We start from the raw sequence: 242,771 nt of genomic DNA, 5'->3' as shown, positions 1-242,771 counted from the left end.
ATTCAAGTTTTCTGAGGTCAGAATTTTTATGAAATGTGTAATTCCTGACATCTAGTTTACGCAAAGTCCAGCTAATCGCTAGCCAACACAAAATACTCCAATGAAGCACCCATAGCAAGTGCATTCCATTGTATTTTTTGTATCGTTGGTGGAACGCATTCGATGTGAACTGCACTCAAGCATTCGAACGCTTGAGTGCAGTTCACATCGGGCAAGCAATGACGCGCGGTCTAGTGTTTTCAAGGCACTTGCTGTCGGACCTGGTTCGAACACAAGTCCGGAAAGAGAATTTATTTCGTTTCACTTGATTTTTTTAGTGCGTGCCAGGTGAGGGTGAAGGTTTGTGGGTGAGCGCGTCCCGCTTTTTTTTTTTTTTTCCGCTGCAGTGGGTTTTTTCGGAAAACCTGTGTCATCAGCTTTACAGGTCAGCCAACAGAAATTCACCGAAAAAAAAAAAAAATGGCAGACGATTTACCAAGTGAATGCCGATGATGGAGCGATGCTAGGTCCTGCGTCTACGTTGAAGTTGCCGACTTGTATAAAGGACGAACAGATAGATGCAGAGACGGACGGACAGGGTACGATCTACATTTCAACCACATGCGCGCTACGAATGCTCTATGTATACGGTATATGTAACGCCTGTGTGGCTGTCCGACGGGAAGCTGCCACAACGACGGCGTCAGCGGCCGCCATGAAAGCCTGTGTCTTCACTGCATTAAGCATCACAATGCAGGAAAGCCACATCAAAAGTCCAACGACGAGGAAACAAATCCAGTCTTACTCCTCTCGGGCAAGATTCCTCCAGCCCGGAAACTGTTATTCCATTTTAATGCTAGACGTGTTGTTTATAGTGCTTACATACAGTATACCAGCCTTGTGTGAAAATTGAGACTAGGGGTACGAAGACAGCACCTATTGTGCAAGTTCTAGAGTATGAATGACCTGCAAAAAGACAATTTCTATTTTTTATTGTTTCGTCTATGGCTTAGGTGCTTTGCCAGCTTCTGCTGATGAACAAGACAATGGCGGACGCGGTCAGCACAACCAAAGTCCGTTATCGTGCCAGCATCAAGGGCGTTCTCTACGATACCGACCTACCATGGGTGAGCTAGAACCCAAGAATATTAATCGAATATCTAAGCGGTACTTTTTAGTAGTAATAAATGCTCGAACAACTCTGGTTACTCTTTATATACATAAAAAGCCTGAGTTATATTGCATCCCTTAAGAATATTAATACCGCTATAGGTGTAAAATTAGATTTCACATAATATACACCTCCGAAGGTGCAAACTTTAACAGGCCGACGAAAAGCACCCTTGTTGAATGTCTAGTATACGGCGACTTTCAGTAGCACGACAATAATAGTCTTCTGCCTTTGACGCCACGTGCCACCACTTTCAATTCACTAATAACGTTCACTCAACGATCGTGACGTAAACAACAAGCATCGAGTTTTCAAAAAAACAAAAAAAAACAAAAGAAAACAAAGCGCAAGCCAGCCAGAGACGAGTTTTACTGTTGTAGGGCAATGAACTCGCAAAAGAGTGCGAATCGTATCAGAGTGAAATCGGAGCTCTTTCTCGTATGCTGCAAGTACTCCGTAGCAGTAAAAGTACTGCTTAAAGAGTTTCTGCCTTCTTGACCTTGTCCGAAGGCAATAGACATGCTGCGTGCGATCTTTTTATTAACACTTCGCATGCGGCCCATCTACACCACGAACGCATGTTATCAGCGTGACGTAAAATTTTTAACAGGACAGTGGCGGGCACAGATTTAGAGAAACGCCAGCGAAACGGATAACTATTGGTGGAAGGGGACAAACAGGTATGCCCGGATTAGGACAGCAAAACACCACTAATGGTGTAAACTTGTGATTGTACGAAAGGGAGCATCTTTAATGAAGCATGTGAAAACTCGGATGACTGTTTGCACTTTGAAAGCAGCTCCTGGTACGCACCAGGGATGTCCAGCTTTCAAGAGTCGACAACACGTCCCTAGCGGGGGTCACAATGCATCAAACTATAAGGGGTTCAGGACAGCATAAAACTCTGCTAACACATATGACAACTGGACATTCAGCCTAGCCAACATCATCTGCCAATCTTGGCCAACATTTCATTTCGGCTATCCTTTCAAAAGCATGCAGCAGTCGTCTCTTACCTACTTCAAGTTTGAACAAATTAATCTGCGACAGTCGTAACTTTCAACCTTTGCAGGAGACCGTGCGGGAACTACGGAGCAGGGGCCACCGCATGTTCCCGCTACAGGACAACATCACCAACGCTGCCGCCATCTTCATCGATGAAGGCCACTTCGTCTATGCAGCGGTCAACTACCGCGTTGGTGGCTATTTTGATGGCAACTGAGTTCCAAGGTGCTACTACGCCATTTACGATAGGCATCCACACCTCACTCCAGTGCTGGAAGTTGCTCCACGAGAACAATTCAACATTGCCTAGTCTACATCCTGTTCCATTGCAGAGGTGCCAGTGCAGCAAAAATTTGGCGTAGCACATTTATTGAAAACAATGCCATGAACTCTAGTTTATGATCTTCTTTGCAAATATATTGTTAGCTTGTGTTAATATATGAGAAATGAAGACATTATGAAAGCTCATACAGTGTCGCGCTTTTTCACCAAGAGACAGTTTTATTAATGCGCACCAAGCAATATATATGCCATGTAGCATTACTGATATGCTTTCTCAACAAGAGATATATTTCCATTACAACTTCACATAATGAAGATATCAATTTGTGTTTATTTACTACCTGTCTTGAATTTCTTCATAAGTATACGTGGCTGTCAACAGGCTGCAATGTGCTACAATGCAGATACAGCACCCTCAAGTGTAACAGGCAAGGTTTTATGCTTCAATTGACTCAAGAAAAAATGTTACACAAGCGTCTTGAGGAATAGCTATGCAAACTATTCAAACCAAAGGGGAACACTTAGCTTGGACTCATAAATTGTCATCTAAAACTGTACTGCTATTCATTTCACTATAAACTAATTTTTGCAAGACAGAACCGAAGATCAATATTTAACTCCTTAAAAATTTCCCTTAAAATTTGCACCATTACTCAAGGGCAACACCACTAATTTCACAATATTTTTTGTGTAGTCAAGCCGAATTCACTAAATATGTTCCAGGAACTAGCTGTGCTCAATCTTTGGTTCCATTGGAACGCAATGTAGGTTACTTTTACACATTACATTGCTCTGGTTAGTCATCCAGTGCAGAAGTCGCAATGCTGCCACCGAAAGTGCACCGCAAAGAAAAATAGAAAAGGATACAGAAAAAAACTACAGAGGGGAGGAACTCATCGTGTGAAAATGACGTGATCCCTCCCCTTTGGAATATGGCAGATTATGGCATTAAAGAGCCCGTGTTGTAGAAAATGCAGTGTCAGAGTTGCCGGCCTCCGTAGTGAATTGGAAGTGGCATGTTCTTGAGCGAAAAATCCCGATAAATGCCAACAATAAAAAGTTGTGGTTAAAGCTGGAATCAAACCTGACTGAAGCCACAGATACCACCAGCGGCAGAGGTGGCTCACAACGCTCTTCCTTCAATATACCTTGCAAACGAATCGTGACCCGTCACCATGCGTGACAAAGAACAGCAACTACAAATGTCAAAATGTGCTGCCAGTTTTATTCATTGCCGAGAGACGGTGCACATCTCAGCGTCCAATCAACCTGTATGGTGTATATTGATTGAAACCCGTCAATAAACGATTTCTGTATTGGAATGCATAGCCAGATGCACATACTTCCATTGTATAGTGTTAAAACATTATCATCAAGCCAAGCCTGTTGGCCTATTGTGGAGCACCTCTTCTTTTCTCGATTCCATGGGTTCCTCTGCACTTTTTGAACTTTGCTCCTCGCTCTCTTCCGGTTCACTGGACTGTAAAATGAGAGAGGTCAACAGTTCATTGCGTAAGACAAATGATAAGACAGGCAAATGATATTTTAGATAAAAATACTTCCACACCTTAATTGTACACCATGAGTAGCATCAGCTCATCATTCCAGAGGACACACATGTGGTGTTAAGATTTCATTGAAAACCTAATGTCGAATTCTTGCATGTGTTAGCAATTTGGCATAAAAACCGTAGAAAACTAGAGAAACATCTTTTCCCCATCCGAAGCTGCACACTACACATCCAGAATTCGAATAAAGTTTGTCAGTGCAAAAAATATGTTACAATGTAATGATACACAGGAGGTGGACCTGATGTAGATGACCGAGGGATCTCCTACACAATGTAATAACACAAAGACCTCAAACAATGTAAAGGCTTTTAAAGCAGGAGACATAAAAGTCAGTTTGCCCGAAGGGCACAACAGCACTGTTACCTATAGCAAAAGTTCTGTTACACAACTACCAAAGTAGTGTGTGCAATTTTGACAATCGCACAAACTGCAGTACACATTTGCTTATGAGCTAAATTAACAAGGATGGTGCACATTCAGTGGTGATTGTGAAACGCATATCACTCTAGGGCAGCAAAGATTCGCTGTCGCAAATATGGCAGGGAGCAGAACAAAACAAACGCCTTGTGTTGTCTATTTTCTTTAACGCATCTTCGAAACTGCTGTCCTGACGTACGTCATGTCCTGCTATGTTCTCACATTACATTGTCAGAGTATTGCGAGTCATATAAACACACACTTCAAGTGTGCATACGACATAAAGCACAAATTATCGAGAAAAAATATAAGCAAAGAATTAAAGCAACTACGAGAATGCACCTGAACTTGTGGCACCAACCAGGTGACTAGCATTGGCTACAACTGATACACAATCGCCATGCATTGAGAAATTCGTAAACAGGGAATATGTGCTGGAGCCAACACTTCAACAAGTGAACTCTTCTTTTTCAAGCCTCGAAAAAGACATGCCCACTTGTCGAAATGTCAGCTCCAACACACACCACCTGTTTACAAATTTCTCATCGCAACCTTCCACCTTCCCCTTTCTGTCTTTTGTTGCCACACTGTCACTCACCTCAAAAACAGTACCGTTTTCTTCTGCCTTCTCAGCACCGTTGCTGGAGAGTTGCCAGGTGGGAATGCTAGGCACAGAGGGAGTCAGTTTTGGCGCTCTCGGGAATTGATTCCTGTAAATTGGACGTGACGGAAGGGGACAAAAGAACGAGAAAAGCCTCTTCAAGAGACGTTCCCCCAAGCAATACTCAAGCAGGCAGTACATACCTAAAAATACTAGATGCATCAGGTCACTCACGATTAGGAAGCACATTCTCTCAAAACATTCATGTGTCCGTTTCCCTGGTTAGAAAATGTTGATCCTGACACTCATGATTCCCTCGCACAATTTTAAATTAAATACAACTGTAACACAAGCATGTTGTAGCACAATGCACATTATCTGCATGTTCTTGGGTCATTTCTGTGAAAGGACGGTGATGAGAGGTCGCCAGGTGAAGCGCCTTTCATATTTAAAAGCAATGTGCACCTCCTGCATCAACCACTGCAACGAAAACTTTTGATCATGAAGTCCTATCTAGCTCCAGAATCAACTTCATTTAGTGTAAATCGAGCGCGTCTTCCCTGTTGGCACCTCGTTTCCCAGCTAGCGCTTGTGCTGGCCCTGCGTGGATCGAGCACACCTCTGTGATCGGTGACATGGCTACGCCACCAGGCATTTTTTTGCCTGGTGCAAGAAGCCATGCGCTGATGTTCCCTGCGCGGGGACATGTGTCTGAATATGTGCGGATAATGCTCGCCACATGTGCTGCTAGCGCACATCACTGCGCTTGGCCTATCCTTTCTGGCCGCCAGTGACAACTCCCTCTCACATGAGCTGTCTTCTGTCTGGTGCTGGCTCACCATGTGAGATACTCACAGGCCTGCACGAGAGGTTGACATGCTGCTCTAGCAGGGGCTTCTCATTCGTGCACTTGAATGCTACTTTTCGTGTAATAGTCTTGGCACCGCCAGTAAGCATGCACTTAATCGGTCTTGTGGAGTTTGCTTGTCGAACTGCAAGGCCGTGATTGCCGCACTGTGTTGTATCTTGGTTTAATAAACCCCTGTGAATATGATCTGCCTCAAGCACCTTTTCTGCACTGCATCGAAAAGTTGACAGATCTGGCCACAGCATCTTCATGCACTACTGTGGAGGAGAACGTGACATCCTTCCCAGTCTCACACGTACGGTGCCCGGTCAAGCTCACAGGGTAAGCCACTAGCAAACCTATCTCCACACATTAAATCTAAAAATTTGTTTAGGCACACATATTTCTAGCATTTTATGTATGACGACTATTTTTCATTGGTTTTACTATAGGTTATATGATATTCATTATGTCAGTGTTATGCCGAGAATTGAAAATAACGAAGCTTGGCAAGATTCTGCCCAAAGTCTGATCCTATGAGGAGCCGCCACACAAGAATCAAGGCTTCACCAATAGTCCTTTCATATTCACGTTTTAATTATTGGTTCGCCTCCATAACAGCAACCTACCTGTAATTTTGGTAGAGTAATCTACCACTCTAGCTTAACCTGACATTTATATTTGCTGTCTCAGCCTTTTATCTGTACAATACAAAAGCTCCAGCATCAAGTTACACAACGTCCACGAAATGCCAAGGGCACATTCAGATATAAAAGGTCTAGGAGAATTCGAGTACCATGAGACACGAACAGCACGCTAGGTAACCAGGGCAATCACAAGCCTGTGAAGCAAAAGCATCATTGGCTCACAATAAAGGTATCTGCCCCATCACCACAGTTCCCGCAACAAGCAAACGTGCAGTTGCACGCTTACATTACCTAGAACACAGTGACTGGAAGTAAGCAATGCAAAGCATTAAGGAACGAGACGACACAACCGGTGCTATCAATGATCTTTGTTGGGAGTTCTATATCCCTGCCACGAGAAGTTTGTTACTTCTCCTTCACAGTCCTTTAAGCTTTTCTCAAAACGCTATCTGTCCATGCTCTCACATAGGTGCCAAGAATGGAAATGTTCTTTGCACCTATGAGCCAAGCTGGAAATATGTCCTATGCATTTCCAGCTAAGCCATATTAGCGATGAGCTGTGTGTCTTGCAGCTCTGAAAAACATGCCCAGGTTTCTCTACTTCAATTTCCATACGCTCGAAGAAAAATTTTCAAAGAAGGCTCGCAGTTGTTGCATTATAAGGAGGTTACACATAGCATCGAGGGCGAGGTCACATTGCTCTTACAGTTGTCGCACTAATAATTTCTTTTTGCATTTCGCCACAGCAGACTTGTCAATGGGCAGTTGCAAAGAGAAGGCCGAAACCTTTTATGAACAACCTAGCTGCTTCCACAGTAATAAACATGAAACCAAAACAAGCACACTGCCTTTCTGCCAAGGAGGCCTCTGAAGATGAACGCACGCATTGTTGCCTGTTTTCATCATCAACCCTTTTTTTTCCTCTTGTTCCTCCCCTTCTCCACAGAGTAGCAAGCCAGAAGACTTAACCATCAGGTATGCCTCTGCTTTTCCCCAGATAAATTGTCTTTCACTCTCACTGTGGCACTGGCCTTAGCTGAAAGACATTTGATTCACAGGTATAATGGATTATGTCAAGTTTCTTTTAAAAATTTGACACCGAGTCGGAGTGTGAATAAAGATTCATAGCAGGTGCCTTGTCCATCACAACGTGACGTTGTGTCCAAAAACACTGCCCTTCATTATCCTTATGTTCCCAGAGCAAGCATAGCAGGCCAACCAATGCTGCACCAAAGCTTACTCTAGGCCTTTGCCCAAAGACAAGTTTGTCTCATCGGCAGCACACCCGCATTTCTCTTAGGGCAGATAGATGTAGGAACGTCAGAGTTAGCAGGTTCCACAGGTGTTCAGGAGTTGCGCCACTCTCATTCCAGCATGCAACAGGTCATGTGAAATCACAAGCAACAATGTCGCATGACAATTCACAGAACTCCACACAGGATTTCAATTGCAAGACTCCCTCGAAGAATGCAGGCCAGCTTCCACTAGCAGCAAATTGCAGCGCAAAGCCCTGACCAGCCAAAGCTAGGTCAAACAGCAGCCAGTAAGCCCCTCAATGCACGCCTGCTGCCTTCGGCACCCACCTGCTCAGCAGCAAAGCCTTGACTGACGAGACCTCAGATTTGAGCTCCGAGATGGTACGATCCTGTTTCGCAGAGTCCAGGGCCTCCTGAGACAATTTCGGGGCAGCGTCTTAATGCGCAGCGAGTTTGTAACCGCTTTTACAAGTCTAGTGTGCTGTCAGTGGATGTAAAGAAAACGCTTATTTATAGTTGGCTGTCAGTGTATCTTATCATTCAGTGTACTAATTAAAACATGATCCTGCCACGTATGCATTAGTGATGTTCTATAATGCACAGAGGACAAGCAGCACAAATGTCGTCAGTGAGTGTGGACTGTGCATTATGCATACCCAAATCTCCCCACATACTGCGATTAGGACAAGTACTGCTGACAACGCATTTATAGCTTTCTCTAAGTCAGCATCACACATGATTACCGATCTTCCTTCACAATTATTTTTTTGCTAGAGCTGGTTGACAATAATGCCAGAAAATCAGCTGCCATACGGTTGCCCCGGCAAGTCTGATACAAAAAGCTATTGTGTCTGTGCTGCTTGAGGTTGGTTTAACAAAATGAAATTTCATTCAAGTTCAACTTACAGCTGGCTTACAGAGCCTCCTGTCTTCAGCAACCGCCGACTCGAGAGATGCAACTGCCTCCCTCAGTTGCTGGATGGCTTCCGTGAGGGCACTGATTTGTTCCTGGACTTGAGAGAGCCGGTCCGGTTTGGATCTTGGACCATCCCAGCCTCTCAGGTATGGCTCTATATACCTCTGTAGCAGGAAAGACAATGCTTTTTACGTCAACTCCACATTTTCTTTGACATATGAATAATGTGATGAAAGCATTATGGTAGTGATAAGGTACTGTAATACATAATAGCCAAAACGTATGTACTATTACTATACTTGGGTACAAGTTAATAAAGAAGCGACTTTTCCCCGTCATAGGACTCCCCTCCAGCCAATGGCATTTCCGTGCCATTGTGACATTGCAGCCGACCACCTTCACACAACGATTACAAGATCAATTAAAAAGCCTGTCCTTCTGCAGTAAAGGACTTCAACCAAAATGGCCGCTTTCGCTGTTGGCAACAATCCATCAGCACAAGCTGACTTTAGCGCTGTTCATCCTCATTTGAATTCCACAAACAGTCTTGTTTGTGTGTTGTGTGCAGTGTTCAGTAATGACGATTGCCCCATAGCGTTTCGTTTTCTGCACAAGCGCTCAGAGGCGCCTGGAAACAGTCGCAGATATTTGCGTCACTAGTCGGTGCTCCAATACCATGAGTGATACAAAGCAGCCATCGTCATCCTCTGTGGGTGTTTGGTCTTGTGCATGAACATGCGCATGTCTTCCACATGTTCTGCCATTTCGTCCCTCCTGCATCTATGGTATCTGTTGCTTCACCAACTGTTGTCGGATCAATAAGTGCGACAGATGGCGATAACTGCTTGTTTATTTCTCATTGATTACTCCACTAAGTTTTCAATATTATGGTTGTGCACAGAGCCGACTTTAAAGAGTGGTTCCTACTTATTGCACCCAAAAAAGCGATGGGAATCTCTCGTAAACTCTTTCACATGATGTATTTCAATGGTGATATACAAAATTAAACTAAAGTTTCAAATTAGCTCAAAATGAAGGCTTGCAGAGGAACTACCTTGCAGCATGAACGCACTCATAGAAGCTTGGGTCCAAGTGCTGTCTGTACACGCAAAGCAGTCGGCTGTGACGTCATGATGACACGGCGACGCCTTAGGCTGGAGGGGGGAACCTTTGACAGCGAATAGCTGCTTTTGGTATTGAAATTGCAGTACCGTAAGATTACAGCAATGTCAAGCAGTGAGCTAAATGTAGGTGCATGTTGAACACAGTGATAAGTTACTGAACAAAATGTATACAACTGTATTGCTTGTAAAAAGAAATATGACAGCCTGTCTTACATAAAAAGTGAAGCATAGGAGGTGCTAATGCAATATAAAACAATGCAAGTAATGTAAATGTAATACCAGTTTCAAGAACATAGTACACAATTCACATAGCCAGCGTCGGAGCACAAGCTCAGAATTGAGACAAAAAACATTTAAAAGATAGTTAGTTACCTTGTACACGTAGTAAGCGCCATAGGAGGCAACCCCGATTATCACGATTGAAGAAGATACGTGGCTCAGGTGGGACCAGATTGAGTATTCTGAAATCAGAAGCATCAATAATCCCTTCAGGTATGTATGTAAAGTGTAAGGTTACTAACACATTGAACTTCTCACTGAGAAGGTAGCAAAATGTATCCAGATAAGGCCATTGCATCACCCTCATATATCAAGTCACACACGTACGTGCCAAGTCATGCTACCAAACCATGGTGGGTCCTGCCCCTCTCGGTGCTCTCTGAAACAAACTGCGATGGGGTGCCACAAAAATGACTCGGTACGGCTGACCTTCGTGCACACGAGCAAACAAGGTTTTCAGCTGTGATATGTGGGTTGTCAGCTCCTTATTGCAACACAAAACTGCGGCCACCATGATCTGAAATCAAACATGCATCCTTGAGATCAGCAGCTGTACACCTTAGCTACTAGGCTAGAAGAACGGGGAGCAAAAGTTTATAGTCTGCACAAGTGCATGCCAAGTATCCCCTCTACAAAATTTTCTGTCCATTAGCTGCTGCTATGAGCAGCACTTTGGTAGAAATGTGTTAGCATTGTGAAGATCACAGACGGAGCCCATAGCCTCACGTGAAGTACTAGCAAACCTTGGGTCATTATGAATATATTACTGCTATACAAGCTTCTCCACCAAGCAGCTCAAATTTCATTTCCCAAAAGTTCTATGCATTGTGACATTACGATTCAGAATATTGTTGTATAGCTGCTGCTGGACATCATGACATTCGAGCACTTGCTCCAATGCTATTCGCCCACTATGCCACTACAGCAGGCAGTAACGTTGCAGACAGCTGAACGAGTCCGAGCTAATTTCAGAACATTGTGTTGCTCAGCACCCGCACAACCAGCTTCCACACCTTTACCTACAGTGCTCAGTTGTGTCCTATGCAGCAAAGGAAAACAGGTAAACAATGCATCACCTGGCTGTAACAAATGAGGCGGGGGAGGCGGTGGTAGCTGGGGTGGCAACGTAGGGTAGGGCACCAGTCCATGCTGGGCTACAGTGTCTGTTTTCCCAATCCTTGCTCTTTCTATGGCCTCATCGATTTCCTCGGCAGTCAGACCTGCATGCCCAACGCGTCAAAAAACACTTGGTTGAAAAAAAAAAGGTTGCTTTGCCAGCTGGATTGTTGAACCTTACCAGTTTCAAACATTTATGGTTCTATATTTAAGTTGCAAGGCATTATAATTGAGCTTGAAGTTGATGAACATCTAGCTGAAATATGGCCATATTTCAGCCAGGAATTGACAAAGTTTTAGCTGAATATTCATTCAATTTGAGCTGAATTATCTAAGCATAAGTCTTTCATGTCTGACGCGGTAATCCAGCTAGGAATGGAACATTTTTTTTATTAAATGTTCTGTCTTGATAGGCTTGAACGTATGCATGTAATATATATTTAAAACACAGCCTCATGATAATACGCACCCACCGTGCAAGATATTGTTGTGTTTTTATGATTAAAAATTGAATTAGTGAAGGAAGACGGTGAACACCTACACGTGTAATCATAACACCAAGACCAACCAAAGACTGATATTGTTTTTGTTCAATGTATTTTTGAGATAGACAAATGCTAAAGCACTGCGATACTTGTGTAATGTACGCGGCTCCGTAAAAAAAGGTCCACAGCAATCGATAGCATTTTAGTATCAAGCACTCCGATGCGAGTGTTCTCAAAAAGGTTATCAAATCAGCGCGCACCTTTTTTGAGCAAGAAGGCTCGTTTCTGCGAAAGCGGACTGCCTTGAACGCGCGGGTTCTCAAGGAAGTTCACGGCAGTGGCGACCTGCGAGAAGCGGAATAAAAATTAAAAAGAAAAAAGCAGAGAGAGGACATGTAGTCGTCGATTACGCTGTGAAATGCAAACAATTGGGCGATCATGCCACTCACAAGGTTCTCCCTCGGTATTTGAGGAACCGTTGTTGTGACTTCACTTTTGTTGTCGGCAGCAGGGCACGTTGCGTCCTGCAAAAGGGACAGAAAGACGGACGTGACGCGCCATAGTCAAATCATGCGAGAACGCAATAAGGGACGGGTCAGCCGCTACGTGAAATGGCTCTCACGGTAGATGATGGAATGCCGCTGTTCACAACTCCGTTGCCAGCTGGAGGTGTGTCGATCGACGGATCCGAATCTGCCATTTCAACTCGAGGGTCGAAAGCAGTTGAATCAAATACTCCTGCTGCACCTTGGAAGCAAATAAGAACCGTCGGTCCTCGCTCGGTGCGTTGGCGACGGCGAGGCAGATTTCCTACACCCTTATCACTGAGTACACATGTTGAAAGCGAAGCAAGCGTACACACGCAAGACACTTTGCAAAAATCCACGCCACACGAAGCTGTCGAACGCCGACCGCCGCACTACGATCACACACACCAACCACTACGGTAAAAAAATATATAACTAAAGAAGCGAAAACCAGGAAAAAAAGCAACACGCATGCGGGAATCGGTCCGCGACTGCCGTGCCTCCTACACGGACGGATACAGCGGCGATTTTTTTACGCTTTGGAGAAAAATCGTTTAATCGAAGTCGTGATGGAATTTCGTAATAAAAATCCACTCTTCACTCGAGCTTACAGGGCGACAACACCGCGGTTTAGGGAGCAGTGAAAAAATAAAGAGGCGAAACAATAACTCCAGAAACGAAACAAAAACAGTGCAGCCCCGGCAGGTCAAAGCAAACAAGCCAAGCGAGGCGGATGGTGTGGGAGTCAAAGGGCTGCTGCTACTGTGAATCTTTTTGGCTGGAATATCCACCGCGAAATGGCGAGGGATCAGTGGGAGGCGGGCAAACCTTGCGGCTGGAATTAGCCCACCGGCTAGTCGACTAGAATGACTACAGAGGTGAGTTGACCCGGTTTCTCGCTAGTGCGGCTACGGGAAGGCGCCAAGGGGGAAGCAGCACAAAATAAGACCTCTCTCGACAGATGTCAAACGGGACCACGTTAGGCTTCGTCCGTCCACTTTATTGTCGAAATAGAGGAATTGGGAAAGCCTCTAGTGCCTATCCCGCAACTGACCCAGCTCGCAGGACGTAGGGATGGGCCACGCGAAGTGGTCGATGAACGCTGGGGCCGCCCGATCCCAGTTGTCCTAGTTTGCCCTCTGGAGCCCACCTCTGCTTTTGATGCGCGGTGCAACCGGCGTTAGAACGGCCGATAGTCTTGAATTTTCGGGCTTTGTTCAGCTCGAATCGCAGCTGCGCTCTCGTTAAGAGTGACACGCGCACTAGCGATGCTTCAGCGAGATCCGAGGCGTCTGATGAAACGAACCGTACCCTCGTGTCCGCAGTCGTGACGCATAGTAACGTACAGTGAGCAAAAGCGCCTGGACAAAATTTCAGCGTTGCTGCGGTAAAATCGCAGCGTCTCTAACGATTGATCACTGCCAGGATTGTGATGTGGTGCAAAAGCATTTAACCTGGCCCACTCCGTTTGCGTTCAATTGCAGGATTTGGCAGGTAAACCGCACAAAGTGTGGAGCTGTGACAGACTAACCAGAAAGTGTGTCGTCGCATCGTCTCTGGATGAACTTCGAACGAAAGGTTAGTTTTGCGGGTTTTCTATTGTTGGGTACAGTTAATGTAAGTGTTCTTGCATTGTTTTGTGTGATCACATTCGTGCTACTTAATTTTTTTATCTTGTGTGGGGCGATGTTGCGCAGGAGTCCGAACGGTAGTTTCGCTATATGCTAGTACCACGGCCGCTGTGGCTAGTACCCTCCAGTTTCTCGCTGTGTTTTGTTATATTCTGTACAGATGAAGCGTGCGGCAAGTCACTTAAGCCAATTTCATTGCTGGTGGAACCGTAGAAATTTGCATAATCTAATTCGCAATAACTTGATCAAGGCAGCCAAGTTGCTTCCATTGACACCAAACATAAAATCCTTAAGTAGATATATACGGAAGAAGAACAAAGCCTCGTCTTAGGCAATCTGTATTGCAGATTTAAATTATCCACATAGATTTTGTGTCCATTTCAAGTATTCCTACCCATGCGATTGTCATAGATTTTAGCAACCACCACAATCCGTCACTTAAAGAGTCACTACCGTATTTAATTTTGTGGTCCTCCTTGTAAGGTGATTTTTTGTCATCATTTAATTGCATGTGAATTCTAAATTGTCAGTTTTTATTAAATTATGGTAACATCAGTAGAAGCATACACTTTCATATGCATCGGGTGGCTGTCACTTATTATTGTATGTCTTGTACATGCCATTTCAGAATAATCTGCTATTATTTAATGACAATGTGTTGGGAGCTGTATATAAGTGCACATTCCTATTTTTCCCTCTTTAATTTGGCGATTGCATGTTGCCTTAACTCGGAAGTCATGCACCTAGCAACAATACCCTACAGCAGGGATCTCAAGCGCACAGACGCACGCAGCCCGCAAATCTTGCGCTTGCGAGCCGTATCCGGCACATGAGTGCCTCGCATTTCTTTTTTTTATTATCAAGTATGCTTGTGAGCTACCCAGACATGGCTGGTCTAAAACATAGTGTTCCTGAGGCACCTCTTATGGTCACCACGTGTCGAAACATGACCGAGAAATTAAAACTGTACTTCAGAATCGTCTTTCGTAATTTAGTCTTTTCACGAATTGATCCTTGCCCCAAATCTCCTTAAGAAATGACCCATCTATGAAATATGGGAAAGCTTTTCTTTCGAATGGTTAGGTTTGCTGACAATTGATACAAACTACTACATCCCCCTTCTTCCCCGCTTTTACCTTCATCTGTATCCCTGCTCCTATGGGATTAAATTGCATCACTGCGGCCTGCTGGCTGATTTAAGTTTGAGACCTTACCTTACAGAGTTCGAAATTCGTGAAAAGTATGAATTGCTGCTTAGTTAGAAAATCCCTACATCCCCTAAATTAAAGCTTCAGCCTGTGGTAACTTTTATGATTTGCACACTTTCTTTGATTTTGACCGGTCAGTGGAGTACACCTTCGCGTTTGCGTGATGGCCATTGTTGCCTGGCATAGGTTAGTGAGACACTAAAGCTTTTTTCCTCGTATTAGTAGATTACTCTTTTACACTACCAAAAACACCATGCTTGCTGCAAAAACATGCTTTGTAGGTTGGAAGATGTGCAAAATGAAAAGGGGGGAGGGGGCACTTCTCCGATGAAATTCCTGCGCCAATTGTCGTGATTTATTTATTTATTTAGAATACTGCTAGTCTCTTTCTGAGACCATGGAAGGTACGTGGGCATACAAGTTTGACATGCAGGTACAAAAAAAAAAAAAAAGCTGGTAGCAAACACGAATTCAGTGTTGTCATCAAAAACTATGCAATGTAAGTTGGGAATAATAATTGTCTATGTCATAAGTCTTGATGGCCTTTGCTAGGGCCTATGGTAAAAATGAAGTACATTGTCTTCTGAAGGAGCCATTGTCTTCTGAAGGAACCAACCTTACGAAAAAAAAAAGCACTTCGAAATCTATGACATCACCATAGAAAATTTTTACGGAAAGCCAAATTTTCGGCATTGGTTTTCCTCTCTCTCAATACAAGACTAGAAATTTCAAAGTATCATGTATCCGTCTAAAATAATTAAATGTTTTAAAGCAAAGTGATTCATGTTTGAGCCCTTTAACTGCGCATTGTTTTTGCAATGACAGACTTTTTAGACGTGAGGTGGGTTGTTTTTCAACATACATCAAATTCAGATTATATGAATCGTTTGCCGGACTCGAGCTGAAAAACTGGATTGCATACCGTTCCAGAATTTGGGTGCAGGAATGAATCGAGTTCCAGAAATTGCTGCTGTACTTTGCAAATACCCGTTGTATTAACTTTGGGTCAGGAGGAAAATCAGCTACAGCTAACATTTTAACAGTGACTTGTGTTTCTTGGGGCCCTTGTGACTTTTTTATCCAGTGTGTCTATTGGCATGTTGCTTTAATTTATGATTTTGCAAGGAACAAGAAAAAAGGAGTCATTTGGAATATCTCCTAAATAGTGTTTTGTATAAATTTGGCCTCTGTATTCAATCTATAAATCCCAATTTATTGAAAAAAAAGCAATTATTATAAACTACCTAGACCGTTAGCCTACATTAGCTAGTGGTCGGTGCTTGACAAGTGTTTTAGGCAAGAACAAATTAAAAATTATAAGATTCTAGTCAGACACAGTAGACATCACAGCATAATCAGGATTGGTATATCACTGTTCTTATGTGATAAATGACTTAGCATGCTATGAGGCAATTATTCTGAAGCAGGCATGACAAAAAAAAAACATCAAAGAGTGTTCAAAACAAAATCAGTGATGTTCCTTAACAAAATGTGTGGGGTTGATCATCTCATGGCAGACAAACTCTTAATTTTCCTGAAATACTGCTTCCCCACATTACATACACTCACAAGCCCTTTGCGCAAAAAAAAAAAAATTGCTCAGGCAATGCACGAATTTGACAGTTTACAGTATTGTGACTACATCGCTTACAGTCAAGGGCTATCTTTCTGTTCATGAACAGACGTCCCTGTGTATAAGATTATACTTTTATGCTGTGTAGCTATGTTCAGTCCACATAGGTACATCGTTTTAAGCATGTCAGCGGTTTCGAATGTGGCCACAGTGTCTGCCTGCCCAGAAATGGTGGTGTTGATTCCTGCTAAATTTCTCGTAGACCAAGTTACTTTGGAACGACAAGCCCCATAAACCAAACCAAGCTGTTTCATACATATAAAGTAATTACACTCTTGCCACTTGCATTTGCAACATAAAAAAATTGTGCACGATAAGTGTGTAAGGGACATATACATGTGATATAAATTTCAATGTAGCATTAGCTACACATCTTTCACTTTTCTGGGAGCAAGATATGAGCCGATTATTACCTGAGTGTGCATTGAAGTACTGTAGATCTGAAGTCTTGTTGCGGAGTGACACAGTTATGGGACTAGTGATCACAGTGCACACTGCTTGCACATGGAGCGGAAACATGCTACCTCGTAATTATATAAAGTACCAATGCCCCACAAAGTTCTACAACACCGTTTCTCACAGAGCATTTTCTGGTCCGTGTCAAACGAAGTTCTATATAATCGAACCTTGGGGGCGTATCTGGTCTGAAGGGGATTTCTAGAAAGTTCTTCATATAAAGAATTCTATATATAAATATCCTATTCATAAAAATATATTCAAGTAGCCTTAACAACCGTCCGATATCCTCAATAATTCATTATGTGTGTGTTCGATATATGCGGGGTCACTGTAGATTTGCTGAAGAGCTCGGTTTATTCACAAAGCCTTTCAATAGTGATTCTTGGGGGGGTATTAGCGTAGTAATACAACCGTTTTTGCAGAAGACGTACCATCCTTATAAAGAAGTTCACCTATATGTGTTTTTCAGGTTTAATGCTAGCAGGCTAATACTAGAATTCCTTGGTGTGTTTCACAGATAACATTGCAGCAAGAAGCTGCACTTATATTCTGAAGCGTTTTACTGAGGTGCCAAGAGCACAGCAGCGTTTCTTAGCATAGCAAGAAACTAGCGTTGTGCAACACAGCTCCCCTTAAAATCGTGCGGTTACACGACTTTCTCTGGCGTGCAGTAACACCGGTAACAACAGTGCATCTAAGTCGCACGTCAATTGCACCATGCGTTTTCAGCCTAACCTATTGAGGACAGCACTGTTTTTTGGAGTAGAGTTCCCCCATTTCAAAGGCCTTGTTCCGATGCTTTCTAGGAGCTGCCAAGTTAGGATACAACAACCCGTTTGACTTGAAGGTCGTGCTCGAAGAAGATGGCACCGAAGTGGAAGATGAAAACTATTTCCAGCGAGCGGAGAGGGACACGGTATTCCTAATGCTACAGCCAAATGAAAAATGGCTACCACCCGGAGTAGAGGCCCTAAGGGCAGGTGAGCATCTCGAGTTACAGAGAGGGAATGCTTTTCTTTTAATTTGTCACGTTTAGTGGATGGAAACTTTGCTGACAGCTGGCATCATTTGTTTGAAAGCGCATTGGTTTATTTGGTTCTCTCCGCATAAAAGCTTCTGCGGAGCCGGTCACATGACTGTCAAGCACTCTACAAACAGTTGCGCACTTTGGATAATTGTAATCTATGGAGTTCACTTTCCATTTTTAACTAGGCATTTCATTTTCTATTATTCTATTTACCAGTGATTCATTCTTTCAAGCGATTTATAATTAATGCACAGGGAATGCTGCTGGAGCTTGCGTTTCGATAGAGACAGCTCCCCTCTTTGAAACGTTGGCTCCGGCGATGTTTCCTGTTCAATGATCTTTCGTCGTTTCCAGCCCCCATCACCCATGGAGTTGTCTTTCAGCAATAGCGATTGTATCTTTGAAAGATACAACCATGGAAGGGTGTTTTAGAGAACAAATGGCTTCGATATGCCAGCCACTTTTATGGTTCACTGAGGACTCTGGTTGTAGTTGTTGCATATATTCACGTGATACAAAAATGTATTTAGGAGATTTTTAAAACTACAGCACACATGAAAACAGAGAATGACTAGAATAGTCAATAGTGTGAAATCTTGTTGTTAGGTTTTCTGCATGGTAACAAAACAAAAGAAAACAAAGCAAAGCAAGAAAAGAAGATATCTGAACACAGCACAAAATGCAAGCATGCATGCAAACGTTTGGTTTTCAAACTGCTTTGTTTATATCCTGGTTTCTAGCTCAACGATTGTTTAAATGCAGCATTTATTGCACACTTTGCTCTTTATGCTTTCCTCATGTTCAGCGCTCATCTCTTCTTGTTATCATACCATAATGTGCAATATTACCTGTATGATTTGACACGGCATCGTATTGAATTTGATGCCTTAGCTGAAGCTCTTTTACGATAGTCACTTTTTCTTAATCTGCAATGCTAGTTCTTATTGATGAGCAGTGCCACTTTCCTCAAGTTTATTGTTTATCCTAAAAAGCAAATAGCTGTTCATCGACAGGGTAGTTCAAAGCGCTTGTCTAACATGAGTGCAGGTCATTGTGCTTCAAGTCGTTGTGCATGTAAGGTAAAAATAACCCCCCGAAAATTGAAATCGCTGGAATGGGGGCCTTGTAACTTCTTAGATTTCATGTTTGGGTTCCTTTCTGCGTGTGGTCATGTTTATCTGGCTGCGCTGTAGTTTATGAACGGTTATTGACCTACCTATGTCTGCTTGCCGAGAATGACCAGAGGTGTTTGTTTGGTTGAAAAAACTTTAGTTTGCTTTCTGTGTTCTGTTCAGCATTCATCTTGTTTTCGCACTCATTTTGGAAAGAAATGTGAACTACTTGTTCATGTGTTTACATCTTATATCACCCTTTTTGTTGTAATTTTTCCACAAATAAATGGCTTGTCTACAGTGCACAGTATTTCCTCCATTTCAAAACTTGTACATAATTTTACGATTTCTTTGTCATAATTCTTTGCCCATATTTTGTGTAGGCACATCTTATTTATTTATTTAAACCCTTTTTTCTTTGTATGACCTTGTTTCGATATGTTGCTTTGTAGTTAACTTTTGTACTCATGCCAATAAAGTTCTCCCTTGCCTTTCCTTTGTTCTTGTTTTCTAAACACATACGCCTGTGTAATGGCCATCCAGAAAGCATGTCATGATGAAAGGTTTCTTCTAGAAACAGGAAAATGAAGGCAATAACCGGCAAGCCGTTATTCTCATAGAGGAAGCCGTTGGCTGCTTGCTTGTTTGACATATAGCTGACAACTGACTAACTTATTAATACAGTTTCCTCAAGTATGTCCTTGCAAGATATGCTTGCTTAAGTGTTATTGAAGCATTAAAACTTATGAATAGAGGCTGGATTTTAAGCAATAAAGAGGCGTTTCCTAGGCACTTATAATGGGCAGGCAGAATGTTTCAGGCCCGCCAAAATTATAAATGTGGGCACAATAAACTTTTACACAAATGCGTGCATGCAAAGGCGTGTGTGACCTGTGTCTACAACAGGAAATCAAGAAATGTTGTTTATGATGGCAAAGGTGCCAGCACTTGAAGATAGCCCTCAATTGTCCTTTGTCCTGCGAGGTTCGCAGAACATAGTCTGTCTGTTTACTTTTTAAAGGAGTACTGACATGATTTGAGGCACCCCAGAAGGAACATCTTTCATTTTCATGCTGTGCACTATCAACGTTCTGCACACACCAGAGCCAGACAACACGTATAAAATAGTATACATTGATTTTAAAGTTCCTCGCCCAACATCATCAAGCCAGCCCCACCGCAATGGGCATTATCACGTCAAGTCAACGCATCTCGCTATGTTTGAGAAATATTCGTTCTGCATTCAGCCTAACTAGCAGAAATCGCTGTCATAGTCTCTGGACTGTAATTCTCCTATTGTTGTTTGCGTGAACCACGTGCGACTGACAGCAAACGAGCTGCTGTTGCTAGTATGTGGCAAGTTGCAGTCTTCTTGTGACGTCAGACCCCTCTTGAAACTTCACTGCGAAGCCACCCTCTCGATACTGAAACCGAAGTTGTTGTGTTAAGTTAGCTGTATTGGAGATATATACAGCGACTTTCCAAGCCCCACGGCACTCTCTTTAGTGTTTTCAACACCTGTGTTTTGATCTAAAGCAAAAACTTGAAAATAATTAATGTTCTTGTTAATACTCCTTTAACTTACAAAACTGTGTAAGCCAGGCATAATCTCTCTTTGAAAATCAAAACTCGTCATCATGAACTTACACGTACTCTCTTCGTTCTCTTCTTCGTCACGCTCTTCATCTTCTGCTTCGCTCCGACAACGCGTGTGCATATCTTCGTCGCAGGATGCAGTAACTGTAATGGGTGAGACAATGAGTACAGAGAGAAAGAGAAATAAAGAGAGAAATTCTAGGGGGGAAAAATTTCTTCACCTGGCGAGATTCGAACCCGCATACCCACAATGCGAAGGCGAGTGTCTTAATTACGCGGCAGTCCAGGCACACTAGGAGAGTGCAGCATAGTCCCATATAGTGTAGTATAGCAAGGAGGTAAGAAAGAGAATAAGGAGGACAGGTGTGATTTGGGGGGGGGGGGGAAATAAAGGAGGAGACATAGCAAAGAAAGAAATAGACAACGAAGGACAGAAAAAGAAAGAATAAAAGGAAGGAATAGAGAGTGAGAGAAAGAAAGAGGAAGTTAGAAAAGAGAGAGAAAGGGTAGAAAGACCAAGAAGTAGAGAAACAAATGTAAATTGAGACCTGAAGGACATAGACGAAAAGTGGGAAAAGACAGAAGAAGAAATAAATAGAGGAATAAAAAAAAGAAACTAGCAAAACACAGCAACATCCAAAACTACATAGGTGCCCTTCAGCTCCACTCTCTCATTAGCGTCGCACTTCCATTGCACGGTGTGCTAACTTTAGCATGGAGAGTCGCGTGCCCACTGTCAAATCAACACACTGCCGGTTGTTTTTCTTTTTGGCGTGACTGAGAAGGTCAAAGCAGATAGCCAGACTGCTAAAAGACCAGAGAAGAGGAGAGCCTCATGGTGGTCATGTCGAGCCACATGAAGTCAATTTCGCTCCTGATGGTGAACACCTGAAAATGTAGATTACAAAAAAAAAAGAAGGAGTCGTAAAAAAAGTTGTGTGCACATCACATTTCTTTTGCTCTTCACTCTCCTTTCCCCTGACGACTCTCAGCGGTCTCGCATTTGCCAACCACTTGCACCATGTCAGCGCATTGTGGCGTATGCTGGCTGGCGTGTTACACTTCGTTGCTGCTAGTGGTTGTTCGCCGGGTTGGTTGAACTATACGACTAGGTTCAGCCCCAATAGAGTCAGGAACAGTCAATGTAGCTTGATAGCATGAATAATGTTCTCAAACTGCAGTGAGAGTGAAACTTGGGAGATAGTGTTCATACTGGCGCTGATTTTGAAATTGGGAATGTATAGGTACTTGGTAGGAATTTAGGCACGAACACCACGGCAAGCATTCATAGGTACCGGAAAAACTCTATAAATGTGCCTCCTAAACTGAAATTCGTACTCTTATATCAAAGTGGAGCAGTAGGAGCACAAGGTGCAAGATAGGTATTGCCTAAAATCCAGTCTCTAGTTATGAGTCCTCTCATCTAACACCAGCCATGTTACCTAAATAGTGAATGCACATGTATTAATGATAGTAACATTTCTTGAGCCAAGAAAGTGCATGTATTTCAAGCTTCCCTGGTCAGTATGCTTGCTTTATGGTGCATTAACTGCTGTGCTATCTGCAGTTCAGCAACATGTGCATGTCACATTGCAATTGGTTGCACATGTTCATACCTATTGGTTTTTGCCTGGATGCGCAAGAACATTCTATTGTTTTGGAGACAATGCTCTTGAGACAACGATAAACAATAGTTCCCATGTGTGTTTGTCATAACAAGAGCACTGTCATTAAAACTATAATGGCCAACTGGGTAGCCCACCAATACCTCCCAAGCAAAACTGAAACAGTGCACTGTTCAGATTTGAATGACTGCAGATAGTACTTGTGCCTGTGGAATCCTGTTCTAATTCCAAGAGTCTCTTGGGTTGCTCTATCGACCCTTGTCCCCACTTTCCCCACTTTAGCCATCACAGCAATACCACGCATCGTGTGCGACGCCATTGCCAGCCTGGAATTGATGGATTTGGAGCCCTCATGGAAGATCATGGACAACAAAGGGCGCGTCACAGTCGTACTCCACTGGGACCAGCATGAAAAGTGTCAAGGGCGGCGTGGACCTGGCTCCGAGCCTGGTGGTGTGCTTCGTGTGGAGGTCTCCTCGCAGGAGGCGCAAGCTGCCGGAGCCATGGACGGAGGCGCCGTCGGCACTGTTCCGCGGACCCGGCTGACGCTTGAAGGCCTGGGACCACGGCCCGAGTCGCGCACGCTACCTTCGCGGATGGGGTCGCGCGACTCAACAACGGCTGCCGCCCCTTCGTCGAGCGGCAACAATGAGACGGGAAGCCCTGACCACAACCACGCGGATTGCGACTTCCACTGTGCGGCACTTCATGGGTCGCATCAGATCCAGGTGAACAAATCGGTGGCGACATCGCCCATCCAAGAGTTCCCACCACGTGGAGGCCCGTTTCCTGGCACCTCGGGCATGCAGAGAATGGCACCTCCCCAGCAATCGCAGCAGTCTTCGTCGGGCGGCAAAGGGCAGCACGTTCGCTTTTTGGAGGTCACGGAAGAGGCACGCATTCCCGCCGTCGATGACTCCGAGTCAGACACGGAGAACACTGCATGTGAGGAAGAGCAGCTAACGGAGCGTTATCTGCTCCTAGTAGACCAGCTCTCGCTAGAACAAGACCGGCACCTCACCGTCCGGGACATCGGCGTCATCCTCGAGAGACTTGGCTCGCGCATTGTTGATGTAGACCGGCTAGAGCGCGAGCGGGAGAGTGCTGACATTCACAATTGGACTATCAAGGCGACACTGCGCGGCGAGGTGCTCAGGGAAATTGGAGTCATCTACAACGGACAGTATTATGGCATTATGGAACACCCCGGGTACTTTTGATAAGAGGTGTCAGTGCTTTTTGGAGTCTTTCCTTTCCTCTTATGTTTTTCTTCTACGGCTTACAAAGAGGCCATATGCCAAATGAATTGCCACTGCCAATTTTCGGGGGTGGGGGGGCATAAGAGAAGACTTTCTTTGCCTGATTAATGGCGGTGCTAAGAAATCACTGCTCCCCTTTGGATGCCAGCCAACACCGTGGCATCGTACCGGGTCGCAGCAACGCGCCACTAGCTTCTTTGATGATGGGTCACACAAGCACAACTAGGTCAACATATGTAGTAGCAAGTGCCACCAGTGTTTTAACGTCTCCCCATACTTTTCCTACTCTGGATTGAGACATTGGCCCACTTTGAAGCGCGTTATTCCTTTTCATTGCATGTTCTCTTCCAGTTTTTCGTGCTTGATACTCTAAGAACTTTTCTAGGGACTGTGAAAATTGGATCATGTATGCCTTTTCTCAGTCGAGGGAGCCTTCTATCTTGTTTTTGTTTTTTCCTTACACCTTGCACTTACTTGTACAGCTGATTTCAAAGCTTTTTATGCCCTTGAGGGCTGTTGTTTTGTTCTGTTTGGTGCTAACATCAGCTTTTCCCCCCAACGTTTGTCAAAGGCTGTTTCATCTCATCTTGTTGGCGGCAGGCCGCCTTTTTCCTCATCTAGTGGACTGCATGAACTAACCCCTCTCGAAACTCGGACCCTTCAGCGGCCCTTTGAGTGGTTTAGGATCCAGGCCTTGCACATTCCCTGCTCAACTTTTTCTGCTGTCTCCTTTCGGCACAGCAGCTTTCACAGGCACACCCCTTCTCTCTGATCATGGCACTGTACTGGCCCCCCTCTTCTCAATACCTCCTCCACACTGGTGTGCTGTGTTCGTGGCCCAACGGCTATACTCAACACACTCGGTGTACGCCTGCAGTATTCTTTATTTTTGTTGACTGCCTCAGTGCTCTGGACTTTTGTGCCGACTCACTGCCACTGCCTCGCGGCATATTATATGAGGCGTTGCTCCTATTTCGTCGGCTGGTTCCTCCAATCACCTCAGCAAAGTTCGCGCTGGCTTCGCCCTGACTGGTGTGGCATGCTAGACAAGTTCTTTGCATTTTGCAGGCACTGTGACCCGTCGTTTCCCCCACATACCATTCCTTATCGATTCCTTTTGTACTTTGGCCGACCGTGGCCAAGCTGGTGTCTCAGCAAAGGCTAGCACTTTCAATGCATGAATTAATGTGTATATATGTGTGTGTGCGTGCTTGTATATATGTCTGTGTATACGAGGGAGAAAAAAAAAAGATGAATGATGAACATCACCTTTTGGACAGTACAACATTTTCACTGTTACAACAAACATTTTACAATTATTGGAGGCTTATCGCAAAAGCCTTCATGTCAATGTTTGCCTGTCAATTCATGGATGTTGCTCTTGATGATACTTGATTGAATGCAGATGTCATGTTATGAACCTACTTTTTTTTTTACAAGCGTGCCACTTTTGAGAGGTCAGTCTTACTTTGGCACGAAGTGTTCAATTTTGCACATTATTTAATGTACACTACCTATTTTTTCTATAATTTTACAAAGTAAGACATTCGTTTGCCCCAGCCCAGCACGCTTTCGTGATATTTTTTGTTAGTGCACTGATTTCAGCCATTGTCGTTCTTTGCTTGAAGTTCGTTCTGACCTGTTGTTGCACGTGTGTCGACCAAGGTGTTAGTGCTCAAACTGATGGTGTTACGAGAATGCGCCAGAGCGCATGGATGTACACACACACACACACACACACACAGACGCTACATTCTTTGGCAGCTCTTCACTTTTAGCGCGAATCTAATCATCGAAAAAACTTCATTTTTTTTCTTTAGCATTGTCATCTTGTTCGTCAAATTATTTCCTGGCCATTCCTGTCCGAGATCTGTGGTGTTGATGAGCGAAAGTTACTCTGACTGTTGTGGAACTGTCAAATACGCTGAGGGAAAAATGCGATAGTTTCGAAAAAACGAATACGGAGAGAGAGACTCTAGTTTGATTGTTGCTTTGTTTCTTTTCTTATCACACGCATTTGCTGACGCTGTTGACATGCTGGCCGCATAGGCTGTTTCAAAGTGGGAGTATGTTGTTTATCCCCGCCGACAATGTTGCGAGCGTTTTTTTTTTTCATTCTTTTTTCCCGGGTGAGCTCATAGATGATGCTCTAGGCCTTTCCCCCACCCTGCTTTCCGAAAGCCTTGGATCTCTCTACGCAGTGAGCAGAAATGTTGAGAATCGTGCATAGTCTGTAGGTATGTCTAGGAACTCCTGCCTTCTCTTGTTCACCCATTTATTCTCGACCTCTCTTTACCTTGCCCGCTTAGTGGCCAAAATGGAAACATAAGATCGCTTCCCTTTACAAGCTACTTTTGACACCTGCCCCCCCCCCCCCTCATTGTTGGGACTGCCATTAAGAGTAAGAAAAAAAGCTAAGTAATTATTGCCATAGTTTTTTAATGTACATAGAAGACAAAAAAACTATATATATTAATACACATATATATAACTGATATCTAACAAATCTACAAGTTATATATGTACATATACTATACATGCACTGTGGGGATAACCCCCTTTCCTTCTGCTACAAGCCTCAATGTACCCAAGGACCACCCTGACACCCCGCTCCTTGGCCACCACTTATGCAGGCATGACAACATGGGAGGCAGGAAATCTTGGCATTTTCAAGTATTCGTTAGGTCTTCCGTCGGGGGCAGCCACTTCTATCTGCCATTGTGTTTTTTGCAGTCGGGGCATGTACGACGAGTTTTGATGGTAGGTCTGTGACCGACCCATGGGTGTTAAAGTGGGTAGGGAAGTGACTGGTTTTAAAACCTTGCCGTTTTTTTTGCACACACCAACCGGCAAATAACCGGCTTTCCCGTTTTGCTTCTCCTCTCATCTGCAGTTTTAAAACTTATTGCCCATTGGCTCGTTCGCATCCGAGGCTTCGGTGAAACGATACGCTGTGAGCGCGACGGGGCTGATTTGATAAGTAGCCGCGAAAGAAAGAAGCGCTTTAGCCAAGATAGAATGTTTGTTCTTTACGAGTTTCACAAAAGGCGTGATTTTGTGGCTGTTCTTCTCTCATATTACTATTTCTTCACTTCGTCAAAGTCAAGCGGCTCAATTTATGCTAACAAATGAAGACTTCGACATTGTATTCCGAGGAGGATGTGCTTTCGCAGAAACAGGGCAGATATATCGACTTTCACGATCTGCTTTAGTTTTCATTCGTTCTTCTCTTTCTTCCCATCGTAGCAATGTATTGGGGTACCATAACGTGGTGCAAACATTTCTGATTCAAGTTCACTGATAGCAAGACTTCATGCATGTAACAGGCAAAAAAAAATAATGTCACTTTATCTAGAACGGTAGTTACATTATTGCATCCTATCATATATATTATACGGTTTCAAAATAAAGAAACAGTTTGGGGAGTATTTTGTTTAGTTAATTCCAGGCTTTACGTTGTTTGCATAGTTTTGAAGGCAAGATAGCTTGCGAGATGAATTCGTATGAACACACCAGTGACAATATATCAAGAGCTAATATAACATACAACATATTTAAAGTCAGTTTTCAAGTGTGCATTGTAAAAGGAGCTTCTCGAAACATCAACATCAGCTTGGTTTTAATCTAAAAAGCGAACAACCACCTTCGACGAGTTTTTGCTGGCTTCCATGCCCTCTGCATGTGCTCGCTGCCACAGTTGTCAACGCGGTGTTCACATGCGCGTTATGCTATCCGCATCATGTGCGCGAAGTACGTCACTATTTTGAGTGATCACCTGGCAAGCTGTGTTTACGGAAAAATTAGGCCAAGTTCAGCCTCTCCTGGCATTTTCAAAAACCAGAACTGCAACTGGGCAACATAAAAGCGTTTCTAAATAATTAAATGTCACATGCCTGAGCACACAAGGCGTCTAGCCTTGATAAATCGGTTCTTAGCTGCATACAGCAACAGAAAAAGAAACAGGATACAAAATTTTTAGGACAGTACTTCTCTAAATTTCTTACATAGCGTGGTCAAATTTAGGGAGACTTGGTGACGCATATGCATCAAACACTGCTTATGGGTGAACTCAACACACACGGGTGAGCCCCGTTTTTTGTCATTCTCTTCTAGCATTGTTCTGGCACACGCTTTGTCACTCCTTAGTTGCTTGTTCGAGTCCTGTCTCGTCTTGTGCCAAATAACTTCACGTCGATTTGCTCACTTCTTTAACATTTGTAATAGTGTAGACAGATGTCGCTTGCATGTGGACAGTCTCCAAAACTTGTTGCCATTACCATTTGATAGTGTTTCGTGCTGCTGCGGGTCAACTAAGTGGTCAAAGTTTGTATGGAGAGGCAAAATGATTACGAGCACAATTTTCCTCTGCATCCTGGCTGCTTTCATCTCACTAGACTCATCACAATAGACAGCTCTGAAAAGCAAGGGTGCCCATTCGTCTTCCCCATCAGAACACCAGAACAGTTTTGATGGTACCGAAAGCATGAAATGCGTCGTGGCTCGAGCTCCGTTCATATGTGCAGCGGCGCCATTTCTTTTGGCCAAGACTGTGCTTTGTACTTGCAGGGACGCGTGCTCTCGTCCCTGAAAAACCATCATAGCCGACTAAGAATGTGATGCTGTGTGCCCTTTGGTAGTCGCCTCTAGTGGCTTTCTTGGAAATGTCACAGTGGTAGTCGTACGATACATTTAATTGTCACCTGCCTGTCGTGTACTGGTTATTGCCGCCGGAATATTGCCTCGTGCCAGATTCCAAGCAAGCATCACTTCCACCAAAGACAGAATGCACTTGCCCACAAATACATTAGAAAACGCACGTACTTTTGGTTGTTAAACGAAGCAGGCAGATATACATCAGACAAATAAAGGAGTAGCGTGCCTTCACTGCTCCTGTTTTGCAAACTGTGCAGCTAGCATTCACTGCTGGTTTTTGTGCAATAATGTGTTCTCGTTTTTTAGTGGGGAGTAAGCATTCGCATCTGAACGTTATCACTGTTTTATTGTGGTGCCGGGGCTTCGTGTAGAGGGGCGGATATTCCTTTCTCGAATGTGTCAATCCAACTTTGTTTCATAAGCTGTCATATTTTGCAACATATCATGTTTAAGCGGCACACATTTCATGTATAGCAAAATTAGCTGCTTCAGTATTTCTCTCATGCTTGTGCAGGTTACACTTACGCTTGTAATATTTGAATTTGGTATCAAGCACATTTCATTCTAGTTCATGAAGATGCTGTCAAGCAGGGCATCACAGATTTCAAACATTCCTTTTAGTGGGGTCACAGTGAGAGTAAACAAACTGCAAGAATGTCTTCTTTTTTTTTTTTTGCAAAGTCATATAGATTCCAAAGTAGTTTATTGTGTAAAGTAGCCCTTACTATAATGGCAAAAAAAAAAGGATGCTGCTCTGTATAACACTTCAACAAATAGTATTAGTGGAACTGCTCTTCAAGTAAGTGTTTCTTTTTCCCCGCACCAACAATTTGGCCACCTATGCCCACTGTTTGGCTATGTTTTGTTTATACGTTTCATTGATTTTTGCACACATGGTCCGGTGTTGTACGCTACCCATCTGGGTCTGCAAAGCCAAGAACGTTCGATTAGGAAGGTAAAGCCACGATGAGATGCATTTTACTGGGGTGGAGTTGCAGCGTCTTTCTATTATTCATAATCGGATGCTGAGGAAGTCAATCCTGTGATTCAGCTCTTAAACAGTCTCTTGCTTAGCGTTGCTGTCGCATCCAAGTTGTGCAAGATGCTCATCCGGTAGTTTCATCTGTCCCGGCAAACTGCTTCACCCCGTTGCTGAAAATTCAATTTTGATGTTGATTTCGGAGCAGCTTATCCTCTCTTGTATCATGTTTCCTTGGAAATGTGATATTCCAGGCGATTTTAAACTTATTCCTCGTTATCCAGGCATTTACTATGTCAAATGTCGGTCTGTCCTTCACAATTATGTCGTTTGCTGTGACTTTGAACTTCATACGTTTTTGTTAAAAATGCTGTTACCTTTACTTTCATCTAGGTTTGTTAGATGCATATGTAATGTAACAAAACTGAACATGGCAGGCTATTCTTACAAGAAGCGATCAGCAGTGGCTGAATAAGGAAATCCTCAGTCTTTTGCTGAGTTTACTATAGAAGGAAAGGCGATGTCTTTGTCCGGTTTGTCTAAACATCGTCTTCTTGTTGAAACATTTGCTGCAGGGTCTCGATTTCTCTGTTTTGCCACTCTCATTTGCTTAATATCATGAGTTTCGTGCAATTCCTTTCGTTAACTTGATCAGGTCCATTAGTTCAGGCCCACGTGAAACTTCCAACCACAGCAAATATGCACATCCAAGGAGAAAATGAAAAAAAACAACAGATATGCCAATCAGCACGTCACTTTAGATGTGTTATGCCACAGCCAACTACGTACGTCTGAAGCTCGTTTCCGAGATTACCGCAAGACGATGCAATTACGCCGCTTATCTTGGAAGTCTGCGTTTAATATGCAAAGCTACATGCTTCACTTGTGAGAAGTGGCTAAGAAATTTTGCGACTGCCAAGGAACTCGTATCCAGCCAAAGAGATGCAGGGTGTGAGATTTCACTCTTGTCGCTCATCGTGATGAGCATCCTTTTAAGTCTGGGAAACTGGTTATGTGCCAGCGTTGTTGCATTTGACACCTGTTGTTGATGTTTACACGATTTTAATTCTCAAATGTCTCACCTGGCAGTGTGGACACGCCTGATATGCTAGTTGTTGACATTGTCTCAGAGCTTTTTCTTCTTCTCTTTGCTTGTTGCATATGCTATGCCCGTCAGCTATACATTGCCATTTCTTTTATTTATATCTTTCAATATTTATTTTTTACAATGTGTACTAAGAATAATGTTTAACATGGAAAAGTATTGCACTATAGCCGACTGTCTTGCATGTTTTTTGTGAAAGCAAAGTTTGTTGCCTCAGGTTATGGGGCATTTGTTTCGCTTCTTCAGTTGATTGCAAGGTGGCCAGTTCTTCTTATGCACATGCTTGTGCCTGTCATGTCTGTATGGTTGGTTGCAAAAATTATTCCTTTGTTTGTAAAGCTGTTTTTTTATACTTTCTTCTTTATCTATTTTGTATTGCCTCTTACCATTGATTCTATGAGTTTTTTTTATAATGCACCATTAATATTTCATCACTGGTTGCATTTCATTTCTGGTTGCATATTTTGTACAGCGCGGATAAAAAGATTTGTGCACGTCCATATTTTACAAACAGATGTGAAAAGAGGGATGAAAGTGTTGGGAGGTTTTTTTTTTTCTTCAGGGCGGCCATATTTGAAAATAATGTCATATCAAATTAAATTGTTTCTCTAAACTCATCAGATAAAATGTAACACTCCACTTTATTGTTAGTCAGTTTATCAGTTAGTCAGTTAGCCGGTTCTTAGTATGTTTTTATCTTATAATGATAAATGGATATTTTCAGTTCATTTTATACTACTCTTAGGGCTGCCTTCTTACTTGCCTAAGTTTCTCTGGTCACCTAGGCAGAGTTATTTGACAAGAGAGGACAAAGGAAGATGTCTGCATTGCAGAAATTGTTATTGTTACTTCTCAAAATCCTCTTTATAAAAATACATTGATGTACATTGTAAACTCTCTGTTGGAATGTTTTCCCGGTGTTCTGTTGGTGCCCAAGAGCAAGGGTACTCATGACGTTAATTCCTTGTCACATGAGCTCTCGGGTAGGAACTAATCCACAGAGAGTACCTGAATAGAGCTTCTACCTGAATGTGGCAACTCATTTTTTCGTGTGTGCATACCATATAGCTCAAGCCTCGTTTCAATACAAACATATACTATGTTGTCAAGTTTTCCAAGTTGCTGTCATATTTGCTTGATGTCCTGCCGATTTGTTGTTGGCAGGAATTGCGCAAAACTGTTTGTTAAATGTGCTGTTGCATTTGGCATTCATCACTGGCACCTGTTTTTTGGTTGTTTTTGATGAGCTCAGAGGCAGCGCAGCTAGCTTTGTGTAGTTTTGAAATGTCCTTTGAGTAGCTTTTTTTGTTTTCATTTGACAACAAATACTATGCTTCAGCAAGCATTTCAATAGAGATAGTTGTTCTTTAGAATGGCATTGCCTGAACTAATAGAAAACTTATATATGCCTTTCTATTGTCTGTTTGCTAGGGTATTAAAGACCACATTTATCATTATATTTTAGGTTTTTAAAGTATGATGAAAGTAGCTTCTGCAACTCTCTGCATTGTTCAAGTACTACTACTTTCTCCATCATGAGATACATTATTGTGCCCTTGGGAGCAATCGATTATGGTAGACCTGAGTTTCTATTCACCGTGTCACAGCACGTCGATGTCTGTACTTAACATGGCGGCAATTGTCAGGTACTCATTTTTGAAATTTTTCTAATGATCTGGGCACCCCCGCAGTACCGCCACATATTTCATGGACACAGTGTACAGGGGCATCTGAAATTTTAGTCACTGAAATGCTTTGCAGTCTGATGTATCAGATGTCATGCCCACAATTGGACTTTTATCGATCATAGCCACCGCAGCATTGATTTTCCCACGGTCTCACAACATGTGCTATTGCTTGCCAATCGGCTTGCAGTTGAATCGGTTCCCAAAAGTTTGCTTTGCCTCTGTGCTGAGGTGGTTAAGTATATGCAATGCATTACAGGATGCAGTTACTGTTCCTTAGTTACACTCATAGGCACCCGCCATCTCCCATAACATCACGAGCACTCTCACTCCTAATAAATGTGCTATACCCAGTTACAACTTTGGAAGAAATGTCAGCTCTACCCACAGCTATCACTGACACTCCTACAGAGAATTCGCATAAATATTTCATGCAGTGGTTCTTACTAATTTTCGTGATGGTCGAGTGTTTCCGATAGTTGACTTTTTTATACAGGCGCAAGTTCTTGTCCCTGGTTTCAGGCTGAAAACCTGAGCGTCCTGATAAATTTCATCAGAGATCGCTACTTAGCAAGACATAATGTTTTAGACAGCAACAGCGAACCTCTATGTCTTAATAGGTGTAATATTTGCATTAGCTGAGAAAAAGACTACTATGGTTAAAGCAGAAACCATCTAGTACTGTTGTTTACAGGCGAAGGGCAGGCACGCGGCAGTTTTGTGGTTGGAGCTGACATTTTTTTTTCTTATGTTGTGATTCAGCTCCTGGGGACAGTCAGAAAGGCATACTTCATTAATAATACTATTATAATTTCAAACCGTCACACTGTTTGGGTAAATTCACATCCCCTGAAAGTTCAAAAGTTTATTGGACAATGACTGTATTGATCATTGACATAGGCTAACGCTTTTCCTGTGTCTCAAGTTCGAACGTTACAAATATGACAGTGTCAAGGCAAACTTCGGGTGTTCATCACGTTTCTCACGAGTGTACTAGTTTAAATAGTTTTCGTCGCAGGACACAGGAAGTCGGCTTGTTCAAACTGTTAGTTTTTGGTTGCAGCATTGTTGAGCAGTGGTGAAATGTGCACTGTTTTCACTCACAGTTACCCCGTTATTGTTGAAACTGGTGGGTCAAGCAAGTTTTCAAGGCAGTGTTGGCGATCAGTCATTCTTTGCCTCATTCAAGTGGTGTCTGCTGACCTCAATGCTCATCACAATATTGTACAGCTCCTCTCAGTATGTGCTAGGTTGCAGTGTCTTAGTCAAGTCATGTTTCGTGTCGTCTCTATTTTTTATCTGGTGTTGGCCATTTTTTGTGGGAATTGTACACAAGCATGAAGAGGGCCGTGCAAACACTCGGACATTTGTAAATTGAAGGTGTGTGAAAGAACTAAAAGAAGTCCTTTACTTTTTTTCTTCTCAATTAAGCTTTGTGAAGAATTTGCATTAAATATCCTTAACTTGCTTTGTTTACATACATTTGTTATCTGTAGTCGCTTCTCGGTGGGGGACTCGCCATGAATGGTAATTTTTTTTTTAACTTTGATGGAACCATGTGGCTGTCACTTGTTAAAAGGAGAGCCTCTGGTCATTCTAAATAGCTCAGCAGAAAAAGTAATCTACATTATAGCAATACAATGATTGGTGCGCCTCTCTTAGTTTATTTATGAATATGCATCGTAATAAACTAAGCGGGCATTGAAAACCATTATTAGACCTGAAGCACACCACCATTCATTGACTCCTCAATGCACACTTTCTGCGTATAGACCTTTCTAGCTATAACGCACTACTCAATAAACGGCGTGCAGCTAGGCCCGAAGGACTTTGCGAATGAGCAACTTGCTTAAAAAGTCCCTGAAACGGTTTTTTCACATTCCGTTTTTAATTAGACCACTACGGAGCAAATCAATGGCACCAGAGTTCAATCGATACACCCATTATTAAGGGACCTATGAATACTAAAAAAGTGCTCTCCTTTTACGCTCCATCTTTCACCTTCAACTGCCCTCAACTCTTCCTTTGAGCGCTCGGGGCTAAGCTTCGCCTTCACGGCGCCTGCGTCACGATGTGGCATGACACCGTATATGTACGCGCAAATCCCGCTGCCAATCCGATACCGGTAGTCTATGCTGCGCGTTCCACAGCCAATCAGATCAGCTGGAAACGATGACGTCAGTGGGGCAGAGCGTGTCGCTTGGTCTATGGGGGGTTGAAAACGCGTTTAGCCGAGTCGCGGCGATCTGGAGCGATTCGTAGCTTTAAAGCATTGTAATAAATTACACGGTTTACGTAGAGAGCTCGAATCGGTCTCTAAATTACCTTTGAGGCATGGTCTACCGGCCCAATGTGTTTGAAAAAAAATCGTCAAAACCGTTTCAGGGTCCCTTTAAACATGTTCTCTAGGAAGCAGTAGCCCCAGTTATTGCAAAGTTGTTTTGAAGGTAGTGCATTTGTTCTGAGTTCAAAGCAACGATGCACTTGGGAAGCGTAGCAGTCATCGCAAGGGTAGGCTCGATGCTACAGCAGTAGTTGTTGTTTTTGTCATTGGAAGGCGCCTCCTGCAACACAGTTTACAAGCTATACATGCTGCCAACTACAAGATATGCACAGGAGAACCATGCACCTCATTTCTCGGTTGCCAGACTTGTTTTTCTGCATGCTGCCACTGCTGTTATACTATGCTGTTCTCAGGCTTTGTGCATTTGCATACTCTGGGTCAAGATATTTCTTGTAAACAACGTCTGGCATATATGTTTCGAGGAGGAGGAAGCAATCGTAAGAGCAAGCTCCCTTTGTACGTTACAACACTGTTACATAGTCGTGACAGAGTCCCACCCTCTCAATGGTACCATTCGCTTTTTATACTTCACCCCGGAGCGGCCCTGCGGGGCGCAGGGGGCCTGCCGGGCAACATCTTCATAGTTGCTCATTTTTAACGACGATGTTTTCGATGTCGTGTGCCAAATTAATGGCCCGGTTCTTACGTTCCGTGCCACATCTTTTGAACATGTGAAGGGATGGTGGAAAAGGTGAGGCAGGGCAGTTCGCGACGATCGTCTCCGCAGTGCGTTAAGATGCCCGGGGATGTCGTTGACGTTGAGCGCTTTGTGATGAGCGTCGCAATCTCACCCTGCCCTTTTCCTTTGCGCCGTCATTTCTCAGTGGCGCTTTCTGTTTTCTCAGCCGTGGCGTGTCAGTGTAGTCTTGATGCCAACTATTTACCGTGATGTATGTTTCATGACGTCTTGAGTTGATTTGAATTTAATCTGCGAGTAGTTTTTTGGGTGTTGCCTTTGTTTATGTGGCATTGTGTGTGTATCCCTTTCTCGAGAAGGGAATCACTGCCACTTGTTAACGGGACCGTTGCCAATTCGTCGGCTCCCTCTCGCCCTGTGCCAGCACGCTCGAGAGCATTGGTTGAAGTGATACCGTGTTGAGGAAGCAGCAAAGTTCTGTTCCTTTTTCCTCTGCGAGCGGGTGTTGCTCTCTGGGAAAAACTCCAGTGAGAAGCAGGTTCTGTGTGGACCGGCGAGTGAGTGTTACCGCGTGTTCTTTTCGACTATGGACGCAAGTCTTCGTGTGTGTGCAGTGTGTTGAAAGCCTGTAGGGGCACCCCCCCAACGTTTGGGTGTGTTTTGTTGCAGCTGGTTGGCGCATTCTTCCGGGAGGAGTGGAATGCAGGGTTGAGGTTATATATGAGATAATCTAATAAAAGTAAATAGAGTTGTGTTACTAAAAACTGCCGGTCTGCTGTGATGTTTTCTCCCCAGTACACTCACATCACACATATTTTTCACATACATATTGATGGAAATTAGAAGTGTGCCAGAATCATTTTCCTCTAGTCTGTGCTGGGGTAATTATTTTATGTTTGCCGTTTTTACACATTGGTTATTACTGAACAGGTTAATAAAATAGCATAATGATTTTTTTACTACGGTAACAAAAAAAAAAAACATGCAGCACATGTTGTTAGTAGATTGGGTGCAGTTAAGGGCTTCTTGTACTTTAAAATACTCTCTCAGTTTATATTTCTATCAACTATCTATCCCATTGAGAGTGTGATCCCAGCAAAGACTGCGGTGCAGTGACTTCCGTACCTTGTCTCGACTGTGAAATACGAGAATGACGCACATCGAACTGGATCACTGGAAAATTTGTCCACAGGATCTCGGCTGCGGCGGTTGCATTTTCGATGGAGGAGAAGTGCTCCAGGCCCGTGTGCTCAGATTTGGGTGCACGTCAAAGAACTCTAGGGGGTTGAAATTTTCGGAGCCCTCCGCTACGGCGTCTCTCATAATCATATGATGGTTTTGGGAAGTTAGACCCAACATATCAATCAATCAGGATGGGCTATATTGCAAGAGCAAGATGTACCCTGTGAGCAGGTGTAATATATCTCTGCAGTGCGAACGCATCAGGAAACAAAAGCAAATGGGAAATTTGTAGTAGTAAATTGCTAACCTTAAAGAACAATAAAAACAGATGAAGGAAAAGAAATCGGAAGGGCTCGTTCCTTTCCAATTAATAAAAAAGAGGAAGTAATGAAGCCAGAAAAAGTATAGGGGACTTAAGTTGTACTGTTTTTATAGATGTGAAGAAAGTAAATTTGACGAAAAGACAAATTGTTGCTGACAGGGTCCGAACCTGCAACCTACGAATTGCGTTCCCCTACGCTGTCACCAGTAGAGCTGTGGTGGCAGTCCTGCCCTCATCCACTTTGTGATGCACTTTGGTGTATGCAAACACCTGAGAGCGTTAGTAGCGCCACTTGCAGTAATGAAAACAAGTGGGGAACACCATTTTCTTTGCCAGCTGGTGTCACGTAGCACATGATCCTTTAATGAGCAAACAGCTGACCAATAGGCCCTCGCATACTACTTGAAGACATCAAGTCTGCCGTAACAAGACGCTGGCTATAAATGAGAGAAGAAAGAAAAATTTTCAGGGCTTTTTTTTTTTTTTCACCAGCAGATAATATAATTCGAAGGAAAATATAGAGGACATCAGTTGTACTCTTTCGAGTGCATTTGTAGTAATCGTGATGTAAATATAAAGAGAGTAAAATTCATGAAAACTTGACTTGCTGCCAGCGGCAACTGAACCTGCAGTCTTGAGATGATGAACCCGATGCTTTTACCACTCGAGCTACATTGGCATTTGTCCCCTTTCCACGTTTACCGTCACGGCTGCAAGTGGCGCTGTCTTAACACTTCCAGGGTTTGCATGCACATTGATACCCCACAAAGTAAATTAGCAGATGACCGCCACCGTAGCTCTCGTGTTAACAGCATTGAGCGCATAATCCAAAGGTTGCAGGTTCTGACCTTGTCGAAAGCAAGTCGCCCTTTCGTCCAATTTACTTCCTTCACGTATGTATCACAATTGCTACAGTACGCTTGAAACAGTACAACTGACGCCCCCTGTACTTTCCTTGGCTTTATTATCTCTTGGTTTACCTTAACATAAGCGGATTACACACATAGAGCAAGAAAGGAAACTGAGCAAGCATTGACCATTTGCACAGCTTCGTTGCAGTAACCCACTGACTCACCCATATTTTCATCATGATACATCAGTTTTTACGTTCTTAGACAACAGTTTATCAATTCTTGTGTCTCATGAAAAGGAAATCTGCGTGTGGCATCATTGTAGTTGTTTGAAAGTGTCTACCTGCCGACAGCGTAATCGCAAACATACGAGAAAGTCACGTGGCTCAGCTTTTTGCAACGCTTTGAGCGATAAAAAACGACATGCAAATTTCACTTCCTGAGACTCGGTAACTCTGGAATTAAGCATGAAAGAATGCGAGTTATTAAGTTAAGGAATGAGCTCACAGCAGGTGAAATAGGAATACGCCTTAACGGGCCCTGATAGCAGCCACCAAATAGTGAAATAAAAAAAAAACTGGTTCTTGCGGAATGAAAGTGGCAGTAATGCAAACAGAATGTTTTTCAGAAGTTTCAGAAGCTTTCAGTATATTCAGAGGAATGCTGGAAGGTATTTTATTAAAAAAAAAAATAATAAAGAACTTTAGGTTGCTGCCAAACATCTAGAGCCACGAACTATTTAAAATCATTTCTGCTGCCCTGTGGCGATGACTTTTTCAAAGAGGTACTGAAATTGTCAGTTATCTTAGGATCATTATGTTTGTGCCATTGCTCCGGTAACATAATTCTGGACAATTTCATTGTAAATAGCACTGCGAATGCGAGCTTCAATTAACACTTTGTTCATAATTGTGTTCAGCAAGAACTGAAACATCGTGTTCTCAAATCAAATATAATGCGTTTGCAGAAGGAGTCATAAAAGCTTTTTTTTTTTAGTGCGTTTGTATCCCTTTCGCTCATCTCTGGTATTCTGGTATTCCATTGGTGGAAAGGTATAATGAGTGTGTTGTAGAGCTCTCCCAGTGCATAGGAAAGTTAGTTTGGTAATTATAAACAATTATGTGCTGTTAAACAGGCACTAAAAAACAAGTTCATTTATCTTGTCTTGATAAGTTGCCCTCTCGCAACATTAAAGGCATCATTTTTTCTGCAAAGGGACTTGGTGAGCCAGAAAATGGGAGGGGAGGGGGGGGTGACTCAGAAACTTGTGTCATCATAGCACTGGGATAATTAAGTACTTGGTCTTTATTAATTGTGAAAGAAGCCACCTTTCATGTATAATTAAAAGAAGTAAATGTTCATTAGGAATGTAAGTTCTGAATGGTAAGCTTTCACACCTATTGCTATATACTTCGAACAGTGTACCTGCACAAAAGTCGCTACAAGAAGTGTGACAAAAACAGTAAGTATTGTAGTCTCTAGGCAGCTGAGTATGCTCTGAAATGAAGCGTCAATAATGCACTTGCCTAAGTTGTTCATGTTTTTAAATTTAGAACGTGAACCTTTATTCGATCACACTGTCTTGCCTGGTATATGCATTTTCTATAAAAACGAGCTAAGACAATGCTCAGATAAAAAAATAAATAATTTATATATAACTGTCATGGTAATACCAAATTTGTGGTTTGCATTCCTGAAGGCTGAGTTCAATTTGAAACAATTTCTCGTGGTGTGCTTCCCGAGTTAGCTTGACTTGCTGTTAGCTTGACATCTTAGGAAAGGCAAATTGGCCATCTGTAGCATGTTACATCTTTAATTTCGTCTCCTGCTTGAATTTACCCCTTCTAGTATCTTTGTGCTTCACTGAAAAAACTGTTGATACTAACCTATAACGGTATACAGTCAGAATTGATAATCCTACTGCGATGCTTCATAGCACCAATATATTGATGGTACACGCTTAGATGGCATTAAGTTTGGCATACCCTTCCCACTTGATGTGCATGCTGTTTTGCTCAAAGGAGCCCCACCGCGGTGGTCTAGTGGCTAAGGTACTCGGCTGCTTACCCAATGGTCGCGGGATCGAATCCCGGCTGCGGCGGCTGCATTTTTGATGGAGGCTGGAATGGTGTAGGCCCGTGTGCTCAGATTTGGGTGCACTTTAAAGAACCCCAGGTGGTGAAAATTTCCGGAGCCCTCCAGTACAGAGTCTCTCATAATCATATCATGGTTTTGGGACGTTTAACCCCACAGATCAATCAAATCATGTTTTGCTCATAGAAAGACAGCTAGTTACGTTACATCGGGGCCATCTGTGCCAATGAACGTAGAAGGGTCTTCATATTTTGACGGCCAAGGTAAAGTAGCATGTCTTGCCGTGGGAAGTCATCAGGCATAGCCAAGGCTAGAGGCAGGGTACAGGTATGAAAAGTAGAGGCAGCAATGACCACCAACTGGTAATACAACTTTATTGTAAGGCATGACTTTATGTCACGAAAGACAAGCAAGGCAAAGCTGCTTGGTCATCGGACAACACGTAGTCACTAGTATACAGATGCCACCAACCAGCATTTGTCGCTTCAGTATATTTAGGATGCAAGATCGGATTAATTGAAAGGGTGACTGTCAAGGTGTGATGGAAAAATTGCCATCACGTGCCTTAGCTAGTAGAGTAGCTTGTGCAAGCAAGCAAAAAACTTAGTGACGTTTTTAGTCAGTCCTGAAGCTTGGTCTCAGATGACATGTAGCTGAGGTGATGCATGCTCAAGGTTCCAGCTTCAGGACATCGGCAGTCGGGGGGGGCTTTTATTTTTGCTGATGTTCTCGTAGGAATACATTCTCTGCATTTGCTAATTTATTTCCAGGCTGTGATGTTGTGGACTCTAGTGAAAAAAGCTGTTACACCTTCAGCAATGAGTGCTTGGATCCCCTCACTCTGCTGAGCCACTTGGAAACGGACACGGGAAAACTCGCACTTTTTACAGAAGAGCAACTTGAGGTATGTGGTTATAGTGTTTGTCGTCCCGTTCTTGCATATTTTTCCGAAAATTTCACAACGTTTGTTCATGCGAGGCCTACACCTCCATCTGTCTGTTCCCATTTGTAGACACCACTCACTCCAGAAGTGAGGTTTGTAGTTGCGGCATCAAGTACGAGCGAGACAGTACCCCAAGTTCCGCCATAAATGCATATGCTAGAGACAGGACATAAGTTCACTGGGACACAGAATTTCCCCATCTAAACATTGATTCTTGTCTGAGAGGCACCTCATTTGACCACTGCTGATCGCTCCCGACTGTAGCCTTTTTTTTTAACCGTTCACTTCCTTAATCCCATTTCTCTGCATTGAGGGATGCATTGATTCTCGACAGGTGCTTGCAGACATGTCGATAGAATCTGTGGACCCTGAGCGGTTCAGCCGAACCTTCGTCGAGACTGTGATCGACACATGCGGGAGGCTTCTGGTGGAGAAGAGGGAAGCCCAAGAAGCCATTGAGCTCATTAAAGCTTTCTCGCAGAGCAGTCAGAACGAGGCCGACGATTCATCACTTGGGTAAGCAAGCCGTGAAGTTTGTTGTCTGATGGGTTCTGTGGTTTTGTAAGCTATTCAGGGAAAGCTCCAACTCAGAAAAATTAGGAGCGGTTTCCCTGTCTAGAAATTTAGGGCACGCAAAGCTTGGTGTGTGCGGGCATTAACTAATACTTTATTTATTTATTTCTCTCACATTGCACAATTCTCCCTCCTGACTTTCTCCGTCCTTCTCCCTGGAAATGGGACTTCAACCCACATGCATAGCAGCGCAACACCTGCGTTGCTACAGGGAACAATCACAACCATGCATGAAAAAAAAAAAAAAAATGAAAGGTGGTGACGAAACGTGGCGACATCAAATGACAAGTGGCCTCGATTAAAGATCACATTGCCTTATCTGAAATCGCTGATCACCGACAAGCTCACGATCGAAAGAGCATCAATCCTCGTCGGGTTGCATTGTTGTCTAATCACAGGCGCGGGTAATTTCGCGTACAATGTCTGTATGTGCTTAGTCCGTGGTTAACTCACATTGTCGGTAGCCGATTCTCAGCGATGGTGCTTTTTTTATTTCTTTTATACAGTCCAGACACTCAAAGTGAAGAGGGAACGTCCCACACAAAGCACAGCAGGGAAGGTAGCAGTGACGGAGATGGTGAGTGGCTGCCGCATGTGCAGCAGCCTCAGTCTTTGCAATAACCATCAAAAGTGATGATCTGAAGTATTTTGTGTTATATAAACTTGCGATGTAAAGACCAGCGTCTGGTAACAGGGTGTTTTTTGTTTCTTATCTAGAACAAGCAGCAAAAAAGACAAAGACTAGCTGACATCCACAGCAGTTGTGAAGCACCACACACTTTTCAGTTTCTGGACTTGAAGGTCTTGTCAAGCATTCTGTGAAGCAAGTATGCATGTACCATATATTTTCAAAATTTTATGCCTTTAAGGGTAAAAGTTTGATTCTTGTACGATCATTGCCCTGTGCGAGTTTTTTCTTTAATGTGAAGTGGAGTCAGGTACATTACTTTATCACTTTGGTATTTGAATTCTTTGTTTTCGGCCCTCGTGAAAAGAGCTATGCTACATGCTTAGGGCTTGCAACAGTAAAGTGTCATGTTTGCATTGGAAGGAATTTTCGTGGAAGTACAGTTTTCACTAATAAGTGAACTTTAATGACTCCTCTACTTCTGAATTTGAGTTTGATGTCCATGCAGAGTTAGCTAACATTTGTTTTTCATTGCCACATGGCAAACGTGAAGCACAGGATGAGAAGGTTGCCCAATGTTGACATTGTGATAACCATGGTTCAGTCGAGAGAACATGCAGGTTGCAGGTGCAGGAACATGCACTTGCAGAAGACCTGGTGGCTTTGAGTGTTTTGCTGCTGTCGCTGTAACATCGAATGTAGTTATTACTCCTACAAGGGCGTAAAATTTTTTTTGAGTGCGTGATTCGGAGGAAACATACGGTCATACCCATCTATTCACATCATCACATTGTGTTGTATTAAGTGTGCTATTTTCACATTTATGGTAGCGTGTAGCATTCACTAGGACATGAATATTTGAATTAGCGTTATTGCCTAGCTGTTCTGTGATTGCCGTCCAGCATGTGAATTGAAGCATGAAGCAATTTCAACATTATAGTACTATACAAACTATATAGGGCCTATGATGCACCAGCTTTCATGTTGTATGTTGCGCTGTAAATGACAAACATGTTGTAAAGAAAGAATTTGCTAGGTTAGCTGCTGTTGCTAGATGCCTCAATATATAGTAACATTTTATTTAGGTTCTGGATGCATAACTTGCAAGTGGAACATCCGATTTACGTGCTGTGACACTCGGTCATAAACTGTGCAAACGGCGTTGCACATCTGGGGCTAGCCAATGTGTGATGATATAAGTCATAAGTTGCCAAAGCGTTGAAGTGTTGGTGCTACTAATTTTTTATAAGAGTTCATGGTGCGCACATACTGGTATGAATTCACTGCACCACATGCACTGTAAAGATGAGCACCAAAGTAAAGCAGTGAAGTTTCTCATAAATATATCGTAAATATCATGTTCTGAGATGTATAAGTTCGTATGGAGCTAACATACCACCTTTCATTTCAACGAAGAGGACGACTGCTACGTAGGGAAAAAAAAAAGCTGGTGCATTGTAGTATGAGTGGGCATTCCCTGCAGCACTTGTTGTCATTTTTGTGACAGTTTATTATCTTGAAAGACCTTGTAGATTGTGTTTGAAATAGCTGTACATGTATTTTTTAAGACGAAGGAACTTCAATGGAGGATCTTCCTTCACTGTCATCATTCTCTCTTGTGTGACTTCTGTCTTGCTCAAATAAAGTTCAATGATAACTGTTCTGACAGTGTTGTGTGGAGAAATATTATTGAGTGCTATTTTGCAACCATGAAGTAGCACTCCGGTTCACAATTACAATAGGAATTTGGGCTTGTAGGTAATATGATACGTGGAGAACAGTTCTGGGCAAATGGGAACACATTAATAAATATGCCTTGTGTTCCTTTTCACCATGCGTTATCCTTGATGAAGACGAGATGCAATGAGGAACACTGTTTTATAGACGTGCAGTTTAATTAAACAAAGATCAATTTTTTGTTTAGTCTCCAAATCTGTCTCTTGACCTTTTCCCTGCAGTTTTTATTACTTACATAACACTTTTTACCTGCACATAGTGTGGTTCTTTTCAGGCATGCCTGGAACATCACTAGTTGTTATATTGAACTACTGTATCAATAATCACACAAAGACCCAATTGCCTATTATAGCTGCTACAAACGGGGCAATGGCAGAATCTCAGGTACTGTGAAATAATAAATGCCTTAAAATTTTAAAAGCTACCAGCAACAGATCCAATTTGTTCTGCCAACAATTTTCGTAAGAGATGGTTTTCAGCTCACCGTGCACTCATGGCGCACGAGGTGTAGCAACTACTAAGCTCCGAAATAGTCAAGCCTAGGCTACTATTGCTTCCAGCATGTGCATAGTCTCGGGGACATTTCTGCCATTATTAGTGACCACAGCCACGTGCGAGCCGTCCTTTAGTGCCACTAGTTCTGTGGTCACATTGGAGACTAAGATGTACAATCGTTGAGTCTCATTATCTGGTGTCACCTTCTCCCTGCCTGAGCTTCGTGAACATTTGACCCAGCATGCGATTACACAGGGCTGCGTATGGGTTCATCTGGACCAGCTGGTTCTTGGCAAATTGGCTTCCCAGCTTGGCAGCTTCCTTGAAGTCAGCCTGAGCCTCTTGGTCCTTCTCTCTGAGTCGGTAGATGAGCCCGCGTTGACAGAGGGCCTGCGCAGCTGCGTGTTTGTTCTCCTGGCCAAGGTTGATGGCATTGTTGAGATCTTCCAGAGCACCTGGACATGTGAACCAATGAAAAAATATAGCAGATTTAAGTTGATATACACGAACGCTCTTTTTATTGTTGCTTGCTTTATATATACATACTTTTTATTCTTTATGCATTAAAGCGGGAGGATCAACTCAAGCTTGTACCACTTTAGCCTCATTCATGGTGCAGTCTTTTATTTGTTTGCTCTACAAGGTCTGAACTGCTCAAATGATCATCGTGGTGCAGCAAATCTAAGAGGACTTCATAGTTGGGTGGTATGGCATAACATGCTCAGAGTAGTGCACATTAGTTTGTAGAATGTATCACTCGTCACATTTAAATGGCTACCCTAACAAATAAGTGCTTGGCTACTTGAAATTGCATGTTTAGTATCACAACATTTCTCACCGAGTGTTGTGTGGCATAAGCATTGCAGTAAAGATTAGCTGTTCTTATGTATTTGGCTTCAGAAAATGCGTTTGCGCTATTAGTGTCACAGTGCAGGCAAGTGAAGGGGTGCAATGAGGGATTAATAAGAGATGTACATTGGCAGAACATGTAGAGGCCTGTCTGAAAATGTTAGAGGACATCAAAGAATTTCTGGCATATACACAACTGTGTTTATTCATAATCCATACAAATATAATAAGCTTCTATGAGCCCCACAGAACTCTGGAAATAATTCATTGCATGAGGTAAGTGAAGTCTCACGTGGGTTTTGGAAGTGTTCTTCTGGAAGTGCCCCTATGGCACACCTTCTCTACTGCTCTGGCTCAGCACAATTATGCTTGCGCAAAATGCTCATCTGGTGTTGGATACGTCAAAGCAACATATAGATTTGCTTCTAGACTGGCTATTTAGACTGTGGGTCATGCATGTTTGGGTTAGCATCATTTATTGTAAGATATTGTTTTGCTGGAGCTCTGAACACACATCAACCTATAAGCAGCGGGAACTGCTACAGTGCATATCTATGGACTTTTATCTAATGCATTTGTTCATTTTGAAAATGTTACCCTCTCTGGATGTATATTGTTAATCTCTACACCCTGTGCAGTGTAGTTTTTCTATGTAACTTGGAAACAATAACCCTGTCCACATGCTCCTCTCTTGTTTGGGATTTTTCGGAGTACAAAGACTTACATCACATTTCCAACAAGCAAGAGTAGTGAAACTGGTTAAGAAAATGCACACAAAAATGACTATTTCTCCGTACCTCATAAAGGTGCACCGCTTATCTCTGCAGTTGTTCTTGCAGTCGTGATTACGGTTCACATTATTATTGTTTATTAGAGCTTTGGAGTAGATTTCAGTGTGGTGCTTTTCAGCTAATGGTCACCAAACTGTAACTTACAAGCAAGAGCCTGTACGTAACACAAATGATTAAAAATTTATGTAGAGGAATGCAGCAACGCAGAAGTGCAGTGGGATGTGTATCTTCCACAGGATGTGCCGCAGAGCTCACTTACGATCAACATCGCCCTTGATGCGCAGTGCCTGTGCCCTGTTGTTGTAGCCAGAAGGCCTGTTGGGCACCAGTCGGATGACCTCGCTGAATATTTCAATGGCTTGATCGATGTCGCCTTTCTCGGCAGCCTGCACGCCTTCAACCTCTAGTGTCTTCACCTGGTTTGGTGTCCCATCCTCTGAAAAAAAAAAAGGTTCTGGTTATATAGAAGGTGCAGCTAGTGTCGTGCGCAGTATATCTATAGCCATCAGGTAGTGTGACACACGTCTTATTTTACGTCGGCTGTCAATCGCATGACTGGTTGGTAATATGTGTATAATGTAGACCAACGAGAGGCAGCAACAGTAGACAGCTGTCATCACGCTCTTCATGGCATATGCGATAGGTCGCGTCTGTCGGAGTTCATCTCTCTTTTCGCCGTTATTCCTACCCGTCGGTGCAGAAGTGCAGTTGAATATGTCTCTTCCACCGTATGTGCCGCAGAGCTCACTTACGATCAACATTGCCCTTGATTCGCAGTGCCTGTGCCTTGTTGTTGTAGCCAGAAGGCCTGTTGGGCGTCAGTCGGATGACCGTTGAGGGTCAGCAAACCGGACGAGTGTCTGGTAAACTTTCCTGCCTTTCCTTGCATCTCTCTTCCATATTCTGTAACTTTTGTCGGAAGCTATTCACCATCGGCAAATTTTTGCATGCTTCGAACTCTGCAAATAACTCCCCAGAAACCAAGCCTTATATTCGACCTTTGCTGCTCTTCATCTTATTTTCTGCCGGCCTTAGCACTGAAGTATCCCATAACTGTAGGCGTAAGCAGGGTTCCCCCTTTTTTGGGGGGGTGGGGGAGGGGGCAAAGGTTCCTCACAGCACACCACCCCCTTCCCAATGTATGGGGCTGACTTTGCACCACCTCTCCCTCCCTATCATCCTAACGTATGGGGCTGGCTCTGTGCCCTCTCCCCTCTCTTGCCCCCACCCCGATGATTGATTTGTGGGGTTTAACGTCCCAAAACCACCATATCATTATGAGAGACGCCGTAGTGGAGGGCTCCGGAAATTTTGACCACCTGGGGTTCTTTAACGTGCACCCAAATCTGAGCACACGGGCCTACGACATTTCTGCCTCCATCGGAAATGCAGCCGCCGCAGCCGGGATTTGAACCCGCGACCTGCGGGTCAGCAGCCGAGTACCTTAGCCACTAGACCACCGCGGCGGGGCTGCCCCCACCCCGTGTGCACGCCTATGGCCATAACTGTGTTTTTACCTTATTCATTGCCGATTTCACGAGGTCATTGAATATTTCAACAAGTCCTCTAACCTGGCTCGATGTATACGCTTAGGCCAGTACCATCTTCGCTTCGTACCTGTATATTCTAGTACACTGTAGTACCTGTCAAGTACGATCCTTGCCACCCTCACGCAGTAAAAAGAGTAATAACAGCGCGACTGAACGTGAACAGAGAAGATGCAGTCACACGCAGCGCCGACTTTCAACTGGAAATCTTTATTTCATGTGTACCTTGGCTAATTTCGATATTAGTGCACTTGAGTTCAGAGACGCAAGCATTACTGACAGTGTCAGTCACGTCCTCCGTGGTGCCTGATGCGTCAGCCTTCTTTCTGTCATTTGCACTATGTACGCTGTCCACAAAAATTTGAGAGGTGTGAACGCATCATGATGTCATGATACTCGTGTCTGTTCTTTGGTGCAAGTGCACCACACGTTGTATAAAAGCGGAAAATGTGTGCTTGGGGAGTTGAAAATTAAGTCTTGTCCACTGAGTAGTTGAACGTATCAGGGCCAAAATTAAAGGAGGCGTTGAGGGGGTTCTTACATCCCCCGAATTTCTTCAATTCTTTAACATTTCGGAGGTTAATATTAAAGTATTTACAGGCCTTCACATCGGCAACTAGTTGCCAAAGTTAGCTGTTCTACACAAAAACATCCCCCGAAAAAAATTCCTGGGTACGGCCCTGGAGCGTATGGTGGTTGAACGGGTGACCGTCGGCGCTGTCCGATCGTATGTAGTCGGCGCGTAGCAGCACAACTTCCGGTCACGTGGCTGCAAGCGGAAGTCACGTGATCTTGGCGTAAACGTCATGAACTGTGTCATATCACATCCAAAATTTTAAAAGGCAATGGCTTTCCTGGCTTACATTAGTATTGCTATTTAGCGAGTGTCGGTGGTTGGCCTGTGTCACTTGGGCATTGCGTAGTAACGACGGGAAGAGGGGTTGGGAGGTTCAAACCCTCCTCGACCCGTTGCCAAAAACGGTGTCCCAGCACAACAACAGGTGCCCGTCACCCCCGATAGGCACTGCGCCATGCTCCTGACGGGGCTGCAGAAATTAGGTGCATTTCTCCTCATCTAACCACTACCACCACCCCCTAAAAAAATTTCTGGCTACGGGCCTGATACATTCACGCATACAAATGCACGCACGAACATGCATAAAGTATAGTTTACCCCCCCCCCCCCCCCCCCCCTCCCTGAAAAAGATCTCTGGCTACGGCCCTGCTCTTGGGGGCCAGTAAAATAGTCCGTGCCGTTTTCGCGGTTCTTGCCGATTCTTCCGCATCACTACTACCAGAACAAACGTCGTGCCGCTCTACCAAAGGTAAAGGTGTGTGAAATCACTAACGAACTACAGGGGCAGTTTTGTTTTGGGGTTTCGCCGGGTTGCTGTATGCATACACACGAATAACGGTCATTTTATGAAAAGTGTCTTTTCGTGAATTCGCGATCACGCCAACAGCGACGCAAGCCATATATCGGTGTGCGTATACGCTGCACACGCTACAGCGAAAAAGACTCGTACTTGGAGCGTCTTCCACACAATAACATTCCTCATATACCGCGTGCTTTTTTTTTTTTTTTTCGCTATCAGCGCGCGACATAGCATTCTTGATAGCAAAGTGGCAATGACGAAGTTATTCTCAAGACAGGAATATCGCAGACAAGCCAGATTACGATTATCGTTTTGTAACGTGAGAAAGACGCCTCGGATACTCCTGTTTTCTTTGCACGCTCAAAGAAAGAAAAATCTAGTAATTAGGGGGTATTTCTGCTTAGTGGTACAATTTCGTCTGGTTTGAGTGCGTTACCTTCTTAGAAAACTGTGTCCTTGCTACTTACTTCCGTATCGCGCACGTTCGTGACCGGTTAGTGCTGAAATCATGTAGGGTGAAACGTAGAGAGATACTCCCTAAATACTCGTTTTTCTAAAAAAAGAGTTCAAAGAACTACTCCCAAACGGGCGTTATATTCGGCACGATGACCGGGTATGCGCGCGTCAGAGCTACGCTGCTACAGTGTACCACAACGTTTTTAAATAGTATCTCGCTGACAACTTTTCTTGGCAATGAAGGGAAGGCTACGGAGCCCAACTGGGCATGTGCCACCGCTGAAGAATATATAATCCCACAAGTGCATCCGTATTTTCCAAGTGAAGATCATATAAAAAAACACATTATTTACTACGGGATGTTGTTTATAACATATAATTCCTTTACTTCATGCAGTGTCTGCTTGCGTTTTTGTACTTGTGAAAATATCGCTCGTTTTAAGTATACATCCAAATGGTAGTGTATAGGTGTTCTGTGATACCTTGCCGTCTCGCCGTATAGGTGTTTTGTGAAACCACGCGGTATGCGCTGATACAATACAATATGCATCTTCAGGTGACATCAGGAGCGAGGCGATCACATATTCGATGCATGTGTAATCGACGTACTCGAGTAGCATTTATTTTCACCGAACAAGCATTTATTTTCACCAGAAGTTCCGGGTGAGGTCTGCTAGTGTTATACGAACTGACATATTTCCCTGCGCGAAACTTCACGTAGGGTACGTGTTTGTGCTCCTACCCGACTTTAAGTGTGAACTGTACATCGCACCAGCAGGACCGTAACCAGATGAAGGGGTTCGACACCCCCCTAAATTGTTTCATGCTTCAACTTTTCGTGTGGTATAATGTACTCGCACGCCTTCACATCGACCACCAGTCGCCAAAGTTAGCCAGCCGTTTTACACACAAAACAACCCCCGAAAAAAATGTTTGGGTAAAGCCAGGGCCGGCGCCTGGATTTTTTCACTGAAGGGAGTGGGGCACTCAAGACAAGTTCATTCATGGGAGAGTAAGGTGCGGGTAACTAATGCATTATTTTTTTTACTATTTTCTATCTTTGAGGGAGGGCAGCCATTTATACCCTCCTTTAGCGCCGCCCCATGGGTAAAATCCTGCATCGCACATACGTGCATTCACGCATAAGTTCATGCGAGTCGCATGCTGTAATTTGGATCGTTCGACACTTATGTCTTCGTTGGAAAAGCATTCATCCGATGTCGCGTGTACCATATAAGGAACGCGGCTAGTTCGCTGAATTCGCTCGTGACGAGTTGAAAGCTTGTAGGCAAGAAAAATCTCACGTACTCTAGATCTCATCCTTAAATGATCACATGACGAGCGAATGCGACCATCGGTGTATTTGGGCAATTCAAGCCAAGGGAGGCGCGCGTTTACACACTAACCTTGAACGGCATCCCCGCTTGACGCTTCTTCGGCTTCGGTCGAAAATCCGAACTCCGAGAACAGCGGGTTGAAAACGGCCTCCAGGACAGCCCTGTCGTTTTCTGTCGCCATGGTTTAATCGTGCGTCGTCACCCAGCCAGCGGTGTGTGTCGAAACTGCGCAGCGCGAAAGCGGCGCCTTGTTTGTCGTCTACGTTTAAATGCACCCCCCGGGCGAAACGGCAGACCAGTCTGACGACCACGATCGCCTCGCTTGTCTCTTGGCGATCTCCGCGCCTTGGGGGCGCATTTTTGCTTTTCTCCACTCTCTCTGACTAGATTATCGAGTCGGGAACTCTGCCTGGTCATGCGATCTTTCAGTCGCGTCTTATCTTTCGTGGACGGACCTCTGGGAGCCCGTTCAGGCATCTAGTGCGCATTTGACGCGATTTACTGACCCACGCCGTGTGGGCGTGCATATTCTTTAACACAAACACGATCACCATTTAAAGCGATCGCCGCTGTAGTGTTGTTCGACGTGTATTCAGGGAAGCTCGTACATGTTACGCTTATCTCCTCGATAATCGCGTTAGCTCCTCACCAATCGCAGCTGACAAACGGAACGGCAGGAAGTGTGATAAAGTGCAAGCTAAACTGATTCAGTTATCATTTTATACCAAAGCTCAAGCATAAATTTTTGTTCGATAACGCGCACCCAATGTCGCCCTTCCAAAAGCACCATGTTCAAGGAATTTTCATGCCGAGGTCTCAATGGGAGGAGTATTGCGGCCTTGGCTTTCTTCGAAAAAAGATCGAGACAGCCGTATAGCTGTGTTTATCTAGAAGAACTTGCTTTTGGGAGAGTTGGTGCCTTATATATAGTTTGCGGCACATTCCGTAACTGGCGCTGTACTAGGAACCTGAAAAAGAGGGGAGGAAAGAGACAGACGGCCTCCAAACTATCATCTGTTTATTGCGTGTGCCGGCTTAAAAACAGGTGAACTTCCAGACATGCGCAGTGACGTGAAATAGTTATCACAGACATGTAATCACGTGAGCAGTTGATTAAAGAAGGACAACTCGTTCATAAAGTACAATAGATGTGTCACTGACACAAGCCGACCCGTTACTTATAACACGCCTCCAGAAGTTCCCTTGCTGTTTGGTATCTGCTTTTGCCGATAATCCTAGCTTGCTCAAAACGTGGCACACACGAGCATGACCTGGCAAACGCAAGATGATGCGCACCATGGTGACACATCTATTGTACTTTATGCACAAGTTGTCCTTCTTTAATCAACTGCTCACGTGATGACATGTCTGTGGTAACTATTGCACGTCACTGCGCATGTCTGGAAGTTTACCCGTTTTCCAGCCGGCACCAGCAATAAACAATTGATAGTTTGGAGCCCGTTTGTCTATTTCCTCCCCTCGTTTTCATGTTCATAGTGTAGTGCCAGTTACAAAATGTCAGCAAACGCCGAGTTTATGCTAACTTTTACTGCAAAGAAATTTGTCTTGAAACTGGATCGAGTGGCATGCGCTGTTTTTACGGTGGTTAACAACCTGACTGATTCGATACCACGTACTAATTGACCCCTGGAGTATTCTGCAGTCATTCGACGGCGACGACTGAAAAGGTAAGATCTGGTGTAGATGCATGTAAAAGTATTGCTTGGACGACGTTTGCTTGTACGCAAAGTGTCATCGCGATGAGTGAACGTGCGTTGCCATGTCAACAAGTCAGCGGCCACACTTGAGAACTAAAGTGGCTCGTGCTTTGATTAGCATGCTACACACGCAGAGTTAAATCAGAAACATCCTCCCCACAATACGAATATCACGTCTCGACCGGCGCACATAATTTATTTAAATGAAACTACACGCTCGCTATCTACATCAAAGTTCGCTTCTCTGCGGTGCTTCAAGCGGGACGCGGTTTCCGAATGTCGGGCGGAATGTACTCTTCTTCGACGTCCTCCTTGGTGGCCATCTCCTTCATCTCGTCCTCAACCTCGACCAACTTCATTTCGAGCTGGTCCCACTTCTCGAACGCGTACAGCAGTTCCTCTTTCTCGCCCAGCTCTTTCCTGCGAAGCCTGATGGCCTCTATCGTCTGCTCCCGGTCGATTCGCCGCCGCTGCTCTTCCAGCGCGTCGTGCCTCAGCTTCTGCCAGAGCTGGAAGTCTCGCTTTTGTGCTTCGATGTCAGCGGGCTCCAAGGCCGGAAGCTGTTTCAGCGCTTCCAGCATCAGTTCGTGAACGTCCGCGTCCGAGCACCGTTTCGAATCCTCAAGCCGTGTCAGTGCCGCCTCCAGTTTACGTCGCAGCTCGTCGTCGTCTTTCAGCCCGCCGTCCTCCTTGTTCATGGACTGGCGAAAGCTCTCCACCGCGCTTCTGGCCAACACCTCTCCCGCCCCGTCAGCGGGCGTGAGCAGAGCTTCGAGGAAGTCTAGACTCTTGTCCCACTTCTGGTACAGGCCGCAGCCGACTAGGTAGTAGCTCTTGTGCAACATGTCTTCGACGCCTTCGCAGAAGAGCATCAGCGTCTTGCCAATCAGGTGCTCCGGCTCGTTCAGGTCGAAGTGGTCGTCAAAGAAGGGATTGGGTATCTTGGGCACGCGCACGAATATCTCCTCGTCGTCGTCTTCCTCCGGCTCGGGTATTTTGGCGTTCGGGTCCCAGGGCTCGGGTTTCGGGTCGCGCAGATAGTTGTGGCAGGAGTAGAGCGCCAGCAACCGGCTTATGTCGTTTCCAGTGCTTTCCTGAAGCATCATCTCTATGGCGACCTTGACGGCGTCTCGGTGGTTGCCGGCTTTCACAAACGTGTCCATCAGTATGTTGAACGTGTGGGTGTCCGGGAAGATGCCGTACTCGAGCCGATTCGGGAGCAGTCGCATCAGGACGTCGTGTTGTTCGGTGTCCAGGAAGTATCGCACCGCTGCGGCATGCGTCGAAGGCAGCGTGTCGGCGGACTGTCTCGAGCGCCGGTGTCGGTTAAGCACGGTTTCGAACTCGACCGCGTAGTCCTTGCCGGACGCCTTGTTCAAGTAGACGTCCACATCGACGGCGCTCGCCTTCTCCTTGGTGCCGAACTTCTTGCTGAGCTCGACGAAGTACGAGTCGAGTCTCGTGTCGCGCAGCACCGGGTCTTCGGTCGTGCGCTTGTTCCACGCATCGCGGCAGTAGTACGCCTCGGAGAGAAGCGTTCGCGACGAGAGTCGAAGTCGCTGAGACCTTTTAAAGTCCGTTAATAGCTGTCTGGAAACTCGCCCAGAACGGCACGCGCTTTTTATGTACTGCGCCATTTTGTTTGGCCGCTGTTGTTGCCAGAGCGTCAGCTACGATATCGGCGTTCTGAGGCAAATATGGCGACTTTTAAAAATGAAATAATAAACAAGCCAATAGTTCAGAACTCGAGCTTATATTAGGTGTTATAATAATATTTATTTGTTCTTGTGTGTTCAAAAGCCTTGCGACAAACGTTCTGCTTAGTGTTTTATCTGTAAGCCTATCTAAAAGCAACGAAGCTTTACATGTCATTTTATTTTACATTCTAGTGTAGTAGCTTACGTAAACGTAAATTGTACGCAAATTACACAAATCGTGACACAAGTGCGTGCCTCTCAATAAACCGTAACTGTAGGCACGGCCGTGACAACCTGCGAATCCGGAAGCGGAGCGGAATGCCTTTTCCGTCCGTGTTTTTTCCATATATGGTGCGCGCTGCTACCGTTTTTGTACATTTGTTTTTGCAACCGCAAAGCCGTCATTCTTTTTCTTTTTTTCTCGGGAAAATGCTCTCTGCCACCGCGATCGTCCCTCCCTGAAGTTTCGCGTATCGGCGTCGTCACGCCCGTGAGACGGATTGATTCGTCGAGCGACAATCCGGTGTCGGAAAGGAAAAGGCGAGTTTCCGCGCACACCTGCGTCACTTGACGCCGAGTCGAAGCGGAGAGCGACATTTCAGTCTCGAAAAAAAATAGTGAATCGTATCTTTCTCCGACAAGATTCTTGTGCGCGCGTGTGGAAGGACGTCCTTGGAAGCCCGTCGTCTCGTGAAGCTGCACGCTTGAGCGAACAAACCGAGGTGAGAGACCCGTGCGATCGTACTTGCGTCACATTCCTTTACGCGCGAGAGCTCGGATTCCCGGGTTCTTGACCCGGAGTCGACTGCGTGCGTTTGACAGAAGGGCGAGGTATCGATTGTTATAACACCGACGACAGCTGCGAATGTTCGGGACTTCGAGGGAGAGCTTGTCAGTAGTAAGTTCGTCAGAGTTGTGGAACTAATGCGAAAGTGGTGTTCGGTTTTTAGAATATATCTGTGGCGCGCGGAGTGATTATATGCCAGTCGGGTCGTATGTTCTTGGTGTTCTTTTGCTTCTTAATCATCTGTAAAGTGCGAGATTGTGCGGGACGTGCGCGCTACTGCAGGTGCACGATTTTCGGTTTGTTCGTTCGTTTGTTTTTCCTTCGTACTGTTTAGATTGTGTAACCTCGAAATGAGTTCTCGGGACTGTAAAATGTGCCGTGCCTCGCCCAGCGCTGCGAAAGAAAAAAAAAAAAACACTGCAATCCTTCGCGTGTTTCGAAACAGATTTTAAAATGACGATCGAATGCGCGCGGGGCGTGGTTCACCGCGCGCTTTCGTTGGCTGTTCATCATTCCTTGATTTTGATTGCCTCATCTGCACAGTATGCGGAAGGGAGTGGGTAGGGAATATGGTTGAGAAATTCGATTCTGGTGTGGCCTTGACTGCGTTCGCAAGCGAGACACCTGTGCTACGCGTTAGTCATCAATGTATCACTGCTTTCTGGGAAGATTCAAGCAGGAACGCTAACGGTTCATGCTTCACACTCATCTGAAAAAGGAATATTAATGTTGGATTATGTTTTTTTTTTGGGGGGGGGTGGGGGTGGAAGGGATCGTAGATGTTCAGCACAGTCACAACGTATTGCCTCGTAACAATGCATCGCTACAGAAGTGCACGTTTGTTATGGACAAACCATTCTTTGAATATTCTATGCACTCTCGCGCCGACTGCAGTTTCTTTTAGGCTGATGCTTGGGGGAAAGTTTATTTTGCAAATGATGAACTGCGTAACTTTCACAAATTACTGCCAGTAATGCTGATCAAATAATTTTGTAGGTACGTCTGAGTAGCAGCTTAGTAGAACTTAATTAAGCAATATGGAAACTCTCTTGTTTTTTTTTTAATTGAGTCAAAATTTAAGATTGTAAAAACAGCATGATTCGGTTTGCAGAATCAAATGTGATTTTTGAAACATCAGCTCTGAGACAACTGTACTGAACCTAACTAAAAAAAAATATTGGTTATTTAGTCTAGAATATTGATGCTGTAGATTTAAAGACAGTGTTCAGAGTTTTCAAATATGCTAAACAGATGGATAAACGCTCATTCATTTATATATGCTCTGTTGTTAGTGTCAGCCTTATTGGTACAGGCTGTGCATATTTTTGGTAGTGCAGGTGAACACTACTTGGCATTGAATTCAAGTTCTGGTTTACAAAATAATTAGACATTGACAAGTGCTTTTTCGTTTAATATTCACTTTGTTGTCGGTACTGGCCACTTTGTTGTTGGTGTCGGCTACAGGTGGGGAGAAAGCTGTGCATATTTTTGATAGTGCGAGCAAATTGAGGCCCTGCTAAGTTATGAATATTTTCTCTTTCTCCTGTTGTGTTGCAGACAAGGTTTTTTTTGGCGGGAAGCTTTTGGAAGAAGAGTCTGTCGAGGTCACACAGTAGGGAACCATGGCAGCCCAGCCCGACTCCGTGATCCAGGAGTTGAGTAGGCTGCACATCAGCCACATGACACCCCAGCAGTACTCTCCACTCAGGGGCAAGAAGATTGCCCCCGTGGTGCCCCCCAAGCCCAAGAAGGTTACCCCCGCACAAGGACTGCACGGAAACTCGCATGGTGCGTCAGCGAAGCTTCACATTTGTGCGGGCTTGCCAGTTGTTCACGTTAAGACTTGTTGTTGTAGCTTTTCAGCTAAGACGTTGCACCTCAGAGCTCAACGATACAGGTGGCACCAACATTTCAGTGGGGGTGAAAGGCATAAACACACACTTTTTTTGTACATTAAAATAACCTTGCATGGTCATAATTAATTTGCAGTGTCCCACTCTATTGTGCCTCATGATCGTGTGATGCTTTTATCATGTAATATTCCAGAATTTTAAATTTATATTAGCCTGAAGTTTCAAAAACGGGTGCACAGAGGCATTTTGAGCACTCGCATTAGCTTTGTACTTCTATGTGCACTCAAAATTCTTCACTGAGTGCGTAGTAAATGTCACAATGGAGTATTCACTGAAAGTGCCACTGGGAGTTTTTTCAAAACACATTGAAGTCCAGGGCTGTCAAACTTATGTGTAGCCTTTGTGTGCATCTTACAGCAAACAACAGCAAAGGTGAAGCAATGAGTTCAGCTTATTTGTACGTGTGTACACACTTGTACGTGTCTGCAGTGCCTAGCTTCAGATGATGTGAATGTAAGACATCCTGCCTAAAATAAAAAAAAATAACTTGCATGAAATGCGAGCACAACTTTCAGGAACGCCTTACTACTATCGACACTTTTGGCACTGGAACTAAGTACGAAGATGCTGTCATTGCTGCTCACTGCTTTTAATGCAGCCAGAAGTTGTGAATCAGCGCTGCTGCAGACCATGAGTTATGTGGCATGTGAAAGACCTTGAAAGGCATGTTTTAGACTGTGTTAATAAAAATATAATTAGGTTATGCATTGCAAGTCTGCAGGTTTGGCAAGATATACTTCACAGTATATACTACTGCTCACTTGTAAACACAGACAACACTAGCGGCTGAATATGTAGGCTTAAAGTGATAAAGAGACTTTGTAAAAGGGATGTGGCTTGAGTTAACATTTCTATGGGCCCTTTTGAGTGGCCTTTGTTCTTGACAGAGGCAAGACCATGTGCTGAAACGTTGGCTGCAGTGGGGTTTTGTTCAGTGACCTCTCATTGCTCATCTGTCATGAATTTCGCCAGTTAAATTGTGTTACAGTAAGCTTTCAGTCCCAGTGTGATTCGCGCCACTGTTCATTTCAGTGCCAGATGCAACATACGCTAACTTATCGGCACCACCGCCTGTGATGCCCTGCAAAGCCGAGCCACAGGCCAGTCCAGCAACGGCATTTGAGAGGCATGCCGTTGTATCGGCCGCTGCACTGGACTCGACAGACCCACTTCCCCCGCCTCCTCCACCACCTACGCTCGGTCGAATCCCGTCATACTCTGCATCACAGCAGCAGCAGACTTGCCGTTCGGCCTCGTACTCGGAAGACCTGCCCCCTCCATCACCACCGCGATCACCCGACAGCCTGGCGTATGGCACAGCCCAGTCTTCGTCTGCTTCGTTCCACCACTTCAGGCCTCAGTCTTCAGCGGTGAGTTTCTCTCATGGTTGCCACTTATAGGTTTTTGGAGAGCAGACTTTTAGAATAATAAAGCATGCCTGCTGTCACTCTGTAGCTGCTTTCGTAACTTTCCACTGACACCTTCACAATATCATCATGGGTTTGTCATGCCTTCTTATACTTATCGCTTTCACTTTCTCACACCCACTTTCCCCTTCCCTAGTAAGGGGTACTCAACGAAAGATGTCCCCTGGCTTTCTCCCCCTATCTCCCCTCGCCTCTCTTACTCGTACCTTTGACTGGACCAACTGCACAAGTCGTTACAGAGTAGGCCTAATATGCAAAAAGTTATGGAGGAAACAGTTTGAAGCCTTGTTCTGTTTGTCTAAATTCGTGACTTGTTTTTGACATGCCGAGTACGATAACCACACAAGCACTTGCAAGTGAGCCATAATGGAGATAGGAGGTGCAAGCCTGTCTCGGGTGACTGAAATTGAAGACCTTTCAATCTTGGCTCTTGTGCGCCAATGTATGGCACCAAAGATAATCTCTGCTCCTGGGGCATTCCTCTCCTCTGTCCTTTTGCCTGCAGAGAGTAGCATGTCAGTGCTTTTACATGTATGTTGGCTGAATTCTCCCTATACTTCGATAAAAGGATTTCACTCTCGCTCTCGTAGGGTGGCTTTGAGACATTAAACCCCACATATCAATCATCATTTGCTTCCAATATAGAAGTAAAGAGAAAGGGAGAAAGTAATTAACAATGAAATTTGCTAAGTCATGCAAGCATTTGATTAAAAAAAACAAAAAAGGTACAAAGGTTTGATAAAAACAGTTGCAAACTTCAGAGCTCTTGTCCTTTCTTGTTGAGGCACCTTAATTGGTTAACACTACCATTTTCATGGTATTGACCAATGCGCAGTCAGCTCTGAGTGCTGACTTAACACCTGTACAGTAGACTGAAAAAAATACGTTGTTTTTAAGAGAAGTGCCGTTTACTGAGGAATGTAATGGGTGAGTAGAATTAAAGTACCGAACTGATCGTATTATATAGGCAGGTCTATTTAAAAAGCAGTACTGTTTCCAAGATTTCTGTTTACTGAGAGTCTACTGTAGTTTCAATTCTGGTGTCCAAGAATTGTAGCTTTTATTTTCTCTATGTTAATTTCTAGGACATTCGAAGCAGTTCATTCATAGAGGGAAATTCGGAACTAAATTTGTTTAATAAATTTGTTTTAGAGCAGTAATTTTTTGTTCGATGAAGTGGTTTTTGTTTGGACGAGACAAACAAGATCCAATAAACTTGGAATATAGGCCCGATCTAGCGAGGTTCCAGGATTGTTGCACGCTGCACGATTGAACCTTAAAAAGAAAGAGTACTGCACATCTTTTGGTGCTACATGTTGTCCAAGAGAAGTAAATATTATTGACATACTATAGCTACGTAACACTATATCATCATGACTGAGAGGCAACACTTCCATGGAGATTGGCAGCTAAACACTTTCCCTATGCCCTGATATAATTTGACTGTTTTGTTTGTAAGTTATTAATGATTGTTTGGGTTTAAAGGCTCCAACACCATATGGTTATGAGAGATGCTGTAGTGGAGGGTTCCAGAAATTTTGACCACCTGGGGTTCCTTTATGTGCACCTAAATGTAGGCACACAGGCCTCAAGCATTTTTGCCCCCATCAAAAATGTGGCCACGGTGGCAGGGATTCGATCCCGCAACTAGTGGGTCAGCAGCCAAGTGCCTTAGCCAGCAGACCACTGTGATGGGTTTTTTGTGCATTATTTATCATGAAACATGGATACAGCAGGCTTATATAGAAGAGAATGTTTATGCAGTACATTCCAACCTCTTTATCTCTTTGGCAACCTGTGAGTGTTTGCACGTGCTTCGGTTATCTTCACGGCTTGCATCTGCTCTCCACAACTTGGTGGGGCGTGTACACACAAGATAGCCTACGCCTGAGTCATCGAGAAAGTCAGGCACCTGGCAAAACAAATGTGAAGAGCGCATAAGCAGTTGCGCATGTGTTTCAGTGCTTTGCTTTTCAAAGCGTAATGTCGGACAGCTGTCTCACATTTTGTGGAAATGCCTAAACTGTGATTGCAGGTTTGGGTAGTTCGGCACTTCAGTTGTCTCACAGGCACACATGAGAGGCATTTCTCCCCACCCCACTTACAAACCCATTGCCTGACATTTTTATCAGGGGCCCACTTGCTGAAGGCCTAGACATTTTAAAAAACACGGCTGGTTCTATATACATATATATTGCCATGTAGTATTTTACACACCTTTATTAAGACTGGAAAAAATTCGCACAATATATATATATGCATGTGTGTGTGAGTGTGCACACACACACACACAGGGTGTCCCACATAACTTGAGCCAAGAATTTGAAAATGAAAGACAATTCAGTGACGAATGGAACCAAACGCATACTACTCGCACTAGCCCGTAGGTTACTCTGGCTATATTTTATTTCTCCCCACACTAATTAATTATTTTTAATTACCTATTTTTTTATCGCGGGCTGGAAACCCAAAATATGAACACTGTGATGTAGAGCACTTTCAGAAACCACCGACTAAATTGTTTCCTATACGATACGTCTCGCGCAGTTTTTTCCGCGTTGTACATTTCTTGTATTTTTATTTCAAGTGTTGAGCTTTTGTATCATCTACTATGCACTGCTGTGAAGCGACTGAATTTTTTCTTCATGCGTGCTGGTCTTGGATACCAAAAAGAAAAAAAGCGAAGGAAGACGAAAAGGCAGTATTCTTGGGCGATGGGCCCAAGAGTACAGCGATTGCGCAGCCGCATTTTTGTCTTATTCATTTCTTCATGAAATAAACGTATGACAGTTGATGAGTTTATTCAGGAAAGCTATGTGATTAACAGCACTTGGGCGCCTTGTTCTTATTCCTATAACATTATAAATAGATAAGTTTGGCCCGCAGCTTCCTTAGATTGATTATCTGCATCACAGTAATGCAACAAAGGTTCTATTATTTATTGGGACAAAAGAATTTTTTTTCAAGCAAATATATATCTGCTCCTTCCGTCAGTCTATTACAACATCACAAGAACGCTAAAGATAATGTAAAAAAAAAATATGATGTTCTGCATGAAATTATACAACATATATTAGAATTTTGGCAATCTGGGTTCTTTTAAGTGAACCCAAATCTGAGAACATGGGTGTGTCTGTAGAGATTTCACCCAGTCCCGGCTGTGGCGGCTGCACTTTCGATGGAGTCGGAAATGCTGTAGGCCCGTGTGCTCAGATTTGGGTGCACGTTAAAGAACCCCAGGTGGTCGAACTTTCCGGAGCCCTCCACTGTGGCGTCTCTCATAATCATATGATGGTTTTGGGACGTTAAACCCTACATATCATCAGAAATTTCACCCAATGCTAAAATTGTGCACGGCAACTCCAGCTAAATCGCCTCCATGTCATTCCATCTTTCTGTTTTTTTTTTTTTAAGGGACAATTTAAGCACCGAAATGTCAGAATTTCCTAGACAGTAGTGTTGGGGGACCAGGACTGTACAATAAAAGGCTATCTCAAGCACAAATAAAGCTCTTCGCACAAACAACTAGCAATAGCACCACAATTAGACACCTAAGAACAATGCAAAACTTCATTTATTCCAGAGTCGCTGAAACACTGCATTCACTGAATATTCAATATTCCTTGTGTTTTGGATAACGCCAAGTGCACTTCACGATGTGCTTCAGCTAAAAAGCAGCACCTACAACAAAATGATCCTAGCAAACAGAGGCTCCGACGACGACACACATCGCTCTCGGCAAGTGCCCGACCTGATCTTATTATAGTACATATTAAACCAAGCAAGACAAAATGCTTCATTAGACAGTGCCAGGCAAACGTACAAGTAGATGCTCTTGCGCTAACAGAGCGGGAGACACCACCATTTTAGGACGAAGAAAACGTAAACTTAAAGCGCATTTTTTTTTCTTTGTTAGAAACAATATTGATGAGAACTGACAGACAATTATGCCAAGGAAGGTATCGTGGATGTTATTGAAAGTAATTGTAATGTAAATGTGAAGAATAGAAAGTGGATGAAAAGATAACTTGACAGGGGCAGGAACTTGCGACCTTCAAATAATGTATTCGATGCTTTACCACTGAGCCATGTGGGGGTGCTGACACCCCCCGTAAAATTGTTTGCGCTGTGTGGCCACGTCTCTCGCCCAAACAGCAGCATTTTGGGTTACAACTACCGGGTGGTAGGTGGCGTTGATTACCACTGTCATCATCATCATGGTTGCGACAGTGGTAGCGCCGGTGGTGACCCCTCGCGGAAAGCAAGCCTTGGTGGCGGGCGAGAGTTGAGCGAGTGCTCTTCTGCGCGTGGCGGTTGCCGCGGACGGTTGTCTCTAGCGTGGGTCCTCGGCGCGTTGCACCGCGGGCCTGCGTGTCGGGGGGCCCACGTGGTAAGTCAAGCGTTGGCGACGCCGCCTTGGGTATGTTATTGTGTGTTGGGTGTGTTACTGTGTTATGTTTTTTGTATAGTAGTGTGTTAATTACAATTGATGTATCGATTTGGCGGATAATATCGTCGTTATAAGTTAGCTAAATAACTATGTATGTTTGGTTTGTACCGACCGCGTCTTCTGTGTCCGTTCACTTCAAGAGCTTAGCGGGGCGTGTTGCTCGCCGAATTAGAGACCCCAACAGCCACTACAGCAGCTATCCCCCCTGTCCGCTTTACTGGATATGTATGTGCATTAAATGTGGGAGCACCAGTCAGCGCCGCCCGTTGCCATTGCGGTGAGTGTCGGACACTCATTTTTCACCTATTGGCATCACGTAGCATGTGATCATATTACGAGCTGGCAGCTGACCAATAATCCCTTCTATACCACCTGAAGGCACTAAGTCTGCCAGAACCAGGCCCTTGCTAAGAAGGGCAAACTTATGAGCTCGTTTTCTTTATTAGAAATAATAATAATGAGAACTGACAGACAATTATGCTAAGTAAAGCATTGGGGGTATTATTGGAACTAAATGTAATGTAAATGTGAAGAAAAAAAAGTGGATGAAAAGATAACTTGCTGTGGGCAGGAACCGGACCTGCGACCTTTGAATAACGGATGAGCATGATATATGCGCACATGCTAGCCTATGTGGCTAGCAGACGACACAGGAAGCAATCCACACTAAGCTGATTTCAGTGAGTGACCACCAGGTGGCGACCCCGCTCAATCTCACAGCCAATGATCATCATAGGGGGCACCAAGTGTGCCTCGTACATTTACTTAGTCTCTGTGTTATAATGCCGGATAATGGGTTTTTGGCGATGATAGTGGTAATGAGTTTTTCACAATATTCATTTTCAAGAATTGTTTACGTCCCACCTTTGCAGCTGGAAAGTTGGGGACCAAAGGCAGGTAGTTGTAAGAAGCATGTCATCGCTCCATTGTCGTTTTTTCATGCATTGTGACGCTTGTTTTCTTTTGGGCTTTACCAATGAAAGATCTATGGAGGGAGAAGGGTGCACTGTGGTGAAACTTGGCTACCCTTAATGGAGAATCGTGTACACCCCTATGCTTATGCCAAGCTGTGAAGCAAATGTGGCAGACCGATAGCTGCTCTCAGTTATGATGCTCTGGATTTATCCTAAGCATGTGCGATTTTGTCTGATGCATAAGTGTCCACTAAACTGAGTATGTTTTTAAGCTGCTGAAGAAGTTAATTCAGCATCTTTGCATACAACGTAACATAGTGATAATGTCCTACATTTGGCGTTTCATTGGTTACAAAAGATGGCAGTGTGTGCTTACTGTTGTTGAAACACGTGTGTTAAAGGGACACTAAAGTCAACTATTAGTCGAAGTTGATTGTTGAAATGGTAGTCTAGAAACCTCGTAGCTTTACTTTTGTGCCAAGGAAGGGTCTATTTTGAAATAAAATCACCATTAGTGCTCCGCATCGGGTTAGCCCACTTCAAATTGCCCGCCTCAAGAAGCGGACCGATCGGACCGTCTCGTGTCACTGTTTCCGTGCACAACGTTGGCCAGCTTTACTGCGCTAGTAGCAGCAGACCGAAAGCAGCGGAAGCCACAGCAGCAATGGCCATTGATCAATTTCCCGCCATTGGCTTTGAGATTGCAAACCCTTTGTTTCAACTGCACCCCGCTAGATGGCACCACCTGTCTCGTGTAACCGCGCGAAAATTGAATTTTTGAACCACTCGGGCCATTCCCCAGAGTAACGTACGGTGTTTTTTTTTTTTTCCATGAATCAAACAGAAGCTAACAAGCAGCATTTTATTGCGTCTCTTAATGCACGGAACGTTTTTTTATTTAGTGTTGTTAAATTGATTACTATTGATTAATTGTAGACGGTCCGTCTGATGTCATCGGGATCATTTTGAAAATGTCCTACTGCGGCTCTTGTGTTCTTGTGCATTTACTTTAATTTATCGGTAAGTAGGGCACTATTGTTGATAATATTGTTACAGAAGAGAAGAGACGCCGTCGTTTAAATGTTGTCATACATTGAGCTTTAACTCTAACGTAAATTGTTATTTGACTTTAGTGTCATTTTAAGTGTCTAGTGCAGCAGGAAAAAAAAACAATTTATAAAAATGTTACATAAAAGCTAGGGAGAATGCAAGATGAAGAAATGTAAGAAAAAAAAGAAACTGGCATTGTATATTGGTGGTCCGCGATTGTACAGTGTTTCATGCAAGATGAAAAAAAAGTTACAGGTGAAAATCATTCATGACTCGGGTGTCATGAATTTATTGAAATAAAATGAATAGAATAAAATTGAAGACAAAGGTAATGTACAAAACAATTGCAGAGAATGTTATGCGTGGTTATCCTGTCAGCGTAAACGTGTAGCAAATGACATTGAAGAACAGGAGGTGTTGCTCCCTGCCGACGTTCACTGACGTCAGCGCTGTCATGCCGTTGCCCCGCCGCGGTGGTCTAGTGGCTAAGGTACTCGGCTACTGACCCGCAGGTCGCGGGTTCAAATCCCGGCTGCGGCGGCTGCATTTCCGATGGAGGCGGAAATGTTGTAGGCCCGTGTGCTCAGATTTGGGCGCACGTTAAAGAACCCCAGGTGGTCGAAATTTCCGGAGCCCTCCACTACGGCGTCTCTCATAATCATATGGTGGTTTTGGGACGTTAAACCCCACATATCAATCCTCTAAGTTGATCGTGCTCCCCCCCCCCCCCCCCCGTTTTATTTTTTGTGATAACGGTAATCGTCGTGGAGATGAGCCGCGTCCGCTGGAATTTGTCACACGTGCTGGCACTTCCTCGTCGTTTACAAGGCACTCGCGTTTCCACCTTACTTGGAAGCCGGTTGCGGTGACGTGATTACGTGAGGTTATATTAGTTCTTTGGCATCCGTCGTTCGCGTGCGGTGAACACGGTACTCAAAATAACGCGCGCGGAGAAATAGCGCTTTCAAACGGGTCGTCGGTCCGCCGGTGCTCGGCTGCTAATCCCAAGGCCGCGCGTTCGACATCGGCGGCGGCTAAATAAACCAACCAAGTCTACAGAATTGTATAACCAAGGATTAAAATTGCGAAAAACGCTTCTAGACTGTGTGGTTGATACCAGCGCTGCGTAGAGTTACTACGGCAACTTTATACGTTAGTAACTAGCGGCGCCGCAAGACGGCATCACCGCCTCGGCAATCGCGCGGTTTTGCGAAACGGCGGACCGATCCCGCCGAAGCCACCACTGTTGCGAAAGACGGCGACGCCAACACGGCCCCGGAGGCGCCACTGCTTTCAACTCCGCCGGGAAGGTCACCAGCCGTTTGGTAGCGTATGTTTATCAGCTCGCGACTGCTTCTGCGCAGAGCTGATAAGACGAGCGGACGAGACGACGGTGAGTTAAACAAGGTTTATGTACAGCATATTTACAGAGGCGTTACAATTTCGGCACTGGGGCCGACAGAGACTCGAAGAGCCGAGCTCTTCTCTCTAACACATAGGTCAGTCTTTCGCCTAAGACCGCTGACTCACACACATGTCGGCACTCCGACACGGGGACGCCTCTCACATAGGACCGCCGATCGCGACGCGCCGCAGGGCTTCTTTTATTTACACCGGGTCCAACCAACATGTCCAATCAGAAGCGCCGCTGGTCGTCCGGGCAGATTCCGCCAATGGGGGTCGCCGCGCCATGCGTCAGACCACCCGACACGCGGCCGCCGGCTCGCTGTCACGTGCGCCGCTGACTCACTGCACCTGGGCCAGAGGGGCGCCGCGCGTGTTCACGCCGTCGAGGTGATCGCGCCAGGCAGACTGCGGGCTGGCCTTGACCCAGATTGCCTTTTTCCGAGGCACGGACGTTTGACGAGGACTCGCTGGCATAACAGCACCCCCGCCGCCAGACAATGCACCGGAAAGACGAGCTGCTTCCACGGGGCTCGGATGTCAGGTGCGCTCGTTCGCCAGGTCCCTCCAGGTTCGCCTCCAGGGCCATGGGGAGAATACAGCTCCAGACTGTTCCGGGAACACATCCCAATTTTGACGACGGATCCCAGCTCCACTGGCTTGTCGCCACAACTTGTCGACCAGCTTCACTCGTCTCTTCTGACCATCTTCGGTTTCAGCACTTGTCGATGGTTCTGCAACTTGCTAAGAACGTTTCGACAACAGACAACACACGACACACGCAAGTGCCTTCGGTCACCCGACAGAACACCAGACAAAGTATAATACAACATATACCTATCTACGTGTTTATCGGAATTTTGTTTCCTCTACATCAAGAGGCACATGTGGGACAAAAGACTCTTAAAATGACAACTCAATTTTTTTTTCCCACGTACAACAACGTAACGAATTAGAATACCACAAAGTTGGCCCCTTGAGATCACTCTGAACGAGAGCGCTCAGCCCAGGTCGTGATGAGGTAAAAATTTTGCCCCGAATCGCCAGCGAGAAACCGAAAGGTTGAGAAGTTACTAGCTGGAACTCACTGCTCAATGCACCTGCCTTAGCGTTTACCTTTCCTTTATTTTTTTTTTTTGATAGCGAACGTCAAAGTTGCGCTGTGGAGCAACATGCTCCACTTCAGTAACCGGCCACTTTTAGGCGACGATACCTATGCGGCACCAAGAGCGGCTCACACTTTCGACGTTGCACAGGGGAACAACGATACGGCTTGCTACTGATTGACTCCTCACCGCTTAGCTCGATATCGTGTTCGATCACCGTCGTGTCTCCGGGACGGTCCGACAACACATACCCAAACTCGGAAACAATCTTTCTCAGGTCCTCTTTCTCAGGTCCTCCTTCACTTAAGATAGGCTCTAGGTTTATCTGCTCCCGGATTACTTTCGATCCCCCTTCGATCACCTCACTAGAACTCAAATTTTCTGCTTCCTCTTCCTCTGAAGCCTTCAACAGCTGATTTACGACCGCTTGATGTTGAACATTGGGTTTTATCAAGTTGTAAATTTTGTTCTGCCGTCTTCCTACTTGCACCTCATAAGTTGTATCGCAAGGCTTCGATAATACTTTGGCGGGCCCTTCCCAATCAACCTCAAGCTTGTTCCTTTTTGGTGGCTGCAGCCGCATTACCTGATTATCAACTTCAAAAGCGCGCTTCTTCCCCGATTTCTCGTAGTGCTCCTTCGACAGCACTTTTGCCGCGTTTTTCTGGCTTTCCACGAGCGCTTCAATTTGGCTTTCCACTAGCGCTTCAATCGAGAGATCCTCACTCTGCCCTCGAATGAGCGTCTCTCGATCAACTCTCGGCAGCTCGCTCCAACTTTCCGCAACAGGCGAGAGCGTTGCAACCCTCTCGCTCTGACTCAATGGCGCCACGTCGTCTCCCCCAGCGCATACCGCGCCGGCCGCTCCCGCGACGGGCCGCTCGCGTGACTGCTCACATGACTCATGCGGAAAATTTCCTTTCTGGGGTTCCGTCGACCCGCCGACAAGGTCACTTGAGAGTTCACCGCATGGAACCAAGTCAAGCTTCCGCGAAAGCTTTCGCGCTTGCGATCGCGTGGGAGCCATGCACGCTAAGTTGGGGAAGAACGATTTGCCCTGCTCTTTGAGAAGCTGCTCCGAGTTGTTGGAGAAAAGATAAGAAAAACGACCATTCAGCGCGGCAGACACAGCCGCTTCGGTGCAAAGCTTACCGAACGGGCCTTCAATGACAACGGTGGCGATTGGTAAGCGAACACTCTGCTCCTCGGCGACTTGCCTGATCCACGCGCATTCTCCTGTGAAGTCATCCGGAGACACCAATGAAGGATGGACAACGTCCATGGTTGCCGCTGAGTCTCTAAGTGCTCGGCACGTTTTCTCATTGACCCTAATTTCTTGGAGATACGGCTCCAGCAACCGCATGTTTTTTTCTGATTCTCGGATCGTTGCGAAGGCAAACTTTTCCTGACAGTTTCTCGCGATGTGCCCTTCCTTTTTACAGTTGTAGCAGATTAGCGGCTTCCGTTTGTTTTCCGATTCAAATGCCTGTGTGGTAGAAACCTCACTCGATTTCTCCGCTTCTGCTTGCCCTTCCCCTACACTGTCCTTAGTAAGAGATGGGTCCTTTTTGAAATTACGGTGCGGAACGGGTTTCCGTTGATCAGGTTTCCTTGAAAAGCCCTCTTTTCTCTCATCTTTTTCAACGCGCACTGCCCTGCTATGCAACTTTCGGCGAGTATAATACTCCTCAGCTAACTCAGCTGCCTTATTTAACTGTACTTCCCCAAGTCTGTCCTGCAGCCAAAGTTTAACATCCTCCTCGATGCAGCGGTAGAATTGCTCCAATGCAACGCATTCCACCACTTTATCGCGGTCGTCATAAACACCTTCGCCCTTGAGCCATTCAATTAAATCGGCTTTAAGACGAAACGCGAAGTCAACGTGTGACTCATTCCCCTTTTCAGCATACCGGAACCTTTGCCTGAAAGCCTCGGGTGACAACTTATAACGTCTCAAGAGCACTTCCTTAACCTCGTCATAGCTCTCAAACGCTTCCCTCGACAGGCAAGTTATCGCGTCGGACACTTCGCCGGGAAGAAGAGCTAGCAGGTTCCGCGCCCAAAGAGACTGCTCCAAAGCATTTCGCTCACAGACGTGTTCAAACTTGACGAGATACTTCGCCATGTCCTCGCCTACTACGAACGGTGGCAGTTGATCCCGAATTCTAATACCGCTGACCTGCATCGTCGGAGAAGCTGCGCTAGGCGCCTGCGAACACTGTAGGATTGCCAATTCTAGTCGTTTCATCTCGAGACGCTCCTGTCTCTCGGCCTCCTCGCGCTCGCGACGTTCGCGCCTTTCAGCTTCTTCACGTTCGCGAGCTTCGCGCCTTTCTTCACGTTCGCGAGCTTCGCGCCTTTCAGCCTCCTCACGTTCGCGAGCTTCTACTTCTCGCCTTTCAGCCTCCTCACGGCGTGCTTTGATATCCACCCAGGCCTCATCGACTTCCTCAGCCGACACTCCCTCATCCTTCATGATCTCAAGGATCGCTTGCTTTCGTTTCGCACGGCCCAGAGTAATGCCGAGTTCCTCACAAATTTCGATGAGTTCCTTCACTTTAAGGTTCTCCATCGTTCACACTAGCCTCTTGCTGTTTCCCCTGTTAAGAATCTACTTGCCGTACCCACTATAAGTCAACTAGCAAGACGCGCAAGCAATTTTTCACTCTCCCGTGTTTACCCCCTCCGCATTAACTTTGGTTTCAAAGCACTTCGACTTTGCTTGAAACGATCAAAGCTCACTCTAATGCTTCACACAGCCCTTCTCTAAACTACTACAACCTGAGCTAGAGTAGTCTGGTGAACTGAGGGGAAAACATCAGGCACTCACCGCATCGATGTCGCTGACGCCGGCCGATCCCACCGCTGCCACCACTGTTGCGAAACGGCGGACCGATCCCGCCGAAGCCACCACTGTTGCGAAAGACGGCGACGCCAACACGGCCCCGGAGGCGCCACTGCTTTCAACTCCGCCGGGAAGGTCACCAGCCGTTTGGTAGCGTATGTTTATCAGCTCGCGACTGCTTCTGCGCAGAGCTGATAAGACGAGCGGACGAGACGACGGTGAGTTAAACAAGGTTTATGTACAGCATATTTACAGAGGCGTTACAATTTCGGCACTGGGGCCGACAGAGACTCGAAGAGCCGAGCTCTTCTCTCTAACACATAGGTCAGTCTTTCGCCTAAGACCGCTGACTCACACACATGTCGGCACTCCGACACGGGGACGCCTCTCACATAGGACCGCCGATCGCGACGCGCCGCAGGGCTTCTTTTATTTACACCGGGTCCAACCAACATGTCCAATCAGAAGCGCCGCTGGTCGTCCGGGCAGATTCCGCCAATGGGGGTCGCCGCGCTATGCGTCAGACCACCCGACACGCGGCCGCCGGCTCGCTGTCACGTGCGCCGCTGACTCACTGCACCTGGGCCAGAGGGGCGCCGCGCGTGTTCACGCCGTCGAGGTGATCGCGCCAGGCAGACTGCGGGCTGGCCTTGACCCAGATTGCCTTTTTCCGAGGCACGGACGTTTGACGAGGACTCGCTGGCATAACACGGTGTTACCCGTGCTGCGCATATCCTCTAGTTTGTTAGTTACTGTGTATGATACCCATAGATAAAGGTAGTATATGCAGTGACTCTACGCAGGATTTACCCTGCATAACAAGCGCGCAACTACGCACATGTAGTTTTGGTGCTCTCGTATCCAAACCACTTAATTGAGTGACGTCTCCTTCCAAACTCCGTGCCTTCCTCCTTGAGCGACGTAGACTGCACGTGTACAGTCGCTTGCGCAGCTGCTTTCGGCGTTTCTCTCGCGTTCGCTAGAAGTAGCGCGCCGCGGCCGGAGTGGTAAAAGTAACGAGCGAAGGCACCAATGTTGTATTCGCAGCGCAGGCGCTCTGCAGTCGCAGCCGCGGCGCCGGTTCGCGCCGGAGAAGAGGATCTATTTGCGGTGTGTCCGCTTCGTTCCCGCCGGAGTACCGGCAAAAAACAGCCTAGAGGAAGATATCCCGGCCACTACTGCCGAAAGAAGACGGGTGCCGCGCTCGCTCGCTAAAAGCGCTCGCTGCCCGTCAGCGACACCACTCTGCTGCGGCGGCGAGCGCTTTGGATCTCGCGTTTCCGTTTTGTTTGTTTGCGTTCGCGCGCGCGCAACCAACCAACGGCTCGTTAATTTTGTCAGCGCAGCAGTTGGTGCCACGAGTCTAGCTGCATCTGCGAACCCCTCGGTTGCTGCGCCTGCCGGTGTTGCGGCCATCCGCCAAGCCGACGACGACTCGTGGTCGGTGGTGAGAAGTCCCGCCTCGCAATATTCGCATTGCCGTCCTGCGGCCCCGTGCTTACCATATATGCCTCGGCCAACGGCGGATACAACACGCAGCCGGTTATACCTTGCAATGCTCGAGTCGTCATACGCAGTCACGGCACGAGGTGTAGGCGCGTGAACGGCACGAGGTGTAGGCGCGTATTATTATTTCACTTTAAGACTGTATAAAAAAAGGGTTTAAAATGCTAATTGGAACTTGTCTATGAGACGACGCCTTTCGGAGATGACCAGAAGTGCCATTTCGTCGTATTGCCCCACGTGTTTGCAACGAATGTCGTCTGCTACTGCTATTTTCGTCAAGTCGTTTCCGCGAATAACCGCCTCAGTTTGTTTGTACTCCCATCTCCACTCCACTTTCGCACGTGCATTCTGTTCAGAAAATATATGGCTAACAGTTATTTTAATAGCACTGCCTTTTTGGAAGGGGTCTCTTAAAAAATAAAGCACATTGAGAGGTCTGTCTGCGAGAAGCTGGCATTCGCCATGGCTTCATTGCCCTGCAGAACCAGCAATATCCGTGCCATTTTGTTCAAACACCAGTGCTGGTTATTTTTGGTAATGCTGACGGGAAAGCCTCACTTAAGGCAACGTCTTGAAATGGTGGAAGAGCAGCGAGAAATTAAGGTAAAAACGCAGACAAGTAGTTGCTTGATTTGATTTGCTCGGCATGTGTACAGGAGAAAGACAAAAATGCAGAGTACGAAAGTAGTTCACTATTCCCATGACTTGTAAGCAGGCACACTTAAGCATATTCATGTGGCCGCCTAAGGATGACCCCAGACTTGTACTTCATTTAACTGTCATTTAACCGCCAAACTTGGCTGCAAAATTTTGGAATAATAGGAAACTGGGGCACATTTTTTATAGCATCAGCATAAGCTTGACTGAGCTTAAGTCTGCCGACACTCTTCTTCAATCTTCTATGGCTATGTAATATCTGGTCAAGCGAAACGGGGATGATTGACTAGTTTGGTGTTAACAGTAAATGATGGGAGTGAAAAAAAAAATACTTGAAGGTAATGGTGAATTTCACACAGAGGATGCCAGTTTTTAAGCATCAATAGAGTTAGTTACAATAAAAGAAGTGGCTACTAGTGATTCGGTTGCTGTTGCATCAGTATTTGGAATGCATTTTGGCCAACCCAAAACCAAGCAAGTTGTGAAACGGTCCTTCATTGTGTGAATGCAAAAAACGGCAGAAACTTGACTTGTGACTTGCACCTTTGGAGACAAGGGTTAATGAGTGTTATGGCACCTATAAAGTTATCATATTAGCCATTCCAATTAGTGTGATTAGTGCCGACATCACTGGTGCTTCTCAATTTCGATGCGAGACCACATGGTAGTAAATTTCGCCGTCTGTCAGCACATTTTTCACTTCTTGTGTAGAAACCTGCGTGGCATGGCACTGTTTTTTACAATGTGTGTCACTGGGTCAATTGAGCCAGTCATAAATTCTTTAATGCTGAAGTGCTTTTGTATCCTCAGTAATGTCCAGTCTATCAAATTTTTTCATTGAGATGTACGAGAAAATTGAGAAATGACCATAGCTTTGGTATTTCGTGTATGTGGTCCTTTGAACATACCTTCGTTGGCTATTGCAACTCACTGAGCTAGCTCAGTGACTGTAGCATTTTTTTTCTTAGCAGAAGGTAGTGGGTTTGGTGCCCTATTCCTTTCGGCTGAAGCAAAATGCAAGACACCTCTGTAAACTACTCTCAGTAAATGGAAATCTCTTAAATAGAACTGCTCCTTAAATTGAAGAAGTGCTTCTGACAATATTGGTTTTGTTCTTGCATTTTCCACCCCCAGTCAGCTCTTGGTAAACACTATTCTTGTTAACTGGAACGAATTTTTCTGGTCTCTTCAGGTTCCATTTAACGAGTCTACTGTACTTAAACATAGGTGCATTTCCAAAAAGTTCATGCGGTCAAAGTTAATCCGGAGTCCTGTAGACATAACCCAGATGCTGCTTTCATATTAAACTTATGTTTAAGAGCATGAATATTTGAATATATTTGCAACAATTTTTACATTTCACAGCATCAACTGCACTCAGTAATATATTCAACCTTTTTCTTTCCTAGTTCCATTAATTTTGATCTGGGGGCATAGTATAGGCATAAAGTATTACCAATGTAGTATAGCTGGTTAAATATAGTCGGGCATTGTCTTTATGCACTATTTGTATTCTTTTTGGAACTCCTGTGTTTGCAGGCAAACTACTTATTTATTCCAAACACACTATTTATGCTACTAAATGCCTCACACCGTGCCCTTGTGATGACTGGCCTGCGTGGTTACTAAAAAGAATGATTCAATTCGGCCACCGTTAAGTTTCTATTCTGTCTTAAAAGTTACCCTTGTAACAACCAAACTTGGGAACGAGCAATCAACCAAACCGCATGCGATGCAGCTGCAACTGCAGTGTTCTTGCTGCTTGTCACTGGGTGCGGTATCGGAGCGGCTAATGTATAGTACCGCTAGGTCTAAGTGTGCTATCTTTACAAAATCTGGCTGTTTTCTCACCTGCAGAGCACATACGATTCGGGCTCAATCTACGAGCCCATTGTGCCGCGACCTCCCAGCCAAATGTCTGGCTACAGCAGCACGGGCTCGTCCCTCTATTCATCCTACTATCCGGGCCGCATGGGCACCGGCCACAAGTCCAGTAACCACCGAGGGGGCCAGGAGGCCGAGGTGGACCATCTCACCGACTTGCTTGTGCAGAGCATGGAGAGTTCCGGCGATCCAGACTTCTTTGGTGAGCGATCTCAGTGGCCTCTCCCAACTCTGTGATAGTGTTGGTTCGTTTTTAATGCTGAAAGAGTGCGTAGAGGCGGAATGTTTCTGAATCGTTCTTCTGCAAATTAAACTGCAGAGTCTGCTTTTTTTATTAGCATTTTTTAGGTTTTCAATCTCCAGCTGAATTTGTTCTGAATTCACTTCATGCTAAATGTAACCAGTAACAGTTGTTATGCACTTTCTTTTCTATGGTACTGGGCATCAATAGACTTTTTCCCTTCTTTTCTGCTATGATGTATGTATTACTTAGGAACACAGCAGACCGAGGAGCAACATGCAGTAATCTTAGTTTTTATAGCTAGTTGCAGAGATTTGCCATTGTTAGCTCTGTGTCATTTTCTGGTTAAGTATCCATATGCCCTTAGTGTGAATTACAGCAGCTGCTTTTTCAGCGTTGCTGCAACAACTAAGTGAAAGTGGTGATAGCACTCCCTATCGACAAGCGAGGGGAATAATTCGCAGCTGCCAAAGAGGGAGCCACTATGAGAATATCTAAAACGAAAAATTCTATCTTCTTTTTTGCATGCATTAACTTAAAACTTTGATACGTATGAAGAGACTGTGTGGAGACTACTGTGCATATGCCCCTAATGTTTCACTCTCTAACCATGTTCTAACCACGCTTGCTCAGAGGATGATGAACCACCAGTCATCGGTAAGGAAGATTATTTTGTCCTAACAATGCATGCTGTTTTGACTATATGCAGATGGAGAAATAAGAATGGCAGCTGTCCTGTCTGTATATTTTATCTTTGCAAGCATGCATTCTCCAGTTTGCAGCTAAACTCGTGCTACTGATGATTGTGGACTGCCATTTAGTATGCAGTTATTTTATTGTCATGATGTCAGAGTGACAACGGAATGACTTCTTACCTGCAGTAGCTGTCAAAAAGCATTGTTTCTGTGAACAGGGTGCTAAACATGTGCCTCTACTGCTTCTTGCATGGTGATTCTAGGCTTGTACTGTACATAAATAGTGGCAAATGCTTTAGGAAGTGCTGCTTGTGAAAACCTGCTGCATGCTGCGCAGTATAGCTGAATTACTAATTTACTATAGCATGATTTGGTGATATCAATATACATGCTGAGCAGTTGCAACACCACGTGATATAGATTCCAAATGGTAATAGTCGTCAAGGTCTTGTGTCCCGAAACCACAATATGATAGTGAGAGGCGTTGTAGTGTATTATACCGAGTGTGTAGGGCCACAGCCAAGTCTCCAGGTGGACAAGTGTCTTGATGTAATCACAGCCCTTGTATATATATATGTACATTCGTGCATGCTGTGCTGCCATTCAGTGGTATTGCTGTACACTACTAAGGGCTCCGGGAATTCCGCCCGCTGATGTTCTTTACTGTACACCTATCATTCTATCATTTCACCTCCCTTGACATGTGGGTGCTTCGACTAAGATTCGATCCCGCGACATGAAATGGCAGCTACGCTTCTCCAATATTGGGTAATTAGTTGGTACTGGGGCTGATTGCTGCACTTGTCGCTTGGTAAACCTGTTTGCTTATTGATAGGTAGTGAATACCGTATTTACTCGCGTAATGAACCCACCTTTTTTTTTTTTTTTTTTTGAGAAAAGTTGATCCCAAATTAGGGGGACGGTTCATTAGGTGTGAGAACGACTTTTTCGGGTGCCAACTTGGCTTGTTTTGACCCGTGAAATTCACGACAAATCTTTTTTGTAGCCTGAAGCTCTTATTGTTTTGTCCCGTAATCAAAGTGCATGGATCAATGCCAAAGTGTCGTTTGGTTGCTCGGTTCCAATGCTCCACTGCATGCTCTTAGTAACCAGTCGTGTAGTATAGCGTACTGGCCAAACGCGCCCTGCGCAGCAGGTGTCCCAACTAAGTTCACAACGACAAGCCCAACAAAAACGCAGCGTTGAATGGCGGCGTACAAACGTTGTGGTAGACGTTGCAGGTGCACAATGCACCGTCGGCACGGTTGCGCTTTGCATAGGCATGTTCCACGACGCAGTGCGAGCGTCATTTTGGACGCCATGAGCTTTGTTTTTGTTCTGCGGCTGTGTTTTTGTGGCGCTATCAACAAAGAGGTTTCTCTTGCTTTGCTGTTCAAGGCGCAACTTTCAAATTTTGATTGACATCGTCCGCACTCGCGCTGCTCGCAACTGTTTAGCATGATTGCAAAACTATCTTTGGCTTTCATTGTGTTGTTATTTTGTGATATAATGGCTTGATTTAAACTTATTTTGAATTTTAACGGCACTGGCTATCATACATAAACAAAATGAACAGATACATTAAAGTTTTTTTTTTTTTTTTTCAAGGATCAAGGGGGGGGGGGGGTGTTATGCGAGAGGGTTTATTACGCGAGTAAATGCGGTAGTTGTCACACTTATTGGTTAGGTACTAGATGATTGTTACACTTCTTGACATGTATGTACTGAGTAGTTGTTACACCTATTGACATGGTATGTTGATGGCTTCAGGTACTGATTCATTGGTAGACAGACACTAGATGATTCCTACACTTACAGGTACACTTACTACATGATTGTTTAGGCGCTTAATATAGATAATGGCAGATGGTTGCACCTATTGACATGCATTAGGTTGTTACACTTATTGGTTGGTTTCTGGAAAACTGTAACGATTATTAGTATAACTTCTGCATGGTTGTTAAACTTCTTGACTGGTGTATTGGTGGATAGTTGTTGTCCCAATTAGTACATGTACTGAATGGTAGGTATACAGCCTTTTGGTGCACTCCACAGCTATACACTGTGGAATGCGCCTAAAGACTGCTACCTTCGTGAGTCTTGTACAGAAAGCTCAAAGCTCATTCATGTGGATTTCCTAGTACCAGAAGTGTCCAAATGAATAAAATGCTGAATTATTCGAATATATAAAAAAACAAGCAATTGTTTATTAAATCGGTGTTTTCTTTTTCATGATAAATGCATAAATCAGGTACTTATTTGGCGTAAGAGCAATGTAAAAGCCAAAATTTTCTTTGTTTGCTACTTCATACACAATGTGACTGTGACTCAAGACCGCTGTGTCTTAAGATGAAACAAGCCTTGAACCCATCCTTTATTATATACCACGAACACAACTACGTGTATGTGCCGATGATCTTTTTGCCGTAAAGTTGGCCAGGAACTGATATGTTGTTCATCGCAATATAACAAGCAAGTTTCATGTCAGCATGTGGAATGCGACAGAAGTTCATGTTCAAATGCTTCTGTCATGTCAGAGTTCTGTGACATTGCTCACGCATTGCCCAAGTCAATGCGAACGTACTGAGTGCTGCACCTGCTGTGCAAGAAGTTGTGGTCGCCAAAGGCACAATCATAGCGTCCACGTAGTTATGATGGCACGCGCGAGGCCTACGCATTAAGCCCAAATGAAATTTTTGAGCACAGTATCTTCTGCTCAATAAACCTGCCATCGCACATTTGCAATGCTTCATGCTTAGGGTGCTCCGAGGATCCAATACATGTGCTTGCTGAGAACAAAGAATATGTCTATATTGTTTGATTTTCTTAGTGGGCATAAAATTAATGAGCTTTTACTGTAATACTGTTGCTTGTTTTCACTTGTCGCTTGATTTTGTTTAAACTGACCTTCGGAGACAGGCATGCACGGCTGCTTGCAAATTGCATTGATGTTTATGACTTTCATTTAGTACATCCAGTGGCTTGTTTTCCAACATGACTCATTGTTTTTTCTCCTTTCCCTGTTTCTCTTTCAGGCATGTGTTACAAATGCGGAGAAAAGGTGCTTGGAGAAGGCAGTGGATGCACTGCCATGGACCAGGTTTATCACATCAAGTGCTTCACGTGCCATGTGTGCAGTAAGTTTCCACACCACGTCCATTCACTGGTGCATTGAAGAGCACACTGTGAGGTCGGTGTGTTTCGGATGCACAAATTAAAAGCTTTTTCTCCCCATTGCAGTGAAGGAACTTAGAGGGAAGCCTTTCTTTGCTATGGAGGGAAAACCATACTGCGAAGATGACTACTTGGTATGTTCACACCCATTTGTTAAATCTGCAGTTGCATGCTAGTGCATTTCTCAAATGGTCATTACACAGCACTCCGGCAATGCTGCAAAGTAGTAGAACCTCCTTCATTCGAGCTCTGTGGGCATTGTAAATATGTTCAAATGTCCAAAATTTGAACAGAAAGGCACCTCCATTGAATATAATACCCGATTACCCGTGTGGTCTCTGCGCGAGTGTAAGCTCTGCAGCATGTTCTTTGCACTCTTCCAAGCATTCTGGGCCTTACACGTTCCAGACATGTTCCAGGCAGTGCTCCCCTGCCCTTTCATTCACAAATTCCTGGCCAGTGGGTGGAGGTAGCAAGCTGGCATTTGAGTGAGATGAAGGATTGGTTACTGGTGCTGTGAGTGTTCATGGGAATGTTCGGGGAGATGAGCTTGCGTGTGGCTAAGCAAGGGGGTTATGGGTGGAGAATAGAGAGTTTCATCTTGTGTCAGCACAGCTGCGTAGGTGTATTATTCATCAACTTGAATTTGGAGACCTCCGGTTATTGCGATACTACTGTATTAGAACAATGGCCTTAATGGTGTATTAAGAGAAAAAAAAAAAAAAGCCAGGTAGCATTATTTTGTTGCTGCTATTGTAATATATTTCATAGTCAAGGTAAACTGAAGGTTCACTTTAAAGAAGGTTGGCACTTTAAAGAACCATTGTAGTATTGACAGAATGCGCAGAGACCATTATTATCAGTGAAACATGGATGTGAAACTCTAGCTACGCCAGGTTTCAGCAGAAGAGATGCAGCATAGGAAGTGTTTACATAATTTGGTTTATACGTCTCTGTAGATGATAGTAGGTGAAAATCTCTTATTGCTTCGGGCTAATTTGCGGAACGTCTGCTATTAGATGTGCTGTTTTGTGGACACGAACTGCCAGCTGTACGGCATAATGGTCCAAGTATATTTATTTGCATTGGACTCAATGCCATATATGCTGACAGCAGTTGATTGATCAAACATTTTGTGTGTTTTGGGTTTTCTTTTTCGTGTAATAATAATTCTAATAATAATAATATCTCATGAAACGCAAGTTCATGAATATAGAATTTGGCAGAAAATATTCATTTTTCTTCTCGCAGAACACCTTGGAGAAGTGTTGTGTATGTGAAAAGCCAATCCTGGACAGGGTAAGAGTCCTCATTCTATCCGTCAGTATCGTCTCTTAACGACAGTGTTTCAAACGAATTGCTGGAAGGGTGCATTGCCTCCCACAGATTCTGCGTGCTACTGGGAAGCCTTACCACCCTGCCTGCTTCAGATGTGTTGTGTGCGGCCAGTGCCTGGATGGCATTCCTTTCACCGTGGATGCCACCAGTCGGGTCCACTGTATTGACGACTTCCACAAGTGCGTGCTCTTTGTCTTCTCCATCTTGCCTGAACCCATGATTGTCGTCAATACAACTAGCGTGTAGTCGTGGGCTGTTACCAGAATTAAATGGCATTACATTTTACCCAAAGGAGAAGAGTAACGCTGATGCAGGTACAATTGCAAGTGTGAACAATATTGTAGTTGCCGTCAATCGAGTAATGCTATTGTTCAATTAGTGTAAGAATAGTAAGAAAAGCTCATTAATTGGAACATGAAGGGGCTGTAAGATTGTTTTAATTAGGCAGTTCGAATTAAGAGGCAGGCACTAAAATGAATGACATTGCGCCATACGGCTCAGTCACAACCCAAAAAAGGCCACCTCTGGACTCATTATCGTGAATTGGACTGCATATTTGTCACTGGTGATTTTATAAATGGTACGTGGAGCTCCACCAGCGAACAGGATTATTTGATCGGTCAGTGGCACGGAGGAAAGAAGCATATTCATGCAGTCATCTGAGAAGTGAGCCTTAATGCGAAAATAAGTGACACTATTTGTGCACCAAAAGTCATTTATTTGCAATTCAATTAAAATTAAAAGGAATCAGTAATTTGGATTTGCTTGGATCTTTTCTGCCGAGACTCCATGAGCATTGTTTCTGGCTTGCCTAAGAGCCCCAGCGCAGCGTCCGAATTCTCTTCTGCTAAGAAATGCTGCGGTTTTGTTGTTCTTGCATCTCTAGTAAATTTGGTTTGGTTTTGCAACACATTGTGATCACTTGAGGTCGACTTCTGCAAGGAGTCTTGAAAACCTAGTTCGAATTAACCATACGAGATACCAACGCATTTGAATTCTTGGGAGTTTTCCTTCATAGAACTACACAGGGCTGTACCAGGGCAAGGGCATCTATTTGAATTAACAGAGTTTGAATTGACAAACCTCATTATAACAAAGTTGCATCTTACACGAAAATCAGTTTATATCCAAAAATTCATTATAAATGTGTATTCTCAACAGTATCTATTGCAAGACTATTTTTCATTTACATTGTTGAAACTGATGTTGTGTTATGTCTGTGTTTTTTATATGAAAGATTCAGTGTGTGTGTGTGTGTATTTTTAATGAATTGTCATTATTTACTTCACGCAGCCATTTGTGTGATCAGTCGGTAACTGTTGTGTGAAAACTTTGCCGTGACACTGCAAAAAGTAAGCGTTAATTTTGCAAGTTTATTAAAGTAACTGCTTGCCAGCAACGTATTACTAATAACTAATTACTGCCATAGATTGCTGACTTATCCTTATTGAACGGCTTTCATATTCCTTGAAACATTAGAATGCTGCAAACAAGTATATTTAGTTCTGATGCGACAAGTAATGCACGTTTCCTTCCGCCTTCTGCCATGCTGCTAATAACACGTATACTGCATTAGTGTAGGAGCAGTCTGTTACATTAGATCTCTCACAATCCTGCTGTATGCCTTCCCCAAAAGCTGCTACTCAGTGGAGTCCATCAATCTTTCTGTCTCTGACTTAATGCAGTTAACATTGCTGAGTCGGTGCAGTCTGTTTGCCACCTGCGTTTATTGATTCAGCATCTTTCGCTTGTCTTCTTTACGTACTTGGTGTTGCCTGTTAGGCAACACCAAGTACGTAAAGAAGACAAGCGACATTTCTTTACGTACGTTAGTACGTGAAGAAATGTTTGTTGCCTGTTAGGAATTTATCATACTTTGCACTCGGTGAAGGTTCTTTATTTTACTACACGACCCTAAACAATGGGCTGCAGGCCCGCGCGAGAATTGCAGCAGTTTTAGGGCGAAGCTCCTAAAGTCGTGGGTCTGTCTATTCCTTGTATTTATGTATGTATGTATGTATGTATGTACGTGACAGCATGCCTACAGTTCCATCTTTGCCAACTGCCTACTGCATCGTCCTTGCAAACGTCTCACTACGCCCCATCACCAATCCACTACTTCACTGACTATAAAACAAACACTGTTGAGAAGTAGTCAATATGAAATGCAAGATCGTCGTGTACTTGTATCCAAGTGCGCGTTAAAGAACCATAGATTGTCCAACTGTGTCCATTCCTTGTTTGTACGTGAACGCCTATAGTTCCATTTTTGCAATCTGCCCACTACTTCGTCCTTGCAAACATTCCACTGCGCCCCATCATCGATTCACCACTTCACCGACCATAAAGTCGTTATAATAAAAAGAAAACAGAAAGACGTATAGCTACCACTTATGAATAATAAAATTTTTTGTATATATATAAACAGTGTTTGTCACGTCTTTGAGGATGTAGTGAGTGGTATTCGTGGATGGTTCACGGATTAGAGATGAAACCTTTCAGCACTTCGCACCACTCATCATCATTCACTTCGTGGATGTGCTGCAATTTTTGTTTGAGCAGCATCTCTCACTGGCTGCTAGAGGTAGACTCTTTGTTGCTTCAACGGCATTCTTCCACCTCAACGGCAATCACGTGACCCGGCTGCGACTTCCCAGACACCACCTCCTGAGGTTGGAAGTTCGAAACATAGCGATACTCTGCTCGAAAGCAAGAGGCACGATGACAGGCATACACCTCTTGCTTCCCATAACCATTTGAAGGAAGTGCTGCGATCTGTTCAACATCAGAGTTTGACCACTGCAGCAGCCTCTGGCTCGCGGGGTGTGAAGAAATGCTGTGATGGCATCCAGGGCTGCAACACCGATATATATCTTGCACGGAGTCTGCCAACCTGTTGTCAGACACCAAGTCGTGTTAGTTGGCATCAAAGATAAGCACCCATTACAGTTAAAAAGTTACAGCCAACTTGGAACTTTCACGACTCCTTCACTCTGTTGTGTCCTTAACAATAGCCAGTCCAGTTCATCGTATTTAAGCATTAACGTTCTCACGCTTAATGTAAACAGGCCTGCAAAGGCACGCGAGAGTTCATTTCATGATGTCTGGAACCCAAGTGTGTGTCCTCAAACTCAGTTGACGAATATTTCGTTGCTTACAGGAAATTTGCCCCTCGCTGTTGTGTGTGCTCTCAGCCAATTATGCCTGAACCGGGCAAAGAAGAAACAGTCAGAGTTGTTGCCCTGGATCGGAGCTTCCACATCAACTGCTATAGATGCGAGGTAAGTCTGTGCTTTGTGGCATTCAACCAACCATGGAACCTTTCCATTATTTATTTATTTATTCATTCATTAGGTGATGGTATTGTCATACTGCAAGGCTGCATCTATCTACTTAACTGAAAATTTTTAGAAAACGAATAGCTCTGAAAGGATACACAAACATAATTCTCTTCTTATACTGCTGGCAACTTCACTGCATAACATTATACAATGTAGATCTTGCTAATGTTCTGGTGAAAATGGTTGCCTTGCGGCAGTTACAAGAAGCCGGACTAGCCAAATTATTGTTACATATTAGAAATTCTGGTTTGTGCTGCGATTCTACAAATGTTTTGTAGGGTTTATGAAAAGTTTGTTCTGTTCGCTAAATAGTTTCGCTCATTGGTCTCGCGATACAACTTTGGAAGTATGGAAAGGACCTCCGTAGAGTTTTGTATATGTGTTCGGAACAGGCTTACTTAGTTTCCTGAAATGGCCGAGTTGAAAGCAGCAAGCAGTCTTGCTTAAAATGTTACTGCAATCCAAAGCATTGTCTTGTTTGCCAATATGCTGCTCTGAGTTCTCTAAGGCTTGTCTTTGGTGTTTAAAGTTCAATCATTGTTACTAAAGCATGTACATAACCCATAGAAAGACTCGCTCAGGCCAAGCATTAAAGAAGGACTGAAATTATCACATTCCTTCATCCAGTGTTGCATTTCCGGAACAGTTTTCACTTTTCACATTTTATGGGCTGGCAGGTGCGTAGATGTAGTGAGACCAATTCGGAATGCAGCAGGGGTGGTACTGTAGTGTTGCGGCCAAGATAGGGCATCTTTATTTGCGCCATGTATTCACATTTCTTTTTCCAACAGAGTTTTTATGGTGTGCAATAAACGTAGGTTTATTTTTGTCGTTCAGCAAGTGCTATGAAGCGTGGCTATCATTCAAAACCTACAGTTCCAGTGACTGTAACAAACTGCTGTGAAGTTGATCCAGTGCGGTGCCACACCTAGCATGTTGCCAGCACATGCCTTATGTTCGTAATGGCATAGAGATTCTTAAAAACACGCTTCGCACTCGTAGAGAAACTATATTTTTGCCAATCACCTGCCTGTAATATACAAAAAGCCGCATGTGTCAAAGGTGAGAGAAGCATCGTTAGCAAGGTTGTCCCGTGCGCAGGATTGCGGACTACTGCTCTCGTCGGAAGCGGAAGGCCGGGGCTGTTACCCGCTGGATGACCACATCCTGTGCAGGAGTTGCAACGCACGCCGCGTGCAAGCCCTCACATCTAGGATGGTCTCGGAGCTTTGAAGTTCTAGCAGTTTCGCCGCTCAGAATTGTGATAATTTGCACCCGAAGGGCTACATAGTAGCAGCGGCAGTGGTAACAATGTCCACTTTAGTCGCAGACCCAAGCAGTTCGCCTGGAGCCGCTCGTCAGGCAAGTTTGTAACAGTGTAGCTTTGTGTACGCATCATTCCACAAAGATGGCCCTTCCAGGCTCGCATCTTTTGGGCTTCTCTATACCATTAATGTCACAACAGCTAATGACTGGTCATTCTGCTGCGGAGCACGAAGACTCGAGTTTTGTCAATGGAGGCGGAACACAAAGTAGTGTGTAGTTCAACAGAACGTTGGGTAGTTATGCTTAACCTGTAAACTCCACATTGCAATTCTCATTTGTCAACCTTGCAGCTTGAGAACATCAAACACTATCATGTTATACTACTCTATACTGTGCTTGGTTACAGCCTAAGACTTCATTACAAGCTTCACCAACAGTTTGCAGTGACCAGCCATTCATCCTTGTAGATGCCTATTAAAATTGGTATTTGTGCTAATGAGATTTCATGGGTTGTTCCAAGCTTTATTTCAAAACTAGCAACACAATACATTCAAATCAATCGCCAAGCACTCCGCATTGCAAAAACGTATGAACAGGATTTGGTGGCATGTTTATACACCGATACCATGTTGCTGTAGGCTGAAGGTGTTGTTTACAATAGCTAGAGCCCAGTTGTAGTTCTTTGATTGTCACCAACATTATCAGGTATTAAGAGGATTGACTGAAAGGCACTGGGTTTTTTGTCAACGGCTAGCCACTGCCTTAAGTCAGCTGCATTTTGTACGTTACAAGTAGTTCTACCACCATTAAAACAATGTCGTACCGTACAGAAGCAACAGCGTAGTATTGATAGTTTTTGTACACATTTCGATTGCAAGAGATATTATTGCATCAAAAGGTCTTGATGGAGAGTTCGTGAGAGAACTTCTCTACATGTCATGGATGCTGCCTCATCTATAGTGCAAAAGAGCTTATGAAATGTCATTGTGAGTGTCAAATATTTGTGGTAAATGTTGTTTGCATTTCTTTATTTAGAAAGAGTTGTAGCTCTTGCTACATAAGCACTTGTTTGCGAGCTTTCTAGCAGCATTCAATTCAAGTGCAGCTCGTATCTGCTGTGCAATGTAATCCAGACTGGCCGACGATCCAGACGGAGTCTTATAATTTGCCAGACTGAGATGTCCACAATTTTTGCCCTGTACCACTACTCAATGTCGCAACAAAATGTAAATACCACGGAAGTGCCGTGCCATGTACTCAAATTGTGAAGGTCAATAAAGAACAGTGCTCATATATTATTTGCTCGTGTCTTCTTTACATAGCTATGAATTCAAGATACAAATTTTGTGCTGTACATAATATGCAGTGGCAGTTGAAAAAGTCACTAGGCCTACACGGAACGCACAGCAAATTCACGGCGAAAGCTGGAAGACTAACCTTTCTAGAGTACTTTTTGATCATTGTTTGGGTTACTTCTACAAGAACAGTTGCTGGTTACCCACTACGCCGCAAATCATAATTTTTGTGTAGTAAGGAGGCATTCACCATTCCATTCTTCTTCATTCTTTGGAGAAGTGTGGTGCCCTCTACACTAGTGCAATGAGTTTTGTGCAATTTTTTGATGCTGTGGCTGAAGACGATTAATTATGGCTCAGCCCTTTATAATGGTTTGGAGCATTCGACGACCCATGCATTACTCAGTTCGCATTGTATGATGCCTCGTTGTTTCTTTGTTGTTCTAAAGTTCTTTCTTGACCAGAAGCCTGCCTAGGGTCGGTTTGCAAAGAAGTTGCAAGCATTGGCAGGGTTCAGTCGTAGAATACTGGGCTGGCACGCAGGAGACCCAGGTTTGAACCCCATTGTGTCAACGGTGTTTTTATTTACTTAGCTTTTCTTTTTTTGTCATTTCGTGCAATAGTGGTTATGGACACCGGTGGCGGTGAACAACTACAGCACATGCGACCCTTGTTGCGATCTCGTAACAGGTTTTGCTGTTAAATGCAAGCTATATTATAAAATTGCCAAAGTCGAAAGCCATATTCATCACACTAAAGAGAAGTGCATAAAAAATGCAGGCCTTGAGAGCATTGTCCTACATGAATTGAATAGACAAGGTTCCTCTAAGAAAAGTAGAACCGCCTGGCTGGTGGTTCTGCCTTTGGATCCGTCTTGAAAAAAAATTTTAATGAGATAGCCATTAGATGGACAGTCTCGGCTGGTTTTTTGCCATTGTCATTAACGTATATGTATGTATGTGTGTGTATATATATATATATATATATATATATATATATATATATATATATATATATGTGTGTGTGTGTGTATAAGGGAAATAAGTGTATACCTAAGGGCTCGATTTTCCGTGTTTTGACACAATAATGAGATCTGTTATTGTCTGTTATATATATATATATATATATATATATATATATATATATATATATATATATATACACATATATAGGGATCGAATCCTGGCTGCGGCGGCTGCATTTCCGGTGGAGGCAGAAATGTTGTAGGCCCGTGTGCTCAGATTTGGATGCACGTTAAAGAACCCCAGGTGGTCAAAATTTCCGGAGCCCTCCACTACGGCGTCTCTCATAATCATATGGTGGTTTTGGGACGTTAAACCCCACAAATCAATCAATTATATATATATATATATATGTATATATATATATATATATATGTATATATATATAAAGGGAAAGAAGTGTATACCGAAGGGCTCGTTTTTCCGTGTTTTGACACACTATTAATGAGATCTAACAGACAGTAATGCCAAAAAATGTATTGGGGAAGTTATTAGAACCAATGGAATGTAAATAAGAAGAAAGAAAAGTGGGTGAAAAAATAACCAGCCGTGAGCAGGAAACGCACCTACGACCTTCGAATAACGCGTTCGATGCTCTAACCACTGAGCTATCACAGCGGCCTTCCTTCCATCCACTTTTTTGTGTTTATATGTGAATTTAGAAGTAGGAGTGTCAGTCAGCGCGATCTATAAGCCAAGCGACGAGTGTGAAACACTCTTTTATGCGCATGTGTGGCGTCGCGTAGCACGTGAACTTATTACGAGCGGGCAGCTGATCAATAGTCCCTCGTATACAACCTAATGACACCAAATCTGCCAGTATGAGACCCTCGTTAATGAATAAGGGAAAGAAGTGTATACCTAAGGGCTCGTTTTTCCGTGTTTTGACACAATATTAATGAGATCTAACAGACTGTAATGCCAAAGAATGTATAGGGGAAGTTATTAGAACCAATGGAATGTAAATAAGAAGAAAGAAAATGGGTGAAAAAATAACCAGCCGTGAGCAGGAAACGCACCTACGACCTTCGAATAACGCGTTCGATGCTCTAACCACTGAGCTATCACAGCGGCCTTCCTTCCATCCACTTTTTTGTGTTTATATGTGAATTTAGAAGTAGGAGTGTCAGTCAGCGCGATCTATAAGCCTAGCGACGAGTGTGAAACACTCTTTTATGCGCATGTGTGGCGTGACGTAGCACGTGAACTTATTACGAGCGGGCAGCTGATCAATAGTCCCTCGTATACAACCTAATGACACCAAATCTGCCAGTACGAGACCCTCGTTAATGAATAAGGGAAAGAAGTGTATACCTAAGGGCTCGTTTTTCCGTGTTTTGACACAATATTAATGAGATCTAACAGACAGTAATGCCAAAGAATGTATAGGGGAAGTTATTAGAACCAATGGAATGTAAATAAGAAGAAAGAGAAGTGGGTGAAAAAATAACCAGCCGTGAGCAGGAAACGAACCTACGACCTTTGATTAACCCCTTGATGGCAAACAGGTTTGTGGTGATGTGTCGACAGCGCATGGCCTCGCACGCATGATCTGGGCCGGCAACCCTGAAGAGATGGTTCTGGAAGGTTTGAGTGTCGCAGAGCTCTTCGAAAATCTCCGCCGGCTCCCGCTTGATGCCAAATTTCTCCGGGTCTAGGGCAAACTCTACAGCTCGGTTGAGGTGGGAGACGTTCCGGCGAAGGATCTCGTTGATTTCAAAAATGCCTTCCTCATATCCAGGCTCCTTCCAGATATTGAGAGAAGTGAGGACACGATTCGCACGCAGCTCCTCGGCAATCAAATGTAGTAATGTGTCCTAAGTAGGTCAGTGTCTTGTTGCCTTTCAGCATGTCCACAAATGCATGGGTGCATGAACTGAGGGTGGCCGAGAAGTCCATCTCCATGTGCGAGACAGACTGGTTTAATTTCAAGCCTTTCATGATTATTTCTAAAGCACTTTTTCTGCCATTGCAGTCGTTTATCTGAATGCACTTCAACGTCTTCATTTCAATCAGTAGATGGGCAAACCTCCTTGCAGCTGAATCATCCATTCTTACTGGGTACTCGAAGCAAAGGTACTTGAGGCAGGAAAGTTCAACCAGTGAAACAAAAAGTTTCTTGAGGCAGTCGCTCTTTACGTTGACGTTGGCGTCCAGGTGTATTGATGTGATTCTTTCTGCATTGATGCGCAGGCCCGCTGAAAGCTGGAAGACATACGAGAGCCGGTTGTAGCACAGTCGCACTATATATATATATATATATGTATATATATATAGATAGATACGAGGAAGGCTGTGCTAGCCTCCTCTTAATGCAGAACAAGCATTGCCTTTCCAGCTGGGGTCTTCTGGGGGGAGCTTTATGGTTGGTGCGCTATCAGGGCAACTATCAGTGTGCACCGTGTGCCCCCACAGCAGGCGGGAGCTTTTACAGGCTGTGCTCTCAACACGAAATAACAGTGCTAAGAGTGCACTTGAAGTGGCCATGTTCTCTTACACCAGCGTTTTGTCGAGTTACGCGAGATCGGATATACACGAGTTGACTGCCAGCCTCACTTCTTATATCAACGCTGTCACTATGCACGAACCTTGTTGTGGTCGTCTGACCACACCGCAGGAAACTTGGTTACTTAGCAAGCACATATTTACTACAGTATTTCTCCTAGAAATGATAACCTTGCTTCGTGAAACATTTGAATATGTTGCCATTGCATTCATTGCTTCGCCCTTTGGTGATCCTGACTTTTTTTGTTACCGCATGACAGTTTTATAACGAGGTCTCCATTTAACCTCCAAAATTAGGATCTACTAGGTTATAACAAAGTAAATGAATAGTTATTCAGTATAAAGTGCTAAGTACATACCTTTATAACTGATTTCTGGCTATAGCAAACATAATTTAGTTTAATATGCAGCTTTGTTGTAATGAGGTTTGAGTGTACCTATTGCACCGCCGGTTTGGATTTCATCCCGAACTCCTGAATTGGAGACGGCTACAATTTCTTTGTTGGCTGTCTCCGTTGAACCAGCACAGCATCGGGTCGGCCCAGATCAGTGAGCAAGGATTATCTGATGCACTGAAATACTAGGTTGACTGTTTGGTTGTGTAGCCTCCAAGTACAAACTCCCTGTTTATTACCAAAGACTGGGAACAGTATGCGAGAGAGTAAATGTTCAAACTTTTGAAGATACAGTTATAAGAGGCATACTCTTGTGAGCAATTCTTCTCTCTTTCATGAGAGGTCTCTTATAATCAGGGTACCTCGTATGCGTTTTCCTATGAATCTGTATTTTACTGTAGGTACACTGGTGTCTATTATACACATTTGTCCCTTATATCAGTGTCTCTTATAAAGGGGTTTAACTGTAGTGACTGTGGCACCCTATTACAATAAGTAATTTCAGTACTGCAGTGCTGTCTCTTAATTGCTTCTTCACTTTTGCTTAAAGTTTGTTGTTAAAGCAAATACTTGTCTAAGAATAATGCCTAAAGAAAATGCCGGTTATACGAGGAATCGTGAAGAATTCAATTCTTTTACGCAAGTGCGAGAAATTGCAGCCGTCTTGGAAGCAAGTTTTGTATTCATGGGTTGGCAGCCCTGGTCTAGGGGTGTAATGCTGCAGCCATAGAGTTTCCTAATATCCACTAGAGGGAACTCTGGCGCTAGTGTCTATGGGATCTACAATGCACAACGCTTCAGCGAGCATGGGAATGATGGGTAGTACACACATTTGTCCAATTTTCATACTTCTGGCTCCGTGTGCGTTCGTGTGGCTTAGAGCCATTTTTCACACAAAATAAATTGGCAAATGTTAAGCGTTTGCACTTAACAACCTTAATCTTTTGAGTTTACCATTTTGAATCGGGTCACAAAGTTCAAAAGGGTTCGTTCTTTCCTTCAAACGAAAACCGTAACCAGCTACAAACAAAGCCGCAAGTACGATTCGCCACTCGCAAGTATGAAGACTAGGCAAATGTGTGTACTACCCATCATTCCCATGGTCGCTGAAGATCGCAGTGCCAGAGTTCCCTCTAGTTAATTTTAGGAAACTCTGTGGCTGCAGCATCTTTAGTGCTATTATGCAGGATATACGTGGCATAACTTAAAAAGGTACAGAACATCAGGCCCATAATTATTAGGATTTCTCTTCATGCCCACTACACCACTTTCTTAGGGTGGTGTGGTACCCGCTACTTACGGCAGAACACATTGTAAAAGGTTGTGAAAGCATTGACCGACCTACATAATATGCATTGTGCGATGCTTGGTTGTTACTTCCGAAACACTACTTCCGCCGCACAATAATTCGATTCCTTCCCCAACATAAAGTCTGCATAGGTAGTTCAAGGTAGAACACTGGGCTCCTTTGCAATGGGCCGAGGTTTGAATCCCATTTTCTTTGGGGTAACTTGTTTCGCACAATCCTCGTACCAGCTTTTGCTTTAAAGCTACAAATGGAGCTCTATATTTTTGTTGGCTTCATTTCATTCATTCATTCAGTCTGCTCAGGTAGTTCAAGGACTTGCATGCACTGGCATAGCTCAGCGGTAGAACACTGGGCTCCTTTGCAATGGGCCGAGGTTTGAATCCCATTTTCTTTGGGGTAACTTGTTTCGCACAATCCTCGTACCAGCTTTTGCTTTAAAGCTACAAATGGAGCTCTATATTTTTGTTGGCTTCATTTCATTCATTCATTCAGTCTGCTCAGGTAGTTCAAGGACTTGCATGCACTGGCATAGCTCAGCGGTAGAACACTGGGCTCCTTTGCAATGGGCCGAGGTTTGAATCCCATTTTCTTTGGGATAACTTGTTTCGCACAATCTATCTCGTACCAGCTTTTGCTTTAAAACTACAAATGGAGCTCTATATTTTTGTTGGCTTCATTTCCCTCTTGCCAACATTTTAAAGACTTGGGGCAAGCATATTAGACTCTCACTCAAGGCAATCAAGGACGTCTGTGGTTTTTATTACTTTATTTTGAGTATATAATACAGAATTTACAATTCAAAAGGAGGAGGAAATGAGAAGCAAAGCATTGAGTCACAATCCAACAAATAAATAACTGCATACTCTGGTGTTAAGGAGTTTTCCTTGCCACGCTAGGAACAGACAGCAAGTTGGACAGAGAATACAAGTACAGAAAGAAAATCTCAGTCTCTAACACAATGTACTTCAGTGGGATGCTTTGGCAAACAAGACAGCTCCACTCTCCAACTGGGAGAGTGGAGCCAAGGGGCCGATTTGTTTTTTTCATCACTGGCAAAAGAGGTGAAAGGAAGAAATAACAAATCCTAAAGAAAGAAAACATATCTGCAGCTCAACGGGGCGCAAAATACACAAAGTGCATATGTCAAAAACGATCTCTGCGCACAAAAACCGCTGTGACTTAGGTTCTTGGCATCCATCTTCTTCAACTTTCTTCCTGCCATTCTTTTTTATTATATAAAGAATTTTGTTAAAAATAAAAAATGCTCTTGAGGTGTTTCAGACACCGTAGACGTCTTCGTCGCTATACGCTATGTATAGGAAGAAGTCTTCCTCGTGGTGCTCCTGCAATAATAAACACATTTCATGTGTAAATTGACATCCAGTAAAAAATACCGCCAGACAGGCATTGGCAGTGTTCAGAAAAAGGATTTTACTTTTAAATACAGAGGGAAAGCAGTTTAACCACACATGGGTTTTTGTGCACGCACTTGTTACAGTTATTGGAATGCCGGCTGCAACAACCGTTTTTCAATGGAGTCTAAGTGCTTGAGGCCCGTTAAACAAGACTAAATGGTTAATATTCTCATGGTTTTGAGACTTGATACCTTAAAGGGACCCACAACTGACCAGAACGGGTGATTAGATTCCGGTGGAAAGGTCTGTATACGGAGAACCTTCTCATTTTAAGGCCGCGTGCAGAGAGAGAGAGAGAAAAAAAAGCTGGCGTGGAGAATTGACTATCTCTAATGCCGATCTGCTTCTCTCCACGTGGAGACGCTCCTCCTTTCTCGGTGCAGAGGGTAGCAACGAGAACGCAGTCGTTGCCGTCGTCTTTTTAGAGTGTGTTGGCGCTGGACTTAGCCACGGGCTACTATGTTTGGCAAACTGCGTGTGAAATTGATTGACTCGCTGTAAGGCAAACTTGTACAGATGCGCATAACCAATTACTTCAATTAATGACGGATGTCCTCCGATTTGTGAATAAATGTAAGTCTTCAGAAGCTTCGCCATCGTGTGTTCTTAAGTGAGAGGGAAATCACTTTGCGCCGCGGCGCTGCTTCTCGGTCATGTGACTTGCTGAGCGTTTCCTGAATCCTCTCCTCTGGCTGTGTGAGTAAGACTGCTTTCTGGACAGCGCGTGGCGTGGCTGTAAGGTCCGTGCAGGAGTTTTGGAAGAGCTGCGCTGAAAACGATATACTTAACACACAACGGTCGGTTTTTTTTATTGGCTACTTGATAGACTAATTTAGTTCGTTATATCCATTTACCGGTCAATTTGACTTCGTTAGGAGGTTAAAAATGCATGGTTAGTTCTCAATGGAGCTTTCAAGGGGAATTTCATTTACTTCGTTATATACATTTCGTTATATCCCATTACATTAAAACGAGGTCTGAGTGTAGTCTTATTTCACTTCTGATAGATGCTTTATAATCCAATTAGATAAGACATAGCACTAAGAGTTATTCGACTAGTGGGGCTGCAGTTGGGAATCTTAATAGAAGAGGACATCAAAGATAAAAAAAAACTGGGAGAGAACATGTATCAACTTGCCGCTTTACGACACAAGATGACAGTGGACAGTAGTTGATGCAGAATGGTTCATGAGAACCATAGAAATGTGTTTAGGGCCCTCGGTTGAGACTACTTGTGTAGTCTGTATTGTAAAACAACTTATGAATGGCCTGTTCCCGTTATGTACTAGCATGGATGCAAGAGATGTGGCTCCAAAGGGGCTACAGTGTGTAAAAATTGAGCGTTTGTTCTTTACTAGGGACGGTCTAAACAAGACACCGTCAAATGTCCCCCATACAAGGCCATCACCATTCAAACACTTCCGAGGGTGTTGGCCTGCACGCATGCTGAACGCACCTGGTAAAGGGAGCCCATGGTGGCACTAGTAGGGGGAATGACATTGTTGACAATGAAAAAGAGCGCATCCTCCGGCCGCAGGTGGATCCGCTTGCGGATCAGGAAGTAGAACTGGCCCACGGTCAGGTCCGAGGGAACCAGGTACTTCTTCTTGTCCAGGTCGCCAATGCGGGCCTTGGGGGCCTTCTCCACTATCACCTGGGTGACACCGCCAAGAACAGGTTTAGGCAAACGCAATGCAAAACATGTATGTAAATGATCAAGCAGAATGCCTAATGCAATGGCCACAGCCTTTTGTTTTGAGAGGTGTACATTTGAATCCCATCACTAGGACCAAGTGTCAACAGGCCATTCCTGAGCATGGATGTAAATACAGTGAACTTCAAGGGACACAAGAAAATAGTTAACTGAAATTTCACTCCATTGAATATTCACTCGAAAACGGAACAACACTGGACACAACAGAATTCAAGTTGGACGCGTGAAATGCCATTTATTTTGGCAAGAATGATGCAATTTCACTCGGGCTGGCACCCTTAAAGGGGCCCTGCAAAACTTCTTGAGAATGGTACTACCCTGCCGACTGGTAGTAGAGGCTCCCGAGAGCACACGAGCCAAATATTATAGTACAGCACGCGGCCTGGAATTCACAATATATTATCATTGCAAGCTTAAAATTGCTTTCTCTTCTCTCAACAAATGACGGAAGACGCTCTAAAATCACTTGTAGAAGGCCTTCTATCAACCATTGGCTGATTTGAACATGGTGTGCTTGGTCGTTACAGGGATTGTGGGAGGCCGAGCGCGATCGCACTAAGAAAGTCGTGTATTCAAAGGAAAAAAAAAAGTGCTCAAGGTTGCGAGGCGCGTGTGATGTACTTTCTTTGCCCCTGCCATCCATCCCTGCTTCGCTTCTATCGCTTTCGTTCGGACAAGCGAATGCGGCTGCAGCGTGCGACACATCTTCGCAACTCCGCTCGTACTGGATGGATTCTTAAAATTTTTGTGGCATTGACTTTGCGAGGCAATAAGCTCTTTCAGTGAATCCATTCAATGGTTACTTGAAAAAGTGTTTCTGAGCCCCTTTAAAGCGTAAGAAGAGACAAAGCTGCACAGAGAGTCTACGTTTTCGCACACTACCTCTGGCACAGCCTGTTGCCGTGACAAGGGAGGATGGAAGAAATACAAAAGGAAGAAGGCAGATGGCTTAACCAGACAGCATTCCAGTTAGCTACTCTACACTAGGGGGTAGAGTAGCCAACTCATACACGCTCTTTGCCTCAGTGGCAAAGCATGCACAAGCGATGTTGCACAGTCACCGATGAATGTGCAATTTGTGGGTGGTGCACACCGGCTACGCCAGTGCTGCATAGTGCGAAACATCATTGAATTCATCTCAAATATGAGCCCGTATCAGCAGATAACGTTAGTTGAACTGAAATATTCACCATTCGGAAGTTTCTAAGATCGGATGCTTAGTAAAACTTCTGGGGATTTCTCAAAAGTTTGCTATTCTGAAATATTTGTTAAAAGACATTCATAGAAGTAAGAGTTCACTGTACTGTTAACACGCTCACTGCATTAGGCAGTCCGAAAACTGGTGAAGTGTTTGCTCAAGAAATTGGGAGGGAACAAGCAATTGTGGTGGCATAGAAAGAACAGCATCATACAAAAAAAAAGCAGGCATGCCCAGAACATAATTTTATTTCCACCAACACAGTGTTGATGGAGGGAGTAAAAAAAAAGCGACAGGCCGCTTGACTAAGATAAACGAAAAACACCGATTTCAGCATTAGCACCACTCCACCGAGTCTTCCTTTGAATATACCTTGACGCACGCAGCCTGATCACACTTAATTGTAACTAGCACACGAGTTGTGTCCTCCCTTTGCATCCCAGAGTTTCATTTCGTTAAATACTACCCAATGTTTTACCAACAAGGCCACATTTCTTCCATAGTGTCACTAAAACACTGTATGTTTTCCATTCCTACAGAAGTGTGTAGTCTTGTTGTTAGACACATTTAGTGCCTACCCGATTACACCACTGCAGCAGACTACAGGTTCTGTTTATAGGCTGTCTTGTGCATCATCAAATGCTAAGCTGATACATTTACAACACGAGAACCATAGTGGCAGTAAATGTCAATACTGGGGAAAGGAAACCAAATAGGAGGAAAGTTAAAATATGGAGCTAGGGTGTCTTACCCTTAGTTTTTACTGCACTCAAGCCTCACTATAACATTTTCTTTTTCCCAAAGCCAGAATATGTACCGCAGAAAAACAGTCATCTCCTCTGAAGCATAACTCTAAGCTGTGGTATTCGCAAACTTGAGATCTCCGAAAGAAGGTGCAGTGTACTAACAGCCACGGGTAAGCTGCAGCCGCACTACATGGTGGTCCCAAAAGCTTTTTAAAGTGAACATAAATGAAAAAAGTTCCAGAAGCAGACTGAATGCTTTCTTTGAAGAGTCTGCCAATAATGTATAGTCACATTCAATATGACTAGCAACGCAGGGGTACATGGCTGTGGAGTTCGGGCCATGCATAAGTTGGAAGCTCAAGGCGGCCCGCGGTCCATTCTTTCAAATCGTACTGATCGCAACAAAGAGTACAGCCGTCTCATCGTTGTTAGCGAACAGTTTTCTGAATTCTTGTTCTCACAGTACTATAAGGAATAATCAGTTATAGTACTATAAGGAGTACTATAAGGAATAATCAGTCTGCTTGCTAATTTAACAGATTCTGAATACATGGTTAGACACCAAGGTTTGTACGCTAACTGAGAATCAGATTTGTGTGGTGTCGGCAATGATGTCTGGAGGAGGAAAAAAAAAAAAAGGCTGCTTTCCTTAGCTGAATCGTCATGGTATATGGTGCACTATCGTGCAGTGCAATGTAACATTTCTACAGTTGATGCAACCAGAAGGCACCGACTATGCATCTTCAAATAGCACTTAACTACCATCGTCAAGCGGTGTGTTGGATGAACATGCAAGTGACCTTGTTCAGCCACTAATGCCTCACTGTTCCAGCAACAGTGTGCTGTCTAATGTTACGTGAATGGGCCTTTTGCTTCAATTATTTTTTTCTGGTACAGTATTAGAATCTCCAATTGTGCCAACTCAATTTGACGACAGCACTGAACAGCAATGTTTGATATATTATGCAAAATTTTCGAACACACGCATGCTCCTGCTGGAAATAAGTCACTCATTAATAATGACACATCCTTTTCATCAACTACAGAACAGTGATATACCACAATATCAGCTTAGGCTAGTAAACCATTTCATTGAAGCTATTCTCGTCCAGCTGAAGCGTCAATGTGTCCACACCATTGTAATAGTGAGGTTTTTAAAAAGCGAATAATTGTGCCTGTGCCCTTTTGGGGCAGGAAGGATAACCTAAAAACTTAGCAGCTTGAGTGTGTTTTAATGACTGTGTAATAAATAGATCATCTGGCATGAGAAACTGAAGTGTATTCCCAGACTTTACGTAAATAGCCCATCAAAAGTGACTACAAAACCAATGGAGACAATGACGACAAAGCAAGCTGGTGCACAATATGTAAGTCTTTTCTTTGTGCGTCTTTCACCTTTAGAACCTCTTCTCGGTCTGCTTTACAACTGCTCCGTCACGAGACTATTCGTGCGCGACGTTTCAGCCCTTAACGACGTCATTCGGCTGTCGATTGACGTCACAGGCTTTTACGCTTAATTTTTGAAAACCGAAACCACAACGCGAGATCGTTGTTTCCTGCTGCTCTTTTAATGCGTCTTCATAACAAGCAGCAGAAAAAACGTGAAAATATTGGTGGTTGTCTTCGCCATCAGGGAGCAATATTTCGCCTTTACGCAACACGTCTTGCTTTGTGGATATCGCAGATGACGCGCCCTTTTGCGGTCAGACAAAGAGCGTAGCCTAAAACTGAAACTTGTAAGCGAGTTCACCCCGAGTCACACCAACAAAGCGCGAACAACGCTGCCAGCAGTGTGTTTACTTTTCATCTGAACCTACTGAGCATACCTCATTCTTCAGAGAGAAGAGATTTTGTCACGAGTTACCGTCGAAGCTTAACGTCATTGCAATTAATAGCCAACTGCGGTAGCTACGTCACGTTCTGGCGCCATCGGGCAATAAATATGGCGCAGCCATACCTCCGATGATCGGAAAAGTTTTGAAAAAGTTGAGTACAACGAGTCACCGGAGCAGCGTCAGTAAGGCAGCGCATGTACCTCCCCCCCCCCCTCCCCCCCAAAAAAAGAATGAACGCGCGAGTGACGACACTGGCAGGAATTCTCGCATAAAATTGGTTCAGTTGCGCAACGGCTAAAGTGATCGCGTTGCCAGTCATCGTTGTCGCGACAGCTTCCTAAGCACCACTACCGATGGGGCAGCCAGCCTAAGACCCGCAAGCATTCATCTGCACAAGCGCGACCAGCTGACGCGATGACTCACCGCGATGCGCTCACGAGCACCCGCAGCAACTAGTGCTTGCACGAATCGCAAGATGCTTCCGCCAGCCTCCGCGCGATAACGCTGATCTGCGACCACGTCGCCGCCTTTGTCAATACTCGCGATCGGCGCAGATTTCAATGCACGGTATTACATAAGGCGGCTGTCCCATATAGGCCTAAGCAGAGAGAGAGGGCCCTCCTTGTATTACTGCAAGGTCACTGCGCACGAGCGAAGTCCCCGTCTACTCACGGGGACTCGGTCAGGGTACTTCCTGCGAATCTTGTCACCCTCGCTCCTCCGCTTCTCGAACGGGTGCTCCTCCTTGTAGAGAAACTTCATGGTGCCTCAGTACAAGCGAAACACGACGAGAGAGCGATACCTGTGCGCGCACCGAGCGACGACTCCGACCTGCCCAGCGGGAGTCGAAAATGGCGACGACTGTTTGTAAATAGTCCCCGTCGCCGCGCGCTAGCGCGAGACAGAAAATAGTTCCGTACTTCACAGCGTACTTTCGCTACAAATTTTGCGTCTGATCGGGTGAGACTTGTCCATAAAAGCTTAAATACTTTTTTTGTTGCTTTCATTTTAAGCATAGTGCCAAGCGTTACGAAACAGTCGTAAACGCGAGTAGCTGTTGCGCGTAGCAATACAAGTAATGACGTCAGTTGTCTTGCGCGTGACGCAAGCGCGAGCGGTCTCTCGTATCGTACGCTGATGTTGCGGGCTGGCTCGCCCGCTCGCCTGCGCGCGCTAGCTCGGTGCCCAAGACCAGCCGAAATCACATTGTAGAAATGATGACACCTAGCTTTGGCAGCCGTCATGGTCCTCGCCCCCGATAGGTTTGTCTCGTTCCCGCGTACGATGATTGCCCGTGTGTAGGCTACGAATTCCGAGTCGCAGTTCAAAATATGGGCGACATAAACAGACAGCTGAGAGACTACCTCAGCCGCAATGAAGCGAAGAAAGAGAGCTCAATATTTGCGAGCACCGAATCTCTCAAAAAGTTGCTCAGCCCCAGCAGCGGTAGCTCCGAGCCATCCTCTAACGTCGGCGGCAGCAACGGCTGGTTTTCCGAGGCTGCTGACGACTCCTGTTTGCCTAGCCTGGTACGCCTGCCCTTTATCTTTTCTTCGTGCTACATGTCGTTCCCTTAACGATCACAACTGTGTAATAACGTTTCATAAATTTCACTGCACGCAGAGTAGAAAGCAGCGCATTGTTGGCTTCGCTGGAATGCTGCTGATGGGCTGCTTCTGCATGGTTTTGGTACGATATGGCTCGTCTCACCATACTCTCTCCTTCGGACGGAAACGTCACTTGTTGTATGATATTTTTTTCTTTATTTTATTCCAGGCAGGACTTTATATTCCCGTGCTAGTCTTCAAGGCCCGGAAGTTTGCTTTGCTCTACACGCTAGGAAGCCTTTTTATAATTAGCAGGTGAGGGTGACTCGATTTCATTGACACGTGCCACCCACCGAAGTTGCTCAGTAAGGTGCTCGTTATCGCCCATGTTATCGTCGAATGCAACGTAACATGGTGCAGCTCAAGACGATCCACGTCGTAACTTAACGTGAACAGCCGAAATTAAGAAGTGTGACGCCACAGTAACGTGAGCTGTGACGTGAAACAGAGTTATAAACTAAAGATGTGGGCGCACGAAATGCAAGTAAAAATAATGTTAAATATTAGCATGTTGCTTATTAAGTCGCTCGCATAAAGAAAGACTACACAGTGAATGCCATCTTGTCCGTCTATAACTATCATATAACTATTTCAAGGGCGTCGCCCCGAAATTTTATGTTTGCTTGCCCGTGTATGAATGCATACATTCAAACACATGAACATATATTATGTACGGTTCACCCCCTCCTCCCATGAAAAAATATTTCTGGCCATAGTCTGTGCAAGCCTTTCTGTGTTAAAGTTGAAAACTGGCACAGTGACAAGGTGCACTCAGCAATGTGCATTTCAGTTTTAAATAAAAAAAAAGTTACACCAATTGTAGCACTTGACACGCATTGAAAGCAGCAGAATACGAGTTTTGACATTGATTGAATTTCTTTTCTGCAACACAGCTTTGCCCTGTTACGAGGACCAATGAACCATGTAAAGCAACTGTTGTCGCTGAAGCAGCTTCCATTTACGACTGCCTACTTTGGGACCACATTTGCAACACTCTACTTCGCATTGGTGGTTCGTAAATAGCAAATCCATCAGTTTGTTGAAAAGAGTGGCACTGCTTAAAAGTTAACGCCCTAACATGCCTACTTCACTTTGCAGGTCAAAAGCACACTATTGACGGTGCTGTTCACAATATGCCAGTGTGCAAGCATAATTTGGTAAGTAGTGTGGCTGCATCGTCTGCATTCTCTAAACCTTGCGCAGTAGGACAACTCACTGACCCAACAGCGAGCACAGGAAATTAATTTGCACTTTTTGCACCGAGCCGACCAATCGAGTAAAATGTAATGGTTTGGCTTGCTAGTTAACTTTTGTAGTAGCTTGGATCACAGATTTTCTCATCCAGCACAATTAAGCCTTAGTGCAATTGTGGATACCAAATACATCTGACGTGTTCATTGTCAAGATTGGCATATCACAAATGTATACTTATATGTTCTCCTGCCTTTCATTTTAACTTGGATGTTGTAACTCAGTTCAACAGTGCTAGTTTGGTATGTCTAAGCTGAAACACCATTGAGGCTTCAAGTTCAAAAAGAGGGTCATTCGTTCGGTAGTAAATATGAATAGGCGGACTATTGCGACTGGTGTGTACCGTACTCGCGTATTGAAAGAGAACAATTTAAAACTAAGTAACCTGTATGTTTGTTTCTGCAGTCTTCAGTTCAGGTTGTGTCAGTGTAATTTCGACTGTAGAACAGAGCCAACATTATCTTAACAGACCAGATTCACTGTGACATCAAATAGCCATCTCGAGCAATCGCGCATACCAGTTGTTACACACACTAAAAAATGTTATGTCTCGTTTGAAGTTCGTTTTGCCCAGAAAACTTTCTTTGGGCAGTAGGACTTGTTTTCCAGACATAGTGCTAGCAGCAGCTGCGTAGTGAAGCTGCATCAATTTTGTGTACCTTTCAACGTTGCAGGTTTGTGCTCGCCTCGATCCCTGGTGGAGAGACCGGACTAAAGTTCTTCTCTCGTGTATTCACCGGTGCAGTCTCTCGAACTGCAAGCAAGACGTTACCCGTTTGAGTGAATTCATAGACAATATGCTGGACCACACTTATGCGAGCCCACAAAAATAGAGTTGTTACTCGCCATGGTAACTCTTTGCAAACTTGTACATATGACATCTATTTAAGATCGTTTCCCAATTAGTCGTTCACGACTGTTCAAAATGGTTATGAAATAAAAGTGTACTTTTGTAATTTTTAAGTTGGGCAGAATCTGCGCATCGGAAATGAAAAATTAACATACCATAAATCATACCTTTCACACCTGTGCTCTCCCAAGACATCGACGGGGCTGGCCAGCCCAGCCTGGAGCTGAAACATAGGAGCTAAGCAAACATGCAAAGTTATCCCCATCACTGCATGTGTGCAGATGGTAGTAGGGTGAGCACAAGGCAAGCAACCTATGTGACTGTGACTGACTAGACAATTGGATAGGCTTCAGCACGATTTAGAAGAGGACACACAGACTTATGACCCAGAGGACTATAGGAGATGGTCTCCCATGGTCCTAGACTAAATCGCCCTGAAGCCTATCCAATTATGTACCAACTCGCCCAAGTCGAAGTGCTTTTTGACTAGACAAATTAGTGTTAGCACAGCTCTGCAATGTAAAGAAAGTTGAGACATCTCGTTGGCTAACAATCACTGCGTTAACATACACCATGCAACGGTTGAGATTTTCAATTAACACGACAGCATTGAAGACCTTGTTTCACTATAATTCTGGTGTCAGTGTCGTTGGTTGCGATTGAAAAATCATCTATGCGCGACCGAAAAATCGTGAACAATGGAAATAGAGTAATAAATGATAAAGAAACCCTGGAGCAGAGTGGGGAGCGAACCGGGGTTGTTGGGGTCCGAGTGGGGATGGAACCCGGGTCGTTAGTGTGGCAAGCGGATGTTTTACCACTACCACACGGCCACGCCTCTGCTTGTGAGAACAGTGAAAAAAAACTTTCTCTGCTTGGAAATGCAGTGAAAGTAGCTTTCATGCTTCGCAAACCCATGCGTCCTGTATATATGCTTCACAATGCAACAGAAAATATTGCAGTAATAATGCGTGGTCAAGCATCCATTGTCTGAATATGTAGTAGTAGTTGTTGTTTTCCTCTGCAATTGGCTCGTACCCAAAGGAGGAGGTGAATGTATTTATCATAATGGCTCCGTGGTTGAAAGCCAGTACCCCACTACAAAAGGCACACAAGCTGCTGCACCTATTTCGGACCTCAGGACCAGTAAACCGAAAATAAAAGGTCCGAAAATTTTTCAATTGAGATATATGTGCAGTTTGTTTTTGCGAACATGATGTAGCAAGAATTTCGCGAATATGAGCTATATTAAGGAAGTTACAGAGGTTAGAACATCAGTCTAAGCTAGTTTCATATTTTCACGCTGCCTCTCCCCCTTCTCCCTTCCACGAAGGGGAAGGCGTAGCCCATCCTCGTGACTCCGCCCACTTCGAAACGACTCTTCGTCAGCGAGTGACGTCATCGGCGAACTTGATCAGTCGCAACGCACTTCCGCTTGCTGCGAAGCAAGGTTGTTTGTTTACCGTTGGCCACACCAGCCACGGGTAAGTCGCGTAAGCGTCAGGTTCGAAGTGTTGACCGTAAACGATCAGGTCCCCGACATGTCGCTGGATGGCCAATTCGCTTCGGCCATGCAGTGCGCAGGGCCCCATCGTGAGGCACCCGGTGCGGATGCTTCTCCACTGCCCAGGCGCTCAATTTGCAGCCAACGACAGAGCAACACTTTACTCGTGTTGCTCATGTCAAGGGTGAAGTACGTTCATGTGTGTGCACAGGCGCTGTAGTTGAGCGAGGAGTGTACACGTGCATGCAACAACTGCGAGACTGGTCCTTACACCGCAGTGCCAAGAAACAAGGGGCAGTTTCGTAGCTATGGGTGGGAACAGGAACTGACGTTGACTTCACTATTTTTTCACACCTGATTTAAACCAATCGGCGAGCTGCGTGCTACATCAGGTCGCCGATCGCGAAGTTGACGTCACTGCGCGTGCAAGGGGGTCGATCAGGCGTAAGAAAGATGCACGGGAATTGTTTTTCGAAATAGAGGCTCTGTGCGGCGCGCAGCACTGTTATATTCAGAAAACGTGATCGCTGCGGTCTAATCTACGAATCGCTGAGCTTGTATGGGGGGTGTAAAAAAAAAAAGTAGGAGCCTATTTAGTGGCCCTTTAACGTAATGGGTGTATAGGAAAATCGAAAAGGTTTCATGCGCAAAGTGTTTGAAGTATGCACTACGAACAGAATGTTGCTCTCGTGTTCGACTCCTAAAAGCAAAGCTTTAGGGTACCCTATTTTTCGTGTTTACTGTTCACACCTACCACACTATGCTGACTGTAAAATGACAAGCGATTTTCTGAAACATGCTTAGTTTTCCCAATTACAGGTATGCTCATGTGATCCCTAGCCCTTTCTACACCACAGGAAGTTGGCAAGATCAAGATAGCTACTTTGAGAAAAATTATCTGTTCTACAGTCTTTTATATACCAAACATGCACTCTTTTCAGAAATAATGGCAGCACTGCTTAAACTTAAGGCCACAGAGTGAACTGACACAGTAAGAGTGCCTGGATAAGCACTGCCTGTTGCCTCTTCTGTATTCATAGTCACTTTTACATTTTTATGTGTAGAACAAGTAGCGCAACGACAAATTCAAAACAGTGCAAGCTATGCGCATAGTTCTGCAATTCTAAAGTAACTGACATTTTTTTTGTCATCTTAGAGCAATGTTTAATCAGTACAAGAGCTCATTCCATGACCTCCTTTACTGGCACACAGTTTGCATTGCAAAAACACTGCACTGGCTTTTTATCAGCCATGCTTTTTGGACGTGGCAAAAAAAAAAAAAAGTCACTGTGACACGACTCCCTCAATGAAGAAACGGAGGCAACTCGAGAGAAGCAAACACTTGATGGCGCTGCATTATGTGCATGTGGAGAATGTCTCTATGAGGAGAGCAGAGTCCCATTTGGAAGCAAACACGGAACGATGAAAGAGGCACCGAACAAACACACAAAAAAATTCTTACAGGGAGATTAGAGAGAAAAAAAAAAACGCTGTTCAGTGAATTGACGAGCACACTTGCAAGGCCCATCCTGTGTATGGTGATGCACCGGGAGGATAGTCTGATGTGCAGCGGAACAATCACACGGGACAAAACAAAGATCACACTGCCCAACACGAGAGGGAAGTCATTCTTTCTTTCCGCTCGCCTTCGACGTGGCAGGCGCACAGCTCCTGTTGTTATTGTTGGTGGTGGCATTGGTGGTTGTGTTGCTGCTGCTGGAGACCGTTGCATTGTTCTCCGGCCGACTTTGCGACTCGTCGAGTGAGCCTGCTTTGGTGAATAAATAGAGGGGCCTCTGGAAGCCTGCATTAATGAAGTGCAAGAATGACTACAACTAAAGCATATGTACAATCATAGAATCATCATTTTTCTATGAAAGGTATTGTGCCCTCAAGGCCACAGCTATTGCAGAAGTAAATGGGTAAGAGAAAATATTGACACAAAAGAGAAACGACGCGAAGGCCAATTAAATAGCAGAGCTCGTGGCATTGGTGCACTTCTGTGCTTTTCACCAAAGCTCGGCGCGCCCTTTTTCCTCTCGCCAGAACCACCTACGCTCAAGCATGCACTACCATTAGTCAACTCCTTGAACTGGCTTCCTTCTCACTTACTTAGCTTTACCCATGCTTTACCCTCTCAACAGGCTTGCTCCTTTGCGTGCTTTTCCACTATCCCATCCCAGCATCCGTGGTGACATCACCTGTCAAATTAATTAAGGCGATGTAGTGAGCAGCAGGTGCTGTCAAGTGGGTGGACAAGAACCAGTTTGCCCGTTTATTTGCAAGTGCGCACTTGCCTTTCTCACTCCCTTTACACGGCCAACGCGGCACAGCAAAGGGAAGAGCGATACCAACAGGGGCAGCACTTGCACACGACTGCAATGCCACAACTCACTTTCTAAGTCTGGGTGCTTCAGGGGCCCTTAAAAAAATTGCGCTTTGCATTTTGCCCCCACTGAAATGCAACAACATACATAAACAAGTGCTTTAAAAGAAGCCAACCAACCTGGAAATTTACTCAGACATACTGTCCTTTTGTCATTAGTGCACTGTCCTTTACTTACAAAAGCACACAAATTTCTGTAAGAGTAATGTTGCAGATAATATAAGGACAATATGCCTCTGCGCAGAATTATTTGTTCGGCAGCAGGACGGAGCTTTATAGTGAAACCTGAGCTGTGAACTCTTGCACAGGAAGTTCATGGGCTGGACCACGTAGTGTAGTGATCAATGCTGGCTTTTGCTAACAGTATGTAGAATATCTCTGATGAGTGTGCTATGTCAATTCTATTATTCTAGCTGTGTCAAATATAAGTTTTGTACAGAGATGCTCACTTCTTATTGAGTGAAATTCATGATGCCATGCAACATTCATAATCATGTGCATTTTTCTACGACAGCAGTCTCGCACGCAACTTAACCCGCACGTGATTGTCTCTGCACCCCCCCACCCATGCATGTTCATGGAGTACACATGCATTGCCAGACTCGATTTTTTTTTTTTTTTTTTGCTGGGACACCCCTTGTAGTCATCATGTATTGATACATAATCGTGAAACAAAACGATACTTCAGAATCAGTATCCAAATTTTTGTGTTTTTTGAGGTGGGCATCGATGTGTTGGTGGAATCTTGGTGCTAAATCCCCTTCAGAAACGACCCATACATGAGATTTGTGAAAGGTCTTTTAAATTGCAATGTTAGCTGTCATTTAGTACAGACTATCCCCCCCCCCCTCCTCTCTTCCTACTTTAATGTCCCAGCCCTTGCAAGAGTAAATTTTCGTGACTGCCGCCCACTAGTTCAGTTGAGTTCGAGACCCCTATTTCGCAAGCACTACGCAAAATATTTTAAACAGTGTATCGCATAGAAGCAATACATTTCTGGCAATGCATCATTCTTATTGAAAACTTTGTAGATTAGAAATAGCACTACATTTCAGAATACAGCTCTAGTTAAATTTCCATTTTATGACAGTCCCCATCTGTCCAGAAACTAGCTGCTCAGAAGGGCCCCCTAGGTGTTCTAGTTCATCGCAAGCAATCATAGCCCAACAACGTGGCAACTGCAATTTTTCACCGTAATACTAACAACTAAAATCTAATTGAATCATGTGCTGCCACAACTACTACTGCAACTGGAATTACCGACAGCCTCACAAAAATGCATGGTGTATCCAGCGGATCCATGCACTAGAAGCTTCAGATTAGCCAAGCTTCACCGCAAAACTGTAGTTGACAAGGAGGAAAAAAAGAAAAGAGCCAAATTTCAATGCACTAACCTTTGGAAGCATGTGAAGGCGTGGCAACAAGTTCACACTTTGCAAAGCCGACTTCTGGTGAAAGCAGGTACTCGTTGAACTTTTCTGGCCGAAGGGTGATTGCGTGATAGTTCTTGTACGTGGTTTCCTACAAAATAAAACTTCACATCAATGCAAGTCTACTATGGACATGCAACAAAAGAATGGAAAAAGGGGGGACAGAGAGAAAGATTCGTGCATCATTTATTAGCTCATCAAATCGGCTTCCCAGAACCCTAAGCAGTAGTCGTACTACAGAAATGCAAGCGAATAGCACGTTTTGCTGGTGAACAATTGCGGTATCAAAGAGAGAGAGATCAGAAAACATGAGCAAAGAAAAGAACAATAAGGCAAGTCGGATAGAAAATATTTGTCCATGACAGCGTAGCTGTACTCAATACGACTAGCAACATGGGAGAGAGTGGCCTTGTCGGCAGAAAGATTGCACATGGCTTCAACAAACCCTCATTTCTGCAACTAAACATCTGGGAGCATTCCCTTGCGAGACCAGCATCCAGTTGTGAAAGTAAAAGTTGTTGATGCCACGGGTGATCCTAGATTAGAGCTCATGAAGACATGCGCTCCCGTGTTGCATGTCACACTGAACGTGACTGTACATGTTTTGTGCAAAAGTGACCCAGCTTAAAATATGAGAAAGAAATTGGAACAAAACAATAGACACATACTTGCAAACTCCGAATGTCTGAAAGTTTTGTGGACATTACACTCAGAGGGGTGTGGCATCTTCTGAGAAAACTCGTTTTTAAAATGATGTAACGTTAAAAAAGATAACCCCCCACCAAAAAACAAAAACAATTTACCCAAGGAATGCACAAGAACGTGGGGTGAGGGAGAACCCTCCACTGTAGTTCAATTGATACAGCACCAAATGGTTAACTTGAAGGCTGTTGGTTTGAATCCCAAGGATGAAAAGGGTGCCTTTTCGTACACTTCATTTTTTTTAAAATTCAGGTGGTATGGTGACCCCGCTCCTAACTGCAGCGGACGATCACCGCGGGTTCACGCTTAGCGAGCCACAGGGCCGCTACTCCGTTTACTCGCGTGTAGCGCACCGCTCCGCGCGCGCTCAACTGATAAGGCGTTTAGCGCGGCGCGGCAAATAGACAGTGTTCTAATGTAACAGTACACAACACTTTATTGCCTCTGGCGGCACCCCGAACAACAGCACAACGTCCGCTCCCGGGACGCGGGTAGCAAAGGCACCCGCACGCGGACGTTCACAATAAGGGGAAAACCGCGAGCACGTCGCAGCTGGCAATGGCGAGCTTTGACACGCCGGTCGGGAAAAGGTCCCTCGCGGCTATGCTGCGCACTCTCACGATGGCCACTGGGCCTGGTCGCGAGTGTTAGGGCAAACCTCGTACGCGCTGGGCCTACGGCAAGTGCGGCTCGTTGTGGTACGACCACTTCAAGCACTAGGCACCGCTGTGGGCTTAGCGTACGCTACCGAAGCTAGCACTCAAGTAAACACGCCTGCCGAGGTGCCCAAGGCCACCCCAGGCAGGCTGCAGTCCGGCGATTCCCAAAGGGGACGCGGACGAAGGAAAACACGTGCTTACCCGGCGCCGACCAACGGAGAAGAGAGCGCTCCCTCGGCGCGCGCAGTGGCGCGCGCCGTGCCCGAACGTGGCGCCATCTATCGCCACGTGGTGTTAACAGAGCAGGAAAGCGAAAGGGTGTGGCCGTGTGGCGGAATGCCCGCGAAATGGTCGCAGGCGCGCCTCAGATCCCCACATCCTCCTCTCCTTAATTCACCCTATATACCGGTCTGCAAAGGCAGCCGGTCGTCGCCCATGCAAGCAAAGGCGTCATGCAATGGGCAACAGCTAGCCTCAGCCTCGCTCTGCAACTACTGCTGAAGAAAAAAAAATAAACAACACAAGAATACACTTGACAAATACAAGGGCTCCGCGGGCTGTTGCCGCTGAGAAAGGGTCATGGCCCCTCCCCACGCGCAGCGCGGTTCGAGGGCCTCGCTGGCTGGCGGTGGCGGGTGATAGGAACGCGCGGCGAGAATGTCGCCTTGGATGCGCTTTGCCTCGACGGCCAATTGCTCCAAATCACGGAAGCGACTGCCGCGCAGGTACGCCGAAAAGGTCGGGTGTGCCTGCCTAATCACCCGTTCGACGCGCTCCTCGTTCGAGGCTCTGGGCTCAGCGATAGAAAAAAGGTCTTCCATCGCCCGTACGTACTCCTGAAGCGACTCATCAGGAGCTTGTGTGCGGAGCTCGAGCTCGCGCCGCATCCTACTCTCGTAGTCAGCGGGTAAGAATTCGCGCAGGAAGGCCGCGCGGAACTCCTCGAGGGTTGCTGCTCGGTGGCCGGAAAGCCGATGCCACCTGGCCGCCGTGTCAGTCAGTGCTGCCGGGACGACGCGTCCGAGCACTTCCTCGTCGTCTAGACCCATGGCTCTCTGATAACGTGCGAGGGAGTCCAGGTAATCTCTTGCACTTTGCAGATCACCATACCCGCTGTAGGTCGGAACGGCCAACATGACAGCGGGATGAGGGCGTTTCGGAATGGCCGAAAGCGTTTGGACTGCCCCCGTGAGTGCATGAATCATTTGGGCGGCATTTTGCAGCAGCGTCTGTGCGCCCGCTTCAAAGGAAGCTGTCGGTGCATTAGCGGCGCGGGCGAGCGATGGGGAACTGTCTCCGAGCTCGATAAGCGGCGCGGTTTCAAAATGGATACCGGCCGTCGCGACTCTGGGGAGCGCCTGTTTTTCACAGCCGACTCTTGGGGCAGCTTCACGTGAAAATGCTAGGCCGCTTGCGGCTAGTGGTACAGGCGCGTGCTCGAAATGAGCTTGGCTGCTAGGTTGCGTAGCAGCCAGCGGGCAAAATTCGGCAACGGCTGAGGCCGCGGTGCCGATCTGCGCCCCGGAAGCTCCACTGAGAGCCGTTTCGGAGCGCTGTGACATGGAACTACCATGCATTCCAAAGGGAGCAGTAGTAGTCCATGTCCTTGTGCACTGTTCGGGTTGGGCTATGGCCCCGGACCCAAAACGCGCTACCTCTCCAATGGGAGCTGATACGTAGCGCCTCGTGTCATCCCGACTGGGGCTTGTGACAAGTGAGGGTGCGCGATTGTGATGCTCAAGGGGGGCACTGGCCCTGTTCTCGAGCAATGCGGTATCTGCTAAAAGCGTCAGCGGACAGAACTCACGCGGAGCAGACATAACGCGGGTAAACGCGGCGAGTCTAATTCGCAAAGGCGGGCTGACTCGGCTAAGACTAATCAAAGGCTTAATGAGCCTTTGATACCGCGTTGGGCGCCAGTATGGTGACCCCGCTCCTAACTGCAGCGGACGATCACCGCGGGTTCACGCTTAGCGAGCCACAGGGCCGCTACTCCGTTTACTCGCGTGTAGCGCACCGCTCCGCGCGCGCTCAACTGATAAGGCGTTTAGCGCGGCGCGGCAAATAGACAGTGTTCTAATGTAACAGTACACAACACTTTATTGCCTCTGGCGGCACCCCGAACAACAGCACAACGTCCGCTCCCGGGACGCGGGTAGCAAAGGCACCCGCACGCGGACGTTCACAATAAGGGGAAAACCGCGAGCACGTCGCAGCTGGCAATGGCGAGCTTTGACACGCCGGTCGGGAAAAGGTCCCTCGCGGCTATGCTGCGCACTCTCACGATGGCCACTGGGCCTGGTCGCGAGTGTTAGGGCAAACCTCGTACGCGCTGGGCCTACGGCAAGTGCGGCTCGTTGTGGTACGACCACTTCAAGCACTAGGCACCGCTGTGGGCTTAGCGTACGCTACCGAAGCTAGCACTCAAGTAAACACGCCTGCCGAGGTGCCCAAGGCCACCCCAGGCAGGCTGCAGTCCGGCGATTCCCAAAGGGGACGCGGACGAAGGAAAACACGTGCTTACCCGGCGCCAACCAACGGAGAAGAGAGCGCTCCCTCGGCGCGCGCAGTGGCGCGCGCCGTGCCCGAACGTGGCGCCATCTATCGCCACGTGGTGTTAACAGAGCAGGAAAGCGAAAGGGTGTGGCCGTGTGGCGGAATGCCCGCGAAATGGTCGCAGGCGCGCCTCAGATCCCCACAGTGGTAATTGTTATAATTTTGCCTATGCTTTGCTGGCTTAATTGTCTGTTGGTTTCATTGTTGTGTCTAACAATAACACAAGTCTCTCAAATGACGGTTCTTTTTTTTTTTGCATTAAAAATAAGGCAGCAATGTGAGGCCGCGCTTGCGGGATGTTGGGAAGCTCGAGGAAGTTTGGAACAGACCGACGAATCTGGAAAATTCTCGCCGAAAAGTGGTAGTAAGAGGAGCGCAGAAAGAGGAGGTGCTTGCCGTGAGCTTTTTCTTCTTGGAATACGAGTGGAAGGGCTGTGCCTCGAGGAGCATGCGTCCGCCAGGCCGCAGCTGGCGGTACATGCGCTTGAACAGGAACCGCACCCCGTCGTCGCCCCAGTTGAGGTGCACCCACTTGGTCAGGCTCAGGCAGAGGATCATGTCAAACTCCTCCTGCTGCGCTTCCAGTTGGGCCTCGTTGTCCATGATGTAGTTACCCTGTGCGCAACGCATACACAGAGCAAACACTTGGTCAGACACAGCAACCTAGCTGCACAAGTGAAGCAGCAGTCTGGGCAGCATGGAGCATTTAGATTACAGTGAACTTAGCCTTTCTCTCGCTTTTCTGTGCACTATGTGATCGACATTTCAAGGCCACCCAACTGGGAGCAAGTTTTTTTTTTTTTTTCCCTTTAATCACAAGACTGCACTAAAGACCAATAGAGAGAGAGATATAAAAAGTGCTCCCCATCGTATCTTAATTTCTCAATCTTTCATCAAGTCTGTTACGCAATGTGAAAAAAAAAAAAAAAAAAAAAACGCTTCACAGTTTTACAACAAACCGGTAAATATGAGCTAATTCAGCATTCCTCTTCAGTTGTTTCCCTACACATAACCTCAGAAACTTGACACACCTTGAATGTGGTTGTGCCTTCAGTCAACGAAAACACAGTGCAAGTGCACTGCAATGTTCTTTTATTTCACAAGTAGTGTGAGTACTAGTGATTAATTGTATTTCACATCAACTGGCTCTGTTCCCAAAATGTCCTACCAGTGGCGCAAATTGCCCCATAATCATCGTCAGCCTAACTACACCTACTGCCCTGCAAAGGCCTCTCCCAATCATGTGCTCTCTGCTGCCACGTCATACCTGCAAACTTGATCTCATCTGCCCATCAAATTTTCCGTCTCCCTCTCAAGCCATGCCTATTTCTTCTTGATTTCTACTATGATATCCTAAAGCCCTGTTTATTCCCTGACTTACCCTATCTCCTAAGGTTAACCATACTCCTTTTCATCACCCATTGTGTCCCCCTTCAATTTAAGATGAACCCTCTTAGTTGCAGGCTTCTGCTCCACGGGCAAGTACCAGTAAGATGCATCTGTTATACGCCTTCCTCTCGAGGGATGGTGGTAGACTACCATTCACGACTGGAGAATGCTTTCGGAATGTGCTCCACTCCACTCCTTTTAGTTTTCTCTACACTTACCATAATTTCGCGATGACTAAGGTGCTTCTATGCATAGCACTGACGCTTTAGAAGTTCTCAAGCCTTTCACTCCAACATCAGTGTAATTTGCCTACAGTGTCCCTGTAGAGGGATGCTAAAGTGAATTTTTTTTCTTGTTTTTCGAGGACCTGGATGCGCTATACCTCGAAAAACATGAATAACCAACAAGCCCGCCTTGCCACCTTAGTCGGCTAAAGTGAAACATTAAAACAGTTCAGCACATGGACATCGGTGTTATGTCATAAATTTTAAAGCTTTTGTGTAGCCAAATTGGCTGAAAGAAATGTTCCGAAACTAGTCGGGCTAAGATCGAGTCCCCCAGAACATGTACACAATATTCAGTGATGATTACATAGGCCCAAGCAGACCCCGTCAAAAGCTACAATGTTACCACAAGCCGGTGAGGGAATTGTAAAGTGGCATAACCTTCTTACCTTTTTCTTTTACTGCATTTTCGCTCATTAAGAGTGCTAATTCTAATATTGTGAATTGTAATTAACTAATATGAAAAAAATCGTTTCTCTGAAGAGTCCCTTCAAGGCAGAGAGAGATATATAGTTCTGGAATGCATGATGAACACATACCATACAAAAGCAACCCTGGTTTCATCTACAAAGCTTTAGGTAGTATTGCATTTGCTTAGTTAAACTCTGCACATTATTTTCAAGGATGCATTTACTTTTACACAAGTGGAAGAAGAATGATCACCAGAGGGAAAAAAAACAACAACTGTGAAGGTCCCTTTTGATATCTCAATTTCCCATCTAAACTGCAATACCAGTATGTTGGTGTAATGATACAGATTTAAAAGGTATTTTCGTATGCTTTGGTCAATATTGTTAATGCACGGTTCTTAACACTCACTAACTAGGAGCTTATTGCCAAACTTCTTATGTGGAGACTACACTGCTCTCGAAGTCCTCTAGATTTGAGCTAGCAAAACTGGCAAAAAGAGATAGCGCTTGATCATTGCACAGTTACATACAATCAGTGCACCTGCACTTTTCGAACTAGTTTGCTAGTTTAACCAGTTTTAAGGTGGCAGAATCTATAAGTCTCGGCTCATTTCATCAAATACAGGCCTGCATGCCAGCCAGGGTTCACCGCATTCCCTGTACAGTTGGCCACCAAAGTTTACAGACCACAAGAGTGCGTGCCAAACTGCCTGTTCAGGCCACCTAGCGGTATGCCATGTACCGTCGATTGCTGCAATGTGCCAGAACCGGGTGGTCTTGTTATTCACTAGTATATTGGCTCTCTACAGCCGTAAAAAGAGTGTAGGTTGTTTTCATGCAAAGCACTTATCTGCGGTATTAGCATCCTACTCGTACTTTGATAGCACAATCAAGACCACAATGGTATACATTGAAGGATGTGCCATTGGGTAGATGCCATCTTGTGAGAAAGACCGACTTATAGCAGTTGTGTTGACAGAGCACCCTTGAGACAGAAGCACGCAGCCACAGCTGCTGAGGAGCGTGTTACGTTGATAATGAAAGGTGGCAAATATTTGTGCCCAGTTGGAAAATAGCCATGCCATCGATACAGGGATAGATGCGTCTTGGGGGTAGCACTGCAGTAAATCACCGCTTTATAGAGGAAGTGTTGCAAAGCGGTTCTTAGCCACATGCTCACATGGTCCGTACACACTATTGAGGTTGGGTGGGCATGTCAGAGAGGTAAGTGCGGGGCTTGAGCCACAGTTCTGCAAGAGTAAGAATTGGCACTTCGACTAGCTTACAAAGTGCATGGACGAATCAGATAAACTGTCTGTTGTGTGTGTCTTCAGCAAGTAGTTCACACTCACCTCGACGAAGAAGACGTTGTTCGGGAAGGCCACGGACTCTGGCCGGCGCCCGGGCAGCGCGGCAGCCGCGATGGGACCGTGGCAGATGGCCATGGAGACCGGGAACCACATCTCTCCGGCCAGCGCTGCCGTCAGGTAGTGGCGCACGTTGCGGCGCGCGGCGCGGATGAGGCCGCCGTCAATGTCCAGTCCAATCACCTTGCGCGGTGCGAAGTCTCGCGCCAGGGACAGCGTCAGGTGGCCCACGTTGCAGCCGATGTCGAGCACGTCTCGGCCCTTGAACCACTCGGGCTTCATGGCCTTGAGCCGCGGGTCCTCTTGGCCTCCGCCGTTGCGGTAGCCGTAGTACCTGTTGTAGTTGCCGTACTGGAAGTGGGCGTCCTTGGGCCTGAAGTGCATCTGCTGCTGCTTCTTGGTGCTGGACGCCGCCGGACGAGACGCCGAGGCGGCCGCGGCGCTCGAACGTCGCGTCTCACCCGAAGACTTGCGACGCGAGAACTTGCCGGGCGAACCCTGAGGCACGACGGGAGAGACGATCTTGTCGACGGGAGCAGCCGCGGAGGACGCAGCGGGCGTTTGAGTGCTCCCGGACGTTTTCCGAGAGGTCGTCGCCGCGCTGACGGCCGGAGAAGGCGTCGTCACCGGCGCCTCCGCATCGGTAGCGGAAGCACCATCGACGATATCGGTCGTTGAAGAGGCCTCGGGAGCCGTGGCATCTGTAGTAGTAGTAGCGGTGGCAGTAGCGGCGGGAGTCGTCGTATTGCCTTCAACGGCGCCCGGGTCGTCCTCACTCCTAGACTTGCGCTTGTACCTACGTTTTCGCTTTCGCGAGCCGGGCGAGATGAGCTTGAATTCGATGTCTTCCCCCGAGTTTAGGTTCAGCGGGTCGTTGATGTTGGGCGGGATGAGCACCTCCACCTGAGTCCTGTGCCGCGGAGTCGGCACAGGAGACGACTTGGGCGTCACGGCGTTCGCGCGCTTGTTCACCTCGTCGTCAGCGAAGCTGGCCAGGTTCAGCGGGTCGTTGATGTTGCCTCCCAGGAGGAACTTGGTGGGAGGCGTGAACAGGTCGCGCCGTCGCCTCTTGAACAGGTGCTTACTGTGGTCGGTCGCGGCGCCGAAGGACTGACGCCGCTTACCGTGAATGCCTCTGCCTCCCGTCGGCACGGGCGGCTTGTTCTGGTTGCTCGCGGGCTCTTCGCGTGCGGCGGCGGGCCTTCTGAGCACGCCGGACTCGGCTCCATTGGCGGGCTTCAGGGTCTTGGGCCGATGATCGACGCTCGCCGATCGACACGTCGTCCGCTGGAACACGGCTGTCGATCCCCGCTTGGACGACATGTCCACGTGAATTCCGGGCACGGCCACGGCCGTCTCCATGCTTCCTGTCGATTTTCGTCGGTCACAACGTGACACGCGCCTGTTGAGGAGGGAGGAGGAAGACAAAAATCAAATTACGTTGCCGCAACGTTGATCAGTCGTCGCGCCCAACAGACCCACGTGGTGTTGTTTACACGCACGGCGCGCTAGGAGCGAGGGTACACAAGGGACGCCATCTTGCTCCAAGGCGCCCACGGCGCTATGGCCAGGCAAAACGCACTGGGCGGACGCAGCATGCTTTCGCCGAGTGCAGCAGCTCAAAGATGGCCACAGGCAATCAGTTTTACCTGAGAAAGACTTCGCCGTGCCTGAAACTAATCAGAACCGAGCCAAATAACGCCTGGTGGGCACTCCAAAGTGAACGCCTAGTAACAAGCTTGCCAGCTTCAGCACAACTGCAAATGGCAGCGCGCTTTCTGAATTCACCGTCGCGAGATTGGCTGATTGGCTGCTAGTCGCGCCGCCTTTCGTCGACCTAATTGTGAAACGTAAACTGATTGACAGTTCGACCGGCATTTTCGGCAACTTGGACGCTTAAAGCAAATACGTAAGGCCTCTGTTTTGCTCCGATAACAAATGTTTTTAACTCGACTTTTGACGCAACGTCGACTTCCGCTTACGAACGGCGCGCTTTACGATCGAGGGCGAAAGCCCACAATAAAATTTTGCATTCATCACTTTTAAGACAAATTAGCCACTCATCTTGTGTATTAATAGCCTATTACAAAGCTCAATAGCCGTACTGTTTTAGGAATCAATTTGATCACACGCGATACGCTCTATTCTCGCCTAATTTACACAACGCACTGCGCGCGTCAACTGAAGCAGACGACGCGGCCGCAAACGTACTTTCTCGTCTTCCAGAAGTTGCGTTAGTTCAAACTCGCCGACGAGCTTTGTATCAAAGCAAGAAACAGTCAAAATAACGTCTCTAGAAGGCTTTCTTTTTTGTAAGTGCAAAAGAAAAACAGTGACAAATCTGCTTTCCACGTGTCCTAATATTTTTGTTCAGCAGACGATATATATCTGCGACAGCGACGAAGGAACGGCCATCGTTGGACGCGTCGCAGCATCGGCGGGACATTTGCTGCCAGTTACTTGCGAATCCTCGTCTCGTTTCTAGAATATTCACGAAACAGTGAGCCCTTGACGCGCTTATAGAGTTATAAATTCCATACGGCAACTCCTGCATTCAAAACTCGGGCTACCCGTGAACGCTCCAACACAGAAGCCCGACATGAGGTAGGGTATCGTACTTTCTTTTCTGAGACGTGAACTGTAATTGCACTGTAAGTTAATGCAACTGTTTTCCGGCGTTTCTTCTTTTTAACGTCGCAGAGGAGACGGCGATACCGGACCAACGACGCCGCGGGGACGTTCTACACGCAAGATTCTCCCATCAGCACCGGGAGCGCCGGTGAAGAAGAAGAGCAGCGCAGCGTCCACGAAAGGGGCGCTCAAGCCTAAGAGACTCGTCTACAATGATGGTAAAATATTACATTATCATGCGTACCTACCGAAAGTGGGCCCAGAAGGGGACACAAAAGGTGGGGGGGGGGGGGGGCGCTTCCCCAGTTTTCACCTGGACCTCACGCACCCCCTCCTATCTTTTGCAAAAAAAAAAATAAATAAATAATAATTCTGGTGCTAATTATGCTAACATAATAGGCTCGATTTGATTTCGAGGGAGTGGAGAGATCATTTGCACTGTTACTTGTGAACCTAAAACATCCATTATAATGCATTATGCCTATATATACATGATGCCCTTTCTGTTATGTCTTGCACCCTTCCTTAATTGCACATTAATTGGGTGGAGGCTGAACTGCCACCTTTACCCCCCCCCCCTCAACAACTTGGCTGCACCAATTATAGGTGATAAAGGTAATATCACAAAGTGAGAAGGCCTGATGGTCTTATTAAAAGCATAAAATAAAAAGAAACTGTAAATTAAGCTCTGAGCATTCAGCTCAGCAATGAGGCAATGGATGCCGAAAAACAATACATTTTAATAGCTAGGATTTAGAATACATGATGAAAGAATCCCTGCGAAATAAATAGTGCAAAGAATAGATTTACAGAAGACAGAAATGATTTAGCCTTCAAAGATTATGAAAGAGAGATGTCAGCCTCAACATCGCAATTAATCCTATAAATGTCCTGATTTTTCCAGTGCGAGTTGTGCACCTTGTAGACATACGCGTATGAAAAAGGCCAGATTCTATTGAGGTATCATGCTGGCATCCATGGACTGCCAAATGAACATTCCGTGAGGTTAATGAAGATAGTGCTCCAAATAGGCAGGAGAAGTGAAATTCAGGAGAAATTTCTAGTCCCAGTAGTCTCTGCATCAGTATCTCTTTTAATGAGTGTGAGGCAGGAGAGCACTCGAATATTTTTCTATAAGATGTTTCTCACACATCTAGTAACATGTATCAAAGAGTCCTTTCTCGAGTCATTTCTTTGCTTAGTCTTATAGAACATATGTATTACTCATTATAGAACCCATATTACATGGAATTGAGCGATAAAACAGCTCTCCACATCGTATTGTCAGTTAGTTTATGCCATATTCTTATGAATAGCAAGACCATTCAAGCCTTGTTATCGAAGTGCTCACGCAAGGTAATCATGTTTGGTAATCAAAATCGCATGTTACAGTGCAAAATTCTCAAAACCAGTCTCATGGCATCCTTACATCATGCCAATGCAATTTTATATCTCACAAACTGCCAAAGGTAGAGAGCAGAACCGTAAACTGAGACACCTTTTGTGAATGTGTCTCTTCAGCGATATTGATGAGACTGCATTGGTTTCTGCAGTTTCTTCAGCCGATTTCAAATATGTAATTACTTTTCCTGTAACTTATCTTGTCCCTGAAATAACTCAAGTCCATTCTCTATTTTTAGGTTGCAATAAAACAAAAAGTGCATAATTAATTGTGATATTAGATATGACAACATAGACTAATCACTATAAATTGAAAGTATGCAAGAAGCTTTTGTTTTCTGGCCCTTAGTTATTTTACAGCAAAATGATCTTGTAATTATAAAAAAGTAGGCTTTGTTTTACTATTTTGATGAGTTAATAATTAGAAAGGGTAGAGCCCTAAATTTTGCTCCATGACTCAGATTCTATAAACATATAAGTGATCATTGGAAAAAGAATTATAGTAACACCTGCCCTAGCTGCTCAGATATTGAGGTTTCAAGATTGAACAGTCATAAATTTAAATTTTGAAAAAAGAATTGGAAGAAATGAATAACACACAGTGAAATGAATAACAATCGGGATGCACATAATTTGCAATGTGGAGGCCAAGTGTGAGTGAGTGAGAATTTATTAGAAGGCAGAGAGGTCGGCCTGAGCTAGTTCGCTCTAGCCTGCTACTCTACACAGGGGATAATGGAAAGGGGAAGGAAAGAGGGATGAAGGGTGATGTGAAGGCCAATAGACACCAAAAATGTAATGTGAATACCAAGAGTACCCAGGTGCCATCTGGGTACTCTTGGTTGCTTGAGATTAAACTCAGCCACTTGGTGCCTGTCCTTCTCGCTCATCCACCTAATACTTGGGAGGCTGGGATCTGGTTGTAGTTCCACCAAGATACCTAGTGAGGCTCAAAAATTGCCTCAATTGAACTTCATTACTGCCTCGGCACCTGCAGTTTCAAATGTGAATAACCATGCATGCTGTTTCTTAGATACAAAATAAAGCCCAAATGAGTGAACATCATTGGCACATTTATCGAAGCTCTCTTTTTGACAAGGCATTGAACACACAAGGACCTTCAGACACAAGTGCCGGCGAATCGTCAAGATACCCGGAAATAGGCTCCCAATTTCTCGCAGCCGCTGCATTTTGGTGGCCTCAAGAATCTAGGCAGTCACAATGACATTACTAAAAAAATTACCACTTCTGAAAACTGAAAATTCCCAGGCAGATTGAGATGTGCTTGCAGAAACCAAAAAATGTCATTTTAAAAAAAGTGGATTTTTTTTTGTCATTTTTCGGTCCCAAAGGCCAGCATGCATATTATGTACAACTTATTTGACAGATTCGCTCAAAGGTTCCAACATGGATTACTCCCAGTCAGTAGTTCCGTATATGAGGTCACTGTTGTAAATAAAGGAGAAAGAAGAGGCAGTGGGCACATTGAAAAAAAAAAATTCTTGTACGGACCCATGTTTTGTCTTTGTGCAGATAATGAAACAGAGGAAGGGACCCAAGACGCCAGTGATAGTAGTGATGCTATCCAAGAGATGGAACAGCTCTTTGAAGCCAGGATCAGTACTGTCGAGGGAGTGTGGGTGCAGTGTGACAACTTGGACTGCGAGAAGTGGCGGTACTTGGCCGATGTCATTGACCCCAGCGAGCTACCTGAGAAGTGGTACTGCTTCATGAACAGTGGTATGTATACGCGAGGCCTAGGTCATTGAGAATAAATGATTATAAAGGATACCAACAGAAATGCTCTGCATTTACTAAGGAGCGAGATACTAGTTGAACATTCACCTTTCTGTGTGACTGACTGACTGAGTTGTAGTAGCAGTGGTTTGAGTAAAGCAAACAACTCTATTTCTGTGACCTGTAAGTGAGTACAGGGCAGTTTCATCAAGAGGGGAGGGGGAAGGGTGTGAAAGAAGGGAGTGGAAAAGCGAGGACGTCCCATTGGGAGTGAGTATTTCGTTACCATTGAGTTCCAGGCTAAGGTGCCTTTTTCCTCATTCGAAAAACCAGTGGATGCCAGTGGCACGGTGAACTGAATCTAGCAGCTTACACATTGGAGGCGGACGCAATAACTGCTTGACTACCACTACGGTTGACTGAGATGCAGAGCGAGACGAGGATACGCGAGAAAGATGAGGAAATAACGAGAAGCTTGTGAGAATGAGCTTGCATGAAAAAATAAGACCACAATACAGTCATTTCATTTCTGTCACAAATATTATACAAACGTGACCCCATGCTTTTACAAGGCCCAAACATAATGACGCGTCCTGAAGTGTTCACGGTGTGAACTGCAGATTACCCGTGTTGTGCGCATCATGCTGGAATGTCAAGCATTTTCGATCATTTTGTATTGTCCTAGAGCACACAACCCGAACACTACAATTTATTCTGGAACTGACATGGCCACTATTTATAAGCGTGGAACCTCCTACGCTGCATGTATAAGTGCCGAAGCGCCTTATAACTGATCAGAGTGTACGGCACATATTGTTTGTACTTTCTTCATTTCCTGAGCACAAGTTTGCCTGAATAAAGATTTTCATCTTGAGCAGCTAGGTCAACCTCTGCCTCCTTAAACGTCGCAACCATATGACATCTAGAGGATGGCTAGCAAATATGAAGGGCCCTTTAGGTTGCCTCGCACTGTAGAGCCTCACACTTTAGGAAACTGTGGTATAAAAGTTTGGCTGAAAGCATTCTGATACTGACTGCTTGTCCCATATGCACCTGTTGACCCCCAACCCTATGTCAATTTTAATGAAGACACCTTTTGGAATTCATCCGCTTTGACGACTTTGTCGGACAACAACAAAGTGATCCATACCGAGGATCAAAAGTCTAAACAAGTGACACAGCATTATAACGCCACTGATACCTGCACTAGTTGGCTGAAATGCATACTCAAATGGCAATAAAAGCCACACATGGAACGGAGAGATCAACTACGTAGAGTTAAGGAATACTAATTCTTGCATTCACGTAAGCTCTTACGGGTGTGATGGTACCAGTATGTGAAAGAGCACAATAAGATGCAGAGGCTCTTCTATGTGGCTCTCTGTATCACACTGTATCTTTGAATGTATTTTTTGCAGATTTGAACCATAACAGCTGTGATGCAGAGGAAGACAGTCCACCTGAAGATGACTTGCTGGAAACAAAGTTCTTTGTTGGTTCAATAGTTTGGGCCAAAGTGGCCACCTACCCATGGTAAGATTGTTGTGCAACAAAACAGGGTTCAGTAAGCTAGAACCATTTTGTCAGAAATTCAATTGAAATTATATATATTAAATACAACAAACCATTGCATATAATAAACAGTTATAAAATTACTTTAAAATATTTTAAATATCGAATTACCCATATTCAGAACTTTTTGGTGATCCCCTCCAGATTCAATAGTTTCGAGTTCAACTATATTCTAATGCTTTTTATTGCTTTGTGCAGGATCACAGAACATTAGACAGTAAAGCTTGTATTGGTCTTTTCTATTATGCGAGAGACCTGATAGCCTGTAGTGGCTCACTAGACTACAGCCGGATATACCTATACACTAATCGAACTGATATACTTTAATCTATGGACTATAAAGCAATATAACTATTACACTTATAGCCTGTATAGGTATGTCCCCTGATGATGCACAGTCTGAGAAAAGTCTAAATTTCGTACAACATAGTTCTGAGGCACAAAAAAATTGAGTAATATGTTTTTGTAAGCTTTGTTAATTAATGTTGTTTACCATATATTTAAAATTTTAATTATTCTGTAGCCTGTCTAGTTCAGTTTTTACACAAAAAGAAAAGAACTTCAGGCTCAAAATGCACACCCATCAGTTTTTGGCTGTGTTCATTTCGAGTAAATAAAAATAATACTTATAAAGTTGGCCCTGGAAAATGGCGCATTGAGCGACCAGTTCGCCAAAAAGACCGGATGCAGTCATACGTAGCACATTTGGGTTAAGTCAAGACGTAAACTATACAGCAGGTTCAATTGATACTATGCGCAATGTATCTTGCCCTTTGTTTTCGACTAGTCAGAGGAACTGGCAAAAGCAAGGTGCGCAACATATGTGGGTGGTGTGGCTCAAGGGGATATAGACCACTGTTGGTCATCCTACTGGTGCCCTTAAAGACAGATTCATTCACTGTTTTCAAAGGCAACAAGTTTTTAATAAACTGCGAGTTTTCCATTATTCAGGATTCTTAATGAACAAACTTGAAAGGCATGCATCAGTGAAGATGATGGGCCATTAGAGGTGCACCAAGACATGCACTAAAAGATGCACCGAGAGTTGAAATGATTGACAGTGGCGGAACAAGATGATGCCGACGAGGCATGATCGTTTTCTGCCTCCTGAACCATCTTTCCGTGGCGAGAGTAGCTTTTGTTGTATTGTCGAAGGGTAATTTACAATCCCTGACATTAGAAAGATAATTTTTATTTTTGGTGTTCTTTAATCTGATGCTGCAGATAATCCACTAACACGTTTTTCATAGCGATCATGCGAAGTCAACTAACAGATTGCAGAGAGAAGGCACAGGCGAAATAGTCGTTTATGTTGTAAAGTGATGAGTTTCTTTCAAGTAACGGTGAAGATGAACTTCGTCACTCTTAAGAGACCAAAACAAAAATTGCTTTGAGAGAAACACCTTTCTGGTACCCTTTAAGTACTGCAGACTATGCATTACCTAAAACAAGTTGATGCAGAAACCTCAAGGCAATGCCACTTATGTTTTATTTATGTATGTTTTCTGTCTTGTTAGGAATCTTCATGCAGTAATAGTGGGGCTTTTGGCATTGTGAAAGGGTAATCTATACCAGCGTGGACCTTCTCTCCACTGTCTCTTTAATTATGTGGAGCGTAATCGACTTCCTTCACATCACCATCACTAGGTGGCCTGCCATGGTTGACGATGACCCAGACTTGGGAGTCTACGAATGGAGGGAACACAACCATGGCTTACCGGTGAGGACACAGCTTTACAGATGTTACTTATGGTTTCCAAATTATATACTTAAAATGTGAAATCTTGACTCTACAAACATCAGCACCTTTAACACGAACGCTTTGCCGCGCGTTCTGCAGCAGTTTGACGCTGTCGCCACGTACGTTTGGGTTCTGTTGCCAAGATGGTAACCATACATGCCGACATACTATCCAAGCCTACCGAGGTATTATATCGGCAAAAGCGCCCAGCACTTCGCGGCTGGCATCAATCAAGCTAGTCGAGGCAACGCATCAAAGTGTTCGTGTTAAGCTTGCTGACGACTGTACATTGACGTTCATATTAGAAAACAACTGTAGTACACCAACAATAAGCTAGCTGGCAAACAAACTATGCAACCTCAAGCTTCAGATGCATTTTCTAGGGCTACTCTACAGACAAGATTATCTGCTTGCAACATTTTCTTAGTACATACAAAATGAAGACAACAAGCTGAATACATCACAGCCTTATCTTTTCAAAACAGCCTCTCTCTAGATGTCAAGCCACCTTGTCTATTAGGCAACATTGAAGAAGTGTTATTTCCTTCCTTACTAGGGAACAGTGTGTCCATTTATGAAATGAAACATGTATTTTTGCTCATTTTTCTCACTTTATTTTTTTCATGCAAATAGCGCACCTGACATCTTTTCAGTTCAATACATTGTGCCTTATAGACTATGAATGATTATCATCATCATCATCAGCCTGACTACGTCCACTGCAGGACAAAGGCCTCTCCCATGTTCCGCCAGTCAACTCAGTCCCTGGTGGCTGGTTGCTCCTGGTGGCTCAGTGGTTAATGCCTCGCATTCACGATGCAGAGGTCCTATGTTCGATATGAATGATTATGCCATTGCTCTAATATTTTTTTGTATTATTCTTCCTAATTAGTAAGTATGGCTACGGTGCAAAATTCGATCAAAGCTTCTTTGTACAAATACACGTCTTCCAAAAGAAGGTCCCCTTTTAGTTATACGATAGCTGGGACTTTCATCTGTATTATTCATGTACACACACATGTACTGTTGTAACATACTTTTAGGGGCCAGTCTGGTCGTTCGTCAATGCATCTAATTTTTTGTGATTACACTCAAAGTAAGGCGCTCAGTACATGCCATAACAATGCTAGCAATGCTCAAAGTTCAGTCAAGATGAAGATACAAGGTCTGAAGTAATATTATTACCAGATGTAGCCTAGAAGCAATTGAAATAATTAACTAAGGAATGCTAAAAAGCTTTTGGAAGCCTGCAACTCACTTAGGTGCCGCGCAAAAGAAGGCACCATCACCTCGCCAAGCAAACGTTGCCCTTCTACCAGTGTTTCGCCGACACTGCAGCACTAAATCTGATGGGGTAAACAATCTGATGGAACAGAAGACACATATCCCAACTTCTATACGAAGTAGCGAGTCATTAAAGCACAGCAAGAAAAATTACATTATCTCCCGCTAAAGGGAAAACGTGTAGATGCGAAGCAGCGGGCGCTAACGGTTACACTTGCGGTGGCGTTGACGCTGTCGCTCACCGCGGTGTTGCACGAGAGAGAAAACTGAGGATGTGCAAAGCACGCAGTGACAGACCGGTGTTTTTTACTGGAACATGCCAATCGCTGCTAATGGGCACTGAGAGACAGAAGACTCCGATCGGACACAGAGACTCGCAGTCCGCTTTTAGTGCACGCTACGAATTTTTTTTTTTGTTGTTGTTGTTCAACACCACACAGGATAAATCTCCCACCAGCTTTAATCGAGAAACTTGCTAGCAGACGCTGCCTGCGTTGGCGTTGTGAGGCGAAAGTTAGGGGGAGCGCAGGAGCGGAGAAGGTGCACATGCGCATTGGAGTTGTACACGCCGTTGGGAGTGATGCCTAGGGGAGAGAGAGAGAAGGGGAGAGAGAGAGAAGGGGAGCGAGCGTAGACTAGCAGACGCCGCCTGTGTCTGCCCTGCAAGGCGAGAGAGAAGCAGAGTGTAGGAGAGGAGGTAGATGGCGCCACAGGTGCATTCGCTTTATATTCACACTTGAAGGAGAGGAGACTAGAGGAGGAGAGTAGTGCATGCGTCATGATAGCATAAAGGAGAACCCAGGAGAAGTGCAAGCATGTGGTAGGAGAGAAATGGAGAGAGTAACACACAGCTGTTCGAGAGAGGGAAGCAGGAGAGTTGTGCATGCTCAGTGTGAGTGCGGACGTCGACGCCGCGGGACATAAACCTGAGCCGTGGAAAGCCTGCATGCTTCCCGCAAACAATGGCGTCATCGACACTTTGGTAAGTGGAGTAGTAGGAACTCTTCAAACGGGAATCGCTGGGTGCCCGTGCTATACACTTCATCAGGTTTCATAGCCGTGGAGCTGCCTCTTGTTTCTTTACACAATAACGTTTTACATGTAAACTGAAATTTGTCAATAACTGCAAGGATAAAAAATTGGCATCTGAAAGAAAAGAACTACTTATCTGCACAGTCACGATAGTTTCCATTTTGGGGTGTGTTAACGAACAAATTGCATAATTGTTCTATTGAACTTGTCACATTGAACTTAGTGCATCCAGTTTACGAAGAGCGCATGCAGAGGGAGGAGGAATTATTGGCGAAGTTTATATGGCAAAAAAAAAATGAACTAAATACCACTTTAATCTCTGATGCTATCACTAAACCAAGAGACAGCCATTAAAGGGAAAGTGAATCAATTTAGACAGATAAATTATTGTTTGAAAAATCTACTGTCATTACTTTCACCATCATAGGTTTATTCATGGAAGAGAAAGGTTTCACATTCTAAAATTTCATGCCAAAGTCCCGGCATATAAATGTCAGCGTGGTCTCAAGAATTTCAAAGTGTTTGTTTAATATTTTGGCCGCATTGGCTCAATGAAACTTTCTAAAACTTAGTAGATTAAATCTCTTGCTTGCCCAGAGCACAATCTTCTTTGTTTTGCCAATTAGAAACTACGCAGGACCTAATAGACACCACCAAAACCTATGAAATCATAGCAAATTGGTGTGTGGAACATTTGTGTGGTGCTGCCTCCAGCATTTCCGTTCCGGGTGTTTTTTCACTAATAGAGCAACTTTTCACTGTGGGAGTTGTGCTTTCGATATTCTAAAAAGGTAATTTACTAACTATTACTAAAAAAATTTTATTTCTTTAGTGTCTCTTCATAGTATGTACAAAATTGCAGCTACAGTAGATGAGAGCCAAACCTGTGACTTCGTGCTTGTTTTTGAAACACCACTGCGTCCAAGCCACCACAGTAAGTAATTGTTGGGCATCTGGGTTTCAATTGAGTAAGCTGCAGTCAAGAAATCGCGAATCTCACTTGTTTCGACAAAGGCTGTATATATCTCATTGTCCACTAAGTTACAGTCTGTGTAATATATATAAATATAACTGTCCCCTAACTGAGTCACAGCTGCTTCGCCAACCTCTTCCTTCCAATCTGTTGCAGACAAGCTATCATGTGACCTTCCTGGACCAGAATGTAACGCGGGCATGGGTTCGAGATGCGCTCTGCATGCCTTTTCGGCAGGCAAAGCACCATGACGGACCTGCAGGGAACAAGGCAAGCGACATCGTACCCCAACCGCAACTTTGCCGATTCGCACTGAATGCAGCAAGCTTATCACTTGAAAGAATACAAACGAAAAATATGCAGCATTTAGTGACTCCAGCACTCTGATGGCATCAAGCTATGACAGTGAACAGTGCTACCTTTTGAATAACAACTCACTTTTCACCGTGCTTAGTGCCTGTGCATCCAAAATCATTACGGTTTCTTTTTTTTTTTAACATGCATTTAGGTTGCACAACTCTGTTGATTTTTGTCAGCAAGCGATCTTGCATTTTCTATGCCATTTTCATCTGTATGCAGCAGCGCCACTGAGCATTTGCTGAATGAAACTATGTTCGTGACGCGATGTTATTGTGCTAGTTTTTTGAAAGAGTGTGGTGCACAAGTGCCACTGTTCTTTGTAACCTGCATACATGCATGACGTTGCTATCCTGTCAGCCTGCTTGAAATCTGACTGTGCCTGTCATGATTTAAAAAAAATTGAAGTCAAAATTCAAAAAAATAAAACTGAAGTCTTAGAAATGCGATCTGAATTTGGCCAGACCATTTATCACAATGAAAAAATCGTGTTATCAGTAATCAACGATTTTGAAATAGCAACCTACTTGCTTTCCATCAGATTCCTGGCTTCTACAGAAAGATGTTTGATGCTGCCACAGCGACTGCTGAAGTAGCGCTCAAGATGCCAGTGTCGGTAAGGTCATTTATGACACATTTATGGCATCAGCCATTTATGACTGCACTTCAGACTTGCCACTAGTTTTATCTGCAGCAGCATCTGGAAGCACAAGTGTCACCCACTCGAAGCATAAGTAGCAAAATCGCTTATCAATGGAGATGAATTCTAGCCTGCCAATATGCTGCTATATGGTAAATAAAGTAAAACGTGCTCCTACAAAAAAGCCAGCATTGTTCATTGCTTACAAGAAATATTTGTAAACAGCATTGAAGTTTGCTTTCTGATTAGGACTGCGATGAAGTAGCATGCATCATAAGCCAAAAAGTCTTTCATATTATTGCTTAAATGAAAAATCTGTGTTGTCATTGTCCACACAGGAACGCATCAAGAGCTACTGCTTCCTGAACAAATATCGAGGCACACGAAAGAACGTGGTTCAAGCTCCTAAAGGTTCGATTTATATCAACAGTTGTTGTTTTGCAGAGCTTTCTGATAACTAAGCACTGAATTTATTGGGCGACAACATATACCTCGCCTTCTACCTTCAAGGTGATCATTTTGTACTGACTGTATGAGCAGAGTGCTAAAGAATAAGTTTACTACAATAAAGATCGTATGAGGGCGATGCTTCGTAAAGACAACCAAAAGTGCTGAAGTCATTTCCCGGTATGCGCTTTTGCAGAGAGGCGCCCCCGCGGGAGACCACGCAAGAACACCCAGCCGGTTGCACAGCCCAGCAAAGACGCAGCACTTGCAAAGCCAAGACAAGGTATGTCTCGAGCATACAAAACTGATGATGCAGTGCTTAGCGTAATGTTAGCTGGAGCATGCAGCAAGCCATGGAAAGAAAAACAATGAGACAGAAAAATAAGCATGCGAAGTAGACGAAAAGTGTGTACAGGGTGTTATAGATGAGATAAGTGGCATATGCAGGTCGTGGGACGCGCAGACCAGATAACCAGTGCAAATGATTTTAGAACAGGGTTGTGGGGTTAGCTGAAGACTAGAAGGTGTGATGACACTATGGAATTAACGTACAGTGCAGGATGAAATGGCCTGAATGCAAGGCAGAAGGGGTATAAAAAATATTAGATCTGATTTATGATGTATTATATATGAAAACTACAGTGTGATAAAGAGGTGTGCCTTAAGGTGGAACATCAAATAAATTTTAACTGTCTGAGATTCTCTGACAGGAACATATATCTAAGCACATCGGTGCTTTTGTATTCGTACAGAAACACTAATGGAAAGTTATTCTTGCAAATCAATTTTCGGGAATCCCACAATGTGGTGAAAGGGGTAAGAGAAGGAAATTGACAGCGTTGGTCTTCAGTCTGATACCTGCACCAGGACGAGTTTTTCGACAACTATGAGGCTTTCTTTGTAATATTTCATTGTGGTTTCATGCTTCAAATGGGTGATTGTCAATTTTCTTTTTTTAATGTTATAGTAGTTACAACTTAGTTAGACATAGTAACTAATTAATAAGTGGTCATTTCATTCAACTATTTATGACTGAAAGCTCTTTCGTACATCAGTAATGGTGATATAAGCTACACTTTAGGTTTACCCTGCTTAACTCCAGATTTTGAGGTATAGGAACAGTGTACGGTATGTGTAGTATGGCAGGTCAAGAACTGCTACGACAGGGCTATAGTGAACTTCAGAAAAGCTTGATTTACCAACTCGGCAAGCACAAAATGCATGAAAGCAACACTTGACAAAGCAGAGAAAAAGAAGACGCAAATATCTTGCAGGAACGAAACGCCCATTGGCACAGTTGCACACTAACTGCAAAGAAAATGCACAGGCTGAACAACCACCTTTGAAGCAACTGAAAGAAACCACCACCAAAAAAGGTGAGAGGCACTGCCTTGGTTCACTAAAAAAAAAGAATATAAGTGTATACTTTATATACAGCAGTGACATAGTAAAACATGTCACCTTGCTGGGCTGTTGTGCATGAATAAATAGAAGTGGTTCCCTACTATCACGTTCTTGGTCGTTTTTTTCCACAGGCCCTCCCCTTGAAAATACCAACTTTTGCAATGAACTACTCTGAATGCACACATGCTCAGTTGCCATTTTAGCCCCAAGAAATTTTTATCCCCCGCACACTACATCGTAACGGCAATCTTTTGATCTACAGTAGACTCTGCGTAAACAGAACTGCTGCTTGAATGGAACTGCCTTTGATATGACTGATTTCGTACTTGTATTCTCCACAGACACATAAATTCAGAACGGTGCAACAATGCAGACGAAGAGACAAATGATCGCACAAATGCTCGTGTGATCACACGTCTTTTTATCTGCTTTGTTGTGCTGTTCTAAAATCCGTACATTCGTACCAAGTCGCCCAGTTGTCAGTGCTACTCGTGTATTCTGCACACCAGTTTATGCCTCAGTGAATGGAACTTTTTTTAAATGGTACACATTTTCCCGGTCTATTAAGTTCCACTTAATGAGAGTCTACCATAGGTACAGCAATGACTTGCCTATGGGCCAAGCTTTTTTTGCATTTTCAATATGCACATTCTGTTCACACCGTTTCGTGCTTACACGAAACAGCTTCTGTGTGTGAAAGTTAAGGCTATGTAAACACAAACGTACATCCATACATCTGTCTCTTTCAGGGTACATAAAACACAGAAAAACCCTCTAGGCACCCCAGGTTCAAACTCATACACAATGTGAAAATGATGATATGTGGGGCTTAACGTCCCAAAACCGCCATACGATTATGAGACGCGGTAGTGGAGGGCTCCGGAAATTCTGACCACCTACACAATGTGAAAATCATGAAGGAGATAAACCTTTGTAGATTGATAACTTTTCTCAAAATTTTAACTGCAGCACCTTCTTCATTAAATTAGTTTTTTCTTTAAATATTGTTGTTCAAAGAGATATTAATTCAGCAGATAACACAATCTAAACTTTTTATAAGAACAGGCACAAACTACAGTACACAAATTACATTACTCTATCCGATTTAACTGCTTTGTTTAGATGCTGCACTTGAAAAATCAAAGCCGGAGAAATAATTGAGTATTGTGTACACCTTAGGCCAGTGATAGTCTTGACATGGCACCCCCAAGACGCACCGTGAAATAGATTGAAGGGAAGTGCAAATTTAAGGGCTCATTTTGTTTTTTAGACACAATATTAGTAAGAAGAAACAGACAATAATGCCAGGGAATGTATAGGGGTTGTTATTATAAGTAATCATAATTTAAATGTCAAAAAAGAGAAGTGGACAAAAAGATAACTTGCCATCAGGAGGATCTGGAACTTCGACCCTCGAATAACGTGTTCGATGCTTCAACACTGAGCTCTTTTCGACCACTTCTCTTTCTTCACATTTACATTACAATTATATATAAAACCTCTATACTTTCCCTGGCATTATTGTTTGTTAGTTGTCACTAATATTGTGTCTAACAAACAAGACGAGCCCTTAAATGTACACTTTTCTTCATTCATAGCGAGGGTCTGATTCTGGTAGACTTAATGCCGTGAGGTGGTATGCGAGAAATATTGGTCAGCTGCCATCTCATAATGAGATCACGTACTACGTGATGCCACAAGTATCAAGAGTTCCATATTCATTGCAGTGGCATCAGATGGTGCTGACAAACTTTCTGTAACATCCAGGAGATAGCAAGGACATTCCTACTGAGAAAGGGTCGTGAAACAGCCAATATGTCCATTTACCAATGCAGGAAAAACAACTCCATGTGGTAAACCTCAGAAGGTGGATCCGTTGTCGACAATTGCCACTGCACATGTGGTTTCCTCACAAGCAAACCAAGGTAACAGGAAAAGTTACGCTTGACAATCCTCTTGAAACTTGCTGTCTGCCTAGTGATTAACGCTATTAAGAGGAGATGCTACTTGAAGACACTTTTTTTTTTAATATTCACCCTAGAGCAATGAAACTTGAGCTGTTTGTGGAACTTTTTATGCTGATTTCAAATATATTGCCACCTGGCCATGAACTGCGGCGAGCACGAGCCCGCATCGAGGAGAAAAACGAGGAAGAAGTTGTTGGGCTAGCGCGCTCTCGCCGAGGCTTTTGTTTTTTTGGTTGTGGTGTCCCTGACCTGCGCCTCTGTGACTACGCGGTATTCTTTACCTGAAGTCCCTCTTGTTCACGCGCGACAACTGGTGGAGGTGCTGGGTATTCCCAGTCAATGATCCAAACGCCTCCTGGGAGCCCTATACCCGCAGTCGCAACACCTGTCCACCGGGCCAGCCGGAGAATCCGAGGATTGTCCCCCGAGCGTGAACCTCTACCGGAGATGGCATCAACTGCACCACCCCAGAGCGGTACGGAAAATATTCCGATGGCTAATTACACGCTGCAGAAGCCACGAGTGCCGAAGGTGTTCCGTGGCTCCATGTTGGAGGATGTTGTGGACTGGTTGGCTCACTTTGAACGCGTTGCGGCTTTCAACGAGTGGACCGACGCCAACAAGCTGCGGAATGTATATTTCAGCCTTGAGGACGGAGCTCGTACTTGGTACGAGAACCGCGAACCCTTCTCGTCGTGGACGATGTTTTGCCGTCAGCTGCTGGCAAGTTACGCTGACCCCCATCGCCGTGAACGAGCGGAACGGGCCATCCAATCACGCATCCAAATGCCGAACGAGAGCGTGATGGCGTACGTGGAGGACATGACGAGCCTTTTCCGTCGCGCTGACCCAGGTATGGGAGAAGACAAGAAGTTGCGCCACCTAATGCGAGGAGTTAAGGAGCAACTCTTCGCTGGTCTCGTGCGAAGTCCCCCGAATACTGTGGCAGAGTTTTTAACTGAAGCAACGACAATGGAAAACATGCTGCAGCAGCGATCAGCTGTGTACGACCGCCACGTGAATGTTGCCTCGCCGGTGGACCAGATTGGAGTTGCGGGGAGTAACGTCAATCTCGAAGCTCTCTGCGACCTCATCAGATCGGTGGTACGCGACGAGCTGCAGAAGATTCACGGGCCGCCTCCACCTGCTGCGGGATCCATCTCCAGCCTCATCAGGAGTGAAGTACAGCAGGCTTTGCAAGTCCCGCTGTCCAACGATGCTTCCCCGCCTGTACCGATCGAGCCTCACCGTGCATCTTATGCCGAGGCTGTGAGCTGTTACGTCGCTCCTGCATCGTACGCCGAAGCTGCGAGTCGTTACGCTCCTCCACGCCGTTTCGTACACCCTGCACATCGCGATCCACTCCCAGCAGTTCAACCAGTCCAGCATTTCGAGAATCGGCAGCTCCTCCCGCGGAAATCGGACGTATGGCGCACACCGGACAGGCGGCCGCTGTGCTACCACTGTGGCGAAGCCGGACACGTGTACCGCGAATGCCAGTACCGTCGCCTCGGACTTCAGGGTTTCGCCGTCGACTCACCCAGGCCAAGATTTGGCGAAAGACCCAGAGCGATTGAGGAGTACCTGTCCGAGCAGCGCATGCCACTGCTCCCGCGGCGCCAGTCACGATCACCATCTCCAAGAAGGTCTTCGTCAAGTGTCCCGAACTACCCAGGGGCGGCGCCAGCACGGCCGCTCAGCCCTAGGCGGGAAAACTAACGACAGCGACCTTCGGGGGCGGGGCCGCTGATAAACGACACGAACAAGGGCCCCAATCCATGCGAGTACGTACCAGCAGTGGTTCAACGACGACAGCTCCCGAATCAGAAAGCCGACTTTCCCTAGATATACCTGTAGTGCTCGACGGCCGCCACGATATTACAGCTTTATTAGACACAGGGGCCGACTACTCCATCATGAGCAGAAAACTGGCGACGCATCTCAAGAAAGTGGGTACGCCGTGGTACGGGACACGAATCCGTACAGCCGGCGGGCACGTCGTCACCCCTCTCGGTATCTGCACGATTAGAGTCGGCATTCGCAAACGCACATTTCTCTGCAGCTGCCTTATACTTCCTGAATGCTCCCGAGACCTCATCCTAGGCATCGACTTTTTACGTGAATACGGCGCTATCATTGACCTCCGACAGCGCACAGTGACGTTCTCTACAGACAAAGCAGAAAAGCCTGATGACAGCCATCTCAGTTCGCTTCGTGTTTCGGCCGACATAATCACGTTGCCTCCACGTTCAAGCATCCTGGTTGAAGTCGTGTGTGACGAGATACGTGACGGTGAGGCAGTCGCCGAAGGCAACTTGACACTTTTGTTTAGCATAGGTGTCTGCGCAGCCCGCAGCCTCATTACGCTTCACGACAGACGTGCCACGCTGCTTGTGACAAATTTTAGTAATGAGCAGCGGCACCTGTTTCGACGCACCGCTATCGCTTTCGCCTACCCCATCGAAGACGTTGCTGAATGTTTTTCTGCCGCATCAATAAATAGTGGGCTACAATCGACATCGACCGGCGTTTCTAAGGCTCTTGAAAAGGTGGACATCAATTCGAGCCTCACGCAGAAAGAACGCACAGCGCTGCAGGAGCTGTTGCTTGAATTTCAAGAGTGTTTCGCTTCATCCTCAAAGGTGCGTCAAACGCCCCTTATGAAACACCGGATTATTATACACACCGATGTCTCGCCCATAAAGCAACAACCCTACCGAGTTTCTGCCAAAGAACGTGACGCGATCAATGCTCAAGTCGAAGAGATGCTTCAGGATGATGTTATACAGCCGTCCAATAGTCCATGGTCATCGCCAGTCGTTCTTGTAAAGAAAAAGGACGGAACGTTGCGTTTCTGCGTGGACTACAGAAAGCTGAACGACGTGACAAAAAAAGACGTGTATCCTCTACCACGCATCGATGATTCACTAGACAGACTACGGCGAGCAAGGTATTTTTCATCCATAGACTTGAAAAGCGGATACTGGCAGATTTAGGTTGATGAAAGAGACCGAGAAAAAACTGCTTTTGTTACACCGGACGGCCTGTATGAATTCAAGGTGCTTCCCTTCGGCCTGTGTTCTGCACCAGCGACATTCCAAAGAATGATGGACACTGTTCTTACCGGTCTGAAGTGGAACACCTGCTTAGTTTATCTCGATGATGTCGTCGTATTTTCGGTCACTTTCGAGGAACACTTGAAACGTCTGCAGGCTGTTCTGGAAGCACTCCACTCTGCGAACCTCACGCTGAAGCCAGAAAAATGCCACTTTGGCTATAAAGAACTTAAATTTCTGGGGCATGTTGTGAGCGCAGACGGTGTTCGACCTGACCCCGACAAGACAACCGCCGTAGCCTCCTTTCCCGTTCCCCGTGACAAGAAAGCAGTACGCCGCTTCCTCGGTCTGTGCGCCTACTATCGTCGCTTCATCGCCAATTTTTCTAGAATTGCCGAGCCTCTGACTCGTCTCACACGTGACGACGTACCATTCGTTTGGAATGAAGAACAGAACGCGGCTTTTATCGATCTACGTGAGCGTATGCAGGCACCACCAGTTCTTGCTCACTTCGACGAGGATGCTGCCACGGAAGTTCATACCGACGCGAGCAATGTAGGTCTCGGCGCCGTGCTTGTCCAACATCAAGAAGGCACCGAGCGCGTGATAGCTTACGCCAGCCGTGCCCTGTCTCGCGCCGAGATGAACTATTCCACCTCGGAGAAAGAGTGCCTAGCAGTAGTGTGGGCCACTATGAAATTCAGGCCTTACCTCTACGGTCGTCACTTTAAAGTAGTTACTGATCATCACTCATTGTGCTGGTTAGCCAATTTACGAGACCCGTCTGGGCGTCTGGCACGATGGAGCCTTCGTTTGCAAGAGTTTGACCTTACCATTGTCTATAAATCAGGCCGCAAGCACGAAGATGCTGATTCCTTGTCACGTGCACCTACTGGAGTTTGTGATCCCGACAATGACGATGACTGCGGCTTCCTCGGAGTCCTCACTGCAACAGACTTGATCGCACGACAACACGATGACGTCGAGATTCGCGCAATCATTGACCAACTAGAAGGACGCAACACACCCGTACCTCGGCACATCTCTCGCAATCTCTCTTCGTTCTGCCTGCGGAACGGTGTCTTGTATAAATCAAACTCGAACGGCAATGGGAAAGCCTACTTGCTAGTGGTCCCATCTGACATGCGAGACGACATTCTTCTGGCCTGCCACGACGAACCCACATCCGGGCATCTAGGTTCTTCACGAACTCTCGCCAGAGTTCAACAGGCGTACTACTGGCCGAGACTTGCTATGTACGTCAAGAGATATGTGAAAAGCTGCTGTGAATGTCAACGCCGCAAATCTCCGCCACTGAAGCCTGCAGGCCTGCTGCAACCAATCACACCACCAAGGTCGCCGTTCGATCAAATAGGCATGGATTTACTGGGGCCGTTTCCTCTGTCATCTGCCGGTAACAAATGGATAGTTGTAGCGACAGATTATCTAACGAGATACGCCGAGACAAGAGCCCTGCAACGAGCTACAGCTTCCGATGTTGCCCAGTTTTTCGTCGAACAGATCGTTCTTCGCCATGGCGCCCCGTCTTGCGTCATCACTGATCGCGGAACAGCTTTCACGGCTCAGCTCATTGACGATGTATTCAAGCTAAGCTTCACGAGCCATCGCAAGACGACGGCGTATCATCCGCAGACTAACGGCCTGACGGAACGACTTAACAAGACCATCGCCGATATGTTGTCCATGTATGTAGACGTTCAACACAAGACGTGGGATCAGGTCCTTCCATACGTAACATTCGCCTACAACACTGCCATCCAAGAAACGACACGATTCACACCGTTCCGTCTCGTCTATGGGCGTGAGGTCCAGACCATGTTGGACGCTATGTTGCCACACGATTACGACGGGTCGCTCACACCTGACGCTGAGCAGCTTGCTCAGTTTGCCGAAGAAGCTCGACAGTTGGCACGCCTGCATATCACGCAACAACAAACTGCAGATGCACGCCGCTACAATCTTCGCCATCGACAGGTCGAATACCACCCAGGAGATCTAGTTTGGGTATGGACTCCGGTTCGCCGCCAAGGGTTGTCCGAAAAGCTCCTGAGTCGCTACTTTGGACCCTACAAAGTAGTGCGTCGCATCAGTGACGTGAATTATGAGGTGGTTCCATATGGAACCATGTCACCCCAGCGTCGAAAGCACTACCCAGAGATTGTTCACGTTGTACGGCTCAAGCCGTACTTCGTACGTTAGTGGGACCGTGTCTCAGCCTTGTTCTTTTGTTGTTGTTTTTTTTCTTAAGTGTGCCCACAGTGTGCATGTCTGCTTTACTTCCGCTTATCCACTACCATTCGCGCGAGCATCGGGGCGATGCTTTTTTTTTTTTTTCAGTGGGGGAATAATGCCACCTGGCCATGAACTGCGGCGAGCACGAGCCCGCATCGAGGAGAAAAACGAGGAAGAAGTTGTTGGGCTAGCGCGCTCTCGCCGAGGCTTTTGTTTTTTTGGTTGTGGTGTCCCTGACCTGCGCCTCTGTGACTACGCGGTATTCTTTACCTGAAGTCCCTCTTGTTCACGCGCGACAATATAATTAGTTTTCTTGCAAGTTGCACACTTTCAGCTCGGCAATATGACAAAGTGAAAATCTTAACCGTTTTGCCCCCCTCTTTTCATCCCTAAACTTCTTTAATTTTTGACTATTCATAGTTCATATTGTTTCAAATAAAGTGTAGAATGCAAATAACTAATTAGGAAGCACATGAAAAGTAATAGAGGTAAAAAATCCACATTTCACCTACTCTAGTAAAGATTTACATACAATTTTTTATTATGCAATAAAATATTAGAATTTAAACTAGATAATTGCATTTGTCATACTTTGGAAAAAATTTGAGCAAAATTTCATGCAGATTTGAGCACTAGAAATGCCCAAAAAAGGAGGGGCACATTGAAAGAAATGGCAAAATTTGTGTTTTGAGAAAAACGAGTTTTAAAGTTAAAATTGAGTTTTTATTTATGAAAGATATCATTAAATCTGATGAAATTTGCACACCAAAAAGAACAATTCTTCTTGTAGTGGCCACTGCGACTAAAATATGTCAGCACCATGATTTTGTCCCTGTCGTCTTCTTCGAGCCGACTCCTCACAGACAGGGCCATGATATACTTGCCAAACTTCCGCTCCATCTGGCAGAGCCTTGTGCCAACTGCAAACTAAGAAGAAGTTCGACAGGACTGCGAAATCCAAACTCAGTCCAGTGTCATGCCATTTTGCGGCCATCTTTGTGCGACATACTGTCGTACATAATGGCAATGTCGTCCCTGCAAAGTTCTCTCACTGCGAGCTCTTTCGAACTCACAAGATTGGCGCTGACGTCATCCGTTGCCGCATCACGAACTTTCCGGCTGACGGGTGTGAGTAACTTTTGACGCATTGGCTTTTGCAAGCCAACAAATTAACTACCGCAAATCCGATCAGCTGCTCGTAGCCTATTCCTATAGAGCACGCCGCACAATGGCTTTCACTTGCGAGCAATTCCTTTTTTCATTCATAACGGAGATAATTACATGAAAAAAGCATTGTTCAGCTGCGCTGCTCGACAAGACATGGACCCCGCAAATAGGCTTCACAGCACATACAGGCACGCAGCGGCCAATGGCGGTCCCCCGATCCGTACCACGTGATAAGCCAGTCGCGGCGCTCGAAAAACGCGCAGAAGCATGCTTCTTTTTATTATTTCTTGCGCTGCATCAGCGAGGGAAACTTTTGTTATTTGAAAAGTGAGGCTCGACTCTTCGACTCATGCGACCAACAATGGCGAGCAGCGGCGCATTATCGGCGGCAAGGTGCTCGAAGACTGCACACTTTGGACCTTTTAACAGGCACCTTGTGCTCTTTAGATGCAATTTTGAAGCAATTCCAGTTAAGTCTCGATCTGTATTTTTTTTTTTCATAACTATAGAGGTACTACTCTTATCAGAACAGGCGAAAATAAAAAATCGGCAATTTCGAAAAAAACTTGCGTTTTTCGACCCGCATCTCCCTTAAAGCGGAGCAAAAGACGAGCAAGAGACTACACTTACTGGTATGTTTTGCCAAAATAATCCGAAATATGCGAGAAATGCCCTTGCATGATGAAATAGTGCGACATCATTGGTAATCTATTGATACGTCCAAGTGAATGTGGCTATTCTCCACAGCACTGGCTTAACATGACAACATAAACAGCTAATCAAGTGATTAACGAAATTGGTAGTCAAGTTGTAAAAATGAATGCATGCTGCTAGAAAAAAAATTGCTTGTACTTCCTCGCCATGATGAGGGGTGAAAATGAAGTCACAAAATTTTTACATATGCCACAATGTGCCATAACTCGCTAATACTTGCTGAATGCATGACCTTATCAGAGCCAAGCTCCTTCTTCATACCGTGAAATCAAACTGTGAAATTGCACTTTGGGTCCATCATATAATTATTTATACGTGCCCATACTTTCATGCTGCTTGTGTGACTTGCCACTAATCTTTCGCAGCTGTGAAACAACCAAAAGGGAGGCCACGCAAGAATGCTGATGCAGAAACTGATCAGCCTTTAGATTTGAGCCAAAAGAAGCCAAAGGCAAGCTCAAAAAAAGGTGGGAGTGCAAAAAGAAAAAGACAGCATGAAACGCTGCTGATGCAGCTTGGTTCTCTCCAATACAAGCATGTCCCCACATTCTTTGTTTAGTGGATGCAAGAAAGAATCCTTGTTATAGCACAAACATAATGAGGGCATGCTGGTCGTAGAATTTCAGAAGGACTACTAAATAAGTGAATCAACGAGAGTTGCACTGGTTAACTAATTTACCCTTACATGTACAATACCACAATCAATACCAGCAAAAACGTGATGAGCCAGAAAATATTTGTGACAATATTCTGTAGCAGCAAACGCTAGAGAAATGAATAAGCAAATAATAGTTATATAGTAGTTACCTTGACAGTCGGCATAAGCCAGTACTAGCAAGTTGCGAGTAAATGCAACTGGCTTCCCATGAACTACTACACACATTTTGGCAAAGTGTACGGTGTTTGCAGACTGAAATACAACAGTTAATATTTAAGTGGCGCACGTTCTTCAGTTTCCACTTTCTTCATTTGGCGTCATATTGGTGTGAATTGAACTCGAATGCTTACATCAGAGCCAACATTAACATTAGCAACCATATTTGGGGCGATGTGACATGGCTAGCTCGAGCAATTGGACATACAAGGCAGGTTTTAAGTACTGCCATGGTACAAAAGCTCAAACTCAAGGGAATACTTTCAAACTTTTGATGTGGCTTGTAAAACCCCATAAAAAAAATTATAGGGCTATTTGTGGAAGGACGACCACATTAGACACCCTGTAGTTGAGAATTCTGGAATACTAATTCTAATCAACTTGGATCATTTAATGTTCCTTCAAATCTTAATACACAAATGTTTTTACATTTCGCCCTTGCAGCTTACTGGTGCATACCAGCACATGCATATTTTAACAAGAAGTGAAAGAACTTCACCCGTTCAGCATAAATTTTATCTAGTAAATCGGTAATTGCTTAATTATTGAATAAAGGCTTAGAATAAATAATCAGTTGTGAGATAATTAGGTATTTCTCTTTCATCTCCCCCTAAAGCAAGTAGATATTAATTGTAATGTGCAAATTATGACATGAAAAATTGTTCTTTCAGCATTGGAGCGCAAGCATGACAACACAGAGTCCGGTGGTCTCAAGAATGCCTCAGCAAAACCGGCTGCATCCGCAAAGGGTAGTCTAAAGCAACCAGCAAGGCGCAAGCTGTCTGCAATTCTGACCAAGAGAATGATTGACGAAGCTAAACAAGCGCTTACTCGTGAAAAAGAATCCAACACAAACCAGAACACGACTGCCTCCTCAGATCCAAAACCCACAACTGCATCAAGCAATACCAAAGAGATAGTATGTGATGCAGCTGTGACAGTGTGCCAGATGAAATCAGAATGCAAAACCGATGAAGGAGACACTGGAGCTCCTTCTGAGAAATCCGTGTTTACATCATCAAGCGATCACGAAAGCTCAGATTCACAGGGAGCTACAGCTTTCTTGCAGCCAACCAAGGAACCAGATTTCGTGTTCAAGACACCCACCATTCAAAATCGCATAAAGAAACGCCAGAGTTCAGCAGTTGGTTCCAAGGTGTCTCCACCCAATGTCGCAGACAGTGACAATGTGAATCTACGAACAGACACCGAGACTACTTGCACTTCTGTAGATAACGCCATCGCGCAAGCTGAAGCTTATGGTCACGAGTCACCGAATGAACCCTTAGCTAGTGATGCCAAGCTATTCATGACCCAACACAAAGCATCACAACCCACGGCACTGGACTCTACAGATGCAGGACTTGTCCTCACTATTCCATCGTTTGACAGCATAGAGGCTCAGAACGAATGCTTTGATGTCAGTTCTCTGATTGAATTCCTTGATATTGATGATAAAACTGACAACAATCGAATGTTTGGCACTCTGAACAAGGCTGGTCAGAGCCGCAGCTACCAATTGCAGCTACCGTGTGATCCCATAGATTTAGAGCCTCCAATGGATATGCTTCCCGTTGAAGTGGACATACCTGGCTGTGGCTCAAATGGTAAGAGCCAGCTGCAGCAAACAGAACTCGAATTGGGGACAGTGTCTGCAGCGGCGCTTGCTAAACAGCCAATGCCGACCGCCAACAGCGAGACGGAAGTTCACGTGATGGTTCTAGCAGAAATGGGATTACAGTCAAGTCGTCGAGCCAAACTGCCGAACAAAGTTTCACTCGGTGCTACAGACGCTGAAACTTCCTCGAAAGTCAGCACTCCTGCTTACAAGCCACCCAGCATGAGTAGGGGCGAGCTTGATAAGTTTGGGAACAGTGAAGACACCGCAGCTGGAGTCCAAAGCAACAGCGGCGGCAGTACTGAAACCGGCATGTGCAAAAAAGCCAACAAAGTAAAGGGTGCAGCTGTAGCTGCAAACAAGAAGAATCACAAGCCACCATCTGCCACTGCCCAAACTGAGGCTTCGGCAAAGAAGGGGAAGACTGCATCCAAGGAAAATAGAGCACCACACAACGAGATGATGCCGCCAAAAGCACCCCTCGCAAAGAAGCACACCTTCAAAGTTCCAACAAGAGAAGTGACCTCCAAAACAGAAGCTTCAGTTTCGAAAACTGCCGCACCCTTGAACGGAACTCAGCCAAGGGCAAACCTGAGCAACTCAGCAGAGACAAAGCTGCCAGCTTCACTGACAAACCGGAACGTTAGTCCGAGCAACGTGATTGAGGCAGCATCGAAAGCCAGGGCAGAGGTGGACAACAATGGGACTCATTGCAAGACTGGTACGGGCAAAGCCGCAGAGGGTAATGTCCAGGCTGTTCCGTCGCGCATCAGCGGAGCACAGTCAAAGGCAAGCGGCAGCACGTCAGCTGACAAAAACAAACAAGCTTTGCCAGAAAACACACGTGAAACCCAGCCGAAGCCTAGTCATGGCTATTTAGTCGACTCTGAGGACAGCGACTTTGAGTCATTGTCAAACACGCAGGACCTCACGTTTGAAGACACACTGTCTTCCATTTCCCAGAGTATGGAGATGGGTCGGGAGGATTCAGACTTTGCTAGCTTGGAAGGAATAGACGGCTCGCAGCCATTCGACATGGAGGAGTAGAATGACAACTTTTCTTTTTCATTGTAGCTTCAAGCTTTTTCTCTCCACAGAAATGTTTTGTTCAGTCTGGAGGCAAGTCACATCCAGCAGAGAAACGTTTAACGTACTACTGCCAATTCAGCTTGACCCGATGACAAGGCCAGTGGCATCAAAAGTTGTGGGTGCTATCTATGCCGACTACATGGCCCAACTTTGACCCATTTTAGGATATTATCAGAGGCCATTGAAAGCATGTAGTGATTTCTCACATGAGTTTTTACTTTTTGAAAACTTGTTCATGGTTTAACTATATTTATTGGAGCCACGCTGTGCCCAATCGTCAGTTGTTCCAAAGAAATCCAGAAACGCCACTCTAGATCTGCCTTGGTCCTGGTCTGGCCTAAGTCATATTTAAAACATTATTGCACAGTCATTGGCAAGAACTGCAAGCATCTAGACATGCGGACGAAATTCGTGCTTATTAGTGTTGGACATTTTTTTGTTACAAGAAGCAGCCCTGCCCAAGAGAACCTGCATTTTATTAAAACTTCACTATTATTCAAAACTGTATTAAATGACTTCTTTTGATTCTAGAGCGTTTGAGTGAACATCTACATAGTGGTACGTTTGCAGTGTTGTGCAAGCACTAGAAAAAAACACATAGCATATACATCATCATAAAAGTAAAGATAAAGCATTCAGGCGGAATATTAGAGCTATGTAGAGTAAAATCATAATTTAGAAAATTCGGTTACCTAATATAAAAGGAACATAAAAAACACACAAGAACAGGATGGACAATGCACCTTTTTGCCGATTGAATCTTTCAGTCAATATGCCCTACCCATAGTTTATTGACGCAACTGATGCATCATTTTTTGTAGCAAACATGGGATCATATGGTATGTTTAAAAAAACTACATTTTTGTCCTATTCAAGCTTGGCTAGAATTTGGTGACCATGCAGCGATTTCTATATCAGCGCCTGTTTTTCGCTGTTAGGCAACTACTCTGCATTAATTAAGAGCGGCAACTGCCAAACTACAACGAAAAAAAAGGTCGTGCTGTCGTCAACACACTGCTTATTTGCAGCTTTGAGCTCTTTACGAAGAAAAACAGCTCACCACGGTTCTTTATTTTACATTTTATTTGAAGAAAAAAGAAAGCATGAAACCCAGAACAATGTCTTTGAATCCTCACACTCAACACAACATTCAAATACAAAACCAAAAAACATAACAGAAAAAAAAAGTTATGTCCCACTGTCTTCAATGACCATTCACACTCTGCAATTTTTAGGCAGGATTCGAAGCTTCCAGGCTTGCTCTTTTCAGCTTGCGTGTTATCGCTGAACCAGAACAAGGACGCACGTGGTGACTTGTGTAATGAGACAATGGTGTGGAAACAAAACCTGGATCGACGCGCGGATGAGGTGACTGTCGCGGCAGCCGACTGCTTCACTCAGCCTTGCTTTTGGGCGTGTCTTTGTGGTGGAGGAAGACGCAACTGAGCAGGAACACTCCGACCATCATGGAGAAGGCGCTCAGATAGTACGGGTAGGCAGAAGGGATGAAGCGCTCGTACTGCGTGTGCTGTAGCGGCCTCACAGAAACCTGGAACGAGATGACAGCCAGTCATTAGCTGCTGCATTTGCAAGCTCCACATAAGGGCATTTTTTGTCGCAATGGGCTTTTTCCTAGTCCAAACAGCACCCCAAGTGTAGATCGCCGAAATCAAAACTGGCGGCTTTTAGACTTCACAATTCTCTACCGCATGCCGGTGGGCGATCTCGGAGACTTGCGTCCGCACCTCTCTTTGGGGGCAAACATTTGCCTGTTTGTGGCACCAGATGTCGCTTGGTTCGCACGTGCCGTCAGGTTTTGGCCACTAAAAATCGTGGCGGTGCCTTCTCGAGGCCGGCTCGCATGTGCAGACTACCTACTCGGAAAAGGTCTATTGGTAACGATCCTGATAGTCTTGATCTCGGATCAAATGCTGCTGCATCGTAACTTTCAATAACGACCAGGCCCTAACAGGATCAAAACCATCGCGCTCCACTCTTTATTAACGCCTGCACCAAACTCGGTCCAGATGAGCTTACATTGCATAGCATTGATGACTGTTAATCACAATCAACAAACCCAGTCCAAATCAGCCCTTATTAAAATCAAAAGTGCTCATGCGATATCGGTATTTAACTGATGTACATCAACAGCAGCCTTCGGTGAAACTTTAGGAGCAATGTTTGCTCTTGCAAGATAAACAATTGCCTCAGAAATAGATCTCCCACCCAGTACTTGTTGACAGCTCCAGTTGTAAAATTTTAGCTTGAAATGGCATTTTCACTTCCAATCAGTAGTAATAGCCGAAGGCACGTAATGCAACTAACGCTCCGTTTACATAAGATTATCGAGTACCTAAGCAAGACTATCTAGAAACCTGCTTGCCCTGCCGAATCTGCCAGTCCCATGATGATGGAATGATTTATGCACCTGCACTTCACACACATCGTCACATAAGATGTGATTGCACACCAGTTGACACAAAATATTGCACAATCAATAGTTAACTTGACTAAAAGAACTGGAAGGGATCGCAGTACCTTTTTTTTTATGAGACATCAAGTTAGAATAGTTCACTTGAAAAGGCACGCGTAGCTTGCATCGTCGACAGTCACAAGATAGAAAATAGAGAGCAGAAGAAAATGTTGGCATCTGATGTTTTACCTGAGTGGATGTGTACAAATGCGTGTAGCCGATGCGGTTGTAGTCTACTTTAAACTGGTAAACTCCGTAGACGTCAGGTACCTTGAACTGGGCCTCGTACTGCTGGCCTAAGAGGGCAAGAAGAAAGGGAATCCCGTTAGCTAATGGGGTGAGGGCACGTATAAATTATGTACGGGTGACAGAAAGTACACAAAAGCAACTAATGCAGTTTGAGAACAATCGAGAAGAATGACAATTGCTTACTAAAAGATGGACATTATTGGAGCCGAAGTCAAAACAAGACGGTGTGTGTTCAGGACCTCACCAACTTCAGTACCTTCGTTTATTTTCGGCTGTACTTAGAAGAAAGGTTAAGGCAGCTTAGATCTTAGCAATGCGATTCACCATGCCAGGTTAACTGTTAGTTCAATAAGATACCACTGATATATATCTTAATCCTCCAGTAGGCATAATGGCCTTAACACATGTAGCGTTCATTTAGATTAGCCGACAGTGTAGAAAGTTCTAGGCACTCGGAAAGCCGCAGGCATTTTTATAGTTTAAATATTGTGTTCATTACTTTATCCGTCAACAGAGTAGACTGACAACAAGTCTGCGCTCCTTACCCTTTTTATGAAGCTTGGTTCGCACAAATGGATCAATGCGAACAAACTCGAGTTGCAGGTCATTGGCCTCAAAGGGCACCCACTTGTCACCCTTCAAGATCTCAATCTCAATGCTGTACACCTGTTGAGAAACAATGCATGGATTGCATTACATGTCATACGATGAACCTGTGAAAAGTGCATTGTGGCGATCGAAAACCGAAGCCAACTTGGGAACATGCTAAAATGAAAAAGAAAACAAAAATGGCAGGCTATCAGAGATAGGTATTGACAGTCAATCCAAAAACCTTCCATCCTGGCATCGACACACTATGTCCGTCCAAAATTAGACAATCGAGAACCAATCATACGATACCGAAGCCTAGCAAAACAAGCACTAACGTAACTATAGCAGTGATGACAAAAATGGCACCAACTGATAGAAAAAAAAAAAAAAAAACGAGAGAGCCTGTTGCCCTGGGGTGCCATTCTGGTTAGTGCCGAATCCCACCATGTTGTCAGATTCTGCTATTTGGGAACTAGGATTGGCCCAGAAAGCTGCTATGGCCTCTCCAATTGGCTTAAAATTAAGCCACTACAAAATATGACCATAGCATGTGAAATTTGGCAGTGTCCAGAATAGCCCCCCAAATAAGAATACAAACCTGAAAGCTGCCAGATAAACTACAGCAAAGGCCAACTCACAACATCGTCCATGACTGTGTATGCGTCCGGTGCATTCTTCTCTCCCTTCTTGTAGTGCTTGATGTTCTGTGCCCTGAGCACACCCTTCTCCTTGAAGACCCACTGCGACAGGGCGAAGGCCAAAGCCTGGTTGCCGGAGGTAGCGTGCCTGCGCAATTCAAAGTCCAACACGTCACTGAACTAGCATTGTTCAGCATTTAGCCAGAATATTTCCTTCAGCAGATATCAAAATTTTCCCAAATAACCCTTTGGTACTTGCATATTGATGTTGTTCAACTTAGAGATATCACAGGAAATACACATGAAGAGATACAATAGGTGTGCCAAGTTGCTTGTTACGAGCTGAAAAATTCGTGCTTTAGAAAGAATCCCTCTGTCAGGTTTTTTTCACATCCATACAGTCATACATAACAATGTTTGCTGGGCACACACAATTAAATCACAATTAGCCTAAACCTCCAATCATCAGAAATGACAACAGCATACTAATTTGTTTTAGACTTTTGGAAAAGCTCATGCCATAGGCAAATCTGAGCCACAGTTTGGAGGCTGTAAACACAACAGCGAGAAACACAATATGTTAGTTTGCACAGCTTATATAGCTCCACACAGAACTTCAGTAAGCCAAAGACTGAACTAAATTTTTTATGAAGTTCCTAAATAGAGGACACGTCTCCGACATACTTCTTGGATCCCGGAGTGGCTTTTTGGACAGGGGACGAGAAGTACTTGTCACTGAAAAAGTCCATGGATCCGGAGAACACCACACGGGCATTGTTCCTTGCTTGCAGTGCCGAAATGAGCAGCGTGTTCTTGCCAACAGCGTGAGGATACTGCAACAACAGACTATATTAACGACTGTATGATGCTGTTAACCACAGAGCACAGTCATGTTGTGTACGCGCCTACCTCAGTGATCTTGTTGTCTGGGTTGCTGCTGTAGGCTGTTGACGATGCAGTCAACACCTCCAGGACGAGGGGGTTCTCCTGATCCGATATGATACTGCATAAGGCAAATGTTCAATCATGTGATCAAAGGTGTTTGCTTAAGAAACCGCGTTTTGCATAACAGAATAATCGGTGAATGCTTCAACACACACCCTGCACCCTTGAAGAGCAGGGGCGGAATGTTCTTGCTGCCGATGACCGTGGGTGCATCCAGCAGGTTTTCGGGGTCCGCGACAATCGTTGTGTGCTGCGAATGTTGCACAAGACGAGAATGTTTGGTGCGATTTGCAAACTCTACCCATTCAGAACAGCCGGTAGTAACCTAAGTATTGCACTGTGCATTTCCTGATGTCTCCCCACGATGTTCTATAATGCTTTACTGCTTAGATTAGCATGCATCTTGAACGTTAAAAGGCAACGTAACCGTTTAGCCGATGCTTTTGGCACTTTAGTGGTTACGCAGGAATTAACAAAATCAGCAATATAAATGAAACTATATCGGTGTTACCTTACCTTTCCTTCATCAGACACGTCGTAGTTGAGATGGTCAATCACGTAGCTACCCTCCTCATCAATTTCGAAGCCGCACTCATTGGCCAGTTCACGAATGACGTCGCCTAACGGGAGTAACAGTAACAAAAAAAAAAAAGGTATGTACACCAGTTTATGATTTGCCAACAAGTACAGTGATAACCAACGTACCGACACTGGAACTAGCAGCAGCCAAAATGTTGCCTCCATCGTCAACAAACTCGGTTAGTGCTTGGACGTTGATGGTGCCTCCAAATTCTGGGCAATAAAAACGAGCAAGTGCACCGAAGTAAGCACTACGAGGTACGGTTGCCGCACAAAGTGATCTACCGGCGTTCGCCTACCTTCTACCGAAGGGGAGAAGAGAATCAAGTGCTTGTAGAGATATTCTCCATACTTCTTGAGCGATAAAGACGGGTCGTCGGCGGACTTGAAGGTAAGTTTAAAACCTCTATCTGCGCCAAGAAAAGACACGATTCAAGAACGATTACAACGTTTCTTCGGTTATTTCGTGGGTGTTCACGTCAACAAGTCCTCCCTTCGAGAGTGGTTTTGGACACGGCGGTGGGGCAACTTCTTACCTTGCAAGGATTTGAAGAATATCGAGTGCGTCTCTTTGATGGCGAGGTTGTCTAGTAGAACTAGCGTTTCGCCACCACCCCGTACGTACGGTAACAACACAGAAAACGCGAACAAACAAGAAACTAAGTGCAGTTTCACAGCCATGATTTGTTGACGCCGGCAAGTAGCCACGGAAGCAAACGATTCCACGTGTAAAAGCGTGGCAATGTATTCATCCGCTCAAGAAAAGCTATATAGCAAAATTACCTCAAGCTCACCTATATTTATCAATACATTTATTTTTGTCAAACCGTCTTAATTACAAAATATTGTTCTTGAATGGCTTCATAAGGTTTACTTAAAGATTAAAGAGAGAACTATTTTTTCGACCAAAGTTGCATCGGCGTTCAGAGCAGCACCAATCAAAACTGGCCAACGTAATGTGAAAGTGAAATGTGTTTAGTTTTTCCCTAATTAACAAATAAACTATGTAACTTTGACAAGTTTAGTACTTATTACCATATACCAGGTTCAAAGTTTGCATGCAGTATTTAGGTTTTTGCACTTTTTATCTAAGAGCACTAGCGTTAGAGACATCATGTATTTATGTTGGCAACCTACCCACCCATCTTTTTTTTGTCAAGATGGAAGCTGTCGAAGACGTGCTAAGCGATGCTTTCCCCGATATTGACGAAGATCTATTCGACTACCTCGAAGGTACGTGAACTGTTTCAATCCAGAAACGCTCCCGGAGTCGCTCGTGCACTACAAACTTCACTAACCGCGTCGACACGGTCATTACCATAGTTAACGTCGGTCGGCGTATCGGCCGACCCATTCATAAGTCGAGTCCAGGCCGCGTCGTTCCAGCTTAGAATTATTAGGCATACTTGGCCTTGGGAAGAGCGCGATCGTAATTCGCCGTTCTGGAATCGTAAACGCATCTCTGGCCCGTCGTTAGCCACGTTAAATGCATCGGCAGGCGTTTTGGGCGTTCAGTGGTCTGAGCCTGTTCGCGAGCCCCGCTCGCTAGTTTCGCCTTTGCCGTAGCTGTCAACCGTTTATCGCTCTCGCTAGTCTCACTCCTCGCGAATGCGTTGAACTGCAAAAGCACGTGACACAAAGAAACTGCGTCGATAGTGCTAAGTCCGGGGATTTCGCATTTTGCGCGTGCAGGCGTCTTGGACGGCGGCAAGGAAGACTTCTCAACCTGCGAAGAGGTTTACGATGCAGTCGGAGAGATGTTGCTGCAGATTGCGGGCGACACCAAAGATGAAGATGAGATCCGGGAGATCTGCGCCCGGCTGCTCCACGTCATGAAAGGGTGAGGGCTGGACGTTTTTTTTTTTTTGTGTAGTCGTTGTTGTTTTTGTTTCACGCCTTGATGATTGTGAGAACGGGACGCAAAAAAGGAAGCGCGCGTGGTCACTGACCTGACGTATCAATTCTTCACCCCCCCCCCCCTTCCCGTCCCTAGTGCGACCTTGAATCAGAAACAAGATTCCCTTTCTTAAGCTCGGAGGGCTTATTTCAGTTATGCGATCTATTCGGGTGTTTTTGAGTGGTGGGTGCTTCAGAAAACAACAAAATTACAATCGCCACTTCTAAAAAACGTAATTGATCACAGTTACGAAATACGTCGTTAAGAAAGTCATTGATGCATCGCACATACGTCTGAGATTACTTGTGCATTACTTTTCTCTAAGCTTACATCTACATTGCATTAATACGCTTAAAGAGGCCGTTCCGCTGCATCTTTTGCAGCCTTGCAGACCATGTTTATATTCGCATGCGATTGCTTTTGAGAATATCCTCTGATTTTGTATCTTTTGAAAAAGCATCAGCATTGTATGGAGTCTAGAAATTCGCTTTATTGGCATGCTTCTAGAGGTTGGCGCAGTGTCGCACACATGTGAACACGTTGCGCTTAACATGGGGTCATGTTGTCGTGATGCTTTCTATATCTAGGTGTTTTGTGAAAATCAATTCTTTTAATATGTAACCACTTTACGCCGAGCAGCCAAACTTGTCTGCTGCAATGCGTGCAAACTCAACACTGCATGTGGAATGACAATTTTTATGCTGCAGTTTCCGCCAAGTTTAATAGTTCACAAAGGTGCATCTCCTTTTATCTGCTGTTATCAATAAAGTAACTGGTTATGTGTAATTTATTGCTCAAAATCGTAATTTAGTCACAGTGAGCCTTATTGAGCAAAATGATGTATTTGATAAATTGCAAAACTGCCTTGAAATTTAATTTACTAAAAGTAATTACATGTAGTTTCGTAACCCATTGCAGTTTCGTAATTCCGTAATGCATGAGCTATGGCTGAGTGAGGTGGTGACAGCATGGTGAAGTTGTTTATGCGGTAGTGAACGTTTTATGTGAATCCTGTTGTCATTCTCACTATGCTATGTTTATTATTTGATGTGATCCTTACTGAAATTTGCAGTGTTACTCATGTATGCCGTAATTATAATTTAATAGGCATATTCATGCTCTGACCATTATATGCTGCTAATTTAAGTGTCTTCAGTGACCCAGTCAAACCACCTGCTGCAGCTTTCAGGCCTGAAAGGCCATATATAATTTTCCGTTCATATAAACTTTTGATTGATTCATTGATTGAAACCTAAAGCAAAGGTTCGTGTTCTCACATCCTAGTTCTTGTAATTTTTCTTCAACTAGGGAGTCTGACATTCAGAATGGCGACAGCCACAGCGCGCCTGCGAAAGTCCTTAACGCACCGGTGCAGCTAAAAGCCTTGGCTGCCGAGTTTGAGAACACCACCGATGAAGTTCAGAGCATCTGGATGAAGCAGAGGGACAGTGCACTGGTATGGAATGCTGAATGCAGTTATTATGGGGCTGTGTGACTGGGATCCTGCAGAGCGTTGCAGTTATGCACATTATGTTTCGGGTGGCGTGTGTGCACAACCATTAGCAGAGGCCTGCTAGATCTGGGCGTAATGACTGGGCATTATGCTCGCGCATTGCAGGTCTTGACATCCAAAAATGGGATTTCATTTTTTTTTTTTCTTGTTGCACATTTACACTGCACTCTTGGGTTAGTATCACGAAGTATTTATCCATCTGGACGAGCATGTCGCATTCATCTCTTCAAGTTTTCTTTGCCCCAGAAAAGAGTTTCGCTTCTTATATATTGAAAAGGCACCATGTTGTAGTGTGTGTGCATGCATGCCAGTTATTTTCAAATTATATAAACTGGAGCAAATTCATCAGAATTGTCTAAAATCGTGATAGGCAGCACACCGCTGTCCCTAAAGTGAAAAGTGTACAATCATTGCATTCTGTCAGTACGCATGTACTGGGAAGAAGCTTGGTGATAACAAGGAAACTTGAAGAACAGCCAAGAACCATGTGACATACTATGTTGATATGGACTATGATAGGGCCAATATGGTAGCGATAGATAGGGGTAATGTGATAGCGATAGGAGTAGATTGGAGAGCAAGCAGGGGTAGCCAATGTTATAGTTGTTGTTAAAGGACAAAATGGTGCTCGGCCAGCCACGTAATGCAAAAGACAGATCTGTTGGAGTGATGTAAACAATACCAAGGGACGGGAGATGCTGCCAACCATGGTGAGCAGTTATGTGGAGCAATAAAGTTTGAAAGTTTGCAGGCATGAAATGTAACTAGCTTGCTGTAGACAGGGTGAAATTGAGGTCAAGACCAGCCAACAAGGAAAGAGTGAAATGAGACTTTGCCGCACTTCTATCATCAGACGTGTCTAACTTCGCTATTACTGCAATATTTAGAGAAATTCTCATGGCTGCACGTTCGTTGTTGAATGGTGCACAGTTGTTGCACCACAACTAAATTTTGACCTCTGGGTGGTTTAGGGGCCCTTTAAGGGAATTTGTTGCCTCGTGAATAGACTACCCCTCAAGAATTTTCAGAATGCATCAAGTACGAGTGGAGTTGGAGATTTGTTGCATGCTGTAATTGCTTTTTCTCTTCTTCCATCCTGACGAGTTTGCTTGAAGCTAAGCAAAAAGAGATGACACAGAGGAAAGAAGTTGCGAGACGTGCGCGTCATGAGCTTGAGGACTTTTCTTTTTCAAAAGTGTGCCTTAATTTCAATGTTATCGCGAGCGCACACATGTGCTAGCACACGAAGGCCTTGGTGACTATGCAGATCACGATGTTCAAATCAAGCAGTGGCCATGACTTTGGGTATGCGGCATCATAAGTAAAAAGAATAGGGAACGCACAATAGTGGAAGCTTGGGCTAGTTGGTTCGTAGTCATATTTGCGAGATGTTTCAGTGCGCGAACAAAGGAAAAATAGACAGGGTAGACAGAAAGCGCTGACTTCCAACTAACTTTATTTCACAGAGTGGCAAGAATATATACGTCTAAAAAAGGAAGATTACAGAGCATGAAGGTAAAATGCAAGCCTAATCTACATATCAGTAACAAGGCACATGTGACGGGTCCTCTATTGCCTCAAAGCCCAGCCAGGTAATTATGTTCAGCCTGTGATAAAGCAACCGATGAAGTGCTTACGCATTTATATCCTAGCACGTGTATTTTTTCTGCTTCGATAATTTCTCGGGTGAGCTGGTCCCTGTGCCTTGCCAATATAGAGCACTGATCAAAGAGGGGTGTGCACCCACAATCTCAGCAATGAATGCCATGATGCCCTTGTACCACATTGTGCACATTGTTTCGGTGTTCTCGGAGGCGGTCATTTATGCACCTGCCGGTTTGCCTGACATAGATGCACCCACACGTCAGTGGAATCAAGTATACGACTCCCACTGCGCATGGGACGTAGCGTGTCCTGTGCGCGACAGAGCACGAGGCAGAATTTGCGTGAGGTGTATTGACCCGTTTGCAAAGCCTCTGCAATTTTTCTGGTGCAGAAAAAAAAACTTTTTTAGACGTATATATTCTTGCCACTCTGTGAAATAAAGTTAGTTGGAACTCAGCGCTCTTTCTGCCTACCCTGTCCATTTTTCCCTTTGTTCGCGCGCTGAAACATCTCGCAAAGAAGAGGGAACGATTTGTAGCTGACTTTGGGAGTTAAATTTGCTAACCATGTACTGCGCTAGAATGTTAGTCTCATGTGTTCTCAGGTGCCTCAACTACTGATCGGCAGGATTTTCTGACTGTGCGGAAAAAAAGTGTCGCGTGGCCTCTTTAAGAAAGTGTGTGTGTTTGTTGTGTGTATTTAAAGCACAGTTGGATCTACACTTAAGAGGAACAGCAAGCTTCTAATCAAACTTGGATAACTGTTCATCTTCTTGGTGTAGAAGTTGTAGTGGGCAAAAAAGACATGATCAACGCAACCATATTTTTACGGGGCTTTTTAACTCTCGACTGAAACCGATGGAAGCAGACAGGCTCAAGCGTTTCCTTTGATAGGGGTCCGCACTGTTTGTGCAACGTAAGAGCTGGGCAGGGAACAAATGACAAATTCAAGGGGGGACCACTCCCTGTTGTGGCAAAATTGATAGAGCCACGGGCATCACCTGCAACTGCAGATTTGGCTCCTCCTTACAGCAAATTGCTTTCTACTTTTTATTTTGAATACCTTTTTAGGTTTCACAGTGGCGGTTTTACTGATGCTATTTTTCTTGCTTGTATTTTGTTTTGCTCTACAAAGATTTGACGATAAAAGTGGTTCTCTTTAATAGCCTGGGACACTTCACTTATACAGTTAAAGCTCGCTGATTAGACATTTGCTAACTCGGTAATTTGGATAATTCAGATGTGTTCTATGGCCTTGGCAAGCACATGTAATGTTTAATTGCATTGAACTCTCGTTAATTTGGTCATATTTGGCCACAACTTAGTTAATTTGTGTGATAGCATTCTAAGCACAAATCGCTGCAAATTTGCGATGCAAAGAAGTGGAAACGTTTGTGAACAACTCCAAATGGCAGCGAGCCCTTAGGAAGGCGTGCTTACCATCCAATATCTTACCACAATCGTGTTGTTGGTGACCAAAGTGTTGGTGGCCCTAGCAAACTCATTTAGTTTTGTAATTCACTTGGTGCACAGAAGCTGGCATGGGCGGTATCTATAATCACATTTATAGTGACTGGGGTTGTAGCTGCAACAAGATGTCGTTTCGTTTTTGGTGTGCCTTCAGAGCTTCGTAGTTTCCACCTATGATTGTGCATTAGCCAGCCAGGTTTATTCAGTAGCTGAGGCTGTGCTCGGCATTTTATTGTGACTGCGGGCGTAGGCTGCACACGTGCATCCAGAACTGCGTAAATGCTGCGGTTGTCATAAATGGATAATGACGCAAAACTTTTGGCCTCGCGTTTTTTTTTTTTTTTGTTACAGTGTGTTGCCCAGTAAAAAGTCATAACATGGCATATCGTTTGCTGCAGCAGGCGACAGATAATTACAAGCTCTCTATTACCCACTATTTTCAGTTTCGGTTTGAGAGACTCTAAAAAATACAAGCCTCCGGGTGCAACTATAGCCACCTAGCATATGTAGTGCTCGACCGCGTCGGCACACAGAACTGCGACGTGCTTCTTCATGGTCCGCATCAAGAAGCCCTTCTGAACAGGAAATGAGGCAACAGTGTTGCCAGATCAAAAAATTTCAATGAGTGCACCGCAGCCATGGACTTGCGAGCAGCCGCGGAGGAGTATAGACTACTGGAACAAACACAGCAAAAAAAAAAAAAAAAAAGAGGCTATAATGTCATCATAACTTGTTTTATTACCTGCAGCCTGGTGATGTGAGGGAAGTAAGGGGGTCACCAAGGGTCACTTTTATAAATGGTGTCAATACCTTCCTACCTTCCAAATTCAAACTTAAATTCATGTACGGTACTTTCCATGTTGTATTCGCCGTTGATGCTTTTCAGATGATATCGGCATGTTCACGGAAATTGATAGTGCAGGCTATCACGACCGCAAAATTTTGTGTCGGTGCCCCCTAATTCAGTGACCTCGATTTTTTTCCCCAGTGGGCGCGGCACAGTTTTATTTTGACTTCGGATAGTACACACGCAATGTCTCAAAACTCACATGATTGAAGCTTCAGCAGCAGTCCACATGGTAGCATAAAACTCACTCGCTGCATTGTGATAGACAAACAGTCAGTTACTGGCCTTTTTTTTTTTCAGCACAGTAATTATCGTCATGCGAGTGCAGCGGTTTTGGTCCTGGTGTTATCTATTCAAAAATGGGTTCAGATCACGTTTTGGCTTGCTACACTATGGTCTTTAGCTAAGCTCATATTCTGAACGAAGCTGCTAACGGCTTATATTGCAACTCTTACACTGTTATTATGTAGAATAGGTCATGGGTGTGTGTGTTCACTAAGAAAATGAAAATTCATATTTATAGTTTTCTTGATGCATTTTATAATTTCGCATTTCACTTATTTGGACATAACTTGGTAGCCATGAAATTTAAATTAACAATCTTTTACTGTACAACAAAAGCAACCAGGAATATTCTGTTGTAGATGCCTTTTTTTTTACATTCTTAGTGTAACAACCTTGCACGCTAGTAGCCATGTGGCATGCATTAGCATCAGATCAAACAATTTAATGCCAATAATTGTGGTTTGCCAAGCCATTTATTTTGTTTCGGCAGCAAGTGGACCAAAAGAAGCTAGAAAAAGCAGAGGCCAAGTTGAAGCAGAAGCAAGAGAAACGGGAAGTCAGTGGCGAGAAGGTGACCCCGGTGTAAGTGTTTGTCTCGTATTTTTCGTTGAACATCAATCCAAAAGATAACTTTGCCTTTCGTTTGCTGTTCTGGTAACGAGCCAGTGATGGTGAATTGAATGACATTAGGTGTTTCAAAGAATGATAGAATGATCTCTCAGTATAAGCTGACAATGAGCTCCTACAAGCTCACAAAACGTGTTTTCTTTAACGTATAAATGTGTACTGTTAGTATACTGTCGGGCTGTGTAGTAGTACTCGCAGGTACACTGAAGAGCATAGTTCTTAATTGACTTGACTATTTAAACGCTGCTCTTGCAGTCAGCCCTCCACTACGGCGTCTCTCATAATCAAATGGTGGTTTTGGGACGTTAAACCCCACATATTAATCAATCTGCTCTTGCAGTCAGCCAGTGTTGAAGGCTGCTACGGCAAGTCAAGCAGTCAGCAAGAGAGAAGCCCGTATGGAAAGCAAGGGCAGCAACCGAACACAAGACATTCGTGTGGAAAATTTCGACATTGCCTTTGGTGACAAGTAAGTGAATGGGAACTGGTGTACTTGGGGGAATAGTGAAGTGTGTGTGTATGTGTGCATAAACTACTTTCTTTATTGCAGAACGCTCCTTCAGGGAGCCAACTTGACACTGGCTTGTGGGAGGCGTTATGGTCTTGTGGGCCGCAATGGTATTGGAAAGACCACACTTCTGAGGATGCTTTCTAGGTAGGCTAGCTTTTTGTTTTTGAGGAAGAACATGAAGAGAAAGAAAACAGTGATTGGAAAGCCTGGTATTGGGATGGGCCATCATCGAGCATTTTCAACAGTCAGATTAAGGGAAATTTGGTTTGGTTGTCTGCTCACCAGGTTCTATCAAAGATTTCGGTTATGTACAGGGAGTTATTAGGTGCGTCGCATATATGTGACTTTTGCTTTCTCTTGAAGCACAACTTCTTTGAACCGAAGGGTACACAGCCTTCGGTTTAAAATCGCATCTTCTGCCCTTTGTAGTCGCTAATCACCACCATACAATTTCCATGTCAGGCTTGTTTGTTACCTTTAATCACTACTTTCTGTGGTAAATAGAGGCACTTCTACCCAGCTGTGTACTAGTATTCTGTTTAACTGTCTTGGTGAATTGACTACCCTGAGAAAGCACCGAGTGTAGGTCTAGTACAGGCACCAGAAATAGAAACCTTTAATTCGCTGCTATACTTTCATAGTAAGAAAACCTGTGTAAAGTTTCTGTGTGATTTCAAGCACTTTTAAAATGGACATCTGAGTACTTTGTTTTGCTAATTATGATTTTTCAAATGTGGCAGATTAGAGTACGACTAATTCAATGTCATTTGCTCTTTGCACTCTCACCTTGTTTTTAAACTTTTCTTGCTCTGCACAAAAACTACGTCACAAATTGTAAAAACTCCTTCCAGTGGTCAGCTCAGGATTCCGTCACACATCTCAGTGCTGCACGTTGAGCAGGAGGTGGTCGGAGATGACACCACGGCACTGGACAGTGTCCTCTCCTGTGATGAGAGGAGGCAGCGGTTGCTCAACGAAGAGAAAGAGCTCACTGCCAAAGTGTGAGTGTGCTCAACTTGTTACTAGCTTGGGAAAACTTGTGTTGCAATGAAATGACTCGGTCATTTCCTGCTTTTGATTTTTATGGGAAAGGCAGCAAGTATTTACATAAATTGGAAAGTTCTCTTACTGTATGCCACAAACATTTGCGCAACAGGCATTGGGGCGTGTGTCTTGCATAACAGCGCTTCTTATTAGTGTTTTACCAAGAGAAAGTTTCAGAGTGTCCACACGCTTCTTTGCACTAGCGTTATGATAGATACCGTAGGCATGAACATTGAAAGGCTAAATAAGTGGTGCCATCTGCCAGAGTCAAGATGAACTTGGCAAGCATATACCGTAATTGTTTCTAAAACCAGGTGTGATTTATTTCTCTGCTGGTGTGAATTCTTGGCAGCAGTCTAATATTGAATGAATAGCTTTTGTGAACTTTTTTTTTCTCTAGGACACTGGGGGTAACATACAAATGTGTTCATAATTGTGGTTGCCTGAAGTGTAAGAAAATGTTGATATGATCATTCGTATTGCGATAATCCAATTCTGGCATTCTATTAAACCCTCACTAAATACTAGACAGAGCTAATATTTCTGATGAATCTGAACTACAATGCTAACTGAAATGATCTCAATAACATAGGCTAGCTTTGTACGCTTTGCGATTTGCACAAGGGGCTGAAGGGAGTTTAGAGTATGGCCGCAAGTGATGTAGACTATCGTGTTTAATGGCTTGTCAGCAAAATGTTTTATTTGTTGTCACGAAACTAACCCTGAAGAGGTGCGGGGGAAAGGAAAATAAGAACACACACACATACTTGTGAAGTCACGTTTCTGTTCGACCCAGAACGCTGGCTGTGGCGAAATTTGAGCATAGCAAAACAGCATCATTTCTGAAACCCCATCTTGGTGTCAACAGTTGGGGCCAGGTTGACTTAATAAATAAGCTGACAAGCGAAGTGCTGTCATTTGTTGGGTTATGTAGTTTATACAGGAGATTTGTTTCCCCACCCTTGACCACACAGTTTTTTACTATAACCCTTTCGGTCCCTACAAATGCATCAAATTTGCATACTTTAATTCTAAGAAAGGAAATGAAGCAATTTGCTGTGTTGTGTCGGTTTCTGTAATTCATTGTAATAAGCATGAAGTTAAGTATTTCATTTTTATCCAGTCAGTCATGTTACATCTTGACATAGAATGAAATTGTGGGCTCCAAATCTGTGTGAAATTAGTTTTTGGCTGCATTCACTTTGAGAAAAGGAAACTAATACTTTTCATGTTGGTTGCTGGAAATGTCACTTCGAACGACCCAAAAAACAATGTAGTGCCTTCGTCGAAGAAGTCTGCTACAGTCATATGCAGCACACTGAAGTTAAGTGAAGACATGTTGGCTACGCAGAATGTTAAATTAATCCAATAAGTCATGTATTATGCTCTCTTTTGGCCACAACCTGACAGAACTAGCATAAAAAAGTTGCATACACAAACATTGCCACTGCAGCTAAAGGGGATATGGCCGTCCTGATTACGTAGAGGGCATTATGTGTTGAAGTATAACATTTTTTCAAATGCATGCTGACAAAGAAGCTTACATTCTTGCTTCCTACAGACTTGTGCTTCTTTGGGCAGCGTTTTTGATGTTGTGCAGACAGGTTACAAGACTGGCTTTTCCGTTTTACAGGGCTGAAAAAGATGACCCTGCTCTGAATGAACGGTTGAGCCAGGTCTATGCAGAACTGCAGCACATTGACGCGGACAAGGCGCCGGCAAGGGCTTCGGTCATCCTAGCCGGTCTAGGCTTTTCCCCTGCAATGCAGCAAAAGAAAACCCGGTACGTCTTCCTCATTCACTTTGCTCAACTCCATTTTTCATATTTGTTAGTTCCCCTTTAAATCGACCTCAATCTGCAAGACCAAATAAATCTTGGAATTTTAGTATTTTTTATCAATTCTATTTTCTTTGAGTTGACAGTAAAACGTTATTAGTCAATGAAGCGCATTTCATCAATTTTATTCCAAAACCTCGGCTCCGGTTATTTGGTGCGCATATTTCCAAGTATTTTCTCACATTTTAGTCATCCTCGTGCCAACAAACTTTTTGAACTTGTGAGGTTTCTACAGTTGTTTATTTTGTTAATTTGCTTTTCTTGCTCATTAAGCCTGCCCTTGTGGTAAGTGTTCGTTATGACTTTACAATCATTACAGGCTACAATCATTACAGGCTTGAACGCCCTTGATTTTAATTTGACACTCACTTGCTGGAAGCGAAGCTGAGTTGGCTGTTGGTTCACCTATGGTCGTGTTGTGAAACGATTAAAGCTGTGCTCGTAAGCACGGATCGTGAGAGCCAACAGCATTGTCTCCTCTTTCCTGTCACCCGTATTTTTCTTGCGTGCTGCTTGTGAAAGCTTCTCTAAAGCTAAGCTTGCCTGAAAGGAGTATTTATGTTCTATTCTTCTGGGCAAAACAAATGTGTTTTCATGTTCGTTGCCTCCTTCAATTTGTTTTATCTTGCAGTGAATATTGGGGCACATGCGTATTATTGTTAATGTTACTACGTTGCTGTTGCTTTCAACTGCTGACCATTGCATGATGTCTTTCACAGTTTTTCCCGAAAGTTGCTAGAGTGAACTAAAGCTATTTCAACAAAGTTCGAGAAATGAACAATACAAACAAAGACTATGCGATTTTTCCAATGCAAGGGGAGAAAAATCCGAAGGAAAGTTTGCAAGAAATCAAAAGCTCAAGCAAAGTGCGCAAGGTTCCAAACTTAATTAGATGAAATATTGTCAATATGAGGAGGTATGTGTTTGCCGTTACAAGTGTATGAAATCAACTCGATGCGTCATAATGAAATGCCATAATATGCTTACTCCCATGGAGGAGTAATTATAAAAAGTAATTAGCGATGGTCACAGCAAGCTGGTAACAACCATACAAGCAAGCTCCTGAGAATGTCGCACTTTTGATATCTGGTTACCCAGGCCACATTTTAATGGGGGGTAATTCTAGACGCCTAAAGCACCACAGGAAGAAATCACATTTTAATGGGTGTAAAATGTGATTTTAGCTTGTCGGATGCTCAGTACTTAGTTTGTAGAGCAGGATTTGAAGCTACACTCAAACCTCGATATAATGAATTCGGATATAATGAAATATTGGTTATAACGAAGTAAATGAAAAATAGTCTCGCAATAGCTTTAGTGTTAAAAAAAAACCTTTATAACGATTTTAAGATATAACAAAGTTATTTTCATGTAAGATGCAAGTTTGTTATAATGAGGTTCGAGTGTATTGTGGTTACTCTAATAGCTTGGCGAGCATCTATCGCCACATTCTGGTGAAGAGGATGCTATGTCTTTAATGAAGGGATTGGAGTGTGATCACAAGCTTTTTTTATCACAACCCACAGAGAATTTTCCGGAGGATGGAGAATGCGAATAGCATTGGCAAGAGCACTATTCACGAGGTGAGTCATAGCAGCCATTCCTTTATGCATCAGAAACGATGACCGGTGAGAGAATTTTCCTGCCATATTTGCAGTAACTAATTTTTTCTTTTTGAAATTGCATTTCGAAAGCGTTTGTTGTGTAGATGCAATCGGTTGCAACAGTTCAGGGTGCACAACGAACAGGCACTCTTTTGGTCCATGTGTATTGTACGCACGCAATTTTGATTTTTTTCTTTTCTGGCATGTTGCCTTGACACAGCTTTTTTTCTTTTTCTTTTCAGGCCTGACTTACTGTTGCTTGACGGTAAGCTGCCCCAAATGCTCTGACCTGCAATATAGTACTTGCTCTAGATGTATCTTTTTAGTGTTCTTAAATTACTACAATACGTATTATTGTTCTTCCGCTTGCTTTCCGTTCTACCAAGGCATAGCTCTACATTTATGGGAAGATTGGAGGTATTGCGCACGTCTCCTGTTGCTTTTTGAATTGTACAATGCGTTATTGTTTTTGCCATGGCACTTGACTCAAAAGCTCTACGCATGTACCGGGAAACTGAGAGAAATTTTCTATTTATTCTTAGCTCTTTGAATGAAGGTTCTCACATTCAAAATATCTGGGAAAGAAATGCCACTCAGCCTTGAAGTGGTTTTAGCATTTCACTACTCTATTGGCTTTTCTCGGCCACTACAGTTGTGTTCCCGTCAACTCACATTGGAGTTCATGGGAAATGGAACTGTGTTGTTCTGCAGCTAGGTATATGCACTGTTGGTTTACCAGAAGAAAGTTAAGCTACCATACTCACGATATGATGCAGATGTGCCGCAAAGATTGACGCTGGCAACAGACAAGGCTAGGATTTGAAAAGAGGTAGGCAAAAGGACAGAAAGTGAGCATGATATCAGATGTTGCTAATTGTCGTGCGTGCAGTGCGTGAATCTGGGGAAACAATGAACACTGCACTGCTGTGTTACCTAAAGGCCTAACCCATGCGCCTATGTCCCATTTTGTGGTTGCATCGACATCTAAGTGTCTCTTGGCTTTTGCTTAAGCACGTGAGGTCTTGATAAGATTGTGTCACATCCTCGGGTGTCGAGAAGACGTAGCTTTTTGTAATGATCTATCTAAAACCTTTAAGCCCAAACTCCATAAGCGCGAAAATGCACGCGACAGCGACGAGCGACGCGACGTAGATCGGCGTCGCGCGATCAGTCGCTAGCGCAGGCAAACTCCATTCACGCGACGGCTTCGGCGAGCGAATTCCACTGTTGCTGGCATGAGGCCGTCAACTCGCACCAAGAAAGCCGCGTAGCGAGCGGTTTCCAATTTAAAAATAAGATATATTGTTGTGTAATGGAACGGAAAGTGTTTATTATTGCCTTGCAGCACTTTTTTATATGCACATGCGTAATAAACATTGCGTTATTTTTTGTTGCGCCCACGTGACTTGGGCAGGGTCACGTGCACCTATGATGTCTTTGTCTTTTCCGGTTTTTCGCTATTGGCTGCTTGAGCCCAGCACTTCCGGGCGATGAGCGACGGTTTCCAAATCAGGAGAACCGAGCGATCGCGCGAAAACTACCCCGCGACACGTCGCGCGAACGCCATGTTTCGTCGCTCATAGCGTCGCTCGTCGCTGTCGCGTGCATTTTCGCGCTTATGGAGTTTGGCCCTTAATCATGTGTACACCGCCCGTGTTACAGTTCTTGCGTTGAACTTTGATTGTGTGGAGTGCATATCACTGACTGTAAGCCTGTTCTGTCCCACAGAACCTACAAACATGTTGGACATGAAAGCAATCATTTGGCTAGAAAACTACCTTCAAGTAAGTATTATAATTTTCACTTGATCTTTATTTTTCGCTACAGCTTATAAAAGATACATCTGCCGTGCCTTTTGCACATTGTGCTTTTTTAATGTTTTTTGCTGTTGCATGTGCCGTTGTGCAGCGCATTGACTTTAGTTGTGTTGGCAGTGCCATTTCGTATTTAGGTCAATTTGATTTGTCGTAGTATTTTGTGCGATGCTCTGTCTTCCGCTATGGTCTTTCATTTCATACAGGCAATGTGGTGTATTATTAATAGATTATGACTTGCATGTTAACTAGTAGCATGTTTTCTAGCACTGTTAGTTTTAAATTTATTTGGCTTTGTTTTTCATTGCAACATCAAGTGAATGGCTACATGTCAGCTGTTGAAGGCATATCTTCCAGATTACCAAATTGTGGGGCCTGTAACATACTAATGATCTGAGTTAATTGAAATGTAAAGTTTTGATCAGTGTGCTATTGGTAAAACTGAATGCTCATATTACTGTATTTTTATTGCTTTTGTGTCTCTTGCTACTTATCTTGCTGTGCCTATTATACTAGCGCGTGCCACATTGGTTGGTGGATTTATGCGCTTCATGGTCATCCCTTCTACAGGACTGGCCTACGACTCTTCTAGTTGTCTCCCATGACCGGCTCTTCCTGGACACCGTGCCCACCGACATCCTGCACTTCCACTCGCAGCAGATCACAGGCTACCGGGGCAACTACGAGAACTTTGTCAAGGTCATGACTGAGCGGCTCAAAAACCAGCAGCGCGAGTATGAGGCACAGCAACAGTACAAGGCACACGTACAGGTATGCAGATGCAAGTTTCTGCCAGTGCTGACCAATCCATGGAGAACCGTTAATTGAAACTAGGTGATGAAACACTGAATTCTTGCCTCAATTTTGCGTGAAGTCTAGCACAACTCAATTCGCTTTCAAACATTACTTGGTCACAATCTAAGAAAAAAATTTTAAGCTCTGTTCACGTTAGGTCGGCATAAAAAAGTGGAACTCATTCAAGAAATATATATTGCTCTTTGGACTCGCTCGGACTCAGACTCACTAAACTTTTCCTGAGCCGAACTCACTCGGACTCGCATTCGCGAAAGCTTTCTTCAACCGGACTCTCTCAAACTCACAAAAATAATACTCACCTGGACTCACTCAGACTGGCAGCTCAATCTGAGTCCTAGTCAGACGACTCATGAGTGGGTTTACTGACCTATGCTGCCCACAGAGCTGCAGTGTGCCTGCCCTTCACCTGCAAGAGTCATGCTAGCAGGTTTCCGCTCGAACTGTTAGTGCTTTTTCTCGGCTAATGTAAAAAGTCAACAACTATTAATACTAAGAGTTAAAGGTTTGTCATAACTACCTGAAGCATTACGGTTGGCTGAACGGCGGTGTGAGAATCCGCGATGAAATTTACTCAGGTATTCAAGCTGACAGACGCAGCGACGCGAACGCGAGTCTGTATGGGTAAGTCAACTATCTGCGAAAGGGAGTACTGTCAAATTCTGAGCAAGCTCTCTCTCTAAGGCGAAAGGCAATTCGACAGCGTTTGAAGGGGAAAAGGGGGGCTTTGCTCGGTCATAGAGCAGAATTCAAGGCGACGGCTAAGGCTACAAAATGCGTGCTAATGAAATGCTTAATTGTGTACGCAAGCATTCAGTGTTTCCAAAATAGTGAATGAAACAGTGAAAATGGTGGGAGGGGAGGGTGGCTGTGCTTGCTCTGTCATTGGTGCAAATTGGAAACCAAAGTCTCTCAAAAAAAAGGAGGGGGAGGTGCTCGCTCGGGATTTCACGGGAAGCACTGTTGGACAGAGCATTTCTGCTAATGCTCTGCCGGAGGGACAGCAGTAGCTGTGGATGTAGTGGACATTTTTTCTTGGGTGGTTACTGGACCTGCGCGAATATTCAAGCACTTCAAATGTTTGGACAAAAATTTATTTTGATATGAATTAAAATTTTGTTCATTTGTACCCATTCATTCCAAATTACACGACATGAACGATAAGCTGTATATTAGACAGCTTGTGACCTGTTTGTAAACACGGTTTCACTGCAGCTTAGGAGTGCTTTGCCATGAAAACACCTATCCAGGAAAAAATCTGTGTTGCTACAGAGCCTCTAAGTGTGGACATATTACCCTCACATCGATTAATCATTTTTAAGCCTAAGAGTTTGTTATGCAGCCTTATATGCTCCAAGTATAGTAAACTTAAAACGTTACATATTTTACTGGTTGTCAATTACGTCCTACTGAAATTCGAATCCTACTACTATTCATAGTGCAAAAAAAAAAAGTCATTTTCACATGCCTTGTGGCAGTTAAGAAAAGATGTTATACAAGTTAGTTGGGTAAAAAAAATATTGTACATGCATGCACACACACACAAACACACACACACAGGGTGTCCCACATAACTTGAGCCAAGAATTTGAAAATGAAAGACACTTCAGTGGCGAATTGAACCAAACGCGTACTACTCGCACTAGCCTGTAGGTACTCAGGCCATTTTTTATTTCTCCCCATACTAATCAATAATTCTTAATTACCTTTTTTTAATTATGGACTGGGAACCCAAAATATGAATGCTGAAATGTAAAGCACTTTCAAAAACCACCGACTAAATTGTTTCCTGTATGATACGTCTAGCGCTCTTGTTTTACGTCAAGCCTATAGAAGCACTATAGCAGTGCGCTCGTGGTCCGTCACACGGCCTCTTTTCACATTTCACAGGCATATATATATATATATATATATATATATATATATATATATATAAACACACACACACCTACTATTTATACAATTCTATTCGAAATTATTCAACCAAGTTGCTATTCACTTAAATTTTGCTTCGTATATAAAATTTACTATGTATGCATTCCTAGTTGTTACGAAGTATAGATCTCACTGTTGAATCTTATTGGTTTGTTTCTCTCCTTCAACAGGTCTTCATTGACAGGTTCCGGTTCAATGCAAAGCGTGCCTCCCTAGTGCAGAGCAAATTGAAAATGCTGGAAAAATTGTGAGTCTCAGTTTGTCTCATTTAGCTTAACTTTTGTCATCAACACCCAGCTGCCTATTCAGTTAGGTGGCTGTACTAAGATTCGTCACTTTTATTTTCGCAAGACTGCTCAGTCAATTGGAATTCTTGATTTTTCTAATGAGACCGTACAAACATTTAGCATTTGAAGAGAACCTTTCAATTTACATCTGTACTTTATCAGCGTTGCGCATGATGTTCAGATATTGCTTCAGCCTTTACATTAGTAATTATTAGTTTTACGTGAATAATAATCAGTTTTATTTATCTTCTGTGTGAAGCTTCTTAGCAAGAAAAACATTTCTCAAACAGTGGACAAAAAAGACAGAATCCTGTGTGCTAAAAATTTAGATTTAGCTTTGTGTCTTGTTTGTAATGATCCCGTGAAATCGCTGTCTACTAAAGTGACACGCTAGGCAGCTTTACCTACGTAGCATCGTGTTCTTACCATCCGATGGTACTATGGTCAAAGCCAGATATATCTTGAAAGGGACTGTGAAATAGCTCAACGTGCTATCATTTCCACTGTGAGAGTATGTCCATATGAAGCTTATTCGAAAACTTTGCTTGTCTTGGAAAGTATTTGTTATATATTTCTTATCTATAACTCCATGAGGAATGTGCATACCAGACTGTGGGAGGCCTTGCGGTTCTCAAAGCAGTCTTATTCCGACAATGAGTGACCACTGGCAGCAAGCTTCACTGCACTGCAGTTAGTTCTTTTCATTATAAGTATTCCTTCTCATATTACCAGCAATGGGCCGTCCAGCAGGCCCACGAAGCGGCCGCCAGGTACTCCCTGTCGGTTCCTACGTGGGAGACGCCCGCTACGCGCTAAGACGCGTCCTGCAGGACTGAAATAAAGTTTTTTCATTCCATTCCATTGCACATCTGTGATTTGGTGAAGCTTATAAAAACAAATTCGTCATTATGTGTAACATAGACTCTTCATACTGTTGCTGTAGAAGCCAACCATGTATTAAAACATGCACCTTTGCTTACTTTTTTATCCCATTGCAGGTACTTTTATTCATACCTAGTGCCTCGTTTGAGGCCATCTATAAAATGGTGCCGTTTTGCCAGCACATATATTTTCAATGGCTTGAGAACTGAAGTGATTGCAGTACTCTTTAGGAGACGTGCACTTTCAGGAATATATCATTTGAGTTAATGAACGCAGGGGCTAATAGGAGCTTGGCATAAGCTTAGTACAGGGCTGCACTTTTGCACAGGATTTTACTACTTTTCGGTGTAGAGAATACGTTGATTGATCTGAAATGGCTTTGCTTTTGCAAAAGTCAAGTAATTCCAAAAGCCAGGCTAGCCGGACATTGCTCTTACGTAGGCTGTGACTAGTGGAGGTTGTGATTGGGCAAGAAATTGCATTTCTTGTTGTAGACCGGAGCTGAAGCCCGTAGAAAAAGAGGTCGCTGTCACGCTACGGTTTCCCGACCCGGAGCCCCTGTTCCCTCCCATCTTGCAACTCGACGAGGTGTCATTTGCCTACAACCCCGGCCAGAACGTGCTGGAGCGTGTCAACCTCTCGGCCAACATGCAATCAAGAATCTGCATCGTGAGTTCTCTCTTGCAGTCTTGTGACAACTGTTAATAGCTTTTGATAACAAAAGAAAACGAAGGAAAGTATGGGGAAAGTTGACTGGTAAGCGGAGATGAAAGGACTCTGAAGGATAGCATGCAGAATGCGAGAGCTTCACTATCATTTTAACGAATCATGTGCGCACCAGTCTCGTTACATCACTGGCCCACATGCTTATTTCTTATCTTGTGCACACGTTAATACTAGTGCATAGGAATGAGGGCGAAATTCTTTTGATACATGAAAGTAAAACAGGGTGAGGCTCGTGAATAATATAATCGTATTTGTGGAGAGCTATAGCCTCAGTTGGCCTGCTGTAATGCATTGCTATGGCACTCTGTTGGTTAGCACAAGGTTGCACGTTTCATTTTCAGTGGCGTTCGCAGCATTCCAGTGTAGGAAAAAAAAGGTTTATCATGAGAGCTCTCCATGTGGCAGAAATCAATTTTAGTCATTTGGTATTGCAGATGAGGGGTAAGCTGAGGGAGGGGTCAGTATGTATTGAATCATAATGTTACAGTGAGGGGAGGGGGAAAATATTGGATGAGAACACAAAAGAGAAGAAAAAAACAAGCAGATACTGAACCATTATAAATCAAGCTTCTGTTCATGTGCTCTTTTTCTCCTTCATATTTTTATTGCGCTGTTACACCATGAACCATTCTGGTATTGATTCTGTTTTCTGGAACTGGTACCGCGCTGTACTGCGATTCTGCGTGTGTGGTCTCTCCGACCAGGTGGGTGACAACGGCTCTGGCAAAACAACGCTGCTGAAGATCCTCAATGGCGAGCTGAACCCGACAGCAGGAGTGCGGCACGTGCACCGGAACCTGGTGATTGGCTACTTCACACAGCACCACGTCGACCAACTGGAACTGGGAATCTCCTCGCTAGAGTTCATGGCCAAGCAGTTTCCTGGTGCGTGCATGTGGCTCTTTCTTGCGTTCATTCTCGTTGCAGCTGCTTGTTAAAGAACCCTAGGCAATCGATACTAACCCAGAGACACCGCTCTGCATTAGTGCCTCTTTTGTTAGCAGCTCCAATCTTATTGCTTTAAGCAACTAACTCCCACAAATATATTAATGTGAGTTCTTTGCAAGAATTAATATTCCATGATCAATTCCCGACACGTCAGGGGTGTCGGCAAAGATTTCTGTTGCAATACCGCGTGACCTGCCGTAAGGAGATACTGCTGAACTTCTTTGTAAGAGGCGCTGATTCAAGAGACAAATGAGTACAACACACCACTGTGCCTGTGCTTGAATAGGGGTTCATGAGAAAATGAGAACCTGATGCTCTGCTTATAAGAGAAGCCTCATGCAAGAGACTGGGTTATAAAGGGGTTCAACTGTAATAGCATTGTTCACAGCGGGCTTTTGGGGTGGCAGCACAATTATTGCACCTCTTTCCCAGCTCCTTTCTTGCGAATGACTGTTCTGCACATGTCTACATTGAAAGAGCAGCTGCAAGGATCTGTTCCTTCTCTTGCAGGCAAGCAGTCGGAGTACTACAGGCAACAGTTGGGATCTTTTGGTGTTACGGGTGACTTGGCATTACAGACCATCGGCAGTCTCTCTGGAGGCCAGAAAAGCAGAGTCGCATTTGCCCTCATGTCTATGCTACGGTGAGATTGCTGCAACCACATTTATTTTAACCCCCCTTCCCCCACCTTATGTCAATATTGTTGTCACATCTGCACAGTAATGGTGATAGTAAATGAACAGAAATGAAAAACGATGATAAGACTGGTAGTAATGTCCCCATCAAGTTCCCACAACAGCTTATTGTTATTCTTTGGGTCTTGACGGCATGTGGGGAACTGGAAACTTGCAAACCTTTTTAGCTGCTACATTTGTAACAAATTCTTGGATACAACGAAGTTATTCTCGTGTCAAGACGCGACTTGGTAATAAATCAGATATGAGTGTATGTTCAATCAGACACCTGAGAAGACTTCTGTAATCGCCCTTATAGCAATCCCAGTTAATTTGCAGTGCTTGTTCCATTCGTATTTTCGCGTAATGAGTAAAACATCTGCATCACATCACCGGCTGACTACTTCATCCAGCAGTGTAGTATTCAGAGTACTGGCCCAATCCTGCCAGAACATGGCTTCACCTACGAGGGGTACAGCTATGTTAAGGGGGCAGACTGGTCTTTGGCACCGAAAAGTGACAAAAAAATGCATTTTTAAAAATTGGCATATTTGGTTTCTGCAAGTATTTTTCTATCTCTATGCAAATTTTCACCCACCAGGAAATGGTAATTTTTCTTTGTAACGACATTCTAACTGTCCCAATTCTTGGTGCTAGCACAATGCAAAACCTGCAAAAAAATTTGTAATTTGCCACCACCTGTGGCTGAAGCTCTACTACCAACTTATGGGCGCTTTTTAGAGCATTGCAAAACCTGCAAGCCGTGATTGGTTGTTTTTTGAAGAAACTGGATGTTAGCAGTTTTTTCCACTTTTTTCAGAAAAGTAAATTTACGACTGTTCAATTTCGAGGCCTCAAAATCTCTGTAGCTAGGGCAGTGGCAAAACAATAATTTTTTTTTGCAATAAGAACCTGTACATGCATAGAATGCAAGTATGGGAGTAGAATTCAGAGCACGAACCTTTTTAATTAAATATGTGACACAATTAAAACTGATTTTGAAAATGTAATGTTCATTTTGCTGTAAAATAATCAAGAAAGGGTGAAAAAACAAAAACTCTTGCATACTTTCAATCTCTAGTCATTAGTCTGTTGCCATATCTTAAATATCACTTTTAATTAAGTGTTTTTTTTCTATGGTGGCCTTAAACAATAGGGGATGAACTTGGGTTTTCTCAAACATAAAATGAGTTACAGAAAAAGTAATTACATATTTGAAATCAGCAGAAAAAAACTGCACAAACGTGTGCATTTTGATCAATATCAGTGAAGAGATAAACAAAAAATGTCTAAGATGAGTTTGCCCTTTTAGGTTGCTCAAAGTTAGTAAACAGACTTTTTTGTAATCCTGGAAAGTTGATATAGCAAGATAATCGTAATTTCATTTATATCGTAAAAAAAAAAGGGGGGGGGGTAATCAACGCTGGAGGTGTGCACCATTTATTTTGTGCAGGTTTTTCGTCTCCATTGTTTGGCTTGGCGCTGTCAAATATTAGTGGACTTCCTTGCTTTTTTTTTGCTTTTTTTTTTTCAGGCCTCATTTCCTAATTCTTGATGAGCCTACAAATCACCTGGACATAGAGACCATTGAAGCCTTGGGACATGCCCTGAACAGGTTCCAGGTACGTGAGAACTTGGGGAGAAGAATGCAATTTATTTTGTGCGTGCTTGCATGCACATGCACCTTTCTGTAGATATGCTTGGTCGGCTTCTGTGTTTCTGCATAACTATTTCAACGACTTTATTTGTATTACTTCAGCAGAATGCAGCTTGAAGCAACGGAGATAGTTTAATTGAATAGGCATCCGGGTGCTGAAATTGATGCAAGATGAAACTTTCTTTTCTAGCAATAAACCTATGTCTGTGCAATTAGCAGCAGTGAAAGTAATAGGCAAATTTGTAAAAGTTTGTCCAAAGACAAATTTGTAAGTCTAAACTGATTTAGTTATTTACCTTAATCTCACTATAACACAGGGCGGTGTGGTGTTGGTGTCCCACGACGAGCGACTCATTCAAATGGTGTGCCAGGAACTGTGGGTGTGCAGCAACCGCACGGTGAGAAGCATTGAAGGTGGCTTCGCGCAGTACCGCAAGTTGATCGAAGAGGAGTTGGCAGCACAGGGACAGTGATAGGCAGAGCAACGGTCTTCGCGACGAGGCAAAACAACAAGATGATGATGTGAAGGGGAATCTTCGACTGTGGAAAGTGCAAGGACGTGAAAAATATGAGCAGGCTTAGCACGGACTGACGCTGTGCCACTGTGGTCCAGACAACTCTTTTTTTTTTTTTCATGTGTCTGCATTGCTGGTCTATAGGCAGCCATTTATTTATCTTAAACAAAAAGGAAAAAAAAAATCTAGAGTGACTTGTGAAACATAAGGAAAAGATGTTTTTTCCTAGCTAAGTAGCATGTTTTGGTGTATTTCCTAGGTGTAAGTGTATTTCCATGTCTGCACTCGTTTTGGTACGTGCATGGACTACAAACTCTGTGTGTTACGATTCAGCTGTATGAGTCGCATTCTATGATGTGCCGGCATCCGGCAAAACTATACTATTGCCTGAACAGGCCGCGTGTTTGCAGCTGTCCTAGGTTGCCAACACAGCGGGCGGTTCGTTGCGGTCGGCTGTTTTTGTGCTGCCGCTGCGACCTTGTCATCTGTACTGTGCATTTGTGAATCCTTGGTTATTAGTATACTCGTCAAAGCTTTAGCTAAAGAAATTTTTTTGTTGTTGTTGCTAGCTATTTAAAATATTGTTTTTAAACATGATTTATTACAGTGCCTTAAGCTTTTTATGTGCATTTCGAGTGAAAAAAAGGAAATCAAAACAGAATTGCTTCTAACTTCCGAAGTCAACAAGCTTGTTTTAAGAAAATATTATTGATCACTTTCTCTTAGCCGCACGAATTTGATGCAGTCACAAAGAGTTGGACTTCTATTTGTATGAACATTAGGCTTAATAGACAAAGTCCTTGTTTGTGCAACACTAAATTTATGGTTTCATTGTTGCTTTCCTCGAGAGTAGGAGAGCTTGAAAACTATGTTCTGGACACGATTAAACAATACTTCCATTTTCCTCTGAGGTTTATTATTATGAATATGAAGTTTTTTTTAATGCAACTCATCTTCAATTCTTGGGAAGCAAGAAAAACATATTTGGCACGTCTCTGTTCAGTAGCTAACAGTGCTTAAAGCTTTGTGTTCCTAACCATATGCAGCTTGCATAAGCTCCTGACTGTGAGAAATCTACAAGTTTCATCATGTGCGGTATTTTATAAGCTTTCTAGCATAAGGGGGGGGGGGGGGGATGGGCAAGGCTTCATGAACAAAAGGACGAGAGGGAGCAAGGGAGCCACACAAGATTGGTCGACACTAGTATTTTGACAGTCAAGACGTGAGAATAGCTACGAATTGCGTAGAATGAGCGAGCAGGTGTTAGAATGGGCACAGGCCGCGTTCTATTGGTATAATGGAAACAAAACGGTCACCAGATGACATGGATTGCATCGAAGCGAAAGCGTTGAGCCTGTAGAATCGAATCAGGCCGTTTTGCACCTGGCTTATGCTAAACGCACGCCAAAAATTGCCACCGAATGACACTTCAAATTGCAACACTACGATATCCAGTCGATACAACACAAATTGTTAGTAATTGGCTCTGGCAATCTCAAGCATTGAAAAACAATGCCTTTTATTAATAATGTTGAGCTGTGTTAATCTATGCGTTGAAAGAATCTCTGAATTTCCTCGGCTTGCCTATTGGCTGTTGGCTTCTTCAACACCTCCCTCGTTGTAGATGGAATGTTATCAAAACAACCCCCGATGTTGCGAACTGCCACTGAAATGCCGTGGTATCAAAATGGCTGCAAGGTCACTGGCTCGAAGCCTGGCCACATTTCAATGGGGCTTATGTGTTAAGGTGCACATCAAACTTGGTAGGTCGAATTTAATCCATAGCTCTCCACTCTGGCGTACCTGATAAGATTTAGGTCGTGGAACTTTACACTAGAGCTCAATTTTCAGATTGGAGGGTTGAGCTCGTTTTACTGCACACTATTAATTAAGGCATGGTCATATTTGCTAAGGTGAAGTTTCCTTCTAACAGGCCAAGCCTGTACTGAAAGCATGTCAATGTGGAATGAATGAAATGTAAACTAAGGTTAGTGCGGCATTTTTATTCTAGCAAGTCGTGGGAAGAGGGGATTAAGCCCTGACCCACACCACCTTCTGTCGATGTCAGCGGCAGTGCCTCAGGTGACCATTCATGTCACAAGTTTTCCACTGCCGCAACTTATTAATAGACACCCTGCACTAGAGCATCAATATGACAAACCGTTTTCCACCGACAGTACAGCAGAGGCTTGTCATAAATGACTTTTTATTTTCCTAAGCAAATAAATAATGGCAAGCAACTCTTGGTCTGAAGAATAGTCCCACTGGCCTTTGTAAGTGAAAGGTACTTCGTGGCATTAAAGAAATGCAACGGCCGGATACTTCGTGACACCCTTGTTGTTGGTCTTTGGTGGCATGCACGAGGCAAACTCTTGACGAAGTTCGTTCCAGAAGGAAGACAGGTGTGGCAGCTTGGCGTCACACCTCTTCTCGGCGACTTCCAGCAATGTTTCCAGCAAGAAACTTGCGTTCTTTTGAATTAATGGCACCTGTTATGGAGGAAGGTCGTGAGTTTTTTTCAAGGAACTCGAGCACCCACACACACCTACTAGTACATATATAGTACAGTGTTAGTGCTCACAAATCCTAACAGTACATAGACAATCCTTTTTCTTATCTAGTTTTGTGCACTTGTGTGGGGAGCCTATGGCACAACACCTTAAAATAAGATAACCATAGCCTTGGCTGTGTCTTCAATAGTGTATAGTAGCCCTGGAATTTTTATTAAGGTTCTCAAATATGGCCACAACTGTGGAACTTCTAAACAACTGGCATTTTCTGCACACCTAACTGGGAGCTTTCCACTTCTTAAATCGAAAGAATAGACTAGAAAATTGTAAAGAGGAGCACAGATTTGTTTTTGAATCATTTCATGATATTCAAAATAGAAAGTTTGTTGTTTTTGTTTTTTTGCCAAATCGTCTGAAACGTATCGCACACTGCAGCATCGGTTACATTAACACCCCATGAGTGAATGGATTCTCACATCCGACTTGAAGCTCTTGTTTGCCAGAGAGGCGTCCAAGTGACGCAGGTGCGCTCGGAAGGTGGTCGCCAGAGATTCCAGAATGAGAACTCGCGTGACTTGCGTGTGTAGCTTGAGCAGGTCGTCGAGAAGATTCAAAAAGGTCTTGCTGAAGGACACCGTGTTGGACGAGAGGGACACCCAGCATTCGTCTGCAAAGGATTAAGTGCACACATCTCAATTTCAGTGGACACTGACAGCATTATACTGTCAATTGTGATTCACTAAGAGACGCATGGCGTGGGATTTAGGCGCAGTCGTGCTAGGGTGACATACTTGAACACATTTACTTCAAGTGGGGGTCTGCGGACCCCAGGGAGGTCGGTGGAGATTCAATTACGTAAAAACCATGCACTTTATTGTGTGCTGCGTTGAGACCCCCCTCTCTTTTTTTTTTTGCTCTCGCTGCAAAGGGTCCCTCATTTATTCTATCAATTTATAAGGGTCTTCGAAAATTCAAGGCTGAGAACTGAACTTGTGTTTTGTTAATAATAATGCACTAAGACATGCCTCCCCATCAAAAAAAAGAGACACCACAATTACCACACACATGGCTATAAATAGTGACAGGATGTCTAAGTTTTTGGTTATGTGCATGTATTGCATGCACGTTATGTAAAATGTCAAGGTTGTATAATGTGTAACAAACTGGTGAAAAAAAAAAGGGTTTCATTATAGCTCCAAACCCCATATACAAACAACACGTGAAATGTGGTTAGGTAGCAATATCATAGACGAATGGGTGATACAAGGTGACAAGACTTACCATATACATACGGAGAAATATCCGAGATTCCAAGATTGTTCATGTCATCAATCAGCTTTTGTAATCCCGCCCTGAAAAGAGAAACGTTGCACAAGGCAATGCAGTTAAGTCTAATGGAACGCCCATCACTTGACGCACGAGCTCCATAACGTAGAAGTTACACAGGGAATTATTTATACACTAAAGAATACTTCTTTTCTCTTTTTCGGAATTTCCTTAACTTTATTTAAAGGAAGAGTGCGACATCATACCATTTACACGACGACATTATATATGTTACCAGCACATTGCACTTTCGCTGGTAATACAAAGAATTTCAGCAGCTGTAGTAGTCCCTAGCAGGTTACAACTGCGATTGTACCACCATAACCATGGCTACAATAATAATACCCTAAGGTAACCATGGCAAGCAGCGATTAGATTTTGTGCCATAACAAACCCTCTTAGCCTTTCGAGATAAGACAGCAAGCATGTGAGAAATATTTTACGACGGGAGTAAGATCAAAAAGGTATGTCATGAAAAAGAAGCGGTGCAAGGAGGTAACAATTGATGGGCTTTCAAACATTACAAAGACAAAGATGCTGGCCTCAGAACTAGAGCTGCCCTGGCGAGCGCTCTGGTGTTTCCTGTGGTCATGTGTAGAGGGTAATATATGGCTGCAGACTTTATGAAAGTACTATAAAAAGAAAAGCAACATCCTTTCATCTTAGGCGCTGGCCAGGAGTTTCGAGAAAGCCATATGGATTGTTATTAAAACAAATTCCTTAGACATAGGAGATGTCAATGACAAATTTTCTTTGGAAGTGAAGGTAATGAAACTAATGCTTTATCATTTTCGACATGGCATGTGAGCCACCAGTTGAATGAAGCAGAGATAAATGTCATCCAATGTGGAATGCAAGAAAACACGCGACTGGCCATGCACAAGAGGTTTGCATAGCATTCCAAAGATCACAAAGAAATGTCTTGAGGAGCTTAAAGAAGTTCCACTAAGGAGGTCTTGCTGGTGGTCACATACACTAGCAGTAGGGTTCTCCCCGGAAATTTTTCAAGGGTGCAAGATTTGAGGGGGGGGATAAGGGGAGATATTAGGTTTGAGAATTTCAAACTTGAAGTGCAGGGAGTCATCGCTGTCTGGTGTACTGCACAAGCAGTTTCTGTTTATAGGTTCCTGAGGAGCACATGTCAAAGGGGTACATGCAGCGTGTGCAGCCTAAAGAAAGCGGTGGACGGTGAACCAGAGCGGTAGGTGGCATTTGCACCGCCACCCACCGAGGAAAGAATACTGAATTGAAATAAGGAGCGACATGACAGCACTTGACTTTATATCATGCTTGATACTTAGAGCCATCCGAATGGCTCATTCAGCAGAATGCAGTAACACACACAGGCTAATAGGCAAGAAGCACGAAACTATGAGCATGTTGAATGCACCAACAGGTACGCCGTGTCACAGAGAAACACTTACTTGTTATATAGGTTCTGCGGTCGCCATCGATCTTCTGCCGCTCTCAGTTTGATGGCCTCCAGCGCCTTGTCCCTAGAGTCCGTTATGATTCGCTCGACGTCGTTCTTGAGGAGCTTCTCCAGGAAAAACGACAGGTCCAGACCTATCTCCCACAGCTGGTGAAACGTGAAGCAAAATGATTCTCTGCTACAGTCTACCCAAGTTGCAGCATAACTGAAAGCTGGATGTGTCGGTGACTGCTTGTACACAAAGAACGAGGAAGCAAAATGATTCTCTGCTACAGTCTACCCAAGTTGCAGCATAACTGAAAGCTGGATGTGTCGGTGACTGCTTGTACACAAAGAACGAGGGCTCGGCAAAGTTAACAAACAAGCAATGACCCAAAACTGTTTATTTATCAATTTGTTTGTTTTGGAAAAGACAGAGCACGAAAGCTTCTAGTGACTATTGGGCAGATAAGTGTACGTACTGGTGAGCCATGAGTAGCAAACAGGGACAAAGAATTCGCAGAGAGAATGGTTTAGAAACATTTGATATTGAGACATAAAAATTCAAGCTGCGACACTTTCATAAAAATCTGTTCAAAAATAATTTATCCATAGTAGGATCTTTTCTTTCATTCTGCACGTGCACAGAGAAATAAATTGTTTCAAGCTAGTGCCTATGTTAAAGCTTCGCAGCGTCCAATGCACATTCTGCACTTTTAGCGGTGAGAGGCTCCAGAGCCTGTGCGCTGACATGATGAAAAATGAGAGCTGTCGAGTTATTCTTTCGATTCATAACTCACCCGTTCGCAGTGCGTGCGGACAGCCAGGATGCACTCGGTCGCCACTGACAGGGAAACTTGGGTGGTGAACACGTGGTTTGAGAAGAGCTTGACAAAGTTTTGAAGTTGGTCCTTAGCCCACACGACGAAAGCTTCCGGTGAGGAGTGAAATAAGCCAAAGCGATTATCAAGTCTGCATTTACGTACTCCTTAAAGAATGAGTAAATGACAATGCCTTTTTAGGACAAGCTCTGGCACATCATAGCATTTCAAAATTTCATGACAATGAAAAATCTTATAGTGAAACGAGGCAATCTGTTTCAACCACATGCATAAAAGGGAACGGAAATGCAACAAGTAAGGTCATGGTCATATTTCAAACCGATATGGCCACAATAGGTACAGCTAGACAAAAATGTCTTAAGGATAAAACTTGCAACAATAAACAGACGGAAAGTTTCAACCTAGCCACCTCCCTTGATTTCAATATTTCATAATAACTGTAGCAGTTCTTATGAATCACACACTGTGTATTCAGATTTGTGATTGCAACTGTGTTCACCAACTCTAATGGCACCGACTCCAATGGCAAGTACCTGTTGTCTGCCACGCAATGCAACTTATATGCACAGTTTCTGTCCAGGGAGGTTCCACTTAATACTTCAAAGTTTGCTCTGAGTGCACACTTTATGTGGGATGTGTATGCACGCAATTAAAACTCATTTATCTTTCACCATAACATTGACACAGGTGGCAATATGCAAAGTACAGACGAAAGTTTGAGACGTGCTTGAAAAGAGCAGCACATCTCGAGACTCACAAGAAGCACAGCTGTTGTTGGTGCTGAACGCCTGAGTGAACTCTTGTCCAGTCTCAACCATGCTGCTGAAGAACAGCTCACACAGTTTTTTTATGTATGGCGCAGTGGCACCTTCCATCTTCTGCTGCCGCATTGAGTATTTCAAGATGGCGCTGCGGTGTTTCAGGAACAGGTCGCAAGCCTTGCGGAACAAAAGTAGGGAGAGCACATGGGTGCATTCAAATTGCAGGCTTGCAAAACTAGCGAACCAAGACTAGCCCAGAAGTCCGTTCTTTAGGCTGCTCGTCCAACCAGCACTTCTAGGCATGGACGAATATTCGAGTGCTTCGAATATTCGAACAAATATTACTGTATTTGAATTTGCTTTGACACAAATTTAAACTATTTGAAATTTTGAAGCACTCCAATTGAACAAATATAAATTAGGACGCACCTAACTACCTTGCAAATGTGGTTTCACTGTGCCGTGGGAACGCCACTCTGCAAAACCACACACACACAGTGTTAAATGTACATATTGCCTTCTCCTCGATAATATTTTTACTTTAAAAGCCTGTTATATGAGCTTATATGTGCTCATATAAGTATTGTATAGTATACTAGTTACTATATAGTATAGTAAATTTTAAAACATAACATATTTTACCGCTTATAACTTACAACCGAATGCTATTCATATCTTGCCACCATTCAAAATTGTTTCCTTAAAACCAAAAAAATAACATTCACAGATGATATTATAATTCTTAAAAAAATCGTGCAAGGTAGTTGGGCCATGACAAAAATACTCCTCTTTTTTTTTCTTTCTTAAGTGATGTTTTTTTTGTATGTTTTCTTAACATTCGAACTATTCAATTATTGCAAATTATTTGACCAAATCACTATTCGCTTCGAACTTTGAACCCATCCCTAAGCACTTCTAAGCATTCTTCCTTTTACTACAAAAGTTTCGTGAAGCCTGACATACTTTCATACTCAAAAAACATAGGCTGAATTTCTTACGGCTGCAGGCTTTATGTTCAGGTGATCTTCAAGTTAACAGCTTCTACCACAGGGCAGTTATCGATCAGGTCACCATAAGTAGAACATCAGCGGTAGAGACGATGCAAGAATACCTATTTGACTTATTTCAGTCATTGACGATTGCACGACAGTATTCAAGAGAATGTAATTAATGGTGAAAATTAATGGCCACTGTGCCTGACCTGCGAGGATTTGCCCAGCTTTATGAGCAAGCTGACGGCTCGGCGTGCTGCTCGTGGCCCACCTTGGAGAGAACGGCCCGGCGAGACGTGCAGCTCATTGGTCAAGACATCAACCAGGTGCTTGACACGGTAGTCGATTCGTGGCCTGGAATTTAAGCAATAGGACTGCTATTAAGATTCTGAAAGGTGTGACGCTTTGTGACACGCGTTATGATCGATCGTCCATGAATGCGTGAAACTTGCACCATTTGGTGCCGAGGCATAAGAAACTCATCCTAAAGCAAGTGGAAATGTGTGAATAAGCTAAAGTGAATTTTATAGCAATTAATTACAATTGCCATGCAGTTAACTATCTGCTTAATCTACAGTTAGTCATGCCATGTTTCTTCACACAAATTCAACGAGTCGCTCAAACTGCATCCATTAGTTATCTGCGGATGACCAGCATTCATAAAAAATGAGAAAGAATATTTTTAAATTCCCGTCGAAACACACCACGACGAGTGTATCATTAAACATGGTACTGCCGTGATGAAAATTATCATGAGTAGCAAAACATTTTACCAAGAGGTAATATATTAGAACTTCAGGTAATGAGATTGTTTAATTAGTGCATTGTTTGTTGTATCTTTATTGCCAGTAGTGCACAGTACAAGTGTACAAATGAAAACACCTTGTTACTAGAGGATAATTTAGGCAATGCCTTAGGTTTGAGTGCTATAGCTTTCACTATAGCTTTCATAAAACGAGACAAACTAGAGCTACTTTGTAAATGCACTTTCTAAATACTAAAAACTGTTTTTTAACGCAAGCTTGAAAGAGTTACACAACACATAAATGTTCTTGAACTGAGCTAGAAATGTAAAATAGAATAATTTTGCGTAAGTACTAATATAGTTTCAATAAGTAAGGCATAAATATCTCAGTGCACAATGCCATAGCATGCCATACAAGCCCTTATGAATCATTTAATTTGCTATAATTGGTTACAAGTTCCTAAGAAAATATGAAAAAAGTAAATTGCGCCCACAGCCATGGCTGTCGCTCTCACAGAAAATTCGCATCAGTGCCTCGATCCAATAGCACTTATTTCAGTAACGTTAAGCACTCTTGAACATTTCAGTTATGCTTCACTTTCTCACACAAAGTTGTTTGTGTTGCTGGTTTTAAGTTAAAATCTTGAACGGCTTGGCAAATTTCATAGGAAATTATGGCATCGACGCTCAGTTAATGTTTTAAGTTTTAAGTAGTAATGTTTAAGTTCAATGTTTTAAGTAGTAATAACGAACCTTTCATTCTTATCGTGTTTAGTATTTTACTTAGTCGAGAAAAAATTATGGTTCAAACAAAAACCAGCTCGCACAAGTGGTCTTCACTGGTTAAGGGCAGGCGTACTACGATTCTGTGGGCAAAGCTTAAATTTTTTTCTAGGTTGTAACCAAATATAGACAGCGATACATTCGTGACGTCGATGTGCACACTAACTTCAGGGCTGACTATCTAGGGCTTAAAAAAATTTCCATCTTTTCTTGAAGAGTACCAGTTTGTAAATGCTTAGATCACAAGAAGCAAGCTTACGAGGTTACCTGCAATATCTCCCATTTTTAAAGTACAGGACCTCTCACTGCATTTATAATACTCAAATTGTCAGTTCGAGCGCAGTATGAAACGTCAGCTCACTTCATCTCTTCTAGAGGCTTGGCGTTCGGGTACAGTGCGAAGTGTTCCTCAGTCTTCAGAACCAGGCTGACGGCACCTTCGAAATCTCTCTCAGCCACACACACGTCAAGGTCCTCCGGAAGTTCGGACAACCATTCGGGAAGGACTGCTCCGCTTTCGCACTCGTACAACTCCTCAGCTTCCTCTTCGTCAAAGGCTGAGCGAATCAACACGAGTATTGAACGTTACAGGAAAGGCAGTGCTACAGAGTCTAACACCACACCAAGAGAATGTAACTACACAAAAGGTTCATGACATTTTAGGTTTGATTCTCGCCTGCGCAAGTCAAGTCATGGCTTCAAGTTAAGAAGCATTCTTTTAATACAGGGGTAAGTCATCATCATCACCAGCCTGATCACGCCCTCTGCAGAGCGAAGGCCTCTCCCACATTTCGCCGGTGAACCAGTCCTGTGCTTTCTGCTGCCACGTTATAGCTGCAAACTTCTTAATTTCATCTGTCCACTTAGTTTTCTGTCCCCTCTTGGAATCCAGTCAATTACCCTTAACGACCAGCGATTATCCAGCCCACATGATACGTGCCTGGCCCATGTCTATTTCTTCTTCTCGGTTTCAACTATCGTATCCTTAATCCCGGTTTGTTCCCTGACCCACTCTGCTTTCTTCTTGTCTCTTAAGGTTACACTTATAATTTTCCTTTCATTACTCACTGCGCCATCCTCAATTCAAGTTGAGCCCTCTTTGTAAGCCTCCAGATATCTGCTTTACAGGTAAGTAATGGCAGGATGCAGCTGTTATATACCTTCTTTCTGAGCGATAGTGATGGACTACCATTTATGATTAGGGAATGCTTGCCGAACGTGCTCCAGTCAATTCTTATTCTTCTAGTTAAGCATCCACAAAAGACACTGCAATGAAACTCACGGTTGTTGTCGATGCTGAGAAGGCTGCCCTTTGGGTCAAGCAAGGCTGATTCCCTTTTGAGAGAAACAGCAGCCATCTTGGCTTGTTTTGTCTGCTCTATTGCTTCCATCCACACTCTCTGAAGATGCAAAGCAGGTGAACATGTAAGGGCCCACAAATTTCATTCAGGCATTTCAACCACGTATTAGCTTGAGCATTAAGATGTCTTATAGTAATGTATAATGAAAAAAATCACATCATCTCTAATGTTTTCAAACAAGGCAGCAGTAAAGGACATGCGCTTTGGTGTGAGTTACCTTTTCGGCGGCAGTTTCGCACTGGAATTGTCGTGCATGTGGAAATGTCAGTATCTTGAAGCAGTTCTTAGATCCTGGAAATAGATCAGAGCCCTTGGCGGCTACAGTTTGTTAACAAGTTTTATGACTTCACTTGCAATTGGGCACAAGAATTTACACTGAAATGCAGTTTTTATACCAGTGTTTAGGCCATACTCAAATGAGATGAGGGCACATGCCAACACGTACAGCACATTTGGCATCTAAGATAATCATGATAACTCCAATTCACTTAGTCATTACTTATTCATTCGTACACTGAGCTCTTCTAAACTGCGCACTTTCTTTCCCTAGAATACTTGCTAGCCAGAAATGTTAAAACAGAAGGGGCAGAACAGATGAGTAGAATAAAATATATATGTATGAAGAATATTGTGTGCAGCTGTAGTGTGCGGCTGTGCTACTCTGCGGCTGCACGGCTGTGCAAAAAAATGATGTGCAGCTGTGCTGCTACGAAATGAACTTACTCTGGTCCTCTTTCACATTGACTACTGCCAGATTGTCTAGCTCATAAAGCATTTGGAACCGATACTGGACAGTGCCCCTCCTGAAAAACAATGAAAGAGAAAAAGAACAGTAGTAGAGAGAGATGTTTTTGTTTCTTTGTTTTTCCAATGAGTACCGACGTGGTTTGCCTAGTAGCAAGCCTAACATTGTACTCCGAACAGGTACAATGAATGAAATCATAACTACATAGAGTGGGACAAATACAGAATCTACACAAGACATGTCTATGAACGTTTGCTTGTTGCTCGGCCAACCTCGTCCATAGATGTTAGGCTTTGGTATTCAGAGAGTGGATGAGTCAAGACACCAAAATACAGTGGGCTTGACCTAATCCCACATTCAATATGTTAGTCTAAGGCAAATGAAGCAGAAGTAATGTGCTGCTTTCCCATTTATTGATTAGTTTTTTCTATGAGCAACATCACAGTACATAAGCCCTAGCCATGGAGAGAGACAATGTTGGTCAACATTCTACAGCGAAAGCTGTTATAAGATCAAAACTCTGGTCACGCGCGGCGCCGCAGTTGTCCGCCACCGCCACCACCGCCGCGTGTCCGTAACCGCAACGCACAAAATTAGAAAAAAAAAAAAAACCTAGTACAAATGACACAGTGGGGCTCGAAACCGGGTCAGCTGGGTGCCAAGCCCAGTATTCTACCACTGAGCCATGCCGGTGCTTGGGACTTGTTGGCAAACTTGCCTTAGGCAGGCTCGATGTCGAGAAAAAAATCGCGTTAATACGACTTATAAAGCATTTTAAAACAGAGGAAGAACAACCAGTCGTCGCACAATGGACGAGTCAGCCACTGCATGTCGTCAGCCACTGCATAAAAAATTAGCACGAATATCCTTGCCAGTGTAGAGCGGATACCACGCTTCTCAGAAGAATGACGAAAAGTAGCCAATGCCGGCTTACTACCCAACAATTTTTATTAATAACGCCATACTGGGTATGAAGCAAGTGTGCTTGCAGCAATTACCCAATGAGTGTTTAGAAAAGGCTCTGAAGGGCCGCTCTTCTAGCTTTCGCTGTGACTGTGCAGCGCCTTCCACCCAGGTCTGGCATTTCTCTCTGTGCCATGGCCCACAATTACAGCCACAACTGTTGGCATCAATTTTATAAAAGCAACTGTGTACTACAAGCATCAAATTTATATATTTCTGGTTATTTAGCCTTTATTTTGGGCAAGGTGCTATAAGAAGTGTGCAGAGTTTGTACAACTTCCAAAATGTGTAGGCACTTCTTTTAAAAAGCTTTTAATGATAATAATAATAATAAAAAGAGATCCACATGAGTCCACTGCAAATGTATCTGTAGCAACAGCACAATAAAAAATAATTTAAGCTGAAATGAAGACATCACGACCACAATTACAACAAAAAATAATAATGTATAATTGTTGGAGTTTAACACCTCAAAAACCGTGATATTATTATGGGGAACACTGTAGTGGAGAGCTCTGGAAATTTCAAACCCCTGGGGGGTTCTCTAGCAACCATATTGAAGCACACGGTCCTCTAGGGTGTTGTATTCCATCTAAATGAGGCTGACAAGGCTGGAATTCGATCTTGTTACTTACTGGTCAGCAGTGGAGCACCATAACAACTAGGCCACCACAGTGACTTGCAAAATAAATAATTGAATAACTGCGTAATTAATGAAAAATGTGCACGCTTACCTGTGAGGCAGCCAGTCGGCGAGCAGCAGCCCGTCGGACAGCAGAACAATGTAAATTTTACACTCCGCGCCATCTTCTCTTACCTCCGTCATTTCGCCAGTGCGCACAATGTGCCTGTCTTTTGCGTCAAGAAGGCGCTGAACGGACAAAGACAAAAGGGGACGAGAGGCACTTACTATAAGCTCAGTAGGGTTTCTTGAATTTCTTCGCAAGCGTGACCGTAAAAAATGCTACTTGACGATCAGTATGATGACACCTTCGACAAGGTTCATACCTAGGCTTGTGCCAATATTCGAATGCTTCGAATGTTTGGACGAATGATGCAGTATTCGAATTCACTTTGAATCAAACTTAAGTTACCGAAAATGAATGAATCGCTGCATAGTAATCCGCATGTAACATTCTGTAAAAATGGCTTCACTGCAGTCCGCCTATCTAGTTGAACATTAATTCGCATGCAATTTTTTGTAAAAGTGGTGCTCAGCTGTGAAAACGCATATCCTGAACAAATCAGCACTGCCACACAGTCCCACTTCAAGGTTAAATGCACACATTACCCTCCCATTGATTCATTTTTTTTTTTTCAGTTTAAAAGCTCATTATACCGACTTATATGCTCTCTAGGTATAGTAAATTCTAAAACCAAACATATTTTACAGGTTATCCCTTGCATTCTACTGAAAGTCAAATCCTGCTACTATACAAAGTTGTTTCACTTTCATTGAACCAAAAAGAATGGTAATTGCACATGCCTCGTTTCAATTTGAAATATATATATATATATATATATATATATATATATATATATATATATATATATATATATATATATATATATATATATATATATATATATAGTCATGGCAAATATGGCCCTTTTTTTATATTATGAGATATATACGTTCTTCGAATTTGATTCAAAATTATTCCACCGAAATCACTATTCGCTTCGAATTCACTTCGAACCTAAATTTCACTATTTGCGCAAGCCCACTCATACCCACTCAGAAGGATTGGCCAAGAATTGATTATGTAAATTTGTTAGACATTTCAAGTATTGAATATTGACACTTACAGTGCAACCTTCGACCTTTTCCAACAGAGTGGAGAGACTGCGTCGCGGGTCTTCCTCTGTCTTCTGTGGCGCAGACACGTTATTTGTGGAGCCTGCAAAATTCGCCAAATTTATATGCCAAAAATACTATTACACACACCGTGTTTGTATTTATACTGCAAGTGTTACGCAAGTTACTGCAATTATCATACGTTATTGCTTAAATAAACACTAACTAAATGAACCTAAAAATAAATCACAGGCATTAGCTGATGGAACAAAACCAGCTTGAACTAATGTAAGTTTGGCCATGTTTATGTTCTATACAGCTTCAGAGTGCACAAAATACGCATGGGCAGTAAGGAGACTAGGATGGAATGCTCTGTTTATGTCTCTCTTTTGTGTCCCTAGTGTTTACATCGTTTGTGTCTCTTTTGGCACACTCTGTTCACGTCCTTAGTGTCCCTTTTGCGTGATGAAAATGTAAATAAAAATTGGTTCCAAATCTGCATGTTACACCGCAAATGTCGTCGAAAAATGATAGTCTTGCTTCTGGAGAGAGTGAACAAAATGTTTATTTCATGTTCTCCGCAAGAAAATCCGTGAATGGTATTCTGGAGGCGCTGCATTAGAGTGCCTCGAGCGTGTAGCAGAGGCGAACGAGCACATCGAGGCACGTTAGACAGAAGCCCCATCTGGCAGTTATCTTCGAAAACAAAGGCGTGCAGCCCGTGGAGAAAGATGCGCGCCAATCTCGGAGGTGATGAGGTGTAGAACGCAAAGCGACGGGCAGGTGCCACCACCGTGACGTCGTAGCAAAGCGTTGGAAACACCTTTTTGAGCATCCCATTGCACTGTCAGCGCAGCGCGATAAACGCTACATTCCTTAGAGTTATTTGTGTGTGCCTCTTCAAGTATACAGGCAGACATACAAAACATCGAAGCGTTGTTATGGTGCTTGAAATATGCGCAATAATTGCTTTTTAATTGAAAATCGCACAACTATGAACGCTAAACCTTGAGCAATATTGGTGGGCGCTGCGGAATGTGTTAGCCGTTTAAAGCCGTTTGAGGTATTGTTAGGGTGGACAAACAGACGAATGTACAGACAGACTAAAAATTTTTCGTCGGTCTCCAAGAAAAACTATCGCATTTAAAATTGATACATATTGAGTACAATTGATGACTGTCAGCGCAAAGACAAACACACACAGAACACTCACTCAACTTAACAACTTTTTTTTCTAAAGAAAAATAAAAAAGATTGAGTTGTGCATAACATCTATACACGAAGATTCAAGTTTGTGCACTGAAGTTTTTGACCAACTCTTGTACACTCAGCATACTACCAAGTTCTAAGTATCAAATTAGACAGAAATTGTGCAAAACCAGTACTCGTGTTCTGCAGCACATAAAGCAAGCAGCAATATAGTTCAAAGTCAAGGGAGTAAAGACATTTTCGAAGAATTGGGACGCCACCTTTGCTGTCGGTGATGGAGATTTCTTGCAGCGACTGCATAACATTCTGCTGCTCCGTAAGCATGTGACTAAGCTGGTACATTTCACTCTCCAGGTCTGCATGCAAGGAGTTAATTGTTGAGGAATGTTGCAGTGCATATATCTTCAATAGGATGCGATCATCAGGTGCGAAACAAGAACATATAAAGATAAAACCGTAAAAATCTGAATGTAAGAAAGTCAGCCAGGTAGTTTATTTGGTAAAAGAACATCATATTCTTGACCTTAGGCACACTTAGATCAGAGCAGCTGCCAAGCGTAAATTTTACGTAAATTGCACAGGTTGCTCATGTTGAACAGTAGCATAGATTCTTGAACTTGTGGCACACACCAACACCAGGAGATGGGGAAAGAATTGGATATTTCCTTTGAAAAAGCTTTAAAATAAACATGTCATCTTTTCTTGGAGACATTTATTACACACTTCATCATTGTTACATGCATGATCATCATTACATGGGATCCTTTGCCTTTGTTACTCAACTGTGAGTCATCTTGTGACCGATTCCTACCTTAATTTAGTGTGATCGGTTCGCAATGTCTTCGAGGCGTATGAATGTTAGTATTAAGTAGTGTATCATAATATAAAGGTGAAACTATAGCACGAGACATCTGGTAAAGCTGCTTATATTGCCAGTAGGCCATGTGATGCAGTTAGCAAGTTACGAAACATGTCGCATAAAACACAAATGTATATGAAAAAAAAGCAATAAAAAGGATACAAGAGATTTCCTTCGCAGTCTCAATGAACTGCATGTAGTTCTTGTAGACATTTTTCTTCAACAAGTTGTTCGTTTCGTCAGCAAGGTTAGCAATCTGTTGTCTCTCATTCAGTATTGCATCGATCCTGACCGAGCTCTCGACTAAGTTCTTCACATCTAAAAAAGAACATTAGAAAAGCGGTAGGTTATTCACCCCAAACTAAAGTGACACACGACACACATCTTAAAGACATCAGTAGAAGACGTCAGCACGCACGCTTCAGGCCGTATTTGCTATGACGCAACAAGCGAGCAGTACAACAAAACCGACATCAAGCGGAACGCGGATCTTGATCGGTGATCACGAACTTTTGAGGAAGCGAAAGCAATACGCCCTCTGTAGTTTCGGCGCAAACAAGCCACGCTCCGATTTTTAGCGAAGACACCTGCTCGAAAAATGTGGACAGCGTCTGCTGTAACGCGTCAATACGTGAATCGCGTAGCCAAAAGAGGAGCCAATCTGTAATTACATCCGCGCAAAACTTTTGCGTATAGGAACAGCGTATCAGAACACGCCCCCCCCAAAAGATCGAGTTCGCTATCCCAACCAAACGAATCGTTTGTCGGTCCAGTGACCGGCGTGGCAATTATTCGATCGATGACTACAGGTGCTCTTTGAAGTACGCAATAAAACGTACAGTTTGTTGGACTAAAACCCGGCGACGTGAACTTGTCACCGACTGCTACGTACTCCGCCATTCTTGCAAGTGACAAGTTGTGACGGCAAGTGATAAGTTTAGACAGTTTAGTAACTAGATTGTTCTAAATAACCACAATTATGACTGTGATAGCTAATCAATATAGTGTTAAAAAATAAGTTGTACTTTATATTGGCTTTTGTGGTATTTAATTACAACATATAGCGAATAAAAGAAGCAAAAGTCAGGCGAAACTGCGGTTTGTTTTTTGCTACTTGTTGTTTCGGCTGCGCGCCTGTGCTCGGTCACTTCATCAGCTGTGTTGACTTTCTGCGATGCCTCTCGTTGTTTTCGCGAGTGTGGTTGCTTTTAGTGACCGCAACTGACACGATGGATTGTCTATGACGAACTAAAAGTCGTAGGATGGTGAAATGAGACTCTCTTAAGAACTCCTTCCGTGTGGACGGAAGGCTCCAAGGGTCTTCCGCGCGCACGTAGGAGTTTTGTGATTGCGTCGACCGTCATTTATATCAGTGGTGGTGAAACCTTCTAGTCGTGACCACTGCTTGTTTGCAGATGCGCGATGGGCAACCAACTCGCGGGTATCGCCCCATCGCAGATCTACCCAGTGGAACACTACCTGACCGAGTTACCGGACTTCACTTTCGAAAAAAAGTGAGTTCGCCCGTTTGCGCACAGCAGTGTTTATCTACACGGTTCACTGTTCTCAGTTGAGACCGAAAAGTAATTGATAACTCGGTTCCTAACGAAACAATGTCAGTGTTGCACTGAAATTCGCTTAGAGAGAAAGACAAAAAGACGTAATACTAAAGGAGTGTTGCAGTGCATTGTAGATTTGGTGCATAATCGCTATCAGAACCTGGCCTCTCACCCTAGGTGAGGGAGAATGTGGGGCGAACACCCGAGCGTGATCAATAGATAGCCCCCACCCCACTTTCACACACAAACATGTGTGCCCTCTTCGTCTGCCATCCCCCAAAGCAAAATAGAATTTTTCTTGAGCTTTAAGTGCTGGCTGGTGTCGCAAGTCGCAAGATTATGTGAAATTGTGTTGATTTCTACATAAATAGATTAAACATCAAACTAATTAACACTTTTAACATGTTTAATAGTGTAATTTTGCAGTTAATGTGCCCGTAATAATGTTGCTTCTTTCTGACAGCTGGCATGACATCATAAAACATTTAACTAGTTTCTCACAGTTGCTACGAGAGACAGTGGCATATAATTTGTGACAGGCACATATTGATGTTGATATATGGTTGCATCATTTAACTCTACCGCATTCTCTATGACAATGTAATAAAAACGCAGGAATGTGGCACACAGGTGTGTCACATTCTTGTGCCACATATAACTTTGCAGCATTGCACTATAATTATTATGCTAAATAAAAGAGCATTAAAAAATAAGCAACATGAGACAATAAGACAACAGAATGAACAAAAAGCACTTCTGTTCTCATCTTCTTGTCTCTGGTTGCTTGTTTCTTTAGTGCTTCTTTATTATCATTGATTTACTAAGTTGCCCAACAATCCATCCTTCTAAATTATAAATACAACTATACTGTTCCAACTTAGTATACTTGTAATAGAGGGAGACAGAAAATTAGATGGTCAGATGAGATTAAAGAAGTTTGCAGGTATAACATGGCAGCAGGAAGCACTGGAGCTATCGATAGCCAGACTAATATGATGATGATGTTCTTACAAGTGTTAATTAAAGGTGCCGTGTTATTTTACCTTCATTGGACATACCACTTGAATGGCTTAAGAAATCGATAAAGCTTAATGTGAATTATTATATGCTATTGAAGGACTCTGCTATTGCCAATGAGTATAGTGGTTTGCTAATAATTGAGAACGAAAATTTAATGGAAAAGCAATTAAGCTTCCATACAAGTTTGGCCAGTATAAAATATTATAATCATCCATTTAGTTATAAAAAAAGATTAGAAAATTTAAAAAGAAACAATAAAATAAATGCCTAGAACAATGAACCCTAGTACATCATTTTGCTAATGTCTTAGTGTATTTGTAGTTTCTGTGGATTGCTCCAAGTTGTGCAAGGAATGTAAAGCAAACTGAAGTTACGGTTACAAAAATTTTAAAGTGAACTTCTGGCATCATTGTGATTGTATTCTCACACTTATTTCAGTTTGGGTAGCACAAGGTTCTTCAAAGTTGCCCGTGTGAAAAGCAAGTAAGTTTATTAAAGTAATGGAACAATGGGCTGCTTTGCTTAATCTATTTAGCCGTTACATACAACCACATGGCATTTTGTTTCGCAGGGAGGGCCTTGCCATAGTGAAGGTCTTTGCAATTCATGACCCTTCCCTGCCACTTGCTCCCCACAAGGAGACACTTGAAAGTAAGCTTCCGAGACTTTCTTGAATGTAGTCTGATGTACGTTGTACTGATAGGCACATGTATTGCGCATGTATTGGCATTCCTTCTCACACTTCGCTTTTTTTCAGGGATTCGGCGAGTTTTGTTGGCTGTACCAAACACACTTCCTTTTCAAAAAGTTGTCGTAAGTATTGCCTAGTATAGTACTGTATGATTTGAAATTACTTTTTGGCTAAGCCATTCACTACTTCGATATTGCACATGTTTTCGTATATTTTGCACATTCTTGTTACGTATATCTAAGAAAGCACTGCTACTGTTATGGCCAGCAGGAGCGAATCAGGATGCTTAACACCTGCTTGCCCTGATCTGCAGGCAATGCCTTGTATTGACAAAAAATTAATAATTTAATAAATAAAATGAAGCTTCATCCACTAACAGCCACTTTTGGCATATAAGTATACTAATTAGAATGCCGTTGGTTGTTTTGTTTGATACATAGTTGTGTCAGATGTTTCCATTCATCGAAATGATTTCAACTGCTGATATGTGTGAGTCGGCTTGAGACAGTGTACATCTAACGCTGAAGCACTACTAGCTGTCAAAGGCATCTTCTCAAACGATGCATTTGGATAACAGTAATTTTAACAAAATCATATCTCGTGGTTCATTGTATGCTCTCCACTATAACTTGTTTCCACCTGTTTTTCACATTGCCGATTTTGTATGCCCCATTTTCAAGGAAAACGACAAGGCTGGCCTACTGGTTCGTCAGTTCATCAAAGATAACCTGTACGACCGCATCAGCACGCGTCCGTTCCTGAACTCCATTGAGAAGCGTTGGATAGCATTCCAGCTTCTTCATGCTTTAGCTGAGGCTCATAAACTTGGGGTAAGCTGATTGGCTTCTACGATTCCGCTGCAACGGCTCGCTCCAAATGATGTCATGATTTTGACTGTGCCTTTGTTTCTCAGATATGCCATGGGGACATAAAGCTGGAAAACATCATGGTAACAGGGTGGTACTGGGTTCTTCTGACAGACTTTGCCAGTTTCAAGCCCACGTACTTGCCAGAAGTAAGATTGTCATTTGCTTTTCTTGTATCTTTTTTAAACGAATGTTATATATGCAACAGCCATATCCGGAAGTTTGCAACCTGCACATAGTCCTTCTTAAAAATGTTTTCTTGAGTTTCATGTTAAGGGCCATAAAGCACAGTGTGGTGATTAGCGTAGGGCAAAGGTGGACATTCCGATTGTGGTATTTTAGTGGCTAACATTGATTCAATTGCTGGGCCTCATCCAAATTAATCCAGAGTATCCGGCTGTGGTTTGCCTTATTGTCACATGGTTTTGACATGTTAAAGCACAGAATTTAATTTAACCTGAACTTAGACACAGAAAAAAACAATGGCACAAGGTTCTAATGCTTATTCTTCTTGTGTCCACATTCATCCTATGCTACTCAACCAAAGACTACCTACCAACAAGCGAACATTTCAAATGTGTTGACACTGTGGTGGTTTCATGTACAGCACATTAGAAGCTTGCAAATATCTCTCTCTCCTTCCGGTTGTTGCTATCTATAGGACAACCCGGCGGATTTTTCATACTTCTTTGACACATCTCGAAGAAGGACGTGCAACATCGCGCCGGAGCGCTTCGTCAAGACCCTCAACCCCGACTCGAGCCACTATTTACCCGAGGAAGGCATTGGCACAGGCGAACTGACTCCAGGGATGGACATCTTCTCACTAGGGTGTGAAAACTTGTGATTCTAGTAAAAGCTCGTGGCTGTAACTCCAGTGACCTTGGCACTCTAACACAATTCACAGTATCACAGGTTCAAAGCTCAAGTCGCATTGCCACAAATTCCAGTGACAGGCGAGAGCAAAAGTGCAAACGTGCTTAGATTTTGGTGCATGGTAGAGTTCCTGTCTGCCAGCCATGGTGGCTAAGTGACTATAGCACTTTGCTGCTGAGCGAAAGGTTGTAGGTTTGATTCCCAGTCATGGCAGCGGCATCCCTATTGATTCAGAATGCAAAAGTTCTTGTGCACTTGGATTTACGTGCATGTGAATTGGAGGCCTCCCATTTCGGTAGCTCTCAGCCTTGTGATATTCAACCAAAAATTTGTTTTTGAATTTTATTTTGGAGCTGCTTTCTCTGCTATTTCCGCAGCGTGCAGGTAGCTCTGCATTGTAGAACACAGTCAATTTTAATAACATGTGAGGCTTTCTTTTGAGCTGGGGAGGCAGTTGAATTCTACGCGTGGCTTTGTACATGGACAGTGTCCTTCAGAGGTTTCTGAAACATGGCACTATGACAGAACTACCTTATTTATTACAAGGTGAGACACTCGACGTTGCATATCAACATGGTGATCTCACACAGACATGACGAGAGTGACTCATGTGAGTTCCAGGGTACATACTAGCGTGTGCTTTTGCACTATATGTGGCCACACAAGTTGGCTACTCCTTTGCTTCAGGCATTTGCACAGCCTTCATTATGTTAAGCTTTATTGTCTTTTTTTCATATATAAGGCCTTTTTGTTGTGAAAATTCTCGTGTAGTGCTTACATTTTAAGTAGACTATAGCCTTTAAAATCCGTCTGTGGATAATTTAGTTTTGAAAAATGAAGTGATGTCCTTATGTATAAAAAATTTCAGCCTCTTGCCAGTTCATTACACAGTTCTGCTTGCTTTTTGGGGGACACATATTCTAGCACAATTAAATAGCCACCAAGAAATAGAAACTAAGCTGACTACAGCAGCGAGTTGGACAAAATTAAGTTGGCAGGTTTAAAAGTGTTATCAGCTTGTGCAAGATAAGGTAAATTGGCAAGCATTCAGAGAGGCCTTCGTCATGTGGTGGATGTGAAATGAGCAGAAAAGGATGATGATGATGATTCAATGTACTTGCCATTTCCTGTCTGAGTGTATGCCTTTTTTCTTTTCCGAGAGTCCGCTGCCTCTCCATAGTTTTGATCTTTTTTTTGCAGTTGTGTCCTCACTGAGCTCTTCACTGAGGGGCATCCTCCATTCTACTTCTCCCAGCTGCTCTCATATCGAAGCGGAGAGTACAGCCCGGACAAAATACTAGAGAAAATTGATGACGTCGACCTTCGGGCAAGTGAACTTTTCTTGATCAGTGTTTCATCTTTCATTTCAATCCAGCCTCCTTTGACATGCTGCAGTCTGTTGCGTGATACTCGACACCACTATGACTGTGTGGAAAGTGAGGAATATTGTTCATTAACTTCTGTTTGAATAATAGACGTTTGTGATGTTTGTGTCAAAAGCTTACAGCTTATATGAATGAGGCATTGCATTTGACTGGTAGCTAGCACGAAGTAATAACAGTGTGAGAGCTGCATAGTATGGCTTTTTTTTTAATCATGCTGTTGCTTTATCTGATTGTCCACCAGACAAAGCAATCGTTCTGCGAGTTGGCACTGTAATGACGCTCTCAGTGTCTGTGTTTGACAACATCTGCAGTAATCGCCTGCAGGTCAGCCATCTATGTGTGCAGTGCCTTCAACCTTGCACGTCAACCTTGCACATCAACAGGTGCGGAATCTTGCCCTAGAACACACCCTAAAACGTCTCTCTCTTCCACTCCACATGACAGGAGATGATCCAGCACATGTTGCAGAAAGACCCAAGCCAGCGGCTATCTGCCGAACAGTACTTGGACCAGCAGAGAGACCGAGTGTTTCCGCAGTATTTCTACACATTCCTAGGGGACTACATCAAGGAGTTCGCAACGCTTTCCCTATCACCTGATGAGAAAGTTGCCAGGTGTGTGTTGGCCTCTCTTGTGGTGCATGAAGCTGATCACTTTCGGTTTGTGCATGTCACATTCGACTGGTTGAAATGAAGCAATGCCAGATTGCTTCGTTCAGACCACCGCAGCAAAGTTGAGAAAATTTGAGCTGAGATTGTGATTAGCTCAGCTCACTACTCGAAATGGTACTTAAAATCAACAAACTTGCCCAACTCAAGTTGTTGCGATCAGAATATAACTGAATTACACTCAGATTGCCCCTTCGATTGCTTAGGGTTTCGCGTAGGGTTTCGCGTAGGGTTTCTTTGGCTGCAGCTCAAAAGGCGCTTGCATAGCTATAAAATGAGTCGGGGTGTGCCATTGTCAAAGAACCTTTAAGTTAAGCAGCGATCATTACATAAAGCACATAAGTGCAGTTAATGAGATATACATGTTAAGCTTTTACTGTGAGTTTGTGTGCATTGCACAAGTCTGCATTTTCTTTTAAGTCAGTTTTGTGCAATTAATATTACTTTTCTTTGATACAGGTGCTGTACAGGCACTTCGCATAAAATTGCACCAGCCAAGGCAACTCCTCAAAAACAAAACACTGATAAAGCTAATGATGTTTAAAATGTTTTTATTTGTATTAATACATTTCCTGTTTGAACCTTTGCTGCAAAGTTGATTATTATACGTACGGTATGTAGAAGAATAGAGCTTGTCGCTAGGGCAAGTGTTTATTTGTAGTTGGTTCCTTCGGGTGGTTGTGTAACTTGTGAGCAAATCAAAACACTATATCGTGTCAGCCTGTGACTCAGCACTGGTAATTCAGGTTCCTTGAATAAAGTTTGTAAGTGTAGTGTTTTCGTTAACGAGGATTGTGCTGCACAAATTGGCATATTGTGCAGGCTACGGCAAGACATCCATGCCATCTTGTACTCACTCGTGCTGCCCAAAGGGGCACAGTCCGGCGGAACTTCGGTCGGCTGCGAGGGCGACCATGTTCCACCGTCCATGTTGTCGCCGCCCCCAGCAGGTTCTGATGGTCTCTGCATTGTGGTGGCTGTTCTCACTTCCTGCCTGCGTAGCCTCAAGCATTGCTCAGCCAAGCTCCAGGCACTCGAGCTCATTTGTGAGCTCTGCCCTAGACTGAGTAGCGACATCATCCTCGACCGGCTGCTTCCATACATGGTAGAGTGTTCGACCCTATATTACACACAAAAAATACAGGTGTGATGTGTGTTGAAACAGTTGGATCTGCTGAAGTGCTTGGCATAGGAGTCTGGCCAGGTTGGCGTGCGAGGGAGAATTTTGTTTCATTTAGAATGCAGCATAGTTCAATAGCACAACTTTGTCTCCACGTTTCAGCTGTACCTCATCAACGACAAGTACCCGAGAGTTCGTGCTGCAGCGGTAGAGACATTGACAACCTGCCTTACGCCAATTGACTCTCTCCCTAGGAGGTGACGTTGCTTTCGTGGTGAATATACGATACTGGTGCTGACAGATGCCCGTTTGGTTGTCTTTCCAGTGATGCTAACGTGTTTCCAGAGTACATCTTACCAAACTTGGTGAGTACTTGTTTGCTGGTCTTGGCATTCCACATAGAGGTGAATAACCAACTCGCCAAAACTGCACTGTGTTTGTGTTGCCCTTTTCCTTCATGTTGCGGAGTAGTGCCTAGCTAAACGGAACCTCAATGTGCTGGAAAATTGTGTTCCAGTTAAAAGGAAGTTCATTCACCAAGAAGGATGCGTTGCACTATGCATTATACACCTTTTTAACATTTTTAGATACGTTAAACATAAAGACGTGAATGTATTACCTAGTTTGTGTCATGATATGAAACACTGTTGACAACTATTGGATGGACTATATGTTGCCAATTCTCTTTTATAGAAGGCTCCAATGTCATAATATTTAGAGTTTTTTTAGAGATGTTTTTCTGGATTGAAGACTGGTGTTGTAAGAATATTTTATATAAAAATAGCCCTCCTTTTGGGAAGGACTCTTTAGAGCTTTCTTTGGTGGTTCCGTTTACAAAACTGAAATCTTATTTTGGCAATTTCCATCTTTTGAGATTGTTATGTACTACCTTGTTATGTACCCCATGTCAAGCTGGTAAGTCTTTTACAGTGTAGCAAAGAACAAAAGTGAGACGGCACAGCTTGTGTCCTGTGCGCCTTTCTTGGCTCTATTTGTACGATGCTCGTCATGTCGATTACAAGCTTGCTTCTAACTCTTATAGCAACTCCTTGTTGATGCAGCATTGTGTCGGCTTTTTTGTTGCAGATGCACGTCACCTTGGACAGCGCCGTCATCGTTCGGATGTCGCTTGCAGAAAACATTGCACTCCTGGCTGAGACTGCACTCAGGTTTGTGCTGAAGTTTTTGTGTTCTGTTTTGCCAGTGTGTGTTTGCATTTACTTAAAAGAAGCTTTTTCTCAGGGTATTTCATCATCGTGTGTCAATTGTAATGACTGTTCCTCATGATGTCTGTGCAGTAACGAAATGTTAAATATTCTTGTAGGGGAGGTTAGGAGTTTCAGTAACAACTCTATCAAAACTGTTCAGTCATTGCTCAAACTGCAAGACGAGAAAAGGCGTTTAAATAACTTGTCTTGATTGTCCTAACTACTAAAACGTCTTCACCATCAGTGCTAAAGACGTACCAATATGTAGTGACCCAAATAGTAAAGGGATTGCTAGTGACAAAATAATAAGCATGAATAGACTTAACTGAACAATTGAAAGGAACTGCAAAAACCTGAAAAACAAGTGTGAAAAAAAAATTGTGTCTTAAATAGGCGTGTGTGAATATTCAAGCAATTAAAATATTCATACAAATATTACACTTTTGAATTGGCTTTGACTCAAATTTAAATTATTTGAAAATTTGAAGTATCTATTCAAAATGAACAAATATACGTATATTAGACCGCATAAAACCTTTTGTAAAAGTGGTTTCTCTAAATTTTGGAAATGTTATGCCGTGAAAAGTTTTAAAAAGTTTGCACTGCTACGAAGCCCCATTTCAAGGTTAAATAAACATATTGAGGCATATGAATAATTTTTTGAGTTAAAAAGCTTGTTATATGAGCTTATATGTTCTAAGTATAGTAAGTTTTAAAACAATGTATTTTACTGGTTATTACTTTTATCCTACTGAAATTCAAATTCTGCTACTACTCGAAGTAGCTTCCACCTCACTCACTTCGAACCAAAAACCAAAAGTAATGAAATTAACATACGTCTTGTTTCACTAATATATATATATATATATATATATATATATATATATATATATATATATATATATATATATATATGCATCGAACGCGTTATTCGAAGGTCGTAGGTTCGATTCCTGCTCACAGCTGGTAATTTTTTCATCCACTTTTCTTTCTTCTTTCTTCTTATTTACATTCCATTGGTTCTAATAACTTCCCTTGTACATTCCTTGGCATTACTGTCTGTTATATCTCATTAATATTGTGTTAAAACACGGAAATACGAGCCCTTAGGTATACACTTCTCTCCCTTATATATATATATATATATATATATATATATATATATATATATATATATATATATATATATATATATATATATATATATATATATATATATATTGTAGTGGGAAAGAGGGAGAGAGACAGTATCTAGTTGGAGCACCTGAAAGACGACTACGACGAAGAGCTGAGCTCGTGACAGTGACTGACGCCTCTTGAACCAGGCAGTTGGTTTTATTCAATAAACCCCCTTATAATCTGGTGGAGGTATATATATATATATATATATATATATATTGAATTGAGTCATGGCGAATATGCTCATTTTTTGTTTAATATGTGACACCTACTACTCAAACTATTCACTCGGAATTCGCTTCAAATCTATAATTTACTATTTGCACACCACCAGTCTTGAAATTGGAGAATGCAGACGTCATTTGGTGAAAGCATGTTTGTCTCGCTTTAACTGTGCAATCAATGAAATTGTTTATCTGTCAGTTTGAATTGCACTCTGCTAAAAAAATTTTTTTAATTGCAGCTCTCTTGGCATTATTATTTACCTCTTCTCCTGCTGGTGCTAATCCTGAGGTGGCTTCATCTATTTATCAAACTTAACAGGTTTCTGGACCTGAGCACTCAGCACGAGGTGTCCTCTCCAGATGGCACGAATGTAGAGCCGACTGTGCAGGCGCAACATCACCACCAGGTAAGCAGCATCTTTTTTGTACGTGCGAAAGAAAGAGACACCGCAGACTTGTAAATTACCAGCATCGAAACAATTGTGCATTTGCATTTTTTTATGTACACAGTGTTTTAAATTGATCGTTATATGTGTAGTATTATTATGCAAAGGCAATAAGTGTATTGCACTTAATTAGTGTGGCCAATATATTGTGGTTTTCGTCTGTGAATTTTCAGAAACCAGCACGAATTCTCAAGGCAGGTGCAAAAATTTAGCGAGTTGCACTGAACTGCCCGTTGCCGTTATCTCTAGACACAGAAATACGAGTAGTTTGGCTTGCGAAGTGTTTATAAAGTATACGAGCATTTTGCATATTTATGTTTTTATGCAGGTGTGACATGAAGCTAACTCGACTTCGTTTAGATGTGTTTTGTAGTGTTCGTGGTGTCAAATCAAATGCCTGGTTCTCATAGAACAATGCCATTTCGCAGAAAAGTGTTTCAAATTAAAGAGATGAAGGCTGGAAAAGCACATTTCTTGAATTCTTGGTGTTTGTGCCGCAGCAAAGTGAACCTGTGGTTGCAGCTGCTGCAAACGTAAGTTGCGATGTTCATATTCGCTGATTGTTCGTTACCTCTTCAGGGTTCGTACGATTCCGAGCTTCAGGCCCTCCAGCAAATGGTTCAGCAGATGGTGTCCACTTTGCTGACCGACTCCAACAATATAGTCAAGCAAATGCTTCTGGAGAAAGGGATCACACGGCTGTGCTTGTTCTTTGGCCGGCAAAAAGGTTGGGACGTTCAAAGTATTTCTTCAAGTTCTATGTTTCTTTGTAGACGTGAGACACAGTCAGAGCTTGTGTTCTGTCCTGAAGACACATTAATTGTGATTGTGCCATCTCAAATGTGAAACGCCTCTTCTTGCAGCAAACGATGTCCTGCTGTCTCATATGATCACATTTTTGAATGACAAGGTAAGTTAGCATCTGATCAGAATTACTTTTATCACAGATATCTGTTTGTGCACAGAACTATGCTCTCGCACAGCACACGAGTGTGTTCATGTGTCTAATGTCTCGTGAAATTAATTTTTTTTTTTTCATTTGCAGGAGGACCGTCATTTGAGAGCTTCGTTTTTCGACAGTATTGTTGGGGTTGCAGCTTATGTTGGATGGCAGTGCTCACCCATTTTGAAACCTCTTTTACAACAGGTTTGCTACTCACTTTTACAGTATCTCACTACTAAATTGCATCTGTAATCTACTTATGAGTTGAATGCACTGCACTGCTAGCACGAAAACAGAAGAGCAATCAGTTGAGACAAGACCCAACACTTTGTTGACAGCATGTCTTTCCATGCAGTGCATTTTCTGATGTTTCCCAGCCATTCAATTTCGTTTTAAGCTATGAATTGGTATAGTACTATATGAGGGCAGACAGTGTCAAGTGCCTGCCATTATGTTACAGGCATTCTGCTATAAAGTGGTGGTTCCGGATGGCAGCAACAATATGACAAGTCAGGCCTGTCTACATTGCAGATATTGTTCTCATAGATGCGCGCAGTTTCGTCTATTCAACCCTTGTGAAGAAACATGTATTGACTGCTTTCAGAAATTTGCATTTGCAGTACATTTGTAAAGCTAAATTTAAAAGCAGGTTTTATACCCTACAAGTGCAACTTCCGTGCAAGATTGCAATGTTTTAACAGTGATACTTTGGAATACGAGGAAAATGTCAATTGATATGCATTTTTCAGGGTCTTGCAGACACCGAGGAGTTCATCATCAGCAAAGCTCTCAAGGCTCTTACAGAACTTGCCGAAATGGGACTCTTCAGAAAGCAAATGCTTTACGAGCTCACGGCTGAGACCATTCCTCTTCTCTATCATCCTGTGAGTTAGTGACCTGGGTGATTTGCACTCTCGCTACGTTTTGAATTACTTTTTTCTCTTCCTCTTCAGCAGCATTCAGCACTGCCAGCAAAGCTCTTTGTGAAATTTTGCTGTAGAATCTGTCTCAGCGTGGAAGCTTACAGTAGGACTTGCTCAACGTGTGTCAGCAGCTGTCCCGCTATGGTCTTGTTTTCAGAATCTCTGGATCCGGCAGAACACAGTTGGCTTCGTGTGTGCGGTCACGAAAACCTTGTCGCTTGCTGACACCCAGTGCAAGTTGAGGCCCATGCTTCAGCCGTACCTCAAGCGTTCAGTCGTTGAAATGGACAAAGAGGTTAGTGGGGCAGCGTGGTTGTGCTTGCTGGTTTGTTGGGTTTTGTTGCAGAGCAGCTAACTTGCAATTGTCGTACAACTACGTGGTGTGAGATTCTGATAGCATGGTGTAATTGCACAATAATAAGCTGGCAATGAATTCGGTTGGATGCCTCGGTGCAGCAGTGGACACCTCTGTGCAGCAGGCTTGCGTAAATCTTCAGTCATAAATATTACGTTGAAAGAATGAGAAAGGATGGATGGAAGAATAACGGGATGAGACGCACACTTGGGGAAGCTTTGAAATTCTCAAGAGGAATCAAGATTGCATAATCTGCCCCTCTTTTACTCTTAGTATACGGAAGGGGATCGGTTTTCTCAAAGTGCCAAGTGCAGTTGTGTTAGAGATGGAAGTGGGGCTGGGGACGTGTCGCCTTGCTGTTTCTGTGAAATCACGTGTCTGTTCCCATCAGTTGCTTGTCAAGTGGTAATAGGTAAATGTAGTTGTTAGCGCTGTGCTTTGTTCTGTTGTGCTATCTGTGTGCACTGTTTTTACACTTGGACACAAACCGACTGGCCCACCGACAATCAGTGTTAGATTGAAAGAAATCTTTAGATTCACTGCTGCTTATTAGGCATTGGAGATGTGCTAACCTGTTACTTATTGCCAACTGCTCGTATGGGCACTTTTTTTGTTTTATTTTTAGGTGGCCATGTTGAATGCTCTTCAAGATCCCCTCCCCCGTAGCCTTTACGACTACTTGGTGAAGTTGGACACTCTGCCCAGTCTCTTGGAGGACTTGCGCCGTCGACAGGTCATGCGATCTATAGTCAGGGGAAAGCACCAGCCGCCTTTATCTGACGTGGACCACCAGCTCAAATCGGTTAGTCCCATTCTTGTGCGGTTCACTGCCTCTAAAACAGAATCATTTTCTTAAGAGCAGCAATCAGATGTGGTACAGAGTTGATCCAGTTGTATAATGACTGCTTTCATGTGGTGAAAAAAAAGAAGACGAAAAAAGATAACAGACCGAGAAGTTTTTAGGTGGGGTCAAATATTCAAGCCCTTTTTAATGTTGAAGCAACCATTACAGTATTTGAATTCGCTTTAAAAAATTGAAAATTCTCGAAGTTTTGAACTATTCTAAATGAATGAATTGACGTACATTTTACCGCGTGTGATTCCCTGAAAAAATGGTCTCACTGCTGCATTGGACTACTATGTCGTGACACCGCATATCCAAGTGACGTCCGCAACGCCGTGAAGCTGCACTTCAATGTTAAGTGTGCATATTACCTGGACCTTGATTATTATTTTTCCTTAAGTTTAAAGGCATGTTGTGTAGAATTATATGTGCAAAGTTCAGGAAATTTCAAGACGTAATGCTTTTTACTACTGATAATTTACTTGCACCCTATCGCTATTCGAATTCTGCTGCTATTCATTCAAGGCTGGTTCCACTCTGTTTTGAACGAAAAATGTTACATTCGTACAAGCCTTGTTCTAATATTTAGAAATATTGTGCAAGTATTTGTTTTGTGTTTCTGGTCGTGACAAAGACGCTCGCTTTTCTTTATCGCATGCGATATATATTTTTCGAGCTATTCAATTAGAAATTATTCAGCCAAATCACTATTTGCTTCAAAGTTGCTTCGAACCTCATATTCGCTATTCGCCCATTCGTAGACGTCTTATGTTCAGTCTGTGATACAGCTCTGCACACACTTACAGGTTTACAGGCGACTTCAGTCAGATGGTGTGACGGAGGCCATGGAAGACAAGATTGTGGTATGCTGAAGCTTCAGTATTTTTTTTTCTTTTTATGTGCCATACCACATTAACAAGGGTATGGACTGGTTGCTCTTCAAGGATGAGGCTCTTTTTTTCTCACAGGCGCTTTTTTTTCTTTTCTAGGCAATGAAGGAGCACCTCGCTAAGATACACAAATATAAAAAAAGGTACTGTCGCTTTTTTATATTTTATTGCCGTAAGGTCGCAAGCAGGTATACTGAATTTGCATGAGTATGAAGTGAAGGGCACTTTCGAGGACGAAGAGATGACAAAATAAAAATTTAATCGAAGAGATGAGGCATTGTGCCACGCATTGAAGTAAAGGGGAGGCCAGTAGCAGAGGTCGCAATTTATGTTTTGATTACAAAAGACGAGTTCAGCTAGAGTCATTGTATCATCAAACGAATTTCTGATCTCTGATTGTAGCATTGTTCACCGAGCCTCACTCATTTTTCTTCATTGTGTAAAAGGGGTTTATTGAAGGACTAGCAAGCGGGTGGTGGCTCTAAAGGAACGCAGGCGGACCCAGATAACGGTGCTTGATCGCCGATCTCATGCCTTTTTCTTGTGTTGATGATAGCTGACCTGATGGCATCAACGTCTTTCTTATTCACTACAATTACCCCCGGCGAAAAAGTTGAAGCCATCCTGGCAATCTAACACGTGGGGACAAGCAGGTCAAAGTAGGGCTTCAGACGGTTTACGTAAACGATATCACGTCCACACCGACGACGGTCGCTCGGTGGCATGAGGGGTTCAATGGCGTAGTTCACGGGTGAAGTATGCTCAACCACGCGGAAGGGACCATGATAATTAGAGAGTAGCTTGGGTGATACACCAGGGGCGCAGGGTGGTACATGAAGCCATACAAGTGCTCCAGGAACGAACGTTGGTGCAGAACGATGGTCGTCGTCACGGGTCTCCTTCTGGCGCTGTTGGTCGGATGTAGTAAGCCGCCTGGCTAGCTTGCGGCACTCTTCTGCGTAACGAGCGGCTTCCTAGACAGGCTTGCATTCGGAGGGATCTGGCGAGTATGGCAGTAAAGTGTCGATGGTGTGCGATGGTTGGCGACCGTACAGGAGAAAAAAATGGGGAAAACGCGGTAGTGACTCGCGTAGCGGTGTTATACGCGTATGCCACAAATAGGAGAACGAGGTCCCAGTTTGTTTGATCAGTAGCGACATGCGTAGCGAGCATGTCCCCCAGAGTCGCTCAGTCAAGCCGTTCGTCTGTGGGTGGTAGGCTGTACTCTTCCGGTGTACAATATGGCACTATTGAAGAAGTGCTTGGATTACATCGGAGAGGAAAACACGCCCTTGGTCACTGAGGAGTTCTCGAGGAGGACCATGACGAAGCACAACACGATTGAGTATGAACGTTGCGACGTCTTGTGCTGCAGCTGTGGGGAGAGCAGCAGTTTCAGCGTACCGTGTTAGATGATCCACTGCCATGATAGCCCATCGTTTGCCTGCCGTTGTTAATGGTAGTGGTCCGTAGAGGTCAATTCCTACACGGTCGAATGGGCGGTCTGGGCATGGAAGTGACTGCAATGAACCTGTTGCAGGATGTGGCGGGCTTTTCCGCCGCTGACATTCGTGGCAGCCGCGAATGAACTGGCGGACGAAGGTAAACATTCCGCGCCAGTAATACCTTTTTCATAGGCGCTCGTTGGTCTTGAAAACACCGGCGTGAGCACATTGCGGGTCGAAATGAAACGACGCGCAGATGGTAGAGCGCAGCGTTCGGTGAATGACTAGTAGCCATTTCCTACCATCTGCTGAATAGTTGCGCCGGTAAAAAAGGCCATCTCGAATACTGAAGTGCGGAGCCTGGCGGCGCAGGGTTCGAGTGGTTGGAAGTGTCGGTGCCTCGGATAACGCGTCAAGAAGTGAAGCGATCCATGGGTCATTGCGTTGTGCAGAAGAGATGGTGTCCTCGTCAAGAGCTGACAACGTTTTGTCCGAGGAAACAGATGCAATGTCCGGGGATAGGGGAGATCGTGACAGTGTGTCTGCATCGGTATGCTTGTGGTTGGAACGATATACAATGCGAATGTCATATTCTTTAAGCCGAAGAGCCCAACGGGCAAGACGACCCGATGGGTCCTTAAGCGAAGATAACCAGCATAATGCGTGGTGGTCCGTTACTACATCAACAGCACGGCCATAAAGGTATGCGCGGAACTTGACAAGCGCCCAAACGATCGCCAAGCATTCCTTCTCGGTGACGCTGTAGTTTGATTCAGTCTTGGTAAGAGTTCTGCTGGCGTAGGCGACGACATACTCGGCGAATCCAGGCTTGCGTTGCGCGAGAACCGCACCGAGGCCGACACCACTGGCGTCGGTGTGGACCTCAGTTGCTGCCGTAGGATCGTAGTGACGCAGTATTGGTGGCGAAGTGAGGAGATGATGAAGGGTACAGAAGGCTTGGTCACACTCAGAAGACCATGACGAAATATCAGTGGTGCTGCCTATAAGTTCGGTCAAAGGCGCAATGATAGAGGCAAAGTTGCGCACGAACCGGTGAAAGTAGGAGCATAACCCCACGAAGCTCCGTAACTGCTTCATAGTCGTTGGTTTGGGGAAGTCGGCGACAGCACGTAACTTAGCCGGGTCTGGAAATATACCGTCCTTTGATACGACGTGCCCGAGAATCGTAAGTTTCCGAGCAGCGAAGTGACACTTCTTTAGGTTGAGTTGGAGCTGAGCATTCTTCAGGCACGTGAGGACATGTTTGAAACGCTCAAGATGTGTTCCAAAGTCTGGCGCAAAGATGACAATATCGTCGAGATAGCAGAGACAGATTTGCCATTTCAAACCCCGAAGAACCGAGTCCATCATGCGCTCGAAGGTGGCAGGCGCATTGCAGAGGCCGAAGGGCATGACATTAAACTCATATAGACCGTCCGGTGTCACAAAGGTTGTTTTTGGTCGATCGGCATCTGCAAGGGGGACCTGCCAGTATCCTGAGCGCAAATCTAATGATGAAAAAAACTTGGCACCTTGTAAAGTATCAAGGGCATCGTCAATCCTGGGTAAAGGATACACGTCTTTTCGAGTGATCTCATTTAGGCGCCGGTAATCCACGCAGAAGCGAACGGAACCATCCTTTTTTTTTAACGAGCCCTACAGGTGAGGCCCATGGACTTTGTGAAGGTTGAATGAGGCCACGTTGCAGCATATCGTTCACCTGTTCGGTAATAACTTGGCGTTTCACCGCAGAAACACGATATGGTCGCTGTCGTAGTGGCGCATGGGAGCCGGTATCGATGTAATGTAGAGTGGTAGAAGTGCGGCCAAGTGAAGGTTGAACAACATCGAAAGATTCGCGGTACTGGTACAGCAGTTGGAGGAGTTCAGATCGTTCAGATGGTGACAGTCCGTCTGCGATCGCCGAATCGAACACTTTCGAAGCCTGTAGATCAGAGTGGTTAAGAGCACTGACGGCGGCGAGGTCACTTTGGGATGATTCTTGTGGCACGGTAAAAATTTGTCCGTTATCAATGGGCTGTACGCATCCAAGAGACTCGCCTTTAAACAGTTTGATGGTATGCGGAAAGGGATTGGTAAGGCAGAGAGCACTGGCTCCATTAGAAATTGAGAGGGCTGAATAAGGGAGCAGAAGTGGTTTCCGACTTAGAAAGAGGCTTGATGGCTCAAAAAATGCTACTTCATCACGCATGCCGTCGGAGACCACAGAGAGCGAAACAGCTGTTGTCGGTGGAATGTCAGTGTCCTCTTTGACAACTAGCTTGTGCGCGGCTTGATTAGTGTGGTCGTAGGGCTGGTCGAACAACGGAAGCAGTTCAAGTTCGGAACGGGCACAATCTATAACAGCACTATTACGCGATAGGAAATCCCTGTTAAGTATGATGTCATGAGAGCACGAGGAAAGGACGATAAACTCAACAATGTAGTGGTCCTCCGCAATTGTGAGTTGGGCAGTGCAGGCGGCTATAGGTCCAAAAGGGGGTCGGTCCATGTAGTTGCTTCGTGTGTGGTCGGACGTGTGTGTAGGCGGGCACGCGACGACGGCAGTATCGGGAGATATGGCCAGGGCCACCGCATGCAAAACAGATCGGCCGGTTATCACGCGTTCGCCAGGCATTTGCAGTGAGGCGCGCCGCCCACGCGGCATACGGCTGAGTCGAGGCTGTGGTAGCGAGGGGAGGAGCCCATGCGACGGAAGACTGAGTAGGAGCGGTGACATGCGGCAGTCCATTGAACGGCGAGGGCTGGTGTGGCTGCTGCCTCTTTACTGCGTCAGCATAAGTAAAAGGCGCGGCGACAACTTGCTGCTGAAAGGGCACTGGCATTGCCTCGGCAATGTGGTTCTGAAGTGCATGTCGGAGCATGGGAGCTAACGGTGTCGGTGGTTGCTCTTGCTGCTGCTGCGGGAGCTCTTGGTGCTGACAAAACGGCAGGAGGGAAAGCTGACATGCGACCTCCTCACGCACAAAGTCTTTCATTTGTGCTAGAAGGCGGGAGTGGTCAGGTACGTCGTCCAGTGCAGCGAGTGGTTGGTTAGGCTAAAATGGACGACGGGTGAGAGCTCGTTGCCGTCGCAATTCGTCGTAGTTCTGGCATTGAGTTACCACTTCAGACACCGTGCCAGGACACTTCGCAAGGAGCATTTGAAATACGCGTCATCAACACCTTTCATAATGTGCTGGATCTTGCCACTTTCGCTCATTGCGGTATCGACGCGCCTGCAGAGATCGAGTATGTCTTTGATATAGGCGGTAAACGTTTCGCCAGGTTCTTGTGCCCGTGAGCGCAGGCGTTGTTCGGCGCGCAACTTCCGCACGGCAGGGCGACCGAAAACCGAGGATATTGCCTGCTTGAAAGTGGCCCAGTTTTCGAACTCGGATTCGTGGTTTGTGTACCACAGTTTCGCCACATTAGCCAAGTAAAAGTTGACGGTGCTCAACTTAGCAGCGTCATCCACCTGTTTGGTCCACTGACTTTTTCATAGGACGACAGCCAGTCCTCGACGTCCTGGTCTTCGGCGCCTGAAAAGATCGGGGGGGTCTCGCTGGTGAACCGGGCCGGGGCAAGTAGCGGCCGCGAGAGGTGCTGTCTGTTGGGCAGCGTCAACTTGCATGGTCGACGGCAGGGTGCGGGATCAGAGTTCCAGGGTGTAGGTGATGTAGTTACCCAGCACGATCCACCAAAGGTAAAGGGGGTTTATTGAAGGACTGAGCAAGCGGGTGGTAGCTCTAAAGGAACGCAGGCGGACCCACATGACGGTGCTTGATCGCCGATCTCGTGCCTTTTTCTTGTGTTGAGAGATAGCTGACCCGATGGTATCAACGTCTTTCTTATTCACTACAATTGTGTTGCAAACCTGGACAAGTTAGCTTTACCACACAGCTTTATCATTTGGTGGCCAAAATTGCCACATTACGAAAGGAGTAGCAGAGAGAAGAAATCTCTCTCTGCATTTAAGAACATTTTTTTCTCTTTTACTCAAGGTGCTTTCTTGCAATTGTAATTTTTATAGCAAAATAGATGGAAAACTCGTGCAAGATTTTAAAAAGTGCAACACTTTCAATGTCAAGGTAAGCTTGGTATATAAAGTTAAGAAACTGCTCTGTGACATCATTGGGTGTGCTTATAGATGGGTTAACTGATCTTAATATGTAACGCTTCTGTTCCTCAAAGGGTTTTGCATATCAGAAGTTATTGTTAGTCTATAGATCTTTAGAGCACCTCCATTGTTGCGCTACATTTACTGGGAGGCCAAGCAGCAGTTGTCGTTATGCATAATGGGGAAATACGTAGACAGTTCGTGAATCCTGCAGTAACTGGTGGCTGAACGCAGACCCCTGCAACTAAAAGCTAAGTAATCCTACGCTGAGCTGTTGCAATCATGCCTTAACTTAGGCATGCCTTCATATAGTTGAAAATTGCGTGCATAATGTACATATTTAGGAGTGATTCTTGCCCATGCAGCAGATAGAACAAGTTTTTGTTACACCTATTTCATATACTACTGCTGTGCATTTACAACTGCAGTCGTGCAAGAATTTTAGAGCTCGACTTGCTGGTATGGCTTTACACGAGGAACAAACTGCACAACAGTATGTGACGAGAATGAGAGGGTACGGGTTGGCTTTCTACTGCCAACATGTGTGTTCATACTGCACCCATAGTATGCATGCCGAAGAAGAAAAAGAAAGAAGGGTGCTAGAAACCAATCGTAAACAATGCACGCATCCTTAAAAAGCGGGAAAGGAAGAGACAATTTCTAATCACTCTCTCACGGATGTAGATGATCTCTTTGTTGGTTCGGGCAACTGATGCAGAGTCAGCAAATTACTGTTGTCCTTGCTACGAATGTTGAAACCGTTATTTTTTTTTACTGCTTGTTCTGGTTTTTGTGTGGCTTTTCAGCCACAATATCATAGTTTGGACGTGTGGCCGAAAGTGTGCTGATAGAAGGATTGTCGTTGTGCAGTGCTTCAGAGTCTGAAAATGTGGACGCAAAGCTTCGAGGTGGTGAGATCGACCTGGAGAAACTCTACATGTCAAACAGATGCCATAGCACAGACCTGCTCACACTCAAAATTGGCGATGAGCCTTCGCAGGCTCTCCTGCACAGCAGGTAAGCCAGGGTGTCGGCAACAGCGAAAGAGAGAGAGAGAGAGAGGAAGACTTTTTATAAGGGACAGAGTGAGAGCCATTGTGAGGAATGAAAGAAGGAAAGCCATTAGATTGAAGAACTGGTACACTGCACGTGGTAGAAAAGAATGTGTTGTCTGGCATATTTAGGAACTTGCTTGTTTCATGTGCTTTCTAACTTGGTATGCTACCTTTTACTAAATTGTTGCTTTTGCCTTGTCAGATCTTACAGAAAGAAGGGACCACCCATTGAATCTCCCCAAGTCACCATGGTGAGCAAACGTCCCTGGCGTCTAAGCCAAACATTCACCTGTGTGTTAAGCTTGCACCCGCTTCTCGACTTGGCGGGAGCATCCGTTTTGTTGAACTCCCTTCCATGCAGTGAAAGTGATGGAATAGCCAAGAAAATTATTTTACTCTGGAAGAACATCGGCCCTCTGTCATCCAATGTAGATTTGAAATTTAACGCTTCGGACGAAGAACTTCAGCCGTAGGTCTTGTTGGTCTGGCATAACTGAGATATAGCTAGAAAATCAAGAAAGTTTAATGAAAATGAAAAAAAAAAAAGCTGAGTGGTTGACAATTTAAGCTGCGGCATGCATAAAGACTAGTGTGACAACATGAAAGGATGCAAAAAGGAAAAGCACTTTCACGAGCTCGCAACCTTTCTTTTGTGTTCTTGTATCTGTAGTTTCTTCAGTCTGCCACTCATATCGGAAATATTGTAGTAGCTATGAGTTATTAACTTTTTTTAAGAAAGTGCACATGAAAACATTGACACATGTGATTTACTTATCTATATTTTTATAGTATATTACATTGCACCATATGACTTGTAAGGCCAGAATACATGCTGCAATGTCAGACAGCTTTAGTCGCCTCATATCATTTTGAATTGTCACTGCTGGGGAAGCAATTCAGCTGTCTTGAAATGATTTGCATCATCATAGTTACCTTTCTTTACTGCTGCCTGGCAACAAGATATGCATTTTAATGTGCACAATTCTGTACTTTTATGAACACGAAAATAAGGAAGTAGATAACAAATACATTAGCCAGGGCTTGTAGAATGTCTCTTGTGTGGTTAGACGTGGATTGATTGCATCAGAGAGTCACTATACTCATTAGTGTCCTTCAAGAACTCCACAAATTAGGAGCACTGAGACTTCTTTGTAAATTCCAGAACGAAGACTGGCAACGGATGTTTGGCAAGATTGAACTGCGGGAGCAGTCTCCCCTGAAACAGTCACAGCAACCACCACTGCAGCATTCACCGGCCGGCGATGGTGACCCAAATATGGAGCTTCACGTTTCGGGGGCTGAGTCGGCCGAGTCTGCAGCCCCGTCTGAAAACACTTCTCCAAAGCAGCCACAGAAAATCTTCACCGGCATCACCATAGACACTGGTGAGCGTCAGGTTTTATTTGCTGTTTCAAAGCAGCACTATAGGAACCATTGGCATTTCATGCATGCGTTGACTGTTTTTATTGCCTTTTGAATTTGTGCATGCCAACCAATGCATTTTGAACTGTCATGCTTACTTTTTTGTTAATATATTATATATATTTTTTTTTTCAAATAAAACTACTAGCTTGTGAAACTTGCTTTTCCTCAGTTTCATCAAAACTTTTTGTTTCCTCTTGTCAACTATTGCATTATGGCCGACTATACGTATCTTTTCTATAATTTCACTTTGTCATGAGGTAGTACACTTAGTTCACTAAAAATTTTAATGATGTTCATTATGGTGACACACGAAAAAGGCAGATAGATGATCACAGTTACCTTCGGCCCTTTTTTCAATCTCAACCCGTTCACAATTTTTTTTTCTAAGATGGATATGTTTTCACGAAAACTGGCTTTTTCCTCCTACTTTTTTGAATCACTGCTTAGCACGACACAACACCCTCAATACTGCCATTGCAAGTTGCTTACTACTGGTACGGGCGATAAGGAATAAGTACAACATAGGGGAACGAATACCGAATGCAATACTGCTGCAACTTGCCTAGTTTCTTCATTTCTTTCCATTCACTGCCTTCGCATGAAGCACGTCTTAAGCTAGAAGTGCCATTGCTGCACTGTATGTTTAGGGAGGCTTAATTTGTTTGTAGCCACAGTTCACTGCCTGTCTTGCCAAGCGGAGTTGCAGCTTCTTCTGAACAAGAAGCGGACGGAGTTTGCCCGGGAACAGACGGTGAGAGAGGCCATCGACGACCCGGCGCGGGAAGATCGGCCCCTGCCCCCAAAGTGGAGACCACGCGGAACTCTGGTGGCCCACATGCACGAGCATAAGGGGGCTATTCACAGGTCAGGCCTTCAGATGGTACCCGCCGGGCTTCATGATTGTGTGAGGTGCCCGTGATTTAAGAGCTCGTATGCGACCACTGTGGTGATTCTTTATTTGACTTTCATTCATATGCAGCTATTTTTAAAGAAAAGGAAAATAAGCCTTGTGGTAGTGGCAGATTGTGGCATGTTGACATTTTTATGTTGGCAAACTTTTCATTAAAGGGGTCCTGCAACACTTTTTCAGCACAGCCAGAAAATGCTGCTGTTCAGTAGTCGAGACTCCTCGGTACACACAAGCCAAAGAGTGTGTCATAGCATGCTGCCTGGAATTTACAATTTATTATCCAAATCAATTATAAATCACTCCCACTTCTCTCTACAAGTGATGCCATATACCCAAGTCACTCTGTCGTATACCCAAGCCTGTGGCCGTATGCCAACTTCAGCAATGCGACCGCAATAGTCGTCGTGGCGACCACAAGATTTCGCCATGTGCCTGTGGGCAAGCAATCACACTGAAAATAAGCCGTGCGTTCAAAGAAAAAATAGAAAGTCATGACTCAGGATGACGAAAGGATGTGTCTTCTTGCCCTTGTCATCACTCTCCCTGTGTAGCTTTAAGCATGCTCGCTGGTACGAAAGGAGAAAGCTTTTAAAGCTTGCGGCAAATCCCTGTAACTCTGCACGTACTTGATGGATTCTAAACATTTTTGCGGCAGTTGACTCGTACAGCATCAAGCTTTTTTTAATGAAGCAATTTGGTGATTGCCTGAAAAAGTGTAGCAGGGCTCCTTTAAGTATACTGCTTCAGCAAACACTACAAAAAGACTTTTTTCTGACAGAAGCCTTACTTTTAGACCCCAACTGCAGTGACTTGTTGTGAAGGGCAAGACATTTCTTGTTACAAGGAAGTGATTATAAGAAACTTAGGCCCGTATTCACAAACGCTCCTTCACTCAAGGGCTCCCCTCGGCTTGACGAAGTCAAGGCGAAGCGTGCTGCTCCACTCAAGGAGCCACTGCATTTCATGAATGCTCCTCCACACTTTCTTCACCAAGGGAGGCCTCGGAAATGCTCCCTCCACTTGAGTAAACTGCATAGGCTGAGAAAAGCGCCTGATAACGAGAGTATTCGCAATTGTGGTTAAGATATGCCTATCTCTGCATAATAAATGAACGCTTTTCTTACTCATTCTTTTTTTATAAATTGACATTACAGCAAAATACATGCATTTAGAGTGGTAGCATGGTTTCCCTAAGCCTTGAGCCGGTAGAGTTAGCGAAACCCCCGCTTTTAGTCTGGCAACAGTTGCGGCCAGGCAGCTGAACGAACAGCTGATGGCGTTTCGTCTGCTGCTGAAGGTTTCTACGTGCTTAGTTTATTTCGTCTCGTGTGCGTCTATTAATTGTAGTTTATATTTATGGTAGTGTCTGAGTGGGTGTTTGCGAACCCGCTTTCACCGGGGTGACTAACGAACTACGTGAGCGATGGCAGGAAGCAGAACATATGGTTTGTTGCTTTGTTTACTTTCGCTTTTCTGAGAGCCTTCTGATCACTAGTGTAGCCACTGAAAGTATAACACGGTGGAGTGAGTAATTTCTACTTTATATCACATTACATTGGTCTGCTTTTAGAATTCACCTCCGACACAGATTACTTGTACGTGAATTTGTTTTCGCTGCAGGAGTACGTGAACAGTTCCTGATTTCAGGGGATTGTGCTATGTTCACTTTTCTCATTTACTGCGAATTTCAACGTGGCACTTTCGTAGTTGTTCCTCTGCATGTAATAGAAATTTTGGAAGACAATGCTCACAACTTCTATTCAAGGTTATACCAGGGTAGCCTTGATTTGATTGATATGTGGGATTTAACGTCCCTTAACCACCATTTGATTATGAGAGACGCAGGGTAGCGTTAAAAAGCAGGCATGGTACACTCGTGGTTGAGCGTTTGAATTAGACTGCTATGCAAATTAAGACAAAGTGTGCCTTTAAGTCTTCAACTAATGGCAAAAACATCATTTTAAAGTTGTTGTTTTCTTTAATTAGCAGCATATATAGACGGTTAACAATGCCTGTTTGTGTTTTTGTGTTTCAATTTTAACATTTTAATCTTCCAAGGATGCCTGCGTAAGCAGTTATTTTTTCCATCTTCTTTTCGCCCTGCGTTTGTGGATGCTCTAATATGACAGATTCGAATAGACGTAACCTTTAAATCTCTGTAGCTTCCGTCTCCAAGTTCACACAACGGCCCCGTCTTAAAATTTTTGTCCTGTCTTCTTTACCTGCAAGCTCAGAAGCACATTCGTTAATGCAGGAATGACCTTTGCACTTATGTTTTGGCTTTCGTTTGTAGAATGTTATTGCCGGGAATACCTCTTGAAAATGGTCGTGTTTTCTGTGCATTATTCTAAAGCCTCGGCAGTAAATAATTTATAGGAGATGTTTTATTTTTTTGGAAATGATAAAATTGATGGCGCTTGTTTTTTGGCGCTGTTCTGTCTTAAAAACGACCATGGTTGTTCACTAAACCTTGAAGAAAGTGTCGTCATGAAGCAGAGTGTTTTACTCTGCTAATTTAACGAAGACCAGTGCAACAAAGTGCTAAAGAATGCTCAAGAGTATTGGAGACATTGCGCATATCTGATCAAACCTCTGTAAATAAAATATCCGCTATTGTTGCAACATTAGCATGTCTACATGCTGGAACCATGCCATCTCAGTTTCATGGAAGGGGAGTGGTGCTGGTGTATATAAAACAAGCTTGATTTTTGTAGAACTGCTCTCCTGTAGAATCGAAGAAGAGGTTTTTGTGATTCTCTCTCATCCTGAAAAGACCAACATGACGATAATTATGTATTCAAAAATGAACAACGTAGAAATTGCGAATGGCAAAATAAACCTGTATTACATCTGGCTGATGAAGAGCCATGTGGCAAACACAAGCATGCAACTGCAAAGTGTGCTTTAATCAAGCATATGCAGCTGACACACTGTCGAAATAAATTTCGAGATTGTAAGACATCATAAACAAGATCGAGGTAGTAGACACCATAGCGTGTCTTATGCAGTGCAGCTGCACGCATTCGCTGCAGATTTTGTCCTCTTGTATACAGTCGTGCAAACTCTGCAATAGATTGCGAATACGGCACGTTTTAGGAAACCTTTCCTGTGTGTTCTTCCGTCGGCAGCCTGGCCCCTGCGCAAAAGAGGCAAGACATAATATTAGAAAAACATAATAGCTAGAACACCAAAACAGCATTTTTTTTTATTTCTCGGGATGCACTCATTCATTATATTTTTTGCGTTAAAGAACCGACATGGTTGAGTTATTGAGCTTTGCCTATTTTGACACATGTTTGGCTCAGGCACTTGGGCAGCTCACCAGGCATATGGTTATGTGATTCGATAACCTAATTGCACAAATCAATGGCGTAGCCAGCAATACCTCTTTGGGGTGAGGGGGGGGGGGGGGGGGGGCTCAACCATAAAAAAACAATCTTATAATGTATCTGCTGTATTTCTATTTCATATGCTTGCGTTTTTATACGACACTCCATGCATTCTTGCGTGCGTGTGCATGTTTCACAGAGCACGAGTCTCGGCTTCTTTCCTAAAGCTGGGTGTGGTTGTTAATTGTGAGCTGCATTGACACTGCACATCGATGCTATGGTTCACGCGTAGTAGCAACAACAGGACACTCATTGGTCCCAATTGCATTGTGCTTTGTTTTTCTTAAACTGTCTCTAATAGTGATCTAACCTATACAGGTGGGAAAATGAACAAAAGAAAGAAAAAGGACTACTTACCTTCTCGAAGATACAAACGATCATCTAACGAAAGTGTGCTTCGCCGTATATTTTGGCTAGGGTAGCAAAGATTTACCGGAGAGGAAGCCGCTCAGGAGTATGGTGAATGCAGCGCATCGAAAGTTTGCTATTACGTTTCTTCTCAGCTTGTTTGTCAAACTTTCGCGCCACGCTTGAAATGGTGTGGTTTGCAAGCTTCATCGAAACACTTGAAAGCACTGGCATCCGCAGTGAGTCTTGGAGCACTCGCACAACGAGTATAGGCACGCCCAAAGGCAGGTAATCCTCTGGCTCATGCACGAAACACAACACATCACAGCACTGGTCAGCGCTCCCTCCGCTTGACACCACGCCCACCTGTCCCGGCACCACAGTAGCCGTTGTCGAAGCGTTAACAAGGCAGCTCCGTAGTGAACGTGCACCGTCACTGTTGAAAGAACGCGGCGGTGGCAGCCAAATTGACTGATAAATGCCGTCAAAGCGAGACGGGCTCCGCCATGGACGCGATGTTGGTGCATAAACTTCACTCGAGGGACGATTCAAGGTAGCTTGTTGAGGGACCGTCCTATGTACGGCTGACGCAGAAGCCTATAGCTAATGTTTCAGCCGCACACAGTCGTTCCGTGCACGGTTAACGTCCCCCAACCGTAGCTTGCCTCATTGCAGCTACTACTACGGGTTCGGGCGAATAAGGCAACTGGCCAGATCAACAACAAACACTTTATTGCTAAGCGTTAGCAATCGCGCGTCACTGTCGCGGGGAGATACTACAGATAACAAAGGTGTTGACGCTTACACCTCGGTCGTGGACGTCCTCGGCTCGCAGGAGGGGTTGCGGGTTCGTCCTCCTGGGATGGTCGCTGGTGTCAGAGCGGATGTCACAGGCTGTGATCATGTCGACCCCTCCCCCGATGCAAGCGTTATGGACGGCTGCAATCACAGGCTTCGTACAACCTCGGTCGTGGACGTCCTCGGCTCGCAGGAGGGGTTGCGGGTTCGTCCTCCTGGGATGGTCGCTGGTGTCAGAGAGCGAGCGCCCGTTTGCCCGCTCGTTTTGTTCCCCGACCCGATTTCCCTTTCCCTGACGAGAATGGTACCTTTCCTCGCTGAGGGAGAGGGGAACCTGTTCCTGGCGCCGGGAAAGGGGGGGGAATCGCACGCGCCGGCCGTGGGGGAAGGGGTCCCCGCAACCAGGCGCGTGCGCTGCCCTAAGAGGGAAAGGGAGGCTGGGCGCACCTGCTCCCCACATCTCCTCCCCCCTTAAGAAGGCCCCCGAACGACAGAGACTGCAAAGAGGGAATAATTCGTTTTATTCGTCCTCTAGATAGGCCAGAAGGGCCTGGTCTACGTCCATGCCCTCGGACCGTTCGGTGTCTGCCGCGGGCACCGCCGGAGCCCCCACCGCTCTCTCACCCGCCTCCAAGGTCATTGACGCCACCTCCGGTGTCAATGCAGCCGCCACCAATGTCTCTCCCGGCCCCGCCGCCCCCCGCTCTACGGTAGCCGTTATTGATAGCGGCGCAGGCGGACTCTCGCTGGACGCGTGGCCTGAGGCAACTCTCAGCAGCCACTGCGCGAAGTCCGCCTCCTGGGCCGCCCGCGCCAGCATGGCCCGAACCGCGGCGCCGGAGCGCTCCTGGGATGATTCGCGGCTGGATGGTTGGGTAGCCTGGGTGCGGTGCCGGTGTAATTTCCCCAATTCGTGGGAGTTATGGATCACCACGGTGCCGCACTCGCAGAACCGCGTCCCTGCGGGCACTGGAAGGCAAGCCCCGTTAGCCCTCCGGTCCGCGTCCTCTACCGTGCGCCCCTGAAAAGGGCGATACAGGTGCGCTGGGGCGACCCCAACTCGGGCCCTTTCCTGCCGGCGCCAGGGCCTCGAGGAGACGTAAGACACCGGAGGGTCGCCTCCATCCTGGCTGGTCCAGGTTGCCACGTCTCGGTGGTTGCGGCCGTGAGGCGATGCGGTCGGCTCGCCGCGTTGGGACCCTGGTCTCGTTCCCTGTGAACCGGCGGGTCGTGATGGTGACGGCGAAGCCGAGAGTTGGTGACCAGGCGGCAGCGCGCGCGGACCCCCTCGGTGGCGGCGGCTCGAGTGGCTCTGCCTCGGCGTTCGCGGCCGGGCCGCAGTGGGGTAGGGCTGCCATGTGGACGTTGGTGGGGGTGGGGGCTGGCCGTAAGGAGGTGGTCTCCTCTCCTTGCTGTTCCGGCGGTGCTGTTCCCAATGGCGCTCCATCTGTTCGGTGAGAGTGATACAGATAAAGAACGACAGGTTAACAATCGCACATGTGTTGCGCGCTAACCCTTGCACCCCGCGTCGAACATATCAAACGCGGCCTACCGTGCATAGTTGCCTCCGACTGTTACGCAGGAAGTAGCGCGGTTCTGGGCTCCTGACCCGGTGTCGAACCATCTCACCCGCCGCGCGCGGCTTGGAGGGGGACTGACCGTAGTCCTCATGCGCCTCCCGTGCTATGTAGCGTTTCAAGTCACATACATGCACCGGTCCGCCGCTCGGTTTGCCTTTCATGTTCGCGAGTCGATAAACGAGCGAAGAAACTTTCTCTCGCACTCGGTACGGCCCGGACCATTTCGGTGCCAGCGAGGCAGCAAACTGTTTGCTAGCATTACTGAGAACATGATGGCGCCGCATCACCAGATCGCCCACTTCGTAGTGTACGTTCCTACGCGTGCGGTCATACTGCGCCTTCTGCTGTGCCCTAGCAGTGCTGAGATTATGTCGAGCTTTATGTAAAGCTTCCGCTAGCTTCTCGCGCAGCTGCGTTGCGTATTCAGCGCGTGCTGATGTCGCCACTGGCACTCCACTGCGGTCCGCGAGTACGGTCTCCATCGGATTCGGCAGTTCTCTCCCCAAGTTCAGAGAAGAAGGCGCATACCCAGTCGATCGGTTTACGGTCGATCGTAATGCAAAACCGATCTCTGGAAGATAGGTATCCCAGTCCTTATGTCTTTCAGAGAACGCGACAAGCATGTGCTTGATGTTGCGATTGACTCGCTCCGTGGGGTTCGACTGAGCATGGTAGGTGGTTGTTTTCTTGTGCTTAATGCCCAACGCGGCGCACGTGTCAACAAACACCTTCGCAGTGAAATAAGACGCGTTGTCTGTAATCAACTGCTCGGGGAACCCGAACCTGGTAAAAACCTCCATCAACTTCTCTAAAATCACTCGAGCCGTCAGCTTCCTAAGGGGAAAAAGTTCTACCCATTTAGTGAAGTGATCCGTGATCACCAGCAAGAACTTATTTCTGCTAGGAGTTGAGGGGTACGGGCCCATTACGTCACACGCTGCGATTTGCCAGGGAGTCTGACTGTTAATCGGTTGCATGAGGCCGGGCGGACGTCCTCCTCGCGGCTTGACGCTTTGGCACACACGACATGAACGGGCGTAGCGAATCACATCCCGCTTCATACCTGGCCAGGTAGCGAGGCGACACAACTTAGCGTAAGTCTTAGGGCCGCTCGCATGCCCACCAATGCACGAGTCATGAAAGTAGCGAAGAAGCGCTCCTCTCAACGCGCGCGGTATCACGACTTTAAATGACTCACTTGTGTCATCGTCGGATGGAATGTACCTCAGCAGGACGCCGTCAGAATCTAGCAGATATGAATCCAGCGCGCTCACAGCACTACCAGCTGTTGCCGAGCGCTCCGCACCGACAGCAATACCAGCTGCCCCCTTGTGCGCGGTGGCCTCACTACCACCCGGCTCCCGGAGCCCGTCGAACACCTTTCGACAAAATGGATCTTTCTGCTGAGCTTCTAACAGCTCCCTTCTGCTGAAAACAATCCCTGCGCTAACGACAGCCTCTACGTGGTTCACGCTCTTAGCTCGAACTAACGTTTGCTCCGCTGTTTGCGTTAGCGCGAGTGTCTCGCTCTCAGTTCGTTCCGAATTAGTCGCGTGACTTGCCTCGTGTCGAACTGGAGCACGCGATAGTGCGTCGGCCGCGGCATTGTTCTTACCCTTGCGGTAGCGGACGGTGAAGTCATAACGCTGCAGCAACAATGCCCAACGCGCCAATCGGCCACTTGGTTCGTTCAAACGCCTCAACCACGTGAGCGCCATGTGGTCCGTTTCAATCACAAACGCAACTCCGTCTATGTAAAAGTCAAACTTACGGAGAGCAAAAACTATCGCCAGACACTCTTTCTCGGTTACTGAGTAGTTCCTCTCCGCCGGTGTCAACGTACGGCTCGCGAACGCAATCGGTCGGAGGGAACCTCCATGCTCCTGAAGCAAAATTGCTCCTAAGCCCAGGTCGCTTGCATCGGTGTGAATAACAAACTCCCTGTTCAAATCGGGTAGCTGCAGCTGAGCCGTGTTGGCCAGCAACTTCGTGAGGCGACGCAGTGCGGCCTCTTGCTCTTGGCTCCAAGCCCAACGCTCACCATTCCTCAAGAGCTTCGTTAAAGGCGCCTGCACTGCCGCGCAATCTGGAATGAATTGGCGATAAAAATTCACCATCCCCAAAAAGCGCCTCAGCTCACCGACATTGTTCGGCGATGGATAGCTCACTATCGCTTCAAGCTTACCCTTATCCGGCAAAATGCGACCCTCGTCAAGCGTAAATCCCAATAATGTTATTCGGGTCGCCGCTATCTGAGCTTTGTTTGGGTTCAAAGTGATGCCCGCAGACCTCAGCCGTTCTAGAACGTCTCTCAAGTGGCGCACGTGCTCTTCGAACGTTTTCGAGTAAACCACTATGTCGTCTAGATATGCGAGTGCGTGCTGCCACTTTGCATCTCCCAAAACACGGTCCATTAGCCTCTGATACGTAGCGGGAGCGCCCACCAAGCCAAACGACATTCTCCTGAATTGGAAAAGTCCTCTGTGGCACGTGAAAGCTGACTTCTCTTTATCCCGCTCGTCCATCTCAACCTGAAAATATCCGCGGCTAGCATCGAGCGTTGTGAAGTACTTCGCCCCGCCTAGATTGGATACTAACGATGAAATGGAGGGAAGAGGATACGCGTCCTTCTTCGTAATTTCATTCAGCCTGCGGTAGTCTACACAAAGGCGATACGTATCATCTTTCTTTGGAACTAGAACTACCGGGAAACCCCATGGGCTGTTTGACCTCTCAACTACGCCTGTTTCGATGAGTTCGTCCAAGGCGGCGTCTAGTGCTTTCCGCTTAGCTAAGCTGATTGGTCGGGGATTGCATTTCCAAGGGCGTGCATCACCCGTGTCAATTCTATGCTTAACCAGCGTAGTGCGGCCGGGACAGTCAGTAAACATCGCGTCATATTCGTACAACAGCGACGACAGCTGCGCTCGTTCCCCCTCTAGTAGGCTCTGTGCCTGTACCAAAAGCGGGTGCACTGCCCTTTCCTGCAGCGCAGCACATTGCTCCGGCGGGGCGTTTACTCGCTTTCTCGGCGCGCTTTCCTCCTCGCGTACTCGCGCCTCTCCCTGCGATTGGCATGCTTTTGTCAATGCGGAGGCCTTCGAGAAAAGCTTCAGCGCGTCTCCGTCGCGCTCTCGGTAACCACCGTTTGCAATGTCAATGACAATACCCGACTTAGCGAGGAAGTCTCGACCCAGGATTAGAGACATTGACAGCCCTGGAAGATGCACGAAACGTTGTCGCCTCACGCGTCTGTCCCAGCGGATCACTAGCCTAGCCGCGCCGCTCGATTGTGCTGTGCCCGTAGCTAGACGGAAGATGGTGTTGCTTTGCCTCAAGCGGATGTTGTTCTCGCGGAGATGGTGCAACACATCGTCACCGAATAAAGAAGCGCTTGCCCCAGTATCCAAAAGTGCTACGAACTTTTTCCGAGCTATCGTTAACTCGATTAGCGGCGCGGGCGAGTCTACGGCATCACCTGCGCGACAGACCGACGGTGCAAGTGATCCGAACGCATCGGTAGGATTACTAATCGCCGCGCGGGGTCCCATGTGAATCACCGGCGGCGCCGTCCGTTTCCCGAACCGCGCGTTTGCTCCTGACCCGGCGTGCGGTCGCATTCGCGAGCGATGTGCCCTGGCGCGCCGCACCGATAGCAAGGACCGCGGACACCACGCCGGTTCGCTCGTAACTCGCCTCGATCAGGTGGTCCTCGCTCTGGATTGCGCCGCTCGTTAGGCCTCGCGTCAACCACGTGCTCCTGCCTTGGAATGTCACGCGCAGGGGCGGCGTGTGCCGTACGGAGCGCGTAAGCGTAGGGGTCTAAAGCGCGGTTTGACAGCTCCCAACCGCGTGACACGTGCTCATCAGCGTACGATGCTGATGCGTTACCCCTAAACGCTTCTGAAGTCACTGCGCCGCCGTTCCATGCACAGCGAGGCTCGATTGACTGCGCGGCGGGCGGAGGGGGGCGATACGAACGCGCTGCGAGGATGTCCCCTTGTATGCGCTTCGCCTCGGTGGCGAGCTCTTCGAGGTCTGCGAACCTGCATCCCCTGAAGTGCGCCGCGAAAGTCGGGTGCGCCTGTCGGGTAACACGCTCGACCTTTTCCGCGTTGGTGGCGTGAGGGTTCGCGAGACGATACAATTCGTCCATCGCCCGTACGTATTCCAGCAAGGATTCGTCCGGATGCTGGGTGCGCAGCTCCAACTCCCTCCGCAAACGCCACTCATAATTAGCCGGTAGGAATTCGCCGCGAAAGCTTTCGCGGAACTCTTCTACCGTACGGGCGCGATGTCCGGTTAGTCGGAACCACCGAGCCGCTTGCTCCGTGAGCGACACCGGGACCACGCGCTCGAGAAGTTCGGCATCAGAAAGACCCGTCGCCTGCTGATAATGGAGCAACCGGTCGAGATACTCGTTGGCGCTCTTGCAGTCGTGGTAACCCGTGTAGGTCGGAACGTCTACCTTGACACGTGGTCGCACATTTTGCACGGGGGCCTGCGCTGTGTTCTGCAGGGCGCTCGCGAGGCTTTGCATAACTGACAGCGCATTCTGTAAGAGTACCTCGCTCGAGGGCAAACTGTTGCCCGAAGACTCGCCTATAGTTGAGGCGCGTGTCGTAACTTGTGGCGGCGCCTCTCTGTTCGCGTCGCGAGATGCCGGAGCGCCATGCGGGCCGCTCTCCGTCGTAGGCCTACTCTCTGCTAACGCGGTCTCTGCACCCTCCTGATCATCCCGCGTGAAACGACCAAGCTCTACGCTGTCGGAAAGTCCTAACAGTACCCCCGCGTTAGCCAAAGGATCGCCACTCTGCGACGCGACATCCGACAACATTGACAAATCTTGGAATTCCGACATGCCTATTATCCTACGTGTGGAAGAGCGCCCTGGCACTTGCTCGCGTCCACAGAACTAGCCGCGTTGCCAAATTCGTTACGTTGGGCGCCAGATGTTGAGGGACCGTCCTATGTACGGCTGACGCAGAAGCCTATAGCTAATGTTTCAGCCGCACACAGTCGTTCCGTGCACGGTTAACGTCCCCCAACCGTAGCTTGCCTCATTGCAGCTACTACTACGGGTTCGGGCGAATAAGGCAACTGGCCAGATCAACAACAAACACTTTATTGCTAAGCGTTAGCAATCGCGCGTCACTGTCGCGGGGAGATACTACAGATAACAAAGGTGTTGACGCTTACACCTCGGTCGTGGACGTCCTCGGCTCGCAGGAGGGGTTGCGGGTTCGTCCTCCTGGGATGGTCGCTGGTGTCAGAGCGGATGTCACAGGCTGTGATCATGTCGACCCCTCCCCCGATGCAAGCGTTATGGACGGCTGCAATCACAGGCTTCGTACAACCTCGGTCGTGGACGTCCTCGGCTCGCAGGAGGGGTTGCGGGTTCGTCCTCCTGGGATGGTCGCTGGTGTCAGAGAGCGAGCGCCCGTTTGCCCGCTCGTTTTGTTCCCCGACCCGATTTCCCTTTCCCTGACGAGAATGGTACCTTTCCTCGCTGAGGGAGAGGGGAACCTGTTCCTGGCGCCGGGAAAGGGGGGGGAATCGCACGCGCCGGCCGTGGGGGAAGGGGTCCCCGCAACCAGGCGCGTGCGCTGCCCTAAGAGGGAAAGGGAGGCTGGGCGCACCTGCTCCCCACAAGCTCGATCGCTTCCTTGACAATCTCGAGGAAACGCTCGAGATTTTCTCAAGTGAAGGAATCGTTTAAGTGAAGGGCAGTTTGTGAATGGGAAAACGTCACTCAAGGAGCGTTTCGAGTGAAGGGTCGAGTCGAGGAGCGTTTGTGAATACGGGGGTTAGTTCTGAATGTTGAATCAGTTTCTCTATGATGTAATTTTTTTTGTGTCAAAATCTCCCACTTGGAGATTCGTGCCCAACATGAGCAATGTTGGGCACATATGCGTGCGACATGAACAGTTCTTCTGCCTGGTCTGCTTAACACACAGTGTAGTATTATGTTACGGGGAATAAAGTATACACTGGCGAGCAAATGCGTACTGGCGAATATACTGTCGGGCAAATGTGTACAACGCTGCTGGAGTCCGAGCACGTTCGCATTCAGCACTTCGTCGTCGTCATTCTCAGGCATCTACTTAGCCCGTGACATTACCAGCCGGCGGCAGAAGCACCGTCCCGGAGCGATCAATTCTCGAGGCGTGAGTAGTATGGTTTAAGCCGTGAGACGTGCACTATATCGGTCAGGACTGAAGCTGGTACTGACGTGGTATGGAGTGGAGCTATCTCATAGGTCACGCTGGTGACCTAAGTATGACGCGGTAGGGGCCAACGTAACGGGACATCAGTTTTTCGCAGAGACCAACACGACGTGATGGTAACCACAGCAAGGCGAGCGACCCCGGGGAGTACTGTACGTCACGGTGCCGGCGATCGTAAGCACTCTTTTGGTTAAGCTGCGAGGCACATAAATGATCCCGGGCCACTCGGCGGGCGATGTCAGCTCGGGCCAGGGCATCACGAGCATAAGCAGTCGATGAGGGGGCGTCAGATTGGAGCATGGTGTCCATGGGCAAAGGCGGGTCATAACCAAGCAGTAGGTAAAAAGGTGAAAATCCACCTGTATCATGACGTGAACTGTTGTATGCGAAGGTAACGAAAGGTAAGTGAATGTCCCAATCTTTGTGATCCTTGGAGACGTACATCGCTAACATATTCGTCAGAGTACGGTTGAGGCGTTCCGTGAGGTTGTTGGTTTGCGTAGTCGGTAGCAATAGCAATCCACTTATTACCGGTCGCCGACACGGGAAAAGGTCCTAGAAGATCGAGGCCGACTCGGAAAAATGGCTCATCTGGTACTTCAATGGGCTGGAGGGTACCAGCAGGTCCCAGAGCAGGTGTCTTGCGGCGCTGGCAGAGGTTGCATGCCGCAACGTACTGTCGCACAGAACGGTAGAGGCCAGGCCAAAAGAATTGGCGGCGAATGCGGTCATACGTGCATGACACCCCTAGGTGTCCAGCGGAGGGGGCATCATGGAGCTGGGCCAAAACGTCTGAGCGAAGATGCACAGGAACAACGAGTAAAAGCTCAGCACCATCAGGGCGGGCGTTGTAGCAGTGCAAGATGTCGTTGTGAAGAACGAACAGTTGTAAGGAGTGGTCAGGGTGGGGAGAGTGCAGACCATTGATGATAGCACGCAAAGAGGGGTCGCGGCGTTGTTCAGCAGCTATGTCGGTGAAGTCGGTAATTGAAAGAACGAGGGCCTCTTGTCCACCTTCCATCGTGTCAGGGGGATCGACTGGGTAACGGGACAAGCAGTCGGCATCCTTGTGAAGTTGTCCGGATTTATAGGATACGGAAAAAGTGTACTCTTGTAAGTGCAGCGCCCAGCGACCAAGGCGTCCCGTAGGGTTCTTGAGTGAGGAGAGCCAGCAAAGCGCATGGTGGTCCGTAATAACTGAGAATGGTCGGCCATACAGGTATGGTCGGAATTTCGCAATGGCCCAGACGAGAGCTAAGCATTCGCGTTCTGTCATGGAATAATTTTGTTCCGAGCGCGACAACAGTCGGCTTGCATACGCGACGACGCGGTGCACGCCTTGTTGCCGCTGCGCCAGCACTGCACCTATGCCGTGGCCACTGGCGTCAGTACGAAGCTCCATGGCGGCAGATGGGTCGAAGTGTGCTAGGACTGGTGGATTGGTGAGAATGTCAACGAGCGACGAGAAGGCGTTTGCTTGCTGTTGGCCCCAGGTGAATGCGACATCCGTTTTGAGGAGGCAGGTTAGAGGACGGGCTACTTCAGCAAACTTCTCGACAAAACTCGACTTCTCGCTGTATAATACCACGCTCCGGGGCAGACACACGGTAGGGTCGTCGGCGAATGGGTCGAGCACCACCGGTGTCGATGCTATGGGTTACCACGGATGTCTGGCCCAAATTACGGTCGCCGAAGTCAAAGATGTCCTGATAAGAAGCAAGCACACGGCAGAAAGCAGAGACTTGTTCAGAGGTGAGCTTGTCAGATAGCATTGGCTTGAAAAGGTCGGAACAGGAACGTGACGAGAGCGACGTTGATGAAAAATCGGGTGGCAAATCGGTGGTTAGGGCGGAAACTGTGTGGTCGACCAGTGGTGTCAGATGCGCAAGTGACATGCCGCGAGGAATAACTTGGGCTGAGAAGCCAAGATTGAGGACGGGAAATGAAGTTCGGTTGTCCTTAACGGTAACCACCGTGTTGGGGAGTGCTACATTACGTGTCATGGCCACGTCAGAAATTGGGGCAGCAACATAATCACCATCGGGTACTGGAGGATATGGCGAGAGTTGGACTTGGACTGCGGCTTGCGGCGGAAGTCTGAGGAAATCGACAGAGCGTAGATGAGGTGGGCTGGTTGAGACGGTCTCTGAGAAGGATGGTAGTTCGAGCCAAAGAAGACCTTTGGAACAGTCAATGAGCGCAGCGTGTGAAGTCAGAAAGTCGAGTCCAAGGATGAGGTCATGAGCGCAATTTTCCAGTACAGTGAACAGAACTGAAGTTTGATGCTCAGAAATCGTTAATCGCGCAGTGCACATTCCAAGCACAGCAGGAGTACTCCCATCCGCTGTATGAACGGTAGGTGCAATCGCAGGCGTCAGAACTTGCGGCGGCGGAGATCTGAGCTCATCACAGATATTTGTGCACCGGTATCAATAAGAGCAGTTACAGGTAAACCATCAACGAGAATTGTAAGAAGGTTGCACCGCTGGTCGGGACTAATCAGAGGATTTGCAGTCCGAGTCGTGTATGCAGCGTCACCTCCGGGGGCTGCACCGGCTAGTTTTCCGAGCGACGGTCGTAGGGAGACCGAGAACGGCGGGGTTGGGGCGAGCGGGACTGACGACGCACAGGCGATGGCGAGCGGCTGGTCCGACGTTCTGGATTATGCTCTGCACCTGTCTCAGCACGGTAGGACGGGGCATAAGGTGCACATTCCGAGCGAGGACCCCAATCATAGAAGCTCGGTCGAGGTGATGAGGTCCAATGGCTGCGGCAATGGCAAGCGATGTGTCCTATCCGATGGCACGTGAAACATATGGGCTGATCATCATGAGTGCGCCATTCAGCTGGGTTACGTCGTGGCGCGAACGTGCGGTTCGGAGTGGCAGCCGCAACGACTGGAGCCGAGCTGGAAGTAGCAGGGGCATTTTGATGAGGTGGCAAAATGCCCATATTCGCGATCTCTTGGCGAACCACGGCCTGTATCATCGAAACAGTATCGAGGTTGTGTCCTGGCGCGCTGACGCTAGACATAGCGGGTGCCATAGCCTCGAGTTCCCGACGGACTATTCTGGTGACGTTTTCCGGCGCTGGTGGTTGATGTAGTGTGGGCAAATCTTCGCAAGAGAACGTAGCCGCCGTGTTGGGAAGGCGGTCAAATCGGTGAACTATGCGCCTACTTTTTGCCTGTTCGAAGCGACGACATGCTTCGATGACCGACTCCACCGTCGAGCAGTCCTTGCACTGGAGAAAATTGAAGGCGTCATCGGCAATTCTTTTCAGGATGTGTCTGACTTTGTCCTCGTCGAGCATGTCCTTGTCGACCTTGCGGCACAAAGCCAACACGTCCTGGATGTACGCGATGTACGGCTCTGTGGATGTCTGGGCACGAGTCGCAAGCTCTTTCTTTGCGGCCACTTGACGTCCGATGGGTTTCCCGAATAGATAGCGCAATTTCTGCTTACAGACGTCCCAGCTAGTCAACTCTTCTTGATGTGTCTCGTACCAGAGTTTTGCCGTGCCATGCAAGTAGATGATGTTCGCCAACATAAGCCTCGGATCCCAATGGTTGCTGCTGCTGACGCGCTCGTATAGAACCAGCCAGTCATCGACGTCTATGCCACTTGTGCCGTTGAATGGGCCTGGGTCACGAGGTTGCACCACAATGATCGGTCGCGGGGCTGACGGATCTTGTTGACATTGAGTAGCCTGGTCAGTCATCGTGGTAGTTGCAATGTGCCGTCCGCTGCGAAGATCCAGCTCGTTGGGCTGTACAGCGAGTGGTACCCCGCACCTTCCACCAATGATGTTACGGGGAATAAAGTATACACTGGGGAGCAAGTGCGTACTGGCGAATATACTGTCGAGCAAATGTGTACAACGCTGCTGCAGTCCGAGCACGTTCACATTCAGCACTTCGTCGTCATCATCCTCAGGCATCTACTTAGCCCGTGACAATATGAGCACAAAGCACTGCCAAGACAGAGCCAAATATGTTGAGAGCAATGGGATGCTTTGTACCTTCTATATAAAATTTAAAAAAAGTGTTGTTAATACTTTTATGAACTTGCATTTTGATTAGGCTTGTGCGAATAGAGAGTTTTTGGTTCGAAGCGAATAGTAATTTCGATCGGATAATTTCGAATCGAATTCGAATGGTATGTTTGACATGTAAAAAAAGGGAAATATTTATCATGACAAAACTAACCTACACAATATTTTTTTAAAATTGAAACAGGGTCTCTATGCAAATGTCATATATCTTTTCGTCCAAAGGAAGTCAAAACAACCTTGAGTAGTAGTTTTGGTAGGATGCGAGTGATAACCTGTGAGATACTTAATGTTTTAGAATTTATTATACCAGGATTATATAAGCTGTCATAATAAGCTTAATAAAATGAAGAACTGATTTGAGGGTAACATGTTCCTTTAAAGGGGCCCTGCAACACTTTTTCAAGTAGCCATGGAGCCAGTAAACATGCTTGTTACCTCACAAATTTACTGCAGCAAAGTTTCTAGAATTCGTCCAGTATGAGCAGAGATCAAAAAATTGGCACACGCTGCAATTTCATTCTCTCTTCTCGTCTTGACGAAATAGCTGGAAGCTAAGCAGGGAGGAATGGCACGGCGAAAGAAAATACTCTACACGCACCTCATGACCTTGAGCACCTCTTTTTTTTTTTCCTTCGAATATGCGGCATTTCAGTGTGATTGCACACATACTCGTGGACAAGCGGCGGTCCCGTTAACGATAAGCGCACCATGCTGAAATCAGCCAATGCCTATGACCAGAGCCATATATTTCTTCTAGGCTGTGACAAGTGATTTTGAGCCACTTTCTGAGGAAAGAAAGCAGTTTTAGCTTTGAAATTTTACTGTGAATTACAGGCCATGTACTGCGCTACAATATTTGCCTCGTGTGTTTTCGGTAGCCTCGACTACCGTTCGGCAGCATTTTCTGACCATGTTCAATTATTGTTGCAAGGCCCCTTTAATTTGAAGGAAGGCTTCACGACAAAGCAAATGTTCTTTAAGTAGGTGCTTTCACTGTTTAGCACTCCTACATTGCAATAAAACTACCTCTACAGGCAGTGACCTTTGAATTAATATACATTTATTCGTTCATTGTGAATACTTCGGAAATATCAATAATTTAAGTTCGAATTGAAGCGAATTCGAATACTCAACTATTCGTTTGAATATTCGAAGCATTTGAATATTCGCACAAGCCTAGTTTTGATGGCTAATTTACGAATATATGGCACTATCTTCATAACTACAACTTTTTCTGTTTATTGCAAGCATGTTGACTGTTTGCATCACTTAGCATGTGGGCTGTTCTCGCTCAATAATGCCTTTAATTCCAATGGAGGGGCTGGTATAAAGTGTAGAGCATGCTAATATTAATTAAGCGAACTTTCGTGAAAGAAGCATCTCTCTGACAGTGCAACTGAAAATAGCTGCACCGAAAATGATGTAAAGGTAAGCGATGTAGAGAACGCTGCAACAGATGCCGCGAGGTGTCGTTTGTTCCTGCCGCTCGTTGATGATAATGATGGTGGTGGCGACGCTCTGTCGCCTCAGTTACTGATGTTGCGATTCCACATTCGCCTGAACACAGGCTGCAGGTGATCCCGAATACGAGCCTGTTTGCCACATGCTCGGCCGATGGTCTGGTCAAGATATGGGACTGGGGCCGCATGGAGAAGAAGGCCATCGCTAACCGGTCTCGCCAGACTTACGCCAGGATGGGTGAGTGGTGCTTCCGCAGTCTTGAGCACGCTGCATCGAATGCGAACCGTCTTAAAGAAAAATAGAAACTTCAGCAAGTTTGTGAGAAAAAAAGTGCCGCTAGTCGGCAGAAAGACGCTATAGAATGAAGCAGTCTTTGTCACACCTATTTTAGTGTTAGGACATGAATTTAATTCGTTGACTTAAGCTGGCAGACTGCATGCAGCAAAACGTTTAGTATGTGGTTTTTCAAAATGTTTACAAAACTGCTCTTAAACCAGTTTTGTTTAGAGCTACTGATAACTATGGGCCAAGTTCTAAACTGGGCTAGCAGTTCTAAATTTAATGTCTCTGCAGAAAAAAACCTTTGTGCGCAGCCCATCACATAAAAAAAAGTGGTTTCAGTGCAGCATTCTTCGATATTATACCAGCAACATTTAAGCACTCGTCTTGAAGCATGCCATTTCAGCATTTAACCAGCATAACAGTATGCTAAAATGTTTAAGAGTGCACATACTTTTTGGAATTTCATGTCTGTGTGCAGAGCTTGGCTGGAAATGTCTATTATTGTTTTGAAATATCTTAATTCTCGTGGCATCCCTGCCTCATGATGTTGGCACATCTGTTGTGCATTCATGCTGTCATAGTGCTCATGATGAAACTTGCAGCACACTGGAAGGGACATGGTTGAAAATAAAAGAAGACTGTATAGTGCGCTTTGTCCTAGCTTTACTTTCTTTGTCCGTTTCCTTCACAGTGACCTGCAAGCTTATCACCACCAAGCTCATTATTACATCCTTTCTTGTCATAGTGTCCTGGCCATTGCTAGTTTTATTGCAATAGCAATTATATCGACACTCTCGGCTGGATCTCGCCGCCGGCATCGGCGTGGGCGTCGATACCATGCACCGTATATGTACACGTATTTAAATATATGAAAACGCAAGAAAGAAAAGAATTCATAAAAAATACTCCAGTACACGGAATAAAACGTGCGACATCCGCGTCAAGAATGCGACGCGTTAACCACTGAGCCACCGAGGGGTACCTCCTGCGACATTAAAACGGCCAGCTATTTATATCTACCACTTATTGCTGTTGACGGGCATCTCGGGGGAGAACTATCGTGTTTACAGCATTATGTATTTGCAAGATGGCGCAATGAGCGTGCGGCGGCTCTAATCTGTCACGCATACTTTGGCCCGTGTAGAGGAGGAGAGTAGACGATTTCTCGCGCACCCTTATCTCTCCGTGGCAAGGACCATACGTCTTAAGGGCTGGCATTGGGCTTGCACTGGAACGATTCTGTTGTAGTTACCAAGTGCACAAAGGTCACTGCAATCGTTGCACAGCCTCTGTTTGCGAATAGGGTGCACTTTTCAGACACTGCAAAGTAACAACTGGGACGCTTATTCGCGTTCATCTGTGACTGTGAGCACGTTTTGTGCGTCATTTGTGCATGAGAAATGTGGGGCACGTTTTTATTGGCTTGCCATTCTGCGCGTGCCCTTCCAATCTGTTGCTATCGCGTTCATTGCTTTGCCTTTGTGGCAAATCTGTGACTTTTCTTATTACATAAAAGTCACAGTTTCGGCATATGGCCGACTCAATGAACGTGATAGCAACACGTCGGGCTGTTATACAAAGTAAGCATAGGAGATTTAGGACTTGTACGCAATGTAGTGAACATGGTCAATTCTGCTTGAATTGGCGGTAATGCAGTGACCACAATATATAAACAGATGTTGTGAATAGTTGACTGCGTGACGTCTGACAGGAGGCGGAGTCCAAGTTTGGCATCGAGAAACTCGACAGGCCACTGGTTTTCACTCCGAAGTACATTAGCGTTGATGTCTCCAGTGACTATCACCGGCACATCTTGTAGGCACACTGCACGGAAGTTGTGCAGCAAGAAGTTGATGACATCAGTTCGCAACGTTCCTGGTGAAATCTACACTGTCGTGACGATAAAGCCATGCAATGTTTTAATGGCGCAAGCGTCACCACAACTCATCTGGGGCAGCGAGTTGAGTTAGTTTGTCTGAAGTGATGGCGGCGATACGCATTTCGGCGAGGACTGAATTCACTGGCATGACAGGGCCAGCAACTTCTCAAAAAGTCCTGTACTTGATGCGAGCAATTTTGCCTGTTGCTTCAGAGTGAAAGTGGAGCCAGAGACATTTTGGAATGCCCCTTTCATCCAACTGTATGTGCTTCAGTGAACTCACCCCTCCATTGATCAAGTCGTCGGACAAGTTAATGTTTATGGAAAGTGTATTTGGCTTGTCTAAACAAAGTACATGCTTTCTTTCAGTATGTTTCTTTTAAGTCCATTGACAGTAAGCCAGTGGCAAATGATGTATATAGATAGCTCGCTTTTAATGTGATGGACAGTACAAGTGGCGTGGTCTACTTGGTTAATGCAGCATGCTGAAAAGTTACGGCTCACTTGGTTCGAATGTGCAGTGGCTGCCTTGGAATCTTTTCTTCTGATTTATTTTTCTTTGTGCCTTTTGTAGATATATACATACTTATACATATCCGGGACATAACGGCGGCGGCGAAAATCGGCCGATAGTGCAATAAAATTGTTGGCAACTTTCGATGCTACTCTGTCAGAATATTTTCTGTATCTGTGTATTCTGAAGTTGTTAATGGAACTCTTTATACTTTCTTCCAGATGGACAGGTTACATGCATGACAGTGTGCCAAAGCATGCAGTCCTTGGCTGTTGCCTCAGATGCAGGCACAATTCAAGTGTTTAGGTCAGTGCAAAGCATTTAAAGTCCTGTAACATTATCTTCATTGCTAGTCTTGTGGATCTGCGTTCATCTTCGAGGCAAAAGCTGCTTACTGAATGCCCAATCCTCACCAGTTTCACTTCTTGCTATACACTGGCAGTGCATATTGCGTAGACAATGCAGTGAATAGAGCCCCGCCACGCTGGTCTAGTGGCTAAGATACTCGGCTGCTGACCCGCAGGTGGTGGGATCGAATCCCGGCTGCGGCGGCTGCATTTCCGATGGAGGCGGAAATGCTGTAGGCCCATGTGCTCAGACTTGGGTGCACGTTAAAGAACCCCAGGTGGTAGAAATTTCCAGAGCCTTTCAATGCGGCGTTTTTCATAATTATATGGTGGTTTCGGGACGTTAAACCTCACATATCAATCAATCAATGCAGTGAATAGTGCTGGCGTAGTTGAGTTGTGAATGCATTGCACACTTAAGTACCAGCTTTCTTGTGAAGCGTTCAAGAACAGATAAGGCCGCTTGAACTAGCCACCTGGAGGTGCTAGGCTCCGAGGCATGGATAACTGACACAGTCCCATAAACCAGAGAGAGCGTCAGGTGAACTTATGAAATTGAGAAAGTGTTCTAGTACCATGCTCTGAGACTTAGCTGCATTGTTTTCGCTGGGCATTTCCATGTAATTATGAAAAGCAGGAACCGAGACTTCGAGGCTCTTGTCTCATCTTTGTGCAGATGTGTGAAAAATTCGTGAAGTAATGCGTGATTTGCTGAAAATTTTTCATGTGCTGAACATTCCGGCCTTAATGCGTCCTTGCTCCATTGCAGAGTGGAGGTCAACAGCAATAAGACAAGCCCACTGAAGACCCGCTCCTTAGACCCACATGAGGATGGCTGTGTTGTGGACCTGCAGCATTTTGACACAGGTGTGTACACCTTAGGCGGGAGAGCTATCACCATAGATCAAACTGAATTATAACATGACTCGATGGTCTTTCTTAAAAGTTGTATATAAACATTGTTCACTTCTTTCTCGCAGGATTGCAATCTGTGCTTGTCTATGCCACAGTGTATGGCTCGATCATAGGTTGGGATCTGCGGTCACCTAGCACGGCATGGTGCTTTGAAAACAACCCTAGGCATGGTATGTATGCTTGAGTTTGTTGTTATCTACTTGATTGTTATCCCCTGCACTTAAAGGAGTCCTACAGGGCTTTTTGAGCGTGGTGAAAAAATGTTGCCGATTAGTAGAAGAGACTCCCAACAACACGCGAGCCAAATATCATAGCGCAGCACGCGTCCTGTAATTCACAATTAATGATCAAAGTCAGCTAAAAATTGCTTTCTCTTCTCTCGACAAATCACAGAAGACGCTCAAAAATCACCCGTAAGAAGCCCATCTATCAGCCATTGGCTGATTTGAACATGGCGCACTTGGTCGTTACAGAAATCGCTGCGGGAGGCCGTGACTTGCCTGTGCGTGTGCGCGGGATTACACTGAAAAGCCGCACATTCAAAGAAAAAAGAAAGAAAAAGTGCTCAAGGTCACTAGGTGTGCGTGTCGTTTTTCTTTGCGCTTGCCATCCTTCCCTGCTTAGCTGCCAACGCTTTCGTCGGGGCGAGAGAAGAGAGAATACAATTGCGGCATGCGACAAATCTTTGCTACTCCACTCGCACTGGACGGATTCTTAAAATTTTTGCGATGTTGAATTTATGAGGCAATAAGCTCTTCCAGTGAATTCGTTCCATGGTTACTTGAAAAAGTGTTTCAGTTACAGTGGGAATGCCCCTGCAAATAAGCAAATTAGCTCTATTGTTAGCTCCCAAAACAATATAACCAAGCATAATATTTGAATCAGCTTTTTTTTAGTTGCTGGTACAGCTTCTTCATATGTATATGATCAAGCACAATATTAATGTAGATTTTTTTTTTTAATTTTAAGTATGTGCAGACTTTATACCTATGATATTCCTTATTTTACACAGTAGAATCTGTGTCAATTGAACTTGAAGGCAATGGCAAAATATTTTTCAGTCAACGGGACATTCATTTACGGATAAAGAAGTATTGGAGTGCTGCAGTCGAATATAAAACCAGCTATTTTAGAGGCAGTTGTTCTGTTTATGAAGGCTCTATTGTATTTGTACAGATGACCCTTAGCCTTCCATTGTTATAATCTGACTAGTCAAACCAAATTTATGTGTTTCTCGACTGTAGTTAAGATTATGTTTTATAAATATTCTGTACAACTGCATACAGCTGGGGTAAGCTCTAACCAATATTCTTTGAAGGCAAGATGGATGTGCTCACGGAATTACTCTGCTAGGGGGCAAACATGCATGCCAGTACATCAGCCATGAGTATGTTTTACGCTGTTGCTTTTGGAAAGTCTCTGCTAGGGCTAGGAACACTGCCCTCTACTGTAAGATTGTCCACGATCCTGTGGGAGATGCAGAGTTCTATGAACACAAAACCAGTAACAGCAAAACAATGATCACTGTTTCCTTTTTTTTTTCTCTCTCTTCTCACAGGCGTGATTACGTCTTTTTGCATTGACCCTCAGCACAACTGGCTCGCGTGTGGTACCTCCGAGGGAAAGCTCATTTGCTGGGACATGCGATTCCAGCTGCCCAGCACCACTGTCAGCCACCCTGCTGGCAAGTTTTAATTATTATTAATCCCGATAGTCACTAGTGCTAGCAGATGCATAGTTTTGCACTTTCAGCACAGAACTGCGACGGCAATATCTCTAATTTCCACTGCTTGGGTTGATTCTGCAAGGGAGCAAGGCGTTATTTATTTATTGTCTTTGCGGAATGTTTTGTACCACGATAGCTTGGTAGCATTACAAAAAATTTTCGAAAAACTGCATATTGAAAAATTATGGCAATTTATAAAGCAGTTTACTGCATGTGCCTGTAGGTCTAAAAAATGCATTTCATGCAAAAGCAACGATTTTTCTTTGTTCTGGAGTTCACTTTGTAAAAGCAAATGAAAGGGCAATATAAATGTCCCATCACACACCACAGTTTAACATTTCCTTCAAATGCAGCAAATATCAAAATTTATATTAACTAATGCACTTCAGTATTTCATGCATATATTTATTAGAATTGGAAAGGCAGTGCTTTTTTCTAAGAGTACTGTGCCTCTTCGTATAAGTAGCCTAGAGTAGCTTTAAAGAGGTCACTAAAAGGTCGCTCCTAAAACGCTAAAGCGGGACCATTGGCATCCACATGTGCTAATTAGGTGACATCAGTGTAAGTAGAGTAGACCTGCGTGGACACTTTGCCTATCGAGGAACGCGTAACTCCACAGTACTTACGAGTGCGCGCAATTGGGACACCCATTGGCGTCTTTGCCATACACAATACGCGCTAATTTGAACTCTGCAGCTGACGTCATATTAAGCAGCAGCAGCGTTATTGTGGGACGCAGATCCCGTATGGCAGAAGTGCTGATGAGCATACTTTGCGCACGCTCGGAGATGTCATAGAGTTCCGAATCCCTCGATAGGCAAAGCGTCCATGCAGGCCTACTCGGGCTGATGTCACCTAATTAGTGCATGTGGCTGTCGATGGTGCTGCATTGTCGTTTAAAAGCAATTTTTTTACGGCTTCTTGAACTCTTTTTGTTAGAGTGCCTCACATACATACAAGAGTACATTAAGAATCCCATGTCCTCTTTTGAGCAGTTTATGTTGTAAATGCTTCAGCTTGTTTATGAAACGCTAGGTCAATGCTCATCTTAATGTGTATGTGGGGTTGTATTGTTTAGTGCCGTCATACAAGTGTCATGGTTCATTTTGACAGGTGCTCGTGTTCGTCGGGTAAGCATCGACCCGTTGTACCAGTCCTGTGTCTGGGCTGCCGTCGAGGGCAACAACGAGGTCTCACTTTGGGACCTGGAGACGCAGGCTCGGCTGCGCACACTTTGGGCAAGCATGTCTCCACCACTCAGTGAAAAACAGGTGCGTTCATGAAAAAAAAAAAGAAAAGAAAAGGCCCAAAGGCTCTCTTGAAAGTGCATGTACTTTCTGATGCAGCAATTCAGCGGCTTTGGATCTACAGATACACTGCTCATTATGAGTTTGCAGATTAAGAATACTGGCTGCAGCTTTCACATTACAATGGGTGTGGTGCACAAGAAGACCTGTGCACCTGGTATTTAAAACTTCAGTGTGACTAAAACGACGACATGAAAAAAACACTTAGCTACCCATTTCAAGGTGTAACTGTTCACTTTGATTCATGTTTTTGTTAAAAATTTGAGGCGTTTTCAGTTAACCTGCATCTTATACAGTCTGCAAATTGAATAGGAACATATAAATCCCCTAAATTATATTTTCCCTTTTGAAAATCTTTGATTGCCATGCAAACATCTTAGTTAAATCACTAGTGCCAAGCTCTAGTGATAGGACACGAAAGTTTATGCTGAAGTCCTTGCCTCAGAATTGCAATCTGTGCTTGTCTATGCCAGCGTGTATGGCTCGTTCGTAGGTTGGGATCTTGCGTGCGTACAGTGAATCATTGCTCCACTTTGTTAGCACTACAGAGCATGGCAATAAGGTGTGCTTGTCTTTTGTGGTCCAGGCATCCTCATCTGCACCTGTGAACTCTGTGTACAGCATGTACATCAGTCCCCTTGAATGTGGGCCGTTTATGCTGACAGCTGGCTCGGACATGCGAATCCGCCTCTGGGACATCAACAACCCACTGGCATCGCACGTCGTGGCAGGTTCGGCCACGGATACCTTGACGCCATCCTTCAGCTACAAGTACGTCCCAGTACCTTGTATGGCTGCCGTCGAACCACTTTTGTTGGTTATTGGCTTTGCAAATCTCGCCAAGTTTTGCAACCTTGATTTTGGCTATTCTATGCTACTTGCCTGCTGGATCACCCACAGTGCTTAACCCTTAGGCGCCTGGTTTAAATTAGATATACTAATGGAACAGTGCAAAATGTTGGGGCATTAATATTCTATTTATGTCTATGAATATAATGACATATTTTGCCAGAAGGTTAGCAGTTGTAGTAGAAAATACACTTGCATTAATAATTTTGTTGAAGTGCATCACATGTTTAGCTGAATATTTTCTCTCCAGCTTTTCTCCGTGCATAGCAGTCTATAGTAGTACGTAGTATATGTGCGGCACTTCAATGTTCCTTCAAAAACTAAGAAATTTGGAAAGGGCTCACTTAGAAAATGCACTCTCCCACACAACGGAGTTTGCCATGTCATTGTTGTCACTATGTAGCTGTGTAATGAGAATGCCACCTTATTTATGTGGCATTCTCATTATAATAATATAGCGAGTGCCATTTTTGAGAGAGGAAATAGAAGCAAGCCGGATGATTATTGTGTGACGGATTGATGCCCAAATATTCCGTTTTTTCTCTTTTGAAAATGCTGTCTCGTAGTTCGTAGTTACAGTCAAAAATGGGGCACGTGTTCTGGTGCAAGCACTGCCAAGTGCTGAAGTTCAACCTGCGGCCGCCCAACAGAGCATATCTGCTGAGTGATTGCACCAATCTGTCTTTCCAGGTCGAGTCTCATAGACGGGACAAAAGTGATCCAGGAGGTGCACAGCAGTCGTCCGAGAAAGGATCAGCCCAGCTCGGAGCAACCCAAGCGTTATCCCGAACAGCCACCGACCGGCCACAATGACTGCATCAGCGACATCGGCATTGTACAGACGAGCCAAACGTTCATAGTATCCGCATCCAAGAACGGCGTTGTCAAAGTGTGGAAGTGACTGCACTGCGTGCATTAGGCAGAGAGGCAACCTTCCTTCCGTCTTGTGTGTGCAAAGCTTGTGTGTGAATGGAGCTGTCACAGCATCATAGTGCAGGGGAGGTTCCATGTGCTGGGTTGTGGTAGTAAGTTGCTCTGGTGTGCTTTAAGTTATTCACTGTTTGCTGCGGAAGCACACTTGTTCATTCGAGACTGTTGAGCGCACCTCGCTTGTAACGGCAAGGCATGTAATGACCTGGGTTTCAGAGACCTCTCATGTCTCAAGGCAAGTGTGTGTTGAACAGACATAATATCCGTGATACCCGTGTGTGTAGGGCGAATTGAATGACATGAGTAGATTCCCAAGGATTCAACCACAATGTCACTTGTGAGCTGCTACGTTGACTAGTTTTTTTTTTTTTTGCCAAAGCAAAAGTCTGCACATTGCTGTACAAGTGCTGAGCATATTGCTCGTATTAGCCAACATATATGTATATCTAGACACAAAATGCTTTTCGTAAGCTAAAATTCATGCATGAAACACTCCTATTGATATTTAGAAATGTTGCATTTGTAACTGAGCAGCAATCAATTTTGAAAGCCGTGATTGCTGTCGCCACATTGACGACAGCATGCATTGTCATGCCATTCATTTAGGTTATATGCGCACATGAGAGCAGTTGATACGATAGGCAATGAATGCTATTATTGTCAGAGTGCATGTGATACAGGGGTAGTAAATGAAAAACTTGGAGAGTGTTTGCAGTTATGAATGATATCTACAAACCACAACTGTGTACATACGTATAAACTTTATTTTACAGTTTGAAAACTAGAACTCTGTACATTTTATTTTAAACTGAACTGCCTTGAAAGTATTACTGTTAATGAAAAGAGCATCTCAGCCCAAAAACAAATGTTATTTAAAGCATGAATGGTTACTTTCTGTATGTTTGAACCTGCCTGTGAAGTCTTCCTGGCTTTTGATTGCCCGTCTGTGTGGGTCCCTCGAATTTAGCTATTTTAATTTGAAAAAAAAGGAAACCGATGAGCAGACAGATATACGTGGAATCATTTAGTAAAATGCCTTTATTGTACTTCGGCTCCCCAAACATTCTTTTTCCCAACGCTTTCACAGTAACATTAATTACATTCTTCACGCACATGGTGCTTCCTACGCTGTCTCCATGTACTATTCTTATAAAGTTGTGACATTAAAAGAAACATTTGTTCCCAAGTTTGAAAAAAAATATATATATCACAGCGACGTCTTTGCCTCTGGGGACAAAACTCTTTGGCTGTGCTTGATCACACAGAGCCCTTGAGATCCTGGGTAGTCTTCTTTTTCAACGCTGAATCACCTCTGACTGTGGCTGCTGGCACACATGCCGAAATTCTCTCTTGGACAGGCTGGTACTGTAGACTCTCGTTCAATTGCCTTGGGCTCGTGTAATTTTGTATGAATTATTGAATGCTCGAATAAGGTGAATGTAACTGGAATATTGCTTAACAGGTGAGTAACTGCATACACACAGATCAGGTATGCTTCGTACCTATCATATATATATATATATATATATATATATATATATATATATATATATATATATATATACATATGAAAGCCAGACTTGAAGCTTTCACATGTTTCGGCGACTCGTGTGTGTTTTTCCAAGGGAGTCTTGATAACGGAAACAACGCTAACTATTATTTGACCAAGCTGTTTTCTGTACTTATTTTTTGTCCGGATATAACAACAAAGTGGAAAAAGAAAAACTTTCTTGACCTATTTATTACCGAGAGTCTACTTTATGCAGCAGCATCTGTACTTGCCCTCCCCCCCCCCCTAAAAAAACTAAAGAAGAACATCCAGCACATTCATTTGCATAATTGAGGGGAACTGCTGCTTGCAGCCTTTCACATAAGTTAACAGTCTGATTATGCAAGTTCATGACAGCTCTATTTGCAATGCAAAAATTGTTTGGGAATGTCTAACTGAGGGAGCACATTCTAAGCGAGAAAACAACATGCAGTAGCCTTGCATGGCCTAAGGCAATCATTCACAAAGTAGGCAAGTGAATTGTAAACGACGAGGCATTGCCATGAGGAGGTGACCACGACAAACATTGAACTCAATACAATAATAACCATTTTGACTCTTCTGCTTGTCTAAGCCACAGGTGATGGCACATCATGCCAGACGGAACTTGTATGTTTTGAATCAAAATAATTCAATAATGATCATGAGTCTAGTGGATACTAAAGCTGCTAAAAAAAATGTAACTATATGAGATACAAACTGCACATTTTCAAGAGACTTCAGCTATAAAGACGACGCGTAACTAAGCAAATTTTGGAAGTTTCATGCATATTAAATAATCTTGAAAACAATATTGCTACTGAAATAACTTAAGGGTGTTTAAGACAGACACAGGAGTGCAACAGCCAAAATAGAATTTGGAGGAATTTTCGGAGCAGCAAACTTTTACTTTTGGAGCCCTAAAATGCAAATTTGAAGCAGGATCCAGGAAAAAAAAATCATTTTTTGTCACGATGGACCAAATTTGGAGCAGTATAAAAAGAGTATTATATTTAGAAAAAAAGTATGTACGAACCATTCAACATCATCTTAATTGTGCAGAGTGCACTATTATTGCAATAAAGCATTTTTGAGCCACCCCACTGAGCAAACAATGATAAATGATAAAGTCCATAGCTTAGCCGCATCTTTCAAATAATTTGATAGACTCTGCGAATCCAAATGTGGATTTGTCAAACTGGCGACCTTGAAAATAGGGGAATTAGTAAAGGAGTAGGGGTGGCAAAGACATGAGTAATTAAACAAAATGAGCTGTTTTCGTGACAAGTGCTAAGAACCCGTTCCATATGCAGTACACTTTTCCGCAGAGCATTAATGTACTGCGGCGAAGGTCGCTTAAACAGTGTTCTGCACAGGTTCGAGCAAGGCCAATAAATTTTCGAACACCGATACGCCCCCTTCCCCCTCTCGTTTTCCCCCCACGATGGGGTTAGGTTTAGGCCACAACTTCTTGGATAACTTGAAAGACGCGTTCTACCAGATAAAGTAACAAAGGCACACGCTAGTTGATCTGGTATTTAATATTAGTGCTAAAAACCCCTTCCGGATCAATATGCTTTCCTGCAGGGCACTAATGTACTGCGGTGAAAGTAGCTTAAACAGCATTGTGCATAAGTTTGAGAAGGCCAAGAAATTTTTGAACACCGATATGCCCCCTTTTCCCTCTCGTTTTCCCCCCATGATGGGGTTAGGTATAGGCCACAACTTTTCAGATCACTTACAAGCAGCGTTCTATCATATAAAGTAACAAAGGCACGTGCCCGTCGATTCAGTATTTTATATTTATCGCCGGGACGATGCAACTAATGCAACTTAAATACAGAAAAATGTTTTCTGTGCTTTTGCTATAGCAACCAAAGTGGTCGAAACACCGACGTTCGCAGCACGTCGACTCTGTTCGTGCACAATAAACGCGGTATGCGCTTCCAGCTCTAGCTGCTAACATGCCATAGCTACGTTTGCCAACTAGAAAGTTCATATTTCCCGCGAAGCGTTGGTGGCCAACGCATTTTTGTCTAGAAGTTGCGTCGTCCCACCAATTGGTATCCGCTGCGGTCAGCAAACAAATGGGTGTGCGGCTTCGTTACTTTAGCTCGTCGATCGCGTCTCGCAAGTGCCCTGACTTAATGAGAATGATGATGACGCAAACTGCAGGTGACCAATGTAGCCTCTATTTGTCACTGAAGTTAGCGCGACTGAGAAAATTTTGAGGCTGGTTAGGCATTTTGGCACAGCGTGGCTCAATTTAAGCAAATTTCGTGGTTTTGACGCAGCTCAGCACAGAAATAAAAATTTGTATCAAATTGGCACAATTGGCGCAGCTGTTGCACCCCTGGCGACACATCTGACATCATGCTCACAAGCTCCCATCACATGTTTCACGTGGCACTTCCTTCGTTGGAAAAAAAGGCAACATATTAAAGATTTACTGGCACAATCTGCACAATATTTTTTTTTTCTCGCCCGAACATCATTTTCACAAAGTACTATACGCCTTTATGTAAATGTATACAAACTGCTATGCCTAGATGATGGTTGTATAAAGCACTAAGAGGGAGCGTAATTGATTCTACAGTAATCATAAACCACTGATATCTACATGGAACAACAACCTACTAACAGGCAAGAAAACAATCAGCAATCATATGAATACAGTTATTTTTATACACAGAAAGTGCTCACAGTGGCACCTGTTTCTAAGGCTAAAGATTGTGATGCGAACTGCAATTTCTAAAAGCACAATTCATCAGCTTTCACGAATACTAGAACATCTCTTCAGAACTTCAAAACTTATTTCTAAGCCGAAGCTCTCGACATCAAATGCACTCTGCTAACGTAATCACTAAGCCTCGGCCACATACAAAACATCTCTCTGATCCACAATCTCAAAACATTCGAGTCCCCAGGCACGCGTATAACTGAACTTTCGAATCCTGTGGCATCAATCAGCTGAGCAATCAGGTGACATACCTCGTGCAAACAATGTAAGCGTTACATCGTTACTAGACCACTGTTATAAAAACAAACACGTCTGTCCATCTTCAAAGAAACATTTTCTCTCATGCAGTGTAAATGCACACCCCATGAACATGCCTCTGAAAGACTTGCAACAGTGATCTCGACTATAGTGCTAATAATAACAGTCATTTGAAAAGCTGGCTGATGCAGTGCAGGCCTGATGCACTGAGAATTTGAAAAAAACTGCAAACACATTCGCATATAAAAGCTGTTGCATAAGCACAGGCAAGGAAAAAAAGCATGCAAACAATACACGCAACACACTGCGTGTGCACACCTTGCACACTGTTTCAACAGATCGTAGTTTGGCTTTACAAAGGAAACGCCACAGACAATGACAAACGAATGTGAATGTTACCAAACACAAATCAGTACACAAGCTGAATGTGTGGTAGCAGTAAAGCATTTTGTGCCCATTATTGTCACTGAACAAACGAGCAAACACGCACATAATTCAATAGCCAAGAGTGAAAACGTGTCGTGCACTGCTGCCTCTCATCTAACCGAGGTACGCATGTCGAGTGTTCAACGGTAGCAAGATCAACTAACACGCACTTGTACACTGCTCAATCAACACTGCTGCAGTGTTGGTAAATAACATGGGAACATGACCTGGGGACA

The 242,771-nt window shown here is 44.6% G+C and overlaps 13 protein-coding genes across 24 annotated transcripts; 6 read left to right on the top strand and 7 right to left on the bottom strand.

The window, feature by feature from the left end:
- Positions 1–3,642: 3,642 nt before the first annotated feature.
- On the bottom strand, positions 3,643–12,645 carry Pex14 (peroxisomal biogenesis factor 14). Of its 2 annotated transcripts, none has more exons than XM_037427370.2 (9): positions 12,319–12,645; positions 12,146–12,220; positions 11,957–12,041; positions 11,172–11,315; positions 10,189–10,277; positions 8,683–8,856; positions 8,104–8,186; positions 5,024–5,135; positions 3,643–3,917 (listed from the first exon to the last, which is right to left on the bottom strand). In XM_037427370.2, exons 1-9 carry the CDS (start codon positions 12,394–12,396, stop codon positions 3,810–3,812), a joined length of 948 nt encoding a protein of 315 aa, XP_037283267.2. In that variant the 5' UTR covers positions 12,397–12,645; the 3' UTR covers positions 3,643–3,809. The 2 variants fall into 2 exon arrangements, with proteins under 2 accessions (XP_037283267.2, XP_037283258.2); XM_037427361.2 differs by having other exon boundaries at positions 8,104–8,189; positions 12,319–12,644.
- Positions 12,646–12,745: 100 nt separating this feature from the next.
- On the top strand, positions 12,746–43,437 carry Drep2 (DNA fragmentation factor-related protein 2). Of its 2 annotated transcripts, XM_037427380.2 has the most exons (7): positions 12,915–13,101; positions 13,708–13,801; positions 17,961–18,134; positions 40,396–40,529; positions 40,903–41,084; positions 41,648–41,718; positions 41,859–43,437. In XM_037427380.2, exons 1-7 carry the CDS (start codon positions 13,090–13,092, stop codon positions 41,888–41,890), a joined length of 699 nt encoding a protein of 232 aa, XP_037283277.2. In that variant the 5' UTR covers positions 12,915–13,089; the 3' UTR covers positions 41,891–43,437. The 2 variants fall into 2 exon arrangements, with proteins under 2 accessions (XP_075745418.1, XP_037283277.2); XM_075889303.1 differs by lacking the exons at positions 40,396–40,529; positions 40,903–41,084; positions 41,648–41,718; positions 41,859–43,437 and adding an exon at positions 22,797–35,940 and having other exon boundaries at positions 12,746–13,101.
- A 208-nt stretch (positions 43,438–43,645) lies between these two features.
- LOC119161770 (tetratricopeptide repeat protein 36) lies at positions 43,646–50,688 on the bottom strand. Its single transcript, XM_037414288.2, has 3 exons — positions 50,427–50,688; positions 45,901–46,077; positions 43,646–44,456 (listed from the first exon to the last, which is right to left on the bottom strand). The coding sequence occupies exons 1-3, from the start codon at positions 50,536–50,538 to the stop codon at positions 44,191–44,193; spliced, it is 555 nt and encodes a 184-aa protein (XP_037270185.2). The 5' UTR covers positions 50,539–50,688; the 3' UTR covers positions 43,646–44,190.
- Positions 50,689–51,852: 1,164 nt separating this feature from the next.
- Positions 51,853–85,063, top strand: Zyx (lipoma-preferred partner zyxin). Of its 5 annotated transcripts, none has more exons than XM_075889301.1 (11): positions 51,853–52,045; positions 56,117–56,347; positions 57,505–57,842; positions 73,689–73,917; positions 74,590–74,613; positions 77,687–77,788; positions 77,892–77,959; positions 79,077–79,124; positions 79,212–79,342; positions 82,324–82,444; positions 83,606–85,063. In XM_075889301.1, exons 2-11 carry the CDS (start codon positions 56,182–56,184, stop codon positions 83,735–83,737), a joined length of 1,359 nt encoding a protein of 452 aa, XP_075745416.1. In that variant the 5' UTR covers positions 51,853–52,045; positions 56,117–56,181; the 3' UTR covers positions 83,738–85,063. The 5 variants fall into 5 exon arrangements, with proteins under 5 accessions (XP_075745416.1, XP_037283306.2, XP_037283339.2 ...); XM_037427409.2 differs by lacking the exon at positions 51,853–52,045 and adding an exon at positions 54,117–54,494; XM_037427425.2 differs by lacking the exon at positions 51,853–52,045 and adding an exon at positions 54,513–54,670.
- On the bottom strand, positions 52,246–53,735 carry LOC119176221 (uncharacterized). Its single transcript, XM_037427399.2, has one exon. The coding sequence runs from the start codon at positions 53,710–53,712 to the stop codon at positions 52,330–52,332; it is 1,383 nt and encodes a 460-aa protein (XP_037283296.2). The 5' UTR covers positions 53,713–53,735; the 3' UTR covers positions 52,246–52,329.
- A 5,982-nt stretch (positions 85,064–91,045) lies between the features above and the next one.
- Positions 91,046–98,079, bottom strand: LOC119176268 (gamma-aminobutyric acid receptor-associated protein). The gene is made up of 3 exons (XM_037427473.2): positions 97,877–98,079; positions 93,168–93,365; positions 91,046–91,639 (listed from the first exon to the last, which is right to left on the bottom strand). The coding sequence occupies exons 1-3, from the start codon at positions 97,964–97,966 to the stop codon at positions 91,574–91,576; spliced, it is 354 nt and encodes a 117-aa protein (XP_037283370.1). The 5' UTR covers positions 97,967–98,079; the 3' UTR covers positions 91,046–91,573.
- A 257-nt stretch (positions 98,080–98,336) lies between these two features.
- Positions 98,337–101,025, top strand: LOC119176255 (vesicle transport protein SFT2C). 4 transcript variants are annotated; one of them, XM_037427453.2, is made up of 6 exons: positions 98,337–98,733; positions 98,828–98,893; positions 98,981–99,066; positions 99,705–99,822; positions 99,910–99,968; positions 100,737–101,025. In XM_037427453.2, the coding sequence occupies exons 1-6, from the start codon at positions 98,536–98,538 to the stop codon at positions 100,840–100,842; spliced, it is 633 nt and encodes a 210-aa protein (XP_037283350.2). In that variant the 5' UTR covers positions 98,337–98,535; the 3' UTR covers positions 100,843–101,025. The 4 variants fall into 4 exon arrangements, with proteins under 4 accessions (XP_037283350.2, XP_037283360.2, XP_075745413.1 ...); XM_037427463.2 differs by lacking the exon at positions 98,828–98,893 and having other exon boundaries at positions 98,394–98,733; XM_075889298.1 differs by lacking the exon at positions 98,981–99,066 and having other exon boundaries at positions 98,394–98,733; positions 98,833–98,949.
- A 2,529-nt stretch (positions 101,026–103,554) lies between these two features.
- On the bottom strand, positions 103,555–115,374 carry LOC119176277 (7SK snRNA methylphosphate capping enzyme). Of its 3 annotated transcripts, XM_075889296.1 has the most exons (5): positions 115,249–115,374; positions 113,585–115,001; positions 110,538–110,764; positions 106,197–106,315; positions 103,555–104,220 (listed from the first exon to the last, which is right to left on the bottom strand). In XM_075889296.1, the coding sequence occupies exons 2-5, from the start codon at positions 114,959–114,961 to the stop codon at positions 104,042–104,044; spliced, it is 1,902 nt and encodes a 633-aa protein (XP_075745411.1). In that variant the 5' UTR covers positions 114,962–115,001; positions 115,249–115,374; the 3' UTR covers positions 103,555–104,041. The 3 variants fall into 3 exon arrangements, with proteins under 3 accessions (XP_075745411.1, XP_075745410.1, XP_037283379.2); XM_075889295.1 differs by lacking the exon at positions 115,249–115,374 and having other exon boundaries at positions 113,585–115,107; XM_037427482.2 differs by lacking the exon at positions 115,249–115,374 and having other exon boundaries at positions 106,197–106,323; positions 110,546–110,764; positions 113,585–115,107.
- Positions 115,375–116,009: 635 nt separating this feature from the next.
- On the top strand, positions 116,010–141,663 carry LOC119161779 (uncharacterized). The gene is made up of 13 exons (XM_075889292.1): positions 116,010–116,203; positions 116,300–116,448; positions 119,165–119,371; positions 120,787–120,901; positions 122,588–122,660; positions 126,127–126,240; positions 126,869–126,943; positions 127,306–127,378; positions 127,611–127,697; positions 128,689–128,790; positions 130,654–130,743; positions 138,341–138,442; positions 139,521–141,663. The coding sequence occupies exons 1-13, from the start codon at positions 116,199–116,201 to the stop codon at positions 141,512–141,514; spliced, it is 3,186 nt and encodes a 1,061-aa protein (XP_075745407.1). The 5' UTR covers positions 116,010–116,198; the 3' UTR covers positions 141,515–141,663.
- Positions 141,664–142,621: 958 nt separating this feature from the next.
- On the bottom strand, positions 142,622–147,753 carry Ost48 (dolichyl-diphosphooligosaccharide--protein glycosyltransferase non-catalytic subunit Ost48). Its single transcript, XM_037427491.2, has 11 exons — positions 147,568–147,753; positions 147,331–147,441; positions 147,158–147,244; positions 146,969–147,072; positions 146,608–146,702; positions 146,417–146,510; positions 146,192–146,340; positions 145,508–145,655; positions 144,824–144,944; positions 144,219–144,325; positions 142,622–143,105 (listed from the first exon to the last, which is right to left on the bottom strand). The coding sequence occupies exons 1-11, from the start codon at positions 147,710–147,712 to the stop codon at positions 142,950–142,952; spliced, it is 1,317 nt and encodes a 438-aa protein (XP_037283388.2). The 5' UTR covers positions 147,713–147,753; the 3' UTR covers positions 142,622–142,949.
- Positions 147,754–148,121: 368 nt separating this feature from the next.
- Positions 148,122–170,754, top strand: LOC119176293 (ATP-binding cassette sub-family F member 3). Its single transcript, XM_075889293.1, has 18 exons — positions 148,122–148,264; positions 148,724–148,871; positions 150,237–150,384; positions 155,138–155,229; positions 155,615–155,743; positions 155,825–155,929; positions 156,637–156,786; positions 158,463–158,612; positions 160,193–160,249; positions 160,513–160,535; positions 161,999–162,054; positions 162,655–162,855; positions 165,003–165,079; positions 166,496–166,670; positions 167,432–167,612; positions 168,186–168,318; positions 169,884–169,971; positions 170,324–170,754. The coding sequence occupies exons 1-18, from the start codon at positions 148,192–148,194 to the stop codon at positions 170,477–170,479; spliced, it is 2,142 nt and encodes a 713-aa protein (XP_075745408.1). The 5' UTR covers positions 148,122–148,191; the 3' UTR covers positions 170,480–170,754.
- A 1,956-nt stretch (positions 170,755–172,710) lies between these two features.
- On the bottom strand, positions 172,711–187,749 carry Exo84 (exocyst complex component Exo84). The gene is made up of 16 exons (XM_075889294.1): positions 187,666–187,749; positions 186,989–187,144; positions 186,228–186,323; positions 184,770–184,861; positions 183,695–183,831; positions 181,976–182,055; positions 181,470–181,543; positions 181,174–181,291; positions 180,253–180,448; positions 178,573–178,717; positions 177,368–177,548; positions 176,569–176,699; positions 175,782–175,936; positions 174,313–174,383; positions 173,508–173,698; positions 172,711–173,010 (listed from the first exon to the last, which is right to left on the bottom strand). Exons 1-16 carry the CDS (start codon positions 187,724–187,726, stop codon positions 172,819–172,821), a joined length of 2,076 nt encoding a protein of 691 aa, XP_075745409.1. The 5' UTR covers positions 187,727–187,749; the 3' UTR covers positions 172,711–172,818.
- A 214-nt stretch (positions 187,750–187,963) lies between these two features.
- Vps15 (vacuolar protein sorting 15) lies at positions 187,964–237,906 on the top strand. The gene is made up of 34 exons (XM_075889289.1): positions 187,964–188,340; positions 189,844–189,888; positions 189,977–190,056; positions 190,163–190,218; positions 190,777–190,926; positions 191,010–191,111; positions 191,624–191,793; positions 193,039–193,165; positions 193,668–193,837; positions 194,714–194,996; positions 195,174–195,268; positions 195,337–195,376; positions 196,098–196,180; positions 197,942–198,029; positions 198,648–198,795; positions 198,932–198,978; positions 199,114–199,215; positions 199,761–199,895; positions 200,092–200,229; positions 200,915–201,091; positions 201,940–201,996; positions 202,123–202,166; positions 208,459–208,605; positions 208,846–208,894; positions 209,806–210,028; positions 210,737–210,932; positions 228,941–229,071; positions 231,731–231,815; positions 232,626–232,723; positions 232,837–232,941; positions 234,330–234,455; positions 235,611–235,768; positions 236,391–236,575; positions 237,344–237,906. The coding sequence occupies exons 1-34, from the start codon at positions 188,249–188,251 to the stop codon at positions 237,552–237,554; spliced, it is 4,143 nt and encodes a 1,380-aa protein (XP_075745404.1). The 5' UTR covers positions 187,964–188,248; the 3' UTR covers positions 237,555–237,906.
- The last annotated feature ends 4,865 nt before the right edge of the window (positions 237,907–242,771 follow it).

The sequence above is a fragment of the Rhipicephalus microplus genome, chromosome 3 (assembly GCF_043290135.1).
Source record: "Rhipicephalus microplus isolate Deutch F79 chromosome 3, USDA_Rmic, whole genome shotgun sequence".
Taxonomy (NCBI): domain Eukaryota; kingdom Metazoa; phylum Arthropoda; class Arachnida; order Ixodida; family Ixodidae; genus Rhipicephalus; species Rhipicephalus microplus.
This window is presented reverse-complemented; position numbering and strand designations above follow the sequence as displayed.

Coding starts and splice junctions, on each gene's coding strand:
- Vps15 (XM_075889289.1), top strand. CDS start 188,249: ATGGGCAACCAACTCGCGGGTATCGCCCCATCGCAGATCTACCCAGTG. Junction 201,092..201,939: donor TGGACCACCAGCTCAAATCG/GTTAGTCCCATT, acceptor ACACACTTACAG/GTTTACAGGCGACTTCAGTC. Junction 232,942..234,329: donor TGAAAACAACCCTAGGCATG/GTATGTATGCTT, acceptor CTCTTCTCACAG/GCGTGATTACGTCTTTTTGC.
- LOC119176221 (XM_037427399.2), bottom strand. CDS start 53,712: ATGGCGCAGTACATAAAAAGCGCGTGCCGTTCTGGGCGAGTTTCCAGA.
- LOC119161770 (XM_037414288.2), bottom strand. CDS start 50,538: ATGGCGACAGAAAACGACAGGGCTGTCCTGGAGGCCGTTTTCAACCCG. Junction 46,078..50,426: donor AAGCGGGGATGCCGTTCAAG/GTTAGTGTGTAA, acceptor TTTTTTTTTCAG/AGGATGGGACACCAAACCAG. Junction 44,457..45,900: donor CATCAAGGGCGATGTTGATC/GTAAGTGAGCTC, acceptor TCACATGTCCAG/GTGCTCTGGAAGATCTCAAC.
- Exo84 (XM_075889294.1), bottom strand. CDS start 187,726: ATGGCGGAGTACGTAGCAGTCGGTGACAAGTTCACGTCGCCGGGTTTT. Junction 181,292..181,469: donor GCGAAACTGCCGCCGAAAAG/GTAACTCACACC, acceptor TTGCATCTTCAG/AGAGTGTGGATGGAAGCAAT. Junction 178,718..180,252: donor AAGCCTCTAGAAGAGATGAA/GTGAGCTGACGT, acceptor CTTAAATTCCAG/GCCACGAATCGACTACCGTG.
- LOC119161779 (XM_075889292.1), top strand. Junction 126,944..127,305: donor CGCTCAAGATGCCAGTGTCG/GTAAGGTCATTT, acceptor TTGTCCACACAG/GAACGCATCAAGAGCTACTG. Junction 128,791..130,653: donor AGAAACCACCACCAAAAAAG/GTGAGAGGCACT, acceptor TTACCAATGCAG/GAAAAACAACTCCATGTGGT.
- Ost48 (XM_037427491.2), bottom strand. CDS start 147,712: ATGGCTGTGAAACTGCACTTAGTTTCTTGTTTGTTCGCGTTTTCTGTG. Junction 144,945..145,507: donor ACACAGTCATGGACGATGTT/GTGAGTTGGCCT, acceptor GTTTCTCAACAG/GTGTACAGCATTGAGATTGA. Junction 143,106..144,218: donor ATTTGTACACATCCACTCAG/GTAAAACATCAG, acceptor ATCTCGTTCCAG/GTTTCTGTGAGGCCGCTACA.
- LOC119176255 (XM_075889298.1), top strand. CDS start 98,536: ATGGGCGACATAAACAGACAGCTGAGAGACTACCTCAGCCGCAATGAA. Junction 98,734..98,832: donor ACTCCTGTTTGCCTAGCCTG/GTACGCCTGCCC, acceptor CACGCAGAGTAG/AAAGCAGCGCATTGTTGGCT. Junction 99,969..100,736: donor CAGTGTGCAAGCATAATTTG/GTAAGTAGTGTG, acceptor TCAACGTTGCAG/GTTTGTGCTCGCCTCGATCC.
- LOC119176293 (XM_075889293.1), top strand. CDS start 148,192: ATGGAAGCTGTCGAAGACGTGCTAAGCGATGCTTTCCCCGATATTGAC. Junction 155,930..156,636: donor CTTCTGAGGATGCTTTCTAG/GTAGGCTAGCTT, acceptor AACTCCTTCCAG/TGGTCAGCTCAGGATTCCGT. Junction 156,787..158,462: donor AAAGAGCTCACTGCCAAAGT/GTGAGTGTGCTC, acceptor TCCGTTTTACAG/GGCTGAAAAAGATGACCCTG.
- LOC119176268 (XM_037427473.2), bottom strand. CDS start 97,966: ATGAAGTTTCTCTACAAGGAGGAGCACCCGTTCGAGAAGCGGAGGAGC. Junction 93,366..97,876: donor AGTACCCTGACCGAGTCCCC/GTGAGTAGACGG, acceptor GGTGTCACCCAG/GTGATAGTGGAGAAGGCCCC. Junction 91,640..93,167: donor CCATGGGCTCCCTTTACCAG/GTGCGTTCAGCA, acceptor TTATTATTGCAG/GAGCACCACGAGGAAGACTT.
- Zyx (XM_075889301.1), top strand. CDS start 56,182: ATGGCAGCCCAGCCCGACTCCGTGATCCAGGAGTTGAGTAGGCTGCAC. Junction 57,843..73,688: donor TCAGGCCTCAGTCTTCAGCG/GTGAGTTTCTCT, acceptor TCTCACCTGCAG/AGCACATACGATTCGGGCTC. Junction 77,960..79,076: donor ACTGCGAAGATGACTACTTG/GTATGTTCACAC, acceptor TTCTTCTCGCAG/AACACCTTGGAGAAGTGTTG.
- Pex14 (XM_037427361.2), bottom strand. CDS start 12,396: ATGGCAGATTCGGATCCGTCGATCGACACACCTCCAGCTGGCAACGGA. Junction 12,221..12,318: donor GCGGCATTCCATCATCTACC/GTGAGAGCCATT, acceptor TCCCTTTTGCAG/GACGCAACGTGCCCTGCTGC. Junction 11,316..11,956: donor AGCCTTCTTGCTCAAAAAAG/GTGCGCGCTGAT, acceptor TTGGGCATGCAG/GTCTGACTGCCGAGGAAATC.
- Drep2 (XM_075889303.1), top strand. Junction 13,802..17,960: donor GGATGAACTTCGAACGAAAG/GTTAGTTTTGCG, acceptor GATGCTTTCTAG/GAGCTGCCAAGTTAGGATAC. Junction 18,135..22,796: donor AGTAGAGGCCCTAAGGGCAG/GTGAGCATCTCG, acceptor TCCCCACTTTAG/CCATCACAGCAATACCACGC.
- LOC119176277 (XM_075889296.1), bottom strand. CDS start 114,961: ATGGAGACGGCCGTGGCCGTGCCCGGAATTCACGTGGACATGTCGTCC. Junction 110,765..113,584: donor ACAACGTCTTCTTCGTCGAG/GTGAGTGTGAAC, acceptor CGTTGCGCACAG/GGTAACTACATCATGGACAA. Junction 104,221..106,196: donor GCCTTCACATGCTTCCAAAG/GTTAGTGCATTG, acceptor TCATTAATGCAG/GCTTCCAGAGGCCCCTCTAT.